This window comes from Cucurbita moschata, unplaced genomic scaffold, assembly GCF_002738365.1.
Source record: "Cucurbita moschata cultivar Rifu unplaced genomic scaffold, Cmos_1.0 Cmo_Scf00062, whole genome shotgun sequence".
Lineage (NCBI taxonomy): Eukaryota > Viridiplantae > Streptophyta > Magnoliopsida > Cucurbitales > Cucurbitaceae > Cucurbita > Cucurbita moschata.
The window spans coordinates 1-218,747 of NW_019268578.1; the positions used below are offsets into that span (position 1 = coordinate 1).

A 218,747-nucleotide genomic window follows, 5' to 3' on the forward strand; every position below is an offset into this window, starting at 1 on the left:
CCGTCTTGTTATAGAAACTTTATTTTTACAAGGCTACCATTAATTTGTGGCCGAAAGCTCGTTTCCTTCCACCATAAGTGCTTCGTTGGGTTTGGCCAATGCCCAGTTTCATTGAGATTCAACGGTTTATAGGCAGGTGAGAGAGATATTGCAAGACAACCATTTACGAACAACTTAACGAAACAATAAACAACATTTAGTTATCAATTTATGTTTGGATTAAGAGAGGGAGATAGATCCATAACTTCCTTTACCTCCATCCCAACTTGATTTCTGTTCTTCAATTGGTATTAAATACATACATAAGAGTTCTAAATCTAAAACCAAATATCATTGTCTCTCACCCGTTTTCAAACAATATACATAAAAAAGAAAGAGGGCAAAGGCAGCATGAGTAGGATCAAGCTGAGTTTCTTGGTTGCTACAATTTTGACATTATTATTGTTAGCTTTTACCGTCGATGCTCAATCTAGCGCCGATGTTGTTTTTGATTTGGAAGCATATGGTAACATAGTGCCTGGTACTGACATCACGACGGTAAATATACAATATGAACATCAATATTATTACTAGTTGAGTTGATCGATTGTTTGCTAATTTTTGTTACTTGTGAAATGTAGGCTTTAGCAAATGCATGGAAGGATGCATGCGCGTCCGGTCGTTCTAGTGCAATCGTTATTCCGGGAGGGACATTTGAAGTACGGGAAGGGAATTTTGCAGGACCTTGTAAAAACCGAATTGACTTCCAACTTGGAGGAACGCTGCGGGCACCAAAAGCTCTTCCAGGAGATAATTGGATTATTTTTGCACATATTGATAGATTGACAGTATCGGGTGGAGGAGTTTTTGATGGCCAAGGAAAGGAAGCTTGGGGAAAGAATGATTGCCATAAACGCATAAATTGTGCCCAACTCCCCGTTGTAAGCAATATGCCTTCAACTTTCCTTTTCAATCTGGCGCATCTTGTTGTTTTTGAAAGGGTCTCTTAGATGTCTTCTCTCATCTTCTAAGGTTTATAATTTGGTAACTGTTCTTCCTTTTTTAGAGGATAATCTTTAAACAGTCAAGTTTTCAATTTTATTGGGTTCTATTCAAATTGTTTGCTTTATTACTACCAACTCTCACAAAATATTATTTGATTATACAAAATATTTAGAGTTTGAGGTTCAACTTCATCACCAATTCAATCGTGACGAGAATTACGTCACTTGATAGCAAGAACTTCCATATCAACGTCCTCGGCTGCAACAACCTCACATTCCATAATATCAATATAATTGCACCAGGAAACAGTCCCAACACTGATGGAATACACATCGGTCGATCAAATAAGATCACGATCACAAAGTCCAAAATTGCAACAGGAGATGATTGCATTTCTCTTGGAGATGGAAGCAGACAAATTGAAGTCGCCAACGTGACATGCGGGCCAGGACATGGCATAAGCGTCGGAAGTCTTGGAAGATACACCAACGAAGAACCGGTTGAAGGTGTCCTCGTAAAGAACTGCACGATGATTAACACCACTAATGGTGTCAGGATCAAAACGTGGCCAGGTTCTGCTGCTGGAGGCACCGCCACCGATATGCACTTTTTGGACATTATAATGGTCAATGTTGGCAACCCTATTCTAATAGATCAAGAGTATTGTCCGTGGAATCAGTGCAATCGGCAGGTATTGATCGCATTCTCAAACCTTTGATTGATTTTGTCACTATAACTTTCACAAATAAACCATTTACAGAAGTTTGTTGTCTCATTTTGATTTTTCAGGTTCCTTCGAAAATTAAGATTAGTAAAGTGAGCTTCGAGAACATTAGAGGAAGTTCTGCAACTCCCGTGGCAATCAAACTTATTTGCAGCCGTAGCTTCCCATGCGAAGAAGTGAAATTCCGTGACATTGACCTCACTCCCAACGGGATAACAGGTCCTATTACATCCCAATGTACGAATGTGAGACCCATCGTCTCAGGAAAACAGAACCCTAAAATTTGTGCCTCTCCTTATCAACCTCCCCTAAACTGTTCATTGAATAATTCATGGAATTGTTCATTGTCATAGTACTTCAAAATAATAAACAACCTTAATTAAGAGAAGACAGCCTCTATCCATTTGTGGCTTTGTCTTTTGAATTTTTTTTCTTGTACTTTTCGAGATAAATAAAATGGTTGAATGTTCGAAAGAGACTTCGTGTTGGGAACAATGTAATGTCTTTAGTACCTCGACATTATAAAATAAAATTGTCTCACTCTTATTTTTCATTTTAGATTTGAATTCTAAATAAGATAAAGGGACGCTAGTAAAAAGAAAAATCCATTACTCAAGAAAAAAATACTTTAACCAACAAAAAATATCTACCACCCCTCTCTATTAGTTACTCTAGACAAATCATTTATCATTAGAAATTTTTTAGATAGATTCCAAAGTTAAGATCCGATCTCCAAATAATATTTGGTTGATATCACGGATTCCGATCATCATTGTGAAAGAAGAATTGACATTAGAGGGGACTAATCCAGTCGGTCGTGTTCTTCAATCTATCTTTTTTGTCAACTTCGTAATTTAAGTTGCAATTTTTAGATTAGACAATTAAGTGACAAGTATTAATATGTATTCTAGGAATTTACATTTCATATCAAATTATCTACCTATTTATCTCGACCAATTTTAGTTTTAAAAAAAAAATGTCGATAATTTAAGAAAAATTAAATCTCAAAAGAAGCTAATTGTTCTAGGAGGTTACTATACCAGAACTTATCCAAACGGGTCAAAATCCGTGGTAAACAAGGACAAAAAACGACAAAAATTGCAAAAGAGAGAGAATAAAACAAAACTTGGTCTCGATTGATGATGCTCTGTTTCGTATTTTCAAGTCTTAACATATTTGTTGTTCGTGCGTTGAGCTGGGTCGAGTTGAGATCTTTTTCTAGACCTAACTCAGTAAGTTGGATCATAAAAATTTTCGACTCGAACCACCCTTATTAAAGAATTAAATCTTTTGATTTTCATGTTTAGAATGATATCTAAGAAATAAAAATGGGAACGAAGCTTTTTGGACATGGCTACATTACCAACTTGTCTTGAGTTGCTTATAAGAGTGAAGACTATCCACACAAACCAACACGGTTTCTTTAAACATGTTTTTTTCCTTGCTCGCATGTCTCCTACGATGTAATCTCGTACCTAGAATTTGGACCAGGCTTTGTAATCCAAATTTGGCACCTGATGGCCCCGACAATCCCTTTGCATCTTCAATGATATCGTCATATTATTTACTTGTTTTGAATTGCTCCTTAGAAGGAAAACTATACCTAAAAATCACGTTACCTATTTTATGTGGCTCAATCATAAGATTCATAAGTTAAGCGTGTTTGGTTTGGGGCAATCTTATGTTAGGCGACCTCTTGAAGTTTTCTTAACAAGCATTTCAATAAATACCAGAGTAAGCTAAAAAAAAATTCAACTTCCTAACCTGCCCTACCCATATAATTTTTCTAACATTGAAATCAATGTATACTCGAAGTCCGTCTTGTTATAGAAACTTTATTTTTACAAGGCTACCATTAATTTGTGGCCGAAAGCTCGTTTCCTTCCACCATAAGTGCTTCGTTGGGTTTGGCCAATGCCCAGTTTCATTGAGATTCAACGGTTCATAGGCAGGTGAGAGAGATATTGCAAGACAACCATTTACGAACAACTTAACGAAACAATAAACAACATTTAGTTATCAATTTATGTTTGGATTAAGAGAGGGAGATAGATCCATAACTTCCTTTACCTCCATCCCAACTTGATTTCTGTTCTTCAATTGGTATTAAATACATACATAAGAGTTCTAAATCTAAAACCAAATATCATTGTCTCTCACCCGTTTTCAAACAATATACATAAAAAAGAAAGAGGGCAAAGGCAGCATGAGTAGGATCAAGCTGAGTTTCTTGGTTGCTACAATTTTGACATTATTATTGTTAGCTTTTACCGTCGATGCTCAATCTAGCGCCGATGTTGTTTTTGATTTGGAAGCATATGGTAACATAGTGCCTGGTACTGACATCACGACGGTAAATATACAATATGAACATCAATATTATTACTAGTTGAGTTGATCGATTGTTTGCTAATTTTTGTTACTTGTGAAATGTAGGCTTTAGCAAATGCATGGAAGGATGCATGCGCGTCCGGTCGTTCTAGTGCAATCGTTATTCCGGGAGGGACATTTGAAGTACGGGAAGGGAATTTTGCAGGACCTTGTAAAAACCGAATTGACTTCCAACTTGGAGGAACGCTGCGGGCACCAAAAGCTCTTCCAGGAGATAATTGGATTATTTTTGCACATATTGATAGATTGACAGTATCGGGTGGAGGAGTTTTTGATGGCCAAGGAAAGGAAGCTTGGGGAAAGAATGATTGCCATAAACGCATAAATTGTGCCCAACTCCCCGTTGTAAGCAATATGCCTTCAACTTTCCTTTTCAATCTGGCGCATCTTGTTGTTTTTGAAAGGGTCTCTTAGATGTCTTCTCTCATCTTCTAAGGTTTATAATTTGGTAACTGTTCTTCCTTTTTTAGAGGATAATCTTTAAACAGTCAAGTTTTCAATTTTATTGGGTTCTATTCAAATTGTTTGCTTTATTACTACCAACTCTCACAAAATATTATTTGATTATACAAAATATTTAGAGTTTGAGGTTCAACTTCATCACCAATTCAATCGTGACGAGAATTACGTCACTTGATAGCAAGAACTTCCATATCAACGTCCTCGGCTGCAACAACCTCACACTCCATAATATCAATATAATTGCACCAGGAAACAGTCCCAACACTGATGGAATACACATCGGTCGATCAAATAAGATCACGATCACAAAGTCCAAAATTGCAACAGGAGATGATTGCATTTCTCTTGGAGATGGAAGCAGACAAATTGAAGTCGCCAACGTGACATGCGGGCCAGGACATGGCATAAGCGTCGGAAGTCTTGGAAGATACACCAACGAAGAACCGGTTGAAGGTGTCCTCGTAAAGAACTGCACGATGATTAACACCACTAATGGTGTCAGGATCAAAACGTGGCCAGGTTCTGCTGCTGGAGGCACCGCCACCGATATGCACTTTTTGGACATTATAATGGTCAATGTTGGCAACCCTATTCTAATAGATCAAGAGTATTGTCCGTGGAATCAGTGCAATCGGCAGGTATTGATCGCATTCTCAAACCTTTGATTGATTTTGTCACTATAACTTTCACAAATAAACCATTTACAGAAGTTTGTTGTCTCATTTTGATTTTTCAGGTTCCTTCGAAAATTAAGATTAGTAAAGTGAGCTTCGAGAACATTAGAGGAAGTTCTGCAACTCCCGTGGCAATCAAACTTATTTGCAGCCGTAGCTTCCCATGCGAAGAAGTGAAATTCCGTGACATTGACCTCACTCCCAACGGGATAACAGGTCCTATTACATCCCAATGTACGAATGTGAGACCCATCGTCTCAGGAAAACAGAACCCTAAAATTTGTGCCTCTCCTTATCAACCTCCCCTAAACTGTTCATTGAATAATTCATGGAATTGTTCATTGTCATAGTACTTCAAAATAATAAACAACCTTAATTAAGAGAAGACAGCCTCTATCCATTTGTGGCTTTGTCTTTTGAATTTTTTTTCTTGTACTTTTCGAGATAAATAAAATGGTTGAATGTTCGAAAGAGACTTCGTGTTGGGAACAATGTAATGTCTTTAGTACCTCGACATTATAAAATAAAATTGTCTCACTCTTATTTTTCATTTTAGATTTGAATTCTAAATAAGATAAAGGGACGCTAGTAAAAAGAAAAATCCATTACTCAAGAAAAAAATACTTTAACCAACAAAAAATATCTACCACCCCTCTCTATTAGTTACTCTAGACAAATCATTTATCATTAGAAATTTTTTAGATAGATTCCAAAGTTAAGATCCGATCTCCAAATAATATTTGGTTGATATCACGGATTCCGATCATCATTGTGAAAGAAGAATTGACATTAGAGGGGACTAATCCAGTCGGTCGTGTTCTTCAATCTATCTTTTTTGTCAACTTCGTAATTTAAGTTGCAATTTTTAGATTAGACAATTAAGTGACAAGTATTAATATGTATTCTAGGAATTTACATTTCATATCAAATTATCTACCTATTTATCTCGACCAATTTTAGTTTTAAAAAAAAAATGTCGATAATTTAAGAAAAATTAAATCTCAAAAGAAGCTAATTGTTCTAGGAGGTTACTATACCAGAACTTATCCAAACGGGTCAAAATCCGTGGTAAACAAGGACAAAAAACGACAAAAATTGCAAAAGAGAGAGAATAAAACAAAACTTGGTCTCGATTGATGATGCTCTGTTTCGTATTTTCAAGTCTTAACATATTTGTTGTTCGTGCGTTGAGCTGGGTCGAGTTGAGATCTTTTTCTAGACCTAACTCAGTAAGTTGGATCATAAAAATTTTCGACTCGAACCACCCTTATTAAAGAATTAAATCTTTTGATTTTCATGTTTAGAATGATATCTAAGAAATAAAAATGGGAACGAAGCTTTTTGGACATGGCTACATTACCAACTTGTCTTGAGTTGCTTATAAGAGTGAAGACTATCCACACAAACCAACACGGTTTCTTTAAACATGTTTTTTTCCTTGCTCGCATGTCTCCTACGATGTAATCTCGTACCTAGAATTTGGACCAGGCTTTGTAATCCAAATTTGGCACCTGATGGCCCCGACAATCCCTTTGCATCTTCAATGATATCGTCATATTATTTACTTGTTTTGAATTGCTCCTTAGAAGGAAAACTATACCTAAAAATCACGTTACCTATTTTATGTGGCTCAATCATAAGATTCATAAGTTAAGCGTGTTTGGTTTGGGGCAATCTTATGTTAGGCGACCTCTTGAAGTTTTCTTAACAAGCATTTCAATAAATACCAGAGTAAGCTAAAAAAAAATTCAACTTCCTAACCTGCCCTACCCATATAATTTTTCTAACATTGAAATCAATGTATACTCGAAGTCCGTCTTGTTATAGAAACTTTATTTTTACAAGGCTACCATTAATTTGTGGCCGAAAGCTCGTTTCCTTCCACCATAAGTGCTTCGTTGGGTTTGGCCAATGCCCAGTTTCATTGAGATTCAACGGTTCATAGGCAGGTGAGAGAGATATTGCAAGACAACCATTTACGAACAACTTAACGAAACAATAAACAACATTTAGTTATCAATTTATGTTTGGATTAAGAGAGGGAGATAGATCCATAACTTCCTTTACCTCCATCCCAACTTGATTTCTGTTCTTCAATTGGTATTAAATACATACATAAGAGTTCTAAATCTAAAACCAAATATCATTGTCTCTCACCCGTTTTCAAACAATATACATAAAAAAGAAAGAGGGCAAAGGCAGCATGAGTAGGATCAAGCTGAGTTTCTTGGTTGCTACAATTTTGACATTATTATTGTTAGCTTTTACCGTCGATGCTCAATCTAGCGCCGATGTTGTTTTTGATTTGGAAGCATATGGTAACATAGTGCCTGGTACTGACATCACGACGGTAAATATACAATATGAACATCAATATTATTACTAGTTGAGTTGATCGATTGTTTGCTAATTTTTGTTACTTGTGAAATGTAGGCTTTAGCAAATGCATGGAAGGATGCATGCGCGTCCGGTCGTTCTAGTGCAATCGTTATTCCGGGAGGGACATTTGAAGTACGGGAAGGGAATTTTGCAGGACCTTGTAAAAACCGAATTGACTTCCAACTTGGAGGAACGCTGCGGGCACCAAAAGCTCTTCCAGGAGATAATTGGATTATTTTTGCACATATTGATAGATTGACAGTATCGGGTGGAGGAGTTTTTGATGGCCAAGGAAAGGAAGCTTGGGGAAAGAATGATTGCCATAAACGCATAAATTGTGCCCAACTCCCCGTTGTAAGCAATATGCCTTCAACTTTCCTTTTCAATCTGGCGCATCTTGTTGTTTTTGAAAGGGTCTCTTAGATGTCTTCTCTCATCTTCTAAGGTTTATAATTTGGTAACTGTTCTTCCTTTTTTAGAGGATAATCTTTAAACAGTCAAGTTTTCAATTTTATTGGGTTCTATTCAAATTGTTTGCTTTATTACTACCAACTCTCACAAAATATTATTTGATTATACAAAATATTTAGAGTTTGAGGTTCAACTTCATCACCAATTCAATCGTGACGAGAATTACGTCACTTGATAGCAAGAACTTCCATATCAACGTCCTCGGCTGCAACAACCTCACATTCCATAATATCAATATAATTGCACCAGGAAACAGTCCCAACACTGATGGAATACACATCGGTCGATCAAATAAGATCACGATCACAAAGTCCAAAATTGCAACAGGAGATGATTGCATTTCTCTTGGAGATGGAAGCAGACAAATTGAAGTCGCCAACGTGACATGCGGGCCAGGACATGGCATAAGCGTCGGAAGTCTTGGAAGATACACCAACGAAGAACCGGTTGAAGGTGTCCTCGTAAAGAACTGCACGATGATTAACACCACTAATGGTGTCAGGATCAAAACGTGGCCAGGTTCTGCTGCTGGAGGCACCGCCACCGATATGCACTTTTTGGACATTATAATGGTCAATGTTGGCAACCCTATTCTAATAGATCAAGAGTATTGTCCGTGGAATCAGTGCAATCGGCAGGTATTGATCGCATTCTCAAACCTTTGATTGATTTTGTCACTATAACTTTCACAAATAAACCATTTACAGAAGTTTGTTGTCTCATTTTGATTTTTCAGGTTCCTTCGAAAATTAAGATTAGTAAAGTGAGCTTCGAGAACATTAGAGGAAGTTCTGCAACTCCCGTGGCAATCAAACTTATTTGCAGCCGTAGCTTCCCATGCGAAGAAGTGAAATTCCGTGACATTGACCTCACTCCCAACGGGATAACAGGTCCTATTACATCCCAATGTACGAATGTGAGACCCATCGTCTCAGGAAAACAGAACCCTAAAATTTGTGCCTCTCCTTATCAACCTCCCCTAAACTGTTCATTGAATAATTCATGGAATTGTTCATTGTCATAGTACTTCAAAATAATAAACAACCTTAATTAAGAGAAGACAGCCTCTATCCATTTGTGGCTTTGTCTTTTGAATTTTTTTTCTTGTACTTTTCGAGATAAATAAAATGGTTGAATGTTCGAAAGAGACTTCGTGTTGGGAACAATGTAATGTCTTTAGTACCTCGACATTATAAAATAAAATTGTCTCACTCTTATTTTTCATTTTAGATTTGAATTCTAAATAAGATAAAGGGACGCTAGTAAAAAGAAAAATCCATTACTCAAGAAAAAAATACTTTAACCAACAAAAAATATCTACCACCCCTCTCTATTAGTTACTCTAGACAAATCATTTATCATTAGAAATTTTTTAGATAGATTCCAAAGTTAAGATCCGATCTCCAAATAATATTTGGTTGATATCACGGATTCCGATCATTATTGTGAAAGAAGAATTGACATTAGAGGGGACTAATCCAGTCGGTCGTGTTCTTCAATCTATCTTTTTTGTCAACTTCGTAATTTAAGTTGCAATTTTTAGATTAGACAATTAAGTGACAAGTATTAATATGTATTCTAGGAATTTACATTTCATATCAAATTATCTACCTATTTATCTCGACCAATTTTAGTTTTAAAAAAAAAATGTCGATAATTTAAGAAAAATTAAATCTCAAAAGAAGCTAATTGTTCTAGGAGGTTACTATACCAGAACTTATCCAAACGGGTCAAAATCCGTGGTAAACAAGGACAAAAAACGACAAAAATTGCAAAAGAGAGAGAATAAAACAAAACTTGGTCTCGATTGATGATGCTCTGTTTCGTATTTTCAAGTCTTAACATATTTGTTGTTCGTGCGTTGAGCTGGGTCGAGTTGAGATCTTTTTCTAGACCTAACTCAGTAAGTTGGATCATAAAAATTTTCGACTCGAACCACCCTTATTAAAGAATTAAATCTTTTGATTTTCATGTTTAGAATGATATCTAAGAAATAAAAATGGGAATGAAGCTTTTTGGACATGGCTACATTACCAACTTGTCTTGAGTTGCTTATAAGAGTGAAGACTATCCACACAAACCAACACGGTTTCTTTAAACATGTTTTTTCCTTGCTCGCATGTCTCCTACGATGTAATCTCGTACCTAGAATTTGGACCAGGCTTTGTAATCCAAATTTGGCACCTGATGGCCCCGACAATCCCTTTGCATCTTCAATGATATCGTCATATTATTTACTTGTTTTGAATTGCTCCTTAGAAGGAAAACTATACCTAAAAATCACGTTACCTATTTTATGTGGCTCAATCATAAGATTCATAAGTTAAGCGTGTTTGGTTTGGGGCAATCTTATGTTAGGCGACCTCTTGAAGTTTTCTTAATAAGCATTTCAATAAATACCAGAGTAAGCTAAAAAAAAATTCAACTTCCTAACCTGCCCTACCCATGTAATTTTTCTAACATTGAAATCAATGTATACTCGAAGTCCGTCTTGTTATAAAAACTTTATTTTTACAAGGCTACCATTAATTTGTGGCCGAAAGCTTGTTTCTTTCCACCATAAGTGCTTCGTTGGGTTTGGCCAATGCCCAATTTCATTGAGATTCAACGGTTCATAGGCAGGTGAGAGAGATATTGCAAGACAACCATTTACGAACAAATTAGCGAAACAATAAACAACATTTAGTTATCAATTTATGTTTGGATTAAGAGAGGGAGATAGATCCATAACTTCCTTTACCTCCATCCCAACTTGATTTCTGTTCTTCAATTGGTATTAAATACATACATAAGAGTTCTAAATCTAAAACCAAATATCATTGTCTCTCACCCGTTTTCAAACAATATACATAAAAAAGAAAAGAGGGCAAAGGCAGCATGAGTAGGATCAAGCTGAGTTTCTTGGTTGCTACAATTTTGACGTTATTATTGTTAGCTTTTACCGTCGATGCTCAATCTAGCGCCGATGTTGTTTTTGATTTGGAAGCATATGGTAACATAGTGCCTGGTACTGACATCACGACGGTAAATATACAATATGAACATCAATATTATCACTAGTTGAGTTGATCGATTGTTTGCTAATTCTTGTTACTTGTGAAACGTAGGCTTTAGCAAATGCATGGAAGGATGCATGCGCGTCCGGTCGTTCTAGTGCAATTGTTATTCCAGGAGGGACATTTGAAGTCAGGGAAGGGAAATTTGCAGGACCTTGTAAAAACCGAATTGACTTCCAACTTGGAGGAACACTGCGGGCACCAAAAACTCTTCCAGGAGATAATTGGATTACTTTTGCACAGGGGAAAGAATGATTGCCATAAACGCATAAATTGTGCCCAACTCCCCATTGTAAGCAATATGCCTTCAACTTTCCTTTTCAATCTCGGGCATCTTGTTGTTTTTGGAAGGGTCTCTTAGATGTCTTCTCTCATCTTCTAAGGTTTATAATTTGGTAACTGTTCTTCCTTTTCTAGAGGATAATCTTTAAACAATCAAGTTTTCAATTTTATTGGGTTCTATTCAAATTGTTTGCTTTATTACTACTAACTCTCACAAAATATTATTTAATTATACAAAATATTTAGAGTTTGAGGTTCAACTTCATTACCAATTCAATCGTGACGAGAATAACGTCACTTGATAGCAAGAATTTCCATATCAACGTCCTCGGCTACAACAACCTCACATTCCATAATATGGTGCCCCATGTTAGATTTGAACCAAGATTTGGAATCTAGATTCAGCAACTGATTCCCTCGACATTCCCCAAAATCCACCGTGACATGGCTACCCTACCTTAAACCCCATTTAGGGCATACATGCATTTCATTGTTAAAAAATGCCCAATATATTCATAATGAATCAATAAAAATCAAAATGGTAATCTATCAATGATTATTTAAAAATGGTTCTAGCCAAAGAATTTGTTCGTTTTTGTTTCCTAAGATTGTGGAGTGATTTTAAGTTGGTGTGGATTTCCATTAAATTTTGTGGTTCGTTATCTCTTGAAATAGAATTATCGAAGAACAATTCAAATGGTTAGATTACTTAACCTTATTTCATTTTTGTAAAGAACTTGCATGAATTTGATATCAAAAACCCTCCTATTGTAGAATTTGATATCAACAATGGCTGCAGCTGCTACCACCTCCCTCCATTTCGCTATGTACCCTTGGTTTGCCCTTGGCCATCTCACTCCATTTCTCCATCTCTCAAACAAGTTAGCCAAAAAAGGCCACAAAATATCCTTCTTCATCCCCACCAAAACGCTTCCCAAATTGCAGCCCTTAAATCAATTTCCTAATCTCATTGCCTTCATCCCCATCACTGTTCCTCATGTTGAAGGCCTTCCCCATGGCGCCGAGACCACTTCGGATGTCCCTTACCCTCTCCACACCCTCATCATGACTGCCATGGATCTCACTCAATCTCAAATCAACCTCCTCCTTGAAGACTTAAAGCCTCATCTCATCTTCTTTGATTTCACTCATTGGTTGCCACAATTGGCTCGCCAATTTGGTATCAAATCAATTCATTATTGTGTCACAACTGCCGCCATGATTGCTTATACTCTAGCCCCATCAAGGCAATTTTCTAAAAACGAGTTAACCGAGGAAGATCTCATGAACCCTCCTCTTGGATACCCTAGCTCCACCATTAAGCTCCATGCCCATGAAGCTAAAGTTTTTGCATCAAGAAGGAAGTGGAAATTTGGAAGTGATGTTCTTTTCTATGATCGTCAATTCATTAGTTTTAGTGAATGTGATGCAATAGGGTTTAGAACATGTCATGAAATTGAAGGAGATTTTGTAAATTATCTTCAAATTGAGTTCAAAAAACCTATTTTTCTATCTGGGTCAGTCATACCTGAGCCATTAACAACACCTCTAGAGGAGAAATGGGCAAGCTGGCTCTTAGGGTTTACCAAGGGCTCAGTGATATATTGTGCTTTTGGGAGTGAGTGTACGTTAAAAATTGAGCAATTTCAAGAACTTTTGTTGGGGTTTGAGCTTTCAAACATGCCATTCCTTGCAGCACTCAAGCCACCGTTCGGGGTGGACTCGATCGAAGATGCATTGCCAAAAGAGTTCGTGGAGAGAATTGGAGGGCGAGGTGTGGTTCATGGCGGGTGGGTTCAACAAGAGAGGATTTTGGAGCATCCATCGGTGGGATGCTTTGTTAGTCATTGTGGATCCAATTCTTTGAAGGAGGCATTGGTGAATAAGTGTCAATTGGTGTTGTTGCCTCAAGTTGGTGATCAAATTATCAATGCGAGGATGATGGGGAACAATCTTAGAGTTGGAGTGGAAGTGGAGAAAAGGGAAGAGGATGGATTGTTTACAAAGGAAAGTGTGTGTAAAGCTGTGAGGATTGTGATGGAGGAAGACAATGAAATTGGAAAAGAAGTTAGAAAAAATCATGATAAAATAAGGGATCTTTTGTTGACAAAAGATTTGGAACAATCTTATATTGATAAGTTTAGCAAGAGTCTTTGTGATTTTGTGGCAAACAAGTAGAAACCATACCTTTTATCTTCACGATCGGTCGAGAACAACTATGCATGGCTTGGTTTGGAGGTGCTCGAGTCCTACTAAAGTTTTCTCAGTCTTGTGTTTTGATGTGCATGGGTAACATGATTGAATACACCAAAATTGTCACCTAATTGTTTTTTAGCTTCTATAAATGGTGAAATATAAGTTTTGATTAGCTCATTCACAAGATCCAATATAAGTTTTGATTAGCTCATGGAAATGAGCTGTTACACAAGATCCTAATAGTAATTGTTCTGAATGTAACCGTTCTTTCTTATGTAATTGTTTCTAGATTAACGAGTTCGAGTGTACCGGAGGCTCCCCCAAAGATACATGTGCTCCTATTCAATCTGAGTCTTACAAAAACCCTATTGAATGTCGATGAATTGATGTTATCAAGTGGAGGAAGTTTTGATGGTCAACAAAACAATGACTGCTATGAAAACATAACTTTGTCTAATTCTTTTAATTTTGTGTTGAATAGATCCTTAAACATTTAGTTAAGTCTTTGATCTATTCAACGACACAAATATATATGAACGTCCGTCAAACACGAATTCACTAAATTCGAAACTTAGAGTTATAAATTCTAGATAAACTTTTATATCAAAACATAAAATAATTTTTTCATATGCTGTTCTTCATCTAGCAAGAGGTAGTGGTAAACAAGACACTTTGTGTCCCTCACCATCCCTTGATCACATACTTTATTCCCTTCTAATATGTCATTTTCAAGCTTTTAAATGTTTCTAAAAGCTTGAAAATTTATGTGGTTGGAATTGAAGCCCACCACTTACTTGGAAATCGTATTCCTTAAGCAAGAGAGAAGATTTTTAAACCACTTTTTTTTCATTAATTTTTTAAATTTAGTAAAAAGACTACTTTTTCCACCATAAAAATATTTACTTTATTCCTAGTGTGTTTGGCTTGAATTTATTGATTAAGATTTAAATTAATAAAAATATCGTAGGAAATCGTTAGTATTTGAAAGTGTTTTCAAAATAACATGGGAAATCGTTTTTGAGTTCGAGCGAGGGTAGCATTCTGGTCTTAAGAAAAGCCGTCCTGTCCGGCCATATGTCCTGTGAAGTCAGTTGCATATCGGGTCAGCATAATTGTAACAATACAACTAAATAGGTGCGGTAGACGAAGGTGCGAAGCTGTGAGACCGAGTTACCGTGAAAGAATAAATAGGAAATAGGAAAAGGAGCACAAATCAATAGTTGGGTGAAGGAGCAAGGGGAAAGAGTTGTTTACAACAAATCAATAGTTGGGTGCCTGGTTTGAAATACATCCTCAGAATGACCCGGAAAAAAACATAACATAGTCTGAAGATAATCTATAATGTATATGTGTTGATAGACTGTTTTCATTCATCTATTGATGGTAAAGTTGTACTAACACTATTTTTAGAATAAATACAATTTTGGTATTTTTGAAAAAGTTGAAAAGTATTAAGGAAGCTTTTTAAAAATTAAGGGTATTTTTTAAATACTTTGAAAGTTTAAGAGTATTTTTTAATCTAAGTATTTCCATTCTAAATGAGCTGGTGTCAACGGTATTTTTGAGACTTGAACCAAAGGATTACATCTAAAACTAACAAAAACGATGAGCTCAATCATAAGAACTCCATGATTTAGCGTATTTTGCTTGGAATAATTCTATATTAGGTGATCTACTAAAAATTTTCCTAGAATGCAATTGAGTGGGGACAATTGGTTTGTGAGGATAATCTCCCCTCTTAGAAGTCAAGGGTAAGTATTGCAAGGGAATGTTGAGGTCATTAGATGTCGAATCTAGATTTTGAATCCTAAACATGGATCATTACAAATGGTATCCGAGCAATAACTTTCCTAATAAGATATGGTTCAGGGACGAACCAACGCGGAAGCAGGTAGGTATATGACACTCGAATAGCTGAGAAGTGCATGAATGAACTAAGACCACATTTGAATGAGAGGAATCCGGAAGATAGAATAGCTAGAAAAGATTTAAAAAAATTGAAAGTCAATATCTATACCAAAAAATATACATCTTTCTTTTGTATGGCTCAATCATAAGAACTTCATGATTAAGCATGTTTTGCTCGGAGTAATTTTATTTGACGACCTCCTGAAAATTTTTCTAAAATCTTTATAAATAAGGACAAAACATGTTAAAATAACTCGGATCCGTTTAACTTAAACCTTATACCTTATTTTGTCCCTCATCATTGATTTGTTCCGCTCATCCCTTCCATCTTTTTCTCCAAATGTTCCATTGCTAAGAGATAAAGAAAGAAAAGACAAGAAAATAATAATTGCATATTTTAGTATTAAATTGCAATAGGCAAATAAAATAAAAGGCCCATTTGCAAAGCCACTCTAAATTAAATTAAGTAAATCACTAATTCATATCACGACAATCAATGATTTTTTTATTAAAAAAACACTGATATTTATATTAATTAAAATTAAAAAAGACTTTTTAAAAAAAAGGAAGCATAAAGTTTGCCTTTTAACATAATTTTTTAAATACTTAATAGCTAGTTTTAATTCCTATTTACTTCAAAGAGGGAATAATAAGGTCGTTTTCGTTTATTTTATCTTCACTTGTGTGAGATCTCATGTCGATTGAAAAAGGGAACGAAACATTCTTTATATGGGTGTGAAAACCTCTCCTTCGAAGATGCGTTTTAAAAATCTAGAGGAAAATCCCGAAAGTGAAAGTTCAAAGAGGACAATATATGCCAGTAGTGAGCATCATATTCTCAAGATTGCTCTCATTCGTATCTGGTCTTGTTTATTCATGTATTCCTTGTTTACTCGAACGTCACAAGTTAACAAGTGAAAGAAGCTAGAAATAAAGGGCTACGCGAGAATATGTCTTTAAAAAATAACTCGTGGATCGTTTTTTTAATCGAACTAGCCCTTATCCTATGCTTGGAAATCTCTAGATTTAGTACGAACAAATATTGAAGTTAAGTATAGAACCAAAAAAGGGTTTGCTTGAATAAACAAAAACACTTGTATGGTGGGGCATAAAATAATGATTTAGACCCATGAAATGAAAAGGAATCCTCTTCACATCATGCATAGTGAAGAACACATTGAGAAGTTGAGAGAATAATAATGATCAAATTCAATTGAGAAAAGCAAATGGAATGGATAGCCACCACCACTCCACCGCCCACTCAACACCACATTGGCCCCCATTATAAACCAAAGTTGGAGGATGTTGCCTCTCTCTATTTTCTTTTCTTCCCACATCATTATTATGGACACAACCCTACAACCCTAACAACTTCCATTATCGATTAGGTCGCCCTTGAACGAGTCAACCGAGCGTCTCAATAGCGAGATTGGATATCGAAATAGAATCAGAGGTGACATTCCAATCCGATACAGATCCCTACCTCCCACAAGCCACTCATCAGATCCCGTTCAAACTTAATATTTTCGTAATCCCTCCTATAGTGAACATTTATCCATAATCCCTAAATGCTTGATTTGGTCGAGAAAGACTGAACTGTTTTAAGATCCAATTATATGGATTGTAACATCTTGTAGTAATTCACACAACAAGATTTAAAATTTAAGGAAAGCAAAAGATGACAAATGTGATTGAAAAATTTTGTAATTTGTGAAGTGATACATTGTTTTATACATGCATATTTGAAACCTAACTCGAATTCAAACACGAATCGAAACATAACTCGGTAACATTTCGATCCAAGATTTGAATTCCGACCCAACAATTGTAATACTAAAAGGATCCAAACTAAGTCCCAATGGCTCTATAACAAATATCCACACAAACCCATTTACATTAAGATAGCATATCTCATGCTGTCACTTACCATAAGATGATTCACTTCAGATATTCTGGCGAACTCGCCGGAGACCCACATCCCGTCGACGCCATTAACATGTGGGTGAGAGAAGCAAGATAGAAACGAAAATGGGGTTCGAAGAACATTGTAAATTATCGAAACCCCATGTGAATTTCTCTCTCTACGGCGGCCGCCGTCGACCACCCTTCCGCCGCCGTCAACTCCACCGCCGCTGAACATGCTTTCATCAGCCACTCGTGGGCTCTTCCTTATGTTGTGGAGTTTACTTCTCACTGCCGCCGCCAACCGCCACATCTGATGGTTGAAATTTGTTTTTTTTTTTTTTGTTTTTAGAGGGCGAGGAGAGAGAAAGAGAGTGGAATTTGAAGAAGAAAGGTATGGAGATGGGAGTTTAATAATGGGAGGTGTTGATCTTGTAATTGGTGGTTTTGGGGTCCATTCATTTCCAATCCAACATCGACAACCTTACCTAATTACTCACAAAACCAAACTATTTTTCGGAGTTTTTAAAAATATTGTTGTAGAGATGAAGTTATGAGTAGTTCTTATCCTAGCTAGGTTTGACCTATCTATTAAGTATCAATCATAGTTTAGGGTAGGGCTGAATTTTCATGTATTTGACTTATCTATCAAAGTATCAATAAAAGGTTAGATAGATCTTTAATAACCCTTTTGTCACCGATGCATTCTGTTCGAGTTCTGATGCGATCCATCTTCCCATGATTTCTCTTGCATGCATCACGATGTCTTTTTCGCACCATATGTCGCTGTCTGCCTTACAGTTTTAAAATGCGTCTACTAGAGAGAGATTTTCACACTCATTATAAAAAATGTTTCATTTCCCTCTCCAACTGATGTGGGATCTCACAATTCACTCTCCTTGAATCAGCATCCTCGTTGACACACTGCTGGATGCTTAACTCTAATACCAACGGTAACAATTTAAGACCACTACTAACAGATATTGTCCGTTTTAGTTTGTTACATATTAGCCTGTTACGTATTTAAAGACTAAACTTGTAATTTAACCCATTATTTCTCGATCATTTTTTGTTTAAATTATGGTAGGTCAATTTGAAGTTTGAAAGAAAATTCCAAAAGAAAGTGGAAAGAAGGGTAGGGCATAGTGTTTATGAAAAGGACTTGACCACAAACACAAAAATTAAAATGGGAATGTGAGTGCTACTCCACTATACCTTCTTATATTGCTCTCAACTTTCACTTAATTATGTTCTTTCCATTTCATAAAAGTGAAATTTTTGACCCCTACCATCCACCTTTTTTGGAGTCTAATGTCTTTGTTGGCACACCGCTTAGTATATAATTCTGTCCAAGTCTAACTCTAGTACTATTTGTAACAGTTCAAGTCTATCGCTAATAGATATTATCTGTTTTAACTCGTTACGTATCATCGTCAGCCTCACGGTTCGAGTCTAATAAGGAAAGACATTCACACCTTTTATAAGAGATGTTACGTTCCCCTCTCTAACTGATATGGAATATCACATTTCGTAATCAATTAAATAATAGAAATTGGGATGATTAAAATATTTAAATTTAGGATGGGATAATTTTAATTTATTCCCATTATAACAAAATAAAAAGTTAGATTAAGGTCAACGTTATTTTACTTGTTCATATTGTAATATGGGATTAAGCTATTAGACCTACCGACACATTATAATTTAATATAGACTATGAAAAAGCATTTCAATAATTGCTATTAATTTTCTTATGGCATTGGCTTGGAGTGGTATGCCACTATTTTTATCATTTAAATATTTCCCCCCTCTTTTTCCACTTTAATTTAGAATATAAATATAATGAGGGGACTCGAGGGACTCGAGTCGTCAAGTTGTATAGGTCGTACCAAGACTTGATACACGGGCGAGCCAATGAGAAGCCACAAGTAATTAGGTCGTGTCAACATCGAGTTGTCATTCTTATGCTTCACCTGTCATACTCTAACTACATGAAACAAGTCAATTTTATTGGATTCGCTCCTACTTAAATCGGTATGGCCCGATCATCAATAAGGAATAACTTTTTCTTCTCTGTTTCGAAAGTAAGCTGCCACATTGACATCATTTCGTTTGCAAAGAATTCTCGATGTGAAAACGGAAAGACGGGAGAGTGGATTTGAAGAGATGATATCATTAAGAAAAGAAACATTTTTAAAATTTTGAAACATCGTTCGCTCTCGTAGGTCTTCTTTAACTTTATTTCCACCATTTACATCTCTAGGGATTGATAAGTACCAACTAAGCCATTACCAGAGTCCGATGATTCGATCTTAACTTAATATCAACTTAGAAGTGCTTTGCTAAGTTGAGGTGCGACTATCTATTGTAGAATCGTTAATAACGTGGCTATCACTATTATGTGTGTAAAAATTAACTCCTTCTACAATTGTTGTATTCAGGAGAACTTGTTTCATAACAGCTCGATATTCTATCTGATCTTCCAAGGTATTGGTTTTCTTTACTATCATTTGATACGAAAATCAACCTAAATTAATTTTAACGGGTCACAAAATTATAATTAAAAATATTCAAACTTTTATAAACTTTTATAAGATATGTATATAAAGTGACTTTTTCATATATAAATAAAGGAAAATAGACATATTTTTCATGATTAAGAAAAAAACAATATATTCTTAATGCTTGACATTTAGAAAGGTGTAAAATTGTCTTATTTGTATGAATAGGAACAATAGAACATGCTTGGTCCCAAATTTAATACAACTTTTCTTTATTTTTTATTATTTATATCTTTTTTTCTTCATGTATTCATGTTCCTTTGATAACGACAAGTCGGAATACTTTTATTTTAAGCGACATATTCTTACACTCAAACGACATAACTTTAACTAAAAAATAAAAAAAGAAAAAGACTCATGCCTAACATTCTGAATCTAGATTGGACACCTGATGACTCTAATATTTCCCTACATCCCATTTATAAATTGTCTTATTTATTCGTAAAAATGGTGACTTTCAATTCTTTTAGACATTTCCTAGTCATTCTATTCTAAGGGTTGCAATCATTCGGATATAATCTCGATTCATTTATTTACTCGTTCTTTATTTGGTGTCATATGCTCATAAGCTTTTTCCATGATTCGTCCTCGACCCATATCTAGGTACTGCTCTAATACCATTCATAACACTCCATGTCCTCGATTCGAATCAAGATTATGAATCTGAATTTGGTACCTGATGACTTCGACATTCTCTATGACATGGTCACATTACTTAGTCTTCACTTTTAAGAGTGAAGACCATTATAAAATGATCAATGATCAAATTATATTTGTTTGATAGTTATGTTTGATCAGCTATCGTGAAACGACGACCATTCTATTTAAGAGTTGGTTTGGATGTCCTACACTTGAAGGGCAATGTGCTAATGATCTGCCATAATGAGTTCCAAAAGAAACAACGTACTCCCACATATTAACTTTCTACTCGAGTTACTTGGCTAGCTATGCCACGAGCGTAAACGTAATTGTGTTTCTCTCTGAGTACTTTAAATCGTTTAAATCACGAACATAATGAAATTTTATCTAATTAGAGTTTTTTAATATATCCTAGGAGCTAAACACGTAAGGATACTACGTTTAAGATAATAATCCATGTTTGTTTAAGAACATAGACAACAATACAATCTCACACCAATATCATATATAACTTGCAACCAAACAAATCCAACATTTTATTGCCACGTGGCAAGATGCCACGTGTGAAGAGGTTCCACGTGGCTTCCAAACTTAAAAAACCACAAATTTCATCACAAAAATCCCACACATAATATACCATATTTTCCATTTCTTTCACTCTGTCTTCTCCTCCGACACTTCCTTCTTCTCATCTTCTTCCTTGCCCTCCTCTTCTACCGGAGCTTCGGCTTCCGGTGCCGATGGCTCGTCGGAACCGTCGTTTTCTTCTTTGGCAACCTCTGCAATTGATAATGATTCCAACTCCTCCGCCGCCCCCTCCTCATCCGACAGGATCACAACCTCCTCCTCCTCCTCCTCCTCCTCCTCCTCTTTGGCAGCTACTTCAACTTCAACACTCTCTTCTTCCTCCGCCTTCTCTTCCGGTGCCGCCGCTTCCTCGTTAACTATGGCCGCTTCTTCTGGGAGAGCGGTGGTCGGAGGTACAGGCTGCAAGTTAACAAAAGAGTATTAAAAAACATTTACATACATACATATATATACAATATGTATATATATGTATATATTATTGATATTGTACCTCAACGGCGGCCATGGAAATGCTTGTTTTGAAGAAAGGAGGGTGTCGCAAAGAAGACTGAAAATGTATGTGAAATTTTATGGAGCTGCGAGTTGGTTTATATAGAAACATCCAACTTGAGTTTATTCATAAAATAATAACTTTTTTTATTAAGAAAAAACGTTCAAATATTATCACCATGTTACGTATTGCCATCAGTTTCACGACTTTAAACTGTGATCACTATAGAGAAGTTTTCACACTCTTATAAGTAATACTTCGCCCTCTTCTCCAACTAACGTGGAATCTCACTATCCACCCTCTTTGAGGGCCCAATGTCCACCGCCCATTGTCTGGCTCTGATACCATTTGTAACAGCATCTTTTGACGCGTTACGTATCGTAATCAGCCTCACAGTTTTAAAATGCGTTTATTAGGGAGAGGTTTCCACACCCTTATAAGGGATGCTTTAGGACTTCTCGGTTTGCTAGCTTATAAAATTTGTTTCTCAAATTGCTTTCGAAACGTTTTCCAAAACTTTCTCTAACCCTATTTTCTACCCTACGTCATTTGTATCACTCACGACCCAAGTAATATTTTTTCTTTGGCAATGTGTGCCAAAGCACCTTGCTTTGTGCTGTCGGGGATTTAGACACGATCAATGATGAATTTCTTGTTCGAGTTTTTAATTATATTTATTTTTTATTTTATAATATTCAAGAAAATTAATTAATTATTGATGTATAATATAAGGTTTTGAAGAGGCTACTAATTTAATGTGATGATCCATCCATGACTAGGCTAGCTTGTTCGTATCATTTATTCTATTAATATTTAATTAATCAATCAATTAATATAATGTTGAAATATTAAGTTTATAATAACTTAATTCATTATTATTATTTTTATAATTCTTGTCAACGTAATAAAGTTGGCTTTTTGGAGTTGAAAATAAAAAATAAAATAAAAAAATCATATAAAATTGAAATAATGGATGTGGCCTTTGAATTTATTATTTTTTATAATTTAAATAAAGGAATTATAGTTATTGGGGTTTTGAAATATAAAAAATGTAGACATTTTCAACCAATTATTTTTTAAAAAATTGGGAAAATAGAGCATAAAATAAAATATATTTAAAATAATAAATAATTAATTAACATTATTGTGGAGTCCCATGAGTATGTCTCTTATGGAAGGTTTCGTGCGCTCCATGTCCATAATTTGAATTATGATTCGGAATTCGTATTCGATATCTGATAGTGTTAAGAATGAGAAATAGAAATAGAATTGGGATCGAAAGTATGATCTTCATTCAGGTTTAACACGTTTAAATAGGATACAAACTATCAACTAATACCTAAAAATAGAAAAATATATATCTAATTAAATCCGGTAAATAAATAAAATATACTGTTAATCAAATCTATACTAACAACTTCCTAAATATCTAAGATATATTCTAACTAATTATCACGGCAAAATATCCTCTTAATACTCCCCCTCAAGTTGGAGAGTGTATGTCGATCACACCCAACTTGTCCTTCAAAAAGTCAAATTGCTGTCTTCCCAAAGCTTTAGTAAAAACATCTGCCAATTGCATTTTGGTCGAAACATAACACGGTTTGATGATTCCAGCTTGTAATTTTTCTCGAACTATATAACAATCTATTTCAATGTGTTTCGTACGTTCATGAAAAACTGGATTGGCCGCTATATGTAATGCTGCTTGATTATCACAATATAATAATGCTGGTTCGGACAGTGGAACATTCAAGTCTTGAAGAATGTATCTTAACCAAGTTAACTCTAAACAAGTATTTGCCATAGCTCGATACTCGGCTTCTGCTGATGATCTGGACACATTAGTCTGCTTTTTAGACTTCCAAGAAATAATTGAATTTCCGAGGAAAATGCAGAACCCAGAAATAGATCGTCTGGAAGTTCGACAACCACCCCAGTCAGAATCGCAATATGCCTGTAATCTTAAATTGTTTTCAGATGGCAGTAGAAGTCCTTGACCAGGAGTGCCTTTAATGTACCTCAGAACTCGAAGAGCTGCCTCCCAATGTGGTTTTCTTGGTTCATGCATAAATTGGCTAAGCATACGAACTGAATAAGCTATGTCAGGCCTAGTGACGGTCAAATATATTAATCTGCCAATCAACCGTCTGTATTTACTTGGATCATTCAACTTCTCTCCTTCGGTTAAAGAAAGTTTCAGATTTTGCTCCATAGGAAATTTGTCTGGACGTGCTCCTGTAAGACCTGTGTCTTGAAGGATGTCTAGAGCATACTTCCTTTGAGACATAAAAATTCCTTTTCTAGATCGAGAAAATTCAATGCCTAGAAAATATTTCAAATTTCCTAAATCTTTGATAAGAAATTTCTGGAGTAAACTAGTCTTGAGATATTGAATTTCTTCGAGATCATTGCCTGTCAACAGAATATCATCAACATAGATTAGAACTGCAGTGAAAGAAGTACCTTTACTCTTAGTAAACAAAGAGTAATCTGCTTTGGACTGAGTGTAGCCTGCATTTTGTATAGTTGTAGAAAATATGGAGAACCAATTGCGAGAAGCCTGTTTTAATCCATAAAGAGATTTATGGAGCCGACATACTGTATTCTCCCCCTGTTGGCGAAGACCTGGTGGTAAAGACATATAAACTTCCTCGTCTAGATTACCATGGAGAAAGGCATTTTGAACATCCAACTGATGGGTGAACCATTTTCGAGCAGCAGCAACAGTGAGTAAGCAACGAAGTGTAGTAAGTTTCGCTGTAGGGGAAAATGTTTCTGTGTAATCAATACCTTCAACCTGAGTGTACCCCTTTGCTACTAGTCGAGCTTTATAACGTTCAACAGAACCATCAGAGTTGTATTTAATTTTGTACACCCAACGACAATCAATAGCTTTATGACCAAGTGGTAGAGGAACGAGAGACCATGTATGATTACGTTCCAAAGCTGCAATTTCATCATTCATAGCCTGCTGCCATAACGGGTCGCCAACTGCCTCGTCATAGGTTTTAGGTTCTGTCTGGGATGTAATAAGAGCTAGAAAAGCACGTTGAGTAGGAGAAAAATGAGAGAATGAAAGGTAATGATGAAGGGGATACCTGGTGCCAGTGCCGGGACTTGAGCTAGAGGTTAAATGATTGGCTCCAGAAGACATCTCATAATCCTTATGCCAAGCTGGAGGCTGTTTAGTACGAGTAGAACGTCGAAGTGGAGCTGATGTATCAGGTGGGATAGGATTGGAATTAGTGGGCGAATCTGGAGAAGGTGGAGGAGACGACGGAGTAGTAGGTGAAGGAGGAGTAGGAGGTGAAGGAGGAGTAGGAGGTGAAGGAATAGGAGGTGAAGGAGGAGTAGGAGACGACGGAGTAGTAGGTGAAGGAGGAGTAGGAGGTGAAGGTGGAGGATGGATGTTTGAGTAGGATGGATCATGAAGTGGTACAACAGGAGTCGAAGGAGCTAATGTCGAAGTTTGTGAAGCTGATGAAAAAGGAAAATCATCTTCACAAAATTTGACATCACGGCTGATAAAGAATGTGTGAGATTGCATGTCATACAACTTGTAACCTTTATGACCACAAGGATATCCTACGAAAACACAAGGAGTTGCCCTAGGTTCAAATTTTTGCTTAGGATGTACTATAGTTGCATAGCATTTACAACCAAAAACTTTAAGATGATGAAATGTAGGTGGTCGTTTGTAGAGTGCTTCAAAGGGTGTCTTGTTAGATAATAATGGTGATGGCGTTCTATTTATAAGATAAACAGCCGTTAAAATGCACTCTCCCCAAAAATTAAGTGGAACCTGTGACTGAAAAAGAAGAGACCTAGCTACATTTAGGATATGGCGATGCTTGCGTTCTACGACTCCATTTTGTTGTGGAGTATAGACACAAGTGCGCTGAAATTCAATACCACAAGAAGTAAAGAATGGTTGCAAAGATAGGAACTCAGTCCCATTGTCTGATCGAACTATCTTGATAGTAGTATGAAATTGAGTTTGAACGAATTTAACAAAGTTCATCAACAAATGATGTACTTCTGACTTATGTTGCATTAAAAAAACCCAAGTACATCGAGTAAAATCATCAACAATAGTGAGAAAAAAACGCAAACCAGAATGGGTAGGAATTTTATGTGGTCCCCAAACATCACAATGTATCAGATCAAAAGCAGAATGGGTTGTTATTGAACTTCTTGGGAAAGACAACCTAGTTTGTTTTGCTAACGGGCAGATACTGCAATTATGAGAATAACTCGCATTATTAAGATGCAATTGATCAGCTAGAAATTTAAAACGAGAAAAGGAAGGATGACCTAGGCGTAAATGCCACAAATCAGATGACTGAGATACTTGATGAGCTGAAGACTTGATTGGAGATGAAGAAATATGATAGAGACCTCCAAATTGTTTACCCGAGCCAATCATCTTCCCCGTAGCCAAGTCCTGCATAACACAAGAATCAGGATAGAAGGTGACATAACATTTCAAGTTATTGATAAGTTTGCTGATCGACATTAGGTTTAAATTGAATGAAGGCACACATAAAACGTTGTTTAATTTAAGGTTAGGGCTAAGGGAAATATTGCCAGTATGTGACACACGTGTTGTCTCTCCATTAGGCAAATTTATTGTAGACATGATGGCAGCCTTTGGTTTAGTCATAACAGAAGATTTTGATACTATATGATCCGTAGCTCCACTATCGAGAATCCATGAATTAGAACTCGCAGAGTTAATAGATAATGTAGATATGGGAAACAAACCTGCAACATTGATGTGATTGTCAGAATTACCAGAAGGGTGATTATTGATTGCAGATAAGGCTTGTGCTATCTGTCGTAATTGCTCAGAAGAAAAATTTGGAATGGAATTAGGTGACTGTTCTTCTGTATTCAACTGTGAAACATCGGCCATATTTGCAGATGATCGATATCCACGGTTATTGTGTTGATTGTCTTGTCTTGTCCTTCCAGAATTATTTTTCTGTCGACACCGATCTTCTGTATGGCCCCTTCTATCACAAAACTTACAGTGAAACTTAAGAATTCGACACTCATTAATTGTATGACCACTTTTATTGCAGTGTTCACACAATTTGTCCTTGGCGAATTTTGAATATATTGTTTTCTTTTGCACTGCTGATGCAATCGAGATTTTCTCAGTAGGTTCGGAAGTTACCTGACGCTGCATCTCTTCTTGTACAAGTAATGAATAGGCTTGCCTCACATTAGGTAATGGAGACATCATCAATATGTTAGATCTCACCGTTTTATAAGACTGATTGAGCCCCATGAGCAATTGCATCAACTTGTCTTCTTCGCGTTGATCAATATGTATTTGACGTTGATTACAGGTAAATGGTGTGCGGTACGCTTCCAGTTCATCCCAGAGTGCTTTGAGCTTGGTGAAATATGTTGACAGTGCCATGGTTCCTTGTGACATCGTTGCTATCGAGTTTTGTATTTGAAAAATTGCTGGAGCATTCTTTTGTGAGAATTGATCGTGAAGATCAACCCACACTTGATGAGCTGTCTTGGCGTGAATAATGCCTTTAGCAATATCTGCTTCAACGGAATGAGTTAACCAAGATATTATCATACTGTTGCACTGATTCCAGAGTTCGAATTCGGTTGAATTTGCATCTTGGGACGGTTCCTCAATTGTGCCATCAATGAAGCCAATTTTCTTCTTGGCAATAAGAGCATGCATAACTGATTTCCTCCAGGATTGATAATTTGCTCCATTTAATTTGATTGGAACAAGTGAATATCCTGGCTGATCAGAGTGATGAATATAGTACGGATGTGTTAAATCAACATCCGAAATTTTGAAGCTAGATTTGGCTGATTCCGCCATAAAGGAAATTTTGATATTTAAGAACACCAAGATCGGTGCTCTGATACCATGTTAAGAATGAGAAATAGAAATAGAATTGGGATCGAAAGTATGATCTTCATTCAGGTTTACCACGTTTAAATAGGATACAAACTATCAACTAATATCTAAAAATAGAAAAATATATATCTAATTAAATCCGGTAAATAAATAAAATATACTGTTAATCAAATCTATACTAACAACTTCCTAAATATCTAAGATATATTCTAACTAATTATCACGGCAAAATATCCTCTTAATAGATAGTCCCGACATTCTCCTGCGAAATGATCACTTTACTTACTTTTTGGTTCTAAGAGTAAAGACTATTCCACAGACCAACACGAGTCTTTCTAGCATGTTTTGTCCCCATTCACATGCATTTAAGAAAAATTTCTCAAAGATCACTCAATATAGAATTGCAAATTGCTTCAAGCAAAACACGCTTAACCTTGGAGTTCTCGTGAATGAGCTACCAAAAAGAAATGTGCAACTTACTTGTATACGTAGTAACTTTCATTTCTTTTTTTAAGTCTTTCTTAGTTATCTTATTCTCATGATTGCTCTTATTCCCTTTTATGATACTAAACCAAGTAAATCAAGCAACCTCGGAATCAACCATACTTGATTTGACTAGGTTAGAGAAGATAATGTGTAACGGCCTAGATCCACCGCTAGCAGATATTGTCCTCTTTAGGCTTTCCCTTTCGGGCTATCCCTCAAGGCTATAAAACGCGTCTACTAGGGGAAGATTTCCACACCCTTATAAATGGTGGTTTGTTCTCCTCCTCAACCAACGTGGGACATCACATAATGTTTGTGTATACATCATACGTATAGTCATGTTCTTGCTTCCACTTCGACATATTCATGTTCAACACGAGTTCTTCCAGCATTTTTTGTCCTCATTCACATGAACTTTTCGAAATTTTTCAAGAAATCACCCAACACATAATTACTCCAACAAAAGCACGCTTAACTATGAAGTTCTATGATTGAGCCACCAAAAAGAAAAGTTCGTCTTGTTGGTATAGACAGTATCTTTCATTTATTTTAAGTTTTTCTTAGTCATCCTATCCTTAAAATCCCTCTTATCGTATGTGGTCTCGGTTCATTTATATATCATTCCTTTATTCAAATGTAACAAATGTAAAGCCAGAAAATTGATAAAGATCATGACAATTTGAATAAGTGTTTCCGTAAAAGATAAAGTTTGATTTAATTTATGTATGTTACAGTCACGAGAAACACGAGTAATAAAACAAACTAAGAAATAATAAATAAATGAGCTCAAATGGTCAAATAACATAATCATAATATCAACAAAGGTATCCACTAATGCTCACACCAACATGTTCCTTGTATGTCTTAGGCGACAATCCTTTTGTTAGTGGATCTGCAATCATACGGTCGGTTCGATCCACTTTGCTTCAAAACTTCTTCTTCATAAATCCTTTTGTTAGTGGGCTACTCACATTCATCGGGCTTTTGTTTGAATTGGGTTTTGCCCAATTCAAACAAAAGGCCCACGTTATGTTCTTAACTTTTGTTCAAGTTTTGGGCTTGATAGCCGAATCAGCCCCATAATCAACTATGGTTCAAATTTCAAAACACTTTAATTAAACTAATCATTCATTTGAAACTTAATTTTGTTGTGTTTAAGCTGCTGTATTGTTTGACCATTTCAAACAAGGGACTGAGGAAGAAGCTTCTGCGACTTTGATTCTGAGCGGAAAGTGGGAAAATCGGTACGTTTTCAGTTCAAAAAAATGCCCCGCAATTCTCTGCGCTAATTCCCATATGAATTTTTCAAACCCCACCATCGATTTCTGTCTCTTTCGAGCATTTCGGATCACCACAGGACTTTTTCTCTGAAAACCAGAGCTAAATTCGAACCCCATTGCCTATTTTCCTCTCTGTTTAATGTTTTTGTGATTGTGTTTCACCTTTTCCTTTCTGGGTTTTGTATTTTGTTTACTCCCCGTTGATCTAAACGGGAAAGGAAAGAGACCCACTTCAGATTTTGCCTCTTCTTTCAATTTCTTTACTGGGTTTTCTCATATGGAAATGTTGAGTGATTTGAGCTTCGTTATGTTCTGATTTTGTCGGGTGTTTTTGTCGATTTTGTTCTGTTTCTTTGTCTTAGTGTTACCCTTAATGTCTTTGGCTGTTGAGGCTGCTTCAAATTCCAAGAACATGGGGTTTGATGAGAATCGTGAAGAGGGAGATACATTGGATAACCATGGGAATGAGAATGAAGCTGAGAAGATTAGTAGCCAAATGAATGAAGCTTCTCTTTATGCAACGGAGGATGAAACTGATGATGAAGGAAGCAAAATCGAGTTGGGCCCTCAACGCACATTGAAAGAAGAGCTCGAGAAAGATAAGGTTGTTCTTGTTCTTGTTCTGACATTCAAGATTGTCTGTCTGTTTGTCAGTTCATAAGTTCTGTTTCTGTTGTTTTGTGTCGTGTAAGTTCAGGATGATGAGAGTTTGAGGAGGTGGAAGGAGCAGCTTCTTGGCTCTGTGGATTTAGAAAATGCTGGAGGTAATTAGAATTGTTCTGAAATGCTTCTAGCTTTGTTGTGCTGTGCTATCTTTGCTTTTGTTTTTGTATATCAGTTCCATTTCTGTGTGTGTTTTGTAGAAACTCTTGAGCCAGATGTGAAGATTCTAAGTCTGTCAATAGTGTCTCCAGAGAGACCAGACTTGGTTCTTCCGATACCCGACGACGGGAACCCGAAAGGGTTATGGTTTACTCTGAAAGAAGGCAGTCGTTACAACCTGAAATTCTCCTTCCAAGTGGCTAACAACATTGTTGCTGGCCTCAAATACACCAACACTGTTTGGAAAACTGGTGTCAAAGGTATCTATCCGTGTCTAAGAGCTCGAGTTTCGATTATCGATCGATGATGATGACTGACCTTGGTGACTTGTATGCTTCAGTTGACAGCTCCAAAGAGATGCTTGGAACTTTCAGTCCCCAGGTTGAGTCCTACACTCATGTCATGTCCGAGGAGACCACTCCCTCCGGTATGTTCGCCCGTGGATCATACTCGGCAAGATCTAAGGTCAGTATGTGTATGCAATTCACATGACAATGCCTAGGGCCCTTTACTTTACTTTACATAACCTTCTCGAGCATGGCTGGAACGATGGGATCGTTCGAAGAAACATTGATAGTACATAGGACACTATCTGGTTTTAAGAGCACAAGCTGTAGGCTAGTAACATGATGTTGCCTTTGTCTGCATAGTCGAATGAGTTCATATTTATCTACGCCCTCGAATTAGAAGTCGATATTCGGTTCCCGATTTCCATCCGAACGGGATTGTAATCAAAATCCTTCCAGGCCCTTTTCCCAGTTAGCATGCAACTGTGTATTCATTGAGTTTCCTTTTTGACTTCTTTACAATTATAGCTACAATGTGGCCCATTGAGTCCATTATTGGAGCCCTGTTGTGCTGTTCATTATGTTCTAAGGGACATGGGCCATGTTCTTCTGTACAATATTTGCTTTACAAAATGTGTACTTTATTTTGAATGTGCTCTGAATTTCCCTCCTCTTCTCAGTCAAAATCAGCACCCAATAAAGGTCTTTTCTTCCATGACTGTTCTTTTGACAAACCTACTTCTCTCAAGCCTTCCCTGTTTCCTTTCGACGAATACCCTTTTTGTCATGTGACGATGTCTATTGAAATCGTTACAATTGACAGATCTGTTCAATCGATTTCAACGATTATAGCTTCAAAGCAAAAGGAAAGTTTTTCCCCATCCACCCTCTTTCAGGGCCCAACGTCCTCACTAATACTCAGTTCCCTTCTCCAACCGATGTGAGATCCCCCAATCCAACCCCCTTGTGTCCACCTCTTTCGGGGCCCAGCACATCACCCGTTGTCTGGATATGAATATGTTGGGTAAATTGATACCATTTGGAACATGAAGCTTAAATGATGAATATGTTGGGAGAATGTAATGTGTTTTTGGTGGAAATATCTGTATGTTTGTAATTGAAGTGAAGTGTGCTTGCAGTTTGTTGATGATGATAACAAGTGTTACTTGGAAATAAACTACACATTCGACATCAGAAAGGAGTGGGGTGCAACTTAAGTGAGGGATTGGGGTATTAGGAGGCAGTGCTGTGGGAGCTGGAGGTGTTAAGCAGCAAATTTTTAGTGAATTAATTGCTCTTTAAATTACATGTAATTATAATTAAGGCCAACAAGTATTATGTTAATTACTAGGGGTTTGTTCTTCTACAAGTTTTCAATGTATTCAGACTTTGGAGAATATGAATGAATCAATCAATGAATGCAACAAACAACATTCTTTGTTTCTTGCCTTTTAATAAACCTTGTGTTTCTTTTCTTCAATCATGGTGGAAATAAGCTTGATTTCACTAATAAATTTGGAACTACTCGTATTAGTTTGTGGAAATAGTCTTCACACTGTGCCCAATTTGAATTTTGAATCTTAGACTGAATCTCCAATCTAAATTTTGAATCTTAGACTAATAGGTGTCCCAATCTGTCTTAGACTGAATCCTAGATGACACATGGGACACACCGGTGCCCAATCTGAATTCTGAATCTTAGACTAACCGGTGTCCAATTTGTCCTAGACTGAATTCTAGATGACACACAAGGTGTCCAATTTGTCCAAGATTGAATCCTAGAAATTTGTCCTACTAGATGACACACAAGGTGTCCAATTTGTCTTAGACTGAATCCTAGATGACACACAGGTGTCCAATTTGTCTTAGACTGAATCCTAGATGACACACAGGTGTCCAATTTGTCTTAGACTGAATCCTAGATGACACACAGGTGTCCAATTTGTCTTAGACTGAATCCTAGATGACACACAGGTGTCCAATTTGTCTTAGACTGAATCCTAGATGACACACAGGTGTCCAATTTGTCTTAGACTGAATCCTAGATGACACACAGGTGTCCAATTTGTCTTAGACTGAATCCTAGATGACACACAGGTGTCCAATTTGTCTTAGACTGAATCCTAGATGACACACAGGTGTCCAATTTGTCTTAGACTGAATCCTAGATGACACACAGGTGTCCAATTTGTCTTAGACTGAATCCTAGATGACACACAGGTGTCCAATTTGTCTTAGACTGAATCCTAGATGACACACAGGTGTCCAATTTGTCTTAGACTGAATCCTAGATGACACACAGGTGTCCAATTTGTCTTAGACTGAATCCTAGATGACACACAGGTGTCCAATTTGTCTTAGACTGAATCCTAGATGACACACAGGTGTCCAATTTGTCTTAGACTGAATCCTAGATGACACACAGGTGTCCAATTTGTCTTAGACTGAATCCTAGATGACACACAGGTGTCCAATTTGTCTTAGACTGAATCCTAGATGACACACAGGTGTCCAATTTGTCTTAGACTGAATCCTAGATGACACACAGGTGTCCAATTTGTCTTAGACTGAATCCTAGATGACACACAGGTGTCCAATTTGTCTTAGACTGAATTCTAGATGACACACAAGGTGTCCAATTTGTCCAAGATTGAATCCTAGAAATTTGTCCTACTAGATGACACACAGGTGTCCAATTTGTCTTAGACTGAATCCTAGATGACACACAGGTGTCCAATTTGTCTTAGCCCAATTTGAATTTTGAATCTTAGACAGACACAATAGACAGACACAATAGACAGACACAATTAGACACCTGTGTGATTAAATCTTAGACTGATTGATGATAAGGTAATTTGATATAAAATCGTTTAATAAATAAATAAAGTCGATGTTTGAGATACAATTGTATGGGAAAAATAAATATTAAATTGTTGGTGTGTGTTTTCCTTTTCTTAAAGTTTTAAAATTGTTATATTTTACAATATTTTGTCATAAAGAAAATAATAAAATAAAATTGACAGGTGTTAATAATAAAAATTAAGACAAAATTAGTGACATAAATTAGATGGTCAAATGTGATTAAATTTTGCATTAATTTTGTCAGCTCAAAACCAGCAAATCTGTTTGGTTTTGACATTGCCACCACATTTTTTTTAAATTTATTTATTAATTCTCTTTATAATAATAATAATTGACCCCCAATTCCCAATGTACTCCATTTAATATTTAATTATTTATATCACTAAAATACGTCTACACTCGATCCATTTCCGCCTCTAGTTTTAAAATACGTCTACAATCTGTCCCCGCTCACAATTCTTCCCTTTAGGGGCCCAGCGGCCTCGTTGACACACTACCCTATGTCATGTTCTGATATAATTTATAACAGCCCAAACCGTTAATCCACGTTTTAAAACACGTCGTGTAGGGAGAAGTTCTCACACCTTTATACGGAATGTTTCGTTCTCCTCTCCAACCAACGTGGAATTTTACCATCCGCTCTCACTTGCAATCCTTTACCATTTATAACAACTCAAACCCACCGCTAATAGATATTATCTATTTTGGCCCATTACGTATCGTCATCAGCCTCACAATTTAAAATGCGTCCACACCCTTGTAAGAAATATTTCATTCTTCTCTCCCGTTCGAGTTAGACTAAAGAGAGTTAAGTTCCTACCTAGTTCAAATTTGTTAATTAAGATCTAAAGGTATCTTTAAGATTAACCTTAAAACTATATGTGATTCTCCTCTATTTATCTTGTCAGCTATTTATTTGTCTGAAGTGGTAGCCGATGTAAGTAGCTATCCCAACCGACCGACCTAAATCGTGCATGGGGTAGAGTACAAGGTTGGCTTGAGAAGAAGAGAAAAAAAAAAGGGTAAAAAAAGAATTAGTTCAAATGTGATTAAGAAATGCTACCCTACATGCCCAAGTTCTTAAGGAAATGCCTTTCAAATAAAGTATGGTTTTTTATTTTATGTCTCAAGGAAGATCCCAGCTCTTTGTTCATCACCCAATTACTCTCTCTTCTTCAAACCCACCTCCCCATTTGCTTTTCTCCTTCATTTCCTTTAAATACTTGCTTCGATCTTCATCTCTTTCCCCATTATTTCTCTGTCAGAGCTTCTCTCTTAGCCTGCCTGGTCAGTCTCCTTCTCTCATTGTCTCTGCCTTTTGGCATTGCTAATTTAGGCCTCTTTTGGGTTTGGATTTGCTTGGTTTTGGCTGCTGTAACTTGTGATGGGCTGATCTAGATCTGGGTTTTTCTTACTTTTTTGTTTGGGGTTTTGTTCAGGATTTGAAGGGCTGATGGGACATTTTGAATTGTGTTCTTGTGTTTGTTTGTCTTTGAATTCTGCTGTTTTTGGCTTTGTTTTTCAAGTTATACTGTTTGATTTACTTGTCTGGATCTTTGATTGTGCTGTTTTCTTGTTCTTCTTGCTGGTATGTGTTTGCTCTGTTTTGGCTAGTTAGTGAGCTAGTGAGATCTGGATTTTGAAATTTAAGTCTATAAACCTAACTTTTAATCTTGTTAAATGCTGTTTTGGACTTGTTTAGTGTAGTTCTTGCTGAGATTTGATCCATTTGGGGAATTATACAAGCTTTGGCAATGGATTTTATTGAATTTTTCATGAATGCATATCAACTGTTTGTGAAAATGTCACTGTGAACTTATGAAGCATATCAGTTTGTTTAAGATATAGCTGAGATCCGATGATGGGCAGGTTTTGGAGAATGGAATTGTCCATGATTTTCACTGTTTGTAGTGCATTGTTGCTTCTGAGCTCTTCACCTGCAGATGCCAAAACAGCCAGCCCCCCGTTGCTTAGCCCGACCCCGGCACCGGCGCCAGCCCCGGATTTTGTTAACCTCACAGATCTGCTCACTGTAGCAGGTCCATTTCATACCTTCCTCAGCTACCTCCAGTCTACCAAAGTTATTGAGACCTTCCAAAACCAAGCCAATAACACAGAAGAAGGAGTGACCATCTTTGTCCCGAAAGACAGCGCGTTCTCGGCACAAAAGAAACCGTCTCTCTCGAACCTCACTGAGGATCAGCTCAAGTCTCTTATGCTATTTCATGGCTTGCCACATTACTATTCTCTTGCTGAATTCAGGAACCTCAGCCTGCAGAACCCAATCTCGACGTTAGCGGGTGGACAATACAGTTTGAACTTCACAGACGTTTCAGGGACCATCCACATTGGCTCAGGTTGGACCAACACAAAAGTGAGTAGCAGTGTGCATTCAAGTGATCCTGTTGCAGTTTACCAAGTTGACAGAATTCTGCTGCCTGAGGCGATCTTCGGAACCGATATCCCCCCAACCCCAGCCCCCGCACCAGCTCCCGATATCGCTATCGCTCCCACGGCAGATTCTCCTTCAGCTGACAGTGATGGAAAGGCTGCTCCATCTTCACAACCAAAGCCATCATCTTCCCATAGGATCATCAACTGGGGGATTTTGATTCACGTTGTTTTGGCAATTTCATGTGGATTTTTGTTTTGATTGTGATCAGAAATCCTACCACCCATTTATTACATTAAGAAAAACTATATTGCCCATTTTGTTACGTTATTCATCTAAAGCTTCATTTTTTTTTTCTTCTGAACATATATATATGTTGTTGGATTTGTGCAAGAGGTTTCCTTTTTCGTTCCCTCTCTCCACTGCCAACAGATACGTTACGTATCGTCATCAGACTCATGGTTTTAAAACGCGTTTAGCACTGCTAACAGATATTGTCTGATTTAGCCTATTACATATTGCTGTCAATTTCGCTCAAACCCACCGCTAGTATATATTTTTCGAGCCCACCGTTAGCAGATATTGTCCGCTTTTGATACGATAAGAAATCAACTACAAGGGGAATAAGATTCGGATTACCTTGTAGATCGAATATCTCAAGCCAAGAACATTTTGTTTGAGATTCGAATCACTCCAGAAGCAAGATCGATCATGTCTAGCTTCAATGATTCTTGTTGATCAAATATCTCAAACACTTGTTTGAGATTCGAATCACTCCAGAAGCAAGATCGATCATGTCTAGCTTCAATGATTCTTGTTGATCAAATATCTCAAACACTTGTTTGAGATTCGAATCACTCCACAAGTAAGATTGATCATGTCGAGCTTGAATGATTCTATATGCAATCTAAACTACATAGAATTGCAAACAAACTCAGCCATTGGCTAAGAAAAAGCACAAATGCTTCTTTTAATATATTTTCCAAGTCTACCTTACAAATACAACATACATGGCTTTATATAGCCTCAAAATGAAACTATTAAAGGCATTTCAAAAGTGGTAACATTCACACCTTATGGCCATAATTAGCCATTATATAAATGTAACCGAAATTAAATAAAAAGTCTTAAAATACAATAACTCTAAATTACTCTAAATTATAATCCACCCAAAATTTACAACAATCAAACTTTATTCTTCTTCAATATAGCATGAATTGAAACATCTTTTGATAATTTTGACAACCTTTTCTTCACATCTTCATTGAAGCATATTGTATGATTGATGTCTCTTGGTTCATATTAGCTTTAGTCCGTTATGTATCGCCATCAACCTTACAATTTTAAAACTAGTTTGTTAGGGAGAGGTTTCCACCCCTGTAAAGATGTTTCGTTTCCCTCTTCAACCGACGTAGGATCTCACAGTTTCGATCGATCCACTTCAATCGTAGATAAATTGATTGTTCTAGCTCTAGCACCAACGGTTTGAATAGCTTGATCTCGAAGCTCGAGGACCATTTCAAGATTCTAGAGTTATTGTCATGGAAAGATGAAGCCATGAAAGGGACTACAAACTACCCAACAACAAAAAGAAAGAGACAAAGTGTAAAGAACAAATGAAAGGGCCAAAATCAACCATATCAATTTACTTTAAATTTGAAATGATTTGAACTATTGAAACACTTTTTGAATAATTAAGAAAAGTTTGATAATAATAATAATAATTATTATTATTATTTTGTAGTTTCTAACCTTTTAGGAATTAAGCTAGTTCAGTAACACTTTTGTCCAAATTGAGATGGTTTCGATTCAACTCAAACTAATTTTAAAGAAAACTCACGAACAAATTCAATCTAAACCGTATAAATAGAATTGGGTTGATCAGATTTTGATTCTCGACCAAGAAAATATGACCGAATGAAAGGATTATAGACAAAGAACGTTCATTTAAGACATACATGTAAAACATAAGTATATGCCTAAAATGTTTCATGTTTGGTATTGTGTCTTGTCCAAACCCAAAAGATATGTTGGCTCACATCCCCAAGTCCCTCACGAAGAGATAATAAATGCTAAATAGTTTAGGCCAATTTACACGAAAGATCAAATATTATCTCGAGATAGAATAACCGACCAATTGATTTTTTCAAAAACTCTAAATAGGTTTATACAATAACAAAAATGACAGAAGAAAAATATCTAACAAAAATATTAAAATTATAGAAAATCACATCTCGTATAAAATTCACATGTCACAAGAATGTATACATTTAATGATTACAGGTTCATACATTCAAGGCAAGAAAGGTATCATGTAGTTATTCTCCACCACAACGATTTAACACACTTTCCTTACAAACGTCTCGTTGTATTCATTAGGGCAATATCGAAAATCAGGGCAGGCTCCTACTCGTCTCACTTCTTTGTTGATGAACAAACCTTATACCTCATTAACTATCTCATTTCCATCCGTTTACTTGTGTAACCGACAAGTACCCACAAGTTTTAGAATAAAAAAATGACTTTTTTTCCTAATTAAAAAAGAAAAAGTGAGGCAAAAAGAGAAATTCATTCCAAAATGGAAAAGTTAGATCCCTTCCTTACAAGAAAATGGAAAGAATATTGCCCATGTTCGATCACACTCTTCATCCATATTCAATAATTAATGATCTTGAAAATGCATATCCACTGAATCTTTAAAAGAGCATTAATTTAGAGGCATTGCGTAATGAGAGAAAGCAATGATTTTTCATTTTCAAAACTCAAAAAAACAAGAGAATGAAAGCAATAAATAATGAAAGAAAAAAAGGGTATTCAATAAAATCACGAATTATTCATTAGTTGAGGGTTTCAGTGGCTGAATTTGATTTTTGGGTCCCCATTTTCTGGGTCTCACTCAGCAGTTCCTTAAAACAAGCACGCTTTTCTCTCGTTTTCCTTGCCTATTCCTGCCCCTCCTCACGTCCCTTCATTCTACCCTTCACCTCTCTTTCTTCACGATGAGATTGCGTTTCGTTTAATCTGTTCCACTTCACTTTTATCACTTTTTCTTTAGGTATTACGTCTTTTAATCTCCTTTTTCAGTGTTCTTCATTGTTTTTCCTTTCTGGGTTTTTGTTATTTCCCTTCAATTCGTTGGTTTCGGATGAATTCCCATGTGTTGTGTTTGGAAATTTATGCATAGCACGTTGAATTTTGGGTAACTTTGGCCTCTTCAACTGGGTTTTTGTTGATTTTTCGTTTCATTTCATCTATGATGATCTTTTTTCTTCATGTTTTTGATGTTGATTCATTGTGATTGCCATAGTTTTCTGTTCTTTTGTTTGTCTATTTGCTTCATGATTGTCTATGTTTATGTTGTGGATATCTAGCTCTGTTATCTGTTTGACGATTGAAATTTATTGTTTCAGTAGTTAGGAGTTTTTCTTTGTGTTGAGATATTCTGCCAAAAAGATAGGTGAAGATGTCAAGCTTTGTGGGTGTTCTTGTTTCTGATCCATGGCTTCAAAGTCAATTCACTCAAGTCGAACTTCGAACGCTCAAATCCAGAGTATGTATCTAAGTTTCTATTGTGTTTCTTAGGTTGTTTTGGTTCTTTTCTGGTGAATTGTGAATTCTTTTCAGTTGATATGAGGAATTGTTGTGTTGAATTCAGTTTCTATCCGTGAGGAGTCAATCGGGTCGTGTAACGGTGGAGGATTTGCCTCCTGTTTTTGCGAAATTGAAAGCTTTCAGTGGAATTTTCACTGAGGATGAGATTAAAGATTTCTTGAAGGAAACAAGTCGAGATGTCGGTGAAGAAATAGATTTCGAGTCGTATCTTCGGGTGAGTTTATTTATGATAGGATTTGGATTGCTTTTTGTTCGTGTTGATTTTCTTTCCTACAAGTATAAGCAATCATTTGAAGTGACTGATTTTATAAGATTCATTACTATAGGCATACTTAGATTTACAAGCCCGAGCCACAGCTAAATCAGGCGGAGAAAAAAGTTCTTCGTTCTTGAAGACCGCCACAACAACATTTCATCATGCAATTAACGAATCCGAGAAGGCATCTTATGTTGCACACATAAACAGTTATCTAGCTGAAGATCCATTTCTGAAGAATTATCTCCCTCTTGATCCCGCTACGAATGACTTGTTTGACCTTGCGAAAGATGGTGTTCTTCTCTGGTAATCAAAACAACTTGAATTTAGACTTTTCAATGTAACTTTATGTTAATGTATGGTAATGATCTTTGCTTTTGGTTGTTCCGTGCAGTAAGCTTATCAATGTAGCTGTTCCAGGGACCATAGACGAACGAGCTATCAATACGAAAAAGGTCCTTAATCCTTGGGAGAGGAACGAAAACCATACCCTTGGCCTTAACTCTGCAAAGGCTATTGGATGCACAGTGGTTAACATTGGCACACAAGATTTGGTCGAAGCTCGAGTGCGTTAAAACTACCTCTCTAGCCCGTCTAATTGAATCTACATGTTAGCATAACCATTTTAATAAAGTCAATGTAAAGTTTCCTAATTTTGTTTCTTTCTTTTAAATTTATTTTCTAGCCGCATCTGCTGCTTGGATTGATATCACAAATAGTTAAGGTATTAATGAATTGTTCTTCATTTTTCGTGTTGAATATTTTTAATTTAAGGACATGATTTTCTGAGATCTTCACGGAACGGGCTTAATTTATCTCTTTTAATGTGGTGGGAATGTAGATTCAACTGTTGGCTGATCTTAATCTGAAGAAAACTCCTCAACTTGTGGAACTGGTGTCTGATAGCAAGGTATTTTTTTTTCTTTGCCTTGTTGAAAGATGAAGCTATTAGCATAGTGTGGTCGGTTTGTAACGATTCTTACAAATATTCTCTATAACGTGCAGGAAGTGGAAGAACTCATTGGGTTGGCACCAGACAAAGTTTTACTCAAATGGATGAACTTCCATTTAAAGAAAGCTGGCTATGAGAAACAAGTCACGAACTTTTCGTCCGACGTGAAGGTTAGAGAATACCCATCGGTTGTATATATTGCATGGAAAACTTTAATCGACTCTTATGCTATAGATTAAGGGGATGATCGTGAGTTTATAAGTAGGAATATATCTCCATTGGTACGAGGCATTTTGGGGAAACCAAAAGCAAAGCCACGAGAGCTTATGCTCAAAGTGGACACTATGATACCATTGTGGAGAGTCGTGATTCCTAACATGTTTGGAGCTCGTGTGGTTTGAAACAGTATTGATTAAGTTTTTTATATGCAGGATGGGGAGGCATATGCTTATCTGCTTAATGCTCTTGCACCAGAGTTCTCTGGTGCCTCTACTTTGAATGTTAAAGATCCTACTGAAAGAGCTAACATGGTTCTTGAGCATGCAGAAAAATTGGATTGTAAAAGATATCTAACTCCCAAGGACATTGTTGAGGGTTCACCTAATCTTAATCTTGCATTTGTTGCCCAAATTTTTCAGCACAGGTGAGAAATGGTTCTTTCAGACTCGAACCATTTGAAGCCTTATTCGAGTGCTTTCCCTCGAGCTTTTCGTCGAATCTTTGGTCGGCTGTTGGCTACAACATTGCCTTTTCAGTAGTAGTCTATAGCAGTATGTTCCATCTGATGCTGCAAATTGCAAACTTGTAAATGCAGGAATGGGTTGACTGCGGATACCTCGAAAATGTCATTTGCAGAAATGATGACGGATGATGCGCAAACATCTCGGGAAGAGCGATGCTTCCGTTTGTGGATTAACAGTCTAGGCATAGGCACATATGTCAACAATGTCTTCGAGGACGTTCGAACTGGGTATTGTTTTTGTTCTTCCTTCGACTTATGAATTACTTTTACGTCCTTACGGACGAGCTTGAGATATGACGTTCATACTGCAGATGGGTTCTTTTGGAAGTTCTTGACAAAGTTTGTCCTGGATCAGTAATCTGGAAACAGGCAACGAAGCCTCCTATCAAGATGCCGTTTAGAAAAGTTGAGAATTGCAACCAAGTAGTAAAACTTGGGAAGGACTTGAAATTTTCTCTTGTAAACGTTGCTGGGAATGATATTGTGCAGGGCAACAAGAAGCTTATACTAGGTAACTACAATATCTTTCTACTCTTCGTTTATTTACAACTTTTATTGATATGCTCGTTCGATCTTGAAACGGGATGTTGTCGTGCAGTGTTTATAGTTTGTTTGATTCACTGGTTGCTGGTGGAACGGTTAATTGACTGTACTTGTGAGCTAAATATATTCGAAAGAAGAACGAAACGAATTGGTAGCTTTAGTAGATGAACTTGTCTTAAGCAACGAACTTACTTGAATAGGTTAGTTCTTACAAACATAGTTAAAAGAGGCTAGGAAACACGGATACATAAAACAAGGGATTCTATTTGTAACAGCTCAAGCCCACCGCTAGTAGATGTGGTTCTCTTTAGGGTTTTTCTTTCGGGTTCTCCTCGAGGGTTTTAAAATGCGTCTGCTAGGGAGAGGTTTCCACGCTCTTATAAAGAATGTGTTTCGTTCTCTTCCCCAACCGATGTGGGATCTCACACTATCAACTTGTTCCGACCTAGGATAATAGGCTCATGAGGCTTTCTCTTTCATGCTTCCCTCAAGGTTTTTAAAACGCGTATGCTAGGGAGAGGTTTCTACACTTTTATAAAGAATGTTTGGTTCTTCTCTCCAACCGATGTGGGATCTCACACTATCAACTTGTTTCGATCTAGGGTAATAAGCTCACGAGGCTTTCCCTTTCATGCTCCCCTCAAGGTTTTTAAAACGCCTCTTCTAGGAGGAGGTTTCCACACTCTTATAAAGAATGTTTCGTTCTTCTCCCTAACGATGTGAGATCTCACACTATCAACTTGTCCAACCTAGGATAATAAGCTCATGAGCTTGGTCTTATTTTACTATTGAGAAACGAACGAAAACTTCCATCTCCAAGCTTAACTCAAACGTAGCTTGCTTCTTTTTGGGTGTGAAGTAGTGTCAAACTAAAATACCCAACGAGCATTAGTTCTCCTTGAAAAGGAGGTTATCGAGCCATACCTACCTTGTTACAGCTTCACTTCAGCCATGTAGGTCGTTACACGAGAGGCAGAGAGAGTAACATCTAAAGACAATTACATTGTTATTGAACAGCATTTTTATGGCAACTGATGAGGTTTACAATGCTTCAACTGTTGAAAAACCTGAGATCACATTCTCAAGGCAAAGAGGGAAAGGAGATCACGGATGCTGATATTCTGAACTGGGCTAACAACAAAGTGAAGAAAGCTGGAAGAACCCACCAAATGGAGAGCTTCAAGGTAAACAAGTTAAGAACATTAGTGTTCTTCCTTCACTTTCTGTAGTTGATTGTGTGATGTGGATGATATTAACTTCTGGTTTCAGGACAAGAATCTTTCAAATGGCATGTTCTTCCTGGAGCTTCTTAGCTCTGTGGAGCCAAGGGTGGTGAATTGGGCTGTTGTTACCAAAGGAGAAACTGGTTAGTGTTACATCTTTCCATGTGGGGTTGTTTCAATTTTGACTGTGAAATTGTGAAATTGCAGAGGAAGACAAGAAGCTGAACGCGACGTACATTATTAGTGTTGCTCGAAAGCTTGGCTGCTCCCTTTTCTTGCTACCTGAAGACATTATTGAAGTAAGTAGCAAACTACATTATCTTGCTAAACTTGTGTAATACCCCAATCGCTAACAGATATTGTCCACTTTGGCCCTTTACGTATTGCCGTCGGTCTTACGGTTTTAAAACGCGTTTGTTAGGAAGAGGTTTCATGTTCTTATAAGGAATGCTTCGTTCTCCTCTCTAATTGATGTGAGATCTCACAATCCACCCCACTCGGGGACCTATAATCCTTGTTGGCACACCGCCCAGTGTTTGGCTCTAATATCATTTGTAACAGCTCAAACCCACCACTAATAGATATTGTCTGCTTTGGCTTGTTACGAATTGCCATCAGCCTCATGGTTTTAAAACACGTATGTTAGGGAGAGGTTTCCACACTGTTATAATGAATGCTTCGTTCCCCTCTCCAACCAATGTGGGATCTCATAATCCACTCCCTCGGGGGCCCAGTGTTCTCGTTAGCACACCTCTTGGTGTCCGGCTGTGAGATCCCATATCGGTTGGGGAGGAGAACGAAACATTCTTTATAAGGGTGTGGAAACCTTTCTTTGTCAGTGTTTTAAAAACCAAACCTTGAGGAGAAGCCCGAGAGGGAAAGTCCAAATAGGACAATATTTGCTAACGGTGGGTTTGGACCGCTATAAATGGTATGAAAGCCAGACATCAGACGATGTGCCAGTGAGGAAGCTGAGCCCCATAGAGGGGTGGACACGAGGCGGTGTGCCAGCAAGGACGCTGGGCCCCGAAGGGGGTGGATCGTGAGATCCCACATCGGTCACATCGGTTGGAGAGGGGAACGAAGCATTCCTTACCAGGGTGTGGAAATCTCTCTCTAGTAGACTCATTTTAAAAACCTTGAGGGAAAGTTCGAAAGGGAAAGCCCAAAGATGACAGACAATATCTGCTAACGGTGGATTTGGGGTATGTAACTGTTACCTCCTATTAAATTCTTGTTCTGCCATGCCAACTTTCGACAGGTGAACCAAAAGATGATCCTCATACTAACTGCTAGCATCATGTACTGGAGCTTGCTGCAACAAGCAGGGGAGTCGGAGCTGTTAATCATGAACGACGATAACGTTTCAGATACGAACACAGAAACTACCGACGGGACCGAACTGGCCTCGGCTAACAAGGCCTGTGCTTTGGCCCAAAATGAGGACGAGTCTCCAGAAGAATCCTTAGCAAATCAAAGTGCAAATTCGTAATAGAGACCAACCCAGAAGAGCAAGGCAGCATTCTTTTTTTCCTTTTGATTAAATTTATTTATTGGGAGAATATATAATACAAGAAAAAAAATGGTTACAGTTTAGCTTATTCTACTGTTTGGTAATGGTTTACCTGTGGAGGAAATAGACTGTATATTCATTTTCTGGGAATTTTGAACTAGAAAATCTTGTTAATTAGGGCTGTATTTTCTTTTCAACCATTATAATAATATTATACAATAATTATGTGAAAGGGATTACTTTCTTATCCTTTCGTTTTAACGGTAATTAGTATGTACTTCTTTCAAAGGGCACGTTTTCATACTAAACTTTTTGTTCAAAAAATTATGTAACGTGGCTAGTAAAATGTGGGTGACGATAGAGAAAGAAGTCATTTGGATAGTTATGAATAGTAACCTATAGGGTGGAGAATCTCAATTTGAATGGAGAACGAGAGAGGGAGTGTAGCGAGATTTTTTTAGCTAAACGGGGTTGAGGATGGGAATATCCTTCCTCGTACTTGACTCTTTTCCTGCCCTGAGAGGGAAAGGTTTGATACCAAATGATAAGGAATCACTACAAGAGAAGTAAGATTTATCGAATATCTCTAACGCAAGAACACTTATTTGAGATCCGAAACTCTTTTCCTGTCCCGAGAGGGAAAGGTTTAATACCAAACTCTTTTCCTGCCCCGAGAGGGAAACAAGTATTTGAGATCCGAAACTCTTTCCTGCCCCGAGAGGGAAAGGTTTGATACCAAATGATAAGGAATCACTACAAGGGATAAGGAATCACTACAAGGGAAGTAAGATTTATCGAATATCTCTAACGCAAGAACACTTATTTGAGATCCGAATCACTTCAGAAGCAAGATTGATTATGTCTCGCTTGAATGATTCTAAAAATGCAATCTAAACTTAGCCCTAATAATAAAGAATCACTACAACGGAAAGTAAAATTTTGATCGAATATCTCAAGCAAGAACACTTTTTGAGATTCGAATTACTTCACAAGCAAGATTGATCATGTTAAACTTGAATGATTCTACGTGCAACCTAAACTACATACAATTACAAAGAAACTTAGTCATTGGCTAAAAAAAAGGACAAATACTTCTTTTACTACATTTTTCAAGTCTCTTTTACAACTATTTAAATGAGTGATACATGATCAATACATTGAAATCATATCCAAATAAGAGCGGTTACGAGAATAAGATGATTAAGAAAGACTTAAAAGAATTGAAAAGGACTATCTAAACAAACAATGTGCACATTATTTTTCGGTAGCTCAATCATAAAAACCTCAAGTGTCGAATCTAGATTTTGAATTGTTTTTGTACCCAATTCAATATGTCTACCCATATAGAAGTAGATTAGTAGTTACATTGAATGTTTATTTCAAGACTCGAACAATGAAGCCCCATCCTCTCATTGGCCGAAGAGAAACTTAGTTTATAATTGATCATAAACAAATTATTGATCAGAGAATCAGTGATAATTAAGGTAAAAAAATTTAATGATAGAGTAAAATAAAATTTGACCAATTCTAATTACAAACAATTTATGAAGGATCAACTTATGTATAGCGATTATATCAATGGATACAACTTCTCCTACGACACATATGAGTTCAACTATTCTATAGTAGGGTAAAACGTAACATAAATGAAAATTGTTTAATTAAAGATTTTAATTAATTAATTTTGTATCATTGAAGCTTAAAATATATAAGTCTATAAAGTTCATTTGCTAGCTCACGTAACACTAAAAAAAATTATTAAACCCATAAACTTTTATACGAAAATCAATTTGACATTCGTTCATACATCAATTCTCGCACGTTTACAAATTTCTTAAAAAACTTAGATTATCCACCTGAAAATCGTCAATTCAGTATTGAAAATTCATAAGCTTAATTGATATAATTAAAAGTTCACACTCATATAAACTACCCGAGTAAATTGATCGAGTTACGAATTATACCCGCGCAAATCTCCGAAACTTATAAACATATAAGTAGGATTCAATGCACACTAAAACTCAGGTAGGTGTGGGTTAGTTTATTTAGTTCCCATGGTGTTTGATCTTAGTGTCCACTTCAGTTCTTCGGAGGGCAGTTTCGTTTATAAGGACTGCAGGGTGTGGGTGGCGGATTGCAGAGGTACAATCGATTATAAGGATCGCAAACGGGTTTGTTGGGGTTTCGTGTGCGGGGGGTGGCGAAAGTGGTGCGGCCTTCATGTATGACCGCTGCTGCATCCAAAAACAAATTTAAGCTTTCACTATATATACTTAACCAAAACTAAAACCGTAGGCTGCACAATATGTAAGAACCTCACCATTGTTTCCGGCCACCATCAGCTTCCGGGCAGCAGCCAGCTCCGAGGAGAAGAGGAAAAAGAAGAGCAAGAAAGCCAAAAAGACCCAACCCTTCCCACCACTCATCTTAGTTGATATCTCTTATCACTATACTCAACAACAACTATGGTGGGTTTGAGATGAACTTGAGTGATTGGTTTCCTCATTCCATTGTGTTTTTATAGGCCATGGGAGAGGGACATGTTATTTCAATCCTATACACCTTATAAATATCTTCGACTATTCGATGTTAACTACGAATATATAAATAATTAATTAAAATAAGAAAGCTTATCCCACGTCTGTCACACTGAGAAAGTGGAAAATCTCATAATCCACTCTCATTGAGGGCTCAGTGTTTGGCTCTGATACTATTTGTAACAACTCAAGCCCAGAGCTAACAGATATTATCCTCTTTCAACTTTTCCTCGAGGGGAATAGGGAATCTCACAATCCATTCTCCTTGGGGGCTCCGTGTTATATCATTTATAATAGCTCAAGTTCACTGTTAATGTATATTATCATCTTTGAACTTTTACTTAAGGGGAGTAGGGAATCTCACAATCCACTCTCCTCGAGCACTCCATGTTTGGCTTTGATATCATTTGTAACAGCTCAAACTCACTGCTAACAAATATTATCTTCTTTGAACTTTTCCTTGAGGGGAGTGGGAATCTCATAATTCACTCTCCTCGAGGGCTCTGCGTTTGGCGCTGATACCATTTGTAACAACTGAACCCCATCACTAACATATATTCTTTGGATTAGGGAGAAGTTTCCATTCCCTTATAAGAATGTTTGGTTGCCGTCCCCAACCAATGTGAAATCTCATATATTTCTTACATGGAAAATTAATAAAATATTTCTTACGAGATGTATATTTCTAATCAATATTGCACCTTTAAACGTTGTATCATATGTTGAAGATTAGTCCTTATTATGATATGAAACAAACGTTTTGAATCCATAATCTATTTACTAAACGAGTTTAAGTTATTATCACAAGCAATTAAGGGATCATGACTATCATCACATTCAACAATACTAGCCTAACTAGAACTTTTAGTTAATTTTCTCGATTTTTTATTTGAACCCTGTTATTAAGTTTTCATATCATATCCTATATGATATAGGAGATATTGTCCGTTTTTTGTCCTATTACCTATAGTCGTCAGTCTCACATTTTAAAATATAATATAGAAGATACTGTCCGCTTTGGTTCGTTAAAACGCATCGAATGGAGAAAGATTTCCAAACCATTATAAGAAATGTTTTGTTTTCCTCTCCAACCCCCGTGAGATCTCACATATCTACTATTAAAAGTCGATGATATTTTAAAGACTTGTGTAGGTTAAAATATTATTGTCATTGGTTAGGTAGCTTTCAATTTTTGAATTAAATGGTCTTTTGAGTAAGTTGACTTACAAGTCAAGAATATATTAATAAAAATATTTGAAAAGAAAAAAATAAATTAAATTAAAATGAAAGGGATGGAAAGCGTATCGATGGTGTCGGTGTTTGAAAATTATATATAACTATGTTTGGTGTTATATGAAAATTATATTTTTATTTATTTTAGGAAATAAACGAATAAAACAATCTAAACTAATTCAAAATATCACTAAAAATATTTTTAAGTGTTAAGATTCAAAGTCGGGAGAGAATCAACCCGAAATCATACGTTAAAGTCTCGAAACAATTACTTTATGGAAAACGAAGTGATCGAACGACAAGGTTGACTTGGAAGCAGCTATACCGAAGCGTAACAGCTCATTGGCATTAGTTAGGTAGCTTTCATTTTTTTTTTTTTTTTTGGTATTAAATTGTGTTTGAGTCATTGACTTAACAAGTCAATAATATATTAATACAAATATTTGAAAAGAAAAAAATTAAATTAAATTAAAGAGAAGGGAATGTATTATGTCGATAAATAATATGTTTAAAAATTAAATATAACGTTATACGAGAATATTGTCACAATTTCATATAAATAAATTTCACGATACTATTTATGTATACATTGAACCATCATTCAAATTTTATGAGAAAAAATTATGTTTGTATTTATTTTAGGAAATTAATGAGTAAAACGTTCAAATTAATTCAAAATATCATATTTCACAGCCCATCCTTAACAGATATTATTTGCTTTGATCCGTTATATAATGTATCGTTGTTGGCATCATAGTTTTAAAATGTTCATCTCTCTAACTGATGTGGGATCTCACAATCCACTCCCTTGAGGTGTCTGCTTTGGCTCGTTACATATCGTCTTCAGCCTCACGATTTTAAAACGTTCTCCTCTCCAACTGATATGGGATCTCACAATCCATCACTTGCGCCAGTGTCTTCGCTGACACACCTCCCAATGCCTAGCTCTGATACCATTTGTAACAGCTCAATCTCACCGCTAACATATATTATCTGCTTTGACTCGTTATGTATCGTTGTTAGCATCATAATTTTAAAATGTTCCTCTCTCAATCCACCCCCTTGAGGTGTCCACTTTGGCTCGTTACATATCGTCGTCAGTCTCACGGTTTTAAAACATTCTCCTCTCCAATCGATGTGGGTTCTCACAATCCATCCCTTGGGCGAGTGTCTTCGCTAACACACTTTCGATTGCCTAACTCTGATACCATTTGTAACCGCTCATTCTCACTACTAATAGATATTGTTTGCTTCAGCCTGTTACGTATCGCTGTCAGTCTCACGGTTTTAAAATACGTCTATTAGTGAAAAGTTTCCACACTCGTATAAGAAATGCTTCGTTATTCTCTCTCACCCATGTGAAATCTATTAATTAATTAATTAATCGATTATATTTAAAATAGAATTGCAAATAAAAAATAAGAGCAAGTTAGAAAAGGTAGACAAAGAAATATATTATCTCTATAACTATATCCATGAATCTTTTACCAAGGGTATTATATTGAAATATATTCTATAGAGTCCTAACTAAATCCGTTAAGATTTGATTAACTAGTACTTTCGATCCCATCTATATTTTTAGGACTTTCAATCTCACTTTTATTTCTTATTCTTAATATGATATCAGAGCATCGTTCTTAATAATTAAGAACGCTCTCTCATTTCTATCTCTAAATTTGTTGCACGAACCAACCCTTTAAGATTTGATGAATTCACCAACTTCACTAACATTGCTGCAGCACTTGCTGCACCGGCCGCCGTTTTTGGTACCGCAGCAACCATGCTGGCAACCACCAACAGGACCGTGACCCCTGCAACTGTCAATGTAATTACCACAGCCGGGGTTGTCATCGACGCCACTGCCGCTGCCGTTACCTCCTCGGCTATACTTGGTCTGTAAAAGGTCTCTTGCGGCCACTTCTGAGGAGATGTCGACCACGATGACGCCCAAGACAAGACCCAAAAATGCAAATGCCTTAATGAAATTGGAACTCATTTCTTTCTTTCTCTAAAATCTTGTAATTTGGAGAGGGAATGAGGAGATCTTGCACCCTTTCTTAATCTATTTAAAGGCGGAAATGGCAAAATGAACCAAATTAAAAAGTTTACTTTTTTGACCTAATATCACTGATGTCGAAGATTGTCGGGGAATTCCACGTTGACTAATTTAGGAAATGATCATGAGTTTATAAGTAAGGATACATCTCCACTGGTACGACGCCTTTTAGGGAAGCCCAAAGCAAAGCTATGAAAACTTATGCTCAAAGTGAATAATATCGTACCATTGTGGAGAGCTGACAACTGACCCGATTATCTAATCAAAACTATAAAAGTTAGGTTGAGTTAGATTTTTTCGGTTGGGTAGGTTGAACTTTTGAAAAACTGAAAAATATAGGGCAATTCCCTAGTTAGACATTTTTTTTTTGTCGAGTTATAATCCTATTTTTAAAATCATTAGAGGATTAAGAATATTTTGATGTTTGTAAATAGCTGGTGATGTGTTGTAACTTGTGATGAGTTGTAAATTCTATTGGAGTTGCTGGAGTCACCAACCCAACCAATTTGAAGTTTCAATTTGGTCCGAAAGATTTTTCAATCCAATCTGTGTATACTATTACTTTCAACTTCAAAATTGGTTCTAAAACATTTGATTGAAGGAGTTTTTTTTTTTCTTATTGAAATAAGAACAAAAATGATACAACAAACTTCAAACGTAAGAATTGAAAATACACGTGATATGATTTATAATATCATCCATGTAAATTGACATGACAATTTTTGAGTAAAAATTGATTACGTAAATTATTGTGACGATATCTTTTGAAATAAAATAAATAGAGATACCGATCTTTATTTTTTACATAGTTGTAAATCTTTCTAACTTGGTGTATGATTTTTCTTATTTTTTTTTTGTCTGGGAGAGTTGTGATCCATTCTTTCAAATGGTAAATTATTATGTTTGGTAGAGGTAGATGTCAATTATTGTATTAAAGGGTCCTTCCACCAATATCTAGTCAATCATAGAAAATTTGAAAAGAAAAAAGGGACTAATTTCACTACAAATTCTATTATTATGTCCTTTGGACTTTATGACTTTCATATTTATGTTAAATAAAGATAGTGTTTTAGCTTAAGATTAATTACAAGTAATTCATATACCTTAAAAAATATAATGTTTTTTTTTTAATCTTTTTGATGTGACACCATAGATATTATTACTTTTGATAAAAATTTAACTTAAAAACATAATATATAGTTCTGAAAATAATATGATATTCATGTGACATGTTATTTCAAATTTAGAAATGATCCTTTTAATGACAATGGATTAGCAACAACGAAAGTAACGAGAAATACAAGTCCCCTAAAAATAATATTGAATAATATGTTTTGTCAAGTCAAAACTCGAACATATATATCATTTTTTTAATAGTTAATGAATTCTCAAATTCATAACTATAGGTCTATTTAGCCTCCGAGGTCAAGGTCCTGTAGGAAGCTACCTCGAACATGGGAGAGAATTCCGTTTAATCAGAAAATGGGGAGGGAGTGAAGATAAGTTTTTCTCCATTAACTAAGCGGGTCGAGGACGAATATTACATTCCCAACCTTATATATATATATATACACACAAAATTCTCGCTTTAATCCCGGCACAAATCAATAGAAAATTTTGTAAAAATAGAAAATGAAATAGGTGGGAATTGAGATGTTTTCACGGTCTCCGCCCGTGCTCCATGTACATCTCTATTCATAACGGACTATTTTGGTCTAATCGAACTGATCCAAAACTGAAGTTTCTCGATTTCCATTAAAAATTAAACCAATTTATTCAATTGAAAGTGAGAGAGGGAGAGAGAAGGAGAGTAAGTCAACTAAAACCTGGGCCAACAACCGCATGTGTTCAATTCTTTGGCTGTTCTTGAAAAATATTTTAGAAAATAAGGCTAGAATAACTTTTGGAATATGTTTGCAATGCATTGGCTAGCAATCAATAAAAACACAACAATAATTGTGATAATATTCATAGCATATAACTTCGGAATAAATTTTTCCACTAGTTTGGTACCTTATAAATAGGGTTTTAATTTGAAAAATAAAGCACCAGGCTAGCAGTTTTAAAACGAGTTCGTTAGAAGAAATTTCCACACCCTTCTGAGAAATGTTTCGTTTCTCTCTAACTAATGTGAGATCTCACAATCTACTCTTTTGAAGCCTAGCGTCCTCGCTAGCACACCACTCGGTGTTTGACTTTGATATCATTTATAACAGCCCAAACTCACTGCTAGTAGATATTGTCCGCTTTGACCCGTTACATATCGCCGTCAACCTCACAGTTTTAAAATGCGTCTATTAGAGGGAGGTTTCTACATTGTTACAAGGAAAGGTTAAATTTCAACGAGCATTAAAAAAGAAACAAATTTTAAGATTTACCTTTGGTAGTCTTAATAAGACAACCTTAATCGTAGCACTGTATGATTGAACAATTTGTTTACTAGGACTTGTTTTACCTATCTTATTATGCATGTACCTTCAACCAAGAGAGAAACATATTGCATCACCGATTATTGAAATACTAGTCTTAAAAATGAATTATTAAGGCTAAGTCAAATTATAAAAAGTATATGAAAAGAATATAAAAAAGTGTTAGAATTAGAAGAAAGAAATTATAGGAACAATATTTCACATGATTATTTAATTAACTTATACAATAAAGCTCAAAATACACACAATTAATCTCTTTAGTAGAGAGCTTACATGGACACGAACAAGCCTTCACAACTCAAGCATAATAATGCATTTATTCATAACTTACACAATCACTATAACATTGACTTGAACCAACCCCATTTTCAATTGTTAGGCTTGGCTTGTGGATCTTCATTAACATCCTCATCAGCCGAGCAACCGTGACGACAATGGTGGCGGTGCCTGTGGTGGTGCCTGTGGTGATGCCTGTGCCCATGGTGGCCTCCCCCGAAACGACGCTTGTCATCCTCGATTCCATCTCCGTTAGTCTCCATCACGGCTTCTTCAACTGTATGATATAATCAAAGCCCTAGGAATAGTAAGCTAAGTCCATAATTTAAATGTAATCATTAACGATATCATCGAACGAACATATGAAATAAAATTTTACCGCTCTTTAGACCTCTTGCGGTAGCTGAAGCCTCCTCCGAGGAGAGGAGGATGACAATGGTGAAAAGGAGGCCGAGGATGATGAAAGCTTTAGAATTCATTTTAAACGCCCGAGCTAAAGAAATACGGAGAAAGTTGTAGAAGGGATGAGAAGATTAGTAGAATTTTGAATGTATTTATAGGAGAAGATAGGAAGATGGGTTTCATTGGATTTAAATGGCAATTAAAGATTGTCCCTACTATATAGTTGAGTTGGTGTGCAATGGTTTCAATTTTGTTTGGAGATAAGTTTAGTTGATATTTCTCCAAAAATTTGAATGGATAGCAACAGTACCTATGGATAGCCACCAAAATTTTAAAAATATATTTTTATTCTTAATTTTTTAAAATTATTGTGGAAAACAAGGTTAGCACACCTCTTTAGACTTTTCTTTTCAGATTTTCTCTCAACGTTTTTAAAACGCGTATGTTCGAAGAGGTTCCACACCTTTATAAAGAATGTTTTGTTCACTTCTCCAAACGATGTAGGATCTCACAATCCACCTACCTTCAGGGCCTAGTGTTCTTGCTAGCACTCGTTATTCTCTCTAATTGACGTGGAATCTCACAATTCATCCATCTTTGGGGCCTAACGTCCTCGTTGGCACTCGTTCTTCTCTTCAATCGATGTGGGATCATACAATCCACCCCCATTAAGGGTCCAACGTCTTCGCTGACATACCGCTCGGTGTCCACCCCTTATTTACGCATAAAATAGTTACATTATGTATATGATAGCGACTTTAGATTAGTAAAATCTAAAGCAGTTACAAATATAATAGAATTATATAGGGGATAATGGGTAAAAATTGAAAGATATACATGACATTATTTACAACATTATTCACATTCATGGATAGGTGGTTGGATATATAGAAAATGATTTTAATGATATAGATTGATATTAAATAAATGGTTACAACGATCTAAATCTTCTACATAGCTATAGATGATGTCACCTACGTTTTTTTAATTTTTATCTACATAAATTATTTACACGTTATATTTTAATAAAAATATATTTGTTAATATTAAAATTAGTATTCCATGCAAGCCCTATCCCACTTGGTAAACTAGGCGGCTACTCGTGCAATGGAAAATAATTTGGGTTTTGGTAGTTGAATGTCCAATCAATAATAAACAATGGCAATTAAGTTTGATTTATTATTTGACGTTGTCGTTTTCAAATATGCCTATTAGTTAATGCACATGTTATCAAATTAGAGATAAAAGAGATATCCATGTGGAGGGGCATTTTCGTCCTCGACTCGTTTCAATTTTCATTTTCGTAAAACTTTTCATTTCCTTTTTCGATTCAACATGAAAATTTTTCGCTATTTTTCATGTTTTCAAAAAATTATTCTTTTTAATGAATAATTTCTATTTTTTAATATAAATTTTATTTAAAAATATAATATAATGTTCTACTAACCTAGGGTGGTCAGCAAAGTAAACAAAGTTATTGGAAAGACATGATTAGTTTACAATCTCTTAGCCGAGTTTTCATAATATAAAACATATTTCAAGTACCACTAATGAATGTTATCTGCTTTAGCCTGTTACGTATCGTTGTTAACCTCATAGTTTTAAAACGCATCTGGTAAATAGGGTTTCCATACTCTTATAAGAAATTTTTTGTTCTCCTCTCTAATCGATGTAGGATCTCTCCATCCACGCTCTTGAGGTCTCAGCATTCTCACTAGCATACTGCCCTGTGACTAGGTCTTACATTTGTAACAACCCAAGCTCACTATTAGTAGATATTGTCCGTTTTAGTCCGTTACGTATCGTCATAGGCTGCATGGTTTAAAACACATCTGTTAAAAAGAAGTTTCTACACCCTCATAAGAAATGTTTTATTCCCATTTCCAAAACAAGGTGGATTGAGAGATCCCACATAGTTGGAGAATTAACTCAAGTGCCAAATTATCCTCGACTGTTCAAAATTTTTTTTACTTCGTTGAAACCTAGCAAATAAGCAAAACTTCTCATTCGTTTTCTTATAAAGGAAGAATTTATGAGAGAAGAACGTGAACCAGAGACATTTTTTTACAAAAGTATTTTTGAAAATATTTGAATGACCGAGGATAACTGTGACACTTGAATTTTTTTTTTCCATTCAATATATCACACGAGAATGAATCAACATTTCTATTATACCATAAAAATTTGATATACAAGGCAACAAAATACAACTAAATGAATATAATATTAATAATAAGTATTTTAACCTATTTTAAAAAATATGATACTTAGAACCTGCCTCCTTTCATTCATAATTGTACGTTCCTCTATTACAAGAATCATTGAAGGAAGCGATCACAATATAGTTGTATAGTTGTAACAGTCGGGTTCGAAAATCTATAAATTTATTAATATCTGTCCATATCCATGTTTGAAATACTTTTACCGTTTGTCTCTTCTTCATCTAATGTCGTAAAATTGTTAGTTGCCAACTATACCTTCTCGTAACATATTTAAAAGTTGTAGCAACAAATTATATTAAATAATTCAAAATAATAACTTTTAATTATATCATCATTTATATATATAAAATACAGTGACTTTTAACGATTGAAATGTGTTCACGTGATAGAGATACCTAAAAACGTCTCGATTTGATCGGCATGAACTCAAATTTTTAGCATACATTAAAAACCAAATACAAAAGGAAACCTAAGCCATTCCATTCCCCATGCATTTATTACTCAAACTTCACTCACACACTAACCAAGCACAAACCTTAGGGCTTTGCACCCTCCACCACTTCACCAGGGTAGCTGCAGCACCTGTAGCCACATCGACCATACCGGCAACTGTGGCCATTGTGGCCACTGTAGCCACGACGGCCGCCATAGCCACCATGGCCATAACCACCACCTTGGTAACCACCATGATCATGGCTTCCATAACCTCTATCATATTTGGCATCCTTTATGCCATTGATCTCCACCCTCACCTCTACAACATAAAATTTATCAGTAAATAAACCTTTCACATTTTTTTTAAGAAAGTTCTTATCGTATAAGACTCATCATTGTCCTTTTCCGACGTTTTCGCTAGGTCTCTAGCAGACACCTCGGAAGAGATGAGGAGAACGAAAGCGAAAAAAAGATCGAGGAAAACAAAAGCCTTGAAACTCATTTTTGTGGGTAGTAAGAGATTTGTTTTTGAAGATGAGATGAGTAACTGCCTCATTCTAAATCTAAATGTATTTATAGTCACCAGAGTAGAGAGACTATGTAATAGTTCAACTCCACCCCTAGTATATATTGTCCACTTTAATGAGTTATCTATTGTTATCTGTCTTATGATTTTAAAATGCATGGAGAGGTTTCCATACTTTTATAAAAAAAAATGTTTTGTATCTCTCTCCACAACTAACGTGAGATCTCACAATATATATAATGCTTGGTTGGAGAGAGGAACGAAACATTATTTATAATGATGTGGAAATCTCTCCTTAGTAGATGCGTTTTGAAATCATGAGGCTCATGATGACGATACGTAATAGATCAAACCAAACAATATCTACTAACAATCCACTTGGACTATTAGCGATGGAGAGAATTTATACCTGGCAATTAAAAGATAACCCATAATTTAGTTGGGTGTTAATCTATTTTGAAATGAGACTTCAAAATCTTATATTTAGAAAAAAATATAAATATAAATATAAATAATATATTTGCTCGACTTAAAAAAAAAAAAAACACGTGATGAATTAGCTCAACACAAACCTCAAACGCACTTCTTAAGAATCAAGCAAAGATTAAAGAAGAGTTTGCTTCTTAAGAATCAAGCAAAGATTAAAGAAGAGTTTGCATCAATATACTGCATACTTCAATAGCACGTGCTGAACAAGTATGATCATACTATATGGCAACCAATCGACCAAGTTGAAGTTTTGGACGGATTGAGTGATAATTATGTGCATAATTTCTTTTGCCACTAGTTTGGTACCTTACAAATAAGGTTTCAATTTAAAGGATTGCTGCAATTAATACCCCATCAATTAGCTACGTTTCATTTTTATTTAAAATTGTGTTTGCTTTATAAGTGGATGAGATTATTTTTGTAGGTATTAATTGCTACGTTCCATTACTCAATTTTATCCTTAAATTCGATTATTTTAATGAAAAATTATTTGAAGAGGCTTCCAAAACAAGGCTGACAATTTAAAATAATATCACGATTTTGTAGTTAGGTTCATGGTTTTAAAATGAGTTTGTTTGGAAGGATTCCAAGCCCTTACAAGAAATATTTTGTTCACCTATTTAATTGATGTGGGATCCCACAATTCACTCCTGTGGAGTCCAGCATCCTCGGTAGTACACCGCTCGGTGTTTGACTTTGATATCATTTATAATAGCTCAAACTCACCGCTAACAGATATTGTCCGCTTTGACTCGTTACATATCGCTGTCAGTCTCACAATTTTAAAACACATCTATTAGGGGAGAGGTTTCCACACTGTTATAAAGAATGTTTCGTTCTCCTTTCCTAACGTTGGATCTCAACAAGCCTTAAAAAAGAAACAAATTTTAAGATTTACCTTTGATAGTCTTAATGAGACAACTTTAATGGTAGCATTGTCTGATTGAATACTTTGTCTACTACGACTTGTTACACGTATCTAATTATACATGCACCTTCAACCAAGAGAGAAATAGCATCATCCATAATTGATATACTAATCATAAAAATGAATTATTAAGGCTATGTTAAACTTTTAAAAAGTATATGAAAAGAATATAAAAAAGTGTTAGAATTAAAAAAAAAAAAAAAGAAATTATTAGGAACAATATTTCACATGATTATATAATTAACTTATACAATAAAGCTTAAAATACACACAATTAATCTCAACAGTAGAGATTAACTAATGCCCTTGTCGTTGGGTAAGCTTACATGGACACGAACAAGCCTTCACAACTCAAGCATAATAAGGCATTTATTCATAACTTATACAATCACTATAACATTGACTTGAACCAACATAGTTTTCAATTGTTAGGCTTGGCTTGTGGATCTTCATTAACATCCTCATCATCATAGCAACCGTGACGACAATGGTAGCGCCTGTGGTGCTGGTGCTTGTTGTGGTAGTACATGTCACGATGCCTGAACCCTTCGATTCCATCTCCATTAGTCTCCATCACGGCTTCTTCAACTATATGATATAATCAAAGCCCTAGGAATAGTAAGCTAAGTCCATAATTTAAACATAATCATTAACGATATCATCGAATGAACATATGGATTAAAATTTTACCGTTCTTTAGCCTCTCGCGATAGCTATAGCCTCCTCCAAGGAGAGGAGGATGACAACGGCGAAAAGGAGGCCGAGGATGATAAAAACTTTAGAATTCATTGTAAACGCTCGAGCTAAAGAAATACGGAGAAAGTTGTAGAAGGGATGAGAAGATTAGCAAAATTTTGAATGTATTTATAAGAGAATATAGGAAGATGGACCATTGGATTTAAATGGAAATTAAAGATTGTCCCAATGGTTTCAATTTTGTTCGGGAGATGAGTTTTGTTGATATTTCTTCAAAAATTTGAATGGATAGCAATACCTATGGATAACCTTCTAAATTTATAAAATAAAGATATATATTTTATGCTTAATTTGAATGGATAGCAATACCTATGGATAGCCTCCTAAATTTAAAAAAAAAATTATGCTTAATTTTCAAAATTTATTGCATGAAACAACGCTCATTAAATGAGCAGCTCAAGTTCACGGTCCGTAGATATTGTCCTATTTATTTTCGGGTTTCTTCTTAAGGTTTTTAAAACGTGTTTGTTAGAGGAAGTTTCCACACCGTTGTAAAGAATGTTTTATTCTCTTCTCCAACCGATGTAGAATCTCACAATCCACCCATCTTCGGGATCCAGCGTTCTTGTTGGCACTCGTTCCTCTCCCCAATCGATGTGGTATCTCACAATTCACTCCCTTTCATGGCCCAACGTCCTCTTGCTAGCATACCGCCTGGTATCCACCCCTTATTTCTACCTAAAGTGATTATATTATGTATATAGTAACGACTTTAGGTTAGTGAAATCTAGGGTCGTTACAAATACAATAGAATCATATGGGGGAATAATGTGTAAAAATTGAAAGATATACATAACATCATTTTCAGCATTATTAACGTTCCTAGACACGTGGTTGATATATAGATAATGATTTCAATGATATATTGATATTAAATAAATGGCTACAACGATCTAAATCTTCTACATAATTACGGATGATATTAAGTTCGTTTTTGTTTTTTTTTTTTTATTTTGATCCACATAAATTATTTACATGTTTTATTTTAATAAAAATATATTTGTTTTGAGTGATATTAAAATTAGTATCCCATGCAAGGCCTATCCCAAGGAGGATTTATAAAAAATTTCATCCACGGCCGCCACCGTGACCATTGTGGCCGCCGTAGCCACCATGGCCATAACCTCCACGGCCGCCGTAACCACCACCGTGGTAACCACCATGATCATGGCCTCCATAACCTCTATCATATTTGGCATCCTCTATGCTATTGATCTCCAACCTCACCTCTACAACATAAAAATTTATCAATAGATAAACATTTCACATTTTTTAAAGAAAGTTCTTATATGATAAGACTCACCATTGTCCGTTTCCGAGGTCTTCGCCAGGTCTCTAGCGGACAACTCGGAAGAGATGAGGAAAACAAAGGCGAAAAGAAGACCAAAGAAAACAAAAGCCTTGGAACTCATTTTTGTGTGTAATAAGAGATTTGTTTTGGAAGATGGGATGAATAAGATGTGCATCACTCTAATATGTATTTATAGGCATCAATAGGGAGACTATGTAATAGTTCAAACCCACCGCTAGTATATATTGTCATCAGCCTTATGATTTTAGATTTTAAAACGGGTTTCCATACATTTATAAAAAATGTTTTGTTACTCTCTCCAACTAATGTAGGGTCTCACAATATCTATAATTGGTTAGAGAGGGGAACGAACATTTCTTATAAAGGCGTAAAAATCTTTCTTTATTAGACGCATTTTAAAATTATAAGACTGATGACGACCGTGCGTAATGAGCCAAAGCAAACATGTACTAGCTGTGGATTTGGACTGTTACAGATGGGAAGAATTTAGACCCGACAATTAAAGGTATACGACATGATGGAGATAGAATGGGTGAAAGCTCTCTTTTTAACTCAAAGAGAAGGCCTTTTCTCATACCTAAAACTCTTGCATCACTCAAATTCTCGTGCTTAATTTAAGCATCGAAGTTATGTCATACACGATCGAATTGATCAAGAATCAGTAAACCTTTTTAATAAATGTAGGTGCACCATTTTCAAACTTTCAAATTGGTATATTGATTGAGAAATTCAGAAGTAGTTGTTAGCATTTATTAAGAGGGGTCTAATTCATCAGTGTTTATGTCAGAGCAAAGCTTATTGGGGAGACTATTTCAGCTGCAGAGATGAGGATAACCACTAGTGTAACATGGGGTCATTTGACAAGATCTCTTGTTCTTCCTAAAATTTAATTCAAATATGGCTGGCGCGTTAGAGAAAGGGAGTGAGTGTGTTAGGTTCTTTCATTTATACATTGCCACAAATGAGCCCTTAAATGTAGTTAATACCATTAATACTATACATATATAGTCATGCTTCAAAACTAGGGATGTCCTTTAGCCAATTACTCGATTGGTATTGATTTTGACTTCAAATCTAAGGATGGAGTGAAGAAGAAAAAAGAGTGAGATCTCACATCGGTTGGAGAGGCAAACAAATTTTTTTTTATAAGGGCGTGGAAACCTCTCCCTAAAAAACGCGTTCTAAAATTTGTGAGACTGCAGGCAAAGCATAACGAGCCAAAACGGATAATATCTGCTAACAGGACTTGAGTTGTTACAAATGGTATCAGAGCCAGACATCGATCAGTGTATCAATGAGGACGCTAGGCCATCATGAGAGGTGAATTGTGAGATTCCAGATCGATTAGAGAGAAAAATGAAATATCTTTCGTAAGGATATAAGGGTAAGGGTATAGAAACCTCTTAGATAATACATAATAAAAAAAATAATGGATTGACTGGTTGGTTTCGCTTCCATCGACCTATACAAGTGGGGTAGAGTGAGATGGAAACTTAAGGATAATCAATCATTTTATTTTGGCATGGTGTCCAGCTTATGAACATAGGAAATGGCGAAAGGGGGACATCTTTCCTGCTTCCAATAATTTAAAATGGTCACTCACTTTAAGACGGTTTCTTTTTAAGGATTTCTCGTAAAATTGAACACAAATTATATGAAGTAATTTGACTAAAAAGAACGTTTTTTTAGTTAACCTAATATTAAGATAGAAATCAAATAATCAACAAAGGTAGGGTTACGTTCTGACTTTAAAGAAATAAATATCTGCTAATTATCGCTTACTTAGATAGATATTTTTACCGATTGAACTATGCTCAAGTTATCGAGATAGAAACCGGATTTGCAAACAGAAACACACTAAAAACCAAACACGGAGAAAGAACAGCCGAGGCATTCCATTCCCCATGCATTTATTTCTCAAACATTAAACCATTTCATTATTTCAGCACACCCACTATGCCTTATGGCTTTGCACCCTCCACCACTTCACCGGCGTAGCTGCAGCACCGGTAGCGACACCAACCATGCCGGCAACGGTAGCCACCATGACCGTGCCCATCATGGCCGCCATGATCGTAGCGACCACGACGGTATCCCCTATCATATCCTCCATACTTGGCATCCTCTACGCCATTGGTCTCCATTGTAGCCACTACAACATCATCATTAAAATTAACGCCAAGTGAAACTAAACTAAACATTACGGTCAAGATTTTAAGTGTCATAGAATCTTATCATGTGAGACTCACCATTTTCGTTCTTGGCCGAGGTGTGTGCGAGGTCGCTCGCAGCCACATTCGAAGAGATGAGGAGAACAAAGGCGAAAAGAAGGCCGAGGAAAACAAAAGCCTTGGAGCTCATTTTTTTGTGTGTAGTAAAGATCGATTTTTTGAGATGGGATGAGTAAGATTTGCATCCTTTTTGAAGTATTTATAGGCATAAAGAATAAAAGAGATGAGTTGAATTATGACATGGGGATTTATGACTAACCCATAATTTCGTTGAAAACATTTTGAAATGACTCAGCTCTCTTCCAAATCTTATCTCTAGGGAATGATAATGTTTCACGACTACGAACCTCTACAATGGTACGATAAGCTCTCATGGTTTTGCTTTTGAATTTTTTAAACAGCCTCGTATCGAAGTATTATTTACTTATAAACCCATGATCAAATCTTTAATTACCCAATGTGGGACTCCTCCCCACAATCATCAATACACTAGTTATCATCGTGCAACTTTAAATTCAAATCGACGTCTCTTAACTGTTTTAAAACTATTTTAAAGTTCAAAACTCGTTAGAATGTTAGACGAAAAGTCGACATGTCTAAATATTGTTCTGTCAAATTATTTTCATGCAAGTGGACCTGTGAGATCCTACGTTAGTTAGGGAGGAAAATGAAGTATTCTTTATAAGGGTGTGAAAGTCTCTCCTTAGCAAACACATTTTAAAACTTTGAGGGGAAGTTCAAAAGACTCAAAAGAAGACAATATCTACTGGCGGTGGGTTTACGGTTATAAGACCAAAACGGTTCAAAATATTGAACAAAAAAATTTGACATGATGATGATCCAGAACCACTTGAAAATGATCTAAATAATAATCAACATATTGAAAAAGGGTATTGGGTGATGAGTAAACTTTGAAATGGGCATATTCATTGTGCAAATCAAATGTGGATCCTTGCATTAATCTAGTGGGTTCTAGTACATCATTGTTTATGTCAGGCACAGCTTCTCATGGAGATTATTTCATTTACAAGGATGGGGCAACATCTTGTGTAACATGGTGGGGTGATCTGACCCATCATATTAATAATTCATTTCAAATAAATCTCAAAACTATGTCCAATCCATTTCTAAGACTATTTGAAAACTTCATTTTGTGTCTTTTTAAAATTATGTTCGAAATAGGGTGCTAGCATGGTCAAATTTGGTTGGCACTGCTAGGAAATGAAGTATGTCAGGTCCTTTCATTTCAGACTCTTAAATGCACTTAATACAATCCATTTTATGAATGCAATTAATACTATATAAAATTAAAAAAAATTAAAAAAAAAAAAAAACTATATGAGTGATATCCCATATTGGGTAGGAAATAGAACAAAACACCATTTATAAGGATGTGGAAACTTTTCCCTAACAGGCTCGTTTTAAAGCTCTGAGGAGAAACCTGAAAGGAAAAACCAAAAGAAAACTATAGGAGGCTATCCCCCGAATGAGTAGATACAAGGTTGTGTGTCAGCAAGGACATTGGGCTCTGAAGGGAGTGGATTTGGTGGAGTCACACATCCGATTAGAGTAAGGAACAAGTGTTAGAAAATATGTTGGGCCCTGAAGGGGATGAATTGTGATAGTGTGTGAAAACCGGACCGTTACAAGATAGCACGTATGTAGTCCAGAATAGGGACAGTTGAGATTGAGTAGCATATGATGATTACGTTGAAATATTAATTTTCTCAATTGATAAATTTGTAAAGATTGAATAAATATTTTAGAATTTGATCTTATACAAATTCATTGTATATAACATTCTCACTCATATGCCTTCATATGAATTATTATATGAATTATTCAGATCTCACTCATATGCCTTCATATGAATAATTCATGAATTATTATATGAATTATTCAGATCAAGTCATTTATATCTATAACAAAGTAGGTAATATCAATAATGTTACCAATAAAACCAATCTTATTAATTTACTATAGGCTTTTTTAAATTTTTTTTAAATTTTTTATTTTTTTTTATTAATGTGTCATTCACATAGTCTACCCCTATAATTTTAAATTTTTAGGTCAGAGTTAATTTAGATAGTAAATAAAAATAATAAAATAGCTATTAATATTAAATCAATAATTATGTTGTTTTATAATATAAATCGCAACCATTTGTCAACCATTTGGCATTTTCACTAAAATTGGTAAGACGTGCATCTAAATTGGTAAGATGTGTATCTTAGGGCCAACTCTACCTAACACGTTTTCATATGACATGCCTCATAATTTCAAATACTTCAGATGTGACACTAAGAAGGGATACATAAATATGACATGCCTCGTAATTTCAAATACTTCGGATGTGACACTAATAAGGGATACATAAATAAATCAAGACCATATCTAAATAAGAGGGATCATGAGAATAATATAACTAAGAAACTTGAAAAAAAAAATTAAAGTTACTATCTATATCTTTTCACAATGAAGTGCACCTTCTTTTTCAAGAGCTCAATCATAGAAAGTTAAAATACTTGGAGCAATTCTATATTAGATGACCTCTCAAAGATTTTTCGAGGATGCGCGTGAGCGATGGCAAAGATTTCCCTACGATGCGCGCGAGCGATGGCAAAGATTTCCCTACGATGCGCGCGAGCGATGGCAAAGATTTCCCGACGATGCGCGCGAGCGAAAGATTTCCCTACGATGCGCGCGAGCGATGGCAAAGATTTCCCTACGATGCGCGCGAGCGATGGCAAAGATTTCCCTACCATGCGCGCGAGCGATGGCAAAGATTTCCCTACGATGCGCGCGAGCGATGGCAAAGATTTCCCTACGATGCGCGCGAGCGATGGCAAAGATTTCCCTACGATGCGCGCGAGCGATGGCATAGATTTCTCTACGATGCGCGCGAGCGATGGCAAAGATTTCCCTACGATGCGCGCGAGCGATGGCAAAGATTTCCCTACGATGTGCGCGAGCGATGGCAAAGATTTCCCTACGATGCGCGCGAGCGATGGCAAAGATTTCCCTACGATGCGCGCGAGAGATGTCAAAGATTTCCCTACGATGCGCGCGAGCGATGGCAAAGATTTCCCTACGATGCGCGCGAGCGATGGCAAAGATTTCCCTACGATGCACGCGAGCGATGGCAAAGATTTCCCGACAATGCGCGCGAGCGATGGCAAAGATTTCCCTAGGTTGCACGCGAGCGATGGCATAGATTTCCCTACGATGCACGCGAGCGATGGCATAGATTTCCCTACGATGCGCGCGAGCGATGGCATAGATTTCCCTACGATGCGCGCGAGCGATGGCATAGATTTCCCTACGATGCGCGCGAGCGATGGCATAGATTTCCCTAGGTTGCACGCGAGCGATGGCATAGATTTCCCTAGGTTGCACGCGAGCGATGGCATAGATTTCCCTAGGTTGCACGCGAGCGATGGCATAGATTTCCCTAGGTTGCACGCGAGCGATGGCATAGATTTCCCTAGGATGCACGCGAGCGATGGCATAGATTTCCCTAGGATGCACGCGAGCGATGGCATAGATTTCCCTAGGATGCACGCGAGCGATGGCATAGATTTCCCTAGGATGCACGCGAGCGATGGCAAAGATTTCCCTAGGTTGCACGCGAGCGATGGCAAAGATTTCCCTAGGATGCACGCGAGCGATGGCAAAGATTTCCCTAGGTTGCACGCGAGCGATGGCATAGATTTCCCTAGGTTGCACGCGAGCGATGGCAAAGATTTCCCTAGGTTGCACGCGAGCGATGGCATAGATTTCCCTAGGATGCACGCGAGCGATGGCATAGATTTCCCTAGGATGCACGCGAGCGATGGCAAAGATTTCCCTAGGATGCACGCGAGCGATGGCAAAGATTTCCCTAGGATGCACGCGAGCGATGGCAAAGATTTCCCTAGGTTGCACGCGAGCGATGGCATAGATTTCCCTAGGTTGCACGCGAGCGATGGCATAGATTTCCCTAGGTTGCACGCGAGCGATGGCATAGATTTCCCTAGGTTGCACGCGAGCGATGGCATAGATTTCCCTAGGATGCACGCGAGCGATGGCATAGATTTCCCTAGGATGCACGCGAGCGATGGCATAGATTTCCCTAGGATGCACGCGAGCGATGGCATAGATTTCCCTAGGATGCACGCGAGCGATGGCATAGATTTCCCTAGGATGCACGCGAGCGATGGCATAGATTTCCCTAGGATGCACGCGAGCGATGGCATAGATTTCCCTAGGTTGCACGCGAGCGATGGCATAGATTTCCCTAGGTTGCACGCGAGCGATGGCATAGATTTCCCTAGGTTGCACGCGAACGATGGCATAGAGCGATGACATAGATTTTCCTAGGATACACGTGAGTGATGGCATAGCATGTTGAAAGGACCTATATTGATTTGTTGGGGTGTATGGAGGGAAATAATCCAAATTTTGAATCGTGATCTAAATGTAAATGTCAGGAATCAGTCCTTACAAATTATATTATAGTGATACCCTCCCAATAAGAAATAGTTTAAGGTCAAACCAAGGCAGAAGCTAGTGAGCACGTGACCCGAGGAGGTGTACATGAATTAACCACTATTCTATTTAATCTAATCAAATATTATATATAAAAACAAAAGAATGAATCAAAATTGTGAAAAGTATAGAATTGAAACTTAAAAACTTTTGATAGAGAAAATGACAAATTCCTAGTAAAATTGTTTTAAAGAACTAGTAAAAAAATAAAGAACAAGAACAAGAACAATTCAAGCATCTACCATGGCAGCGGCTTCTCTCTGAACAGCTTTCATCAACAACCCATCTTTTTGCAGCGCCATATGAATCGGCAAGAACCCTAATCCCTCAGCAATGGCCATCATCATCTTCTTCATTCCCCTCATGAACTTCTCCAAATCAACTTTTCCATTCGACTCCGTTTCGTACGCACAACAAACCTCATCGCTTCCAAACTCCTTCAACATCTCTGTGTACGACAGCGCGCCATCGCCGTCGACGTCAAGGTGCCTGAAACGCTCCCTAATGGCGGCGCCGAAGGCTTCCTCGTCCTCCACGAAGCTCACTACGGTGGCGCTGTCTAGCAATTCTACGCTCATCTTCAAAAACCCTAATGGCTTATGATTCTTTGGATGAAGATTTTATAAAAGCCCTTGGCGGCCACTTCTATTGCTATTTTAGGGAAGAGGGGTTTGGTTAATTATTGATTTAGGGTTTCTTATTATTAATTTAGATGTTAAAAGAAATTACCAAAAAAAAAAAAATTAGGTTAAGTGTACTAATACAAAATTTATGGGTATTTTTAAAATGTGGACGGTTTATTAACTGTACTTTTAATTTTTTTAAAATGGGATAGTGACGGTTTTATTAACGGTAAAAGTATTTATTTATTTTTTTAAGTTTTTAAAAAAATTTAAGAGTATTAATGAAAATTTGGAAGTTTGAGTGCTTTATAAAACCCTTTTCAAAATTCAGGGGCGTTTTAGGTATTTTGAAATAAATTATTAACCGTTTCTATAATCATGTTTTAAATTTTTTTAAAAAATTTTAAAGATATTATTAAAAAATTAAAAAATTTATAGGTATTTTTGGATGGGAATGGATGGAAATTGAGTTTTAATGAGAAATATTAATAGATGCTCTTCATAATTTTTATTTATTGTTTTGAATTTGTTTCTTTAATTTCTCGTAATTTTATACTTTAAAATATTGTCCTTATTTGCATGATATATTTGAGTTTGAATTTTTCCATTTAAATTTGTTTTAGATTATTTCCTTTTTTTGATTATCTAAATAAATTGCAAATTTTGTTTTAAATATATTAGAATTATTTATAATTTTAGACGTATATATCTTAATTATTAAGTTTAGTTTGGTTAAATTTATTCCATTTTAATCATTAAACTTTTAATTATATATTTTTCTATTGTTATTTTGCATAAGTGACACTTAATTAAGGTGAATATTGAGTTTTGCAGATATTAGGTGATAGAACAATAGCTATAACTAGATTTATTGTCATCTAAAATTTATACTTTTCGAAAAAAAATAAGTTTTATTTTTTTTTATTTTAAAAGTTAGAATTTCGATCTCTACGGTTTGATATTTTGTTCGTATGTGGTACTTGTTGCTTGGGGAACGACCTCCCCTATTGTGACCAAAAGTCTATCCTTGATTTAATCTAAGTTTTTCTATAATAGCTCAAGCTAACCGTTAACAGATATTGTCTGTTTTTGTCAGTTACGTTTTGCTGTCAACCTCGCAGTTTTAAAATGTGTCTAAGAGATTTTCACTTCTTACAAGGAATGTTTCGTTCCTCTCTCCATTCCATGGGATCTCATAATCACACCCCTCCTTGGGGACAGTGTCCTTACTAGTACACCGCTTGGTGTCTGACTCTGATACCATTTATAACAGTTTAAACTCATCGCTAGCAAATATTGTCCACCTCAGCCCGTTACGTATCGTCGTCAACCTCATAGTTTTGAAACCGTTTAATACGAATTGGTTTCTAAACCCTTATAAAGAATGTTTCGTTCTCCTCTCCAATCGAGATGAGATCTCACACTTTCAACCTAATAACGACTGACAAATGAAATTTAGGTCCAAGAAAAAAGCACCCACTAGTTGAATTTATCATTTTGTTTGATTGGTAGCTTGCTCAATTGCTTCTCTAATTTTTTTTTTCCTAAAATTTGGCTAGTTTCAAATTATTTTTTTTTTCCTACCTTGAAATCACTTTATACGTTTGACAATTATATTTTATATCTATTTAAATTTTAAACTTTTGCTAGAGTCCATTTGATAATTTACACGTATGCAAAGTTATAATTCTATCGATGAGCCCTATAAACTGTTATATGAAAATCAATTTACAACTCGTTCATACATCAATTCTCATAGGTATACACGTTTTTTTAGAAAAATTAAACTACTCACTTGAAAATCAAAAAAAATTACACACATGTAAATTAACGTTTTTTAGATAAAACCTCACAGATGATATAAACTCATCGAGTTACGAATTATACCGGCGCATCCTCGACATAAAACACAAATCTCCCGAACTTGTAACCATATAAATAGTATTCAATACACACAACAAAGATCCAAGAACACATAAGATGGACAATTATGGAAAGTAAAGAAAGAGATGAAGGGCTTAAAGAGATTAAAACATAATTAAAACCCACATAGTTGTGAGTTTATTTACTTATTTCCACTTCAGTTTTGTGGATCATTGCACTTTTTTGACTTAGTATCGCAGTGATCTTGGTGTTTTGGGACCGATTTTGAGCTGCATTTATGATAATGGTTGGGATTACTGCAATTGGGTCTGATGGGGATTAAGCTGTAAAAAATGGGGTAGGGCTTACGTTTGGCCGCTCCTGCATCTCGAAACAAGTTTAATGTGAGATCTCATATCGGTTGGGAAGCAGAACTAAACACTGTGTGAAAATTTTTGAAGGGAAGAAATTCAAAACAGACAATATCTACTGAATTCATTAAATTTAAGATATTAAAAGAGAACGGCTAAGAAGCTCACCATTTTTTCCGGCCACCACTAGCTCCCTGGCTGCAGCCAGCTCGGAGGAGACGAGGAGAAGGAAGAAGAAGAAGGCCAAGAAAACTGAACCCTTTCCACAACTCATTTTAACTTATTGATACACAACAAGTAAAGTGGGTTTGAGATGAAATTGAGTGATTGGTTTCCATATAACAATGTGTTTTTATAGGCAAGGGATGGGGAAATGATCGGAATGGGTCCTAATAACAACAAAATTTGCCAACTTTTTCATGTGGGTTGTGTTTTTTTTTTTTTTTTTTCAGTATGGATCTTACGAGCTCATCGCTAGTAGATATCATCAACTTTGACTTGTTACGCATCTTTATTAGCTTGACGGTTTTAAAACGTGTTTACCAAAGAGAGGTTTCCACATTTTTATAAGGAATGGTTCGTTTCTCTCTTCAATCAATGTGAGATCTCACAATCTACCTCTTTTGAGGGCCAACGTTCTTGTTGACACACTACTCGGTGTCTAGCTCTGATACCATTTGTAATAACTCAAGCCCACCTCTAGGAGATATTGTTTGCTTTGGCCAGTATTGTCGTCAATCTTATAGTTTTAAAATGTCTCTATTACCGAGAGGTTTCCACACCTTTCCAAAAATACCAACATGTGATCTACGATTGAGTCCTTGGGTTTCCGAAATAGTGTAAAAAGAGGTTCAGTTTCTTTAATTACCGAATGATAGAATAAGAAGGTGAACGAACGAGAGAATAGGAAGAGTAGAAGAAAGAATCAGTAGTCTTGACTTTCAACAATAGTTCATTATCTAATGGATTTTTCCGTTCTAATACTCCATCCGAGAGTTATCAGTATTTATCAAATCTGTTCCTATCTAACGGAACGCTATTGGATCAAATGACAAAGACATTGTTGAGAAAAAGATGGCTTTTCCCGGATGAAATGTTTGTTGCTATCTGTTACAATAACGAATCATTGGTTTAACTGAATAACTAAATAAAATAGATAGACCCTTCTCTTCGTCTTAGGTCGACGGATCTTCTCCATTGAAAGATCCCCTATATGGATAATACACATTCCAGTTCAACGAGCCTAATTCTAATTGTTTTGTTCCGAAGCAAACCACGGGGCGGTTCGTCCTATTCAGATATTCACGACCAAGAAACACTGGATTCTCTTTCGGGTAGGCCCTGAAAGGAGAAGGAAGGCTGGAATGCCAACAGGCGTCTATTATTGAATTCACCCGACCCGATAGTACCCCATTTTTGGAACGTCCAGTGCCAAAGTCACTGAATGGGTAAGTCGCCAATCCCTAAAACGGACTATGTAATGTACTTTATCTGCTGGGGGATCAAGAATATGGGAGAACCGCTTCTTTTCTTGAAGCCAACCAAAGTTGACGAAGCTATAGCCCTCATGAAAGAAAGTTATCTTTCAGAAAATTGTAACGATAGTGGGATGCCCACATTGTAAGTCTTTTGACCTACCTTCTTTGAAAAAAAAAATTAGTTTACACACGTACAAAGTTGTAACCAAAAGTGTACCAAGCATAGATTGCATTATTGCATTATTGTTTGGAAAAGTCTTACATTAAAGGAAACGAGTTTTGTTTTATTGTTTATTCAAGAACATAGGAAGATATTTTATAGATAATAATATTAATTTATAGTCGTTATTGTTTCGGATAATATGGAACTTAAACATGGTAATTGAAATAGTTTAAAATTTTAAGAACCAACAAGTAAGCTACTAACCGAGTATTTATATATTGATTTATGCCACATTTTTGTTTAGATGGCACTTAATATTGTATGAGTGATATAAGTGTGAATATCATATTCCTGTAATAACTTAAAGGGTTTATAATTATACATCAAGTACTAATACAACCAACTTTGTAATTGTCACAAATGATTTGATCTAAATTGTTCATATGGAGACATGTGAGTGGAGATATCATATATAATGAGTTTGTATAAGACTAGACCATGAAATATTTAATCTTTTTTTTTTTGTAAATTTGTTAATTATGAAGATTAATATTTCATAGGATGATCATATGCAACCCAATTTTAATCTCAATTGAGTTAAGAACTTCTACCTGTGAGAACTTATTCTTTGATTTGTATGAGTGAGAATTGTTTTTTTTGTAGCCGATTCAATATGTCTACCCACATAGGAAAAGTAGATGAATAGTTTCATTAAGTGTTAATTTTGGGACTTAACAATGGTCCCATCCTCTCATTGGCTCGAGAGGAATTTAATTTATAGTTGGATGATAAACAAATTGTTAATTAAAGAATGAATGGTACTTTAAAAGATGTAATGATGTGTAAAATGAAATTTTGACCTAGTTATAATTACAAACAATTTGTGAAGGATCAACTTGCATTTAGGGATTATATCAATAGAAACAACTTGTCCTATCACGCATGTGAGTTCAACTATAGGTCCTTAGTAGGGTAGGGTGACCTACCGTCAATAAATGAAAATTGATTAATAAAATATATTTAAACCCATATGAGAGTCCATTTGAAATTTGTTCAATACATCAATCTAACTATTCACTTGAAAATCGTCAAATATTTGCAATGAAAAATCTAAATCAGATAAGTATTGAAAATTCATAAACTTAATTGATAGGATTTGCTCAAAATTCATAATCGTTTACACATCAGATAAGTATTTAAAAGCGTCTTTTGGTCGAGCATCCTTCTTAAAAGTTGCTCAAAACATTAAGAACGATTAATATGGACTTTTGAATCACCGATAGCGATCGAAAGATAATTAAAGGTAAGAATTTTAAATTTTTAGTTACGGTTAGATATGAACGTTTAGATAAATAATAGCTTGTGAACACTTAATCACGTATCTTACTCCAATTATACTCATGCAACCTCGAGATAAAACACAAATCTCCCAAACTTATAACCATATAAATAGGATTCAATACACATAAGATAGATAGTAATCAAAACCCAGGTAGGTGTGGGTTAGTTTATTTAGTTTCCATGGTGTTTGATCTTAATGTCCACTTCAGTTCTGCGGAGGGCAATTTCGTGAATAAGGATTGCAGACTCCGGGTGGGGTTGGCCGTGGGAAGCAATCACCATAACGACCTGGGCGATCGCAAACGGGTTTGTTGGGGTTTCGTGTGCGGGGGGTGACGAAAGTGGTGCGGCCTTCATGTATGACCGCTGCTGCATCCAAAAACAAATTTAAGCTTTCACTATATATACTTAACCAAAACTAAAACCGTAGGCTGCACAATATGTAAGAACCTCACCATTGTTTCCGGCCACCATCAGCTTCCGGGCAGCAGCCAGCTCCGAGGAGAAGAGGAAAAAGAAGAGCAAGAAAGCCAAAAAGACCCAACCCTTCCCACCACTCATCTTAGTTGATATCTCTTATCACTATACTCAACAACAACTATGGTGGGTTTGAGATGAACTTGAGTGATTGGTTTCCTCATTCCATTGTGTTTTTATAGGCCATGGGAGAGGGACATGTTATTTCAATCGCATACACCTTATAAATATCTTCGAGTCCTCGATGTTAACTACCGAAAATTTGAAATATATAAATAATTAATTAAAATAAGACAGCTTATCAGGAAGTTTGAGTTCAATATAGAAGGGAGGTCACTTGACTTACCGTGTCACAATAATTGCACAGTTTCGTCTCACTTTGGTGATTCGGAGGTAGTTGAAGAATACATTTTCTGACGGCTCCAGTTCGACTTCTCAACTAATCTAGCTTGAGTCTCATCGATTTTGACTCTTTGAAGGGTGTTTTTTACGCTTTCGAAGACGTTTAAGATTAATATGGCTACTTTTCAAGCGAAGTTTAGATTACTTTATGCAAATGAGATGAGTCAATTCTCATAGTAGAGTTTTTAGTTATATGATTATGGGATTCCTTAGGTAAAATTAGATTTTAAGGAGCAACTTTGAGATAGCATCAAGGGAGCATAATGACTTCGGCTTAAATGGTTTTACTATTGGTTTGATTGAATTAATTGTATGATGTATGAACGACACACGCTCTGACGTGTCGTACTTTGTGATTGTCTGACACGTATTATGTTCTGTCGTGTTATATTTGATGTCATGAGATGTTGTGTTATGTTATATATCTAGTTGTGACTTTCCATATCGTATGATGCATGATACCTCTATATGTTATGACATGCACACTATGTTACCATGTTCACTTCGCGTTTATGATAAAACTATTAAACCACCTATGTTATTCATGAAAGTTGTGTTATGACAAAACGAGGCATGACATGTACCATACACATATACCAGGATTTAAAGCTGGGAGCCCTCATACATTTTATATGTCATTTGCATTAAGATACTTCCCCGTTATGATTAGTACGAACGTGTATGCTATGATATTATATACATCATGATATTATGCGCGCTCCTTTCCCTCCAAGCTTTTTCACGAGCGTGAGTGCGCGGAAGGCCATATCCAAGAATACATATACAAGTCTCCTTCGAAGTCAATGTTCGAAAAAATGAAAAGGATAAGTTTGTGAGAAAAGGTTAGAATAATCAAAGTTATGCCCCCACAACCCTACCACATTGACTCATATTATTCAATATTGTCTTTTGAGAAAAAAAAAATTATATATTGACTTTTCAAAGAGAAAAGTAAGTTGCCAATTTTACCCGATTATCTCATTAATAATAGAATGATTTAGACATAGATATCGTTTAAAGATTTAAGAACAAGAGTATTTTTATACTTATTTATATTACTTTTCTTTTTAAGATAATACCTGATCTTATATGATTGATGTAAATGCAAACACTAGTAGTTAGATAATAAAATTGTAGATAGAGTTGAGTCATGTTTTGAAAAAAAGTATGTAACTTTAAGTTTGCTCATAAGACAGGTCCGTAGATTTTTTCTAGGCATGAAAATGATATCTTTTAGTCAAAAATTAATCTATGAGTCTAAAATATTTTGAAGGTTATATCAATAAGAATTCAAAAACCCCATAATTTATCAATTAAATATTGAATTTTTATAAGAGAATCAATCTTTTTATTTTTGTTAGATTCGAATGGGCACGTAGTTTACAAATGTACAAAATTATAATTCTATCAATTAAATTTCTTATATTATCATCGTGGAATCAATTTAAGCACTCAATTTGATGTTCATTATACAACAATTTTCACGTGTGTAAACTTCTTAAAATACCTAGAACTTTATTTGTTACAGTATGAGGTCTCTATTAGCAGTATCGTTCGCTTTAGTCTATTACACATCATCGTCAACTTCACAATTTTAAAATGTTTATTAGGGAGAGATTTCCATACTATAAAGAATATTTCGATTCCCTCTCCAGTTAATGTGATATCTCACAATCCACTCCCTTTGAGTCTAGCATGTTCGCTGACACATCCGTGTTTAGCTCCGATATCAACCATAACAGTCCGAGGCTACTACTAGTAAATATTGTCCATTTTAGCCCGTTACATATTGCCGTCAGCCTCATAGTTTTAAATGCATCTACTAGATAGAAGTTTTCACACTCTTATAAAGAATATTTCATTCTCCCGTTACAATTGATTTATAATTATTTCCATTCAATACAATTTAAGATTCCAACCTATCCTTTTTAAGTACCTATCAAATGAAAGAACAAAAACAAGAAGTGTCTATCAATCTAGCATTATTTGTTTGGAAAAGTCATAAAAAATTTTATTTTATTTAATTGCCCATAAAATATCTTCAAACATATAATAATACGAACTCTAATAAAAGTGAACCCTTCATAAATATTTTTTTTTTCTTATTGTAATGAGTTTTAAATTTACTTTCATATTAGTTAAAATACTACAAATGATCACTAAGTTCGGATCAAATCACAAAATTCAAATGGGATAATTTTTACTTTAGGCTTTTTGTGAGTCCACTGCTAGCAAATATTCTCTTATTTAGAGGGACCTCAGGCATGTTGTAGGATTATAATCATGGGGATACTTCCCCTAGAAATGATGAGTGCGGACGCGCACAGTATGATGATGAAGGTGTTCATGGGGAGCATGACATTAGGGGTTTCCTGACCTCCAGACATCGCTACATATAGCTAGCTTGACCAGAGAGGGTCCAGAGGGTGTGCAAGTCGCCTGGGGATTCACACTCGCATGTGTAGGTCATGTGTAGGAAAGTACTACACATCCATAGCGAGATTGAAAGTCACCCCTGGATAAGATAGAAACAAGTCCCTACAGCATATTTGCATGTGATTTTGGATTTAGCATGGGCTCTATAGTGGGGTCACTTACAAAGATTTCTTCGAAATACTCAGGCTGTGTGCCACGTCATTTTTCTCAGGTAAAGGCAAGGCGCCGATGTACGAATGACGGCGGCATCGCGAATAGAGATTATGGCACGTGCATATGATAGATGAATATTTAAATTCCTAGTCTTAGGTTAATATAGGTTGTCTTCATTTCATTATTTTATTTTGTATTTGTTTTTATTTTTTAATTCTAGTATTTTGTTTGAAACACGTAAAACCGATAGTGTTTTCTAGAAGATGATGTTGTTTTATGTGTTTTCGAAATTTATGTTATAAATGATGTTATTTTAAGAGTTATATTTTCAGATTAAGAGATGAGAACGAGACGTTAGTAGCGACTCTGAGTATGCAGAAATTTAGGGTCGTTACATCCCGAGCCTTGGAACATCATTGGTCTTTGTTTCTCACTCGAGCACGCTTATCAAGAACTAATCTATGAGAATTTTTACCATTGAGACATGTTGATTTTTCCTCCACCCAAGTATTATTGAGACATGAACCCTCCCATGTCCATATCGAATCATTTCTACAGACCATGCTAGTTAACAATAATATATACCAACCTTCGATTCAAGGGACGAGACACAATATTAGCACACTCGTGTCGCCCGACACTATCCTATAAAACTCATTTCCACAGAAAAAACGCTCAAAGACACTCATCTTGCAACACTCACACAAACACACTGTGACACACATGCACTATAAAGTATCTCACCTAGGCCATAGAATCTCAAAGTTCTTGAGAGAAAACACCCTGACTCCAACATATGACTAGAGATGTTTAATGAAGAATGTATTGAGTTTATGTTGTTTTATGTTTAGAATGTTTTTTGTTTTTAATTTTCTTTTGAAGTTATGTTATAAGTAAAGAAAGCCTCCTCTAAAGATTAATATAAAAACAATTTTGCCATTGATATTTTTTTTTCTTTTAATTTAATTTAACGTGGGTCAATTTTAAAAATTTGCACACATATAAATTAACGTCTTTTTTAGATAGAATCTAACGTATGGTATAAATTGATCGAGTTACGAATTATATCATATTGCACATTCTAGGCATAAAACACAAATCTCCCAAACTTATAACCATATACATAGGATTCAATACACACAACAAAAGATAGTAATTAAAACCCACGTAGGTGTGGGTTAGTTTATTTAGTTTCCATGTTTGATCTTAGTTTCCACTTCAGTTCTTCGGAGGGCAGTATTCTACATAAGGATCGCAGGCCTGTGGGAGGCAACTCCTATAACTGTTACGATCGCAATAGGGGTCGTAGGAGTCTTGTGTGCGGGGATTGACCGCTGCTGCATCCACAAACAAATTTAACCTTTCACTATATATACTTAACCAAAACTAAAACGGTAGGCTGCACAATATGTAAGAAGTTCACCATTTTTTCCGGCCACCATTAGCTTCCTGGCTGCACCCAACTCCGAGGAGACGAGGAAAAAGAAGAGCAAGAAAGCCAAAAAAACTGAAACCTTCCGACCACTCATTTTAGTTGATATCTCTTATCACTATACTCAACAACAACTATGGTGGGTTTGAGATGAACCCACTTGAGTGATTGGTTTCCTCTTTCTAATGTGTTTTTATAGGCCATGGGAGAGGGACATGTTATTTCAATCCTATACGCCTTATAAATATCTTCGAGCCTTCGATGTTAACCACCGAAAATTTGAAATATATAAATAATTAATTAAAATAAGAAAGCTTATCCATCGTCTCTTAGGTTGAGAAAGTGGGAAGTTTGAGTTCAATATAAAAGGGAGGTCACTTGACTGACGGTATCACAATAATTGTACAGTTTCATTCTAGGTGATTCGGAATCAGTTGGAGAATACATTTTATGACGGTTCCCGCTTGGCTTCTCAGCTAATCTAGCTTGAGTCTGATACGTTTGAACCATTTTCTATCAGTTTTGACTCTTGGGAAGGTGTTTTTGACACTTTTGGAGATGTTTAAGATTAGTATGACTACCTTTCAAGCTAAGTTTAGATTTTTTTTTTTTTTTTTTTATGTAAATAAGATGAATCAATTTTTATAGTAGAGTTCTAAGTTATATGATTGTGGGACCCCTTAGGTAAAATTAGATTCCAAAGAGTAGCTTTGAGCTAGAATCAAGGGAGCATAGTGACTTCGATTTAAATGGTTTTACTATTGGCTTGGTTGAATTAATTGTATGAAGTAGGAACAAGCACATGGTCCCTCCATGTGTCGTACTTTGTGACGGTTTGATATGTATTATGTTATGTTGTGTTATATGTGATGCCATGAGATGTTGTGTTATGTTATATATCTGGTTGTGACTTCCATGTCATATGATGCATGATATCTCTATATATTATGACAAGCAGATACTACGTTAGCATGTTCACTTTAGGTTTATGAAAAACTGTTGAGCCATATATGTTATTCCTAAAAGTTATGTTAGGAAAGAAACGAGGCATGACATGCATCATACACATATGCCATGATTTAAAGTTATGGAGACCTAATACATTTTGTATGTCATGTGCATTGAGATAGTTTCCCGTTATGATTAGTATAAACATGTATATTTTGATATTATGTGCGCTTGTTTTCGTACGAGCTTTTCCATTGTGAGTGTACACTGGCTGAAGGTCATGTCCAAGAGTACGTATACGAACCCACCTGAGAGTCTTCGTGTGTTTGAAAAAAATGAAGGAAATAAGGTGGACAACCATTGACTTGTGTCTAATTGAAATTGTCTTAGAATAATAATGCTTTAGATATAGTAATTGTAATCTTTTGAAGATTTAAGAACCTATAAGTAAGTTACTTACCGAATATTTTTATACTCATTCATACTACTTTTCTTTTAAAAATGATATCTGATCTTTTATGGCGGATGTGAATGCAAATACGAGTAATTGGATAATCATGTTTTGGAAAATCATATGTGGCTAAAATTTGCTCATAAAACAAGCCCTTATAGATCTTTTCTATACATGAAAATGATATCTTTCTAATATCTTTTCGCCAAAAATTAATTTATACCTTCAAATTTTAAAAGTGGTATGAATAAAAATCATAATTCATAGTTTTATCAATAAATATGGAACTTTTATAAATGTATCAGTTTTTCATCTTTGCTAGTAGATATTATTTTTTTTTAATTTTTATTTTTCATCTATTCAAAGTTTTTAAAACGTATCTACCATAGGTTTACATGTTCTTATAAGAAATATATAAATATTCACAAGTTTCACCATGTTTTCATCATTATTTGACCGGCACATTCATGCTTTTCTGCCGGCACCCATCGATAGGTTGAATATACATTAAATGTTATTTTCTTTAGTTGGTTTTAAATTCAGAAGCTAGTGGAAAAGTGAAAGGTCAAGGTCTTCTAGATGAAAGACGATAGTTGTTATTAGGAGACAATGGTGTTTTTATGGTTATAATTAGTTTTTAGTTTTTCTTAATTATCCTATCATCAAGATTGCTTCATTCGGATGTGGGTCTTGGTGCATTCATGTACGATTCCTGTACTTAGATATCACACGTTCCTTGTACGTGTATTTTCATTCGATTGCGGCTCTAGCTAAACTGCCCCTACTCTAGGCGAAGTCTTAAGGCTCAACCTTACCTTTACTCCAAGCCAAGGTCCTTCAAATACAATGTCACTTATGATTACATCATCTTAGTTCTTAACAACATGGCTCACATGCTTCTACATAGATCAAGTTTTTTGTGGAGATAATTTTCGATCCTTCGGTCAAAACCGCCTAAAAATACTCAACTAGATCTTATTGAGTGATATTAGCACTTACTAAACCCTTTTGAAACATTGTAACGTTTACCATGGCTTGTTGAAGCAATTTGGAGCTTATCAAAGCAATACAATGTCTATCAAGACATATCAACTCAGTACAGTTATGAACCAAGAACTTTCGAGTCCCATCGATACTTCGTGATGTCATCCCGAGTCTTGGAATATCATTGATCTTTGTTGCTCACTCGAGCACACTTATCAGGAACTAATCTATGAGAATTTTTATCATTGAGACATCTCGATTATTCTTCCACCCACGTATTATTGAAACATGAACCCTCCCAAGTCCATGTCTGAGTCATTTCTACAAATTCTGCTAGATAACAATAATATATACCAACCTTCGATTCAAGGGACGAGACATAATATTAGCATACTCGTGTCGCCAGACACTATCCTATGAAACTTGTTTCCAAAGGAAGACACTCAAGACACTCGTCTTGCAACACTCACACACACCATGACACACATGTACTATGAAGTATCCCACCTAAGCCACAGAGTCTAGAAGTTGTGGAGAACTAACACCATGCCTCGAAACATATGACCATGGATGTTTACTAAATATGTCACGGGACTATGTTAGAATGTATTGAGCTTATGTTATAAGTGAAGAAAGTGTCCTAAAGATTAATAATAAAAACAATTTTGTCAATTTAATTTAATGTAGGTCAACCGTTAAAAAATTTGCACACATAAATTAACGTTTCTAACATATGGTATAAATTGATAGAGTTACGAATTATATCGCGCATCCTCGGCATAAAACACAAATCTCCCGAACTTATAACCATATAAATAGGATTCAATACACACAACAAAGGTAAGATAGATAGTAATCAAAACCCAGGTAGGTGTGGGTTACTTTATTTAGATCCCATGGTGTTTGATCTTAGTGTCCACTTCAGTTCTTCGGAGGGCAGTATTCTACATAAGGATTGCAGACTGGGCGTGGCTGTGGGAGGCAACTCCTATAACCGGTATGATCGCAATAGGGATCGTAGGAGACTTGTGTGCGGGGAATGACCGCTGCTGCATCCAAAAACAAATTTAAGCCTTCACTATATATACTTAACCAAAACTAAAACGGTAGGCTGCACAATATGTAAGAACCTCACCATTGTTTCCGGCCACCATCAGCTTCCGGGCAGCAGCCAGCTCCGAGGAGACGAGGAAAAAGAAGAGCAAGAAAGCCAAAAAAACTGAACCCTTCCCACCACTCATTTTAGTTGATATCTCTTATCACTGTACTCAACAACAAGTAAAGTGGGTTTGAGATGAACTTGAGTGATTGTTTCCTCATTCCAATGTGTTTTTATAGGCCATGGGAGAGGGAAATGTTTTTCAATCGTATACCCCTTATAAATATCTTCGAGTCTTGGATGTTAACCACCGAAAATTTGAAATATATAAATAATAAGAAAGCTTATCCCAGTTACGTTGAGAAAGTGGGGAATTTAACTCCAATATACAAAGGAGGTCACTTGACGGACTATATCACAATAATGGCATAGTTTCATTCCACTTAGGTAATTCGAAATCAGTTGGAGAATACATTTTATGACGACTCCAGCTCGGCTTCTCAACTAATCTAGCTTGAGTCTGATACGTTTGAACCCTTTTCTATCAGTTTTGACTCTTCGGAAGGTGTTTTTGACACTTTTGGAGATGTTTAAGGTTAGTATGACTACTTTTCAAGCTAAGTTTAGATTATTTTATGTAATAAGGTGAATCAATTTTTATAGTAGAGTTTTAAGTTATATGATTGTGGAACTCCTCGTAAAATTAGATTCCAATGAGTAGCTTTGAGCTAGAATCAAGGGAGCATAGTGACTTCGGTTTAAATAGTTTTACTATTCGCTTGGTTGAATTAATTGTATGAAGTAGGAACAAGCACATACTCTGTGGTCCCTCCACGTGTCGTATTTTGTGACTGTTTGACATGTGTTAATTTATGTTGTGTTATATGTGATGCCGTGAGATGTGTTATGTTATATATCTGGTTGTGACTTCCATGTCGTAAGATGCATGATACCTCTATATGTTATGACAAGCAAATACTACGTTGCCATGTTCACTTTAGGTTTATGAAAAACGGTTGAGCCATGTAATGTTATTCATGAAATTTATGTTATGAAAAAAACGAGGCATGACATGCATCATACACATAGCTATAATTTAAAGTTATGGAAACCTAATGCATTTTGTATGTCATGTGCATTGAGATATTTTCTCGTTATGATTAGTATAAACATGTATATTAAGATATTATGTACACCATGATATTATGCGCGCTTCTTTTTTTTAAAGGCTTTTCCACTGTTACTGTACACTGGCTGAAGGCCATGTCCAAGAGTACGTATACGAACCCGACTGAGAGTTTTCGTGTGTTTGAAAAAAATGAAAGAGATAAGGTGGACGACCATTGACTTGCGTCGAATTGAAATCGTCTTAGAATAATATATCCTTTAGGCATAGTAATTGAAATCCTTTAAAGATTTAAGAACCTACAAGTAAATTGCTTACGAAATATTTTTATACCCATTCATACTACTTTTCTTTTAAAAATGATATCTAATCTTTTGTGGCTTATGTGAATGCAAATACGAGTAATTGGATAACGATAGAGTGATTCATGTTTTGGAAAATTGTACGTGGCTTAAATTTGCTCATAAAACAAGTCTTATAGATTTTTTCTATATATGAAAATGATATCTTTCTAATATCTTTTCGCCAAAAATTAATTTATACATCTAAATTTTAAATATTGAACTTTTATAAACGTGTCAATTTTTCATCTTTACTGGTAGATATTATTTTTGTTGACTTTTATTTTTCATCTCTCGGAGTTGGTTTAAAACACATCTAGGTTTTATCTTTAAATTAAAGGTAAAAGTAAAATTTTAATTTAAAAAAAATAGCACATGGGTAATTTTTAAAATAGAAAACTAATAAATATATCAATATTCACGAGTTTCACCATGTTTTCATCATTATTTGACCAACTTTCATGCTTTTATGTCCACACCCATCGACATGTTGAATAAATATTAAATGTTATTTTTTGTTTAGTAGATTTTAATTCAGAAGCTAGTGTAAAAGTGAAAGGTCGATGGTCTTGTAGATAGATGAAAAACAAGAGTTGTTAGAAGAGATAATGGCGTTTTTATGGCTATAATTAGTTATTAGTTTTTAGTTGTTCTCATTCAGATGTAGGTCTTGGTTCATTCATGTACGACTCCTGTACTCAGGTATCACACATTGCTTGATACTTCGTGATGTCATCCCGAGTCTTGGAATATCATTGATCTTTGTTGCTCACTCGAGCACACTTATCAGGAACTAATCTATGAGAATTTTTATCATTGAGACATCTCGATTATTCTTCCACCCCGTATTATTGAAACATGAACCCTCCCGCGTCCATGTCTGAGTCATTTCTACAAATCCTGCTAGATAACAACAATATATACCAACCTTCGATTCAAGGGACGAGACACAATATTAGCACACTCGTGTCGCTGGACACTATGCTATGAAACTCATTTTCAAAGGAAGACACTCAAGACACTTATCTTGCAACATTCACACACACCATGACACACATGTACTATGAAGTATCCCACCTAGGCCATAGAGTCTAAAAGTTGTGGAGAACTAACACCATGCCTCCTGATATATGACCATTGACGTTTACTAAATATGTCATGGGACTATGTTAGAATGTATTGAGCTTATGTTATAAGGGAAGAAAGCGTCCTAAAGATTAATATAAAAACAATTTTGTCAATTTAATTTAATGTGAGTCAACCGTTAAAAAATTTGCACACAATATAAATTAACATTTTTTTAAGATAGAATCTAACATATGGTATAAATTGATCGAGTTACGAATTATATCGCGCATCCTCGGCATAAAACACCAATCTCCCAAACTTATAACCATATAAATAGGATTCAGTACACTACAAAGGTAAGATAGATAGTAATCAAAACCCAGGTAGGTGTGGGTTACTTTATTTAGATCCCATGGTGTTTGATCTTAGTGTCCACTTCAGTTCTTGGGAGGGCAGTTTTGTGTATAAGGATCGCAGACCGGGGGTTGGAATGAGGGGCAATCTCCATAAGGACTGCTACGATAGCAAGGGGGTCTGTCGGAGTATTGTGTGCGGGGGGTGACGAAAGTGGTGCGGCCTTCATGCATGACCGCTGCTGCATCCAAAAACAAATTTAAGCTTTCACTATATATACATAACCAAAACTAAAACCGTAGGCTGCACAATATGTAAGAACCTCACCATTGTTTCCGGCCACCATTAGCTTCCTGGCTGCACCCAGCTCCGAGGAGACAAGGAAAAAGAAGAGCAACAGAGCCAAAAAGACCCAACCCTTCCCACCACTCATCTTAGTTGATATCTCTTATCACTATACTCAACAACAACTATGGTGGGTTTGAGATGAACTTGAGTGATTGGTTTCCTCATTCCACTGTGTTTTTATAGGCCAGGGTTGAGGGACATGTTATTTGAATCGCATACACCTTATAAATATCTTCGAGTCTTGGATGTTGACAAACAAAAAGGTGGGTGTGTCACAACAATTGCACAGTTTCATTCCACTTTGATGGTTCGGAACCAGTTGGAGAATACATTTTCTGACAGTTTTAGCTTGACTTTTCAGCATATCCAGCTTAGGTCTAATACACTCAAATCTTTTTCTATCGGTTTTGACTCATTGGGAGGCGGTTACGTTTAAGTTAGTATTACTACTTTTCAAGCTAAATTTAGATTATTATATGCAAATCAGGTGAGTCATTTTTTATGGTAGAACCTTAAGTTATATGATTGCGGGACTCTTTAAGTAGAATTAGATTTGGAGCGTAGTAATTTCGGCTTAAATTGCTTTACTATTGGCTTGGTTGAATAAATTGTATGAAGTATGAACGGTGCATGTGCTGTGACCTCTCCATGTGTCGTACTTTGTGACTGTTTAACTCTATGTGTCATGACATCCACACTATGTTAGCATGCTTGCTTGAGGTATAGGAAAAATTGTTAAGCCACATATGATTCATGAAAGTTATGTTATGAAAGAAACGAGGCATGACATCATCATACGTATATACCATGATTTAAAGCTATGGGAACCTCAGCATTTTGTAAGTCATGTGCATTGGGATACTTTTCCGTTATGATTAGTACAGACGTGTATACATTATGCACACCATGATATCATGCGTACTCCTTGTCATTCGGGCTTTTTCACCAACGTGAATGTACACTGGCTGAAGGCCATGTCTAAGGGTACATTTACAAGCCCGCTAAGAAATCTATGCATGCGTGTGTGAATTGCGTGTTTAAAACAAACGAAAGAGATAAAAGTTTGATTCGAGTAAAAGTTAGCTGTGGAAATATGAATCTATTTTGTTTATCCTAATTGAGAGAAAAAAATTTATATATATTTGAATTTTCAACGAGAAAAGTAAGTCGCCAAACTTTCTCCAATTTTCCAATTACCTCATTAATAATGTAGTTTTGTTCTTTAGGAAACAACAAAATATTAATAGAATATTTAAATCATAATTGTTTTTTTTGTACCTATTCATTTAAATTTCTAAATTTTGTACCAAAAATATCTATTTTGTTATAATATTTTCCATTCAATACAATTTAAAGATTCCTACCTAACCTTTCAAGTGCCCATCAAAAGACAACAAGTGTATCTAACCAAGATTGCATTAGATTGCATTAGGAACCGAGTTTTGTTTTATTTACTTATTTATTTATTCATGAACATACCAACATATTTTATAGATAATAATATTTCTAAAACAAAGCTCGAGTACGAGAGATTTAAATTTCTACACGATTTAGATGTAGTAATTGAAATTGTTTAAAGATTTAAGAACCTTTAAGTAAGCTACGTCCGTCCCGGGTATTTTTATACTCATTCATATTACTTTTCTTTTTAAAATGATATTTGATCTTATATGACTGATGTGAATGAATAAACAAATAGTTAGATAATAAAATTGTAAATAGAGTTGAGTCATGTTTTGGAAAATCGTAAGTGGCTAACGTTTTTTCATAATATAGACCAACCTCTATAGATTTTTTCTATACATGAAAATGATATATTTCTAATATTTTTTGGTAAAAAATTAATTTATACATCTAAGATAGTATCAATAAAAATTCTAAACCCATGATTTTTTTTTTTTTTTTTGTTAGATTTGAATTGATACGTTAGTTTACAAATGTGCAAAGTTATAATTCTATCAATTAAATTTGTATAAGCTTCTTAAAATACTTAGAACTTTATTTGTCTACTTTAGCGTGTTACGTATGGTCATGAGCCTTAGTTTTAAAACGAGCCTACTAGGGAGAGGTTTTTCACACTATAAGGAATGTTTCGTTTCTTTCTCCACTCAATGTGAGATCTCACAATCTACTCCCTTAAGGCTCAACGTTCTCGCTGGTACACCGCTTTGTTTGGCTCCAATACCAATCGTAACAGTCAGAGGCCACTGCTAGTAGATATAATCCGCTTTAGCCCATTATATAATGTTGTTAGTCTCACAATTTTAAAACACATCTATCAGTGAGAGATTTTCACACTTTTATAAGAAAGGTTTGGTTCCCCTACCCACCGATATGAGATCTCATATCATTTGAAAATCATCATTTGAAGAGTCCTCACTAAAACTAGTCTATTTTATTAGAATTGATTTATAACTATTTCCATTCAATACAATTTAAGATTCCTACCTATCCTTTTTAAGTACCTATCAAATGAAAGAACAAAAACAAGATGTGTCTATCAAACTATTCATTATTTGTTTGGAAAAGTCATAAAAGTTGTATTTTATTTTATTTTGTTGTCCATGAAATATATTCAAACAGATAATAATACGAACTGAAATAAAGGTGAAAATTTAAATTTCTATCTCGATGTTCTCTTTTTTTTTTTTTTAATTAATAAAAAAACATCAGTCCTCTCGCATTAATTATTAGATTTGTTCACCCGATTAAATTTTTTAATATCACGAACCCTTCATAAATATTTTTTTTTCTTATTGTAATGAGTTATTAATTTACTTTCATATTAGTTAAAATACAAATAATCAGTGGAATAATTTTTACTAGAAAGTTTGTCCTTTGCTTTCCCTCCGTCCCTCTTAGTAAATATTATCCCGTTTGAGCTTACTCGAATAATTTAACCAGAAAGTATGTCCTCTTTATGTTTTCCCTTCAACCTACTGCTAATAGGTATTGTTTTCTTTTTTTTTTCTCCTTTTGAGTTTCCCTTTAAGATTTTTAAAATGTGTCTACGTAATGCTTTGGTTTTTCTTTTCAACAGATGGTGGGATCCCTTTCATTTATAAAGAAAAACTAAAGGGAAACTTATAAGAACTTCATAGTGTCAAATCTAGATTCTGAATTCAGATCCGAATCTTAAATATGGGTCGTTCCACTTTCAATGAAAATGTTCGATTCTATGGTTTTTTTTTTTTTTTTTTTAAAGTTAAATTATAAAATTGAAAGTAAGTCTATTAACAAAACTAAAGCTTGGGGCATGAAGAATAAAAAACTAATTAGCTCTTTGAAATTATAAAATTAAGTTCGTTCATAAAACAAGTCCTTATAGATTTTTTCTATACATGAAAACCATATCTTTCTAATATCTTTTCGCCAAAAATTAATTCATACATCTAAATTTTAAAAATTGTATCAATAAAAATCATAACTCATAATTTTACCAATTAAATATTGAACTTTTATACACGTGTCAATTTTTCATCTTTGTTGGATTCGAATTGATACGGTTATAATTCTATCAAATATTTCTTAGTTGTCTATCATGAAATCAATTTTAGCCCTCAATTGGATGTTCATTCATGCATCAATTGTCACATGTGTGTAAACTTTTTTAAATATTTAGAACTTTATTTGTTACTATTCGAGACCACTGTTACTAGATATGGTTTGTTTTAGCCCATTATATATCGTTGTCAGTCTCACAATCAATATGGGAATGTTTCGTTTCCCTCTCTAATCAATGTGGGTTCTCACAATCTACTTCCCTTGAGATCCAGCGTCTTCGCTGACACACCACTCGATGCCTGAATTCGAATGATCAAATGTTACTCTTGTGGAAAATCTGGCCATTATGTGGCAGATTGCCGCAGCAAAAAAGCAAGATGAGGAGGCAAACCTCACACGCACGCAAGATCAAGAGCCCGCACTGATGTTGGCTGAAAAGATGCCCAAACTGTTGATGCTCAACAAAGAAAAGGTTATGGCGAACCTTCTCACAAAAGGAGAAGATCAAGTGGAGACTAGCATGTGGTACCTAGACAACGGAGCGAGCAATCACATGACCGGAGATCGAGCAAAGTTCAAGAAGTTTGATGATAAGTTTACTGGAAACGTGAAGCTTTGCGACGGATCAATTGTACCGATTTAAGGCAAAGGATCTATCTTGTTTCAGTGTAAGAACGACGATCAACGTCTATTGGCCAAAGTGTACTACAGCTTGAGTTTAAAGAGAAATATTATTAGCCTTGGTCAAATGATAGAAGAAGGTAGCAGAGGGGAGATAATCGGCCCGTTCCTCAAGATATACAACTGAAATGGAACCCTATTGATGAAGGTAAAACGGTCATGAAATCGCCTATATAAGATACTATTGAAAAACTATCAACATCTTACAAAAGTATCTATTGGTGTTGGCAGCAAAAAAGTGAGGAAGAAACCCATGGGTCAGGAGAAAAATGAATAGACAAAAATCCAAGAAGCAACTAGAGGATGCTTCAACACGCGTAGTGTAACCTACAAGTCGATGTGTTTCATTAGACTTGTCATCTCAACCAAGGAGGCCTAGAGGAAGACCACCACGGTATAAAAAAAAAAATTTCAAACTTACCAGCTCAACCAAAGAAACGTAGAGGTAGGCCTAAAAATAAGGTTGAAAAGCATAGGAGTGCTTTATAAGAATTTTCTAAATGTAAGCTAGTGGAAGAAATTATATGTTGCAAAATTATAATTTCTTTGGAAGAAGAAAGAGTTGACCGGGGGACCAAGCAAAGTTGAAACTAGAGAGCAACATGTAGATATTCTCACCAAGAGTCTAGCAAGGGTTAAATTTGCAGACATGCGGGAATTGCTGAAAGTGAAAAATCTCGAGCAAAATCCAGCTTACGGAAGAGAATGTGAGTTAATAAGCTTGACTTAACAAAATAGAAAAGTTATTAACATAGTGCAATTCTAGGATAATTATTTAGTAGTTATTATTTTGATAGTTCATTCATGTACTGCTCTTTTACTCAGGTATCACACATTGCCTGTACGTGTATTTTCATTCAATTGCGATTCTAGCCAACTTACCTCTGTTCTAGGCTAAGTTTTAATGCTCAACCTTGTATCTACTCTAGGCCAAAGTCCTTCAAATGCAACGTCACGTATGATTACATCATCTTAGTTCTTAACAACATGGCTCACATGCTTCTATATGGATCTAGATTTCTTTCGAGATGGTTTTGGACCCTTCGTTGGGTCCAAAGAGCGTGAAAATACTCAACTTGAGATTATTGGGTAATATTAGCGCTTACTAAAACCTTTTGAAACATTATAACGTTTATCATGGCATGTTGATGCAATTTGGAGCTTATCAAAGCATTATACTAACCAAGAACTTTCGAGGCCCACGATACTTTGTGATGTCATCCCGAGCCTTAGAATGCTATTGGTCTTTGTTTCTCATTTGAGCATGCTTATCAAGAACTACTCTATGAGAGATTTTATCATTGACAAGTCTCGATTATGACTCCACCCAAGTATTATTGAGATATGAACCCTCCCATCTCCATGTCGAGTCATTTCTACATATCATGCTAGATAACAACATATACCAACCTTCGATTCAAAGGACGAGACACAATATTAGCACACTCATATCGCCTAACACTATCCTATAAAACTCATTTCCAAAGGAAGACACTCATCTTGCAACACTCACACACACCGTGACAAACATGTACTATTGATTGAGTTACAAATTATACCCACACATCATCCCCATAAAACACAAATCTCCAAACTTATAACCACAAAAATAGGATTGAATACACACAACAAAGGTAAGATAGATAGTAATTAAAACCCACGTAGTTGTGGGTTAGTTTATTTGGTTTCCATGATGTTTGATCTTAGTGTCCACTTCAGTTCTATGGAGGGCAGTCTTGTGTATAAGGATCGCAAACCGGGGTTATGCAAGAGTTGCAATCACCATAACAATAGCAATTTTGCATGTCGGGGTTTTGTGTGCCGGGGCTGCTGAAAACGGTGGGGTCTTCATGTATGGCCGCTGCTGCATCCAAAAACAAATTTAACCTTTCACTCTCATTTATTTTGAATTTAAATTCTTTCTATCAATCATGTTTAGAATTGTTGGGAGGGAGTCCCACGTTGACTAATTTAGAGAATGATAATGAGAATTTATCTCCATTGGTATGAAGGGAACGAAAAACAAAAGTCACGAGAGCCTATGCTCAAAGTGGACAATATCATACTATTGTGAACGACGACAAAATAGGTAAGGACGCTCACCATTTTTTCCGGCCACCATTAGCTTCCTGGCTGCAGCCAACTCGGAGGAGACAAGGAGAAAGAAGAAGAAAGCCAAAAAAATCGAACCCTTCCCACCACTCATTTTAGTTGATATCTCTTATCACTATACACAACCACAAGTAAAGTGGGTTTGAGATGAAATTAAGTGATTGGTTTCCATATTCCAATGTGTTTTTATAGCCATGGGAGAGGGACATATTATTTCAATACTATACAAAATTCTATTACTATCTCATAAATATCTTCGAGTCTCGGATGTTAAACACCAAAAATTTGAAATATATAAAGAAATAATTAAAATAAGAAAGGTTGTGTCACAACAATTATACACTTTCATCCTACTTTCATAGTTCGGAACCAGTTGGAGAATACATCTTCTGACAGTTTTAGCTTGACTTTTCAGCTAATCCGGTTTAGGTCTGATACATTCAAACCCTTTTCTATTGTTTATGACTCGTCGTCACATTTAAGTTAGTATGACTAATTTGATTATGTTATGCAGATGAGGTGAGTCATTTTTCATAGCAGGGTTCTAAGTTATACGATTGTGGGACACCTTGGGTAGAATTAGATTTGGAGCGTAGTAATTTCGGCTTAAATGACTTTACTATTGGCTTGGTTGAACAAATTGTATGAAGTATGAACCACGCATGCTCTGTGACCCTTCCATGTGTCGTAATTTGTGATTGTTTGACATGTATCATATTATATGTGATGTCATGAGACATTATTTATGTTATACATCTAGTTGTGACTTCTATGTTGTATGATGGGGGATACCTCTATATGTTATGACATGCACACTAGTATGTTTACTTCGGTTTAGGAAAAATTGTTAAGCCACATACAAATTCAGGAAAGTAATGTTATGAAAGAAATGAGGCATGACATACCTCATATGCATATACCATGATTTAAAGTTATGAGAACCTCATACATTTTGTAAGTTATGTACATTGGGATACTTTCCCGATTGATACGGACGTGTATACTATGATATTATGTACACCATGATATTATGCGTGCTCCTTTTCGTTTGGGTTTTTTGAAAATACACGGGCTAAAGGTCATGTCTAATGGTACGTTTATGAGCCTGCCTAGAAATTGCGTGTTTGAAAAAAACAGAGATAAAGTTTGATTTGAGTCAAAGCTACAAATAATTGAAGGTTAAGTCGCCAAACTTTCTCCAATTTTCCAATTACCTCATTAATAATGTAATTTTGTTCTTTAGGAAACAACAAAATATTAATAGAATATTTAAATCATAATTGTTTTTTTGTACCTATTCATTTAAATTTCTAAATTTTGTACAAAAAATATCTATTTTGTTATAATGTTTTCCATTCAATACAATTTAAAGATTCCTACCTAACCTTTCAAGTGCCCATCAAAAGACAACAAGTGTATCTAACCAAGATTGCATTAGATTGCATTAGGAACCGAGTTTTGTTTTATTTACTTATTTATTTATTCATGAACATACCAACATATTTTATAGATAATAATATTTCTAAAACAGAGCTCGAGTACGAGAGATTTAAATTTCTACACGATTTAGACGTAGTAATTGAAATTGTTTAAAGATTTAAGAACCTTTAAGTAAGCTACGTCCGTCCGGGTATTTTTATACTTATTCATAATACTTTTCTTTTTAAAATGATATTTGATCTTATATGACTGATGTGAATGAATAAACAAATAGTTAGATAATAAAATTGTAAATAGAGTTGAGTCATGTTTTGAAAAATCGTAAGTGACAAACGTTTTTTCATAATATGGACAGACCTCTATAGATTTTTTCTATACATGAAAATGATATATTTCTAATATTTTTTGGTAAAAAATTAATTTATACATCTAACATTGTATCAATAAAAATTCTAAACCCATGATTTTTTTTTTTTTTTTTTGTTAGATTTGAATTGATACGTTAGGTTACAAATGTGCAAAGTTATAATTCTATCAATTAAATTTGTATAAGCTTCTTAAAATACTTAGAACTTTATTTGTCTACTTTAGCGTGTTACGTATGGTCATGAACCTCAGTTTTAAAACAAGCCTACTAGGGAGAGGTTTTTCACACTATAAGGAATGTTTCGTTTCTTTCTCCACTCAATGTGAGATCTCACAATCTACTCCCTTAAGGCTCAACGTTCTCGCTGGTACACCGCTTTGTTTGGCTCCAATACCAATCGTAACAGTCAGATCCGCTTTAGCCCATTATATAATGTTGTTAGTCTCATGATTTTAAAACACATCTACTAGAGAGAGGTTTTCACAGTCTTATAAGAAAGGTTTGGTTCCCCCACCCACGGATACAAGATCTAAGTCATTTGAAAATCATCAATTATATAAAAAGAAGAGTCTTTGATTTGATTCACTAAAACTAGTTTATTTTATTAGAATTGATTTATAACTATTCCCATTCAATATAATTTAAGATTCCTACCTATCCTTTTTACGTACCTATCAAATGAAAGAACAAAAACAAGAAGTGTCTATCAAACTACCATTATTTGTTTTGAAAAGTCATAAAAATTGGAGAATTTTATTTTATTTAATCATTCACAAAATATATTTAAATAGATAATTTTTATGAGAAGGTTTGTCATTTGTTCCCCGCCAGTAAATATTATCTTGTTTGAGTTTTTTTGTATAATTTTAATTAAAAAGTTTGTCCTCTTTAGACTTTCTCCTCAACACACTGTTAACATATATTGTTTTTTTTTTCTCCTTTCAAATTTATCTTCAAGATTTTTAAAACGCGTCTACCATTAATTTTCACACCCTTATCGGTAATGTTTTGATTTTTTCTTCCCAACATGGTGCTATCTCTTAAATTTTTAATATAAAAAAAAAAATAGAACATGGGTCATTTTTAAAATAAAAAAACTAATAAATATCAATATTCGTAAGCTTCACCATGTTTCATCATTATTTGACCAGCACTTTCTTGCTTTTCTGTCGACCAACCCATCGACAGTCCAGAATGTTTCAAATGTTGTTGGTCGGTTCAAGCAGCTCTAAATGACAAAAGAAACCAACGGCGGAAAACTGGTTGAAGGCCTTTTTGAACAGCAATAGCTACGCCACTATCAACAACTTGTGTTAAATGGAAGAAGTTTTGAGTATATCAATATGAGACCATTTAGTGGCCTTCATACTTACGGAAATTGTATTTCTTTCGTATGAAGAGATGCGACCCGCTTTTGACTTAAAAGTGATGCTATCGAGATGGTTTGTTTGAAAAGATTGAATCGGATGTGTTCATAATGAAAACAAAGAATGTGGTTGTGACAATGTGAATAGTATAGAGTAATAAAGTTGTCTTTTTTGTCAATAACATGAACTTAGCTCAGTAGTAGTTGCCACTTCTCTTTTCGAATCGATAATTCAAATAAGTCGTCTTTAAAGAAATAGTAGGGAGAGAATCTACGAGAATGTCATCTGGTTATTTTAGTTAAGAGTTTTTTATTTTTATTTTTTTACAATATGTGGAATAGGGAGATTGGAACTTCAAACTCTTTTAAGGGGCACAGATCAATTATCACTCAACTATGTTGATTTAGATATTTTATTGTCTTTTAGATGAGCTTTGAGTATGCATTTTTTTTTCTTTTTTTAGTATATTGATTAAGTTATTCACTTTCTGCCATATCTAGTTAAAGGAGACGTACGTAAGCCGACCATGTATATGTTCTTTAGAGCATTTTCTTTTGAGATTGTTCCGTGGTTGCCTATTGATATAGCCGGCAGGGGGACAGGAGATGACCATCTCAAGGCATAGCACAACCTACAAGCAAGCCCGCCAACTTTCTGGCAAGACAGTTTCCTGAGAAGGGAGTGGCTACCTACTAGAGCTTCGACCAACTACCATCGGTCATGTGATATCCCACATTGGTTGGAGAGGAGAACGAAATACCCTTTATAAGGGTGTGGAAACCTTTCTCTAGCCGATGCGTTTCAAAGCCTTGAGGGGAAGCCCGAAAGGGAAAACTCAAAGAAGACAATATTTGCTAGCAATGGGCTTGGGCTTGAGTCGTTACGGGTCAATTCCACTTTGGAGATAATTTTTAAATCGTCTTCTTATTGTTAAGACTTTTTTATTTAATAGTGAGAGATACATAAATGAACTACCGAAACTATAACCAAATAAGAGGTGTGATGGTAGAATGACTTAAAAATGCTTAAAATAATTGAAAATGACTACCTATGCCAACAAGATGTACCTTCATTTTCGGTGGTTCAATCATAAAAACCTCATAGTGTCAAATCTAGATTCCGAATCCTAGTCCAAATCTTAAACATGGGTCGTTCCACTTTCAATGAAAATGTTCGATTCTATTGGTTTTTTTTTTTTTTTTAAGTTAAATTATAAAATTGAAAGTAGCTCTATTAACAAAACTAAAGCTTGGGGCATGAAGAATAAAAAATTAATTAGGTCTTTGTAGTTTAATGGACTATTAATACTTTATTACCAAAGTGGTGCAATTTGATTTGATGGGATTTCTTAAAGCTCTTCTCCCGAATCCGACCAACTAATAATGCCATTTGTTGGTTGGAAGACAGTCAGAAACATGGAGACAAGAAACCAACGGCCCAAAACCTTAAAGTACTCAAACAATCCTTAAACAACGCGCAAAAACTCTCTCTATATATATCACAATGAACATTTCACTTCTTCACAATCTAAGCCTTCTCCTCTTCTCTTTTGAACATTTTCCCTCCTGTTTTTCCCACCACGATTCAAAATGAGCGTAGAAATTTTGGACAGTGCCACCATTGTCAACTTTGTGGAAGATGACGAAGTTTTTGGTGCAATAGTTCGAGAGCGTTTCAGTCACCTTGATATCGATGGAGATGGGGTTCTTTCTTATGAAGAGATGTTAAGGGAGTTGCAAAGTCTTAGGGTGTTCGAAACGCACTTTGGAATCGATGTGAAACCTGACCCGGACGAACTCTCTTCTGTTTATGGCTCGTTATTTCTGCAATTTGATCGAGACTGCGATGGGAAAGTTGATGTTGGTGAGTTCATGGAAGAAACCAAGAAGATGATGGTGGCAATGGCGAATGGAATAGGGTTTTCGCCGGTTCAAATGGTGTTGGAAGAGAATAGTTTTTTGAAGAAAGCGGTGGAGAGAGAATCCACCAAAGTTGGTGCTTAATTCAAAGTACTCTTTGATGATTATGTTAAACATTGCATTGTTGTGTATTATGTAATTGTGTTTAATTTTGAATTTCATTGAAATTTTGAATTAGAGAGTTTACTTAGTTGGTGAAGTATATTTAATGAAAGTGATTTGACAGACATTTCCCTACTTTCTTTACGATATAATCACGTTCAGTATGTTTTGTTCTCACTCATATGTTTTCTAAGAAACCTATTACTAATGGATTCAATATATAACAACAATATATACCAACCTTCGATTCAAGGGATAGAGCACAGTATTAGCACACGCGTTGCCGCCCAACACTATCCTAAGAAACCTATTACTAATGGAATACGCTCAAAACACTCGTCTTGCAAGACTCACACTCACCATGACACAAGTATGTGCTATGAGGTACTAAAGTTATCCCCAAAGTGGAATTGACTGATGTTTACTAAAGTAGAAGGATTCAAGGGACAGAGTACAGTATTAGCACATGCGTGCCGCCCAACACTATCCTAAGAAACCTATTACTAATGGAAGACGCTCAAAATACTCGTCTTGCAAGACTCACACTCACCGTGACACAATTATGTGCTATGAGGTATTAAAGTTATCCCAAAATGGAATTTACTGATGTTTACTAAAGTAGAAGGAGAGAATATAGATCAAAAATATATTTTAAAAAAAACTAATTCTTTTAATTTCCATTTACCACCTTTAATATTCAAAAAATTAGAAAAAGAACATGGGAATATAATTTAAAATAATAATAATAATGAATGCATGTTGACTATCAAATGCTTCATTATTAGCCATTAGATTTGAAGGGATTTCTTAAACCTCTATTCCTAATGCGACCAACCTCCGCAATTGCCTCCACAAAGATTTTGACTTCTTCTTCTTCTTCTTATAATCCATGGAACACAGTCAAAAACATTTAGAAATAAAACCATCAAACATCCTTAAACTAAACAACGCACCAAAAGCTGTGTGGAAGATGAAGAACCCTTTAGCGCGACGATTCGAGAGCGTTTTAGTCACCTCGACATCGACAGAGACAGCGTTCTTTCGATGGAGAGATGCTTAGGGAACTGCAGGGTGTTAGGATGTTTGAGACCCATTTTGGAATTGATGTGAAACTTGACCCAAATGAGCTTTCTTCTGTGTATGGCTGAACAAAATAGCTTCTTGAAGCCATGAAAGTGGCTGCTAATTGAGCTTCTTTTTTGTTTGTACAAGTGAGTTCTAAGATATGTTGTGTTCCTCTAAATTCAAATATTGAATACTAGACCTAATGGACTTCTTCTTTGTCGGTTTACTTGGGCAAGAGAAAAATAATAAATTCGACAAATTTATCGGTTTGTATCAATTTTTATCATAAACTTTTAATTTCATCGATTTACTCTAAGCTATGTGTGAGATCTTATATTGGTTGGGGAGGATAACGAAGTATTCTTTATAAGAGTGTAGAAACCTCCTCATAAGAGACGCGTTTTAAAAACCTTGAAGGGAACCTGAAAAGGAAAGCCCACAAGATGACAATATCTGCTAGCGGTGGGCTAAGGTCGTTACAAATGGTATCATAGCCAAATACTAGGCGATGTACCAGCGAGGAGGCTGTTCCCTAAGGGGTAGACACGAGGCAGGCGGTGTGTCAGTAAGGACGCTGGGCTCTAAAGGGGGTGAATTTGGTGGGGGTCCCACATCGATTGGAGAAAGAAACGAGTATCAGTGAGGAAGCTGTTCCCTGAAGGGGGGTAGACATGAGGTAGACGGTGTGCCAGTAAGAACGCTGGCCCCAAAGGAGGTGAATTTGGTGGGGATCCCACGTCGATTGGAGAAAGGAACGAGTGTCAGCGAGGACGCTGAGCCCTGAAGGGGAGTAGATTGTAAAATCCCACGTCGGTTGGGGAGGAGAACGAAACACCTTTTATAAGAGTGTGAAAACCTCTCTACCTAGCAGACACGTTTTAAGAACCTTGAGGGTAAACCCAAAGACAACAATATCTGCTAACGGTGGTGGATTTAGCCGTTATGGTTCTATTATTGCATTGTTTGAAAGTACTAAAGTTTGATGTATTTACTAAACTTCCGAGAAAGAAAAAAAAAATTGAATTGTTCAAATTCAAATTAAAGGAGGATACATTTAATAATAACATGAATGGTGAGATACACAAATTACTAAGTACATAAGTACATTAATAGATGTTCAAGTCTCAACCAAGAATCATGAATATTGATCTTGTTTGATATATTTTTAGGTTTGTATAGAACAAAGTAAAGTTCGTTACCAAACATACAAGATTTTTTTCGTTTTTTCAAAATTGTGTGAATAAGAGAATAATTTTCTTTCTCCGACTCTTGAGCTATACCCTCTAAATAATTTATTCTATTTTAAAATAGCTTAGATGAAATTTTTAAAACATGTTTAAGCATTGATGCAATGCCTAAAAAATTTAGGATTCACATTGATGGGAATATGATTCACTTTCAAAAGGTGAAGCGTTGGTAAAATGGAATAATTCCTTCTTTGTTTGGGCTTTCTTTGGTCAAAAAACACTGAAATAAAAAACAAATGGCCACAGCGATGAAGGTTCCAGAGAGATTATTTATATGATAACCTGACCCAATTCAAGATCATTCCCCATTACCTTCCTCCTATCTCCTCTGTTCTTCAGCTAAAGATCAGAAATGAGTGTGGAGATATTGGACAGTGCCACCATTGTCAACTTCGTCGAAGATGAGGCAGCCTTTGGTGCCTGCATAGGAGACCGGTTTGCTCACCTCGACACGAATCATGACGGTCTCCTTTCCTTTAGTGAGATGTTGAAGGAGTTGCAGAGCCTCAGGGTCATCGAGGCCGATTTTGGAATCGACGTGAAGCCTGATCCAGATGAGCTTTCTTCTGTCTATAGTTCTATGTTTTTGCAGTTTGATCGTAACTCGAGTGGAACGGTTGATCTGGATGAGTTTAAGGCTGAGAACAAAAGGATGATGCTAGCTATGGCTAATGGGATTGGAGCTTTACCTGTTCAAATGGTGCTAGAAGAGGGCAGCTTCTTGATGAAGGCTGTTGAGAGAGAAGTTGCTATAATGACAACTTGAGCATTCCGATTGCTCTTATTCATAAGAACTGTATTAGTTCTTTTTCAGCAAATGAATGTCAATGCATAAAAATTTCCTCTAGATTCCGAAAAACGTATATATATAGCCGTTAGCTTACACGTAATTCTACCGCAACACGAACCGTATTTTCTACTTGCAAATAGATGATAGTTACTACAAGAACAGGGACAATTCAGGAGATGGAATGAAGCAGAACATACTTTCACCAAACAAATCTAACATAGATGTTAACAACTTTCCAGAATTAAGATCCTCTTTCCAGACTTGAGATAGGACAGCTGACCTTTTAAGAATTTGATCGTCACGCTTGCCCTTACTACTAGTGCTGCCTGAAACCATTTCGTCTTGCGTCGGTCGAGAAGATGTAGGCGAAATCAGATTGGAATTGCCAGAGGCAGCTGGAATGACTGTTCCTTCCATGTATGATGCCGATGAATTAGTTGGCGTGACACCCATCGGGCCATCGATTACCATCTTCTTGAGCGGAGGCTGCCCTTCTAAGTGGTCTGCATTCGACTTGCGCTTGTCTAACATTACACGTGTCGAAAATAGATGAATTTTAGCATGTGAACTTCATCGAGAACTAAAATACTCCAAAACTTAGGATGCATCAAATATTTACATCAAGTCATTCTAGGAACAAAAATTTCCAGCTTAGAGAAAAAAAAGACTGAAGTTGATGGTTTTTTTTGCATCTCAGTAGTTCAATTCAAAGAAAGTTGCAAAGAACGTACTTGAGAATGTTGTGGTGATAACTTTTGCATTCGTCTGAAGGACAGAACCTGCAAGCGTACTAGGCAGAGGAGGAAAAATCTTGACACGATCGTATATGTATTGACCGACCGCTCGCTGAAAAATGTATTATGTCATTATAAGATTACATCAGTTTCTACGGAACATTCTGGTAAGAAACTGAGAAAGTTGCATGAAAACTCACTAGCAAGGCTCCATAAACACGCCAAGCTTCATGCCGTTTCATCTCATTCTTTTGACTAGCAAGAAGCATCTCAGGTTCCAAAAATCTCAGATATGGCTCAAGATTTGGTAGTACAAGGAGGTGAACCTATATAGAATATCACTATTATAAACTGATATCTATGCATGAATTACTGAAATATACCAATCATAAATAACTAAGAAGTCAGAGATCATTGCAGTTTTTTACTTCTACTGAAATTGCAAATGAGAGATGCGGATATCATATCTAAATCTCTTCCCTTCCTCAAACACGTTAGTTTTCTTTCCATTAAGTCATTTTCTTTTTTGCATCCTTCTCCAATCTTCAACCCCATAGTCTAATTAATGAAGCGTGTGAGAAGAGCATACCACATTCATCCCCAAGGCTGCCAAGCCTTGAACTGCACCATAATGTTGAGTCAGAGACCGCTTTGGGTCTAAAAATGCATTAAGAAGAGTTTTTGTGAGCTTTGTCTGCAGAGTGTTGTAAACATGACCGAACCTGCAACATTGGAACTGCAATCTTACAGAATAGATCCAAAAGCAAGACGCCTTGGAAGGAAAATGGCAGATGACAAAGAATTATACCACGGTATAAACATTTGTTTTAGCCTAATAGGTTGTTTTTTATCCAGAACATGCTTCCATTGACAATAAAATGAAAGAACACAAAAGGGCATGAAGAAAACAGCCCAACAAAAGGGAACGCCACATCCGAAACTAACTATTCAGAAAAGGGGTCTAATCCGAAAAAACACGGCCTAAAGGATAATTTCGAAGAGTCTCCATAATAGATGCTCAAAGAGATGCATTAAATCTAACAAGAAACTGAGATCTCTCAACTCCACTCTAACCTCATCCCCAAATAATAGCAAGTATATGTAAGTATATGTATAACAGTCCAAGCCCACCGGTAGCAGATATTGTCCTCTTTAAGCTTTCTCTTATGAGTTTCCCCTCAAGGTTTTAAAACGCGTGCTAGGGAGAGATTTCCACACCCTTATAAGGAATGCTTTGTTCCCATCTCCTACTAATGTGGAATCTCACAATCCACCCCCCTTGGGGGCCAGCGTCCTCGCTGGCACACTACCCAGTGTCTGACTCTGACACAATTTGTAACCGCCCAAGCCCACCGCTAGCCGATATTCTCCTTTTTGGGCTTTCCCTACCGAACTTCACCTCAAGATTTTAAAATGCGTCTGCTAGGGAGAGGTTTTCACACCCTTGTAAGGAATGTTTTGTTCCCTTCTCTTCTCCAACCAATATAGGATCTCATAATATGCCCCTTATCCTAAGATGATGGAGGAGAATGACCTCCATCATGGCCGAGCAGGTTTAATGAAAACATAATATTAAAGTAACCTATTGTCTCCATAGCGATGTAAAGTAAAATTTATAAATACCAAATCCAGTTTGATATGCTTTCTACATACGCCTGAACTATTTATATAATCAAATCATGTTGTTAGGTCATACAAGACATGCACTTCCAAAACCATGCAAAAAACCAAGCCCTAATTGTGTATGGCCATACTCAAAATTGATAAGCATTTGACTAAGTAGATCTGGCAAAATCAATCACCTTTTACAGATTAGAGCAACCACTTTTGCTGTGAAGTCTCTAAGTTCCCAGTGGTTGTCTGAAAGCCTATTCCCTAACCTTTTTGCGACGAGGCAGGTCACAACAGATGGCATCATTTGGTGTAGCTGACAAGAAAAGACACCTGCCTCAGAGACAGATTAACACCTTCCACAGACAGCACCAAGCAAAACCATAAATATTATCCTTATAGTTGCCTCAAAACATGGCTGACTCACAATGTAAGAATAGAATGCAAACTAAATATCCTTTGAACAAGTTGAAGAATTATGAGAATCATGGAAGATAAAGCAGGCCAGGATGTTGATAGTGACCTGGCTGCTATAGAACATCTACGAGTTGTCAAAATACCACTAACTTAGACATTCGTGAGCCTCAACTCAATCTTTAGAGAAAAAAGATGACTTAACAGATACATTGAATTCAACTCACATAAGGTTCGATGTGGATGTGAGGATTCTGAAGAAGACTCCAAACAACACGCATTAAAGCAAAAAGAAGGGAATAATCACCCAGTCCACGTGCAACCTGATATCGTTGGAGAATCAAGAACAAAAAATTCTAAATAAAAATTCATAAGAACTTCTAATGGAATCTGCAGATCTTGTATGCTCAAACATTCATACCTCATCAGCTATAAAGCATGTAAAATAAGGAACCAATGGGTGAAGTCCTGAGTCCGTAGATAAACTCACTAATGCCTTCTTAAAAAGAACTGAATTAGACCTACTAACAACAAGCTCCGTGATTTTGTCAAAATATAGCTGCAAACAATGTAATGAAAACATGTAAGTTAGCAACCGATTAAACTTTAACAGAACAATATAAGCAAATAACAAATCAATTACCTGAAGCTCCTTGGACAGTATATGCTTAACTGGTAATTTAATGTCAACAGGAAGCCCCTCCTTTTGTTCATTAATTTTGACATCAGAAGGTGGTAAAATTACTGTAGATAGGAAGGACAATATACACGTTGTTAAATAACTTGGACTACTTGTTGAGGATTGTCAGGAGAGAGTCCCACGTTGGCTAATTTAGGGAATGATCATGAGTTTATAAATGAGGTCTTTTGGGAAAGCCCAAAACAAAGTCATGAGAGCTTATGCTCAAAGTGGACAATATCATGTCATTGTGGGGAGAGTCGTGGTTCCTAACACTACTGCAACTATGCAAGTAGGGAAAAAGGGAAAGAGTAAATGAAAGAATAAAGAATAAAAGTACATCTAATTCTATCTTCCTATTGGAAATATTAAAATAAATTTAACCATACGACCCTTCGATCATAAGCAAACTCCTCCATAACCAACAATGGAAAAAGATTGTTTTGTTAACTGTAGTCGGTTTTCATTTGGGCCCTCGAACGCTCGCTGAAAACATTTTTTTTTTTTCAAAACCAACGAACACAGAAATATCTTCTACATGCTACCATGTAAATGGCTGCTAGCAAAATTTCAGTTGTTTAAATTTTGGGTATCCAAATAAACTATCTGCCAGACTTGTGCGTAACAACAATCACATTTTAGTCAGATTTGAGACAAACCTTCTACAGGAGCATTTTCTGGTATTGCAGGCTGTACACCTTCAATCGCTAGCCAGTGGCAAAAAACTGCAGTATCAAGAGGAGCTTTTGGCAATGGGGCATCAATGACCTATGAGTAGAACACACGTTCACATTCATTTAAAGACGTTGACCAGAATGGACCAGCTAGAATGGTGAAAAAATTACTTACATCTTTAAATTCCAGGTCCTTGTCCTCAAGGTAAAACAGATCCCTATGTCCAATAGCTCTTTTAAATCTCAAGGGGCCTCCAGAAGCAAAGCCATACATTGGCTGCCACATCAACATCAAAAAGGAAGAGTGAATAATGTTCCTTTTATTACAAATTGAAAAAAGGAAAAAAGGCACGTTAAAGGAGATTTTTTTTTAATCGCCCTTCTATTACGCTAGAATGAAAAGATTCCACACGAGCTCCCATTTTGGGGCGTGGTGACAAGATCAATAGGGGATCGGCTCCCGAGTGTAGGTATAGTCAAATCTGCAAGCGTCGTGTAAATACATAGGCCCAATCTCTTTTGGATGAATGGAGTGATTAAAAAGGGGTTAGGCGGGTAGTCTGGGTCCTCTGACTTCTAGTGATGTGTGGTGCGGCTCCCGCAAAGCGAATGAAAGGAAGCTGGCAAAGAAAGCTCGAGGGTAGCGGCTTATGTAGTGGTCGGTTAGCAGAAAACTCGCTAAACTTCGCTTCCCTCTCCCCTTCCCTTATTCAATTAAGTGGAAAGTCTTCCATCACCAATTCATGGATATTTCAAGTGATCCAATCATTTTGATTGCCAATGTCAATACGATGCAGTAGGCATCAAAGACACAGGAAGTGGTAAGAAAAATTCAGATGGTCCCAATTTAAATCCTTTTACATAACGAAACTTATGGCTTCCTTAAATGGTGCATCACTCATCAGAATGGCAACTACTACAGTCTATTAGATCACCCTAAATCAAGATCATCAACATTTAAAACTCATTGTATTTACCTCCACATTTCTCAGGTTTAGTGCACCATCAACATCATCGGCTGTCAACGTAGTTCTCTTCGAGTGACGCATACATTTGATGGCCTCCTAAAATTTGAGTAAGAGAAAGATTTAGCTCATCCATCATTTCATATTCTACAAGTCACATTATATTTACAGAGTTTTAGGTATCATAATCTAGAACCACCAGAACAAAGATGTGTGACCTCTCATTCAGTTTGGCTGCACATTATATAGCATGAATGCCAACATCCATTCCGTAAACAAGAAAATTACCTGCATGATCTCCCGCAAACGATACTCCACATCAGGAGCAACTGCCAATGCGACATCTGGGGACAAATTATTGATCCCAATACATTGCGCAATGACCTCAACGTTTTCTTTAGGAACAATACTCATTTTCTTGCTTCAAAATCTGATGTACATACGTCCTACAATATAAAACGCCAATTAACCAAAACCTCCGTAAAAATGGACAAGATTCATAGAGAAGAAGGGGGGAAAGACCCTCTCAAGCTTAGACCTAAGCTTGACCAAAAAAGCTCCTAGTGGGCAAATTTGCAAAGACCCAACAAAATACTAAATGTAAAAATGAAGAAATTCCCCACACTTCCCCTAAAATTCCACTTCCGACAAACAAAACTACGCTATTGAAATTGAATCGACAATCAACAAGAAGCAAAATTTCAAAGAGCGAAGAGCTTACGGTAACGATGATGAGTGGGGAGTGAGCGGAGGAGCAGGAAGTTTGAAGCTTTAGCAATTTATAAGAGGAAAGTCCCGCAGAATGGATCCAGTAGAAACGGCAGGTACATAATGTAGAACTAAGCGAACCCGGATGAAACGGGTGACCCGCTTTTCGGATCCGAACATGTCTTCATTCGGATCTCCAGGCAAACACGCTTTTGAAAATTAGACCATATTAAGAGGGCTAAATTTAAAATTTTAAACTATACAGACTAAATTGCAAAAACTATTGTTACACCTCAAGAATTAGTACAAAATTTAAAAATAAATAAATAAATAAATCACCAAATAATAAAAACTAAATTTTAAATTTTTATTTTTATATCTAACCAGACGTAAAGACGCTTAAGATGATTTCACGATGTGATAAGAATTAAATATAAAATTTTAATTTAATCCCAAAAGAAAAAATTTAAATTAAAAAAATATATATATCTTTTTTCTTTGGTTGCCTTTATTTCATTTGAGATTGAGCCCATGCCCTGCTCTAGAAACACTGCCCCCATTTTGCAGCTTATCTGAGTTGTGGCCATTACTTGCAGGTCTCTCTCTCTCTCTCTCTCGCTCTCTCGCTCTCTCTCTCTCTCTCTCTCGCTCTCTCTCTCTCTCTCTCTCTCGCTCTCTCTCGCTCTCTGGGCATGACTTTCAGTAGAGTTAAGACTAAAAGAAGGCTGTTTTCCGAGGGTTTCTGTTCTGGGTTTTGATGTTTTTACTGAATTGAAATGGGAATTAAAGAGGAAGGTGTTCTTGAGGAATCGCTCGTTCAGGAACCATGAGAACAATGTAAGATGGGATTTTGGTTTTTTTCGATTTTGTACTGAATTGTTTTTTTTTCTTTTTTTTCTTTTTTTGTTATTGTCGGCAACCTGTTTGTTGAAATGCCAAGCTGAACTTTCTTCTCCTTTTTAGTTGTTCTTTCACTTGCTTTAGTTTTCAATTTCATTTGTATCCCAATGGTTTGATTCAAATGTAAAGATGCATATTGAAATTGAAACCATCGAGTCAATCATCTTTGATACTATTTATGTTCTTTGATACTATTTATGTTAAGGCAACCCCTTGTATACTAAGGATAAGAATTATCATAAACAGTTAGCAACCACCTAAACATAAGATGGATGAATAGTGAAAAGTGTTGGATGATGAAAGTCTTACGTCGGCTAATTTAGTGAATGATCATGGGTTTATAATCAAGGAATACTCTCTCCATTGATACGAGGCATTTTGGAAAACCCCAAAGTTATGAGAGTTTATGCTCAAAGTGGACAATATCATACCATTGTGGAGAGCCGTGTTCGTTCTAACATAGTATTAGAATTATGCCCTAAACTTAGTCATGTCAATAGAATCCTCCTCAAATATTGAACAAAGAATTGTGAGCTTCGAAGGTGTAGTCAAAAGTGACTAAAGTGTCGAACAAAGGGTGTATTTTGTTCGAGGGCTCCAGAGAAAGGAGTTGAGCCTCGATTAAGGGGAGGCTATTCGAGAGCTCCATAAGCCTGAGGGGGAGGCTTATAATGTACTTTGTTCGAGAGGAGGATTGTTGAAGATTATTAGGAGTGAGTCCCACGTACCTTCGAGATCAATATTTCGATCCAAAGTAAAATCCTTATTATTGACCTTAGTTCAGACTGATAAACACCATTGAAGCAACACAAGACAACAGAAGAAGAAAAAGTACAATTCTTTATAGTGTCAAAACGAAGTACTTCCTCAAGATGGATATCTATTCATAGCTCACATATAGCACTTAAAAAGAAGAACAAGAAGAAGAATGGTACTAGACCATCTCAGAAATTGGGTAGTCATAAAGAGCTGGCTTCTCTTTAAAGATGCATATGATAGAATAGAGGTATTTATTGACCCAGAAGGGGCATATGCAATCATATAGTACAAAAGACCAGATGTTTCATGGGTTATAACCGATTCCATCTCCATTCTCGGACGACTATGAAATGGAATTCGATAATACAACTTCACTCCACTATAGTATAGTTATTCTTTACTAAGATATTATTCGAAACAGAGGACTGGCATCTAGATCCTATCAATATCTTCGTCCTCAAACTCGATATAAGCATCACCACCACCTTCATCGTCATCGTCCATACCCCCAACAATACCCTCATTAAGACGTGTATTCTCAGGTAGCTCACCATAAGCTTTCAAAAGCCTAGCTTCATCAGGCATGTATTTGAGAATCACGTCAGCTTTGTCGTCTTGATAGTCACGAAGACCAACGAGTATGATATCCCCAGCTGCAATCCAAACTTTCTTGTGCATTTTTCCCCGAATATGACAAAGACGTTTAGTCCCGTCGATACACATCGCTTCACACCGACCATTACCTAGCATTCGGAGCACTTGAGCATATTCTTGCCCATCTTCCTTAAACACAAGCTCACGCTTCTCATCATCTGCCTCATTCTTACCTCTCTTCCTATTCTTACCTCCCTTTCCCTTGTTCTTTGGCATGGTTGCAAATTATTCTATCAAGATAATGGAAAATCAGCCACCAGAAACATAGCTTCACAAACTAAGCTAGAAAATAAAGGGGAGTTTGTTCGATAAACAACTATGTGAAGAAGATCACTAGCAAAATCTGAATTAACTATGAATATCAGAACAGATTTGCCAAAATAGGAAAAAGAGGCAGACAACACTTATGAGTAACCAATCAGCAAATATGACCCTCGCGTGGGGTTTAACTAGCACAACAGAAAATCCCCTTTCAGCTTTCTGATGAAACTCTTACTACTATAACCTTTTTGCATCGGTACTCATTGAAATCCACCGTTTTACATGCGATGCAAGCAATTAAAGAGTACGAAATCAAAAAAACTGGCAACCTACTACGAAAATCGAAAATATTCCCTCGAATTAATGAACTTATCATCATCTTCTTCAGCACCAGAGAAAATAACCGAACAAAAGAACATCTAACGAAGAGGAGTATACATAGAAATCCCTAAAATCGACATGCATGGACATGGTTATGAATTTGAAGGAAAAGAACAGCCGAAGAGTACCTTCTTAGCACAGAGAATTTGATCGAGCAAGCTAACAGAAGAAAGAAAGCTGTCTAAATTCGAACCTCAGGAATGAGAATTTTCTTATGCACTTATAACCGTGGTACAGAGAATCCTTTGTGGTCGGGTCGGGTCGGGTCGGGTTCGGGATTTGGGCCCGTTTCTATGATCCATATACAAGCCCAAAAAGTTGGTCCAATTGATGCATGGGAAGTTTTCTAGTATATACTCCTATTTTCACTAAAAATAATTCATAAATAATTGGGATTCTCGACTTTTTTTAACGTCTTTTCGTACACACTATTTAAGGTCAATTGACTTTCGTACACACTAATCAAAGAGATAGTGAAACCCTCGTTGAATCAAGTCAGGGACCCCTGGGTGGTAGCCTAATCGAAGAAGTTGAGCTTATGCCGCCCCAACTTTTTTTTTATAGGATATTTGAAGAAAGAAGCCCCTTCATTATTATTAGTAAGGGCGACTTCATAAAAAGCAAGAAAAGCGCCCAACAAACTACGAACCGTGATCGACTGGGATCATGAGAATTGCCTAGAACTTCTTGGCTCACGTGTCCCGAATTATTAATGGATTCATGGTTTATGGAGATCATATTAATACCATTAATTATGTTTCCCATATCATTAATATGAAAAATATTCGACAATAATTATTTAATAAACAAATAAATCATTCAATTAATAGAGTTATTTTCTTATATTTTATGTTCCATTTGAAGATTGAAAAGCCCAAGCCCAAATCCCAAAGCCCAAACTTATAACCGAGCCCATTTGTAAAGCCCAATATCTGAAAATCCCAAATGCGAGAGCAACCCGAAATTAAATTCTTAGGGTTAGGGTTTTGATCCTCAGGTTCGATTTCATTCTCCATTTTCACGTTTCCCTTTCATCGGCGACAGGGTTTCGTTCTGTTACTTCGATTTCCATGGCGACGCCAGCAGTGAATGCCCCGGCAAAGAGGAAGCCTGTGTTTATTAAAGTTGAAGATCTAAAGCCTGGTTCGAGCGGCCACACTCTCACCGTGAAGGTCGTGAGCTCCAAAAATGTCAAGGTTGTCAATAAAGGAGGACGATCCGCCATGCCTACGGCTCGCCCTCAGCAATTAACTCGCATCTCTGAATGTCTTGTTGGTGATGAGACTGGTTCTATCGTCTTCACAGCTCGAAATGACCAAGGTACGTTTCTGTGTTGATGTAGAATGTTCGTGAACCTAATTTTTCTCATTTTTTGGAGGTGATTTTGTGTATGGTTACTAAAATAGTTGGATAGACTGGATGGATATGGATTTCCTTTTGTTTAGATATTTTTTTTTTTAGAATTGAGAGCTCTTTGTTTCTGTTGGAATGTTCTTTTTTGGTTACGAACTTCATCTTTGTTCTTGGTGAATTAAGTATTCTTCTCTGTAACTTTTTTTTATAACTAGGAATGGAAACTTTTCTTTTGTAATTGAGAAATTTCCTTTGTAGTTACAATGAGTCCCAAAAAAAAATTATATAAGCTTGGGGGATCTTTTGTTCAGTTAATTTGTGTTTGAATGGTTATGTTCTTATGGTAGTGTATAAACAAGCAACGTACTTCTCTAAATTCTTTGGCATCAAAAGATATTCTGAAGCTGGATGATTATATTTTGTTATTGTTGGTTATTGAAATGGACGCAAGAACTTACATTAGTGGGAAATTTGAGTTTGTGTTCAACTTATTGTGGGAGTTCTAAAGGCTGTGGAGTAATCTTCAATCATTGCTCCCTACCCATCACCAGCAAAATGAAAAGGTTCAGAGCTTATGGCGTTTTCATGTCATTCTGAACCAATGTTTGTAATTTTTGCAGTTGATCTCATGAAGCCAGGAAACACTGTGACCCTGCGGAATGCTAAGATTGACATGTTCAAAGGTTCTATGAGGTTAGCAGTAGATAAATGGGGACGAATTGAAGTCGCCGAACCAGCTGACTTCGAGGTTATAGAGGACAACAATCTGTCACTGGTTGAGTATGAACTGGTTAATGTTGAAGAGTGACTTCGAAGTATGCAGTGTTAATTTATCATGGATTTACATTCTCTATTGTGTGGTGGACTGCTTTTTTACTGGTATACAGTTTTATATGGGAACACAAATCTTGCTGGAGGGTAATATAAGTTGACTATTGCTGTGACTACTAAGTGTTCTACCTGCTTAATTTGGGTCTGAATGTGATACAGATCTTGGAAGGCAAGGCCAAATGTTAATTTATCTGCTTGTATTGGTTGGAAAAGTATATAGAAGGTTTTACTCATGGATCTTCGTTATGTTGCATCACTTGTCTCTAACTATTGTGACATTCAGCTAACTTCTTTGATCAATTGTTTCCTTATCAAAAGGTGAGCTTTCATCCTTTAACTATCACAGATGTGTACTCATCATAAATTTTGATCATTTCTAAGATAGAATTTCAACATGTCTAAATCATTCAAATTAGAAGATTGACTTGAAGCTTATGTGCAAAAGAAGCAAAAATTAAAACAAGATTTTCACGCCATCGAATTTCACCGCCTAAACTTGGTTCCAAGCCAGTCACCGTTTAAATAGAGTGGATGATTACCTTCTGAATTCTTAAAATCTATTGTTGGACCTATAAATGTAAACGGTGAGATCTCAATCTTAAACAAAACATTCTTTATAAGAGTGTGCAATTGGAGGTTAGGAGGTGAACAAAACATTCTTTACAAGAGTGCAAGCAGTGGGCTTAGGCTGTTATAAATAGTATCAGAGTCAGGTATCAGACGGTGAACACTAAACTCCAAATGGGGAAGATCCCACATCGATTGAAGAAGGGAACATAACACAATAGTATTAGAGTCAAGCATCGGACGGTGAACACTAAACTCTAAATGGGGAAGATCCCACATCGATTGAAGAAGGGAACAAAACATTGTTGATAAGGGTGTGAAAGGGTGTGAAAATTTATCCTTCGCAGACAATTTTAAGGAGAAGCTCAAAAGGAAAAGTTCAAAGAAAACAATAAAATAATATTTGCTAGCGGTGGGCTTAGGCTGTTACAAATAGTATCAGAGGCAGGCATCGGACGGTGAACACTAAACTCCGAATGGGGAAGATCCCACGTCGATTGAAGAAGGGAATAAAACATTGTTTATAAGGGTGTAAAAATCTCAAACATTGTTTATAAGGGTGTGAAAATCTCTCATTCGCAGACGCATTTTAAGAACCTTGAGAGGAAGTTCGAAAGGAAAAGCTCAAAAAAAACAATACCTCTACCGATTAGCATCAAAATTCCCTCTACACCCCAATAGATCATTTGAATGGGACTCACCTAAAAGCCATAATAACTTTTTAAAGTGGTGGAAAACAAGCATCAGCATCAAATACGAAGCTCTACATAAGTCTCTCCATTAGCATTTTTAATTCATAATTGCACGACATTTCTATAAAGGAATCCACCATGAAGGCCCCACGAGTCCAATTCCAAATAAAAGGCAAATGTCTGTCCACCGTAGATCTTCCTATGCAGTAGTCTAGTAATCAATGGCTACACAAACTAAACATTAAAGACATGCAAACCTGACTGAACAGACATGACCAAATACCTGTGCATCAGCTCATCTAACTTAGTAACGGGCATTGTCACAATGGAATCCCTTTAACTATTCATCACATATCATCATTAAACACTGATTAAACGTTACATATCATCATTAAACACTGATTAAACACTGATTAAACATTCAATGCCAAGTATGTAGATGAAATAGTCGTGAATCTTAAACCTCAAATTACATGATGAACATGCTCATAACCATTTACAAGTTCAAACTCAAAGCGGCTAGTTAATTGCCTCTAATTCCACTGATGAATCATTCGATTAATAATTTTTAGGGTTAGTATTGAAGGACTAAGGAATATGTAAACAGAAGTCGAACGGGATGAAATGGGTTAAGCCATGTGCCTGCACATGCTCTCATACGCCGCCACACGCCGCCACATGCCAAGTTTCCCTCGCCCACTCGCGGACTAGCGCGCCCTAAGCCCATGCGCCTTCTTCCTTCCTCGTACTTGTAATTTTTCAAAAATCTTAAAAGTGAATAAACAAGGTGTACGAGTAGTACCTGTGATTCATGAAACAAACGTAAGCCTAGGGAGCTAACCAGGGGTCAATCCCAGCAAAAACATCTTCGAACAAGGTCCTCGCATCAAATACCACGATCTAATTCAAAAATCTCACCCAATTGAGCACATCTAGCATATTTTTTTCTCATAGTTGCAAGATCAATGACGAACTCCATTGAGTGTATCATAGAACTCAATAGTTACACTAACCTGTTCAACACTATACTTTGATTATGCTATACAAAAACAAGAAGTAAGAACTTTCAAGGAATGGGCCAAATCATGTCATTTCTCGAGAACAATAGCTAAGAATCCTAATACTACCACTTGGATCTAGAACTGATCGGAACCTTTTGGTGCCCATTTCTGTCAACTCTCCACTATCTTTCTTTGGCTGAATGGGCTACTGCTTCGCAGCTGAATATGTCTGAATATCATGATAATGCCATGATATTCCTCTTAACCGTAGGTAAATGGGAATAGACTCAAAAGTTTCTCACGTTCCTCAAATCACTCAAAATCTTATGACGGTTGCTCGTTTAGCTCAAAAAAGGACTGTTTTGTCAAGGACAGGGCAACAAGGGAAGTAATGCTACATGAGGTACTTAAGGAAGGCCACTATCAATTGAAGCTACCACTCCTAGGATCTCAGCTCAAACACATCAGCTATGTCTCCTACTGTGAATAGTTTAATCTCTATGGCTAATGGTTCCAGATTACACTGAAGAAGTTGGAGAAGCCTTAGAAAACATGGAAAAAGCCAAACCGATCTCATTATCTGATGCAGACAACGTCTAAAAGCGGTATTTTTATATCTAAATACTGGAATTTCTTGGCCAACACAAACATAAAGCTTTGTCAAATGAGTTTAATAATCAAGAACCTTTGTCGGTGTTCATAGATATGAGAATGTTCTGTACTTAAATCAAGAAAAATATGTTATCTTAAAGCTTGTAACACATAAACATCCTCAGATTTCACGCATTATTAGCAAACTGAGAATGATGCAGATTGGGGTTGAAAGGAACCAGGACCCACAATGGTATGATATTGTCCACTTTGAACATAAGCTCTCATGGTTTTGCTTTTAGTTTTCCCAAAAGGCCTTATGCCAATGGAGATAGGATTCCTTGTTTATAAACCTATGATCTTCCTCTTAATTAGCCAATGTGGGACTATTTCTCTCTCAAACAAAGTACACCATAGAGCCTCACCTAAGGGGAGTCCTCGAACAGCCTCCCCTTAATCGAGGTTCGACTCTTTTCTCTGGAGCCCTCGAATAAAGTACATCATTTGCTCAACACTTGTCACTTTTGACTACACCTTCCAGGCTCACAACTTCTTTGTTCGATATTTGAGGATTCTATTGACATGGCTAAGTTAAGAGCATGACTCTGATACCATGTTAAAAACCACGAATCCACAATGGTATGATATTGTCCACTTTAAACATAAAACTCTCGTGGCTTTGCTTTTGGTTTTTCCAAAAGGCCTCATTTTCTCTCTCTTTTGACACTTCTCAGATAACTCAAAAAACTTTATAAATAATCAGGTCAGCAAGATCTCTATAAGGAGTCAAATAATCAATCTGTACAAAACAGATTTCACAGCATCCTTACAAAAAAAAAAAAAACATTACTATATATATTTTTAGCTTTACATGACTTTGGATTAGTAGATTTTTGTTCTTTTATAGTCTGGAAGAACCAAAAACAATGGTATAACTGTAAAATGCATTCACTATGTTTGAATGGAACCAAAAACAATGGCGTTTTTTAGACTACAAGTGTCAAAGAACTTGGGAGCATAGAACAAGGATGTGACACTCAAGCTTTGTAGATTGAAACCCATCTTTGTTACAGAGTTTATAGACAGAAAGATGAATGCAAACCAACTTGTGATGTGAGCAATACAAGGAAATTCTTTCGCAATGTTAGAAAGAATTGAAACTTCAGGCACTGTTTTTGTTTTGTCTTTGTTATGTTTTATGTTTTGGTCTGTATTTATTGGTAGATTGACTCGGTATACATGTTTATTCTATATATATTTGTGCATGCTCACTCCTGTATGCTCTCGCCATCGAATCATTCACAACTTAGTGTATTAGTAGGATCCTCTATGACTTTCACTATTATTTTGTGATGCATTCCTTAATAGAATGAGTTCTTACGTCAAAGCATCATAAATTCTACTGTAATCACAGTGAATTGACTTATCGATCAGCAGTAAAATGTATTTTTCTTGCTACTTAACTGCTAATTTGGTCCTGATTTAAGAAGCTCGTGGACAATTAAATTCTAGGGAATAGTCAAGAGCTAACCTAAAACTTTCTTACTTGACTTGATTCGTGACATTAGGGTAGCATCCTAATTACTTATAAATCAAGAGATAACCTAAAGCATGTTTACTTAGCTTGATTCATGGTCTTCGATTACATGAAAATGAAGGGCTAACCTCAAGCTTACTTGCTTGATTCATGACCTTATAGTAGCATCCCAATTACTTGAAAATTAAGGGCAAGTGTAAAGCTTACTCACTAGATTCATGGCCTTAGGATCTTGATTACTTGAAATTTAAGGGCTAACCGATAGTAATGCATGTTTGTAACACACCCTAACTTCATTCGTGTTGTCATATTGTCCTTAGGAGCATAAGTTATTCATAACATCAAACATGTCATAACATAACCCTTGAGCCTCATGAATTCTTATAAGGAGGTCAGTAGGGGTATTTTAGTCTTTTACTACTTGAATCATGGTTCATACCTCAAACATATTCTAATCCTTTCAATACCATGTATGAGTTCTTTATGACATTTCATGTTTTTATTCAAGTCTTGGTGAGCTTATGTCTTTATTCGTGTCACCATATTGTCCTTATGAGCATATGTTATTCATAACATCATATATGTCATAACATAACTCTTGGGCCTCATGAATTCTTATCAGAAGGTCATTAGGGGTATTCTAGTCTTTTACTACTTGAATCTTGGTTCATACCTCAAACATAGTCTAACCTTTTAATACCATGTATGAGTTCTTTATCACATTTCATGTCTTTATGTCCTTAAGTCTCGGTGAGCTTAGGGCTTGTGTTGTACTCTTTTATTGGTTCTTGTCCTTGGAGTGTTTTCTTAGTCTCATGGGTTCTTGGCTTCTTGCTAAGGTTATTCTTATGGCACAATCATGACATAAATCTTAACATGAATTCTTAAGCCCTAATCCAAGCTCATAAGTCATAAACATTTCATGTTTATAGCATCGTAAAAATCATAACATGTTCCTTGAAGTTCTAGAAAGATCACGAATCCTTATTAAGGGTCTTTAGGGGTAGATTTGTCATTTCCTTAAAACCTTGGCTTATACCCTAAACATGTTCTAGTCCCTTAAGATCTTGCATAATTATCCTTAAGGTAATACATAAGTCTTTTTTTAGTAGGAATCAAAAAGAATTTCATGAAAACCCGTTTGGAAGGATTTGAGGAAAACAAGGGAAGGTCACATTTTAGGGGTATGTGACTGGTTCAATTGAACTGACAAGTCATCGTCTTCTTTGCTTGAGAGTGGAAGAAGCAAAGAAGACGATACGGCATAAGGCAAGAACTAAAAGGTCACAAGGAGGGTAGATTATAAGGACATGCGGGGAGAAGTTCAAACCTATAAAAGGACCCTCGATAGACTTGGAAGGACCAAACTGAGGACAAGTACCCTTAGACAAGATAAGAACGGTTAACTTTCGCGGACGAAAGTTCTTAAGGCATGTACTTGTTTCGACATTTTTTTCATTTTGACGGTCTTCTTAACATCCTTTATTGAGATTGTAAGGTCTTCCTTGATCATCCTTGTGTTTCCTTATATCGTGTAGAGCTTATCATCTTTATGTTCAACAAGCCTTAACATAATCAACGTTGTTCCTTCAAGGTCGTATCTTAGATGTTCCTTTAATTCCTTCTTGTACAAGGCCGGGTTCTTTGGGTCGTAAGTTCTTTACTAGACATTACAAGGTCTTCCTTAATATTTGTATCTACTCTTGGCCTAATCAGCCCTTGTGGCCTTAAATTCTTTGGTTATGCCTTAATGCATGAACTTGTTCTGACATTTGTTCCTTTTGACCGCCTTCTCAACATCCTTTGTTGAGATTGTCAAGTCTTATTTTAGGTCTTCCTTTTGTTCCTTTGTACAAGGCAAGTTTTTTGAGTTGTAAATTCTTCTTTTCTCGATAAAATAAAGCCTTTCGTAATCCTTGTAACATCCCTTGGCTGTCCATAATTGTTATAATTAGTGCTTGTGACCTTTAGTTCTTAACTTATGCCATAAGGCATGTACTTGTTCCGGTATTTGTTCCTTTTGACTGTCTTCTTAACATCCTTTGTTGAGATTGTCTTGGTCATCCTTGTGTTTCCTATATTGTAGAGCTTATCGTCTTTATGTTTAAGAAGCCTTAACATAATCAACGTTGTTCCATAAAGGTCGTAGCTAAGATGTTCCTTTTCATCTTGTACAAGCGAGTTCTTTGGTTCTTAAGTCTTCTTTTATCGGTATTACAATGCCTTCCTTAATCCTTGTAACTACCCTTCGCCATCAATAATCCTTATAATCAGCCCTTGTGGCCTTTAATAATTCTAAATTTATCCCTGGAGACATTTTCTAGTTCCGACATTTGTTCCTCTTGAATGTCTTCTTAACATCCTTTGTTGAGTTTGTCAAGTTTTCCTTGGTCATTTAACGTGTTTCCTTATATCGTAGAACTTATCGTCTTTATGTTTAACAAGCCTTAACATAATCAACGTTGTTCCTTTAAGATTGTATCTTAGATGTTCCTTTTATTCTTTCTTGTAAAAGACGGGTTCTTTGGGTCATAAGTTCTTCTTTCTCGATATTACAAAGTCTTCCTTAATCCTTGTATCTACCCTTGGTCTTGCATAATCCTTATTATAAGCCCTTGTGGCCTTAAGTTCTTTAGTTATTCCTTAAGTTATGTACTTGTTCCAACATTTGTTCCTTTTGACTAGATTTTGAGATTGTCAAGTCTTATCTTAGATGTTCCTTTTGTTTCTTCTGGTACAAGGCGAATTCTTTGCGTCTTAAGTTCTTCTTTTCTCAATATAACAAGGTCTTCCTTAATCCTTGTAGTTACCCTTGGTCGTCCATAATCCTTATAATTAGCCAGTGTGACCTTCAGTTCTTAACTTATGCCTTAAGTCATGTACTTGTAACGACATTTGTTTCTTTTGACTGTCTCTTCTCAACATCCTTTGTTGAGATTGTCAAGTCTTATCTTAGATGTTCCTTTTGTTCTTTCTAGTACAAGGTGGGTTCGTTGGGTCTTAAGTTCTTCTTTTCTTGGTATTACAAGGTTTTCCTTAATCCTTGTAACTACATCGGCCTTCCATAATCCTTATAATTAACCCTTGTAACACTTAGTTCTTAACTTATGTCTAAATGCATGTACTTGTTCCGACATTTGTTCCTTTGGACTATCTTCCTAACATCCTTTGAGATTGACAAATCTTCACTGGTCATCCTTGTGTTTCCTTCTATCGTAGAGCTTATCATATTTATGTTCGACAAACCTTGACATAATTAACATTGTTCCATCAAGATCACATTTTAGATGTTCATTTTGTTCCTTCATGAATAGGGGGGTTATTTGGGTCTTAAGTTCTTCTTTTCTCGATATTACAAGGTCTTCCTTAATCCTGGTAACATCTCTTGTCGTCCATAATCCTTATCATCAGCCTTTGTGACCTTTAGTCCTTAAGGCAAGTACTTGTTCCGCAATTGTTTCTTTTGATTGTCTTCCCAACCTCCTTTGTTGAGATTATTAAGTATCTTCTTTGTGTTTCCTTATATCGTAGAGCATAACGTCTTTATGTTCAACAAACCTTAGCAAAATCAACGTTGTTTCTTCGAGTTCATAGCTTAGATGTTCCTTCTACTCGTATAAGGCGGCTTCTTTGGATCTTAAGCTCTTCTTTTCTTGGTATTACAAAGCATTCCTTAATCCTTTTAACTACCCTTGGTCGTCTATAATCCTTATAATCAGCATTTATGGCTTTTTGGTCATTAATTTCCTTAATCCTTTTAACTACCCTTAGTCGTCTATAATCCTTATAATCAGCATTTATGGCTTTTTGGTCCTTAATTTAAGCCTTGAGGCATTTACTTGTTCCAACATTTGTTCCTTTTGATTGTCTTCCAAACATCTTTTGTTGAGATTGTCAAGTCATCCTTGGTCATCCTTGTGTTTTCCTATATCGTAGAGCTTATCGTCTTTATATTCAACAAGTCTTAACATAATCAACGTTGTTCCTTCAAGGTCCTAGCTAAGATGTTCCTTTTTTTCCATCTTGTACAAGGTGGGTTCTAAGGGTCTTAAGTTCTTCTTTTATTGGTATTACAAGGTCTTACTTAATCCTTATAACTACCATTGGTCGTCAATAATCCTTATTATTTGCCCTTGTGGCCTTTAATTCTTAACGTATCACTCGAGACATTTCTATTTTCGACATTTGTTCCTTTTGAATGTCTTCTTAAAATTCTTTATTAAGATTGTCAAGTCTTCCTTGGTCATTTTTGTGTTTCCTTATATCATAGAGCTTATCGTCTTTATGTTCAACAAACTTTAACATAATCAATGTTGTTCCTTCAACGTCGTACCTTTTAAGTTCTTCTTTCTCGATATTACAAAGTCTTCCTTAATCCTTGTATCTACCCTTGCCTTGCATAATCCTTATAATAAGCCCTTGTGGCCTTAAGTTCTTTGGTTGTGCCCTACCTCATGTACTTGTTCCGACATTTGTTTCTTTTGACTGCTTTTTCATCATCCTTTGTTGAGTTTGTCAAGTCTTATCTTAAATGTTCCTTTTGTTCCTTCTGGTACAAGGCGGATTCTTTGGGTCTGAAGTTCTTATTTCCTCGATATTAAAAAACTAACATTCCTTAATCCTTCTAACATCCCTTAGCTGTCCATAATCCTTATAACTCAGTATTTGTGACTTTTAGTTCTTAACTTATGCCTTAAGACATTTTATATTTCCGACATTTGTTCCTTTTGATTTTCTTCTCTACATCCTTTGTTGAGATTGTCAAGTCGTCTTGGTCATCTTTGTGTTTCCTTATATCGTAGAGCTTATTGTCCAAGCACATAATCAATATTGTTCCTTCAAGGTCGTATCTTAGAAGTTTCTTTTGTTCCATTTTATACAAGGCGAGTTCTTTGGGTCTTAAGTTTTTCTTTTCTCGGTATAACAAAGCCTTCGTTCATTCTTGTAACATCTCTTGGCCGTCCATAATCCACGTAGCCTTCCATTTGTTCCTTTTGACTGTCTTCTCAACATCTTTGGTTGAGATTGACACAAGCTTTGACATAATCAATGTTGTTCCTTTGTCATCCTTACGTTTCCTTATTCTTCGAGCATATCTTCTTTCTTATGTAAAACAAGCTTTGACATAATCGATGTTGTTTCTTTTTATTCCTTTTTGTACAAGGTAGGTTCTTATGGATTTAAGTTCTTTCTTAGGTGTGACAAGACTTTCCTTAATCCTTGTACCTACCATCGACATTGTAAGGACTTTTTTTCTGTAGACTATCGTGTTCTTGGAGGTCTAAAAGCCTTAGTTCTTTCCTTTTGAACTTTCAGGGTTACTAAATGTCCTAGGGGTTTTGAAGTCATCCTTGAGTCTTAGCTTATATAGTAATCCTAAAGTTAATCTAGCACTTAAAATCCTATGGCATACTTATCTTAAAATCTTAAAGTGTACGTACCTGGTCAAGGTGACAGTGTCTCTTGTGCAGGGCCATAGAGAAGCTTTACTCTGATACAACTTTTGTCACGACCCGATTTTCGAGTCGTGACCTACTAAAACTTGAAAACATAAAATAAGGATGGTAAAAATTTTTAATTTTAAAACAAAAACATAAATGGTTGAAAACCCACTTAAAACATTGGGCCCAGTAAGCAAACAAATTTAAAACATTAAATAGTTAAAAACCCAATGTGGCTCTCTATGGCTCCTGCTACAGATCTACTCTCATCCTCAACCGGCACCTTCTTGATAACCTGAAAAATATGGAAGAACTAGAATGAGGACTTTGGTCTTGGGTTCTTGATTTTGCTCTATGGACCTTGGTTCCAAGGTTTTGGGTCATAGTTTTGTGAACTTGGATCTTGATCCTTGGTACTTGGCTCTTGTCCCTTAAATATTTCCCTTGGTACTCATGATCCAGGACACCTATATATGGATGAGTTCAAGGATATGGATTCCAGATTTGGCCCATGATGGCTCCAACATCCCTTTAGATCGAGATCTGGATTTGGCCTATGACTCCCCCGACATCCCCTTGGGTCAGGATCCGAATTTAGCATACAGTGGCCTTGGCATCCCCTTGGGGTGAGATGCGGATTCAGTAAATAGCTAATGACCCCAACAATCCCCTGCATCCCCTATGACGTGGTCATGTGATAATGACGTGCCATAGGAGATCTTGGATGGTTTAAATGGCACCTAGCCATCTTCATGTCATAGTAGGCTTAAGACTTTGGTTGTGCATTTTTTAATGTCATCTTCTTGGCATAGTCTTTGATCCTAGAGCATTACTTTAAGTTCATGAGAGGTCTTAGGTTTGGGATCTAAAGGTTTTTCTTAAAACTTAAGACACAACTAGAGCCTGAGTTATGAGACATGAGGTTCTTAAGCCTTAACATTTCATGCATGGGGTCTTTCATGAGTGTCATGTCATCATTATACTTCTTGGCATTCATCGATTCTCATAAGGATATTTTTGGTTCATGGCTGAGGTAATATACTCTCTTGTGCTAACTAGGAACTTATCTTGGTTTCTTAGCTTCTTGTATTATGAGTCATGACATGTATTCAACTCGATAACTTTATGAGTCATGACATGTATTCAACTCGATAACTATCCCTATCAAGTCTCATCCTACTCTCTATGAAGACCTAATATAGGTCACATGCTCGGTGAACATCATGAACCTAAATCTTGACATCCTGCATATTGGTGTAAGACATCCCATCTAGGTGAGAGAATCTTGAATCTTGGCATCCTGCTATGTTTTTGGCACAGAGCATCCCACTTAAATGAGCAAAATATGGAGTCACGATGGACCTCTTGGTGGGAGGTCAAGGGTCACATAGGACATTGGTTGGAGTAGTACTTAACTTTAGCGCATACGTGTGTGGTAAACGTACTTGACTTGGTTCATAGCCTTACGGTGGCATCCTAGTTACTTGAATATCAAGAGCTCATTTAAAACTTACTTAACTTGATTCATGGCATTAGGGTAGCATTCTCGCTACTTAAAAATTAAGAGATAACCTAAAACTTGTTTGCTTACTTGACTTGATTCATAGCCTTAGGATAGCATCCTGATTACTTGAAAATCAAAAGTCAACCTAATGCTACTTATTTGATTCATGATCTTCGAGACATACTGATTACATGAAATCAATGGCTAACCTAAAGCTTACTTGCTTAATCCATGCCTTATGGTAGCATCCCAATTGTATGAAAATTAACGATTAGCCTAAAGATTACTTAACTTGATTCATGGCCTTGGGTACCATCTTGATTGCTTGAAAATTAAGGACTAACTGATGGTAATGCATACTTGTAATACACCCTAACTTCATGGCATGCTTAGAGTTCATGTCCCTAAAGCAAGCATACTTATGATGTCCCTAAAGCAAGCATACTTATGTTATTCGTGTCGACATATTGTCCTCATGAGCATAAGTTATTCATAACATCATACATGTCATAACATCACTCTTGGGCCTAATGAATTCTTATAAGGAGGTGATTAGGGGTATTTTAGTCTCTGACTACTCGAGAATCTTGGTTCATACCCCAAACATATTCTAATCCTTTTAATACAATGTATTAGTTCTTTATGACATTTTCTGTCTTTATGTCCTAAAGTCTTGGTTAGCTTAGACCTTGTGTTGTACTCTTTTCTTCGTTCTTGTCCTTGGAGTGTTTCCTTAGTCTCATTGGTTCTTGGTTTCTTTCTTGCTTCAAAGTTATTCTTATGACACAATCATTGCATCGTAAAGATCATAACGTGTTTCTTGAAGTTCTAGAAATATCATGAGTCATTATTAAGGGTCATTAGGGGTAGATTTGTCATTTCCTTTAAACCTTGGCTTATACACCAAACATGTTCTAGTCCCTTGAGATCTTGCATAATTATCCTTAAGGTCATACATAAGTCTCTTTTGAGGTTTCATAATGTTTAGAGTTCCTTAATGTCATGAAAATATCTTGGAGTCCTTATTCCGACCTCCTTAAATTCTTGGGAAAGCTTCCGTGACCTTATATATGGGCCTTACTTCAAATCCTAAGCCATGTTTGGACCTTGTAATAGCTTATGGTTACCCTAGGGGCAATTTGAAAATTTTACCTTTCATTCTTCATTTAACCCCTTAACCCCTAAACGTGCTCAATGACTTTAGAATTTTGCATAACCAATAAGCCATATATAAAATCTTAGGTCATATAGAGTTCATTTGGTTCATAAATCAACACTAATGCATATAGGGGTATTTTGGTCATTTTGCACCTCAGTTTAACCCAAGAACAAACTCCAACGACCACCAAACTTCAATCTCCTTAACATGTCATCTTGTAAGCCTTCTATTAAAAGATCATGAGTAGCGGAGTCTATTTAGAGAGTTATTTTAATGTTATTTGATTTTTGAGAAAAATGTTGGTTTAGGTCATCACTTTCGGTTCTTGACCTATTTCTTCCATTTTCCTTTAAATCATACTTCACCTATGGATTCCTATAAGTATAACTTGAGAAAAGTCCAAAGTGGCTACTTACCTCATCATTGACGGTCAGGTTCTTAGTTCTCTAAGCTTTCGATATCCAAATTGCTCCTAATTCTTTTTGGTAGGTCAACTTTCTAGAATATTTTCAAGAACAAAAAAGAAATTCATGAGGATCAATTTGGAAGGGTTTAAGGAAAACAAGGGAAGGTCACATTTTCGGCTAATGTTACCGGTTCAATTGGAAATTCTAAAATTCTTCCCTCCATGGGCCATGGAACTTAAATTTGGGAAACTTGTATCGGCCAACTTCAACTCTTGAATACTTAATGAAAGACTATATGGTAAGTGGACATGACAAGTAATTGGTGTCGTACCCAATCCTTTTTGCATTTTATGCTTACTATATATACATATATTTTTTTTTTTTTTCTGAAACTTTTCCAAAGATCTTGACTTCTTATGACCACTTGCTAGGGCATTGAGAATCTCTTCATTAGGCCCCTTAACCTCTTCTTCTCTCGATATCTTCCTTAATCCTTGTAACATCCCTTGGCCGTTCATAATCCTTGTAATTAGCCCTTGTGGCCGTTAGTTCTTAGCTTATGGCTTAAGTTGTGTACTTCTTCCAAGATTGGTTGCTTTCGATTGTCTTCTCAACATCCTTTGTTGAGATTGTCGAGTCTCGTAAAATTCCGTGGCTGTCCATAATCCTTATAATCAGTCTTTGTGGTTTTTAGTCCTTAATTGGTTCTTTGGGTCTTAAGCTCTTCTTCTCTCGGTATCTTCCTTAATCCTTGTAACATCCCTTGGTCGTTCATAATCCTTGTATAATTAGCCATTGTGGCCGTTAGATCTTAGCCTATGGCTTAAGGTGTGTACTTGTTCAAAGATTTGTTCGTTTCGATTGTCTTCTCAACATCTTTTGTTGAGATTGTCGAGTCTCGTAAAATTCCTTGGCTGTCCATAATCCTTATAATCAGTCTTTGTGGTCTTTAGTCCTTAATAGGTTCTTTGGGTCTCTTAAGCTCTTCTTCTCTCGGTATCTTCCTTAATCCTTGTAACATCCCTTGGTCGTTCATAATCCTTGTATAATTAGCCATTGTGGCCGTTAGATCTTAGCCTATGGCTTAAGGTGTGTACTTGTTCAAAGATTTGTTCGTTTCGATTGTCTTCTCAACATCTTTTGTTGAGATTGTCGAGTCTCGTAAAATTCCTTGGCTGTCCATAATCCTTATAATCAGTCTTTGTGGTCTTTAGTCCTTAATAGGTTCTTTGGGTCTCTTAAGCTCTTCTTCTCTCGGTATCTTCCTTAATCCTTGTAACATCCCTTGGTCGTTCATTATCCGTGTAATTAGCCATTGTGGCCGTTAGATCTTAGCCTATGGCTTAAGGTGTGTACTTGTTCAAAGATTTGTTCGTTTCGATTGTCTTCTCAACATCTTTTGTTGAGATTGTCGAGTCTCGTAAAATTCCTTGGCTGTCCATAATCCTTATAATCAGTCTTTGTGGTCTTTAGTCCTTAATAGGTTCTTTGGGTCTCTTAAGCTCTTCTTCTCTCGGTATCTTCCTTAATCCTTGTAACATCCCTTGGTCGTTCATTATCCGTGTAATTAGCCATTGTGGCCGTTAGATCTTAGCCTATGGCTTAAGGTGTGTACTTGTTCAAAGATTTGTTCGTTTCGATTGTCTTCTCAACATCTTTTGTTGAGATTGTCGAGTCTCGTAAAATTCCTTGGCTGTCCATAATCCTTATAATCGGTCTTTGTGGTCTTTAGTCCTTAATAGGTTCTTTGGGTCTTAAGCTCTTCTTCTCTCGGTATCTTCCTTAATCCTTTTAACATCCCTTGGTCGTCCATACTTCTAGAAATTAGCCCTTGTGGCCGTTAGCTCTTAGCTTATGGCTTAAGGTGTGTACTTGTTCCAAGATTTGTTCCTTTCGATTGTCTTCTCAATATCCTTTGTTGAGATTGTCGAGTCTCGTAAAATTCCTTGGCTGTCCATAATCCTTATAATCAGTCTTTGTGGTCTTTAGTCCTTAATTGGTTCTTTGGGTCTTAAGCTCTTCTTCTCTCGGTATCTTCCTTAATCCTTGTAACATCCCTTGGTCGTTCATAATCCTTGTAATTAGCCCTTGTGGCCGTTAGTTCTTAGCTTATGGCTTAAGGTGTGTACTTGTTCCAAGATTTGTTCCTTTCGATTGTCTTCTCAACATCCTTTGTTGAGATTGTCGAGTCTCGTAAAATTCCTTGGCTGTCCATAATCCTTATAATCAGTCTTTGTGGTCTTTAATCCTTAATTGGTTCTTTGGGTCTTAAGCTCTTCTTCTCTCGGTATCTTCCTTAATCCTTGTAACATCCCTTGGTCATTCATAATCCTTGTAATTAGCCCTTGTGGCCGTTAGTTCTTAGCTTATGGCTTAAGGTGTGTACTTGTACCAAGATTTGTTCCATTCTATTATCTTCTCAACATCCTTTGTTGAGATTGTCGAGTCTCGTAAAATTCCTTGGCTGTCCATAATCCTTATAATCAACCTTTGTAGTCTTTAATCCTTAATTGGTTCTTTGGGTCTTAAGCTCTTCTTCTCTCGGTATCTTCCTTAAACCTTGTAACATCCCTTGGTCGTTCATAATCCTTGTAATTAGCCCTTGTGGCCGTTAGTTCTTAACTTATGGCTTAAGGTGTGTACTTTATTCCAAGTTTTGTTCCTTTCGATTGTCATCTCAACATCCTTTGTTGAGATTGTCGAGTCTCGTAAAATTCCTTAGCTGTCCATAATCCTTATAATCAACCTTTGTGGTCTTTAATCCTTAATTGGTTCTTTGGGTCTTAAGCTCTTCTTCTCTCGGTATCTCCCTTAATCCTTGTAACATCCCTTGGTCGTTCATAATCCTTGTAATTAGCCCTTGTGGCCGTTAGTTCTTAGCTTATGGCTTAAGGTGTGAACTTGTTTCAAGATTTGTTCCTTTCGATTGTCTTCTCAACATCCTTTGTTGAGATTGTCGAGTCTCGAAAAATTCCTTAGCTGTCCATAATCCTTATAATCAGTCTTTGTGGTCTTTAGTCCTTAATTGGTTCGTTGGGTCTTAAGCTCTTCTTCTCTCGGTATCTTCCTTAATCCTTGTAACATCCCTTGGTCGTTCATAATCCTTGTAATTAGCCCTTGTGGCCGTTAGTTCTTAGCTTATGGCTTAAGGTGTGTACTTGTACCAAGATTTGTTCCATTCTATTATCTTCTCAACATCCTTTGTTGAGATTGTCGAGTCTCGTAAAATTCCTTGGCTGTCCATAATCCTTATAATCAACCTTTGTAGTCTTTAATCCTTAATTGGTTCTTTGGGTCTTAAGCTCTTCTTCTCTCGGTATCTTCCTTAATCCTTGTAACATCCCTTGGTCGTTCATAATCCTTGTAATTAGCCCTTGTGGCCGTTAGTTCTTAGCTTATGGCTTAAGGTGTGAACTTGTTTCAAGATTTGTTCCTTTCGATTGTCTTCTCAACATCCTTTGTTGAGATTGTCGAGTCTCGTAAAATTCCTTAGCTGTCCATAATCCTTATAATCAACCTTTGTGGTCTTTAATCCTTAATTGGTTCTTTGGGTCTTAAGCTCTTCTTCTCTCGGTATCTCCCTTAATCCTTGTAACATCCCTTGGTCGTTCATAATCCTTGTAATTAGCCCTTGTGGCCGTTAGTTCTTAGCTTATGGCTTAAGGTGTGAACTTGTTTCAAGATTTGTTCCTTTCGATTGTCTTCTCAACATCCTTTGTTGAGATTGTCGAGTCTCGAAAAATTCCTTAGCTGTCCATAATCCTTATAATCAGTCTTTGTGGTCTTTAGTCCTTAATTGGTTCGTTGGGTCTTAAGCTCTTCTTCTCTCGGTATCTTCCTTAATCCTTGTAACATCCCTTGGTCGTTCATAATCCTTGTAATTAGCCCTTGTGACCGTTAGTTCTTCACTTATGGCTTATGGTGTGTACTTATTCCAACATTTGTTGCTTTCAATTGTCTTCTCAACATCCTTTGTTGAGATTGTCGAGTCTTGTAAAATTCCATGGAGTCCATAGTCCTTATAATCAGTCTTTAGTCCTTAATTGGTTCTTTAGGTCTTAAGCACTTCTTCTCTCGGTATCTTCCTTAATCCTTGTCACATCCCTTGGTCGTTCATAATCCTTGTAATTAGCCCTTGTGGCCGTTAGTTCTTAGCTTATGGCTTAAGGTGTATACTTGTTCCAAGATTTTTTCCTTTCGATTGTCTTCTCAACATCCTTTGTTGAGATGGTCGAGTCTCATAAAATTCCTTGGATGTACGTAATCCTTATAATCAGTCTTTGTGGCCTTTAGTCCTTAATTGGTTCTTTAGATCTTAAGCGCTTCTTCTCTCGGTATCTTCCTTAATCCTTGTAACATCCCTCGGTCGTCCATAATCCTTATCACCTGCCCTCGTAAAATTCCTTTGATGTCCATAATCCTTATAATTAGTCTTTGTGGTCTTTAGTCCTTAATTGGTTCTTTGGGTCTTAAGCTCTTCTTCTCTCGGTATCTTCCTTAATCCATGTCACATCCCTTGGTCGTTCATAATCCTTGTAATTAGCCCTTGTGGCCGTTAGTTCTTAGCTTATAGCTTAAGGTGTGTACTTGTTTCAGGATTTGTTCCTTTCGATTGACTTTTCAACATCCTTTGTTGAGATTGTCGAGTCTCGTAAAATTCCTTGGATGTACGTAATCCTTATAATCAGTCTTTGTGGCCTTTAGTCCTTAATTGGTTCTTTGGATCTAAGCGCTTCTTCTCTCGGCATCTTCCTTAATCCTTGTAACATCCCTTGGTCGTCCATAATCCTTATCACCTGTCCTCGTAAAATTCCTTTGATGTCCATAATCCTTAAAATCAGTCTTTGTGGTCTTTAGTCCTTAATTGGTTCTTTGGGTCTTACGCACTTCTTCTCTCGGTATCTTCCTTAATCCTTGTTGTCACTTGGTCGTTCATAATCCTTGTAATTAGCCCTTGTGGCCGTTAGTTCTTAGCTTATGGCTTAAGGTGTGTACTTGATCCAAGATTTGTTCCTTTCGATTGTCATCTCAATATCCTTTGTTAAGATTGTCGAGTCTCGTAAAATTTCTAGGCTGTTCATAATCCTTATAATCAGTCTTCGTGGTCTTTAGTCCTTAATTGGTTCTTTGGGTCTTAAGCTCTTCTTCTCTCGGTATGTTCCTTAATCCTTTTAACATCCCTTGGTCGTCCATACTTCTTGTAATTAGCCCTTGTGGCCGTTAGTTCTTCACTTATGGCTTATGGTGTGTACTTATTCCAAGATTTGTTGCTTTCAATTGTCTTCTCAATATCCTTCGTTGAGATTGTCGAGTCTTGTAAAATTCATTGGCTGTCCATAATCCTTATAATCAGTCTTTGTGGTCTTTAGTCCTTAATTGGTTCTTTGGGTCTTAAGCTCTTCTTGTCTCGATATCTTCCTTAATCCTTGTAACATCCCTTGGTCGTTCATAATTCTGGTAATTAGCCCTTGTGGCCGTTAGTTCTTAGCTTATGGCTTAAGGTGTGTACTTGTACCAAGATTTGTTCCTTTTGATTGTCTTCTCAACATCCTTTGTTGAGATTGTCGAGTCTCGTAAAATTCCTTGGCTGTCCATAATCCATATAATCAGTCTTTGTGGTCTTTAATCCTTAATTAGTTCTTTGGGTCTTAAGCTCTTCTTTTCTCGGAATCTTCCTTAATACTTGTATCATCCCTTGGTCGTCCATAATCCTTATAATATGCTCTCGTGGCCATTAGTTCTTAACTTATGTCTGAAGGTGTGTACTTGTTCAAAGATTTGTTCCTTTTGATTGTCTTCTTAACATCCTTTGTTGAGATTGTCGAGTCTTGTAAAATTCCTTGGCTGTCCATAATATTTATAATTAGTCTTTAGTCCTTGATTGGTTCTTTGGGTCTTAAGCTCTTCTTCTCTCGGTATCTTCCTTAATCCTCGTCACATCCCATGGTCGTTCACAATCCTTGTAATTAGCCCTTGTGGCCGTTAGTTCTTCACTTATGGCTTATGGTGTGTACTTGTTCCAAGATTTGTTCCTTTCGATTGTCTTCTCAATATCTTTTGTTGAGATTGTCGAGTCTCGCAAAATTTCTTTGCTGTCCATAATCCTTATAATCAGTCTTTGTGGTCTTTAGTCCTTAATTGGTTCTTTGGGTTTTAAGCTCTTCTTCTCTCGGTATCTTCCTTAATCCTTGTAACATCCCTTGGTCGTTCATAATCCTTGTAATTAGCCCTTGTGGCCGTTAGTTCTTCGCTTATGGCTTAAGGTGTGTACTTGTTCCAAGATTTGTTCCTTTCGATTAGCATCTCAACATCTCGAGTCTCGTAAAATTCCTTGGCTGTCCATAATCCTTATAATCAGTCTTTGTGGTCTTTAGTCCTTAATTGGTTCTTTGGGTCTTAAGCTCTTCTTCTCTCGGTATCTTCCTTAATCCTTTTAAAATGCCTTGGTCGTCCATACTTCTTGTAATTAGCCCTTGTGGCCGTTAGTTCTTCGCTTATGGCTTAAGGTGTGTACTTGTTCCAAGATTTGTTCCTTTCGATTAGCATCTCAACATCTCGAGTCTCGTAAAATTCCTTGGCTGTCCATAATCCTTATAATCAGTCTTTGTGGTCTTTAGTCCTTAATTGGTTCTTTGGGTCTTAAGCTCTTCTTCTCTCGGTATCTTCCTTAATCCTTGTCACATCCCTTGGTCGTTCATAATCCTTGTAATTAGCCCTTGTGGCCGTTAGTTCTTCGCTTATGGCTTAAGGTGTGTACTTGTTCCAAGATTTGTTCCTTTCGATTGTCTTCTCAACATCCTTTGTTGAGATTGTCGAGTCTCGTAAAATTCCTTGGCTGTCCATAATCCTTATAATTAGTCTTTGTGGTCTTTAGTTCTTTGGGTCTTAAGCTCTTCTTCTCTCGATATCTTCCTTAATCCTTGTAACATCCCTTGGTCGTTCATAATCCTTGTAATTAGCCCTTGTGGCCGTTAGTTCTTCGCTTATGGCTTAAGGTGTGTACTTGTTCAAAGATTTGTTCCTTTTGATTGTCTTTTTAACAACCTTTGTTGAGATTGTCGAGTCTTGTAAAATTCCTTGGTTGTCCATAATCTTTCTAATCAGTCTTTAGTCCTTGATTGGTTCTTTGGGTCTTAAGCTCTTCTTCTCTCGGTATCTTCCTTAATCCTCGTCACATCCCTTGGTCGTTCATAATCCTTGTAATTAGCCCTTGTGGCCGTTAATTCTTCGCTTATGGCTTAAGGTGTGTACTTGTTCCAAGATTTGTTCCTTTCGATTGTCTTCTCAACATCCTTTGTTGAGATTGTCGAGTCTCGTAAAATTCCTTGGCTGTCCATAATCCTTATAATCAGTCTTTGTGGTCTTTAATCCTTAATTGGTTCTTTGGGTCTTAAGCTCTTCTTCTCTCGATATCTTCCTTAATCCTTGTAACATCCCTTGGTCGTTCATAATCCTTGTAATTAGCCCTTGTGGCCGTTAGTTCTTCGCTTATGGCTTAAGGTGTGTACTTGTTCAAAGATTTGTTCCTTTTGATTGTCTTTTTAACAACCTTTGTTGAGATTGTCGAGTCTTGTAAAATTCCTTGGTTGTCCATAATCTTTCTAATCAGTCTTTAGTCCTTGATTGGTTCTTTGGGTCTTAAGCTCTTCTTCTCTCGGTATCTTCCTTAATCCTCGTAACATCCCTTGGTCGTTCATAATCCTTGTAATTAGCCCTTGTGGCCGTTAATTCTTCGCTTATGGCTTAAGGTGTGTACTTGTTCCAAGATTTGTTCCTTTCGATTGTCTTCTCAATATCCTTTGTTGAGATTGTCGAGTCTCGTAAAATTCCTTGGCTGTCCATAATCCTTATAATCAGTCTTTGTGGTCTTTAGTCCTTAATTGGTTCTTTGGGTTTTAAGCTCTTCTTCTCTCGGTATCTTCCTTAATCCTTGTAACATCCCTTGGTCGTTCATAATCCTTGTAATTAGCCCTTGTGGCCGTTAGTTCTTCGCTTATGGCTTAAGGTGTGTACTTGTTCCAAGATTTGTTCCTTTCGATTAGCATCTCAACATCTCGAGTCTCGTAAAATTCCTTGGCTGTCCATAATCCTTATAATCAGTCTTTGTGGTCTTTAGTCCTTAATTGGTTCTTTGGGTCTTAAGCTCTTCTTCTCTCGGTATCTTCCTTAATCCTTTTAAAATGCCTTGGTCGTCCATACTTCTTGTAATTAGCCCTTGTGGCCGTTAGTTCTTAGCTTACAGCTTAAGCTGAGTACTTGTACCAAGATTTGTTCCTTTCGATTGACTTCTCAACATCCTTTGTTGAGATTGTCGAGTCTCGTAAAATTCCTTGACTGTCCATAATCCTTATAATGAGTCTTTGTGGTCTTTAGTCCTTAATTGGTTCTTTGGGTCTTAAGCTCTTCTTCTCTCAGTATCATCCTTAAACCTTGTAACATCCCCTGGTCGTTCATAATCCTTGTAATTAGCCCTTGTGGCCGTTAGTTCTTCGCTTATGGCTTAAGGTGTGTACTTGTTCCAAGATTTGTTCATTTCGATTATCTTCTCAACATCCTTTTTCTTGAGATTGTCGAGTCTCGTAAAATTCCTTGGCTGTCCATAATCCTTATAATCAGTCTTTGTGGTCTTTAGTCCTTAATTGGTTCTTTGGATCTTAAGCGCTTATTCTCTCGTTATCTTCCTTAATCCTTGTAACATCCCTTGGTCGTCCATAATCCTTATCACCTGCCCTCGTAAAATTCCTTTGATGTCCATAATCCTTATAATCAGTCTTTGTGGTCTTTAGTCCTTAATTGGATCTTTCGGTCTTAAGCTCTTCTTCTCTCGGTATCTTCCTTAATCCTTGTAGCATCCCTTGGTCGTTCATAATCCTTGTAATTAGCCCTTGTGGCCGTTAGTTCTTAGCTTATGGCTTAAGGTGTGTACTTGTTCCAAGATTTGTTCCTTTCGATTAGCATCTCAACATCCTTTGTTGAGATTGTCGAGTCTAGAAAAATTCCTTGGCTGTCCATAATCCATATAATCAGTCTTTGTGGTCTTTAATCCTTAATTAGTTGTTTGGGTCTTAAGCTCTTCTTCAATCGGTATCTTCCTTAATCCTTGTATCATCCCTTGGTCGTCCATAATCCTTATAATCTGCCCTCGTGGCCATTAGTTCTTAACTTATGTCTGAAGGTGTGTACTTGTTCCAAGATTTGTTCATTTTGATTGTCTTTTTAACAACCTTTGTTGAGATTGTCGAGTCTTGCAAAATTCCTTGGTTGTCCATAATCTTTATAATCAGTCTTTAGTTCTTGATTGGTTCTTTGGGTCTTAAGCTCTTCTTCTCTCGGTATCTTCCTTAATCCTCGTCACATCCCTTTGTCGTTCATAATCCTTGTAATTAGCCCTTGTGGCCGTTAATTCTTCGCTTATGGCTTAAGGTGTGTACTTGTTCCAAGATTTGTTCCTTTCGATTGTCTTCTCAACATCCTTTGTTGAGATTGTCGAGTCTCGTAAAATTCCTTGGCTGTCCATAATCCTTATAATCAGTCTTTGTGGTCTTTAATCCTTAATTGGTTCTTTGGGTCTTAAGCTCTTCTTCTCTCGGTATCTTCCTTAATCCTTGTAACATCCCTTGGTCGTTCATAATCCTTGTAATTAGCCCTTGTGGCCGTTAGTTCTTCGCTTATGGCTTAAGGTGTGTACTTGTTCCAAGATTTGTTCCTTTTGATTGTCTTTTTAACAACCTTTGTTGAGATTGTCGAGTCTTGTAAAATTCCTTGGTTGTCCATAATCTTTCTAATCAGTCTTTAGTCCTTGATTGGTTCTTTGGGTCTTAAGCTCTTCTTCTCTCAGTATCTTCCTTAATCCTCGTCACATCCCTTGGTCGTTCATAATCCTTGTAATTAGCCCTTGTGGCCGTTAATTCTTCGCTTATGGCTTAAGGTGTGTACTTGTTCCAAGATTTGTTCCTTTCGATTGTCTTCTCAACATCCTTTGTTGAGATTGTCGAGTCTCGTAAAATTCCTTGGCTGTCCATAATCCTTATAATCAGTCTTTGTGGTCTTTAATCCTTAATTGGTTCTTTGGGTCTTAAGCTCTTCTTCTCTCGATATATCTTCCTTAATCCTTGTAACATCCCTTGGTCGTTCATAATCCTTGTAATTAGCCCTTGTGGCCGTTAGTTCTTCGCTTATGGCTTAAGGTGTGTACTTGTTCAAAGATTTGTTCCTTTTGATTGTCTTTTTAACAACCTTTGTTGAGATTGTCGAGTCTTGTAAAATTCCTTGGTTGTCCATAATCTTTCTAATCAGTCTTTAGTCCTTGATTGGTTCTTTGGGTCTTAAGCTCTTCTTCTCTCAGTATCTTCCTTAATCCTCGTCACATCCCTTGGTCGTTCATAATCCTTGTAATTAGCCCTTGTGGCCGTTAATTCTTCGCTTATGGCTTAAGGTGTGTACTTGTTCCAAGATTTGTTCCTTTCGATTGTCTTCTCAACATCCTTTGTTGAGATTGTCGAGTCTCGTAAAATTCCTTGGCTGTCCATAATCCTTATAATCAGTCTTTGTGGTCTTTAATCCTTAATTAGTTCTTTGGGTCTTAAGCTCTTCTTCTCTCGGTATCTTCCTTAATCCTCGTCACATCCCTTGGTCGTTCATAATCCTTGTAATTAGCCCTTGTGGCCGTTAATTCTTCGCTTATGGCTTAAGGTGTGTACTTGTTCCAAGATTTGTTCCTTTCGATTGTCTTCTCAACATCCTTTGTTGAGATTGTCGAGTCTTGTAAAATTCCTTGGTTGTCCATAATCTTTCTAATCAGTCTTTAGTCCTTGATTGGTTCTTTGGGTCTTAAGCTCTTCTTCTCTCGGTATCTTCCTTAATCCTCGTCACATCCCTTGGTCGTTCATAATCCTTGTAATTAGCCCTTGTGGCCGTTAATTCTTTGCTTATGGCTTAAGGTGTGTACTTGTTCCAAGATTTGTTCCTTTCGATTGTCTTCTCAACATCCTTTGTTGAGATTGTCGAGTCTCGTAAAATTCCTTGGCTGTCCATAATCCTTATAATCAGTCTTTGTGGTCTTTAATCCTTAATTGGTTCTTTGGGTCTTAAGCTCTTCTTCTCTCGATATCTTCCTTAATCCTTGTAACATCCCTTGGTCGTTCATAATCCTTGTAATTAGCCCTTGTGGCCGTTAGTTCTTCGCTTATGGCTTAAGGTGTGTACTTGTTCCAAGATTTGTTCCTTTTGATTGTCTTTTTAACAACCTTTGTTGAGATTGTCGAGTCTTGTAAAATTCCTTGGTTGTCCATAATCTTTCTAATCAGTCTTTAGTCCTTGATTGGTTCTTTGGGTCTTAAGCTCTTCTTCTCTCGGTATCTTCCTTAATCCTCGTCACATCCCTTGGTCGTTCATAATCCTTGTAATTAGCCCTTGTGGCCGTTAATTCTTTGCTTATGGCTTAAGGTGTGTACTTGTTCCAAGATTTGTTCCTTTCGATTGTCTTCTCAACATCCTTTGTTGAGATTGTCGAGTCTCGTAAAATTCCTTGGCTGTCCATAATCCTTATAATCAGTCTTTGTGGTCTTTAATCCTTAATTGGTTCTTTGGGTCTTAAGCTCTTCTTCTCTCGATATCTTCCTTAATCCTTGTAACATCCCTTGGTCGTTCATAATCCTTGTAATTAGCCCTTGTGGCCGTTAGTTCTTCGCTTATGGCTTAAGGTGTGTACTTGTTCCAAGATTTGTTCCTTTCGATTAGCATCTCAACATCCTTTGTTGAGATTGTCGAGTCTCGTAAAATTCCTTGGCTGTCCATAATTCTTATAATCAGTCTTTGTGGTCTTTAGTCCTTAATTGGTTCTTTGAGTCTTAAGCTCTTCTTCTCTCGGTATCTTCCTTAATCCTTGTAACATCCCTTGGTCGTTCATAATCCTTGTAATTAGCCTTGTGGCCGTTAGTTCTTAGCTTATGGCTTAAGGTGTGTACTTGTTCCAAGATTTGTTCCTTTCGATTAGCATCTCAACATCCTTTGTTGAGATTGTCGAGTCTCGTAAAAGTCCTTGGCTGTCCATAATCCTTATAATCAGTCTTTGTGGTCTTTAGTCCTTAATTGGTTCTTTGAGTCTTAAGCTCTTCTTCTCTCGGTATCTTCCTTAATCCTTTTAACAGCCCTTGGTCGTCCATACTTCTTGTAATTAGCCCTTGTGGCCGTTAGATCTTAGCTTATGGCTTAAGGTGTGTACTTGTTCCAAGATTTGTTGCTTTCGATTGTCTTCTCAACATCCTTTCTTGAGATTGTCGAGTCCTGTAAAATTCCTTGGCTGTCCATAATCTTTATAATCAATCTTTAGTCCTTGATTAGTTCTTTGGGTCTTAAGCTCTTCTTTTCTCGGTATCTTCCTTAATCCTTATGACATCCCTTGGTCGTCCATAATCCTTATAATCAGCCCTTGTAGCTGTTAGTTCTTAACTTATGGCTTAAGGTGTGTACTTGTTCCAAGATTTGTTCCTTTCGATTGTCTTCTCAACATCCGTTGTTTTGATTGTCAAGTGTTGTAAAATTCATTGGCTGTCCATAATCCTTATAATCGGTCTTTGTGGTCTTTAGTCCTTAATTGGTTCTTTGGGTCTTAAGCTCTTCTTCTCTCGGTATCTTCCTTAATCCTTGTAACATCCCTTGGTCGTCCATTATCCTTATAATCAGCTCTTGTGGCTGTTATCTTCCTTAATCCTTGTAACATCCCTTGGTCGTCCATTATCCTTATAATCAGCTCTTGTGGCTGTTAGTTCTTAACTTATGTCTTGAGGCGTGTACTTGTTCCAAGATTTGTTCCGTTCGATTGTCTTCTCAACAACCTTTGTTGTGATTGTCAGGTCTTATATTAGATGTTTTTTTTTTCCTTTTTGTACAACATGGTTCTTTGGGTCTTAAGTTTTTTTCTTGGTATTACCAGCCTTTCCTTAATCCTTGTAACTACCCTTGGCCTTTCATAATCCTTACAATTAGCCCTTGTAGCCTTTAGTTTTTAACTTATGCCCTAAGACATTTTCTTGTTCCGGCATTTGTTCATTTTGACTATCTTCTCACATTTGTTCCTCCTTTTGAGTGTCTTCTCAACATCCTTCGTTGAGATTGACAAGTCTTCCTTGGTCAACCTTGCGTTTCCTTATATCGTAGAGCTTTTCATCTTTCAATGTCGTATCTTGCATGTTCCATCTTGTACAAGGTGGGTTTTTATAGTTCTCAAGTTCTTCCTTTCTTGGTATTACAAGACCTTCCTTAATCTTGTAACTACCTTTGGCCTTCCATAATCTTTATGATTAACCCTTGTAGTATTTAGTTCTTAACTTATGCCTTAAGGCGTTTTCTAGTTCCAGCATTTGTTTCTTTCGAGTGTCTTCTCAACATCCTTTGTTGAGATTGACAAGTCTTCCTTGGTCATCCTTGTGTTTCGTTATATCTCATAGAACTTATCATCTTTACGTTCAACAAACCTTGACATAATCAAGGTTGTTCCTTCAAGGTCGTATCTTAGATGTTCCTTTTGTTTCTTATTGTACAAGACTAGTTCTTTGAGTCTTATGATCTTTTCTTGATTTTACAAGCTTAATCCTTGACCCTCTGATGGATAATGAGAATAAAATTGTTATATTGATGACGTGGCAATGAAACATTGGAGAAAGCCTAGTCATAAGCCAAACAAACAAAATGAGGGGGGGGATGAAACTGAAATGGAGAGGAAAGGACAAACTCAGAGTGCTCTCTATGCCCTAGCCTTCCCTTCCACATGCCCGGATGAGTCTACACCAGCCCTAATTTTCCCCCCCTTTCTCCTATTTTTCTCTTTCTTCACCTCGCCATCCCTTCCACATGCCCAGATGAGTCTGCACCAGCCCTAATTTTCCACCCCTTTCTCCTATTTTTCTCTTTCTTCACCTCACCACTCATCATTTCCTCTTATTCTTCAGAATTTTGTTTCTCTTATGCTGATTGTGGAGTATGTAATGATCAATGATGTGCTCTTAGTTGTTTGATTTGAAATGGGATTCTTTGATCATCGAGTTTTACCTTATCTCTTTGAAAATTGGAATGTTGAGATAGATTCATGGGGTTCATTATAGTTACATGGCTTTTCACTCGGTTTCACTAACTACCTAAAACACTCATAAAATAGAAAAACGTAATTTAATTTCTTACTCATGTACTTTTTCAACTTTAACATTCTAATCGTTTACTCTTGAACCAAAAACATGATAGCAGTTGAACACAAGGAACATCAAATAGAAAAAAAAGATATAATAAAGATTAAATATAGGAATCTAACATTATTAGGACCACAACGTTGCCAATAACATAATTCTCATGAGATCTAGGCAACACATAAGGTAGTTTATGATTCAAATAGAAAATTTCTTACGTGATGGAGTGTTGAATGTAGCAATCAGAGTTTGATTCTTTGACCTCAACTTCTTTATCTTCATCTATGTCCTCGATTTCCATCTGAAATTTTCATAACATGGTTATTAATCAAAATCTTCTCCAATAGCAAATGAAATATGAACAATAATGTCAAACCAATGAGATACCAATAATTTGAAACCATTAAAAGTGAACATTAATTATTTTTGTTAAAGTTTGACCGGTAAATAGAATGATAAAAGTTTTGTAAAAGTAAATGGCTTACCTTAGTGGGCTGTGTGGTTATATTTCATGCATCCCTAATTGTTTACAAAAAAACTTTACATGAATCGGACCATCCTGCCTGATATTATTAATGAAAAAAATAATTAGGCATTGATCTCCAATTCAAACAAATCATTAAGTTAAACAAAGAAAGTACCTTCGATTTCAACTCCAATTGATTGCCATCATTGCCCTTGACTCAAATCAGTCTCAAAAATTGATCCAGGCACTAGTATATATCTCATATCGTTCATCATGATGACCCTAGAGGAATGTTCATAAGAGAAAATTCAGAATCCAAAAGCTCATTCTCAAAAACTCAAGTGGTTGAAAAGCAAAATGATTCAGTAATAAATTTCATCAATCATAAAATATAACTTGTTTGAAAATCTTAAATGTATTTTTTCCATAATGTAAGTGTGTGCACAAAATGCATGTAACAACAAGATAACCTCAACCTCGATCTCAAATGTGTTGGCTAGCTTTGAAACAAACACTCAACTCAACTATGAGCGCCTTACAACTAATTAGTCCAGAAATGGTAGTAAAACCCTTCATTTATGCTGAAATCACATGCAAATTATAAAAAATAAAAATAAAAATAAAAATAAAAATAAAAAAAAGTGCACAGCCTTGGGCTTGGAATCATACCAGTATAAACGACAATTATAAAAACTAAAAATAAAACTTATAAACAACAATTACTTCATACGACCCCAAAAACTTAAATTCAACTTCAATGCCTTGGGCTTGGAATCATACCAGTATTCCTAGCAGATGCGAAAATCCCACCGGCCTGAATTGACAGGACCAACTGTTTTTCTTTTGCCCAAGCAATCCCTAAATCAAGAGCAACTGCTTTGTTCTTCCCCACTCTGTTATCGGAACCAATCTCAATCGTCGTTCTCTTCTCTTCTGCCAACAAATAAATTTGAATATCAGGTTTGTCCCCTGGCTCCCCACACAGAGAAGAGATAGAAGATGACGGGGAATGAAACGAAGAGTCCAAAATCGACTAAAAACGCCTAATTCTCCGTAATCGAAACCACGGAAAATACAGAAGGTGTTGATAACAGGCAAAAAAAAAAAAGAACAATTGTTTGATTAACCTCTGAAGTTCTCCACATTAAACTCTTAAATCGGAATAGTCGGCTGTGCCCTTAAAATTTCAACCCAGAACAGAGTAGTCAAGTCGAAACTACCCATAAAATTAAGGGCCGAGATGAAGTTGCATTACCTCTATTTTTCATCACCGGGACGAGGCGAGAAACTTCTTTCGATTCTGCTCTCTCTTCCTCCGATAGCCTGGTAATGATCGAGCGTCTGATTTCGGCCTCAATGACAGGACCAACTGGTCTTCTTTTGCCCAAGCAATCACTTCATCAAGAGTAACTGCTTTGTTCCTCCCCACTCTGTTACCGGAACCAATCTCAACGACATTAGAGTTCGCCGTTCTCTTCTCTTCTGCCAACACATAAATTTGAATATCAGGTTTGTTCCCTGGCTCCCACACAGAAGAAATAGAAGATGATGTGGAATGAAACGAAGAATCCAAGACAATAATCACGTTACCATGGGAACGAAAAATGAACCTACTAAAAACGCCCTAATCCTCCATAATCGAAACCACGAAAAATACAAAAGGTGTCGATAACAGGCAAAAAAGAAAAAGAACGATCCGATCCTTCGATTAACCTCTGAAGTTGCTCGAGTGAACCCTAAATCAGAATAACCTCTGAATTTCTCCAATAAACTCCTAAATCGGAATAGCCGACTGTGCCTTTAAAATTTCAACACAGAACAGAGTATTCAAGACCAAATTACCCATAAAACTAAAGGCTGAAATCAAATTACATTACCTCTACTTTTCATCACCGAGATCAGGCGAGAAACTCCTTTCGATTCTGCTCTCTCTTCCTCCGATTGCTTGGTAATTATCCAGAGTTTGAATTCGGCAACTGACGTTCAGAAGGGAAGAGGCCGTGGATGGAGCGCTCTGATTCTAGTGTGAGAATGTCCTGAAGAAGAGTGTGAGTGTGAGTGTGAGTGTGAGTGCGAGTGCGAGTGCGAGTGCGGGAGGGATATATATGATCCCCGCGGGGGCCAAGACAGCTGGCGTCCGAATAAGCGGGGTAACGGCTATGAAGACCATTTGACTTTGACCGTGGAAAACGGTCAACGATACCAACGGCTAGGTAATTTAACCGATTTCTTGATCTTCCGTAGTTTTAGGGATTTTTCTGATTTTATTTTGATAATATTTTGTTTACTTTAAAAAAAGGAAACATAAAGTTTTTTTTTTTTTTTTTTACATGCTGCTCAATGCTTTAAATATTATTAAAATAATTTTTTTAAAAAATAAATATTTAAAATGACAATTCAAACACGACACCACACGGAGTTAGTTCAAAGTTTCGACTAAAAAAGTTGAGTTATTTAAAAAATGAGAAGGGTTTGAAGGGAGAAGAGAAAAAGACGTGTAAAAATTAAAAAAAATGTCACATGAACTTGCAAAATACAAAAATTTAAGTGGGGATGTACTTGGTTTGGTTCGGTTGGGTTGAGGGATTTTTTTTTACCCAACCCAAAAGTTCGGGTTGGTTGGATTGGTAATTCAACCAAAAAATTTTACAATCCAACATCTATTTTCGGGTTGGATTGTCGGGATTAAAAAAATTTATTAATTAACAATTCATAATTATTCAATAGAATCTTAAAGAGAAAGTATTAAAGTACACAAACTAACACATATCAATCTATAATCATTAAAAATATATATATATATATCAGAACACTTATTATAATTGGTTCCTCTAAAAATAAAAACATGCATAATAAATATTTTTAGAATTTAAAATTACCTCTAATCTTTTATCCCTCCTTTCTATCCATCCAATTTCGTGTCTACAATTTTAGGTATCAAGCCCACAACCTACAAAAGTATTTCTAGCAACCACAAATTACCACTATGCCTCGTGAATATGCTTGACTTTTAGCGTATGCATTTTGTACCATTTATTTGGTTCGGGTCAACTCGAGGTTTTTGTCCTATGAATCCAAAACCGAATCGAGTCAGTTCGGGTTCAGGAAAAATAACCCAACCCAATCCAACTCTAAATACTAATTCATCTCAATCTAATCCCTGTAATTTCAGTTGGATTGGTCCGGATTGTCAGGTTACACTCTAGTCTTAATTAAGTACGACGAGGGCAGTACAAATTCTCATTGGAAATATTTTCTTGAGATGAAAGGCATTGGAAAGAAATAAGAAAAACAACCAAATGTTCATGTTTCTCGTAGAAGAACAAGTACTCTTCCTGCATTCTAATGTCCAAATTTGAAGGATCAATTGTGTATATCACAAGTTGTCCTCCATTGTGTTGTGCATAACGAGTGCAATCCGAGTAACTAACAAAGCTATTCAACTAATAGAGCAGGTTTTAATTCATACCAACAATAATCAGAAACTCAAACAACAAACTCACACCATAAGAACATTGAGAAGAGTAAAAATTCATCCTAGTATGATTGCCAAGCATAAAAATGGCTATAGGTAGGTCTGTTAGACGAACACGACTCTCTATAATGGTATGATATTGTCCACTTTGAGCATAAGCTCTCATGCCTTTGCTTTGGGTTTCCCGAAAAGGCATCATACCATGTGTTGTGCATAACAAAGACAATCCAAGTAACTAACAAAGCTATACAGCTAACAGAGCAGGTTTTAATTCATATCAACAATAATTATAAACTCAAACAACAAACTCACAGCATAAGAACATTGAAAAGAGTAAAAATTCATCCTAATATGATTGCCGAGCATGAAAATGGCTACAGTTGGATCATAGCTTAGTCCAATTCCTAGAAACCACTAGAGGAACAAGAAGAGATTGAAAGTACCTCTTCCGAAAGCCAACCATAACTATGGCGAGAGACAGAATGCATCATCGGAGTCATCAATGCCGAAGAAGTAGCAGAATGGAGCGGAACTTGAATCCTTCGCAGAAAGAAAAACATTACTACCTTATTTTCTACTCATATCTGTCAGTAGACGAACGTGACTCTCCACAATGGTATGATATTGTCTACTTTTTTAGTATAATCTCTCATGGCTTTGCTTTGAGATTCCCAAACAGCCTCACACCAATGGAGAGAGTATTCTTTTATTATAAACCCATGATCATTCCCTAACTTAGTCGATATAGGACTTTCATCATCTAACACCTCCCCTCGAACAAAGTACGCCTCCTCTTAATCGAGGCTCGACTCCTTTGGAGTCTTAGTCATTTTTTACTTTGCCTTCGAGAAGGCTTGACTCCTTTTCTTTTGGAGTCCTTTGTTTGACATTTGAGGATTTACCAATCTATTGGCACGACTAAGTTTAGGGCATGGCTCTAATACTATGTTAGACGAACACGACTCTCCCCCAAAGCAAAGCCACGAGAGCTTATGCTCAAAGTGAAAAATATCGTACCATTGCGGAGAGTCGTGTTCGTCTAACAATATCAACGTTTGTTTAGATCTATATCCGCACAAATACCCTATCTCGATCCTCAATCCTCGCACTTAACTCAACTCACACAGTTTTTATAGTTGATTTAGTTTGAACACGCTTCGTCGAAATCAAATGCTGTTGAGGAAATTACCTTACATACAGCACACTGAGAGAAAGATCGTTCGGAAGAAATGCGAAATGTTGAACGAGCCGAGCCCGCTCGGGCTCCGGCACTCAGAAGAGCCGTAGCCTTGCCGGAGGAGGATCGGAAAATGGCCCTAGCAGCGAAGGAAGCCATCGGCAAATATGAGGACGCGGCGAGAAATTCTGTGCAAGCCACAACGAACAGAGCTCCCGTCTTGGACTGGGAGCATTCATTGTCCAACCCAGCCGCCGCCGCGTCCCGAGAAATTTGGGGGTTTTCATTTCTTTCCCTTTTTTTCTTTTTTCTTTTTCTTTTTAAGATTAAATTAGTTTATTATAAATTTTCAATAGAAAAATAAATAAATAAACATTAAATTTAAAATATCCAATAACTTGTAATATATTGTTTAAAATTACTTATCGTTCAACATTTTTAGGTCCGATGATCAAATTTTCACATTTTATTCATTTATTTTCTCGATATCACCTCTCATTAAATTATGAATGGTATTTCAAACTATACTATAATTCACGAATAACATATGAAAGCTTTGTAGTCGTAAATCTAGGCCACTAGAAGGAGCTCTATACGTAACAGCAATATATAGGAGTTTCTCATAGAACGACGTGCTGATATGTAATTTGTATTGATCATTGGGAAGTCAAAACTCGAAACTAAAGCCAATCGACATCGTCTGAGTTGGGTATTACAGGGCCTAAATATAGTCAAAGAACTAAAATTTGATGAAGTTTAACACATTCATAAAGCTAAACAAGCTGAAAGCCAAAGGTTACTTTGGTATAGTTTAGCAAGATGTCGAGCTACTCGATCGACAATCAAGAATTTGTACAACACGGCAAAATTTTCACTCCTACGCTCGTTCAACTGTCGGTCGAAACCATGGGATGAGGGCAGGGTATTGGAAAACTCTCGAGAACTACTGATGCCTGAATCATAATGTTAAGAAACGTACCGATCAATCCTTTGAAGCTCACGAGTTTCTAATAACTGCAAGCAACCAGCAATGTCCCCTCCTCTCCTGGTTCGTAGTTAGTTTACTCAACTTCTTTGATAATTCTTCTTCTACGGAGTGGTACAGTTGAAATGCTCCCAGGAGCGCTGTGAGCTTTCCTCCTCTCAGCCTTCTTTCGTTCGGCATCGACAATAGTGCGACGGAGGGCAGCAGCTTTGAATATTGGTTTAGGTAAATGCCTATGCCTGCGATAACGAACCAAAAATCGTAGTTTCAAAACCCCTATCTAATACAGTTTATTACCCGAGTACAGCGTAGGAGATGGCACTTCACAATAGAAGAGAAACTGGGTGTATGTTATACATACACATGCTCATGGAAATATCGGATGCAGGTAGGAAAACAGATAATGAACGTCGACACGATTCTTACCTGACAATACGCTTAACCTCGGGAAGATGTTTATAACGATTCTTAACAGCCTCTTGATATTCATGCTTTCTCTTCTCCCTTGGAAGAAGCTGCAGCAACATCAATTCAATTTAAAAGAAAATCATGGCTTCTATCAACTGTTATTACATACGTTAACCATTACAACATCAAAAATTATGAAATACTATCACTTTAGACTAACATCATGTTCCACCTGATCAAGACAGTAGTTTTCATGCAAGCTTTTATAGAATAAAGTTGATGAATTAGTTCTTTTGGTAAAAATATTGGGTATTTTATCAAAAGAGAAACTGAAAAATAAACGCATCCAGATCGAACAAGTGCAGAACAGAGCAAAAATACAGATAGAAGATTTCTTACAACTCCTAATTGTTCAGATGCTTTAGCCTTCCAAAGCCGAAGGTTCGTGTCGTCACTCCCTGATATTACATAGCTTGCATCACAGCTGAACCTGACACAGAAGACCCTACAAATACCAAAAAGGAGAGAGTAACATCAGCGCAAAAGAATCAGTTGCTGTTCGTATTTGAGCAATCGCTTAAGTATTGAAACTAGTAGTACATTGGAAGGCTGCGATCAAATGATAAACCTATAAATAATGAATATGGATCAAACCTTTGCATTCTTTTGGTATGATAAATCTCACGGCTGTGACCCCCATTATACGGGAAAATTCTTATCTGCAGAATTAATACATGACAAGTTCAATAACATATTTTGGAAAACAATATATAAATGGCTGAAAATAACCGGGGGCTAGAACTCACTGTTCTATCATATGAGCCAGTAACAAATTCTCGACCACTCGGTGAAAAATCAATATCCATTCTGAAAACAAAAAGATGAATCTTCAGATGGGTTTTAATAAAGAATGAACAAAAATCACAAGTCAGTATCTTACACAGCAGATACATGATCTCTGTGCACACATTTTGCCTCGTCTAGTCTCCTAGAATCGTAGCTATAACAGTTGCAATCTTCATTTGCCTGCAATTCATAACATAAGAGGTGTCATGCTGACGGGAACGAAGAACAATTTCATACATACTAGATGGCTAAGAAATATAGATAACATTAAAAAGTCAAGACTAATTAGAAAAATCAATGATGATGTATGCTTTAATCTATTTAATATACATTAGAGCAAAGAAGATTTGATTAATCATAATGAATGCACAAGGATGTAAGTAGTATGAGCCAAAAAGCTGCTAAGACAACAACTTCAAGGAATAAGAATCTTAAAATGCTTACAGCAGTGAAGTTCATTGGCTCCCTTGGATTCCAACAAATGGAATTTGTCTTCGTCTGTCACAAGAAAGGTAACGATAAGAATACAAGAAACATAATAAAAGATCGTTTTCGCAAAGAAGTAACTCCTTTGACTAACCGCCACTATCATACCTGCATAATTATTTTCCTTACGGGGGATGACATGCGCAAATCATACAATGTAATGCTTCGATCACTACAAGACAAGACAAAGAACAACATAGAGGGATAAAACTATTATCATCATACAAAGTTGAAAATTTTCTGAAAGTAAACAAATTGGCAACACAGAAAATTCTACCGGATCTAATATCATTACTAGCTCAATATCTGTCCTGTTTTTTCTGATAGAGCTAGTTCAAAATTTCAAATTCACACTACTTGAATATTACAGTAGTAACTATTAAACAAAGCACAAAAAAGAACCAACTTTTTAATTGAATATTACAGTTTCCAGACATGGGAAAGTAAGATAAACATAAAGAAAAACTACCAAATGTAACTTTTAATCGGGCTAAAAATGCACAAAACTTATTAGTTTGAAATTCGTTTACGGTTAAGAATTTGACGTTTCAATTCCAGAACGAATGAAAAAGATTATTGCCTTAAACACCAGGAGATAGAGAAAGAATAGACCTAGTGCAAACTAAAAAGTGCATAACAAGCATTACGCATAGACCATTATTAAGTAAACTGGCATCTTTGCTCATACGAATAAAGAATGGCAGTTAGGCCACGACTGATCATGCATACCTAGCTGATGTTGCGAGGACATTGGGTTCTCCAGGATTGAAACGAACAGAGATAACTGAGTCTGTTCCCCACTCAAAACTGCTCACTGGTTGAGACCTATAACAAAATTTAAAAAATCCTCAATATATAACAAGAATAAAGGAAAGTACTGAATTAAATGAATGGCGATGGGTACCTGTTGTGATCCCAGATATTTAGTTGAGCACCAGCAGTGGCAAAAAGATTTCCATCCCATTGATGATCAACAGCCCTATAAATAAAAATTTTGGCTCAAATAAAAAGATAACTTGGATCGAAAGAAGGAAAGAAAAAACTTTCTAAAATTTAAAACTCACCAGAAAGCATTCTTCCAAACATAAACTGCCAGAGGCTGAATGTATGATTTTCAAGATGTTAGTCGGTAATAGTACAAAAAAATTCTTCAATGCAACGTGTAGATAATTCAATAACACACCTCAGATGAATTGTTTGAAGTTTCATAAGAATTCAGAGAGGGAATTGGGATATTCCATAGCCTGACACTAAAACAAACAACCGTAGAAAATTACAACAGTGCAACATTCTAAAGTACATAGAATATAATAATGGTGACTTACGTGCAATCTGTCCCACACGATATCAAGATGCGTCCATCTGAAGATGAAGTCAAGCCTCGAACAGCACCTTGATGTCCAGGAAACTGAAAAACCGTTCGCCTATATTGTATACGGGTTAGCATTTATTTTTGGATTTTTAATTACGGTGCTATATCTCTCTTTTAAATTTTTGAGTCACTATAAAAACAAAATTTCAAACACCAAAAGGTGGGAAGCATCACATTACCTGTTAGCAATATCCCATAGGCGAATATCTGTAGACAAAAAAACAAAAATAAAACAAAGCAAAGATAAAGTCAGATATAAAACAACTACTATGCATGACAAATTATATCATTGTTTGAATGCAGCAAGAGCAGTGCAGGACAATTAATCGATGGAGATTACTAAACTGCTTCAAATTAAAATGTATCGATGGAGATCACTACAGTATATAAAGAAAATCTCAATGGTGGAAATAGAAAATAACAAGCTACTGCACATTAAAATTTAAGATTCTAGTATAAGGTTCCAACAACTTTACAGTTGTTAACAAAAAAACCCACAAGATTTTTACAAACGAACATAAGGGAGGAAATTTTCTAAAATCTTCCAACCTAATCTCTGCCAACTTTACAAACACCAGACTAAAAACATCAAGTCATTAGCCTAGCAGCTGGAATATTGAAAATCTTACCTCCATCCATCGAACCGGAGAATATCCCTTTCAAATGATTAGGATTCTTCGCCATACATGAAACAGCGTCTAAATGCCCATCCATGGCTCCTATAAATGGTTTTGCAAACATCTAAAAGCAGAAGACAATTTAAGAAACTTTCGAAATTGCTACACAAATCAGCTCACGGAAACCATAGTTTCAAATCATATCATTACCCTGTCCAATTTCGCGGCATTAATAGCGCGAACATACTCAACCGCCTTCTCTTGCGTTCGGAGATTGGGGTCGAAGTTCCGAAACACCCTCTAATGCAAATAACACGATGTCGATTCATGTAGCAAGAAATAAATTTAACAAACGAAAAAAAGAAGTTCGCGTCGATTAATCACCTGAAGGTCTTGGCTTCGTTCTCGAGTGAATTCATCAGTGGAGCGGGATATTACCTTGACCTTCATTCTTGATAAAGGATGCAAGGGAGGACAGACGAGACAGACTAGGACCGAGAGAGAAACCCTAGATGTAGCAGAAGAAGAAGACGTTAAACCAATAATATTACTTATTATATTATATTATTTAATTTATTATAATATCATAAATTTTAAATTCAAATTATATTAAAAATGGAAATTATCTATTAAAAAATTATTTGAAACTAATATTTTTTTTAAAAATATAAACAAAAATTATTTTTTTTCTGAAGAACTCTATTCCTGCAATATTTTTTTTATGAACAAATCGGATTTTTAGAAATAATATTAATAGAAATTATCTATTAAAAATTTATTTGAAGGTAATATTTTTTAAAAAAATATAAACAAACCGAATTTTATTTGAAAGTAATATTTTTTAAAAAAATATAGAAATTATCTATTAAAATTTTATTTGAAAGTAATATTTTTAAAAAAAATATAGAAATTATCTATTAAAAATTTATTTCAAAGTAATATTTTTTTAAAAAATATAAATAAGGATTTTATTTGAAATTATATTATTTAATTTATTATAATATCATAAATTTTAAATAGAAATTATATTAAAAATAGTAATTATCTATTAAAAATTTATTTGAAAGTAATATTTTTTAAAAAAAATATAAACAAAATTTGAAAGTAATATTTTTTTTAAAAAAATATAAAAATTATCTATTAAAAATTTATTTGAAAGTAATATTTTTAAAAAATATATATATAAAGAACTCGATTCCTGCCCTATTTTTTTAAAAAAAATATGAACGAATCCGATTTTTAGAAATAATATTACTTATTATATTATATTATTTAAACCAGATTTTATTTGAAAATTTATTTGAAAGTAATATTTTTTTAAAAAAAAATATAAACATATAAACAAACCGGATTTTATTAAATGGCATTTTATTTGAAAGTAATATTTTTTAAAAAAAATATAAACGTAGAAATTATCTATTAAATTTTATTTGAAAGTAATATTTTTTAAAAAAATATAAACATATAAACAATTTTTTATTTGAAAGTAATATTTTTAAAAAAATATATAAACTTTATTTGAAAGTAGAACCCGATTTTTTTTTATATTTTGAAAGTAATATTTTTTTTAAAAAATATAAATTTTATTTGAAAATAATATTTTTAAAAAAAATTATAAACATATAAACAATTTTTTATTTGAAAGTAATATTTTTTTAAAAAAATATATAAACTTTATTTGAGAGTAGAACGGAATTTTTTTTTTTTAATTATCTATTAAAAATTTATTTGAAAGTAATATTATTTAAAAAAATATAAACATATAAACAATCTTTTGAAAGTAATATTTTTTTAAAAAAATATAAACTTTATTTGGGAGTAGAACCAGATTTTTAAGTCCTTGTACCAATAGCATTCTTTGATTATAAATTCATCATTCCCTAAATTAGTCGTTGTGGGACTTTCATCATCCAACACCTCCTCTCAAACAAAGCACGCCTCCCCTTAATCGAGGCTCGACTCCTTTGGAGTTCTAATCATTTTTTACTGCCTTCGAGCAGGCTTGACTCCTTTTTCTTTTGGAGTCCTTTGTTCGACATTTGAGGATTTACCAATCTATTGGTACGACTAAGTTTAGGGCATGGCTCTAATACCATGTTAGACGAACATGACTCTCCACAATAGTATGATATTGTCCACTTTGAGCATAAGCTCTCATGACTTTGCTTTGGACTTCCCCAACAATAAGAAGGCAGAGACAGGGGCAAAAAGGCTTCTCGATATTTGTCGGTCGACATATCAAGTACCCATTAACATGTCGTTGCAAATATGAGCATAGACAAATAATAATTAAATATAATGAAAAAAAAAATTAATTCATCCTAACGATTTCATTAAAAATAAAGTCATCCTGCAAAAATGCTATTCCGTACTTAGATAAAATCACCGCCATGTATAGCATTTTAATTTATCTGGACCTAAATAGTAACTTTAATTTATCAATACTCTTAAATCATTGCTAATAAACCCGAACTTATTCTAAAAAATTCGAGACATTTCGAATTTTTTGTGGAAAAAAACAAAGTCAAGAAAAACCTCTAAAATCATTCCGATATTAAACCGTAGACATAATAGTTTCGAATCGAATTTCTTCCGAAAGAAAATCTTTGGTCTCACGGTAGACTACTCCAGTCCCGTTAGTAAACTACTTTGATTATTGGTGGGGAAGAACAAGAAGCACAACCAAAACAAGGAAAGTCAATAACATTTATACCATTCCAAGGTGGGATTCAAGATGATCGTCTCAAATTAGAGTAACCAAATGGAGAGATTCAAATCTCAAAATCAATACAAAAAGATCCCTAGTCGGTGGGAGCAACTAAATATCTTAGCCATGAAATATATAACTTCATCAATTCAGGCACATTTCATCTTTCCAGCTCATGGCTGTTCATCAAAGCTTAACAATGCACGGTTTGGGTGAGATTAAGACGAGCGTGTAACTCGAGCACAAGTTTTCGCCGTCCACCGACATCCTGGTTAGAACTCATATCATCAAGCAGTAATGACTGACGTATCCATTCCTTTGCTTACAACGGCTTGCTTCTACTGTTCTTCTCTGTATTCTGGGTTCTCCTGTAAAACGACGAACCCTTCTAGGATCGGCGAAAGAGGGATGTACCTGAAGAAAGAAAGCTAGAGTTAGCTCGTGATGAGTCGAAAAGGCAGTTAGTTACACAGACTAAATGGACAATTCTAGTACTTCTCAGTGGCCAGTTCTGCCCTGTCACCAGCAGCAAGAAGAACTGGAGTTGAGTGAGTTTGAAAACCAGTGATCGACTTTGGACGACCAGCCTGTCCAACAACATCAACGGCCTGACCCACCCGAACAGGTACAGAAAGAGGCTTAAGATTCTCATCCACGGTCAACAGCATTCTCGGCTGTCGGGCACATTATACTTAACGATCAGAAGGGGGAACGATATAAACCCAGAAAACAGTAAGACGAGTGAATCAACCAAAACTGACCTGCATTGCCAAGACAAGGTAGTAGAGCACATAATGATACTTGCCCAGGATAATGGCTTTCATATCAAGACATGCGTGCAAAGTAATTATTAATCCTGCAAGCGCGGTCCTGAAATGAAGAGTACATATGTTCGAAAACAAGACGATAGATCATAAAACTATGTCGAAAAGTTAAAACTAATGGAAATAGGTTTCTCAGCAGAGCAGTCATTTACGGTGCTAATAAGAATCTGTCGGAATGATAAGGATTAAGAGTTAACAGTCCCTTTCCCAAATGTACAAGCCCTTGGGCAATCCTGACCTGAAAACATTTACAAAGTAGAGGGATCAGACAATAATTCTTCACACAACGTAGAAAGAGAATTCCAAAATGGAAAATTGCACAAGTGTGTGTCATTACACAGAAAAGAAGGCTCGCGTCTTTGTAGTAATAACTCGAAAGATTTCGAAGCATGCCAGCTATTCTTGCATTATTGGTTCCCGCACCAATCAAACCTAAGGAGATTACCGCTGCCTGCGACATCCATATAAGAACTTAAACATAGAACATTAACAAAAGTAACAGACATTAAATTTAACAATTAAAAAAAAACTCGGCTCTCACCATCGCTACTTCGGAATCTGTATCATGGCTCAATCTGCTTAATGTGTCCATAACATTAACCTGGTCAAATCATCCAATCATCCAATTATATTCAGCATCAGAGCGTTAGCATTCAGAACCAACTCACCAAGAAAACTTCGCTTAGCTCAATAGAGCATCCCTATAAGTAGTGGGAATTTGTAGCTTACTTCTCTACATTAGGAGTGTTTGCAGCATGTTTTGCTGTAAGGGAGCGTTTACAGTATACTTTTCTATATAAGAGCCTTTGCAGCATAATTTAAACCTTACCATTAACTATTTTCATGAAATTATAGAGCCCTTGACCCATGCATTTACTATCTTTTTCCCCACTACTTTTTGGTTGGAAAACATTTTTGTAAAAATCAGAAATTAAAGAATAGATCAAAGCATAACAGACTCCTCAAAGAACACATCCCACTGACCTTGGGGTTTGAGATGCAAAGGAGACCAAGAGCCAAGGGAACAGCACGACGAATATTTTGCTCCCCATACTGCAAAAGATGCTCTAATGAACGAATTGCCATCTCCAAACCCAATTCTTCAGCCATTGCCACCATTGCAATTCCAAGCACAGCAGCTCCTTGGTGGGATTCACCCTTCTCAAGATGTTGAGAACAATGACCAAGAAGGTTTTGAACCTAAATGGGGAAAGAAATAGACACCTAAGTTTCATTCCTGGTGCAATGTGTTTATAAATTTATAAACTAGACTGCATACCTTAAGTACATTCCCTGTTCCTGCATATGCACAGGAGAGCAATGTCATATCGCAATATTTTCTAATTTTCTCATTAAATGTCTTGGAAACTTCAGCTGTGGCCTCCACACTTTCCTGTTAGAACCAAGAGAACGAAGTTACATAAGGGAAGCCTAAATTTCTTCAAAATGCATGATGCCAAAAGCCTCAGTGGAAGATCAAATCTTAACAACAGAAAAGTAATCATGATTACTACAGATAATGTATTCACAGCAGAATGCTGGTGCACCTGCTTTCCAAGGTATAGAAGACCAAGACTAAGTGGTAGAAGGCGACCTAAAGCATCCCCCAATTCAGACTCACTTCGATCCATTAGAGCAAATATAATTGCTTGAGCAACCTCCTCATTACAGGAGCCAAGATATATTAAGCCCAACGAGAGTGATGTGAACGCAATCACATCAAGTGAAGCTCTTGAATCATTTAATATAGGGGTCAGTTTTCGCCGTAACTGAAAGAATATAAAACACAAAGGTATCAATCAGGAATGGGAAAGAATCATTGACCTGCCAAAACATACACAAGATTATCCCATACCAAAACTTGTTACGTTAAAAATATATATATATATATGTTAATACTAATATATTTTAATCATTTAACTGAATTAATGGAAAAATGTCAAAGACTTCGGAAACCACATATAAGTTGTGCAATTAGAAGTAGAATTCCCAAAGCAGCACTTACAGTGGGAAAAAGGAGATTACCAAAAGGCTAATTGATTGATCAGACAGACACTAAACCTACAAACAAACCTGCTCATTTTGAGTTCCGGCATACGTAATGCCTAACCCCATTATTGCTCCTATTCGGGTTGATGCATCTTCTTTGTCCACATATTCTATTAAAAGTGCCAATGCCTGGAAACAGGAAAGACAAGGTTCAGAAAATGAAATGGATTCCAAGATTCTGCACAATAAAGAAGAAAGTCTCACAGGATCACAATCATGCTTGATAGCGCAATTGACAATACCAACTCCCAGCAATGCACCAGCAATAACATGGTTATCATTGCTGTGCAAAAATTTGTCAATTTGAGAAAGTCCAGCATCCACGTCCCAAAGCAAAATCATACCCTGCAGTCGTGATGATAAATGATAAGACAAAGCCAGATGCTAAACAAAATGGAAAGACACAAATGGTGTAATCGGAACTTACCAAACTTGCTGCAGCACTCATCTTTCCATGTTCTTTATTTTTAAATAACCAGTTTCCTGAAGAAGCGCCACTGGATGCATCTGGTGTAACTGTCATTAATTTATCCTGAAATGACACTAACCAATCATAACAAGAACCAAAGTTTTCCTTTTAAAAAATAAAATTATCAAGATCCAAAGTAATATGCCACTTCCTCTACACATTGATTGAACACCCTTTACCTGACCAAAGCCAGCATTCACAAAAGCATTGACGAAGGTAGCAGCCAAATTTTGTCTAGCTGAATCAACACTCGCACCAGCACTAGCTCTGCCATCAAGCAAATGTGCCTGAAATATTTAAAAGAAAAAAAGGATGGGAATCAGTTTAACGAGAGTGTGGATATAAGTATGATGAATGATAAAAACAAAACAAATAAATAAATCCCTAGTAAAGTTGACATTCATTGACCTAATGGAATGATGGTGTGACACTATGATGATATATATTTTTTAAATGAATTGATTTTTTGTTTCATACTCAAGGAACAATTAGAAACCAATTTCAAACCTCAAGGGCCAAACATGTCCCTTTTGAAATCTCAATGACTAAATGGAAACTGAATTCAAATCTTTAGGATGAAAGATCAAAAGTTTTAGTTTTTGAAACTTAAGAACTAAATAGAAATTGAGTTCAAATCATAGGAACCAAAAACATATTTTCCGCTTTTTTTTTTTTCTTTGGTAGCCACACATTGAAGACAAGGTGTGTATTAGAGGCAGGTAACGATAGGAGTGTCATCAGAAGGAAATTAGACATATTAAAAGGGTATATTAGTAAATAGTTGGGGATTTTGTTATGATATTTGGTTATAAATAGAGGGAGTGGGAAAGGAGGAAGTTAAGCATTATGGAGGGTCCAAGTACCTTCAATTACTTGGTTTATCTTGTAGTTCTGTTAATTTTAGTATTTCAATATATTCCGAGTTCCCTCAGTTTCCTCTTCACCTCGTCTTTTAGGCTGTTTTGTCCTTCTGGGTTAATGATGTTTTTGTTTCTTATCCCAAACAAAATAAAGATAAAAATACCAAGGATCATGCATTATCCCAAAAAAAATTCAAAGAGAATAATATCCACCATATACCTTATAGATGTCTTCCGGAGATTTAGGCTCCATGACCTCAATGTCACGAGCAAGGGTGAGATAACCTTCACTTACTTTGGCATTATTGATAATATCCTGCAATCCCTCTCTATCATTCTCATCTGCACACATCTCCTCATCAATCTCAAAACAAGTGCCCTACGTGAAGGAAATATTTGTAGTTAATAAAAGCAACAAAGAAGTTTATCAAAGAAAATGAAGCTCTTAAATGATATAAAATGAAAAGATAATAGCCAGTCACTGATGACTGGTCATGTCAAGCATTCATAAATCATAAATGCTTTATGTCGTCAAAATAATCAGAAACCAACTTTTGATAGTGAATAGTACATATGCACTATAATGTATTATACAATTCGGTATGCCACCCAAACATAGCTAAAAACCCAAAGGAAACAAAAAGGGAAATATGACAAAAACGTGCACAATTATGAGATTGAGTTCCATTAAGCATTATAGTCCAAATGTAATAAATCAATTTTATACAACAATATATAAAATAAAATTGAAAACAAAATGTTTAACATCAATGCTCAGAAAATAGATTCAAAGAACCAAAATTAAATTGCAAAATAGTTAGCATACAGATTGTACAAAATTTACCTGTCGAGCGAGTATGTACGAAAATTGCTTCTTACGCTGCACATCATCACAGGATTGAAATATCTGCCTGACATACTGACAACAGGCATATTAAATTGTTAAAAACAGAAATAAAGTAAACTTTTTAGAGACTTTTGACACACTAAGCAGTTAAAATATACTTGTTATGTAAAACTTGACAAAAGATGGCTGGTTAAAAACTCTTCATCTTTGACCCAGAAACAAGGATAACACGTGATACTTCCAATGAAATAACATACTAATACTCACAGCTTGAAAATAGAGGGCAAAAAATTTAAGGTTAAAGCAGAGGGCAAACCTGCACGTTGTCAAGGAACAATGCAATCTGAAGTGCGTTGGTATATTCTTCAAATTTTAGATATATCATATATGCAATATCCAAAGCTAGCATGTCATCGGGTCCAGGAAGATATCTGTGATGTTAGCAAAGTGAAATATCATAATCAAGGAGATCAATTCAGAAAAATGGAAAATGAAAAACTGACACTACTTGTAATGGAAAATTGAGCTCCATCGAGAAAATATTAAATAATACAAGAGAGCATACAAAAAGACAGCCCAACAAAAGGAGTAAAAAAAACCTAAATTAACTACATCCAAATGAGCTCCAATCTAAAATACCTGAGCATATTGGATTTATAAAAATCCTTGGAGACCAACACCAAAAGGCATTAAACCGAACAACAAACTAAACCTCTCAACCCCTCTAAAAAACCTACTTTTACTCTCAAGCCAAAACCCCAAAACCCCAAAAACAAAAAGGTCCCACCACACCTAGAATTACCATTGATTTTTTTTTTTTTTAAATATCTGTGTGTGTTTAGGCTAGCTTGCACACCTCGACTATTCTCGTAGAATAACCAACTAACCTTGCTACATTTGGTTGCTAAGGTAATTCGTAGGATATTAGATCATAGGTAGGTGTGGTCACCATGGCTTGAACTCATTTCCTTTAAGCCGTTTATTTATTTACATGGCGTTTTTTTTTTTTTTTTTTTTTTTTTTTTTTTTTTTTTTTTTTTTTTTATCACTNGGACAACCATGGTGATTATCATTAACCAACTCAAACTTGCAAAGTTTCTCATAGTATGTAGCGTATTTATTCATATCATAATATAACCCATCAAACTTCAAATAGTAATGAAGCAAACCATTTCTTTAGAAGAATGGTAAAACAAACATAACTATGGCAAGTGCGGTTGCCCCACAGCCATAAGCAGTCACTCATTTTTCTCTTCTGAAAAACTAATAGTCATACTTCAGCTAAAACTTTTAAGTGAAGTTAATCAAGAAAGGAAGTAATGACAATGAACTTTAGATGGATAGCCTAGACAAGCTTGGAAACAGAACCATCATATCAGCCCATTAATTCCTAAAAAAATAGTAAGATAGAAGGAAGTACAATCATTTGAACTACAAGAGATCAAGAAGATGATCTAATCATTTGAACCACAAGAGATCAAGAAGATGATCTAATCATTTGAACTACAAGAGATCAAGAAGATGATCTAATCATTTGAACTAGAAGAGATCAAGAAGATGATCTGACATACTTTGCTGAACTGGTAAGATAGATACAGGTCCTTTTGAAATTTGTACTGTCAACATGCTCTACTAACAGATCAAGATCTTCAACCTGGTACAAGTAAAATGGATAATTCAGTCAGCCATACACCATTTCTCATTCACAACCCCCCACCCCAAAAAAAATATATATAGATAAATTGTAGTATGTAACCTCCATTAATAGATCAACAGCTTCAGGTTCAGCATTGTGCTGGAGATCAATAAAACTAATTAGAGAATGGAGATGTAAATTGCTAGACAGTACTATGTTATCTACAGAAAACTATGTCTAAGTATCCAAAGTTTATCATATAGACGTGCCTTCATGTGAAAAGCAACAATTTCTTGAACAAGTTCCATTAGATCATCAATGGGGGCCTCTTCACTCTGAAACAAAGAAAGAAATCAAAGCAACAGTAAGTCCACCTCCTCTTTAGTACAATAAAATTAAATGTAGGATTATCCAACTGCAATTCACCAAGCATAGACACAGCATGTTTATGTTATCATCTATTAATTAGATCAGAAAAAGAGAGAAATTTATAGGATAATCTAAAAGAATAGTCATAACCTGTCGCTTGGTGTATTCCTGCGCAATCTCTCCAGCCAAATTCCTGATGTTTCAGTATATTAAAAAAAATTATAGTATAATACAGATAATACCTTCTAAAATCTTTCTACCCAGTGTCACACTGACAAAGAACCATGTAACGAATAGCAGTAGAATGTTGTACTAACCATATGCTCACCTTACATACTCATGGCCCCATGAACCAATATCACTTTCTGAACCTAATAATCTGTATTTCAGGCTTTCCTGAGAATGTTTGACAAACAATCATTTATATGTAAGTGTAGCTTCATAAGGAGACATAATAGAGCTATAGTAAGACGTAAACATATGACAATAAAACACGACACAGGGAAGCCAAAAACAAAGAATATCCCCCATACATGTGATATTAAAACAAAGAAACAAAAGGAACATATTGTGGTAAATATTAAAAAAAGAGAACAAACCCGTTCTCCCTCTGCAGACATTGTCAGTGCCAATACTGATAGTATGTCTGCTAAGTATTTCTGCAATTGCGAAGCGAGTAGAGTTAAACAAAATCAATGATGGGTAACAATGAGGGGCCATGACCAAGAAACCCACCTTTAAATCCGAGTTTGCCATTGTTTCATAATAAGCTTTCAAAGTTCCATAATGTGGGCGAAGGAACTTTAGAGGCTTCGGAACAGAAGTCATGGAGCTTGTCGAAGTTCGAATTTCCTGCCTAGAATTAAAAATTCTCAAATAAGTTCAAAATATGAAAACGTGAAGAAAATATATACTACACCTAACCTATTCAACCATATATGCTAATCTACATCATAATTGCAAACCTCCACAAGCAGTGTACGATACCTGAAGTAAAAATTTATGTTCTAACTGAATTATAAATAAAAATGCGAACCTCATACTCTCAAGGGCAACTTTCTGCAACCCAGGATCAGGGTCCTGAACTCTCTCCACGTACAACTCCAACTGTTGCTTCAAGGCCAGATCCTCTTCCGACTGTGCACACAATAATCCACATAATATCAATACCCAATAGACTACTTGAAACATAAGAGGGAAAACCAAGTAATCTAAATCTTCCCTTCACCTCAATTTGTACTGCGAATGAGAAGAAAGTACAGAAATGACTTAAGCTAAGTTCAGCAGATAATTTCAAAGCAAACCAGAAACATTTTACAACAAAGCCAACATCCGTCCACTTTCAATTGAGATTCTTTGCAACCTAGGCTGTAACTGGCGAAAAATTGAATGAAGCATACCAGATCCTCTTCCTTCTTCTCATCCTTCTTCTTGGCGTCCTTCGATGGGACCTTCAGAGTCGCCTCCTCTCGCTGGGAGCTCTTACTGGCACCGCCGCCAGCAGAGCCATTCGGGTCACGCGCCATTATGCAGAGAAGAAGACTAACAGAATCAAAGTCCAACCAGAAGGTGATGAAGAAGATGAGCAAGGAGAGTGAACTATCAGTAAACAGGATTGGAAATGGAAGAAATTTTCCAAATGATTTGGGATTGAAGATTCTTCAGAAGAATATAAACGAAAGGGAATTGCTTTCCTTTTCCTCCTAAGCAAGAAACTCGAACTGGGGTGTACGGTTAGTTCCCTTCCCTGTCCGCCGGATTCGGGTCGGGTTAGATTCGACTTGACTTAAATGGGCTTTTGAATCAAATATCATGGCCCAATGTAATTGAGCCCGGAATAAATAAGGCCCCTTTTATTGGGCCATGTTCAATGCTCGAGGCTGTGGTCTATTTACGATATGTCGTTCTAGTAGCTTCTTTTCTTTTTTCTTTTTTTATTTATTTAATAATTATGAAAGTAGAAATAACTTTTGGGACGATAATTAACGTTCTAATCATATTATATTTAACTAAATAATAAACAAATTTTTTCATATTTTGTATGCTAAATAAGCTTGTTTCGGATTTATATGACTAGAACGGTAAAATAAAGATCGTTATTACCCTCCAATAAGGTGAAATATTTATAGAAAGTATGTGACTGTGAGATATCACATTGATTAAAGAAGGGATTGAGACATTCCTTTAAACCCGTGAGATCGACGACGATACATAATGAGTCAAAAATTACAAATGATATTAGAGTCTACCAAACAGCAAGCGGTGTATCGCTTCCCCTCAAGGCTTTAAAACGCGTCTGGTAGGGGAAGATTTCCACACCTCCTATAAATGGTGGTTTGTTCTCCTCCCCAACCAATGTGGGACATCAAAATCCACCCCCTTTGGGGTCCAGCGTCCTCGCTGGCACTCTTTTCTTCCTCCAATCGATATGGGATCGCCCCCAAATCCATTGGGGTCCAACGTCCTTACTGGCACACCGCCTCGTGTCTGCCCCCTTCGAGGAACAGCGAGAAGGTTGGCACATCGTTCGGTGTCTAGCTCTGATACCATTTGTAATGACCCAGATCTACCACTAGCAAATATTGTCCTCTTTGGGCTTTCCCTTCCTAGCTTCCTCTCAAGGCTTTAAAAGGCATTTGCTAGGGGAAGGTTTCTACACCCTTATAAAGTGTGGTTTGTTCTTCTCCCCAACTAATGTAGGACATCACAAACACGCTGGGGCTGTTATAGATGGTATCAAAGCATATCGACGGTGAGCAGTGTGCCAACGAGGACACTTGAGCTGTTACAAATGGTATCATAGCTCGTGAGATATGTATACGGATTAAAATGAACTCAGAAGAAAATAATTAAATTTGAATTTTTTGTTTTTAGTATTTAGTATTTATTTATATTGAAGCAACGCTGAAATTGAATTGGAGTGAATTGGGATTTGGGCATCAAATGTTATCCCAATTGAAAAAGCGAACTCATTTTCTACTCATTTTTTAAAATTAAAGAAAAAAAAAAAAAACCCTAATTTTTGGGTTTGAAGGAAGGTCGCTGAGAGGAAATTTATGGAACTTTCTTGGGGATTTTGGTGAATCCAACCATTGGAGCTTCCATGCCCAAATTTCTACCGCAATACTTGCAGAACATCGTCGACAGAGAAAGAAGAAGAAACTGAATAGGGGAAGTGTAAGGAGGCTATGGGAATCGACTATTACAAGGTTTTACAAGTCGATCGAAATGCCAAAGATGATGATTTGAAGAAGGCTTACAGGAAGCTCGCCATGAAATGGCATCCCGACAAGAACCCTACTAACAAGAAGGAAGCCGAGGCCAAATTCAAGAAGATCTCCGAAGCTTATGAGGTTCGTTTTCTCTCTATTTCATCCGAATAATAATCGAATGACTTTCTGAAGATCGATCTATCAGATTCTTTGATTTGATGGCCTTCAAATTTCATGGGGTTTTTCTGAATCTCAATGGAATTCCGTCCTGATTCTGTTATTGTTCGTCTGTACTTATTGAGTATTTCGACTTCCTTATATGCTAGATTTGGTTTCTGAATGTTGTGTATTTAGGTTCTTAGCGATCCCCAGAAGAGGGAAATCTATGATCAATACGGCGAAGAGGGTTTAAAGGGTCAGGTGCCGCCGCCTGATGCCGGCGGCCCTGGCGGAGCTTCCTTCTTTTCTACTGGCGATCGGTCATCAACATTTAGATTCAATCCGCGAAACGCCGAAGACATTTATGCAGAATTTTTTGGTTCGTCAAGCCCGTTTGGAGGAATGGGAGGAGGACCAAGGTTTTCTAGTAGCATTTTTGGTGATGATATATTTACGTCTTTTAGGGAAGGAGGGGGAGGATCCATGAACCAAGCTGCTACTCGTAAAGCTCCTCCAATTGAGAATAGATTGCCTTGTAGCCTTGAAGATTTGTATAAAGGAACTACCAAGAAAATGAAAATTTCTAGAGAAGTTTCAGATACAAGCGGGTATTCATCCTTCTTTGCTGCTTTAGTTTTGTACTTCTACAGATTTGATTGCATGCACTTTCTTGGTCGAACTTTGCATCAATACCATCTAGGCTTCAACTCTGAAGAGTTTAAAAATACTTGTCCTTTAATTATCAAATGACTGTTCTTTTCCATTTTCTTGAATTGGATGTTGTTTGATAATACTTGTGTTTGATATGTGTGATTTGTGGACGTCTGTGTCGAGAATGCTGCTGTTTACTCTTGATGGTTCTTATTTGTACAAATAGTACTTCGAACTTGGAACGAGCATGACGAATTTTTGTATTCATACTCTTGAGTATTTGCTCTTGTGGATGAGTTTGAAGAGTTGTCTGTATAAACAGCTCAAGACATCCTTCTTGCTAAGTAGGAATAAGAACTTTTGTGTGAGATCCCACGTCGGCTAGAGAGGAGAACGGAGCATTCCTTGTAAGGGTGTGAAAACCTCTCTCTAGTAAACGTGTTTTAAAAAACTTGAGGAGAAGCCCGAAAGGGAAAACCCAAAGAGGACAATATCAGCTAGCGGTGGGCGTGTTTACAAATGGTATCAGAGCCAGTCACCGGGAGCGTGCCAGCGAGAACGTTGTGCCCCCAAGGGGGGGTGGATTGTGAGATCCCACATCGGTTGGAGAGGGGAATGAAGCATTCCTTGTAAGGGTGTGGAAACATCTCCGCGTTTTAAAAACCTTGAAAGGGAAGTCCGAAAGGGAAAGCCTAAAATGGACAATATCTACTAGCGGTGGGTTTGGGCTGCTACATTTTGTTGGCAGTCGCACAGTAACTATTCGACAGCTTCCAAATTTACTTCCTTTTATGGGCTAATTGTTTCATTTGAAGCTGCATGTTTCGGTTTTCTCGTCTTTGTATATACACTCATCCATCTCTCTTGTTTTGTTAATTCAGGAAGATCGTACCAGTGGAAGAGATATTAACAATCGATATAAAGCCAGGTTGGAAGAAAGGAACAAAGATCACATTCCCTGAGAAAGGGAATGAGCAGCCTCATGTGATACCTGCAGATCTTGTCTTCATCGTCGATGAGAAACCACACGGTGTGTTCACTCGTGATGGAAACGACCTAATTGTCACAGTAAAGATATCACTGGTCGAGGCTTTGACAGGTTACACCGTCCATCTCACCACCTTGGACGGGAGAAGTCTAACGATCCCAATCAACAGCGTGGTAAATCCAAGCTTCGAGGAGGTCGTCCCAAGAGAAGGAATGCCTATGCAGAAAGATCCGACAAAGAAGGGAAACTTAAGAGTCAAATTTAACATCAAGTTCCCATCACGGCTGACTTCAGAGCAGAAGGCTGGGATCAAGAAACTCTTGGGTTAGTAATATTTTATGATTTGTTGGCTTGGTTTTCTGTACTCAACCAAGAAACCACTCATTGCAAATACAGTGTTCGAAAATTTTGCTAAAAGTGGGCCGCCTTGTTTGTTGTTTTTGTATTTAAGGATCTTCATTTACTTTGTGTTCGTAAATATGTTTCCATAGGGCTACATCAAATCTCCTTAGCTATGCAGTAATCTTTACCTAATATAGTTGAATGCTGGAGAAATTTGGTTATAAAGATTCTGAACTTTTTGGGTAACCCTGTTTAGTTATTTCGTGTTTGCAATGTACGTTTGTTGTGGCGGTGTCGATGATGCCATTGAAATAGAAGTTAGCTGAGAGTAATTAAGGACAGTCTTTTCTCTTGTTAAGAAATCTACATATATTCTCATTGATCATCAATTGCAAGATGTGCAGGATGATTTAGTACAATGACAATACTTCCGGTAAAAATCACGGACCGAGCAGGGGATGTTTGATCGACTGATTGTGCACGCTCATGAGAGCTTCTAAGGATTGTATCTCTTCTTTAACAATCTATTTCTTATGTCATATTTGTAAGATCCTACATCGGTTGGGGAGAAGAATGAATCATTCTTTAGAAGGGTGTGAAAACCTCTCTAGCAGACAATATTGCTCTCAAAGTGTGAAGCCTGAAAGAGAAAGTCGAAAGAGGACAATATCTACTAGCTGTAGGCTTGGGCTGTTATAATATTACTCGCCAAAGTTTCGGCTACTTTCTTCATTGAAACTCACCATTCATATATTGTTTGACATGAAGATCACTCCGTTCATCGTTCATATCTACGTCTATGTCGTAACTTCTACTAGGTAGTAGATAGTCATCTAGTTGGGATCAAGCACAGTTCATCATTCATGACTTCCATCACTTGTATTCTGGTCATAACGAGTGATGTCTAGAGAGAAATTCAGATTGTCATGGATAGTTCGACCCAACCAACTTAAAATTTTAGATTGGTCTTAAAAATTTTCCTATCTCATGTGTACCCTATTTCTAGGATAGTTACGAATATTAAGATCATTTGACGTTTATAATACAAGTTAATTATGTGGTGTGAGAAGTGAATATTTAATATTTAAGTTTTATGAGATTTTAGTTATTAATGTCTTAGCGGAGAGTTTTTTAATAATTATGGGAAAAAATTAAATTAAATAATCTAAGAACTAAATAATTAAGGGAAAAAATTAAATTAAATAATCAATAACCCTTTTTTCCTTTTATTTTTATGTGCAAAAAAAAAATTATGAAAGGAGATTTGGCCTAATTTACTGCACGTGTCCAAATAAGACAAAAGCAAATTCCATAATTTAATGAAACGACGTGCCGCCGACACACACATCGTTCGAATTTTTTTTAAAAAATTATTTTGAATTTCCAAAAAAAAAAATTTAATCTAATTTTTGAAAAAAAAATATATTATTAGAATTTATCTATTTATTTTAAATCATGGAAATTTAATTTTTGCCCAACAAATGGGTATCGAGACATCAAATCTTCCAAATAAATATTTTAGTAGAAATGTGTCGGATATTAAAGTTTTTTAAGTGTTTAAATTTCTTAACAATTATTTTTATAATTTATTTAATTATTTATATATATTGTTTGGTATTTATGGTTGAGATTATATCAACTAACCGTGTTTATATGACCCGAGAATCTGACAAATTCGGACTATCCAACCCAAAACATAAATCTTGGGTTAGGTTGAGTCAGATCTTTTTATGATTTTGGTTGAGTTGAATTTTTAAAAAATCTAATCTTTGGATCGGTTCGGGTGATTTTTTAATTTAGTCAACCTGATTAACTCGAAAACATGGTTACAACCCAACTCTACCCTGAAACTAAACATGTTTGACCTTTGTAATCTATTTTAGTGATGCGTCGTGACTTTGTCACAATCGCACTTTAGATGGCAGCGGACTTGCGATTGTGCAGCACTCACTTTCCAATGACAAGTGAGCTAAGCCAATTCGTTCTTGCATCGCCTACGGACAAACAACGTATGCTCGAGCCTCTGGCCTCGGTTTTAAGAGAAGGTTTTAGAAAACGAGGACAGAGAGAGATTTTCGAAAGAGACGTAAATGTTCGATATTTGAGTTTCACGAGATTCTAGTTATCAATGTAACATGTATAGTAGATAAATAAGTTTTTTAAAATAATTAAATAAAAAAAACAACTCTATGACTTGAGTTGGGTTGGGTTGGGTTGTGAACTCTATTCAAGTTACTCGGGTTACTAACCTAACCAACCCAGAATTTTGAATTGGTCCAAAAAATTTCTCGGGACGGTGTGGTTGGGATTTGGTGTGGGTCACTTTTACACAACCAAAATGCAACAACCATTTTTAAATGCATTACATCTTGGAGTTTGAATATTCAAACTTTGTCTTTATTATTCATTCAAACTTGACTCACATCAAAATCACCAACCATCTTTTTTAAAAATATTTCCCCAATTTTCTCTCCCCTTAGTTGCTTTCGCATTCAATTATACCCTAAAGTAATGGGAAAGAAATATATCCATTAAATTTTGAAAAGACCTTACATGTTAAATTAATACTCGAGGGACGGGCCGTAAACCTAATTTATCTATTCCAATAAGCTAATTACGGTCAGATGACTTACGATGAGTACACGAGCTTTTATCTTCCTTCGTATGGCTATCTCGAGAGACTGGTTGATAGTGTTTTCAGCATGGTTATGATGAACAAGTGAACTTCGAGTAGGTTGTGGTGGATACTGTTGCATTTTGTGGTTGTTGGGTGATTTGTTTTAATTAAATTTCGATAAGATTAGGTTTTGTGTCGTGTTGTCTTGGAGCTTAAGAGGGTTTTGAGATTTCAACAATGTAGGGACGATGACCTAGAACAAAATTCAACTATTATAGTAAATGTTCAAACAATTCCGATTTTTTCAACAGAAATAAAATAAAGACTTATTCACCGACCATTTGTGATGCGTAAGTAACAGAGATACATGAATAAACTAAGACTACATCGGGACGATAATAATCCTATGAGATCCCACATTGGTTAGAGAAGAGAACGATGTATTTTTTGGTGTAGAAACCTCTCTCTAGTAGACGCGTTTTAAAATCTTGAGTAAAAGTCGTAAGAGGACAATATCTGCTAGTGTGGGTTTGGACAGTTACAAATCTCGAGAATATTAAATAGTGATAAAGAACGACTAAAAAACTGATAGTTACTACCAATACTAACAAAGTGTACTTGATTCAATAAAAGGACATGTTGATTTGCGAGTAACTAATGTGATCATGTCGTTAGAGAATACTGGACAATCAAGTATCAAATCCAAATTTCAAATTTTGATATGAATACTAAACCCGAAACCCGGTAAAATTTGAAATATGTGCGTAATTAAATTAATAATTTGTGTGTTATCAATTTTTTTTTTTTTTTTTTTTACTTTCACACAAAAATAAATAAATAATGGAAACATTAGCTTTTTTGAACAAATAAACTAAGCTCATTATTAAAGCTTAAAGCAAACAAAGTTAGGACCAAAACCATCTACAAATATTATTATTTTAGTAAAAACATTATAATTATTACTGAATTTATAAATATTTAATGAAAATTTTCAAAAAGGAATTATTATTTATTCAATAAACCATTATTTATTTTTCTAATTAGAATTATAATTATAATTATCTCACTAATTACAATCCGCCGTCGGAGGCAAATAAACGTGGGGCCCACAATCTTATTAATTTTCTTTTCTTTTTATTATAATAAATTAATTAATATTCAACCCTATTTAACATTTTAGATAAAAATTTATGAGCTCAAGTCAATTGGTAGTAGATATTGTTCTCAAGTCTATCGCTAGTAGATATTGTTCGCTTTAACCCGTTATTTAACGTATAGCCATAGACTAAAATTTTAAATACGATAAAAATTTATCAGTAGATATTGTTCTCAAGTCCCTCGCTAGTAGATATTGTTCGCTTTAACCCGTTATTTAAGTATAACCCTAGCCTAAAATTTTAAATACGATAAAAATTTATCAGCTCAAGTCCATCACTAATAGATATTGTTCTCAAGTCCATCGCTAGTAGACATTGTTCGCTTTAATCCGATATTTAACGTATAGCCATAGTCTAAAAAAAAGAAGAGACTTTCACATTGAATACTTAGTTCAGCTCCGTAATAGACCTCAAATCTTAAAATTCAAGAATAAAATAGTAATAAAAAATAATTTATTTAAATTTAATCCTACAAATTTGGAAAAAAATTAAATTTAGTACATATTGTTTAAAATTAGAAATATGAAAGCTATATTATATTTTTAGAAATTATTTATAAGAATTTTATGGAAATTAAATCTAACATTCCTCCACAGTAGGGGTAAATTCGTAATTTTACGTTTTTATATATAATTTCCCGTTTATTCTTACCGTCCAATTCGTTTCCATTTTTTTCCTCTGCAGAATGGCTTCTGTTCTCTTCCTTTTTCTTCTTCGTCTTCTTCTTCTTCTTCTTCTTCTTCTTCCATTGATATTCTCGCTGAATCAAGAAGGACTGTATCTTCAGCAAGTCAAACTCAGTCTCTCCGATCCTACTCAGTCCTTATCTTCATGGAACCCTCGCGATGATACTCCCTGCAACTGGTCCGGCGTCATCTGCGATTCCGTCTCTCGTTCTGTTGTCGCCGTCGACTTATCTGATTTCCAGCTCGCTGGACCTTTTCCGACCTTCTTTTGTCGACTTCCTTCTCTTTCTTCACTCTCTCTTTTCAATAATGCCATTAACGCTTCTCTTCCTGACGATATTGCCTCCTGTTCTGGTCTCCAGCGGCTTAACTTGTCGCAAAATTTCCTCGCTGGTTCTATTCCCGATGCGCTTTCCAAGATCACGAACCTTCGGTTACTGGATCTCTCTGGAAATAACTTTTCCGGGGAGATTCCGGTGAGTTTCGGTGAGTTTCGTAGGCTTGAGACGCTGAATTTGGTTGAAAATCTTTTGAATGGAACTATTCCGGGGAGTTTGGGTAATATTTCGAGTTTGAAAGAGCTTCAACTTGCGTATAATCCGTTTTCGCGGAGTGAGATTCCGAGTGCATTTGGGAACTTGACGAAGTTGGAGGTTCTTTGGCTTGCTAACTGTAATCTTGTCGATCGGATTCCGGATATTTTTGGCGGGATGACTCGGCTTAAGAATCTGGACTTGTCGAACAATAGACTCAGTGGGTCGATTCCGGTGTCAATCACTCATTTGAAAAGCTTAGTTCAGATTGAACTGTTTAACAACTCGCTCTTCGGCGAGTTTCCTTTGGGACTGTCGAATCTAACAGCACTGCGACGAATTGATGTGTCGATGAATCACTTAACTGGAACAATTCCGGATGATCTTTGTGCATTACAGCTTGAGTCGTTAAACTTGTTCGAGAATCGATTGGAAGGGCCATTGCCGGAGAGTATCGTCAGGTCCCCATATTTGAATGAGCTCAAATTGTTTAATAACAAGCTTAGCGGACAGTTACCCAGCAAACTTGGGCAAAACTCGCCATTAGTGCATCTTGATGTTTCATACAACGGATTTTCTGGCGCCATCCCGGAAAACTTGTGTGCAAAAGGGGCATTGGAAGAGCTTATATTGATTTACAACTCGTTTTCCGGGAAAATCCCTCCGAGTCTTGGAAAATGCACGAGCTTAAGCCGTGTTCGAATGAGGAACAACAAACTCTCGGGTTCAGTTCCAGATGATTTTTGGGGTTTGCACAACGTGTATTTACTTGAGCTCGTTGAAAATTCGCTCTCTGGGTCTATTTCTTCGAAGATATCTAGCGCCAAGAATCTCTCCATTTTGATGATCTCCGAAAATCAATTTTCAGGGTCAATTCCGGAGGAGATTGGTTCGTTAAGCAATCTGACTGAACTTTCAGGTAGTGAGAATATGTTTTCCGGTAAAATTCCGGGAAATTTAGTGAAGTTAAGCCAGTTGGGTAAACTCGATCTAAGCGATAACAAGCTTTCTGGTGAATTACCAAAGGGAATTGGAGCTCTGAAGAGGCTAAACGAGCTAAATTTGGCAAACAACAGGCTATCTGGGAATATCCCGAGTGAAATTGGAAGCCTACCTGTTCTTAATTATCTCGATCTTGCTAGTAACCATCTCAGTGGTAGCATACCTCTTGAATTGCAGAATTTGAAACTGAATTCGTTAAATCTGTCGAACAATCTCTTATCAGGAGCACTTCCTCCTCTTTATGCCGAGGAAATTTACAGAGATAGCTTTCTGGGTAATCCAGGTTTGTGTAAGAACACCCCAAGTCTTTGTCCTCGCATTGAAAAAGGCAAAAACCAAGGCTATTGGCTTCTCAAAGCCATTTTTCTACTCGCTATTGTTGTTTTTGCTGTTGGGGTCATTTGGTTCTTCTTTAAGTACAAGAAATTCAAGCAGAACAAGAATGGAATTGCGGTTTCGAAGTGGAAATCATTCCACAAACTTGGTTTCAGTGAATATGAAATCGCAGTCTCTCTCAGTGAAGACAAAGTCATCGGAAGTGGAGCATCCGGCAAAGTGTACAAAGTTGTGCTGAAAAACGGTGAGATCGTGGCCGTGAAGAAGCTATGGCAAGGAGCAAGGAAAGAGGACAACAGTTTAGATTCAGAGAAGGATGGATTTGAGGCTGAAGTTGAGACATTGGGGAAGATTCGCCATAAGAACATTGTTAGGCTATGGTGCTGCTGCAACACTAGCAACTGCAAGCTACTTGTTTACGAGTACATGCCTAATGGGAGCTTGGGAGATTTGCTGCACGGCAGCAGAAAGAGGTTTTTGGATTGGCCGACAAGGTATAAAGTAGCTTTGGATGCAGCTGAAGGCCTTTCTTACTTGCATCACGATTGTGCTCCTCCAATTGTTCATAGAGATATCAAATCCAACAATATATTGCTTGATTCTGAGTTTGGAGCTAGAGTTGCAGACTTTGGATTAGCTAAGTTCTTGAATTCTGGCAAGGACTCAGAGCCAATGTCTGTCATTGCTGGTTCTTGTGGGTATATTGCACCAGGTACCATCTTGATTTCCCTGAACTCTTACATGATTTAGAAACATAAGCAGTTCATATTACTTTTAGTGATTAGATTACATTATAAATATGTGTTAAGACGAAGATCATCTTCATATTTCCATGATGTTTTAGACTTGTAGTATCTGGTCTGCTGGCATGATTTTAGTTCTGAATCTGTTAGAACGCCTTGGGATTACGAGATATTTGTTGATCTGCATAATTACTCATTGAGGTTAAATTCTATGCTCTATTTTTTTGCATAGCCTCTCCTTAATCGAGGCTCAACTCTTTCTCTAGAGCTCTCGAACAAGGTACACCATTTGTTCAACACTTTAGTCACTTTTGACTACACCTTCAAGGCTCACAATTCTTTGTTCGACGTTTGAGGATTATATTGACATGACTAAGTTTAGGGCGTGGATCTGATACCATGTTAAGAGTTCTCATGGCTTTGCCTTGGGCTTCCCCAAAAGGCCTTGTACCAATGGAGATGTATTTCTGGCTTATAAACCTATGATCATTCCCTAAATTAGTGAACGTGGGACTTCCCTCCGAATGATCCTCAACAGAATTTGATTCCATTTACTCAGACAAAAGGGGTTGAGTACTTTTTTGACTTTCATATGGTGTGCTTGATGCAGAATATGCTTATACATTAAGAGTAAACGAAAAGAGTGACATCTACAGCTTTGGAATGGTGATTTTAGAGCTGGTGACAGGGAGGCCTCCAAATGATCCAGAATTTGGAGATAAAAACTTGGCAAACTGGGTCTACACCACCGTCGACTGCAGAGGACTCGACCAAGCAATCGATCCGAAACTCGGTTCAAAATACAAGGAAGAAATCTACCGAGTCCTCAACGTGGGACTTCTCTGCACAAGCTCACTCCCCATCAACCGTCCTTCGATGAGACGAGTCGTCAAACTGCTACAAGAGGCTGCAACAGAATCCAGACCCGCCATTGCTAGTAAGGAAACCAAACTTTCTCCACATTTTTCCTAGTATGCCTATAGTTTTCTCTAGTCTCTAACATTAGTCTTACAAGTTACAGCCAAAAGTATGTAGTTTCTTTAAATGTCAAAAAGTGGGTGAATGATTGATTATGAATGGAAGCCAGCAGAGATTTGTGGTACTAACCCAATGATTTGTTTTGAATAAAACCCCCAAAGTTTCTTAAGATCTTCAGTTTTTTTCAACAATGGAGGGTGGTGGGGTCAGTTGAGAAAGTCCCTGTTTGGCAGGACAAGTTTCATATTTTTGTTCTGTAATACAAGATGGAATGAATGCTCTAATTCAATGATGGCCAATGGCTCCTGTTGCTCAGCCGCCCCTTATTTACTGTATTGGGGCCCTTGTTTCTCTCTGGAAAGCAGCTGCTAGATGCTTCAATTATTGACCAAAATGAATGCCTTGTGTTTGGTACCATCAAAGTTCTCCTATTTGGGTAAATTTTGTGGGAAAATTGCATAAATTACCACTTTTAATTTGATTCATCAACGAATTACATTTTTGTTAAGTGTTGCAATCACTTCTTGTACTCGTTTTTCTTCCAGGTCTATTAGTAACAAGTTCGACATGTGAAGGTCTATAAAACAAGATTGATTGCAATATTTGGCTGGGAAATTGATCAAATTAATATTTCACACGTGTAACTGCAACATTCAACAAAAGTACAAAGAACGTGGTTATAACGAACCCCATAGTTTAGAAATTGAACTCATAAATTCGAAGACACGAAATTGGTTCCAAATAAGGAGTTATCTTATAGAACTTTATTTTAGGTTTACGTCCTATCATTACTCTTCGTGCCCGTTATCGGGCCAACATTAAATGTTGAAGAAAGTATTTGGACTCAAATTCCTACATATAACTCAACATCACATAGCTTTAGTTCAAATCTCTACTCCGACTTATTTTTCAGTTCAAATCCCTACGCACTCGACTCAACATGAGTTCAAATCCATACCCAGATATATTTTTAAACTATATATCATACATTTAGGAAAGGGTTGCCTTTTCTTTACCTTTTTATTCTCTCTCTTTATTTTAAATTATTTTTTTTACATTTTCAACAATAAAAAGAAAGAAAGAAGGGAAGAAGAGATGGTAATTTTGTAGTCTAAAATGCATGCATGTGTAGAAGTACACTGTCATCCAGAGTGGAAAGTGATTGTTTTGTGAGGAAAGAATATCAATTCCTTTTATTTTTTCCCCCCTTCATGCATTTCACTTTTCATGTACTCCAAAGTTCTTATTTTAACCTCAAATCCTAAATGCTCCAACTTGAATCAAAAGTTCCGAGTATAATTTAGTTTATATTGGGTATCCCGTCATGCTATAGTACCTCGAGATGGATAGAAGCAAATCGAATCCATATTACACTGTAGCTAGTCGAGCCTAACATGAACTAGAGAATAGCATTGAAACAAACATGAAAGTTAGCATCTTTTTGGACATTTTTAGCCTAAACAAATGCGATTCTCCCTAATCAAGGCGCGCTTTCGGTTCGATTAGACTAAAAAAGTAATAGAAAATAGAGATACCTTCATTCTTTTTCAAATACCCATTTGATATCACAAACAAAGAGCAATAAAAAATGAAAGAAATACACAATACAACATTAATGGAGTCCAAAAGGGGAATCCTTTACTTTTTTATCTCTGCCTCTGCTCCACCTTCGTCCCTTTAATCCCAAAACAAAAGGCCTCTGTTTTTGGAAGAAAAAGGCCTCAACTTTCTGTCCTTCCTCACCTGAATATGCATGGATCGCATCAGTGATCCTCCCCTGTTCTGCCATTGAAGGGTTTTTTTAAAGCTTGAGATTCCCTTTTGGTCTAACTTTATGAATACCCGTTCAAATCATATCAGATGTAATCACATCCATCCATTCACTGCTGATGGATGATGGCATATGGTGGGGATTCCCACACCCAAGAAATCCCTTGTTTCTCCTTCTCCACCCGTGACACTTTCTTCACTAACAGTGTGTCTAATTCTCTTTGCAGCAGGGTACATTTGGATCAAGTTACTAGCAGCAGAGTCTTGATGATCGCCACCATTTTCAAGGCTGCAACAACTAGGAATGGAATTTGAGTTAATTGAGCCATAAAGCCCTGAAAACAAGGCTTTCCCATCAGTTGTGGCACTGAATTTCAACCCAAAACTTGCCATTAATGATGATGGGTCTGTTGTTGTGGAGCTTGTCACTGCCATTTCAGCAGCCTTTTGTAGCAGAACAGTGGCTGACATGTTGGCTGCTGCTGCTGCTGCTGCTGATGATGATGCCATTGCTTGATTGGCTTGTTCTTCGTGGCTGTACAAGGAAGGAACTGAAAGAAGACAGCTTGTTGTTGTTGCTGTTGGTGGTGGTGGCGGCGGCGGCGGTGGTGGTGGTGCAAGTGGGTGATGGAAATTATTGTCTTGGGGGGAAGAATTTGGCATCCAAAAAGGGAAGGCTATTGTGGGTGTGAGGGAATTAACGTTGTTGTTGAGGAACATTTGAGAAGTTTCATGATCTTGTCTGAAAAGGGTGGAGGAGGGGAAGTATTGGTGAGGATTTGTGTTTGGTCTTAGGAAATGGTAGCTGTTGTCAGCTGTGTTCAGGGTTGATGCTGCTGCGTTTAGTCTTGCTGTTTCCTCTGCTAAGGCCATGCAGTATGCTCTGTGAGTTACATAGCTATCTCTCCTGCATTTCACACACCTTTTTTAGAACATATATAACATCAATATAACCGCTCTAACCGCTGTTAGCTGATATTGTCCTTTTTTAGTTTTTCTTTCTGGATTTTTTCTCGAAATTTTAAAATGTGTCTACTAGGAAGAGGTTTCCACACCCTTATAAGGAATGTTTCATTCCTCTCTCCAACCAGCATCCTTGCTGACACACTGTTCGATACCTGTCTCTCCCACCGCTAGCAAATATTATCTTCTCTGGGTTTTTCCCCTCAAGGTTTTAAAACACGTCTACTAGGAAGAGATCTTCACACCCTTATAAACAATGTTTCGTTCTCCTCTCCAACCAACGTGGGATCTCACAATCCAGTGATTCACCCCTCTTGAGGGTCGAGCGTCCTCACCGGCATACAGTTCGGTGCCTGACTCTAATACCATTTGTAACAGCCAAAGCCCACCGCTAGCAGATATTATCCTCTTTGAGCTTTTCTATCTGGGTTTCTCCTCAAAGTTTTAAAATGCGTTTACTAGGGAGAGGTTTTCACACCCTTATAAAGAATGATTCATTTTCCTCTTCAACCAACGTGGGATCTCACGAAGAAAAACATTCTTTTTCACGATATTATCGGTATATAGTTGATAAGTATATTACCTTGAAAATGGAGTTCCACAGTCACATTTATACTCTTTGGTGCCACAAGTTTTGGAGTGTGCTTTCCAATCTGACTGCACAGCATATTTCTTGGAGCACTTCTCGCACTTCCACTTCTTCTCGCCATGCTTCCTGCAAAAGTGCTTTTTAATGCCTGTGAGGTCTCCAAGCGCCCTTGAAGGATGGTGGTGCACACAGCTCTTCTCTGGACAAACATAAACTCTCTTCCTTGGCTCTTTGTTGCTGTTGCTTCTTTGCTTCAGCTTCCATGGAAGATTGTGTCCTCTTCTATGCAGCTGTAGGTTCTGATCCCTCTGGAAACCCTTCCCACATATGTCACACAAGAATCGGTTCGTCGCCATTAGGGTCTTCGGCGACAATGCCACGACTTCCGCCTTTGGATCTGTCGCAAATACGCCATCAAGTCAATATCAATATTATCGAAAATGAAGCAACGTTACAAGATCGAAGATCTAATACCATGTTGAATCGCTACGAAAAATTCAATCTTTTATTCATATTCTTGATGGGGTTTTGAACAAAAAAAAAAAGCTCTGATACTATGTTGAACCGTTGCGAGACTCAAAAGTTCAACCTAATAGGTTAATAAAAATTCAATCTTTCATTCATATTCTTGACGGGTTTTTGAAAAAGAAAAAGCTCTGATACCATGTTGAATCGCTACGAGACGCAAAAGTTTAACCTAATAGGATACGAAAAATTCAATCTTTTGTTCATATTCTTGACGGGTTTTTGAACAAAAACAAAAAACTTTGATACGGTGTTGAATCGCTTCGAGACACAAAAGTTTAACCTAATAGATTACAAAAAAATTTAATCTTTCATTCGTATCCATGAAGAAAGGTGATGACTTTTTAGCTTTCATCATGAGGGTTTCTTCAAAAACATCAGAAACTCAAAGAACAACTCGAGTTGAGTGAAGCTGCTGATTTTTCTTTTGCAAAAGTAAACAAAATTTGGGAGAGTTTTTTGAAGAATCAAAGAGGGTTTAGATGAAAAAGTTGAATATTCATCATCATATTATTCCCTACAAAAGAACAGACAAAACCCACAAAAACAAGAGCAAAAAGAACAACAAACATATGAAACAAAACACAAAGGTTGTTCTTGCCTGGATTTCCGGGGAGATTCCTCTTCTTCTTAAGAACAGGAGGGTTGTTGTTTGATCCAAGTGTTGGCAAGCTGCAAATGAAAGCATTTGAAATTGTTTGCTCTTCAGACATCTTCCTTAACACAAACAAAAATCCTATGATTTTTTGTTTTTGTTGTGTTCTTAGCTTGAATTGTCTCTCAAATCTACAAGAAACCTAGAAGCATAAGTGTTTAGCTGAAATGAAGGGTTCATCCATGTTATAAAGGGAGAGAAATTGACAAGATTTGGATCTCTCTCTCTCTCTTCCCCTCTCTCTCTCCTAGATTGAATAATTTATGGGAATATTTTCAAACTATCTTCTCTCTTTGGGAGAATAAAAAACTCATTTTTGGTGAAAAAGTTAAAGGTAAGAGAGGGGAAGGGATTTGATGGGCAAAGGTGCATGATGACACATATGATGAGAAGGGTTTTATAGAGTAAGAAATTAGAAAAAAGCTAGTTTTACTACCTTTTCCTTTTGGAATGATTATCCCATAATTTCTTTGGCCCTTCTCACTTTTATTCTCTCTCTCTCCCCCTAAATTATGGGTCGGAAATCGAGTTATTCAATACATAAGAACGATCGTGTCACTGTCTCTTAATATCTGTTTAGTGCAAGTTCGATATCTATGTCAATAGCTTATTAGAAAGATGTATCATTCATCGATATTATAACAGCCCACTTGTCCTCTTCGTCCAGTTACATATCGCTGTTAACCTCACAGTTAGCAAAAAAGCATCACTAACTTACGCTCTGACCCGAGTAGCATGAGGCACGTGGAATCCCGTGGGAATCAGCAAGGACCACCTTGCAAGGCTAAATACTCCTGGGTGACTGATAGTGAAGTAGTATCGTGAGGGAAGAGTGAAAAAAAACTCCATCAGGGAGTCAAATAGAACATGAAACCATAAGCTTCCAAGCAGTAGGAGGAGACCAGGACTCTGACCGCGTGCTTGGAGGGGTTTCTATACCTTTATGAGAAATATTTCATTCTTCTCTTCAACCGATGTGGAATCTCACAATCCACCCCTCTTGAGAGCTCAGTGTCGCCCGAGAGGAAAAGCCCAAAAAAAAATAATATCTGTTAGCTGTTACAGATACATACGCACCTAGGAAACTTCATTTTGGTATAGTTGTGAAGGGATGGAGAGAGAGAGATAAAGATTATAGAGTGAGAATAAACATAAAGGGATAATTAATAGTTAACTAGGGAAACATGTTTAGCTGACAAAGACAGTGAATTTTTAGAAGTATGAGCAGTCGTCCCCTTGTGAGCTGACTTTTCCTGCTCATCTTAATCATAATCTAATCATGTTTTGCTTTAAGACTTTGTTTAGTTTATAATTTTTGGAGTTTTGCTAATGAACTCTTGTGGGAATAGAATATTCTCTTCCCTCTCTCCCACATTTCACCCAAAGCCCTCAACTTTCGAGGCCCCTTTCAAAGATTCTCGAGTATGAACACTTCCCCTCTCTCTTTTTGAGGTCATTTTATAATCAAAACTTTGAATACAAGCTACACTATGAAACTATGAAGCTTAATTGAGTGTTTGATTAATAATTGGAGAAGGGGTTTAGGGAAAAGCAAATCATTGTCATTTAAGAGGGATGTTTGTTTTGTTTGGCTTGTCTTTTACACAAAAACTAAATAGGGTTTTGTTTACGAGCTATTTGTATCGATTTTGTAGGTATGTTTAGCTCAATTACCTAACAAAAATGACAATTTTGAACGAAAGATTCAAACTTTTCTTCGGTTAAAAGATGATATTGAATGTAGCTTATGTAGACGCGTTTTAAAATCATGAGACTGATGGTGAGACGTAACGGGCTAATACAGACACTATATGCTATTAGTGGCTTGGGCTGTTACAAATGGTATCATAGTCAAACACCGAGCAGTGTGCCAGTGAGGACGTTGGACCCTAAAGGGAGATGAATTGTGAGATCCCACATCGGTTGGAGAGGGTGTAACGATCCTAGCCCATCACTAATAGATATTGTCCTCTTTGAGCTTTCCCTTTTGGGCTTCTCCTCAAGGCTTTAAAATGCGCCAAGGAAGGTTTCCACACCTCCTCCCTAATCCTCCCTAACCAATGTGAGACATCACAATCCAATCAATGTGGAACTCTTTCCTTCCTCCAATCGATGTGGGACCACCCCCAAATTCACCCTCCTTCGGGGCCCAGCGTCTTTACTGGCATACCGCATCATGTCTACCCTATTCGGGGAACAGCGAGAAAGCTGGCACATCGTGATATTGTACTCTTTGGGTTTTCCCTTTCAAGCTTCCCCTCAAGGCTTTAAAACGCGTCTGCTAGGGGAAGGTTTCCACACCCTTATAAACGGTGTTTTGTTCTCCTCCCCAACCAACGTGGGACATCTACGAGGGGAACAAAATATTCTTTGCAAGAGTGTGAAAATCCCTCCCTGGCAGACACGTATAAAAATCTCGAGGGAAATCTAAAGAGGACAATATACTTCTAATAATTAAGAGGTCAGACGTTCGAATCTTTTCTTTTCTACATGACATTGAACGTATTAGTTAAAAAGATTTGTTTTGAAAGATTTTTTTTTTTTTTTTTTGTTGAGTTTTGTAATTATTTTTGGTGGAGATTGGATATATCCCAAAAAGAAGAGCAAGTTTGGATTGTGGAATCCAACATTTACAGAAGCTCACATGCATTGCCTTGGCCAGCCATGGCCTTGTTTAAAAGTTGAAGAATCTATGCCTTTTCACAAAACCCTAATATGTCTATCTTCTTTTTAACCCTTTTCCCTTTTACTAACCCCTTTTGAGTTCATATTTGTGATGGATTTAGGTCAATATATCTTGGGAGCCTTGCCCATTTGTGTATACATTCATACCCCTAATTTATATTTCTATCTCACCTTTTGTCTTCTTCTATGTATAAATTATATCATGTATGCATCAACCATATCTACGGATGTTATGGTTAACCCAATTGTGTATGGTTCAACTACTTTAGTAATTCGGGTGATGTGGAGCAGTGTGTGAATGACACCTGTAAGATCGGTGATGTACTGACGAGTCGTTCCATGGAGGAGTTTCAATTGAGGGAATGGTTTGATAGCCGAGATTGAAGACACAATGCCCATCTTCCAAATCAAAAGAAAAATGGGCTCGTTGGGAAGAAAAATGGAGCGTGGCCTATAGAGCACATGTAAGGAACAGTCGTGTGGATCACGCAACGAATCCCTATCTCTCTCCAAACATCTAAAGATGAAGGTAAAAGCCTTAGGTTATGGCTGCCCCGGCTTACTGTCTTTATCCTACTACTAGCCTTAGATATCTCTCTCTCTATATATATATATCCAAAGACGTCCCTTTTTGTAAAATTTCGTAAAATTTTCAAATCAAAGAACCCGTCATTATCGTTTTGATTAAATATATTTATATATATATATAAAAAAAAAAAACCCTTTTGCCCAATTATAAGGAAAATGAAGATTATTATAGGTAACACATTAAAATCAATGTGTGAAATACATGAAGGTGGGTATGAATTATTATTAAGATGAAGGTGATGGAATGGACAAAGCACCAAATGAACAAAGATCTAAAGGGATTTTGTAAAGATTGTCTTTTTCTACTCCAAAAAAGCAATCACTAAATTTGAAACTTTTTTCCCCACACCCCTTAACTAAACTCCAATTAAATATTGTATGTTATGGGCCAAGAATGTTCCTCTCTCTTATTTTCAACTCAAACTTAGGTAGGCATTTAAGCTACTCCTTTTGTCCCATTTAGAGAGAGAGAATGTTCAATGTTTTTTTTTTTTGAAGGAGAGAGAAGGAAAGATTAATAATGTCACCCCTTCTTCAATTATTGTAATATCAAACCTTTGATCCATCTGAGAGAGCCACGTGAATCCACCGTTAATGGTCTGTTACGTATTGTCATTAGGCTCATGGTTTTAAAACACTGTCTGCTAGGGAGAGGTTTCCACACCCTTACAATGAGTGTTTTGTTCCCTCTCCAACCGATGTGGGATCTCACTAGGCGGTGTGTCAACGAAGACACTAGCCCCTAATGAAGATGGATTGTGAGATCCCACATTGGTTGTGCTAGTAAGGATGCTTTGAGGGTCAGCGTTCTTATACCGATGTGAGATCTCACAATCCACCTCCTTTGAGGGTTAGCGTCCTTGTTGTCACAACCAATGTGGGATCTCACATTCCATCTTCTTTGGGGGCTAACATCCTTACTGGCACAATCAATGTCGGATCTCACAAGGGCTAGTGTCCTCGTTGACACACCGCCTAATGACGGACTTTAATACCATTTTTGTAACGGCCCAAGCCCACCTCTAGCAAATATTATCTGTTTTGGCACATTACATTATTGATGTTAGTCTCACAGTTTTAAAATGGTCTGCCAGGAAGAGATTTCCACACGGTTACAAAGAAGGTTTTCTCCCCTCTTTCACTGACGTGAGATCTAAGAGCGAGAGAAAGACATTTAATTTCTAAAAGCGGAGATCTTTGGGCCTTTTGCATAGTTTTACATGGGCTTTCTGGTTCTCACAGCCTGGCCCAAAACGCCCACAATCATTGGTGGCAAAGCCCAAAGATCAAAGCCCAAATATAAAGCCCGAAGCCCAAGCCACGTTAGCAGCTTCATTGTTTGTCTCTGTTCGTGTGTTCTTCAAATCGGAATCCCCAACAAAACTTCCGGTAGGGCTACGAATCCCGGCTCCGTCTTCTTTCTTCAACAGATTTCTTTAAGGTTTCATCTGAATTGCGAAAGCTTTGAATTGAAGGAAGCACATCAATTTGTGGATGGATGCAAAAGCTTTAGCAAAATCAAAGAGAGCTCACTCTCAACACCACAGCAAGAAGTCTCATTCAAATCAGAAACATAAACCTCCGTCCATTGGGACAAATGCACCTGGAAGTGCCAATAAGCCGCTAGGAAAGCACGCCAATGATGGAAATCTCCTCTCCCAGGCTGTGCCTAAACTTCCCTCAAATTGGGATCGTTATGGCGAGGAAATTTCCGTCGAAGAGACGTCCGGTGAGGCTTCCGCGCCAGTTTCCGATGTGATTTTTCCGAAGAGCAAAGGTGCCGACTACCGCCACCTGATTGCCGAGGCTCGATCGCAGATGCAGTCGAGTACTTGTATGGATGTTTTTCCGTCTTTGGATGATGTTCTTCCGAGTAAGTCTGCGCTATCTCTTTTGATTTGTTATAATAGTTCAGCTTGTTTGCAAATTATAAGTCTTCGAAATGGTTGCTGATTTGAACTTGCGAATGTGCTATTTTTGGAAGTGAAAATATAAGTCCCAGTCGGTTTGGTAGATTGTAGAGTTGCTGTAATTGATGGTCGGAGGTGGGGTTGAGTATCCTTTGCCACATGCAGGAAGATGGTTCCAATGCTAACTAACAATTCGGTTTCTCTACGCATTATGACATAATCTTTTATTATATCCACCGTCCTTATTGGGTTGTTTAAATCTTCAATGAACATAGAAAAGAGAAATATGTTCTTCGTTTTGATATAACCTACGGAGCATCCAAATTTCTGTTTAGTTGATACCTTCAATGAGTAGTGTTTGGATTTTAATATCAAGATTGAAGGGTTTGATATGGAAGACTTACATGCATAATCTAACAGGAGAGTTAAGTAGTGGAGGATCTGCTATGCTTGCAGCGAGGGGGGAAGGCATATTGTCCTGGATTGAAGATAATAGTTTCGTTGTAGATGAAAAAACCACTGCAAATCCTGAGGTAATTAGTCGATTGTTCTATATTTTTGTGTCAAGAATGCATTAAATTATTGAGCGTGCTGTATAATTTAGATTCTAAATTGTTAGATTACATCTTAATAAATGGCTATCATCAGCAGAATTCTTCATACACACGGGCACATATGCATATAGATGTATGTATGCATATATTTGTCTTTGTAGTGTATGTTGGACGTGAGGACCCAAACGTCGTGTCTAAACAATTCTGTGTTAAAGAACTTTTGAAGTAAATGTTATTGTGACATTTACACTTGTCCTGTTTTCTTTTCCGTTGAAGCACTATCAATTCCTTTCAGCCATTTGAAATGTGTATGACTGTGTTATGTTCTTGCCAAATGGAGTGCTCTAGCTAAGTTCTTTTTTTTTTTTGTTATCAATCTTAATTTTGAGTCCATGCCTCCCACATTGATTGGAGAGAGCAACGAGTGCCAACGAGGACACTGGGCCCCGAAGAGGGGGTGGATTGTGAGATCCCACATCAGTTGAAGAGAGGAACGAAACATTCTTTATAAGGGTGTGGAAACCTCTTACTAGCAGACGTGTTTTAAAAACCTTAAGGGAAAGTCCGAAAGGAAAAACCCAAAGAGGACAATATATGCTAGCGGAGTGGACTTGGGCTAGAATATACGGATTTGTTACTTAACCAAAAAAAATCCTTCTCTCTTTATCTACTTTTAATATTTCATAGTTCTGTTCTACCATTTTATGGAAACTGGTTTCTTTTTGCAGGCGTCATTTCTTTCATTGAATTTGGTCACATTAGCAGAACAACTTACAAAACTAAATGTAGCAGAGAGGCTCTTTATCGAGGAAGATATATTACCTTCAGAACTGGTATGCCTGATGTTTCACTAGCTTGAAGGGACTTTTAACCGATGTTAGGAGTTATCTTTAATTGCATCAAGTTAATTGTTAGCTTCTTTGATTAACCATTAAAAATGCTCTTCTTCCTTTGTAATTCAGAAGTTAGCAAGTGGTCCTTGAAAATCAAATCTTGGTCTGAATTTGAATTACAGACAATGTTTTTTCCTTGCTACAGCGTTCAGAGAGAAAGGCGGTCTGTGATCAACGGTCATCCGCGGTGCCAACATATGATTGTCAAGAGGGAATGAGAAATATTGAAATATCATCTGACACAGAATCCTACGAGAAGGGAAACGTCGAAGATGGAGTTCGAGATGTGACCAAAGCTTCTTCGTCGAGCTATTTCGGAAGTATCCATCAAGATCCAACCTTCAATCCATCACCAATTTCATCAAATCAGGTCCATTATAATGCTCATCCAATTGAGTTGCCAATATCCAGCCAAACTAACACACGAAAGTACACTGAACAACCCAACACGAAGTTCATAATTGAAAACCCCAACCAAAAGACCCCTATGTTTGAAGCAACAACTGCAGAAGCAGAATTGGATATGCTTCTGAACTCATTTAGTGAGACAATGGACCTCGATACCCCAGCTGCTGGGAGTAGCTCGTTCGACATAGATGAAGTCTTTAAGGCCACACCTCACATCCCAATTAAAGGTTCAAATTCAGGCAAGAAGGCACCCATTACTGCAGAACTTGATGATGCCTTGGATGACTTGCTCCAAGATACATCCCATCTAGTACCTCATAAAGAAAAGCCTGTCAACAACAGTCATTCTGGAGCCAACTCCATTGCAAAGGACGACTTCGATTCTTGGCTTGACTCAATCTGAGCTCTGTAAGTAAACAAATTCCTCACCCATGTAACCTACTTTGCTGTGTGAAAATTTAGTCTGCGTAGAGTTACTCGTTTCATTTTTCGACAATATTACACCTTTAGTCATTAAGCGAAGTTACTAATACTTTAACCTTAAACTCTACCGAGGTCGGCATTGTTACTCGTTCGATTTGAATCTTTGATCTCTTTAAACCGTCTTATCGTGCTAACCGTGTCAATTTGCTTCTAGAAAAATGCACATTGTGAGGCCCCTAACAAGCCACCATTATCAATCAAGTAATCCAAATGGTGGTTGGATTTGGTTTGATATTTTCTTGATAAAGTAAGTTTTAGATGGAGATTGAAATCTTGAGGGGTTCTTATACAGCCATTAATAAACAGTTCTGAATTGCAGCAGCTGCTGTTGTTAGGACTTCAGTGGTTGGCTATTATATTCTGTGGCTGATCCATTTCCTTAATAAAACCAAATTCAAACCAACTGGCATCTACTGTTTTTGTCTCTGTCTCTGTCTTTATTATTATTATTATTATCATCATTAGTATGGAAATATCTGTTCTAGTTTCTACAGGTATGAATTTCAGATGATAAATATCAGCATTTTGCAGAATTCTTCAGAAATTTTGATGAACTTTCTTTTTTGGGATTGTTTCAATTTTTGTGTTTGACGATTTGTATAAATCGCCTCTAAATAGTGAACTTATAACTTGATCGTTCTCGTAATTTGTTAAGTGTTATAATCACACTAGTAGCTTTTTTAATGTAACCAATCGGGCTCGGTACTTTGGTTGATTATAACACTTGACAAAATACAGGTGGGTGGGTAATTAAAACGTGCAGGTACACGTATGAATATCAACATGTCATTGGAACGATGGATGAAAAGTCAACGTATTTGATGTTCTTCTTTCAAACTTAATTTAAATAAACATCTTAGTCATGGTCACAGTCGTTTTATGTCGGTGTTTTTGTCTAACATTTTAATGGATTTTTACGAGATTAATAATAAATAAAAAGGTTTAAATTAATTATTAATTATTAATTAAAAAGATAAAATTAATATTTAGAATAGGCTAAAACCAATAGGTTGTTTTCCATTGTTGGGTAATGTCGGCGGAAGATTAAACCCTAATCACTAATTAAGCTTTTAATTATCATTTAATTACTTGATTAATTAAAAGGGACCACACCTATTGTCTTGAGTTGTGTGTCGCTTTGTTCTATTTTTCATTGCATGTGGAATGCCATGTGCAAAGGGTAAAAATCTTATCCAATTTTGTTATATATTAATATCAAAATTTAAAATTTAATATGGTTGGGCACGTGATGACCCTAACAATATGGGTGAGAGTCAAAATTGTTAGATGAACAAGACTCTACATAATAGTATGATATTCTACACTTTGAGCGTAAGTGCCCATGGTTTTGCTTTGGGCTCCCCCAAAAGGCCGTCATCATCCAACACCTCCCCTCGAATAAAGTAACGACTAAGTCTTAGGACATGGCTTTGATACTATGTTAGATGAACACGACTTTCAACAATAGTATGCTAGTGTCCACTTTGAGCATAAACTCTCATGACTTTGCTGTGGGCTTCCCCCAAAAGGTCTCATACCAATTGAGAGAGTATTATTTGATCATTCTCTAAATTAGCCGACGTGGGACTTTCATCATCCAACAAAAACTACTATTCTCCCCATATCAATCACATAAACATTTTAAATTTTGATTACCAATAACTCTTATAAGTGATTGGTTTGAGAAATAGCCCGAGGTCATATTTAAATTAATCAGTTCGAGAGGGGAACAAGTGCCAACGAGAACGCTGGGCTGCGAAGAGGGTGGATTGTGAGATCCTATATCGGTTCGAGAGGGGAACAAAACACTTGTTACAAGGATGTGGAAACCACTCCGTAGTAGACGCGTTTTAAAACCATGAGGCTGACGGCGATATGTAACGGGCCAAAGCGAACAATATCAACTAGCGGTGAGCTAGGGTTGTTACATTGACTATCATATCTTTAAAATTGTTCTCATTCCCTTCATTATTCATGTACCATGTAAATATATTCAAATTTGTATACTAATATCAAAATCTTGAATGTTTCGACACTCGATGGCCCTAACATTTTTCCGGTAAAACTTTCAGAAGGCCACCGAGTATAAATCGCTCCTAAGCTAAGGTAAATATACTAATTTTAGAGTTTCCTTGATTGAGTTATCGTAAAGAAATGTATACTTCCATATCTTTAATATCACTCTCATTTGGATATGGTATCGGTTAATTCAAATGTCATATAAAATATGACACCCGAGAGAAAAATGATCGGAGATTATTTTAAATTTATATGCATATATAGATAGAGAAAAAATTACAGTAATAAAAAAAAAAAAAAAAAAAATCAATGCATATATGAGTAGACAAAGCACACACAATTCAACGTCACATCTCAAGAAAGAACACTAAAGGCAATCAAACCAAATCCCAAAACCAATCCCAAACCGACGCCGTTTCTCGGAGCCGCATCCTTATGATCCGCCGGCGAGTGGGCAGCATCAGATTTCGGCGGTGTTTCGCCATCGGCCGGCGATTTTTCACTTGCCGGACCCGAAGCTTTCGGAGGAGGGGCAGCAGGGTGGTCGCCGAACAGAGCCTCCGGCAACAAAACTTGCTCCACTGCGTAAATAGACAACGGAGACTGCTCTCTTAGCTTGTTGTTGACGGCCACCATGACGACGCCGGTGGACACGTTGACTTGGTTTGCTTGGCCGGTGAAGTTCAACCCCCAGTCTCCGGCGAGTGTCCTGACTGGGTTACTGACGGTCTGGAGGTCCGTCAAGGTGTAGAACTGGATCGAAACCAAATTGAAATCAAAAAACAACAAAAACCCAATAAATATTGTTCCTTAAAATTGGGGAATTGAAGATGAAATTACCTTAGTCAAGACATGGTAAAGCAATAATTGGGTCTTTTCCTGGTCGTTGAGGCCATTGAGGGCGCCTGGCTTAAGGGAATTGAAGGCATTATCAGTGGGGGCAAGAATGGTCATCCCCTGAGGAGTGTTGTTGAGCTGATTGTCGAGCTGGGTGTTGATTTTGGTTTCGTTGAGGAGGCGGATGAACGTCGTGAATTGGCCGCCCTTTTCGAGAATGCCGGTAATGTTGAGTGGCCCCGGCGAGGAAGGAGCGGGAGCGGCCGGGGTTTGGGCCAGAGTGGTAACAGAGAAGAGAAGGAAGGGGAGGAGGAGGAGGAGGAGGAGAGCGGTGGAGGCCATGGCGGAGGGGCGGCGGCGGCGACGGTGGAGTTAGTGGAGGAGGAATGATGATTTTATAAGGGAGATGGGGGAAGTGGGGGAGGTGAAAGTGGGGTTGGATGTGAGCTGGATTTAATGGCGACAACTCATAGGTTGAGGGAATGGAGTAGAGAATAATTGGAAAATAGGCGTATTTTGGTACGCGTCTCTTAAATAAATTAACAAAAAAGGGGTTTTTTATTAGTTTTTGATATGTGTTTGAACCCAATGGGCCTTCAATCTTGGGCTTCTATTCATTCTCCACAACTTTATTCCTAATCACAAACTACACGTTCGTGTCTGAGCTTGACGGTGATACGTAATGGGCTGAAGTGGATAATATCTATGTACCAGTGGTGGGCTTGGGCTATTATAAATGGTATTAGAGTCAGATACCGAGATGAAGACGTTGAGCTCTAAGAGGGGTGGAGCGTGAGACCCCATATAACATAGCCTTATTACTCGCCCTACAAATTTGACTCTAGGTTGGTTTCTTTGGTTATGTCTAGCTTTATTGTTGTAGATAGGTTGTGGCAACTATTCCCGTTTACGAGTTGACTCTTAATCTTGCTGGGATGCATAGCCCTTGTTTGAGATTGATACCTGTCGATATAGGACACTTGGTCTTGGAGATCTCATTGAGCTCGTCTCTTGTCATTTTCTCTAGGCAATGAGACTTTCTCTCCTTTAACCCGAGAGGCCTTGCCCTCGACCTGACTTAGGATCAAAGGAGTTCAGTATTGTGTCATAGGCAATTAGTCTTGTCTAGATCTATTAATCAGTATACCTCTTTTCGGCCTATCCTAGAGATCATTAGACAATGCCTCGATAAGAGGGTTTGGTCGTCATAAGATTTTATTATTGTATTAGACATCAGTTTTACAGATGATCAAGCTTATCATTAATAGATAGTGTTCTCTTTGAACTTTTCTTTTCGAGCTTCCCCTCAAGGCTTTTAAAACGTGTTAGCTAGGGAGAGGTTTCCACCCCATTATAAAGAATGTTTCGTTCCCCTCTCCAACCAATGTAGGATCTCACATTCCATCCCTTTGAGGCCCAGTATCCTCACTAGCACTCGTTCCTCTCTCCAATCGCTATGGGATCTCATAGTCCACCCTCATTTAGGGCCCAACGTCCTCGGTCTCCACCCCCTTTAACCTTTCCATAGCATACGTGTTTTAAAAATCTTGAGAAAAAGTCGAAAGAGAATATGCTAGTGGTGCGCTTAAATTATTAGATAAGATTTTATTGTTGCATCAGACACCAGTTCTAGAGATAATCAAGACTTAGCTTGTTGTTTAACGTTCTTAAAACAAATAAAATCCTACTTAAACTCAATAAAAATATGTTTTTTTGAAAAAATTTTAAAACCAAATTTACAAGATTACCCATAAAATTTGTTCTTACTAAGCTTAAAAATAGTTAGGAGTAGTAATAAGGTTAGGCCATGTGATGTTCATTGCCTATATATATTCAAATTAAATTCAATCTCTGAGCTCTGATCTTCCTTTGCTCTGATCTTCCTTTACACGACACCGCAAAACTCCCTCCATTGCCAACCAACCCGTTTTTCCTTTCAAATTCTATAAATTCTTCTGAAGTTCCCCTGTTTCTGAAGAAACCCTCAAATCCCAGAAGCTTCAAACATCGATCGGTGTTCAATTGGCGGTGGTGGATGGCAAAAACCAACAAATACACCTCCATCAATTTCAATCACATCTACGACAAGAATCTCTCCTCCAATTCCAAAACTGGCACTAATCTCTCCAAAAACCCCTCTTCTTCTTCTTCTTCTTCTTCATCTTTTGCTAGCAAGTCCCATGGCCGCATGCTCGTCCTGACCCGTCCTACCCCCAAACCCATCACCTTGCCTCCGGTTCTTTCCCCCCAGCCGCAATCTCGACCCTCATCTGCCGATCATCGTGAGCTTCCGGATCGACCCCGTTCGCAACCTGGTTCTGATTCCATCTCTCTTCGCCCTCTCGGGCGGACTGGTACAGGCGCGATCGCTCCGTCTCCGATTCCGAGCTTGGAGAAGGAGAAGGAGATTCCTCCTCCTCCGGCGGTGACGTTGCATAAACCGGAGAAATTTGTGCCGCCACATCTTAGGGCGGGTTTCGTCGGGAAGGAGGAGAGACCTGTGAACGTTGGGATCCGACCTAGAGAGGTGAATCAGAGGCAGTATGGGAATTACGGGTCTCCAAATCGGTATGCTGAAGATGGGAGGCCGAAATCCGGCGGTGGGTATGAAAGGATGAGAGGGACGGTGGTGAATCGGCCACGTTCCAGCGGGAATCGCCCGAGTTCTAGTTGATGGTATGTTTCTTCCGAATGCTTGCACTTTTAACTTGTCTGCCCTTTCACCGTTAAACTGAGATGCTGTTGGCTATGGCTTTTGAGTTTTATGTGTAAATTGTAGAGCAGATGGCTCCTTTTGTCTCAATTAATTGGGATTATTGAGACACAAACATGAAGTTAAGTGTACTTGGAGTTTAGGACTCCTTTTGATCATGGAGTTCAGGCATGGAATTACCTTCTTTGAATGCCCTTTTACTGTTTAAGTGAGATTCTGTTGTTTATGGCTTTGATATATATATATATATATTTGGATTCTCTGAATTTTGAAGGGCTCTGTGGAGATGAATCAATCCATTTAATCTCATGAATAAATTATAGATAGATGGCTACTTTGGTTGGTCTGTCTCTGATTTTAGACTGCTGAGTATTATTAGCCAATAATGTATAAGGTTCCTTAGGAAAGAACATTGGCTGCATGAGTGGGGTTGTGAGATCCTTCATCGGTTGGAGGGAGGAACGAAGTATTGCTTATAAGGGTGTAGAAACCTCTCCCTAGTAGACACGTTTTAAAAACCTTGAGGGGAAGCTTGGAAGGGAAAGCCCAAAGAGGACAATATCTACCGGTGGTGGGCTGAAGTTGTTACAAATGGTATTTGAGTCAGACACTGGGCTGTGTGTCAGCGAGAACACTGGGCCTCCAACGGGGTGGATTGTGAGATCCCACATCGGTTGGAGAGGGGAACGAAGCATTCCTTATAAGGGTGGAAACCTCTCCCTAGTAAACGCATTTTAAAATCGTGAGGCTGATGGTAATACGTAACCGGCCAAAACGAACAATATCCACTAGTGGTGGGTTTAGGTTGTTACATGAGTTTTGCTTTGATCGGAAATCTATCTGTATTAGTGTGAAGGGGTAACTTTTGGACGTTTTCTTCGCATTGTGTCATGTCACCAGGGGAAAAGAATATGATATGATTTGGTACCAAAATAGGGCTCTTGACATTGTTATTTACTCGAGAGGTGTTCTCTATACAGATTCTGGAATTCAAGAACGTGTAGCATAGAATTAAGAAGTCCGAGAATGAGATGTCTGTGTTTCATAAAAAATGCAAGGTGCTCGAGTTAGACAGTATATAGGACATTCTGTTCGAGGGCTCTACGTTTTCACAGTAGAAAATTACGGATTTCCAAGAGATGATATGGTGAACAATAATGAACTGTACATCTCCAATTGGTCAAACCTTCATAATAGATGCTCTTAAAAGATTCACGAGCATATTTGAACACGATCGATTCTATAGGTTATACAGCTGTGTCCTACAGTTCTAAAGAATTTTCTGATAGAAATTCACCATCTACAGCTGTGTCCTCGAGTTCTAAAGGAAAAAGTGTCTGCGTCGTTTTTTGTACTGAATATTTGTTAATGTGTGGTCCGTGGAAACTTTACTTATATAATTAGGCCATCTTCAACCGTACGCACGTCCCTGAGCCGATTCTCAGGAATCGAATAACATGTTGATCTAGCTATTGTTCTTCACTGATCACCAGATTGTGCTTAAACAGATTCAATCTGAAGTTGGGTACTTTTCCAAGGATGAAGATGGATTAGATTTGAAGCAGGAAGCAGAGCTACTGATGAGCACCCATACATCTTGTATCCTTTTGGAATTTAAATTTTTTAGAGTTCTTAGTCATGGAAGATAATACAAAAATACCAAGGTGACAGTACTTCAAATTCAGATTGCCATACCCCAACAAAGTGAAGTTTCTCAGCATCCAATCCCTTCATTGATTGGTAGTTTGGCTTCACCCTCCTCTTCTGCATTTTTGTAAGGGGCGAAAGGTCGTTTCAGAATGCAGAACTGACCAGTGTTGTCGTTGTCGTTGTCGTTGACTGCTTTTAGAGACTTAGCAGCGTCGTCTTGTCCTGTGTTGTTCCTTTTTCATCTCTCAGTTTGTAAAATGAAAGATTGTTATTGTGTAAGGATGTTAGGGTTGTTTCAGTTTGTTATGGTCTTATCAGTATATTTCATTGTTGAATCCTCTCTGGGGAAGGTGAATCAAATGGCCATTCTAATGCATTATAATGTGCTGACCATAATATATGTTAAGTTACGTCTATAATAATATATGTTAGGTCAAGTTACTTCTATCATGGATCGATGTATCTCGGTCGTTTGTAGTGATTTATTATTCAATAATGACTAAAAAATCTATTGTTTGTTATTTTGTACGTATTCATTTCCTTCTACCTATACAATCTACAACGTTTTTCATTTTTCCCATAGACCTTGGTTTTTTCGTTCATTTTCTCAATCATTCCCATTATGAATCACCAAAAAGGGTATTCTCGAATATTGATCATTAGCAATTTGAATTACTCAATCTAGCTAGTATCACATGTTCTTCCACCACAGTCGAGTAGAGTATAAGTTGAAACTCAGACTATCGGCTTTTGTCTCCAGCAGTGCTTCAAAATTGGTAATTTCATTAATATCTACTCTATTTCATCTGCGCGTATGTTCTATAATTTCACTACTCAAGTTACCTTAACTTTATTCATTTTTTAGTACATGTGCTTAAAATGGTAGTTCTACGTGATGATTTTATTATTGTGTTTTTAGATGACGGGAGAAATGAAAGGCCATAAATACAATATTTCAAAGGTTTAGGAGATTGACACAGTCACTCTACCTATCAATCAATCAACCAACCAAGTGGTATGTGTGGCTCAATTTAGTATGGACGCACCCAAAGGTGGAAGAGTATGCAAGAGTTTCAAATGAAAGAGAAGAAAAGGGTTTCCCACTAAATGGTTTAGTGGTTAACTGTTCCCATTTTTGGAAATTAGCTTACATAAATTTGATGCTTGGGATGGTAGGTCTCCTATGTATGCTTTATTTGCAAAAAAAGGCCAACAAATAGATACGAAGTTAGTAAATATTCTACTCCACTTTTGTTATCAGAACTCGTAAAGGAGCTAATTTAACAGCCGCAGCTATAAAAATCAAAACATATGCTTTGTTTAGCCTACTATATAAAGAGGAAACGAATATTTTGTTTGTATTATTATTTCTGCGCCTTGATCTCAGGTGGTCAAAAAGAATATGATATGGTGTTGGATGCACGCTTGAACGACCGAAGTGAGATAAGTTCGATATTTGCTCGTTGATCTTTAAATTTTAGTACACCCAACACGAACCAGCTATTAAAGCTACAAGAAGCAACGTTTGAAGAGCCAGGGAGTTCATTCCTTGGGCTTCTTGCTCATGGCTTTGCGCTTGTTAACCTCCAAGTATTTCTTTCTCAAACGAATGGCCTTTGGTGTAACCTGCATCCATGGTAGCCAATCCACAATCCACTATAAGCATTGTAAAACAAATGTATAGAAACAAAGAGACCACATACGGATTGTTTTTGTGAGATCTCACATTAGTTGAAGAAGAGAACGAATCATTCTTTATAAGGGTGTGGAAACTTCTGCCTAGCAAATGTATTTTAAAAACTTTGAGCCGTTACAGTTTTTTTTTTTTACCAATGAATGTAGGAGAGAAATTCAAAAATATTTCAAATTTATATCCGATAGTTATTAAGGAGCATGCCGATATTCAAATGTCTATCCTACGATTATTAAGAAATAGTCGCATTGTGCTGACTTCATCCAATAATTTTTTCAGTCGAACTACCATACTTAACAATAAAACTAAAACCTTATCAAATGTTTGCTTCGGAGTAAAAGATGGGTTGAATCAACCGACATGAGTATCCAAGATAATTACGTACTAAATGGAGATGAGAAGAAAATTTGAATAAATAAGCATAAGTTACCTCAATAAGTTCGTCAGATGCTACGTATCCTATGGCTTCTTCAAGAGTCATCTGCAATTAAGTTTAGAAGAATTAGATGTTAATGTTACTAATCAAACTATAGGAAAAAAATAATGAAGCTTTTCAGCCTACCCGTGCCCTCGAACTCCCTAAAACTGGACCCCACATTTTTTCTGCTTTACCATTGAGAGTGTACAAATATATAATATAACACATCTTGGGAACTAGCTTCCACCCTATGACTAATCATGGAAGACTGATAAATGATCATTTTTAGTGCAGGCATACGAAGGGGCACAAATTGCAAAGTAAATGTAGAAAAGACATACAAGTCGAGGTGGAGATAGCTTCACGTTTTCATCCTTGGAGGCAGCACGGACGTTGGTTAATTCTTTAGTTCTTACAGGATTAACCTGGAAAAATTGATAACAATGTGAATCAAGTAGAAAGAACTTCAATCAAACAGTCCAATCGTAATATTCTTGACTTACATCTAGATCTGAGTCCCTAGAATGTTCTCCAATAATCATTCCATCATAAGCCTGCAAAAAAAAAAAAAAAAACAGAAAACAGAAAACAGAAAACATTTTCCAGACATTATTATATATACAATGACGTGACAAGTGGAGCCTCATTCTAATGCAGAAAACATAATTTCCATATTTGAACAAACCTCCATTCCAGGATTCACAAAAAGAGTTCCTCGGGCTTCTAAACTCATTAAAGCATGAGATGTAATTGCTCCATAGCCCATTGATATCTATACAGAAGAAGAAGAAAAAATCAGGTTCAAGCAACTTGTTCTGTACTGTCAAACAGGTTGAGAAATCTGATTATAAGATTTATTATTATTATTATTATTATTATTATTTTTTATTGATACACTACGGCCAGACAATATGAAAAAGACTGAAATTGGGGATTCATCAAAGTGAAAGATCAATGCAAACTCTGAATGCTATTAAAATTCAAAAACCTCAAATATCTTGAATGGACAAACTTTAGGTGTATGCACAGCAGTTCTTTTATGCTATAAACATCGATACTTTCATATTCATTAAAACTTGATGGTAGTTTTTGTTTATGCATGCATGGCTGTATGAGGACACTTCTACTCATAGATACTTCATAACACTAAGGTTAACAAATAGTAGTTCATCCTTAGTATTATGACCAGTCCTCCGTTCCATGAGACAAAAGCTTTAGAGGCAGAAAATTGGTGATTTCGTCTCCAGTGGGTGAGGAGATGAGTACTTCAAAGAATTAAGTTCTCACTTTTAGAAAATCCGAAACAAAGAGGAACATAACCGAGTTAAATTAAATTTAAATAGAGTTCACGTAATAATTCCTTCTAGGTTCTGATTAAATGCACCGGAGGGGGGGTAATTTGTTTCAGGTCATCAAAAATACAATTGACGTTGTCGACATACCAGTACTCCTTTTCGGACATTTCCAAGAGGACCCCGATGTTTCTCATATTCTGGAAAAGAAAAACAGGGATTATGATTATAAATATTAACATGAGGGAGCCAAAAAGGTGGAATGGAATAGTTTCAGGGTAACATAAAGATATACTCAAGAATGCTCGATGCATAAAACCAGTTCCACGTGTATCGCTGCTAAACACACTTCTGTAACCAACTAAGCCCCTGAGGAATAGCAGATGAAAAAAGTCGGTCAGTGTGATGGAATACAAAGACCATCAGGATGCATTTTCACAAAAAAGACAATTTTGAAAGTAAACAAATAAAATTTGCAGTTTTTCAAAAGAGTAGAACCAGGGTTACGAATCAATTTTTAAGATACATCAGTACATCACATTATCAAAACCCTCCACTCTGAAGAAAGCCAATGAAGCAACCATTTGTAGACAGTTCAACCCTTCTCTTTTCCACAGGTTGTGCAGCCTAAGCCAAATTATATCAATTTTTATGTGAAGATTCTAATATCACCAGCATCCCCCTCAATAAATTTTTTCAAGAATCTACAGTCTCCGATATAGATGAAAGTCAATTCACCCTACATTATGTTGATCTAAAACTGCATTGCCGATTTCTCAAGTATTCCTACAATTAAATCATATCTACTAAGACATTCAGTTTCTAGGAACACTATTCTAAATTCTAAGGTATGGTAAAACCAAAATGGATAATCATGAAGTAGATTCTAACCTGGATGGGCATGTCAGACACAATCTAGTTCTGCCAATGTTTCCTGGGACTGGACCCATCTCAGTAATTTCGGCACGCCTATGCGATAAGGCTTCCATAACCAAACCAACATGTTCTTCATTAACCTGAAAATCCAATCACAATGCTTGAATTTTGCATAATATATAATAACAATAACACATACACAAATCTTACCTCAATAGTGACTTCTTCAATTGGCTCAAGCTTCGTGGAATTCTCAGTTTTATACCTAATGCAAAAATGTAGTTTGATTCAATTACTTTATATACTCTTCATTCATTTGAATTTTTCATGCAATACAAATACAAATACAAATAAAGAAATGAGATTCACATGGATAACTTCATATAGAAGCATCTTCAGTAAACTCACATTACTTTAGGCGGTGAAATAGATAACTCAAATCCTTCACGTCTCATGTTCTCAATCAGAATACCTGATTTATCCCAAAATAAACACATTTGACTTCAGAAGGTTTAAAATATTGATAACAACAATAAAATGAAATGCTAAAAGAAATTTAAAAAAGTTTGAGATGCCAGAAAACAAGAACTATATTGATGAGAACAAATGTGGTGTCTTCTTTCTTAAGCCTCAAGCCTTAGAAATTTCACTGAATGGAAGTTTCCGAAGTGGGCACCTAATTGAAGTTCGCCTCGCCCTTGCACCTCATAAGATTCTGACAAGCCTGGAAGCACATTTATGGCAAGATTTGTTTCTGCTTCAGCCATCAATCGATCACCAATTTTTCCACCGGTCAACTACAAATATAATAGTAGTAGTATGTGAGTAGTGCAAATCATTTCTCATTGCTTCCAATGTTTACATTCAAAACAACATTTCAACCATGAATATAAAGAAAACTAAGAAAGGCTATGACTAGAAAATACAGGCGAAATGTGATAGGTCATCATGCAGTAGCAAGTAAACTAAATGCAAGGACATAGTAGCAGTAAAAAAATGATGTAGAATGATTACAAGGCTGATAATTCCAAATTTCAACAAAGAACTCACATGTGTACCATCGCGACCTGCCAGTGGAGAATCATTAACACCAAAAGTCATGGAAATAGTAGGAGGATCCAATTCAAAAGTAGGTAAAGCAGCCAAAACCTAGAAGACACAAGAGTAAAGGAAAACATCAGTGACGCACAACATAAACTCTAAGATAAAGGGAAGGTCAACAACGTACTTCAACATTAGCCACAGTATGACCTATCGAAGGATGTGCCAACCCAGCCATTGACACTATATCGCCTGCCCCAGCACTATCAATTTGAACAACAGTCGTACCTTTCTTTTTCATTAATTTCACAACCTACAAACACAAATGACATAATTCTCAGAACTTGTATTATATCAATTCACCATGAATGTCAAGAATAACTCAATAGAACCTCTCTTGATAGAAAGAATAACTTCATAGAACTATAAAACATAAGAAAAATACGTGTAAGATTGGTCGAAGAAGTCCCTAGATTAGTCTTAGATCCTACATGTGCCCATCCAAAAGACAAACAAATCCAAATTTCAAAATGTTACTCAACTCAAGGAATTGTCGTCAAACAAACCACGAAGTCCAACTTTAACCTTTTCAAGTATTATATAAAAATCCTATATGGCAAACCTTTCCCTCTTCAATTTTCTCAACGCCAGAATCCTTCACTCGGAGTCCATGAACTCTATCACCAGTACGAATGATGCCACAAGCAATACGCCCGGTCAATATTCGTCCAAGATAAAAGTCTCGTTCCATCATAGAAACCTAAAAGGCACAATCAAGTATGTTGAAAATCTTATGCAAGAAAATATTTTATATTTCCCAAATCCAGAAGATCACTGAAAAATCAAAGTTAAAAAATCATTACCACTTTAACCTACCAGCATCTGAAAAGGTTCATCAAGTTTTGCCGCGGGAGGAGGAACATGTCTTACAATGGCATCAAGCAACTGTGACATATTTCTCGATTCGGCAAGTGGATCTTTAGTGAAAGTCTCCGAAGCCCATCCTTCTTTAGCAGATGCATAAAGAACAGGAAAGTCTAACTGCTCCTCTAAATAAACGTTATAATGAAAGAAGTTGGTTAGACTAAACAAGTGTTTGAAAAATCATTCAGAGAAAAGAGTTCTATTGATATTTTCAAAACCGCAGTTCAAAATTGAACCTTCTTTTTTTTTTCTTTTGAAAAATAGTTCATTTATGAAAGCACATCAAAAGAAGAAAGGAAAAAAAATAGTATTTTAAAGAAAGGTTAGCGAAATGTGTTTTTTACTGAATTTTTGTTTTGTTTTTTTTTATATAAAAAAAAAACTGATTGAAACCATTCACAAACAACCCTAGTGCATTAGAAAATAAATTGAGGTCACAGCAGATGAAATAGCAATGTAGAAAATTTCTACTTCATGCATTATCCGTACCTGTAGCCCCCAGATTTGCAAATAGATCGAATACCAAGCTCTCAACTTCATTACATCTCTCTTCAGTTACTGCATAAGTAAATTGAGGGGTTGGTACAATTTTCTCTCCTTTGGTCACATTGTTTATTTGTCTTTAAGAATTAGAGAAATAATTTTCGTTATTGCACAAGATATTATTTAAGTAGTCACTACTATTAGTCCTAAAAGGATATTTGACAAGATGGAAAAAAGCGAGAGACTTATAATGGATAAAAAGACAAATTTAATAGAAGTAATTAAGGAGTTGAGTATCACCATTTTTAAAGGCCAAAACATGCCTTCTTAACGGTCATAAAACACAAATCATTATCTTTATTTACATAAACGGTAGCAAGCAACACTAATTACACGTGATCAGCAAGCCTCTACTTCCATACTTCAGCAGCATCCAATCAATTATATTGATTGTATCTAGATGACCTTGAGTTCCAAGGAGATTAGACTACTTTATGTTGACATCTCATTATGATAAGAAATAAACACAATTTATAAGTCAATCTAAGCTGCTAAACATTACTCAACTAGTGTAGACATGTACCCTTGACCAAGACGTCAAAGGTTCAAATCCCCCACTTGATGTTGTACTCAAAAAAGAAAAAGGAAACACAAGTTGTTTAACCTATTATTGTTCTAGTAAAGGTACATCTCAATCATTGATTCAGTGTATCCAAAGCCTCTCTAGACACATTTTCTCATGCAAATACATAGGCCAAGTGTTCAATCGTGGTGACATTTCAGATGGGGAAGAAAGCAGGGAGTTGCTTCTCAAACATATGTTTGACTAAAAAAGTAAAAGACTTCTTTCCCAAATACCTGATGGTCGGTCTACTTTATTCAAAAGAAGTAGGGGCCGGAGGCCATACTTTAAGGCCTTTGCAAGAACAAACTTTGTCTGTGCCAATGGACCTTCACCAGCATCAACAACTAAAATTGCGCCTTCAACCATTCCAACAACACGTTCTACCTACATCCAAATAGATCCAGTTGTGTATAATAGTAGTAGAAAAAACTTATTGCATTTGAAGCATTTCATTGACAGTGAGAGAAGGATTGTGTTTTAATTTCTCTGGTAATGGAAGCTCAAAAGAACAAATGGAAAATAAAATCTAAAACTTCCTAATTTGATGATAAAACAATTGTCGTGACAAGTTGAGCAGGAATGTTTGTAAAATTCAGTGTGCATCATGGACCTAACTGAACTAATTAAACTACGCTCCTCACATTTATAACAGACTTCTTCAACTTTCTTTCTTGTCGATTCCAAAAACAGAACGTACGAACATAAATGATCATTATAAGACCAATTAAAATGAACATTTCACATCCTAAATAAAACTTCGATTAAACGAACAAATCGAATTTCAAGTCGTTAGTGAAATGGAAACATACTTCTCCACCGAAATCTGCGTGACCAGGCGTATCCACCATGTTCAACTCATTGTCCTTCCATGAAACAGAGGTAACCTGCCAAAGACAAAATTATACATATCAGCCAATTCATAGGATGTATTTATCAAATGAAAATTAAAGTCGTATACATATAGCTATAAGATAATCTCATTCAATCTCTCCGAGGTTCTTTATATTTGTATCAATACCAATCTCCAACGAATCATCCTCCTAAAACCAAACCAAACCAACAAATATACAAAAATTAGCAGAAATTACCTTCGACGCTATAGTAATGCCTCGCTCGCGCTCAAGACTAATCGAATCCATAGCTCGCTCGTGCGGAATATCAGCACCGCACTGCCGGAGTAAACGGTCCATGAGTGTAGTTTTTCCATGATCAACATGAGCAATCACCGCGACGTTCCTAAGTCGGCTCGGATCAAGGTCGCTACTCGGTGCGACGCCAGCAGCAGAAGTAGCAGTGGCTGCTGAAAAAGCGCGCGCTAAGAGATTGGGGAAGACGGATGATTTTGAGATAAGATGAGACTTGTGATGATAAGAAGAGGAAGAAATAGATCTACGAGAAGATGACCAGAGACATCGGAGCAACGGACCCGCCATTTCCGCCGGAAATGGCAGTGCTTTAAGAGGTTTTAGCTTCCGGCGAATGTGAAGGGAGTTGCTTAGCTTGATAGGGTTTAACAATTATGTTTCTTTCTTCTTCTTCACGGTCGCCCAAAACTTCTCTAATAATATCATATTTCTAAAATAAATTAATATATATACTTAAAATAAATAAATAAATAAATGACTTCAATCTCTTTAATTGCAATATTATTTATTATAGCTTAATTTTAATTAAATTGGAATTGAAGTAGATAAACACCCTGAGGGAATGAGATCAATTCTTTGTGTTGTCTACTTAGAATTTAATATTTTACGTATTTTTTTACCACTAAATGGAGTAGGACCAGGTAGTTGAATAAACGAGTCGACGTATAATAAGTTGACTCGAACATACACAAATGTAAAAAAAGGTCAAAGAAAAAAACATATATTGTGAGAATATCACATTGGTTGGAGCGGAGAACGAAACACCCTTTATAAGGGTATGGAAACCTTTCCTTAGCGAATGCGTTTTAAGGCGAGGGGCCCGAAAGGGAAACCCAAAGAGGACAATATCTACTAGCAGTAGGCTTGGGTTGTTACATATATATAACGTATCCCTCTCGTACGTCCCTCCCTGGTTGGATTGCTCCTGCATTCATTCAGGGTTTTTTTAAAAAGTCTTCCATGGTAATAAATTGTGTGGAGATAGATGGACCTGCTTGAGCTGGTATTATCAGGGAGAGGTTTCCATACTCTTGTGAGGATTGTTCGTTCTCTTATCCAATCGACGTGGGATTTCACAATCCACCCCTATTTAGGGTCCAGTGTCATTTCTATCACACCGTCCCATGTTGGCTCTGATACCATTTGTAACATTCCAAGGCTAATGCTAGTAGATATTGTCTGCTTTGGCTCATTACGTATCGTTGTTTGCCTCATAGTTTTAAAACGGAAAGTCTCTCCTAAACGAACAACTTAAAGGCACACCATTGAAGCAAGCATAGCAGTCTACATTTGTAACATTACAAGACCAACACTAGTAGACATTATCCGGTTTGGCTTGTTATGTATCGTCGTTAGCCTCACAATTTTAAAACGGCAGATCTTTCCTAAACGATCAACTTAAAGGCACACCATTGAACCAAGCATAGCCGTCTTTGTTCTACTCGGCTATAAGACAGTATGCCTCCCATTGCTTCACATATTGTATGTTCAATACTCATTTCTCCTGACTTCTCCTATCAGTATGGTTTGCTGATGTTTATTTCAGGTACTCACAAGGCTCAGCTTGACAGGCAGGATAAGGCTCTCCTTATGCTACCCTCACCCTACTTTCCAAACTTCCAACCAAATGAAAGTTGCTCAAATGTAAAACTTGGGTACCCTCTAAAGGGTCATTGTGAGATCCCTTGTTGGTTGAAGAGGGAAACGAAACGTTCCTTATAAGGGTGTAGAAACATTTCCCTAACATACGCGTTTTAAAATCGTGAGGCTTACGGTGATACATAACAGACCAAATCGGACAATATTTGTTAGTGGTGATCTTGGGCTGTTACAAATGATATCAGAGTCAGACGCTAGGTTGTGTGCTAGCAAAAACGATAGTCCCCAAAAGGAGTGGAGTGTCAAATCTCACATCGGTTGAAGAGATGAATGAAACATATTTTTATAATAATGTGGAAACCTCTCCCTAGCAGATGCGTTGTAAAACCGTGAGGTTGACAGTGATACGTAACGGGTTAAAGCGGATAATATCTACTAGTGGTGGGCTTGGGCTGTTACAAATGATATCAGAACCAGACACCAAGCGATGACCGGCAGCTGTTGGGTTTCCCCATTTCTCCTAAACTTCCCCCGGTCTTCGGCTCGAGCTGTATGAGGTAGAAACTTGTCTCACGTACGGTTCGGAGGCTGAGCCCCACCCCAGCAATAATGGTGCGGCTTAGGTCAACTAACACAAAGAAGATATAGTTCTACCTTTGGGTTCCGAAGAGCTGTTTGCAAAAAATCAATAGTTGGGGGCTTGGCTGATGAAATACATCTTTTGAGATGAGGTCAAGGGCATTGATAGGGAAATGCACGCACTTGTAGTTGTTTCAGATGCAATCAAAAAGCCTTTTTTTTCAAGCATAGAGACTACATATGAGGAAGATGCGAATAGAGATGCGGAAGGTCTGATATGCCAACGAGGACGATGAGCCCCCAAGGAGGATGGATTGTGAGATCCCACATCAGTTGGAGAGAGGAACAAAACATTCCTTACAAGGGTGTGGAAACCCCTCCCTGTTAGACGTGTTTTAAAACCGTGAGGTTGGCAGCGATACGTAACGGGCCAAAGTGAACAATATCGGCTAGCGATGGGCTTGAGCTGTTACAAATAGTATCAGAACCAGACACTAGGCGGTGTGCCAGCAAGAACGTTAGGCTCCCAATAGGGTGGGATTGTGAGATCTCACGTCCATTGGAGAGAGGAACTAAACCTTTCTTACAAGAATGTGAAAAAGGAGGCTGACGACGATACGTAACCGGCCAAATGTGGCACAAAGCTAGGAGAGAGAGAGAGAATGGTTGGAGTGGGCTGGCAGGCACTTGGATGATAATGAAGAGCATCTGAAAGAGTTAGAATTAGGGCATATACCCTACATGTGGGAGTGGTCTGGGGACAAAGCATAAGAAAGTTAAAAGCGTGCAAGCAATTCACATGGGGTTGTGCTACATTATCATCCCTTTTAAACCCCTTCTCTTATTCACAAATCCCACCATCTTCTTCGACTAAACATCCCCTCACCCTGCTCCCACATGGCTTTGCTTTACCATCATCTCCCCCCACGACTAAACTAATATCAACAGATCTATTCGAACACCGAGAGTTTCATAATATATTCTTCTCTAGTTCAGATCTGACGGTTTTAAAGGAACAATTACAAAGAGAGTTTGAAATATACTAAGAGATCTATACCCGCTCTCACCCTCACAATATATTCTTCCCTAGTTCAAATCTGATAGTTATAATGGAAGAAAGTTTAATTAATAAAAATACTCATAAATTTTATACTTTTGTCTCGTAAATATCCTTAAACTTTCAAAAGTTTCAATAATGTCTGTTGACTCAAAAAAAAATTAAAAATACCTTTGAATCCCGTCTCTTAGTAATCATGAACCTCGGGTATAAGTTTCCATGGCTTTGCTTTACTTGTAAACTCATGATCGTCCCCTTAATTAGCCAACCAACGTAAGACTCCCTCCCAACAACCCTCAACATGGTCGGAGTAGTAATTAGTTAATTAACCATAATTAAAGGGCATTTATATTTGTATTCATGAGATCCCGCATCAATTGAGAAAGAGAACGAAACATATTTTATAAGCATGTGGAAACCTCTCCTTATCATGCGCCCTTAAAAGAGAAAGCCTAAAGAGGACAATATTAGCTAGCGGTGGGTTTGGACGGTTACAAATGGTATTAGACCTAGACACCAAGCCATGTGCCAGCGAGAAGACTGAGTCCCGAAGGGGGGTGGACACAAGATGGTGTGCCAGCAAGAACGCTAGGCCCCGAACGGGGTGGGTCGGGGGTCCTACATCGATTGAGGGAAAGCTCAAATAAAAGAATATCGACTAGCGGTGGACTTGGGCGGTTACCGTATCAAGGATACCCTCTGAAATCAAAATTGAGGGATCACCATAGCAGCACGTGGAGGGTAATTGAGTTGAAAATATACAAAAAACCAGAGGGCGACGACTTTCTAGTTATACCGTTGAACCCCAACTTCCCTATTCCCTTTCTCTTCGTCTCGCCCTTCCCTTCCCTTTCCATGTCCCCCGCTGGACATAGCTGTCCATTCTCCTCCCCCATGTTACCTCCACTGCTATTCCCACATCGGATTTCCTCTCCACAAAATTAACATTTTTAAACCCTTTCATCCTCCCTCCTCCTCCTCCTCTCTTCATTTTCTTCCTCTTCTTTCAATTACTCCGGCTGTGCTATGGCACAGTTGCCGCCTAAGATCCCAAACATGCAGCCGAATAATTGGCCGGAAATCTTCCCCCCCACCACCACACTTCCGGTCACCCACCAAAATCCTTCATGGGTTGACGAATTTCTTGATTTCTCTTCCTCCAGACGAGGCTCTCACCGGCGCTCCGTTAGCGATTCGATCACATTCCTCGAAATGCCAATGCCGGAGGATGATTGTCAAGGCTCCGACGCCGCGCCGACGACGGGATCTGGCAACGAATTTGATAGATTTGACGACGACCAATTCCTGTCGATGTTTAATGACGAAATCTCCGCCGCTGTTGCGCCGACTTTGTCGTCGTCGAACACCTCCACGCCGTCCGATCACAACAGCATTAACGACGAAAAAGACGGCCAACAAAGCCGGAACAAACACGAATCCGACGAAGTACAGAGTCAACAGCAATCCAAAATTCAAACGCAATCCAATTCGCCGGCGCCGGCGGCCTCCGCCGATCGGATAACAGATCCAAAAAGAGTAAAAAGGTGAAATTTTTTCATCTGGGTCTTCAAAATTTCATCTGGGTTTCAACAAAATTGAAATTTTTGAAATGGGTTTGTGATTTTTTCTTCGTTTATGGGCTTAGAATTCTGGCAAATCGGCAATCGGCGCAAAGATCACGAGTGAGGAAGCTTCAATACATATCGGAACTTGAACGAAGCGTCACGTCGTTGCAGGTACGTTGCAAAAGCTTTGTTATGGTTAAAAATTACTAACAATGGCGGCGGATTATTAACCAAATGTGGCATTGTGAAGGCGGAAGTATCGGTGCTGTCGCCGCGAGTGGCGTTTTTGGACCAACAGAGATTGCTTCTCAACGTCGACAACAGCGCTTTGAAGCAAAGAATCGCCGCCCTTGCACAAGATAAGATTTTTAAAGATGGTATGTAAATCGCCGCCCTTAATTATATCATAATCAAACCATAATCCACCTTCATCAAACACATCAAACTTTCATTTATAAACTCCTTTTTCGGGTTAATTAATAAATTAATTTAAAGGGTCTATCGAGAGATGTCCACAGAGTGTGGAGGAGACGAGACGAATAAGCTTTTCCTATTCGTGTCTTCGCCTCCTATTTCAATCTTCCTCGTAGCTAAGATTTCTGTTTATTTTGATTAAAATTGGAGCGAGATTCCTGTGAATTTGTGAGGGTTGGATTCTCCGAAAAAAAAATCTAAGTATAATCTTTATTTTTCAATATAGTAAAATATTTTAATAAATCGAATAAGATTTGATGAACAGTGATATAATATTCAACATAATTTTTAAAAACTCAAATTTCAATATTACAATCTAGGTTTGCCTTAGTTTGGATATATTTATGTAAATTTTCTTGGTCGAGATAGAGATTTGGATAGCCTCGAGCCTTCCTTTAGTTAACAGAGGAAACTCTCTTCACTCTTTCTCTCATTTCCCGTTAAAACAGGAATTCTTCTCTTCGTTTGGGTCAGTACCCATGGGACAAATTGATTCCTCTCAATACAACCCTTATCTTATTTCTCTATAAAATTTCAATATTTTTATTGGCTCAAAACATTTTTACATGAGATCAAATACGTAGCTAGGTAGCTAAACTAGATTCAAATTAGGCAGACCCAGTTAGTAAAATCTAGCTAAAGTGAACTATAACCGCCCACCCTCCGCAGATATTATCCACTTTAGATTTTTTCTTTTAAAATGCGTCTATTAAGAAGAGATGGTAAGATCTCACATCATTTGGAAAAGGGAACAAAGCATTCATCGTAAGGGTGTGAAAATCTCTCTAACAGACGCGTTTTAAAATCTGTGAAGCTGACGACTATACATAACAGGCTAAAACAGACAATATCTTGGAACAACGAGTTTGAACTATCGTTCGTTCTTGGAATTTCATAGGAGGGTCTTAGACCTTAAGTTAGACCCACAGAATGGGGACATAATAATTGTCCATTGACTCGAGGGTAGACAGAAAAGAAGAACGTGGCGGGCACTATAAGGAAAGAGGATATAAAATTCCTTGTCTGCCAGCCAATTCTACCACTCCTCTTGCATGCATGATTATTATAAAATTCCAGCCAAAGTTCGAATCTTTTAATGTTTCACCGTTAGTTTCAATCTTTTGCATGCATGCAGCTCATCAAGAGGCTCTCAAAAGAGAGATAGAGAGACTAAGACAAGTTTACCACCAACAAAACATCAAGAACAATGACAATCCACCGCCATCGTCACCGCCTCCCACCGCCATCGCCACCGACGCCAAGCTTCCGAATGTAGATCAAAAGGGCCAAGTTCTTAACGTCGTCGTTTAGCGCACACACACCCTCCTCAATAACCCATGTGATGTGGTTGGGGCCACTTCAAAAGCCTTCCATGATTGAGTTGCAAAGAAGAACATACATACATGTGCAAGGGGAATTAATTTAATTTTGAAAGGGTTGAGGGGCATTGGAATTGGGGGCTTGTGGTAATTATTTTTTATTCAGGGTTTTTTTTGAAATTATTGGAGGGCTCGAGGGGGTTATTAGAAAATTAGGGGAAGAGTGTTGTTGTGTCAGATATGGGTGTTTTGTTGTCTGATGTGATGAACTTTTCCGGTGTTTTTTCTCTTCTTGTTGTGACATTATCTGTCTCATTATTTATAAATTATTAAATATCAAAAATAAAAAATAATTTTTTTTATTAGTCTCAGTTATATTATCCTATGATTTAGTATATTTATTATAATATAATCCTTCAATAATTATGGTTAGATCTCACGTCGGTTCCGTGAGATTGACGGTGATACGTAATAGACCAAAACAGACAGTATTTGCTAGCGATAAACTTGGGCAGTTAAAATAATTTAATTAATATAATTGAAATGATCCATGTTTAAATAATTTTTTAGATGTTAGTAATGTCTAAAATGATTAAAAATGGCCAATAATTTGCCTTGAAAATAGAATTGGCCCGAGAAAAAATATTTTGGAACGGTTTTTTTTTATTGAATATCTAGATCAGATTTATCTATTTTAATTTCAATTGTGTGAGATTTTACGTCGATTGGAGAAGGGAATAAAACATTCTTTACGTGGGTGCAGAAACTTGTTCCTATTAGATGTGTTTTAAAATTGTGAGACTAACGATGATAAGAAACGGACTAAAATAGACAATATTTGCTAGCAACGAGCTTTGATGACATGCTATATTTTTTAAATAGTTATATCGAAAATTATCATTTAGATTTTTTTTGAATTTATTTATTTATTGCTTACTTTTAAAATGGGCCTCTCATTTGGGCCTTATAGAAGGATCACCCAAAAAAATATATATATAATTATTAAAATAGTATTATTATGAAATAAAATTTAAATATAATATTATTTTTAAAAAAACGTTAACAACCTATCCATTGTTAACGGGCCAACGTGAACAATATTTACTAGCGATGGACTTGGATTATTATAAATGGTTTGAGAGCCAAACACCAGATAGTGTGCCAACAAGGATATTGGACCCTAATGAGGTAGATTGTGAGGTTCTACATCGGTTGGGGAGATGAACGAAGCGTTTCTTATAAGGGTGTGAAAACCTCTCCATAGTAGACACGTTTTAACACTTTCAGGTTGATACGTAAGAAACGAAAACGAATAGTTATTTTGATATAGTAAAAGGTAGGCGTGGTGATGAAATGATGTTCATATCGATAGTCGAATAATGGTAATAAATAAATAAGAGTTAGAAGGTGGTGTGGTGGGTACCTGGATATGACTTAAAGCATTCAAATACAAGATCTTGTTTGGCTTTGGGTTTGGAAGGTACAATAGTATCTAACAAGCGATATACATCAAAATTTGGATGTGACACAAAATCAAACCCTACTCTACTCACCAAAATTTGTCCAATCATATATACTACAAATGTTAATTCACAAAATGAAAAAAAAAATGCCAATTACTCGGGTTTTACTTTATACTTCCAACGAGCTACGAAATTAATAATCAACTTGAGTATAGATCATTTGGTGAAATGCCTCAGAATGTATGGTAGGGGGATACGACTAGTTATCAACTTCTCTCTACCCAAGGTTATATACGGTGAGCCGTTGTTATTTCTCTCTTGCTTGCTTATATAATGTCTTTTTCAAAAATCTCTCTCTGCCCTCGTTTACTAAAACCTTCTCTTAAAATCGAGGCCAGAGGCTCGAGTATACGTCGTTTGGCCATAGGCGACGCAAGAGCGAATTGGCTTAGCTTACTTGTTGTTGGAAAGTAAGTGTCGCACAATCGCAAGTCCGCTGCTATCAAAAGTGCGATTGTGACAAGTGGTATTAGAGCACTAGACATCTCTAAAAAAATAAGTAAGACATAATTCAAAGGAAAATTTTGATATGGTCAATTTTTTTTTTTTGTTTAGATTCATTTTCTTACTTATTTCTTTAGAGATGTCCACGGAATGAGGCGGAAACAGGCCTTACCTCCTCTTTCCTTCTTCATCCCTACAAAAATTTTCATCTATCTTTGTGGGAATCGAGGTAGAAAATTTTGTGTGGAAATGTAACACTCGAGTAAATGAGAGATACATGAATGAACCGATACCACATTTAAATGAGAGAGATCCTAAGAATAAGATGATTTAGAAAAGGAAATGAAAGTGAGTACCTATACCAATAAGGTGCACATTTCTTTTCGGTAGCTCAATCATAAGAACTTCATAGTTAAGCGTGTTTTACTTGGAGCAATTCTATGTTGGATGTCCTCCGAGGAATATTCCTAGGATGCATCTGAGTGAGGACAAAACATGTTGAAATGTCTCGTGTTGATCTATGAGGAAAGTCTTCACTCTTAAGAACCAAGGAGTATGTAGTAACCATGTCGCACACGAACAACGAGACTATTATGTACCAAATTGATGTTTCGAATTTTGTTCCAAATCTTGAATATAAAACGTTAGATGAAAGCTCGGAACACGTACGACACGAACAAAAGGCTCAATAAACCTTTGAAGTGTCTGCAAAAATGACAGGCACATGCATTTTTAAGAGTTGAATAGGGCAGAAAAAGGTAGAAGAAAAGAAGATAAACATAGGTACACAAATAGATAGAGAGAGGGTTTAGGGTCATTTGCACTCTCTGTTTCCACTCACCTTTTATCAGCTTTTTCTTTTCCTCCTTAAAATTATTGATTAGACCTCGAATACAATATTTTTATCTTTATTTTTTATCTTCCTTCCTACGCACCACTATTAAATTATGTTGTTATTTAATAAATATGTTTCGAGTACCTGCGTGTCCGACATTCTACTGCATCTCTTACAACATGATCATGTTATTGACTCCTCACTTCTAAGAGTGAAAACTATCCCCCACAACTTCTGTGCTGGTCCTTCAAGTATATTTTGTCTCTACTCACGTGCACTTTAGAAAAATTCGCAAGAAGTCACTCACATAGAATTGCTCCAAGAACACGTTTAATCTTGGTGTTTCTATAATTGAGCCACAAAAACGGAAAGTGCACATTATTAGTATAAACCTATTTTGGTCATTCTATTCTCACGATCTCTCTCATTTAAATGTGTTCTCCAGTTCATTCATGTATCTCTCGTTTACTCGGATATCACAGCTTGCTTGTTCATATTTGATGCGAATATCACTTTTAATCTAAACTTTAATTTTAAGAACGAATTTGATTTAACTTTTTTTTAACATGTATTCAAAGAGTAAATCATTATATAAAAAGAAATTATTTATTTGTTTTTTTAAATAGCTTTTGTTCATCCATATTCTCCTTTAGACTTTAGAGGCCATATCCTTATCGTTTATTAATTTCAAGTAATGTTTATCTTCCAACGAATTAAAAATGAATGAAAACATGTTTGTAAGATCTCGTATTGGTTGGAGAGGTGGAACGAATAATTCTTTATGAGGGCGTGTAAATCTCTCTCTATTAGATGCGTTTTAAAATTGTGAGACTGACGACGGCGATATATAACGAGCTAAAGTGGACAATATCTATTAGTGGTAGACTTGAACTGTTACAAATGGTTTAGAGCCAGATACCGAACAGTATGTTAGTGAAGACACTAGACCTCCGAGGGAAACGAACCATTCTATTAACTTAAGGAGTGAGATAAAGGGTAAGTATTGAAAATACTCCATGAGAAACCCAGACAACGCACGTACCAACGTTAAATGTACATACCCACAAAGTTAGTTATCGCAAATCAATAGATCAATTCAATCTATGTGTTTGTCGATCAAGATCAAAATTTATAAACAAAATTTAATAAAATTTACTCTGGGTTCCTTTTAAAACGTTTCGAAACACAAAATCGAATACAAACAACACCAAAACATATATCATAACGCTTGTCTAAAACAAATATGATTAACAACTATTGAAAACCCTTAATGTAGGAGGCAGTCCATGACACACTCGTAAACCTAAGATCGTTCCATCCTATAATCCTATAACTTGTAACCCGGTCTCAAAACATTTACCATCTAGAATGTGGTCAAAAATCAAAACTGTGATCATCTAGCCTATGATCAAGAACGTACATCCAATTAGCGGTGAACAACCCTACCTCATTCCAAGTTAACAGAGCTTAAAACGAGGAATACTAAAGCAACCTAACCTTCAAATCGAACCATACCATACCCTATCGAACGTAGATTATCAAAATGAATATCTTTTAGCGTCATATCAAATTACGAAACGTGACACATTCTTCTCATCGTTTTACCCGCAAAGCATTGACACGTGTCGAAGTTAGAAAATTTGGTGGTAAAATCAAGCTTCGTCCCCCACAAACCCTAATAAGGTGTCTGCACAAAAAAACACTGCCAAATTTTGAAGTACACTAAGTTTTTTGTTTCCAAGTGAAGAGAGAGTGGAAGAAAAGAAAATAAACACAGAGAGCCATGAGAAAGGGGTCTCTCTGTCCCATTCACCTTTCATCAGCTTTTTTTCTTTCTTTCTTTCTTTTTTTCTTCTTTTTTTTTTCTTCCCATAAATTATTATTGATTAACTCCTATTTATCTCACAATTTTAATTCATTTATTTCATGTTAGTTCCAATCAATGTTTTTAAGGTTGTAATGTTTGGTTTTTAAGGTTGTAATGTTTGTGTTTTTTTTTATTTGTGTTCCCATTTTCTAGGAAATATTCTCAATTTCTCGCTGTTAGACAAACAAGACTCTCTACAATGGTATGATATTGTCCACTTTGAGCGTAAGCTCTAATGATTTTGTTCTGGGGTTTCCCAAAAGACTTGGTAACAATGGAGATAGTATTCTTTGATTATAAACACATGATCATTCTCTAAATTAGCTGATATGAGACTTTTATCCGACATTTGCCACGATCTAATTCTTAGGGCTAAAATAGTTTTGAAGTCGGTCAATTAATTTGATTTTGATTTGAACAAAACTGTGTGTGTGTGTTTTTTTTTTTTTTTTTCACTCCGTTCGTGATTTCATATTTGATGCAGTAGGAGGATTTAAACTTGTGTATGTCTCGACTTAGCTTCAATGCACACTCTTCGTGTGTTGGATGATATACCCACCTCGATCGCATCATGACACCACTAAATCTTGGCCCTTGTGGGGCCGGATGAACGCCACTTGAGGGTCGCCCTTGGGGGTCACAATCTACTTTCTCTCCGTGAGGTTGTGACACTCTCCCGCTTAATCTAATCAGCGTATTCGATAACTTTCTCGGAAGCACAATCGCATCGTCCTCCTCAATCGCATCATGACATTTCTCAATCTTGGCCCTCGTGTGGCTGGATGGACGCCACTTGAGAGTCACCTCTTATCAGTCTTGCTTATAGGGTCACAATCTACTTTCTCTCAGTGAGGTTGTGACAATCTCCCCTGGTTAACCTAATTAGCGTCTTCGATGACTTTCTCGGAAGCAGAATCGCATCGTCGATTATGACACTAAGAGTCCAACAATAGGGATATTGAACTTTTTTTTTAATATCTTTATTCATCAATATTCTTAACTTTTTTTTTTTTAAAAAAAAATCAAGTTTGCTTTAGACTTTAGAGGGTTGCTTTTTGTGAATAGAATATATGCAAAATCTTATTAGGTTTAGCTTACATAACAAATTTACAATCTTATGCGTTCAAAATGGCCACAATATGTATCATATTCTCAATTATATTCATTTCAAGTACGACTAATATTTAAAGTTCTTTAAATTAACATAATCTTTTATTACACAATATCATCGTCCTTTTTTAGAGGACACTCAAGTAAATAAATGGTACATGAATAAACTGAGATCACATCCGAATGAGAGTGAACTCGAGGATAGGATGGTTAAGAAATGTTTCGTGTTGGTCCGTAGAGATTCGTCTCAAATTATACTGGAATGACTCGTATTGATTTGTGGAGATAGAGTAGGTAGTCTGACTACGTAGCAAAGGATGTCGGAGAATGTCGGGGCTATTTAGGGTTGTTACATTTTTGGTATTCAATTAAATGATTTTTTTTTTGATATTAATGGCGTGGAAGAGTGAGAGTGAAAATAAGCCACACAAATATTGAAAATATCTAAAAAGTGTCAATAAAATATTTGATAACATGAATACTAATACTAGCAATGATGTGATTTATTACTTATCTAACAAGTAAAAAAAAGTTATTTACTTATTTATTGAATAACTTTAACCCATCTATTAGAAATTAGGAATTTTATTAATCGTGTTGATTGTATCATTTGAACGGTAATTATCTATGCTCGGGATTTGACACTTAATGGCTCTATTAATATCCTGCGACACGACCACGTTATTTATCATCGCTCACATATATCCTAGAAAAATTACTAGGAAATCACCCTATATAGAATTGTTCCATGTAAAGCATGCTGAATTATGAAGTACTTATGATTGAGCCACTAAAAAGAAAGATGTACGTTGTTCGTATATGTAGTAACTTTTATTTCTTTTAAGCATTTCTTAGTTATCTTATCCTCAAAATCACTCTCATTCAGATGTGATCTCGGTTCATTCATAACTCCTCTTTTAGTCGGGTGTTACATGCCAACTAGTTTTTGTATTGGTTTATTTTTTGGGTGCAGCAGTATCCATACATGAAGTGTAACACCGGAGTCAAGGATGAGTACATGAATGAATGGAGACCATATCTAAATGAGAGCGAACACGAGGATAGGATAGCTAAAAAGGGCTTAAAAAAATTGAAAGTTACTACCTATACTTATAATGTGCACTTTTCTTTTCAGTGGTTTAATCATAAGAACTCATCGGTTTAAGTGTGCTTTACTTGAAGTAATTATATGTTGGATAACCTCCTGGACAACTTCCTGTGATGCGTTAGTCTGTTTGGATAATCTTTACCATTAGAAGCGAGGAGTAAGTAACGTGACCCTAAATCGTACTATAGTCTAGTTTGGTCTCCTTGTTAACGTAATTTGAAAACGAGTCAACAGATCTCTAAATAGGTCATATAAATAAACTACCTAACTTAAGTACCAGATTCTGTATGGCAAACACCGCATAAGTATAGAATCCGCACACCATATTCAACGATGAGAAAGAATATAGAAAAATAAAATAAAAATTAAGATAAGAGATGATTTAGATGAGGATTGTGACCCATGAAGAATGTGGAAAGGTAAACATCATCGACCTCACGAGGGCGACACGTCCCACGTTCGATAGATCTTCCTCGTTCTAAAACCTCTTACTACACTACAATTCATTACCCAATCCAAATTTTGAGAACAAAGTTCATTAAGAATGGGATTAAAAGTGAAATATGGCATAAAATATAGGAAATTAGTATGAAAAAAAGGGATATTTAAGGGAAAATGAAGAGAAAATGAAGTAAATAAGAAAGAAATGGGAGTGAAAAGGAGTAGGCAGTGAATATATGATAATGAAAACGTGTCGTCAGTGATGGATTGAAAAGATGTGTTGATGAGATTGAGACAACCTCCCATCAATCATAAATATTAATGGTTCTTATTTAATTACCAATCAAATCTTTATTTTTTTTTTCTTAAAAAAAACCATTAATCTAACTTGTTTCTTTCACTTTTTTTAACGTTAATTTTGATTCAAAGCAAGTTTACTTTACATTGTTTGTCTATGTGTAACATTTTGAATCATTTTAATCATTTTAAATTCCCGAGTAAATGAGTGGTACGTGAATAAACTGAAATCACATCTGAACAAGAGCGATATTGAGAATAGAAAGACTAAAATTCATAGTTAGACATGTTTTACTTCGAGTAATTCTATGTCAGATGACATCTTGAAGTTTTTCTTAAGATGCATACAAGTGGAGACAAAATATATTGGAATGACACGTGCTAGTCTATGGAGATAGTCTTCACGTCTAGAAATGAAGACTAAGTAACGTAACCATGTCACAAAAATGCAAGGGAATGCTGAGGCACGTAGGTGCTAAATCCATATTTCAAATCCTGATCCAAATTTTAGGCAAGCACACAAATATCAAATCCAATTATAAATCCTAAACGAAATTTTGGGCATCAGACGTTACATGTTAGTTAAATTTTAAAACTTTATTTTTTGCACGGTTAATATTTTATTTTTAAAATACGCTTGACACATTCACAAATGTTTCAAAAATACACCGGAAGAGTAATCCGACGTACCAAACTTGAAGAGTTTTTATCCGAACATGATTAGATTACTAACTCCTCAGTTTTTAAGAGCGACCCCACATACCAAAATCCTTCCAAGATGTCACCCGACGTAAAATTTCTCAAACCAAAACATATTTAACTAAGAAATTTCAACTTGAGCTACCGAAGAGAAAAATACAACTTTCTTAGTCATTTTATCCCTAAACTCACTCATTCATGTACTTCTCTTTCACTCAGAATGTCAATCAAATCGTTTATCTACGCTGCATAGATCATCTCCCTCTTTGATTCTATCTCATCTATTTCAACCCACGACTCAATAATTTCTGGTTCGAGCAAAAATTAAAATGATTAAATACACGAGTAAACAAACCCATAAAAGAAAAAGAAAAAACAATGAACAAAAAGATTGAAAAAGAAAGAAAAGAAAGTGAGAGAGTTGAAGTGTACAGAGAGGTGTGTCTCCTCCAATAGCTCACAAACTACCTTTATTCCCATCAATCTCACCACTTCTGGTTATCCATTTTGATCCCTCTTCATCCCTCCACTCACACTCCTTCCCCTTCTCCTCCTCCAATTCCTCTCTCTAAATCCCAGTCAGAACCAATAAAACAAAATTAACTCACACCCATGGTGCATTGAACGAGGTTGTTCCATTCCACTTCTCCATCTCCTTGGAAACCCAACAATAAAGGGTTCATAGGGTTTGTTCCTACCACTGTTTTTGTGTAGCGATTGACATCTGCCCGTGTGACAATAACCCCCTCAAGTACGACCAAAAACACCCTCTTTTACTGTGTCTCTTGAGCTTAAATAGCGGGTGAAAAGGTTAGCCACACCATCATGGACCGTGGCTTGATCATGTTCGATCATAACAACGACAACAACAACGACAGCGATAGCAACAACAAGAAGATGTTTTTGCCTTACAATGATCATGTTCAAAGTTGTAGAGATAAACTTATGGCTCATCCGTTGTTTCCTCGTCTATTGGCTTCCTATGTGAATTGTCAGAAGGTGGGATTGTGGTTTGGATTGTGTTTTGTTGTTGTTCATGATTTCATGTGGGGTTTTTTTTTTTTGTTGGGTTTTTTCAGGTGGGTGCGCCGCCGGATGTGGTGGCGAGGTTAGAACAGGCTTGTACGGTGGCTGCTGGGAATTGTAGGACGGTGGCACGTGGGGATGATCCGGGGTTGGATCAGTTCATGGAGGCTTATTGTGAGATGTTGAGTAAATATGAACAAGAGCTTACTAAGCCTTTTAAAGAAGCTATGGTGTTCTTTTCGAGGATTGAGTCTCAGCTTAAAGCCCTAGCTGCTTCCTCTTCTTCTTCGGATGGTTACTCTCTCTCTCTCTATTCTAATCATGTTTTTATTTATGTTCTTTGTTTTGTTTGATTGTTAGTGATTAATGCGAGATCTTACATCAATTGGGTATGAAACGAAACGTCCTTTATAAGGGGTGGAAACCTAGACTTGAAGGAAAAATCCGAAAGGGTGTGGAAACCTAGACTTGAAGGGAAAGCCCGAAAGGAAAAGTTCAAACAGAAACCTCTTTCTATTAGATACTTTTAAAAACCTGGAGGGGAAGGTCGGAAAGTCTTTTGTTAGATTATTATGATTAATGTGAGATTTCACGTCGGTGGGAGGAGAACGAAACACTCATTATAAGAGTGTGGAAATCTCTTCCTATCAGATGCGTTTTAAAAATCTCGAGGGGAAGCTTGAAGGGGAAAGTTCAAAGAGAAACCTTTTTCCTATCAGACGCGTTTTAAAAACTTCGAGGAAAAGTTCAGGAGCCTTTTGTTAGATTATTATGATCCATGTGAGATCTTGTGTCGGTTTGGAGGAGAACGAAACACTGTTTTTAAGGGTGTGGAAACCTCTTTCTATCAGACGAGATTTAAAAATCTCAAGGGAAAGTTTGAAAGTAAAAGTTCAAAAACAAACCTCTAACTATCAGACGGGTTTTGAAAACTTCGAGGGGAAGCCCGAGAGCCTTTTGTTAGATTATTATGATTAATGTGAGATCTCACGTAAGTGGAAAAAAGAATGAAACACTCCTTATTAGAGTGTAGAAACCTTTTCTTATCAGACGCGTTTAAAATTTTTGAGATAAAGCTCGAAAAAGGATAGTCCAGAGAAAGTTTTGAGTTTTTTAGTTCATGGTTTAATTGCACATCAAATCAGCTCAGAAATGAGTACTGGTCAGCTGGGTTTTTTTTTTGTTAACATTAATTGTATATAAATATGATGTTTTTTTATTGCAACCATTTTAAGGTTATCCTTTGAAGTAATTGGTCGTGTGAGTGTAGAAGGTTGCTCTAAAGACTTGAAAAACCAAACATGCATTTCTAGGTTAATGCTAAATCTGTTTATGTCTGAATAGGATCCAAGCTTTTAAGGTTGGGTTTGCTTCATCTCCTTACTTTGAATGGTAAAGGAAATGTTTTTTAACCATGGTTAGAGGGTTGGGATTCGAACCTAAACGAATACATGTCTTAACCATGGTTATGTTAGCGTAAGCTGTCGTAAAAATTTTAATGGGTTACAAGTTTAAATCTTTAGGATCCCTAAACTTTGTTGAAAGTTCTAATTTAGCACTTACATTTTAGTCCCTATATTTTATTATTTTTTACAACTTTAGTGTAAGAAATAAATTAGTTCAAAAACTTTAGAATTTGTACAAATTTAATCTAAATTAAGTGTTAAAAAATCTTATTAATTAGTTTACAACAGAGACTAAATTGTTACACATTGAAGTTCAGGAGCTAAACTGATAACGATGAACAGTTTGGAACATTTTTTTTGAATTATACATCGAATTTGACAACTTCTTGTTCGTAACATAGTAATAACACCATTGAAAGTTCGGTTCTTGACTCAATATAGATATGTCTTTAGCTTGGTTTCAACTTTATAAAGTGAGAAATGAGATGAATTTCTCCTTTAAATGATTCTATCTTTTGAATATTAATTCCATCCCATGAAGAAAGTTAGGCCTCAAGATGTGGCCCAACGTTTAATTTATTGGTTCTTTTTACGATAGTTTAAGTTTGAAAGATGATATGAATCTTAATTTTCAAGTCTAGACTGTTCGGGATTGTTGGGAGCGAGTCCTACAATGAATAATTTAGGGAATGATTATGGGTTTATAAGTAAAGGAATACATTTTTATTGGTACGAGGCCTTTCGGAAAATTTCAAAACAAATCTATGAGAGTTTATGTTCAAAGTAGATAATATCATACCATTGTGATCGTAACTAGCTTATCAAATCATGAATGTTGGTGCTAGGTTATGAGCTGGTCGGGCAAAACGAGTGTTCGAAGGAGATCGAGGTCGTCGATATGAACGAAAACTACATCGACCCACAAGCCGAGGAGAAAGAACTCAAAGGCCAACTTCTACGCAAATATAGCGGATACCTCGGTAGCCTAAAGCAAGAGTTTCTCAAGAAGAAGAAGAATGGGAAGTTGCCTAAAGAAGCTCGGCAGCAGCTGCTTGACTGGTGGAGTAGACACTACAAATGGCCATATCCATCGGTATGCCATTAGACATTGTAAAATCGATATGACTGCTATGGATGGTCCGATACTAACCATTGTTGGTGCTTGCTTATATACACTAATGGCAGGAGTCGCAAAAGGTAGCGTTGGCCGAGTCGACGGGACTGGACTTGAAGCAGATCAATAATTGGTTCATTAACCAAAGGAAGCGCCATTGGAAGCCATCGGAGGACATGCAGTTTGTGGTGATGGATGCTGCTCATCCACACTACTATTTGGATAATCTTATATGCAATCCATTCTCTATGGACTGTTCTTCCACTCTCTTCTGATTACATATCATTTTAATGTTGGTTTGTTTATGTTCTAACTCATGTTCATTATGTTTTGAATTGTTCTACATGTTGAACTCAAACCCTTTCTCTTGATTCTTGGTTTAGGGTTCTTGTATTGTATGCGTTTGTTTTAGTACTAATTTAGCTCGGTTCACATTGTTTAACTTTTCGAAGTTTTATTTTTAAAGTACAATAGAAAATCTCGTTCCTTGATCATCTTTAGTGCTCTATGTTTCAGATCTGTGTTTGATATTCTGTATGCTCTTAACATTCTGCTATGATATGGTCATATTACTTAGTTCTCGCTTCATATGAGACTCGATTTTAATCCTGAGTGAGGTATAAATTTTTGGGACGTGAAGCTTATTCTTTGATCTGTATATGTGAGAGTGACTTTTATGGTCGATTCAATAAGCTTACCATTTTAGTGATTTGACAAAATAGGACGTTGGAAACATAATTTCATGAAATAAAATTCACTCATTTTTATCCCGGGTTGAGTAGATGACTAGATCACTTAGGTTTATAAACCATGTTATGGATTTAAACGTTCATAACAAAATAATACAAATGCATCTTCCCTCGTTTCAGTCCCATGACCATCATCACGACGTCATCATCTGTGTAGAGATGCTTTATTTTTATCTACAAAATAAGAGCAACATGAGACGGGAATAATTTAAGAAATAACTCAATATGCAATAATTGTATCAACATGCCTAAATTATTAGGGCTTGAAAACCCTAGGTTGATTTCCTTACTATTAATTTGGTTGGACGATTTATTTGAAGTATGAACGATGCATGCCCTTGTAGCCTTTGTGGGTGCAGAACCTTGTGATTGTTTGATGTCTATTTTATTATGTTATCGTTGTGATGTGATCAGTATGTTATGGTATGAAGCTCGATATGTTATGTTGTAATTATATGATATACTATGTTATGGAATATCATATTGACATGAAATGATTAAGTTATGTATGAAATGAACAAAGGTATAACTTGCATCATAGATACGTGCCACGGTTTTTTAAACTATGAGGGCTTCATGCATCTTATATGTTCATGTGCATCGAGATACGTTCCCGCTATGATTAGTACGGACGTATACACTATGATATTATATTATGGTATTTATGTACACCATAACTACTATGCATGTTCTTTTTCTTCTGCGGCGTTCTGCAGTGTGAGTGTATGCCAGTCGAAGGCTAGGTCCAAGGGTACGTATACGAGCCCGCATGGGAGCCCATGTGCGCGTACATGGGCCGTGTGTAGACAAGTACTACACATCCAATTCTGCTCGGACGGGAAGTAGATACCGCCATGTCATGGTGTTCTATGAAAGATAGGTCTCAAACACGATTGCATTTTTCAACCCCAATAGCAGGGTCACTTACTGAGTATTTCTTAAAATACTCAAACCATATGCTACTCTTATTTTTTAAGGTAAAGGTAAGGCACTCCTGCACAAATGACAACGTTGTGGTAACAAGACAGAAGTTAAGATAGATGCATTCATGTCGTTTTTAGTCCTTAGGTTAGATTAGGACATTGTTTCGTTTCTTTTCTTTATGTTATTTAAATTTCACGCTATTTATTTTATGCCATATTGGTTAAATATTTTAATAAGAATGATTAAGTTCACAGTATCATTTATTAAATATTTTAAACGAATTATTTTCGCACGGAATAATCATGTCATGCATTCAGTGACAACGTTGTATTTAATAAGAAAATAAGGTCGTTACACGATCTATGAATGAAAATTCTCCAACTCGATCCCGAATTTATTGTAACGGGGAATGAGTTGGCACCGAGCGGAGATGGGGAATTTATCTCTCACCCGTCCCACGCCATTGATATCTAGTTAGAAGGATGAATAATCGTTTAAAAAAAAAAATTATAGTATTAAAATGGATGAGGATGCATGGATGAGTCATGAAAGTGGATTATGATGCATGTGGGCATGTCATGCATGCATGCCGCATCGCAACAAAATCCCCATTTCCCATTTTCTCCCTCTTCTCCTTCTTCGTCCTTCTTTCTCTCTCTTCAGTCTTCACCTTCTACGTTTAGGGTTTCTGGGTGTGGAACTCAGTCCACAGTGTTCTTAATTTTCTCGATTTGCGCTCAATAATCGCAATCCATGAGAGAAATCTAATCTCTTTTCAACTCGCATTCTCCTTCCGAGTCTGCTTTGCTCTGTTTTCTTTCTCAATCTCGTAGTTTTTTTTTTTTTTTTTTTTTTTTTTTTTTTTTTTTTTTTTTTTTTTTTTTT

General features: G+C 36.6%; 32 protein-coding genes and 9 long non-coding RNA genes across 49 annotated transcripts in view; 18 read left to right on the plus strand and 23 right to left on the minus strand.

Moving 5' to 3' along the window:
- The first annotated feature begins 390 nt into the window (after window positions 1-390).
- Window positions 391-2,061, plus strand: LOC111437214 (exopolygalacturonase-like). The gene is made up of 4 exons (XM_023075084.1): window positions 391-537; window positions 621-920; window positions 1,157-1,675; window positions 1,774-2,061. Exons 1-4 carry the CDS (start codon window positions 391-393, stop codon window positions 2,059-2,061), a joined length of 1,254 nt encoding a protein of 417 aa, XP_022930852.1.
- Window positions 2,062-3,914: 1,853 nt separating this feature from the next.
- Window positions 3,915-5,585, plus strand: LOC111437085 (exopolygalacturonase-like). Its single transcript, XM_023074921.1, has 4 exons — window positions 3,915-4,061; window positions 4,145-4,444; window positions 4,681-5,199; window positions 5,298-5,585. Exons 1-4 carry the CDS (start codon window positions 3,915-3,917, stop codon window positions 5,583-5,585), a joined length of 1,254 nt encoding a protein of 417 aa, XP_022930689.1.
- A 1,853-nt stretch (window positions 5,586-7,438) lies between these two features.
- On the plus strand, window positions 7,439-11,396 carry LOC111437086 (exopolygalacturonase-like). Its single transcript, XM_023074922.1, has 6 exons — window positions 7,439-7,585; window positions 7,669-7,968; window positions 8,205-8,723; window positions 8,822-9,071; window positions 11,021-11,109; window positions 11,193-11,396. Exons 1-6 carry the CDS (start codon window positions 7,439-7,441, stop codon window positions 11,394-11,396), a joined length of 1,509 nt encoding a protein of 502 aa, XP_022930690.1.
- Window positions 11,397-12,209: 813 nt separating this feature from the next.
- LOC111437088 (UDP-glycosyltransferase 79B30-like) lies at window positions 12,210-13,601 on the plus strand. The gene has a single exon (XM_023074923.1). It carries the CDS (start codon window positions 12,213-12,215, stop codon window positions 13,599-13,601), a length of 1,389 nt encoding a protein of 462 aa, XP_022930691.1. The 5' UTR covers window positions 12,210-12,212.
- A 3,602-nt stretch (window positions 13,602-17,203) lies between these two features.
- On the minus strand, window positions 17,204-17,883 carry LOC111437033. Its single transcript, XM_023074859.1, has one exon. It carries the CDS (start codon window positions 17,740-17,742, stop codon window positions 17,419-17,421), a length of 324 nt encoding a protein of 107 aa, XP_022930627.1. The 5' UTR covers window positions 17,743-17,883; the 3' UTR covers window positions 17,204-17,418.
- A 3,221-nt stretch (window positions 17,884-21,104) lies between these two features.
- LOC111437032 (X-linked retinitis pigmentosa GTPase regulator-interacting protein 1-like) lies at window positions 21,105-21,772 on the minus strand. Its single transcript, XM_023074857.1, has 2 exons — window positions 21,708-21,772; window positions 21,105-21,616 (listed from the first exon to the last, which is right to left on the minus strand). The coding sequence occupies exons 1-2, from the start codon at window positions 21,720-21,722 to the stop codon at window positions 21,284-21,286; spliced, it is 348 nt and encodes a 115-aa protein (XP_022930625.1). The 5' UTR covers window positions 21,723-21,772; the 3' UTR covers window positions 21,105-21,283.
- Window positions 21,773-24,870: 3,098 nt separating this feature from the next.
- Window positions 24,871-25,163, plus strand: LOC111437034. The gene is made up of 3 exons (XR_002709377.1): window positions 24,871-24,998; window positions 25,035-25,049; window positions 25,107-25,163. It is a non-coding gene; the product is annotated as an uncharacterized LOC111437034 (long non-coding RNA).
- Window positions 25,164-29,233: 4,070 nt separating this feature from the next.
- Window positions 29,234-31,923, plus strand: LOC111437025 (rho GDP-dissociation inhibitor 1-like). Of its 2 annotated transcripts, none has more exons than XM_023074850.1 (6): window positions 29,234-29,336; window positions 29,735-29,976; window positions 30,070-30,136; window positions 30,236-30,454; window positions 30,535-30,659; window positions 31,621-31,921. In XM_023074850.1, exons 2-6 carry the CDS (start codon window positions 29,746-29,748, stop codon window positions 31,696-31,698), a joined length of 720 nt encoding a protein of 239 aa, XP_022930618.1. In that variant the 5' UTR covers window positions 29,234-29,336; window positions 29,735-29,745; the 3' UTR covers window positions 31,699-31,921. The 2 variants fall into 2 exon arrangements, with proteins under 2 accessions (XP_022930618.1, XP_022930619.1); XM_023074851.1 differs by lacking the exon at window positions 29,234-29,336 and adding an exon at window positions 29,343-29,513 and having other exon boundaries at window positions 31,621-31,923.
- A 2,531-nt stretch (window positions 31,924-34,454) lies between these two features.
- Window positions 34,455-36,092, plus strand: LOC111437019 (fasciclin-like arabinogalactan protein 7). Its single transcript, XM_023074842.1, has 2 exons — window positions 34,455-34,630; window positions 35,213-36,092. Exon 2 carries the CDS (start codon window positions 35,223-35,225, stop codon window positions 35,994-35,996), a length of 774 nt encoding a protein of 257 aa, XP_022930610.1. The 5' UTR covers window positions 34,455-34,630; window positions 35,213-35,222; the 3' UTR covers window positions 35,997-36,092.
- Window positions 36,093-38,510: 2,418 nt separating this feature from the next.
- On the plus strand, window positions 38,511-44,808 carry LOC111437128 (fimbrin-5-like). 4 transcript variants are annotated; one of them, XM_023074973.1, is made up of 15 exons: window positions 38,511-38,790; window positions 39,146-39,285; window positions 39,391-39,561; window positions 39,674-39,909; window positions 39,998-40,169; window positions 40,289-40,327; window positions 40,445-40,513; window positions 40,609-40,725; window positions 40,987-41,198; window positions 41,370-41,525; window positions 41,609-41,808; window positions 42,858-43,024; window positions 43,110-43,206; window positions 43,271-43,362; window positions 44,325-44,808. In XM_023074973.1, the coding sequence occupies exons 2-15, from the start codon at window positions 39,199-39,201 to the stop codon at window positions 44,553-44,555; spliced, it is 2,046 nt and encodes a 681-aa protein (XP_022930741.1). In that variant the 5' UTR covers window positions 38,511-38,790; window positions 39,146-39,198; the 3' UTR covers window positions 44,556-44,808. The 4 variants fall into 4 exon arrangements, with proteins under 4 accessions (XP_022930741.1, XP_022930742.1, XP_022930745.1 ...); XM_023074974.1 differs by having other exon boundaries at window positions 39,149-39,285; XM_023074977.1 differs by lacking the exon at window positions 38,511-38,790 and adding an exon at window positions 38,801-38,934.
- Window positions 44,809-46,451: 1,643 nt separating this feature from the next.
- Window positions 46,452-47,091, minus strand: LOC111437132. The gene is made up of 2 exons (XR_002709395.1): window positions 46,897-47,091; window positions 46,452-46,810 (listed from the first exon to the last, which is right to left on the minus strand). It is a non-coding gene; the product is annotated as an uncharacterized LOC111437132 (long non-coding RNA).
- Window positions 47,092-50,042: 2,951 nt separating this feature from the next.
- Window positions 50,043-50,342, minus strand: LOC111437089 (glycine-rich protein DC7.1-like). Its single transcript, XM_023074924.1, has one exon. The coding sequence runs from the start codon at window positions 50,340-50,342 to the stop codon at window positions 50,043-50,045; it is 300 nt and encodes a 99-aa protein (XP_022930692.1).
- Window positions 50,343-53,027: 2,685 nt separating this feature from the next.
- On the minus strand, window positions 53,028-53,662 carry LOC111437131 (glycine-rich protein DC7.1-like). The gene is made up of 2 exons (XM_023074981.1): window positions 53,487-53,662; window positions 53,028-53,384 (listed from the first exon to the last, which is right to left on the minus strand). Exons 1-2 carry the CDS (start codon window positions 53,584-53,586, stop codon window positions 53,200-53,202), a joined length of 285 nt encoding a protein of 94 aa, XP_022930749.1. The 5' UTR covers window positions 53,587-53,662; the 3' UTR covers window positions 53,028-53,199.
- A 2,589-nt stretch (window positions 53,663-56,251) lies between these two features.
- Window positions 56,252-56,668, minus strand: LOC111437129 (cold and drought-regulated protein CORA-like). Its single transcript, XM_023074978.1, has 2 exons — window positions 56,556-56,668; window positions 56,252-56,478 (listed from the first exon to the last, which is right to left on the minus strand). Exons 1-2 carry the CDS (start codon window positions 56,666-56,668, stop codon window positions 56,268-56,270), a joined length of 324 nt encoding a protein of 107 aa, XP_022930746.1. The 3' UTR covers window positions 56,252-56,267.
- A 3,265-nt stretch (window positions 56,669-59,933) lies between these two features.
- LOC111437090 (cold and drought-regulated protein CORA-like) lies at window positions 59,934-60,306 on the minus strand. The gene is made up of 2 exons (XM_023074925.1): window positions 60,169-60,306; window positions 59,934-60,094 (listed from the first exon to the last, which is right to left on the minus strand). The coding sequence occupies exons 1-2, from the start codon at window positions 60,275-60,277 to the stop codon at window positions 59,934-59,936; spliced, it is 270 nt and encodes an 89-aa protein (XP_022930693.1). The 5' UTR covers window positions 60,278-60,306.
- A 1,632-nt stretch (window positions 60,307-61,938) lies between these two features.
- Window positions 61,939-62,577, minus strand: LOC111437130 (glycine-rich protein DC7.1-like). Its single transcript, XM_023074979.1, has 2 exons — window positions 62,427-62,577; window positions 61,939-62,329 (listed from the first exon to the last, which is right to left on the minus strand). The coding sequence occupies exons 1-2, from the start codon at window positions 62,536-62,538 to the stop codon at window positions 62,139-62,141; spliced, it is 303 nt and encodes a 100-aa protein (XP_022930747.1). The 5' UTR covers window positions 62,539-62,577; the 3' UTR covers window positions 61,939-62,138.
- A 4,588-nt stretch (window positions 62,578-67,165) lies between these two features.
- LOC111437091 lies at window positions 67,166-67,513 on the minus strand. The gene has a single exon (XM_023074926.1). The coding sequence runs from the start codon at window positions 67,511-67,513 to the stop codon at window positions 67,166-67,168; it is 348 nt and encodes a 115-aa protein (XP_022930694.1).
- Window positions 67,514-72,789: 5,276 nt separating this feature from the next.
- Window positions 72,790-73,419, minus strand: LOC111437065. Its single transcript, XR_002709386.1, has 2 exons — window positions 73,230-73,419; window positions 72,790-73,143 (listed from the first exon to the last, which is right to left on the minus strand). It is a non-coding gene; the product is annotated as an uncharacterized LOC111437065 (long non-coding RNA).
- Window positions 73,420-77,248: 3,829 nt separating this feature from the next.
- On the minus strand, window positions 77,249-77,859 carry LOC111437063. The gene is made up of 2 exons (XR_002709385.1): window positions 77,666-77,859; window positions 77,249-77,579 (listed from the first exon to the last, which is right to left on the minus strand). It is a non-coding gene; the product is annotated as an uncharacterized LOC111437063 (long non-coding RNA).
- Window positions 77,860-80,063: 2,204 nt separating this feature from the next.
- Window positions 80,064-90,849, minus strand: LOC111437062. Of its 2 annotated transcripts, XR_002709384.1 has the most exons (4): window positions 90,682-90,847; window positions 89,901-90,442; window positions 85,316-85,317; window positions 83,444-83,458 (listed from the first exon to the last, which is right to left on the minus strand). It is a non-coding gene; the product is annotated as an uncharacterized LOC111437062 (long non-coding RNA). The 2 variants fall into 2 exon arrangements; XR_002709383.1 differs by lacking the exons at window positions 83,444-83,458; window positions 85,316-85,317 and adding an exon at window positions 80,064-80,078 and having other exon boundaries at window positions 89,691-90,442; window positions 90,682-90,849.
- Window positions 80,771-81,391, minus strand: LOC111437067. The gene is made up of 2 exons (XR_002709388.1): window positions 81,193-81,391; window positions 80,771-81,106 (listed from the first exon to the last, which is right to left on the minus strand). It is a non-coding gene; the product is annotated as an uncharacterized LOC111437067 (long non-coding RNA).
- On the minus strand, window positions 83,944-84,562 carry LOC111437066. Its single transcript, XR_002709387.1, has 2 exons — window positions 84,373-84,562; window positions 83,944-84,286 (listed from the first exon to the last, which is right to left on the minus strand). It is a non-coding gene; the product is annotated as an uncharacterized LOC111437066 (long non-coding RNA).
- Window positions 90,850-95,404: 4,555 nt separating the features above from the next.
- On the plus strand, window positions 95,405-95,973 carry LOC111437061. Its single transcript, XM_023074892.1, has one exon. The coding sequence runs from the start codon at window positions 95,454-95,456 to the stop codon at window positions 95,865-95,867; it is 414 nt and encodes a 137-aa protein (XP_022930660.1). The 5' UTR covers window positions 95,405-95,453; the 3' UTR covers window positions 95,868-95,973.
- Window positions 95,974-98,408: 2,435 nt separating this feature from the next.
- Window positions 98,409-99,044, plus strand: LOC111437060. Its single transcript, XM_023074891.1, has one exon. It carries the CDS (start codon window positions 98,550-98,552, stop codon window positions 98,961-98,963), a length of 414 nt encoding a protein of 137 aa, XP_022930659.1. The 5' UTR covers window positions 98,409-98,549; the 3' UTR covers window positions 98,964-99,044.
- On the minus strand, window positions 99,026-104,909 carry LOC111437057 (transcription initiation factor TFIID subunit 6-like). The gene is made up of 13 exons (XM_023074888.1): window positions 104,786-104,909; window positions 104,353-104,510; window positions 104,077-104,163; window positions 103,275-103,376; window positions 103,085-103,193; window positions 102,390-102,490; window positions 102,168-102,305; window positions 101,974-102,069; window positions 101,524-101,648; window positions 100,311-100,443; window positions 99,922-100,047; window positions 99,719-99,833; window positions 99,026-99,511 (listed from the first exon to the last, which is right to left on the minus strand). Exons 2-13 carry the CDS (start codon window positions 104,476-104,478, stop codon window positions 99,138-99,140), a joined length of 1,632 nt encoding a protein of 543 aa, XP_022930656.1. The 5' UTR covers window positions 104,479-104,510; window positions 104,786-104,909; the 3' UTR covers window positions 99,026-99,137.
- A 1,719-nt stretch (window positions 104,910-106,628) lies between these two features.
- On the minus strand, window positions 106,629-107,931 carry LOC111437059 (eukaryotic translation initiation factor 1A-like). The gene is made up of 2 exons (XM_023074890.1): window positions 107,856-107,931; window positions 106,629-107,315 (listed from the first exon to the last, which is right to left on the minus strand). Exon 2 carries the CDS (start codon window positions 107,299-107,301, stop codon window positions 106,864-106,866), a length of 438 nt encoding a protein of 145 aa, XP_022930658.1. The 5' UTR covers window positions 107,302-107,315; window positions 107,856-107,931; the 3' UTR covers window positions 106,629-106,863.
- A 751-nt stretch (window positions 107,932-108,682) lies between these two features.
- LOC111437058 (uncharacterized protein At4g28440-like) lies at window positions 108,683-110,157 on the plus strand. The gene is made up of 2 exons (XM_023074889.1): window positions 108,683-109,047; window positions 109,701-110,157. The coding sequence occupies exons 1-2, from the start codon at window positions 108,798-108,800 to the stop codon at window positions 109,886-109,888; spliced, it is 438 nt and encodes a 145-aa protein (XP_022930657.1). The 5' UTR covers window positions 108,683-108,797; the 3' UTR covers window positions 109,889-110,157.
- Window positions 110,158-111,617: 1,460 nt separating this feature from the next.
- Window positions 111,618-138,322, minus strand: LOC111437153. The gene is made up of 5 exons (XR_002709399.1): window positions 138,237-138,322; window positions 137,632-137,738; window positions 137,476-137,553; window positions 137,209-137,291; window positions 111,618-111,972 (listed from the first exon to the last, which is right to left on the minus strand). It is a non-coding gene; the product is annotated as an uncharacterized LOC111437153 (long non-coding RNA).
- Window positions 138,323-138,329: 7 nt separating this feature from the next.
- Window positions 138,330-142,387, minus strand: LOC111437152. 2 transcript variants are annotated; one of them, XR_002709397.1, is made up of 6 exons: window positions 142,121-142,387; window positions 141,375-141,471; window positions 140,336-140,406; window positions 139,334-139,492; window positions 138,712-138,938; window positions 138,330-138,389 (listed from the first exon to the last, which is right to left on the minus strand). It is a non-coding gene; the product is annotated as an uncharacterized LOC111437152 (long non-coding RNA). The 2 variants fall into 2 exon arrangements; XR_002709398.1 differs by lacking the exon at window positions 140,336-140,406.
- A 344-nt stretch (window positions 142,388-142,731) lies between these two features.
- LOC111437151 (DDB1- and CUL4-associated factor 13-like) lies at window positions 142,732-147,356 on the minus strand. Its single transcript, XM_023075008.1, has 17 exons — window positions 147,207-147,356; window positions 147,033-147,122; window positions 146,835-146,946; window positions 146,385-146,412; window positions 146,159-146,257; window positions 146,017-146,083; window positions 145,898-145,932; window positions 145,738-145,812; window positions 145,563-145,658; window positions 144,942-145,005; window positions 144,792-144,845; window positions 144,442-144,527; window positions 144,308-144,368; window positions 144,156-144,220; window positions 143,901-144,006; window positions 143,520-143,608; window positions 142,732-143,332 (listed from the first exon to the last, which is right to left on the minus strand). The coding sequence occupies exons 1-17, from the start codon at window positions 147,270-147,272 to the stop codon at window positions 143,170-143,172; spliced, it is 1,356 nt and encodes a 451-aa protein (XP_022930776.1). The 5' UTR covers window positions 147,273-147,356; the 3' UTR covers window positions 142,732-143,169.
- Window positions 147,357-149,504: 2,148 nt separating this feature from the next.
- LOC111437137 (26S proteasome non-ATPase regulatory subunit 2 homolog A-like) lies at window positions 149,505-158,284 on the minus strand. The gene is made up of 25 exons (XM_023074989.1): window positions 157,984-158,284; window positions 157,620-157,720; window positions 157,319-157,439; window positions 157,183-157,242; window positions 156,912-156,979; window positions 156,734-156,776; window positions 156,484-156,549; window positions 156,335-156,373; window positions 156,150-156,232; window positions 154,895-155,009; window positions 154,576-154,650; window positions 153,952-154,110; window positions 153,051-153,158; window positions 152,830-152,934; window positions 152,607-152,747; window positions 152,427-152,531; window positions 151,901-152,122; window positions 151,633-151,746; window positions 151,338-151,553; window positions 150,895-150,954; window positions 150,691-150,804; window positions 150,506-150,591; window positions 150,291-150,399; window positions 150,025-150,203; window positions 149,505-149,943 (listed from the first exon to the last, which is right to left on the minus strand). The coding sequence occupies exons 1-25, from the start codon at window positions 158,107-158,109 to the stop codon at window positions 149,868-149,870; spliced, it is 2,691 nt and encodes an 896-aa protein (XP_022930757.1). The 5' UTR covers window positions 158,110-158,284; the 3' UTR covers window positions 149,505-149,867.
- Window positions 158,285-159,533: 1,249 nt separating this feature from the next.
- Window positions 159,534-162,276, plus strand: LOC111437197 (dnaJ homolog subfamily B member 1-like). Its single transcript, XM_023075062.1, has 3 exons — window positions 159,534-159,936; window positions 160,150-160,562; window positions 161,487-162,276. Exons 1-3 carry the CDS (start codon window positions 159,772-159,774, stop codon window positions 161,920-161,922), a joined length of 1,014 nt encoding a protein of 337 aa, XP_022930830.1. The 5' UTR covers window positions 159,534-159,771; the 3' UTR covers window positions 161,923-162,276.
- A 4,106-nt stretch (window positions 162,277-166,382) lies between these two features.
- On the plus strand, window positions 166,383-170,597 carry LOC111437185 (receptor-like protein kinase HSL1). Of its 2 annotated transcripts, XM_023075048.1 has the most exons (3): window positions 166,383-168,978; window positions 169,620-169,946; window positions 170,533-170,597. In XM_023075048.1, the coding sequence occupies exons 1-3, from the start codon at window positions 166,395-166,397 to the stop codon at window positions 170,568-170,570; spliced, it is 2,949 nt and encodes a 982-aa protein (XP_022930816.1). In that variant the 5' UTR covers window positions 166,383-166,394; the 3' UTR covers window positions 170,571-170,597. The 2 variants fall into 2 exon arrangements, with proteins under 2 accessions (XP_022930816.1, XP_022930817.1); XM_023075049.1 differs by lacking the exon at window positions 170,533-170,597 and having other exon boundaries at window positions 169,620-170,317.
- Window positions 170,598-171,467: 870 nt separating this feature from the next.
- Window positions 171,468-174,702, minus strand: LOC111437187 (zinc finger protein NUTCRACKER-like). Its single transcript, XM_023075051.1, has 3 exons — window positions 174,436-174,702; window positions 173,304-173,706; window positions 171,468-172,664 (listed from the first exon to the last, which is right to left on the minus strand). The coding sequence occupies exons 1-3, from the start codon at window positions 174,545-174,547 to the stop codon at window positions 171,854-171,856; spliced, it is 1,326 nt and encodes a 441-aa protein (XP_022930819.1). The 5' UTR covers window positions 174,548-174,702; the 3' UTR covers window positions 171,468-171,853.
- A 4,406-nt stretch (window positions 174,703-179,108) lies between these two features.
- Window positions 179,109-182,141, plus strand: LOC111437188. Its single transcript, XM_023075052.1, has 4 exons — window positions 179,109-179,635; window positions 180,093-180,205; window positions 180,955-181,059; window positions 181,265-182,141. The coding sequence occupies exons 1-4, from the start codon at window positions 179,257-179,259 to the stop codon at window positions 181,928-181,930; spliced, it is 1,263 nt and encodes a 420-aa protein (XP_022930820.1). The 5' UTR covers window positions 179,109-179,256; the 3' UTR covers window positions 181,931-182,141.
- A 2,164-nt stretch (window positions 182,142-184,305) lies between these two features.
- Window positions 184,306-185,370, minus strand: LOC111437189 (fasciclin-like arabinogalactan protein 13). The gene is made up of 2 exons (XM_023075053.1): window positions 184,870-185,370; window positions 184,306-184,782 (listed from the first exon to the last, which is right to left on the minus strand). The coding sequence occupies exons 1-2, from the start codon at window positions 185,206-185,208 to the stop codon at window positions 184,384-184,386; spliced, it is 738 nt and encodes a 245-aa protein (XP_022930821.1). The 5' UTR covers window positions 185,209-185,370; the 3' UTR covers window positions 184,306-184,383.
- A 1,328-nt stretch (window positions 185,371-186,698) lies between these two features.
- Window positions 186,699-189,640, plus strand: LOC111437190. 2 transcript variants are annotated; one of them, XR_002709404.1, is made up of 3 exons: window positions 186,699-187,542; window positions 189,088-189,196; window positions 189,257-189,640. XR_002709404.1 is itself a non-coding variant. In XM_023075054.1 (2 exons), the coding sequence occupies exon 1, from the start codon at window positions 186,902-186,904 to the stop codon at window positions 187,538-187,540; it is 639 nt and encodes a 212-aa protein (XP_022930822.1). In that variant the 5' UTR covers window positions 186,699-186,901; the 3' UTR covers window positions 187,541-187,542; window positions 189,088-189,640. The 2 variants fall into 2 exon arrangements, 1 of the variants encoding a protein (XP_022930822.1); XM_023075054.1 differs by having other exon boundaries at window positions 189,088-189,640.
- A 667-nt stretch (window positions 189,641-190,307) lies between these two features.
- LOC111437186 (GTP-binding protein TypA/BipA homolog) lies at window positions 190,308-198,135 on the minus strand. The gene is made up of 19 exons (XM_023075050.1): window positions 197,670-198,135; window positions 197,391-197,465; window positions 196,815-196,965; window positions 195,963-196,031; window positions 195,426-195,598; window positions 195,172-195,309; window positions 194,737-194,862; window positions 194,559-194,657; window positions 194,185-194,305; window positions 193,917-193,980; window positions 193,719-193,773; window positions 193,524-193,648; window positions 192,928-193,001; window positions 192,783-192,832; window positions 192,026-192,112; window positions 191,844-191,894; window positions 191,682-191,765; window positions 191,353-191,403; window positions 190,308-190,855 (listed from the first exon to the last, which is right to left on the minus strand). The coding sequence occupies exons 1-19, from the start codon at window positions 198,012-198,014 to the stop codon at window positions 190,772-190,774; spliced, it is 2,022 nt and encodes a 673-aa protein (XP_022930818.1). The 5' UTR covers window positions 198,015-198,135; the 3' UTR covers window positions 190,308-190,771.
- Window positions 198,136-201,661: 3,526 nt separating this feature from the next.
- LOC111437031 (basic leucine zipper 61-like) lies at window positions 201,662-204,414 on the plus strand. Its single transcript, XM_023074856.1, has 4 exons — window positions 201,662-202,505; window positions 202,607-202,697; window positions 202,777-202,903; window positions 204,136-204,414. The coding sequence occupies exons 1-4, from the start codon at window positions 201,988-201,990 to the stop codon at window positions 204,309-204,311; spliced, it is 912 nt and encodes a 303-aa protein (XP_022930624.1). The 5' UTR covers window positions 201,662-201,987; the 3' UTR covers window positions 204,312-204,414.
- An 8,646-nt stretch (window positions 204,415-213,060) lies between these two features.
- Window positions 213,061-216,683, plus strand: LOC111437123 (homeobox protein knotted-1-like LET6). Its single transcript, XM_023074963.1, has 4 exons — window positions 213,061-213,642; window positions 213,723-213,963; window positions 215,921-216,168; window positions 216,261-216,683. The coding sequence occupies exons 1-4, from the start codon at window positions 213,469-213,471 to the stop codon at window positions 216,462-216,464; spliced, it is 867 nt and encodes a 288-aa protein (XP_022930731.1). The 5' UTR covers window positions 213,061-213,468; the 3' UTR covers window positions 216,465-216,683.
- A 1,805-nt stretch (window positions 216,684-218,488) lies between these two features.
- The window catches only part of LOC111437125 (chromatin remodeling protein EBS-like), a 4,379-nt gene continuing 4,120 nt past the window's right edge, over window positions 218,489-218,747 (plus strand). The window contains exon 1 of the mRNA XM_023074966.1: window positions 218,489-218,695. The gene's annotated coding sequence lies outside the window, so the exon portion shown is untranslated. The remainder of the gene's footprint in view (window positions 218,696-218,747) is intronic.

Coding starts and splice junctions, on each gene's coding strand:
- LOC111437214 (XM_023075084.1), top strand. CDS start 391: ATGAGTAGGATCAAGCTGAGTTTCTTGGTTGCTACAATTTTGACATTA. Junction 538..620: donor CTGGTACTGACATCACGACG/GTAAATATACAA, acceptor TGTGAAATGTAG/GCTTTAGCAAATGCATGGAA. Junction 921..1,156: donor ATTGTGCCCAACTCCCCGTT/GTAAGCAATATG, acceptor CAAAATATTTAG/AGTTTGAGGTTCAACTTCAT.
- LOC111437085 (XM_023074921.1), top strand. CDS start 3,915: ATGAGTAGGATCAAGCTGAGTTTCTTGGTTGCTACAATTTTGACATTA. Junction 4,445..4,680: donor ATTGTGCCCAACTCCCCGTT/GTAAGCAATATG, acceptor CAAAATATTTAG/AGTTTGAGGTTCAACTTCAT. Junction 5,200..5,297: donor GGAATCAGTGCAATCGGCAG/GTATTGATCGCA, acceptor TTGATTTTTCAG/GTTCCTTCGAAAATTAAGAT.
- LOC111437086 (XM_023074922.1), top strand. CDS start 7,439: ATGAGTAGGATCAAGCTGAGTTTCTTGGTTGCTACAATTTTGACATTA. Junction 7,969..8,204: donor ATTGTGCCCAACTCCCCGTT/GTAAGCAATATG, acceptor CAAAATATTTAG/AGTTTGAGGTTCAACTTCAT. Junction 8,724..8,821: donor GGAATCAGTGCAATCGGCAG/GTATTGATCGCA, acceptor TTGATTTTTCAG/GTTCCTTCGAAAATTAAGAT.
- LOC111437088 (XM_023074923.1), top strand. CDS start 12,213: ATGGCTGCAGCTGCTACCACCTCCCTCCATTTCGCTATGTACCCTTGG.
- LOC111437033 (XM_023074859.1), bottom strand. CDS start 17,742: ATGTGGCGGTTGGCGGCGGCAGTGAGAAGTAAACTCCACAACATAAGG.
- LOC111437025 (XM_023074850.1), top strand. CDS start 29,746: ATGTCTTTGGCTGTTGAGGCTGCTTCAAATTCCAAGAACATGGGGTTT. Junction 30,137..30,235: donor GGATTTAGAAAATGCTGGAG/GTAATTAGAATT, acceptor TGTGTTTTGTAG/AAACTCTTGAGCCAGATGTG. Junction 30,660..31,620: donor CATACTCGGCAAGATCTAAG/GTCAGTATGTGT, acceptor GTGTGCTTGCAG/TTTGTTGATGATGATAACAA.
- LOC111437019 (XM_023074842.1), top strand. CDS start 35,223: ATGGAATTGTCCATGATTTTCACTGTTTGTAGTGCATTGTTGCTTCTG.
- LOC111437128 (XM_023074973.1), top strand. CDS start 39,199: ATGTCAAGCTTTGTGGGTGTTCTTGTTTCTGATCCATGGCTTCAAAGT. Junction 40,170..40,288: donor AAGATTTGGTCGAAGCTCGA/GTGCGTTAAAAC, acceptor TTTATTTTCTAG/CCGCATCTGCTGCTTGGATT. Junction 40,514..40,608: donor AACTGGTGTCTGATAGCAAG/GTATTTTTTTTT, acceptor TATAACGTGCAG/GAAGTGGAAGAACTCATTGG.
- LOC111437089 (XM_023074924.1), bottom strand. CDS start 50,342: ATGAGTTCCAATTTCATTAAGGCATTTGCATTTTTGGGTCTTGTCTTG.
- LOC111437131 (XM_023074981.1), bottom strand. CDS start 53,586: ATGAATTCTAAAGCTTTCATCATCCTCGGCCTCCTTTTCACCATTGTC. Junction 53,385..53,486: donor CGCAAGAGGTCTAAAGAGCG/GTAAAATTTTAT, acceptor TATATCATACAG/TTGAAGAAGCCGTGATGGAG.
- LOC111437129 (XM_023074978.1), bottom strand. CDS start 56,668: ATGAGTTTCAAGGCTTTTGTTTTCCTCGATCTTTTTTTCGCTTTCGTT. Junction 56,479..56,555: donor TCGGAAAAGGACAATGATGA/GTCTTATACGAT, acceptor TGTAGAGGTGAG/GGTGGAGATCAATGGCATAA.
- LOC111437090 (XM_023074925.1), bottom strand. CDS start 60,277: ATGAGTTCCAAGGCTTTTGTTTTCTTTGGTCTTCTTTTCGCCTTTGTT. Junction 60,095..60,168: donor GACCTCGGAAACGGACAATG/GTGAGTCTTATC, acceptor TTTATGTTGTAG/AGGTGAGGTTGGAGATCAAT.
- LOC111437130 (XM_023074979.1), bottom strand. CDS start 62,538: ATGAGCTCCAAGGCTTTTGTTTTCCTCGGCCTTCTTTTCGCCTTTGTT. Junction 62,330..62,426: donor CTCGGCCAAGAACGAAAATG/GTGAGTCTCACA, acceptor ATGATGTTGTAG/TGGCTACAATGGAGACCAAT.
- LOC111437091 (XM_023074926.1), bottom strand. CDS start 67,513: ATGAGCGTAGAATTGCTAGACAGCGCCACCGTAGTGAGCTTCGTGGAG.
- LOC111437061 (XM_023074892.1), top strand. CDS start 95,454: ATGAGCGTAGAAATTTTGGACAGTGCCACCATTGTCAACTTTGTGGAA.
- LOC111437060 (XM_023074891.1), top strand. CDS start 98,550: ATGAGTGTGGAGATATTGGACAGTGCCACCATTGTCAACTTCGTCGAA.
- LOC111437057 (XM_023074888.1), bottom strand. CDS start 104,478: ATGAGTATTGTTCCTAAAGAAAACGTTGAGGTCATTGCGCAATGTATT. Junction 103,194..103,274: donor AGGACCTGGAATTTAAAGAT/GTAAGTAATTTT, acceptor TTCTACTCATAG/GTCATTGATGCCCCATTGCC. Junction 102,070..102,167: donor CATGCTTTATAGCTGATGAG/GTATGAATGTTT, acceptor CAACGATATCAG/GTTGCACGTGGACTGGGTGA.
- LOC111437059 (XM_023074890.1), bottom strand. CDS start 107,301: ATGCCAAAGAACAAGGGAAAGGGAGGTAAGAATAGGAAGAGAGGTAAG.
- LOC111437058 (XM_023074889.1), top strand. CDS start 108,798: ATGGCGACGCCAGCAGTGAATGCCCCGGCAAAGAGGAAGCCTGTGTTT. Junction 109,048..109,700: donor CACAGCTCGAAATGACCAAG/GTACGTTTCTGT, acceptor TAATTTTTGCAG/TTGATCTCATGAAGCCAGGA.
- LOC111437151 (XM_023075008.1), bottom strand. CDS start 147,272: ATGAAGGTCAAGGTAATATCCCGCTCCACTGATGAATTCACTCGAGAA. Junction 147,123..147,206: donor AACGAAGCCAAGACCTTCAG/GTGATTAATCGA, acceptor TATTTGCATTAG/AGGGTGTTTCGGAACTTCGA. Junction 144,528..144,791: donor AGCCAATGAACTTCACTGCT/GTAAGCATTTTA, acceptor TATGAATTGCAG/GCAAATGAAGATTGCAACTG.
- LOC111437137 (XM_023074989.1), bottom strand. CDS start 158,109: ATGGCGCGTGACCCGAATGGCTCTGCTGGCGGCGGTGCCAGTAAGAGC. Junction 155,010..156,149: donor TATCTTACCAGTTCAGCAAA/GTATGTCAGATC, acceptor CTAACATCACAG/ATATCTTCCTGGACCCGATG. Junction 151,747..151,900: donor TTCTATACCTTGGAAAGCAG/GTGCACCAGCAT, acceptor TGGTTCTAACAG/GAAAGTGTGGAGGCCACAGC.
- LOC111437197 (XM_023075062.1), top strand. CDS start 159,772: ATGGGAATCGACTATTACAAGGTTTTACAAGTCGATCGAAATGCCAAA. Junction 159,937..160,149: donor AGATCTCCGAAGCTTATGAG/GTTCGTTTTCTC, acceptor TTGTGTATTTAG/GTTCTTAGCGATCCCCAGAA. Junction 160,563..161,486: donor GAAGTTTCAGATACAAGCGG/GTATTCATCCTT, acceptor TTGTTAATTCAG/GAAGATCGTACCAGTGGAAG.
- LOC111437185 (XM_023075048.1), top strand. CDS start 166,395: ATGGCTTCTGTTCTCTTCCTTTTTCTTCTTCGTCTTCTTCTTCTTCTT. Junction 168,979..169,619: donor TTGTGGGTATATTGCACCAG/GTACCATCTTGA, acceptor TGCTTGATGCAG/AATATGCTTATACATTAAGA. Junction 169,947..170,532: donor ATCCAGACCCGCCATTGCTA/GTAAGGAAACCA, acceptor TTTTTCTTCCAG/GTCTATTAGTAACAAGTTCG.
- LOC111437187 (XM_023075051.1), bottom strand. CDS start 174,547: ATGTCTGAAGAGCAAACAATTTCAAATGCTTTCATTTGCAGCTTGCCA. Junction 173,707..174,435: donor GAATCTCCCCGGAAATCCAG/GCAAGAACAACC, acceptor TATTTGCGACAG/ATCCAAAGGCGGAAGTCGTG. Junction 172,665..173,303: donor TGTGGAACTCCATTTTCAAG/GTAATATACTTA, acceptor TGTGAAATGCAG/GAGAGATAGCTATGTAACTC.
- LOC111437188 (XM_023075052.1), top strand. CDS start 179,257: ATGGATGCAAAAGCTTTAGCAAAATCAAAGAGAGCTCACTCTCAACAC. Junction 180,206..180,954: donor AAACCACTGCAAATCCTGAG/GTAATTAGTCGA, acceptor TTCTTTTTGCAG/GCGTCATTTCTTTCATTGAA. Junction 181,060..181,264: donor ATATATTACCTTCAGAACTG/GTATGCCTGATG, acceptor TCCTTGCTACAG/CGTTCAGAGAGAAAGGCGGT.
- LOC111437189 (XM_023075053.1), bottom strand. CDS start 185,208: ATGGCCTCCACCGCTCTCCTCCTCCTCCTCCTCCTCCCCTTCCTTCTC. Junction 184,783..184,869: donor TTTACCATGTCTTGACTAAG/GTAATTTCATCT, acceptor GTTTCGATCCAG/TTCTACACCTTGACGGACCT.
- LOC111437190 (XM_023075054.1), top strand. CDS start 186,902: ATGGCAAAAACCAACAAATACACCTCCATCAATTTCAATCACATCTAC.
- LOC111437186 (XM_023075050.1), bottom strand. CDS start 198,014: ATGGCGGGTCCGTTGCTCCGATGTCTCTGGTCATCTTCTCGTAGATCT. Junction 192,833..192,927: donor TATGCATCGAGCATTCTTGA/GTATATCTTTAT, acceptor TTTCTTTTCCAG/AATATGAGAAACATCGGGGT. Junction 191,404..191,681: donor AGCTATCTCCACCTCGACTT/GTATGTCTTTTC, acceptor ACTTAATTGCAG/ATGACTCTTGAAGAAGCCAT.
- LOC111437031 (XM_023074856.1), top strand. CDS start 201,988: ATGGCACAGTTGCCGCCTAAGATCCCAAACATGCAGCCGAATAATTGG. Junction 202,698..202,776: donor GAAGCGTCACGTCGTTGCAG/GTACGTTGCAAA, acceptor GGCATTGTGAAG/GCGGAAGTATCGGTGCTGTC. Junction 202,904..204,135: donor AGATAAGATTTTTAAAGATG/GTATGTAAATCG, acceptor GCATGCATGCAG/CTCATCAAGAGGCTCTCAAA.
- LOC111437123 (XM_023074963.1), top strand. CDS start 213,469: ATGGACCGTGGCTTGATCATGTTCGATCATAACAACGACAACAACAAC. Junction 213,643..213,722: donor CCTATGTGAATTGTCAGAAG/GTGGGATTGTGG, acceptor GGGTTTTTTCAG/GTGGGTGCGCCGCCGGATGT. Junction 216,169..216,260: donor ACAAATGGCCATATCCATCG/GTATGCCATTAG, acceptor CACTAATGGCAG/GAGTCGCAAAAGGTAGCGTT.